Raw genomic sequence first — 264,451 nt, forward strand, 5'->3', positions numbered from 1 at the left:
GAGCTGGGGGACGGCGCTGGGACCCCAAAAACCCCGGGGAAATCGGGCCGGAAGGGGTTAAATAACGGGAAAATAGAGCTGGAAGGGGTTAAACACCAGGAAAATCGGGCTGGAAGGGGTTAAACACCAGGAAAGTCGGGCTGGAAGGGGTTAAACCGCAGGAATATCGGGATGGAAATGGTTAAATCCCAGGAAAATCGAGTTGGAAAGGGTTAAACACCAGGAAAATGGGGATGGAAGGGGTTAAACCCCAGGAAAATCGGATTTGAAGGGGTTAAATCACAGGAATATCGGGATTGGATGGAGAAGCAGGGGGGAAATGGAGGAAAATTCCCATTTAAGGGAATTAAAGGATGGGAGAGGAGATTTTGGGGTGTAAATTAAAAGGGAAATGGGGGAAAAGCCGATTTTTTTTGGGATCCCAAACGATCTGGTTTTCCACCAGCTCCGGCAGGGGGAGGGATCTGAATATTTCCCAAGAGGAATGTCAATAAAATGGGGATAAAAATGAGGTTTTTCCCCACAAAATGAGGGGGAGAGGGATGGGGATGGGGCCTCACTGCTGCTCCCTGAATCCCCCAAACCCCTGGGGGAGATCCCACATGGAAACCCCAATTCTGGGTCTGCAGGAGAGGAGGGAAAATCGGGAAAAGCCCGAACTTACCCCGTGCGGCCTCGGCAAGCGGAGCCTTTCCCGGGAAATCGGGAATTGCGGGGATTCCAGGGCAGGAAATCCCGGCCCGCGGCAGCTCCGGGGCTGCTCCGGCCGCGATCTCCGGGGTTTGGGATCTTCCCGAGGCTCCTGGGGATGCATCGGGGCCAGGCGGGAGCTCTGGTCTGAAAAAAACGGGATATGAGGGGTTCTGTCAGCTCCACATCCTGATGGAGCGCCTCCAGACTCTGGGATTGTGGCATTCTGGGATTCAGAGATTCTGGAATTCTCTGATTCTGGGATTCAGGAATTCTGGGATTCAGGAGTTCTGGGATTCAGGAATTCCATTCTTTTGGGGATTCTGGGATTCTGAGATTCTGATATTCTGGGATTCTGTAATTCTGGGGATCCGGGATTTTGGGATTCTCTGATTCTGGGATTCCGAGATTCTGTGATTCAGGAATTCTGGGATTCAGGAATTCCATTATTCTGGGATTCTGAGTTTCTGGGATTCAGAGATTCAGAGATTCTGGGATTCTGGGATTTTGGGATTCAGAGATTCTGGAATTCTCTGATTCTGGGATTCAGGAGTTCTGGGATTCAGGAATTCCATTCTTTTGGGGATTCTGGGATTCAGAGATTCTGTGATTCAGGAATTCCGGGATTCAGGAATTCCATTATTCTGGGATTCTGAGTTTCTGGGATTCTGGGATTCTGGAATTCTGGGATTCAGAGATTCTGGGATTCTCGGATTCTGGGATTCAGGAATTCCATTATTCTGGGATCCCGGGATTCTGGACTTCTGGGATTCCGTAATTCTGGGAATCTGGACTTTTGTTATTCTGTGAGTGCTGACATCCAAGGAGCACATGGAATTGTGTTTCCCCGAATTCCAACCAGCCCGTCGGGTTCCCCGTGTGCTGCCAGCCCTGCAGGGACATCTGGCACCAGCCCAGACCCTCCCAGGGGTCACGGTGGGGTCGGAACGTCGGGAAAATCCCAAATCCCATCGCCCGGAGCTCCCCGGGATTCCCGGGGACATCTCGAGGTGACAGCAGCCACCAGCCTGGAGGTGGCACCTCGGGAGTGCAGAAGGTTTCCCTGCTGCTTTTGGGGTTCAGTGGTTCCACCCGGACCGCACATCCCTCCTTTCCGGGACATTTTCCTGTCAGCTTTTAGGGCAGGATTGGCCTTTCCAGCAGGTTCCATCCCCACCCCAAATCGCTTTTTCCAGAACATTTTCCTGTCCGTTTTTAGGATCCAGATTCCTGTGTAGGACAAGCTCCTCAGTGAGTCCCATCCCGACCCCACACCCCTTTTCCCAGAACATTTTCCTGGAGGATTTTAGGATTCAGATTCCTGTGTAGGACGAGCCCTTCCAGCAGGTTCCACCACAACCCCAAATCTCCTTTTCCCGGACCATTTCCCTGCTGTTTTTTAGGATAGGATGACACTCTCCAGCAGGTTCCATCCTGGTCCCACATTCCCCTTTTCCCGGACCATTTCCCTGCTGTTTTTTAGGGCTCCTGTGTAGGATTAGCCCTTCCAGCAGGTTCCATCCTGATCCCACATTCCCCTTTTCCCGGACCATTTCCCTGCTGCTTTTCAGGGTAGGATGAGACTCTCCAGCAGGTTCCATCCGGATCCCACATTCCCCTTTTCCCGGCCCATTTCCCTGCTGTTTTTCAGGGTTCCCGCACAGCACGACCCCCGAGCGGCTCCCACCGCGACCCCCATCCCGGGGCCGGGCCGGGCGGCTCCGGGAGGAGCGGCGGGGACCGAGGGGATGCTTGGGGTGGCCCGCGCAGTAATTATCTCATTGGGCCGGTAATACCCTTTCAAGCGGAGCGGGGTGGGGAGGCATTGTTCGGGCCGAGGGATTACATCAACCCGCCCGAGCAGACAATGCGCTCCCCCTGGGCAGAGGCAGCGCGGCCCCGGGGGACGGCAGGAGGCGGCGGCCCGAGTGTCTCAATTAGCGGCTGTCCCGAGCCGAGCGGGGTGCGGGGGCTCCTGGGGGGCACCCTCGGCATCCTTAACCCTTGGCGGGCCTGTCAGCCCTGCGGGGACAGCGGGATGCCGGCAGGGCTGCGGGCGTCCCCTCCTCCTCCCGCCGAGGGCTGCGGGAGGGAAAGCGCGGCCTCGTTTGCTCCTTTTCTCCTTTTCTCGCTTTTCTGCCGGTTTTTGCCTCCTCGGAGCGCAGTGCCAGCCCCTTCCAGCCTCCCTGCGCTGTGCTGGGGACAGCGGGGTGGCACGGCAACGTCCCCAAGGCCGAACAGCAGCGCGGGGGGGCGAAAACAGCCCTGGCACCGGTACCGGGGCACGGCCGCTCCTCATGCACAGGGGGCACGGCAGCTCCTCCGTGCACCGGGGGCACGGCAGCTCCACCGGGGCACGGCAGCTCTTCAAGCACCGGGGCACCGCATCCCCTCCATCCCTCGGGGGGCACCGCAGCCCCTCCGTCCCTCGGGGGGCACCGCAGCCCCTCCATCCCCTCATCCCCTCCATCCCCACATCCCCTCCATCCCCACATCCCCTCCATCCCCACATCCCCTCCATCCCCTCATCCCCTCCATCCCCTCCATCCCCTCCATCCCCTCATCCCCTCCATCCCCGCATCCCCTCCATCCCCGCATCCCCTCATCCCCTCCATCCCCTCATCCCCTCCATCCCCTCATCCCCTCCATCCCCTCCATCCCCTCATCCCCTCCATCCCCTCATCCCCTCCATCCCCTCCATCCCCTCCATCCCCTCCATCCCCTCCATCCCCTCATCCCCTCCATCCCCTCATCCCCTCCATCCCCGCCATCCCCTCCATCCCCTCATCCCCTCCATCCCCACATCCCCTCCATCCCCTCCATCCCCTCATCCCCTCCATCCCCTCCATCCCCTCATCCCCTCCATCCCCTCATCCCCTCCATCCCCTCATCCCCTCCATCCCCGCATCCCCTCAGGCCGTGCCCAGCCTGGCACGCCCGGGCTCGCTCCGTGCTCGCTCAGCCGTGCGGCCGCCGCGCCAGGTTAGCGGCGGGGCGAGGGGCCGGCCCCACCTGGCCCTCGCCATCCGTGGGGTGATTAAACACGGGGCTCCCAGCTGCCATACATTTTTAAATAAATGAATAATACATAGCGGGGGTGATAAATAAATAACGGCCGTACATTTGAACTTAGCCTCTGAGAAAATCCTTTTAGTTCAAAAGGAGCGGGGCGCTCGGAAAGGGGAGGGCATGCATTTTGAATGGGCTGCCATGGAGTGTCAGCGACCGGCGGCGGAGACGAGGGGGAGGAGGAGGAAAAGAGGAAAGCGAAAAGGAGGAAAAGAGAGCAGGAGGAAAAGAGGAAAGCGAAAAGGAGGAAAAGAGAGGAGGAGGAAAAGAGGAAAGCGAAAAGGAGGAAAAGAGAGGAGGAGGAAAAGAGGAAAGCGAAAAGGAGGAAAAGAGAGGAGGAGGAAAAGAGGAAAGCGAAAAGGAAGGAAGGAAGGAAGGAAGGAAGGAAGGAAGGAAGGAAGGAAGGAAGGAAGGAAGGAAGGAAGGAAGGAAGGAAGGAAGGAAGGAAGGAAGGAAGGAAGGAAGGAAGGAAGGAAGGAAGGAAGGAAGGAAGGAAGGAAGGAAGGAAGGAAGGAAGGAAGGAAGGAAGGAAGGAAGGAAGGAAGGAAGGAAGGAAGGAAGGAAGGAAGGAAGGAAGGAAGGAAGGAAGGAAGGAAGGAAGGAAGGAAGGAAGGAAGGAAGGAAGGAAGGAAGGAAGGAAGGAAGGAAGGAAGGAAGGAAGGAAGGAAGGAAGGAAGGAAGGAAGGAAGGAAGGAAGGAAGGAAGGAAGGAAGGAAGGAAGGAAGGAAGGAAGGAAGGAAGGAAGGAAGGAAGGAAGGAAGGAAGGAAGGAAGGAAGGAAGGAAGGAAGGAAGGAAGGAAGGAAGGAAGGAAGGAAGGAAGGAAGGAAGGAAGGAAGGAAGGAAGGAAGGAAGGAAGGAAGGAAGGAAGGAAGGAAGGAAGGAAGGAAGGAAGGAAGGAAGGAAGGAAGGAAGGAAGGAAGGAAGGAAGGAAGGAAGGAAGGAAGGAAGGAAGGAAGGAAGGAAGGAAGGAAGGAAGGAAGGAAGGAAGGAAGGAATTTCCATCCTCCCCATCTCCTCTCGCCCCCGCTCTCCCCCGGCCCGGCCCTGCCGCCCCTCCCGGGCCCATCTGCGGCTCCGGGCGCATTCCTGCAGCTGCTGCGGGCCCGGCCCCAGCCCCGAGCGCCGCCGCCCGGCCTGGCCTCGGTCAGCTGTGGGGAGAGCCGGGACAGGGACAGGAGGGATGGAAAATAAAACAACAACAGCAAAAAACTCCAACAAAATCAATGAAAACCCAACCCCAAACCGCCCTGGGTGCCGGCAGCAGAATTTGAATCTCCCCCATCTCAGCATCTCCAGAGATGGGGGAATTTCCATCTCCCCCACATTATCATCCCCCAGAGGGGGAAATTTTTGGAATTTCTCTCTCCCCCCATCCCAGCTCCCCCCAAGAGGTGAAAATCTCCATCCTTCCCATCACACCATCCCAAAAGGGGGAAGTTTATGGAATCTCCATCCTCTCCATTGCGTCATCCCATAAAGGAGGAATTTTTTTTCCTCCCCGGTGGCACGGGGAGGGTTTGTGCATATCTGTGTGTGTGTGCGTGTCTGTGTGTCTGTGTGTCTGTCTGTGTGCGTCTCTGTGTGTGTGTGTGCCTCTGTCTGTCTGTCTGTGTGTCTGTGTGTCTGTCTGTGTGTGTCTCTGTGTGTCTGTGTGTGTGTGCCTCTGTCTGTGTGTCTGTGTGTCTGTCTGTGTGTGTCTCTGTGTGTCTGTGTGTGTGTGCCTCTGTCTGTGTGTCTGTGTGTCTGTCTGTGTGTGTCTCTGTGTGTGTGTGCCTCTGTCTGTCTGTGTCTGTGTGTCTGTCTGTCTGTCTGTGTGTGTCTCTGTGTGTGTCTGTGTGTGTGTGTGTGCCTGTGTCTGTGTGTCTGTGTGTGTGTGCCTCTGTCTGTCTGTCTGTGTGTCTGTGTGTCTGTGTGTGTGTGTCTCTGTCTGTCTGTCTGTCTGTCTGTGTGTCTGTGTGTCGGTCCGTCCGTCTGTCCCTGTGTGTGTCCGTGTGTCGCTGCCGGGCCCTGACCCCGCCGGCCGCGCTCCTGCTCCTTCCCTGCCCGCGCTGCTCCGGGCGTGGGAAAAAGGCCCGGGCTCCTTTCACAGCTGTTCTCGCTCGGCACTGAGCTAATGGAGGGGCTCCCTCCCCTCCCCTCCCCTCCCCTCCCTGCCCTCCCTCCCCTCCTTCCCCGCCGGCTTTTCAGGCCTTCAGCGCCAAAAAAAAAAAAAAAAAAAAAAAAAAAAAACCAAAACAAAAAAAGCCCATTCACGAGTGGCTAAAAGCATATAAAAGCATAAACCCACAAAACAAACCGCAAAAAAACCCACAAAACCGCAAAAAACCACAAAAACACCAACCCACAAAGCACAAACTCACAGCTCCTTGTTCCCGGAGAGCAGCAAAGCACCGGGTGGGGGACACACAGAGGTGTGCAAGGGTGGGGGGCGCAGGTGTGCAAGGCCAGGGGTGCACACACATGTGAACGGCGGGGACACACGGGTACACGAAGCCAGGGATGCACACGCGTGTGCAAGGCAGGGACACACAGGTGTGCAAGGCCAGGGGTGCAAGGCCGGGGTGTGGCCCCTCCAAGGTTTGGCAATTGCAGCTGGGGAGGGATTTCAGCCCTAAAGAGAAGTTTGGGAATGGGGAATGGGGAATGGGAATTGGAGTTTGGGGTTTGGGGTTTGGGGTTTGGGAGGTTCCTCTGCTGGGGTCTCTGTCCCCCTCCCCGGTTTGGCCCCCATGTTGGAATGTTTGGGTTTGGGTTAAAAATGAGGTTTGGAAAGTGGCGGTGCCCGGGGCTGGCGTGGGAGCACAGAGGGGAGGGGACACGGGGACGGCGACACTGCTGTCCTGCAGGACACAGGGACCCAAAAATCACCGTCCTACACTGCAGTCCGCACTTCAGACATGGGGACACGAAAACCCCCATCGCTGCACACTTCACAGACTTTGGGACCCCAAAAACCCCCGTCACTCCACACCTCAGCCCCCAGAGCAGCACCGGGCTCATGATTTCCATTAAAATAATAAATCCATTTCTGGTGGCGGCAGAGGAAACCTGAAAACCACCATCCCCAAAGCTCCACCAGCACAACCCTCCGATAGAATTTTAATTTTTATTATCTTTATTTTTAATTTTAATTTTTATTTTATTTATATTTTAATTTTAATTTTATTATATTGGTTTTTTAATTTTTATTTTTATGTTAATGTTATTTTATTTTTATCTTTATTTTTTATTCTTTCTATTAATTTCTAATTTTAAATTTTAAATTTAAAAAACATTTTATTATTTAAATTTTAATTATTTTTATTATTTAAATTTTATTATTATTATTTTATTTTTACCTTTACAATATTTTTTATTCCTTTATTTTATTTTCATTTTTACTTCTAATTTTATTTTCATTTTCATTTCTATTTTGAAGCGCTCGGGTTTGTTTTTCGCTCTGGCACCGAGGACAGCGGGACGGACGCACGGACACGGTGACATCCCCGGGTGCTTTTCCTGGCTGACCTTTCCTGGTGGCTCCTGATCAGATCCTTTGTGACACGAGCGGGGCCGGGGACACCTCCCGTGGCCACGGGCGCGTCCCTGTCACCACGGGCGCGTCCCTGTCACCTGCCATTAGCGCAACGGGGCCGCGCCACCCGCGCTCCTTCCGCACCAGCAACGGCGCCAGCGCCAGCCTGGGGTGCCCGCGGCGCCCGGGCACTGAAATCCCAGGGAAATATGATGGAAATATCCCATGGAGATCCCATGGAAATATGATGGAAATATCCCATGAAAATCCCATGGAAATATAATGGAAATATCCCATGAAAATCCCATGGAAATATCCCATGGAAATCCCATTGAAATCCCATGGAAATATCCCATGGAGATCCCATGGAAATCCTATGGAGATCCCATGGAGATCCCATGGAAATATCCTATGGAAATATCCCATGGAAATACAATGGAAATACCATGGAAATATCCCACGGAAACCCCATTGAAATACCATGGAAATATCCCACGGAAATACCATGGAAATACCATGGAAATATCCCATGGAAACCCCATTGAACTCCCATGGAATTATCCCATGGAAACCCCATTGAAATACCATGGAAATATCCCATGGAAACCCCATGGAGATCCCATGGAAATCCCATGGAAACCCCATTGAACTCCCATGGAAATATCCCATGGAAACCCCATGGAGATCCCATGGAAATATCCCATGGAAATCCCATGGAAATCACATGGAAATCTCATGGAAATATTCCTTGGAAATCCCATCAAATTATCCCATAGAAATCCCGTGGATTTGGATTTAGGTTTGCATTTTGATTCGGGTTTGTAATTAGGTTTGGATTTGGGTTTGGGTTTGGTTTTGCAGAGGGACAAAGCGCAGCCACCCCACAGCCACACCCTGAGCGTCACCAACCCCTGGGTCCTGTCCCCACGCCAGGCCGAGCTCCTGCTCCTCTCATTTCCAGCATCCCCGTCCCCCTGGGCATTCCCAGCCCTCCTTCCCCACATTCCCGCTTTTCCCGGCTGGTTTGGACTTCCCCGCCCCGCGCAGTTTCCATAGAAACATGAAGATATTAAACTGTAAATAATAATTTCTCCATTTAAGAAAAAAATAAAATAAATAAAAAACCAGGGAGAGAACGCGTGGCTGCAGCACGTGGGGCTGGGAACAGAGACCGGAGGAACAGATCCCAGAAATCTGGGGGAGAAATCCTGAACTGCTGGGAGCAGATCCCGATGTCCTGGGACTGTCCCTGCAGTTGGGGTCGCACCAGCCCAGGTGGGCTCAGCTCCATCCCTCCAGCACTGCCAGGGTTTCCCACCTTTCCCTCCTCTTCCTCTTCTTCCTCCTCCTTTTCCAGGCTGGAATTTCCACCCTCCTCCTCCTCCATCCCTCTATCCTCCATCCCTCCATCTCTCCTCCTCCTCCTCCTCTTCCTCCTCCTCCTCCTCCTCCTCCACCACCTCCTCCAGCCCCTGATTTTTCCAGGCTGGAATTTCCATCCATGAAAATCAGCATCTAAAGGGTAAAAATCCGGGATCTTCCCCAACCCAATGGGGAGGAATCGTTCTTCACCATGGCCAGGGCTCTGCTGGTTCCTAAATTAGGCTCAGCTCAAACCCATCCCTGGATTTTCCATTTCCTCCATCCCGTAAATGGTTTTGTCCGGGATTTCCAGCCTTTTGTGTCCCTTTAAGTGGGACTTTTATAATTTTCTCTCCCTCGCTGCTGTCAGGTTGAAGAATTGTCAGACTGGGGTGGGAAATGTCAGGGCTGGAGGGCGGCACAGGCTGCTGGCCCAGGGATGGAAAATTCGGGATTTGAGGTTAAAATCAGGAACTCTGGGAACGATGCTGGTGGTGTGGACAGCTCCAAACTCCCATTCCCAATAAAATCCTGGATGTTGTGCTTCTGGGGGGAGGTCGGGTTGTTTTTGGGGTTTTTGGCTGATCCCACCACCAGGCCGGGGTGGAGCTGCCTCCTCTCGCCACCCCAAACCTGGCACTGCTCATCCCAGGGCTCCTCTTCATCCCAACCCCGATCCCAAAGCTGGACCCCAGCCCTGAACCAGCAGCTCCATCCCAGCATCCCAAAAACGGAGCCATTCCCATCCTCAGGGGATTTGGGAGCACCCCCTTGTCCCCTCCTCGCTCTGCTGTGCTGGGTTTGGGGCGCTCACCCAAATCCTCTAACAGGGCTGGGAATCAGGATGGAGATTCCCAGTTTATCCCAAATCCGTGGCTGGGAATCAGGATGGAGATTCCCAGTTTATCCCAAACCCATCATCACTGCCCAGGGCTGGGAATCCCCCCTGCCCCAGAGTGCCCGGGCCCCCCGAGATCTGTGGGATTATCTGTGGGATATTCCCTTCCCTTGGGAACCTCCCCGGGAAGGAGATTGCAGCTCAGGCCTGATGGAGACGGGGAAGGAGATGGGATTAAAGGGAAATTATGACAATTCCTTCAGCCGGGCCGGGAATGAGCCGGGGATTAACGGCCCCGCGTTTCCAGCAGCTCCCAAATCCCACGGGGCCACCCCAGGGTGACATTGGCAGTGCCATGCCCAGGGTGACATTGGCAGTGCCACCCCCAGGTGACATTGGCAGTGCCATGCCCAGGGTGCCATTGGCAGTGCCACCCCAGAGTGACATTGGCAGTGCCACCCCAGGGTGCCATTGGCAGTGCCACCCCCAGGGTGACATTGGCAGTGCCATGCCCAGGGTGACATTGGCAGTGCCACCCCAGGGTGCCATTGGCAGTGCCATGCCCAGGGTGACATTGGCAGTGCCACCCCAGGGTGCCATTGGCAGTGCCACCCCCAGGTGACATTGGCAATGCCATGCCCAGGGTGACATTGGCAGTGCCACCCCAGGGTGACATTGGCAGTGCCACCGCAGGGTGACATTGGCAGTGCCACCCCCTGTCCCAAACAGGCTCCATCCCTGCCCACAAACACCACACAACCGCAGCGATTTCACCCACCCCACGCACACACCCCACAATATTTTCCTTTTTTTGCCGGGTAGAAAATCTGAAATATTCCACCGGGGAGTAAAAACACTGAAAATTAAAAACTTCTCTGGGAAAGAAAAAAAAAAATTAAAAAATAAATTTAAAAAACAAAAAAAGGCACAGAGGCCTGGAATAAACCTGAAAGGCTCCTTTTCTCTGAGCCTTGGCTTGCACACCCTGCAATTGGCTGCTTCCCTGGAATAGATTCCGTTGCTATGAGACCAAGTTTGCTTTTAACGAACCCCAGAAAATTAATGGTATTCAGCAGATAAGTCCTTAAAGTGGAACCTATTTTAAGCAATTCCTGCTAAATGGTTTACAAGGCGTCAGGAGGGAGGGGAGAGTTCTGGGCCCCATCCCTCCCCTGGCTGGTCCCAGCTGGGATTTGGGATTTGGGGTTTTTGGGGTTGGGAGTGGGAGAGCTGAGGGTGGCATTGGTTGTGTGTCCCCCTCAGGGTGGCACAGCCGCCCCTGGCTGTCCCCGGCTGTCCCCATCAGCCAGAGGCTCCTTCCAGCCTCGGGACCTCGGGAATTCTCTGCCCAAACCCTCACAGGAGCCGCGGGATCAGAGCTGGGGGAGCCGGGGGTGGCAGAAGGGAAACGCTGCTCCCACAGCCCTTGGGCACAGCTGGGGGCACGGGGAAGGGTCCCTGAGCCCATTTAGGGTGGCAGCACCCCCAGTTCAGGGCACATTCCCCTCGGGATCGGGGTCAGCCCCAAGGACACATCAAGGCCACAGCGCTGCCATTCCCAGCCCCAGCCCGTGTGGGACCCCCACGGGGCACGGGGGGATTGGGAATCGCTTCCTCTTCACCCCACAGCACATTTTGGGGTGTCTGGGGCCGCCCCTGCTCCATCCCACACCACAAACACGGCCCAGGTCCTCCCTGCCCAGGAAAGGCCCCGAACTGGGTGAGCTCAGGGGTGCCAGGGGTGCAGGATCAGTGCCAGGGGTGGACCCCAGGGAGGGATCCAGGACGGGGAATCTGCTCCTCTCCTGGCCAAACCTGTTGATTTCCACCCAAATTCCTCCTCTGCTGCAGCCTTTGGGTGGAAGAGGAGACACAACCCCTCCTGGCAAGGCCCTTCTGGGGTTCCCAGCAATAACAGGGCACGGATCAGCCTTTGGGGTCACCACTGAAGGTTCTCCCTTGGGCTGCACCCCAAACCCCCCCTGTCAAGGCCTTCCTGGGGTTCCCAGCAATAACGAGACACAGATCAGCCTTTGGGGTCACCACTGAGCCCCCTCCTTCAGGCTTCACCCCAAAACTCCCCGTGGCATTCCCAGCAATAACAGGGCACGGATCAGCCTTTGGGGTCACCAAACCCCTCCTGGCAAGGCCTTCCTGGGGTTCCCAGCAATAACAGGGCACGGATCAGCCTTTGGGGTCAGATTTTTGGGGAGCCGTCCCTCACCCCAGCACCGTCCTTGGGGCCGATCCCACAGGGCAGCCCCACATCCCTGCAATGGAGAGGAGCAGGAGGGAAGGAGGATCCCAATCCCAGGGGGATCCTGGGGGGATCTGATGCTCCCAAATCCCCCTCTGGAAGAACAAGGCTGCGATATCCCCGCAGACGCAGTGAGAGCGGCGATGATTTATTTCCCTTCCCCGGCAGATAAATCGGCCTCGGAACGGGGCTGGCGCTAAATTAAAATTTGCATGCTGTAATATATTTAAGCAACTTTCCTTCCACTCGGTTATAAGCAGCGTTTCTCAGGGGGTTCTTTCAGAGCTGGCCCCGTTTCATTTTTCTGCGGCGCCAGTTAATTGTCGGGGTGGAAATTAAAACCACGGAGGCAAAAAAAAAAAAAAAAAAAAAAAAAAAATTAAAAGAAAAAAAATTTTTAAAATTGAAAAGAAAATAAATTTTAAATTAAAAATAAATTTAAAATTTTAAAAAAATTTAAAAATTAAAAATAGAGGAAAAATTAGTCAAATAAAAGCACCGGTGTTGGAGTTTGGATGTGAAATCACCAGCCAGGCACAGGCACCTGCTCTGGGCCTGGGTAAAATCGATGAAAGGTAAAATCCCGTGGAGGCAGCGGGGCTGGAGGCTCGGGCAGCCCGGAGGGCAGCGAGGCCCCCAATCCTGGAGGACGGTGAGGGGGTTTTTACATTCGGTTCTCTAGCTTTATGATATCACATACACTCATACAGCTAGATAACCAAAGAGAAAAACCCGCCCAGCTCTGCGGCCATCGGCGCCCCGGGGCCACCGCGGTGCCCCAGCGTTGTCCCCTCGGTGCCACCACGAGGGAACCCCAGGGTGGCACAGCGGGGATGGGCTGCGGCGCCCTGGAATGTGGCACTGCCACCCCCGGTGTCCACCCCAGAGCCACAGGGGGATGTTGGTGCCCCCAAAAGGAACCGGACCCCAAAGTGGGCTCAGCCTAGGGATGGCAAGGGGCAGGGGTGGGACAGGACAGGGATGGGACAGGACAGGGATGGCATGGAACACGGGTGGCATGGGGCAGGGTTGGCACGGGACAGGGGGGGCACAAGGGTGGCATGGCGCAGGAGTGGCACAGGACAGGGATGGCACAGGGGTGGCAGGGAGTGGAGATGGCACAGGACAGGGGTGGCACAGGGCAGGAGTGGCACCGCGTGTCCCCCCAGGAACAGCCCCACAGACAGGCCCAGGGCGCTGCCAGGTCCGTGCCAGCTGCTGGTCCTTGGCATTCCCAGACTCGCCCCCAGCCCCAGCCCCAGCCCACCCGGTAATTCCCGGAGTTACCGGCACGGAACTGCTGAGTCAGGAAAGCGCCCGGGCAAGCGACGGGCCCAGCCCCAAAGGTCCCCCCGGGTCCCCCCGCGCTCTTCTCCTCTTCCTCCCCTTCTCCCTCATCCGCTCCCGGGCCCCGCAAACCCGGCAGGGACCCCGCACCTCCCGCGGCTCCGGGCCGGGAATTGCCCGGGGGGATCACCCGGGATGGCCCCGTCCCCACCGGGGGGCTCCGGGCAGGGCCCCGGTACCGGCGGGGCCGTTCCCGGGGAGCTGCGGCCGCTCGGAGGGGAATCGGCGGAGCGGCTGCCCCGGTGCCCACCGGGAGAGCCCCGGGAGAGCTCCCGGGACGGGGGTACCTGCGCATCCCGCGGCTGCCGACGGCTCCGGGTCAGCGCTTCCTTCCCGGGCTGGCGGGGAGCGGAGGAGGCTCGGTCCGGGACGGGGACGGGGACGGGACGGAAATGGGGAAGGGGAATGGGACGGGGGTGGCCATCCCCGCCCGGTGCCGGTGCCGGTGCCGGCGCCTCTCCCGCCGCCCGGCGCCTCCGGGCCCTGCCTCTAAAGTTGAGGCAGAGGCGGGCTGGCTGCAGGGCGGGGAGGCGGGGGAGGGCCGGGGCGGCCGGCGGGGACAAAGCCCGAGCGGCGGGGCTGGGACGGCCCGGGCGTGGGGCCGGGGCAGGGGTCACCCCCCGGGCGGGGCCGCGCCATTCGCCACGGCCGCCGCTGTCCCCGGGGGCCGCTCCGTCTGCTCGGGCCGGGCCCCGCCGGTGCCGCCGCCGCCGCAGCCGGCCCGCCCCGTCGGGGAGGCGGCGGCGCCCCGGGGGTAACCCCGCTCGGGCCGGGCGCTGCCGGGGGCCGGGCCGGGCTCAATCCCCGCGCCCGGGGAGGAGCAGCGGCCCCGGGGTGCGGGGTGCGGGGTCCCTCCCGTCGGGGCTGCGCTCAGGGAGCCGCTCGCAGAGGGAAATTTGGAGGATGCTCGGGAGTCAAGCGGGGCTCGAACCACCCGTTATCCCCGGTGGAACGGAGCCCACCGACGGGCCCGGAGAAGCGGAGAAGCCCCCCTGGCCCGGGAGAAAGCGCGGCCGCGGCTCGGAGGGGCGGCGGGGCAGGCCCGGCGCGCTGGGCCCAGGTCCGGCTCCACGTCCCCCCCGTGCGGCCGCCCGGGGCCGGTCCCGCCGGCGCTGCCCGGTGCGGGGGCCCCGCTCCGCTCTCCCGGGGCGGCACCGGCCGGGGCGGCGGCACCGGGGCCTTTCCCCGGCACCCACCGGGGGCACAGCCGCGACCCCCGCGGGCACGGAGCACGCCGAGGTGCCCGGGCACACCGGAGCACACGCAGCGCTCGCCTCTCCCCGGTGCACCGCTCACACCGACGGTCACACTCGCCCGGGTGCCCGCACGTCCCCGCACACGCACCCACAGCCACGCGGGGCCCCCGAATGTGCCCCCGGTTGTCCCCAGGCTCGGCACGTCCCCGGTCCCCCGGCCTGGCCCGGGCTCCGCAGCCCTCCCGGGGCCGCCTCATGGCCCCGAGCCCCGGTGAAACGGCGGAAAACGAAACCGGCAGGAGGCCGGGGCTGTGCCCGCTGTGCCCCGGCCATGCACACCGAGAGCGGCCGCTCGGGCTGGGCGGCGGGGCCCGGCTCCCGCGCCCGGTGCTCCGGTTTCGGGAGGGAGGCAGAGATCCGACCCGGGCCCTGCTGCCCGCACTCGGCCTTTTATATACCCACACCTATATAGACAGAATATATGGAATATATGGAATATATGGAACCTATAGAATCTACGGGACCCATGGAGTATATGGAATATCCGCGCTGGAAGGAACGGCGGCGCCTGCGGAAATGCCAACCCGCCAGCACCGGCGCTCCCCGGGATCACCGGGGCTCTCTGCCCAGCACCGGGCACCCCCAGGGCCGGGCAGCCCCGGGCCGGAGCCCTCCAAGCTGCCAGCGGCGGCCGCAGCATCGCGGGGAGCGAGCGGAGCCTCCTCCCGCCGCCACCGGGCACCGGCAACCGGGCACCGGCCCCGCCGCTCTCCGTGGTGCTGAACGGCGGCCGCGCCGCCACCGGGGCCGTGCGGGGTCGTGCCTCGTCCGTGCTCCTCCCACCGAGCTGCCGCTAATTGATTATCATTATTATGGCTATTAATTATCGCCGTTACCGTCCCCGCGGCTGCGGCCGAGCGCGGCCAGCGGGGCCGCGGTGCCAGCGGTGCCAAATTCCCGGCTCGTTCCCGGCACGGCCCCGGTGCTGCCGCCCGCCATCCTCGGCACGCTCCGCTCTACGCGTGGGCCGAGCCCCGCCGGTACCTCCCAGCCGGGGCTCCGGGATTCCGCCCTGGCCGCCGGTGGCCCCGGCCCCGCTGCCGCCGGTGCCCGCCCGCTCCGCCGTGTCCCGCTGCCCACGGCTCGGTCCCGTTTGCCCGAAGGGTAAAACCCAGCAACGAGCGCCGAGGGAACGAACGGCACCGGCGGAGCCTCGCCGGAGCCCCGGGAGCGGCTCCGGCCCGGGCCCGGTACCGGGAGGGGCCGCTCGGGGCAGCGGGGGCGCCGCCGGTGCCGCTCTCGCCGCCCAGGGCCCCGCTGGCACCGCGCAGGGCCCCGTTCGGCCCCGCCGCTCTCCGGTGCCCGCCGGGCACGGCTCGGCGGCCCCGGGAGGCGCGGGGAGAGCCGGGCACCGGCGGCACCGGGGGAGCGGCCGCCCCACGCGTGTCCGCGCCCGGGGCTGCACCGGGCCCGCCCGGGCCCGCTCCTCCCGCCGCTTACCGGCTGCTCGCCCGCCTGCGCCCGGTTCCCCGGCGTCTGCGGGCGCGGGGCCGGCCCCGGCGCCCCCGGTGCCCCGTTGTGCCCTGGCCCAAGCCCCGTGTGCTGAAATACCTTCACTGGAGCAGCCATGTTGGGCTCCGGTGCGAGCGCGGCGCTCGCCGCAGGAACCGGCGGCCGCCTCGGCGGGAGGCAGCGGCGGGGCTGGGCACGGCGGCCCCGCATCCCCCGGAGCCCCCACAGCCCGGCCGGCCGCGGGGCCCCGTCCCAGCGCACCGAGCGGGGTCCCCGGGCCGGGAAGTTGCCGCCGTTCCCGGTACCGCCACCACCTGCGGGTCCCGCACCTGCCGCGCATCCCTCCGGTGCCACCGGCCGCGTCCCGGGGCTGCCGCCGGCGAGGAGCTGGGGGAGCCGCCGTTACCTCCGCCTCGCGCGGTGTCCGGTGCCCGCCGTGCCCACCTGGGGAGGGAAAGAGAGAAACGCGTCAGGAGCAGCCGCCGCCATCGCTCCGTTAACTTGGAGCAACTTTGGCGGCGGGGCCGGCGGCGGGGGCGGGGGTGGGCGGCGCCGGGGAGCCCTGCCCGGTGCCCGGGGCCGGTCCCGCCGCGGGCAGGGCGTGCGGTGCCCGGGGTCGGTGCCATCCGCCCGCGGGGCGGGCACAGCGCAGGGCCGCGCTGGGACACGGCCTCGGCTGCGGGGACGGCCGGGACAGCCTGGATCGGGGCAGCCCCGCACCTGGGGGCTGTCCGTCTGTCCGTCTGTCTGTCTGCCCATCAGTCTGTACCAGCCCGCCCCTGCCGTGGGCCCCGGAGCCTCCCTGGGCACCGCGGCCTCGCACCGGGCACTCCCCGGGCACCGGAGCCGCTCTCCCGCCCGGCCCGGTTCCCTTCCAAAGTGGATTTTTCTGCTGTTTATTTCCCTCCCCGCTTTTTTCCCCACCGAGATTTCCCCCCCCCCCCCCCCCTCATCTTTTTCTTTTCCCTTTCCCGCCCCAATTTTTTCTTTTCTCTAATTTTTTTCCCCCCTCCGCTCGTTTGACTCCAACGTCGCTGGGAATTATTTGCATTTAAAACCCAACGAGTCGTTTCCCTCCGCGCCGCTTCGCAGCTCCATTCCAGCAGCTCGGGGGAGCGATCCCAAGGAAAAGGGGTCCCCAAACCCCCGGGAAAATTCCCCCGAATCCCTGCCCAGCTGAAAATATCGATGCGGGGGAAAACTAAAGATTTAACAGATTTTCATGATTTTGTTCCCGCAGCCGCTGTCACCCAAAGGTGTTGCGGCAACAAAGAGCGGGATGGCGTTTGACGCTCGTATTTTTGGCCTAAATATTTGCGGAAATATTCCCCCAATTCCCCCAACGCTTTGCAAAAGATTGATGCGCCTCAAAGCCATCACATCCTGCCCTGCCAAGCGCTTCCGAGGAAAATCTGATTTTCCATTTCTCCCCCCCGCCGCCGCTGATCCCGAAACTGCGGGCGAGGGAAGGCGCTGGGGATCGAACAAACCATTCCCAGTCCAGACTGGGAGCCGAACTGGTTTTCCCCCGTCCCCGTGCGCGGCGGAGATTCCCCAGCTCGGGGAACAACGGCGCGGAATCCCCGCCGTGCCCGCTCGGGCACAGCCGGGCACAGCAGAAAACCCCAGATACTTTTTTTTTTTTTTTTCCAAGGGGAAAAATAGCAACAAACCAAGAGAATTAATTATTTTTCCTTCCTTTCGCCAGAAATGCCGAATTCAACCCCGGCCTTTTGCATGGGAATTTTTTTTTCCTTGTGTTCTTTTTTTTTTCTTTCTATTTTTTTTTCCTCCTGTTGTTTTTACAGCCTCGCACCAACGCAGGGATGGAAGGGAATGCCCACACAACGCCCCAACCCCACACAGCATCCCCACGCCCCTTTCTCCCTGCTCTCTAATATTTTTTTTAAACCCCAAATCCTTCCCCCGCAAAATTATAATTTTAAAAAATATCAAAATAGCTGCGCACACCGAAAGTCCGCTCCGGCAGCCCCTTACCTCGGGCACCGGGCAGGGCAGGGCAGTCGCTCCGACCGGCCCCGGGGCTCTAAACCCCGGGGGTGGCTTTTGTGAGTTTGCCGGAGTTTCCCCGGGCTGTCCCCTTTTGTGTCCCATTGCCATCTAGAGGCCCCGATTAATTAATTTCACACCGAAGCTCGGGAGAAAATTTTCCCACAAAACAAGTGAGCGAGGAGATGTGAAACTCCAAAAAGAAAAGGAGTCAACATCAAGTTCAACAGCATGCGGGGAAAGGCCTATTTCCATCACAATCGCGTCTGAGCGGGGGCCGGGCGGGGGGCGGCGGGCGGCGGCCCCCGCGCCCCCTCCGCGCGTTCCCAGGCTCGGAACAATCGCGCTCTGTTTGCCTCGCACATGCCGGCGTTTGGGCACGGAGGCTGCCTTGGGATAACAGGAATAATGAGGGGCGGGGGGCGCGGGGGGAGCGCGGCCCGGCTGGGAACGGGCGGCGGCGCGGGGGGAGCGCACCTGGGCCCGGCCCGGTACCGACCTGTTGAGCGCGGCCGCGGCACCGGCCGGGGCCCCGGGAGGAGCCGCGCTGGGTGACAGCGGCCGGGAGGACTCCGCGGGGACCCCGGAGCGGCGCGGGGACACTTTGGGCCGAGTTTGGTGTCCCCTCCCTCGTGTCCCCGCCGAGCGCGGCCACGCGTTTTCCCACGGTGCCGGGGGAGCGGGGGGTGCGTGGCCCGGGGAGCGGGGGGCCGGGGCCCGGGGTGGCCGAGGCGGTGGAGGACGTGTCCTGCAACCCAAGCAGCTCGGCTCCGCCGGGCATTGTCCCCACGGAGCCCGTGGCCATTGTTCCCGGCGCTGCGGGAGCCGGAGGGAGGGCAGCTTTCCACGCCTCGTCCCCGGGCCCCCCTCCCCGCGCCACCTCGCCCCCAGCCCGACACTCACACCGGGGCTGCCGGGACCCTAATCCGGGATGGGGCGCGGGGAGGGCGAACAACACCCCACCCACCCCCCGAAAAAAAAAAATTTAAAAATTAAAAATATCAGGCGAGGGAAGGGGAGGCGCGGGATCCCCCCTCGCAGACTTCCTCCAAGTTGGGAGAACGGGAAGGGGAGCGGGGCGGCCGCCGGTGCCCGCCCAGCCCTGCCCTGCCCCGCGGGCACAGCGGCACCGGCGGCACCGGCGGCACCGGCGGCAGCACCGGCGCGGGGAGTTCAGTGCGGGGCACAGGAGAGGGGGAAAAACGGCGGCGGAAAAAGAGGGAGTGGGGAGGGGATTATTTACCTCCCTCCGCACCTCTGCGTCCATTACTGACTTAGCGGCGGCGGGAGCCGGCACCGCCGGGACACCGGGGCTGGGGGGAACCGGCACCGGCACCGGCAGCGGGCGGGGCGCGGGGCCCGGGGCCATCCAGGCCGGGCCGCGGGAAGCGGAGCCCCCGCGATCACGTTGCCGTTACGTGGGGTTAAACGGGGAACGTCTGCCCGCCGCCCGAACCCCCCGAGCGCACCGGGCAGCGCCGGCCCCGCCGCCAACGGGGCCGCGGGGAGAGGCGGCAGCGACGGGGTCGGATTCCGCCCAAACATCCATTTTGTCCCTTTTGGAAATGGAGATGGGAGAGAGGAGGGGAGAAAAAATGCGTGGGGTTGTTTTTTTTTTTTTTTTTTTTTTTTGTTTTTTTTTTTTTCCTTGCTTTCTCCATATTTTACTACGTAAGGAATGACGCGCTCGCGTCGGGAGCGGGATAGGTTCGCCCGGAGCTTGGAGAGGGAGGGGGGAACCGGGCTGGGGGGAGCGCGGGGGCGGGGGGCTGCTCTGGCAGCGGCAGAACCTAAAAATAACGAGGATTTTATTATTTTAAAAAAAGGAGAGATACTACAATAATAATAATAATAATAATAATAATAATAATAATAATAATAATAATAATAATAATAATAATAATAATAATAGCAGTAATCCCGCTGACCCCGCCGATGCGGCCCTGAGCGGGCAGCGGGTGGCACCGGCCGCTCCGGGGACCCCACCGCGCCTCCCCGGGGACCTTCGGGATTTGGGGCACCCCATGGGGGGCGCAGGGAGGGTTTGCGGGTCCCCCTGCCCCGTGCCCCCCTCCGGGGGTGCGGAAGGCGCTCCCCTTTCCCGGGCCGCTGCGGGATCATTGCGTGGAAATGAAGCAGAAATTGGCAGGGTTTTATTTCATTCCACCCCAAATCCCTCGCTGCTCCGCGGGTTAACACCTCCAAACCCCGGGAAGCGGCCGGGAACGGATTGCCCCTTCCTCCCGTTCCCCCGGGCGCGCCGGGATTTTGGGAACGCTAAGAAGACCCCAAATACCCCGGGGGGCTCCGTTCAGCGCCCGGGGGTTCGCGCCCCAAATTCGGCCCCGGGGAAGGGGGGACACCCAGGGACCCCCAACCCCTGCAGACCCGGAGCCCCTGACGAGATCCAGGCCTGGTTTGAGCCCCCGGAGCCACCGGGACCCGCGGCCGCCGAACCGGGACCGCGCCGGTGCCGCTGCCGGTGCCGCCCCGGTGCCCTCCCGAGCCCTGCCCGCCCGGGCCCGGTGCTCCGGGATGGCCCCGGGCTCCGCGCTCTCCCCTAATGAGCTCCGCTTCTGCATTTCCTCATTAACGAATATTCCCCGCGGCCGAGCCTGGGGGCACCGGGACGCGCGTCCCCGGCCCGTCCCGTCCAACCGGGGCTTCCCGGCGGCTCGGCCGCTCCCCGCCGGCCCCGGGAGAGGCGGGAGGCCCGGCCTGGGCGTCGGACACCCCAGATCTTGCGGGAGCCTCGCAGTTCCTGCGCCCGGTGCTGCGGTGCCATCCCCGCCCTCGGTTTGCCCGGGGGCTTCCCCCGGTAAAAGGCGCTCGGGCCGGGCCCGGCTCCTCCCGCCGCCCGGTACCGGCGGGCCCGCTGCCCCCCGGCCCCGAGGGCGCGGATTTAGGGGAGCGGGTGGCGGATTTGGGCTCCTCGATGGAGTTTTGATCAAAAATTCATTAAGAGGCGCTCGGCGCAGCGCCATGAATATTTCAGGGCTTTTGCAAAACAACCGAGTGGGTGCTCGGGGGAGGACGCACCGGGGGACAGGCAGCGCCCGGTGCCCGGCTCGGCCCCGGTTGAGGCGGCGGGGACGCCAGGAAGGGACCGGCCAGCTCCGTTCCGTCGGGGTCGCAGCCCCGGTGCTCGGCGCTGCCCCGGCACGGCCCCGGTTAGCGGAGACCGGTCCCGGCTGGGGAGGGCGGCCCTGCAGGGACACCGTGACACAACCCGGAGTGTCCCCGGGCACCGGACGGGCAGAGCTGAGCGTGGGGACAGCGGGGACACCCGGGATGTCCCCTCGGAACGGGGACACCGCCCCCGAGGGATCGATCCGCTGGCAGGCGCTGCTGTGGGACGGAATTACCCCAAACCCACCCATGGCAGGCACGGACGGAAAGGTCCCAGACCCCAAATTGGGGTGCGGGTCCCCCCGGCAGGTCCCGGCCGCAGACAAAGCCCCGCTGGAGCCCCCCGAGCCCCCCGAGCAGCGCGGCCGCCCCGGCGGGGCCTGCAGGGAACCGGGATGGACCGGGATGGACCGGGATGGACTGGGATGGACCGGGCCGGTGCGAGGGCTCGCGGAGCCCAGAGGCGGCCACGCCGGGCCGTGCCTGGGGACAGCGCCGCTCTGTCCCTGCCCGGTGCCACCCCCGCACCCCGAGGCCGCTGCGGGTCCCTGGTGCCACCCTTGGGGCAGTGCCACCCTCTCCGCCAGGCTGGGGACACAGGGACAGCAAGGCCGCTCCGAGGGACCCGAGCGGGGCTGGGGACACCCCAGGGCACCTCCCGAGCCCGGTTCGGGACCTGTCGCGACGGGCGGTACCGGAGCTGCGGGCACGGCTGGCATGTGCGGCTCCCGGCGCTCCCGCCCTGCCCTCGGTGCCGCCGCCGTTCCCGGTCCCGGTGCCGGGTCCGCCGTGTCCCCCCCGCCGCCGCCGCCGCCGCCGCAGCCCCCGGCGCCTCCCCGGGGCTCACCTCGCCCTGACATTTCCTGGCGCTCCTTCCATGCCAGCGGGTTGCCATAGCAAATCTAAATCTTACAAACAAAACCAGGGGGAGAGAGAGGAAAAAAAAAAAAAACGGAAAAAAAAAAAAGCCTGATTAGCATATATTCAAATGAGGCGTGCAATAATGCAAACCATAAATCATGCAGTCATTGCTATTCAATCAGAGTCTCTTACCCCAGCCCCCGCTCCCGCTCCCGCTGTGTCGCAGCCACAGGCCCGGCCCGGTCCCAAAGGTGGCCCTGAGGGGACCCGCCACCCTCGGGGGTGGCGCTGGGCCCGGCGCGGCTCGGCACAGCCCCCTAATCCCGCCTGGTATTTACGGCGCTCCATTAAACCGGGCAAACTCTCCCCAGGATTGATCTCCCGCCCCGGGTTTAATCTGGGGGCTGTAATCCATCCCCGCCCAGCGAGGGAAGGGGCCCCGCTCGGCCCTGGGCGTGCGGGGGGACCCCGGCCCTGTCTGACCCCGATCTGGGGGTGCCCAGGCGGTGCTGGGGGGACCCGAACGCCCCCAGGGTGTCCCCGTGGGGCGGTGGCACTGCAGGACCCCGCTGTCCCTCCCTGTCACCCCCCGGCAGCGTGGCCGTGCCCAGCACAGCCCCCAGGGGATGTCCCCCCACCCCAAAATCGGCAGAACCCCCAAACCCGGCCCAGCGCCGAGCTAAAACAGGCTCGGCTCAGCTGGGCCGGGCCTTAACCCCGGCCTCTCCCCCCAAATCTCGATTTTAAGGGGTTTTTCCTCCTCCCCCGTGCTCTGAGGCCCCCGAGAGGCTTTTTGGGGTCACCGAGGGGGTGCGGGCAGCGTCACCTCTCCCGTGGGGACAATGCCACCCGAAACCGGGGTGCCTGAGCCCAAAAACCTCACAACAGACACCCCAAGCCCCTCAGCTCTTTATTGGTGCGAAGATAATAAATAGAAAAGAGCCCCTGGCTGGGGGCGCAGCGCTGGCCCCTGGCCCCTGTCCCCTGGCCGTGTCCCTGTCCCCTGTCCCCTGTCCCCTGTCCCCTCCCCTGTCCCCTGGCCGCGGGATCGGGCCGGGGCTGCCGGGTTGGAGCCGCCGCCGCTGCTCTCAGTCCTGCTGCCACCGCGTGGCACTTCCCGGCCACTCCCGCTGCTGGGGACACGCTGGGGACAGGCGGGGACAGGCGGGGACAGCGCCCAGCGCCACCGCACAGGACACGGCCCCAGCTCCCGAGGGGACTCGGTGGCACCGGGGGCACGGGGGCTGAGATGGCACCGGGGTGGCACCCGGGGCACGGGGGGTCCCGAGGAGCTGCAGCCCCCGCGTGGGGACAGGGAGGGACCCTACAGGAGCCCGGTGGCACCGGGGGCACGGCGGGCTCAGATGGCACCGGGGTGGCACCGGGGGCGCGGGGGGTCCCGAGGGGCTCAGATGGGGCAGGAGCGGGGGCTGCTCCCCCTGCCCGCGCCCCGCCGGCCTCGTTATCTCTGCCAAACGTCCGCGGGCTGTCCCCTCCGCGCGGGGACAGCGGGGACAGCGGGGACAGCGGGGACAGCGGGGACAGCGGGGACAGCCGCCCTGGGCTCGTCCGGCAGCGGCCGCGGCGCGAACGGGGGGAAGCTCTTGGCGAAGCCATCGCGGGGCTGGAGCTCGCCGGGGGCTCGGGGGGCCTCGCTGAGGGGCGCCAGGGGGGCCAGGGGGGGCTGGGGGGTGCCCGGGGCACAGCCCAGCCCCGGCGACACCCGCTCGGATTTGATGCTGACGGGCTGCGGGGACGCGCCGGGGACAGCGACAGCGGCTGGCTCCTCCGCGGGGACCATCCGGCTGCTGGCCCTGCGGCGACAGGGCACGGGTGAGGGACGGTCCCCGTGTCCCCTTGTCACCCCTGGAGGGGTTGGGACCCTCCCACTTCCTGTCCTGAGCTGGTTCTGGGCCCGCACAGCTGCTGGGGGGGACATGGGGACAAGGTCCAAGGGGGAACCCGGCTGGAAATAATCCGGGGGTGCTTCGGGGTGACCCCCAAGAGCACCCTTTGGGTGGGGGGGGGCTGCCCCTCGGTGCCACCCATGGCTGGGAGGGGACAGCCGTGGGTGCAGCAGAATGCCGTCACCCTCGCATTGTCCCCCCTGTCCCCAGCACAGGGCCACCCCTGTCCTTACCCCAGTGAGGCCATGTCCTGTCTGCCTTGTTCCCCCTTGTCCTGCCCTGTCCCCCCGTCCCCTGCCCTGTCCCCTCTGTCCCCTGTCCTGTCCCCCACTCTGTCCCCACTCTGTCCCCTGCCCTGTCCCCACCCCAGGGCCACCCCTGTCCCCACTCTGTCCCCTGCCCTGTCTCCCTATCCCCAGCTGTGTCCCCCCTGTCCCCACCCTGTCCCCTGCCCTGTCCCCAGCCATATTCCCCCTGTCCCCACCCTGTCCCCCCCTGTCCCCCCGTCCCCTGTCCTGTCCCCTGTCCTGTCCCCAGCCCTCCTCACCCCAGCGCCGCCACGTCCCGGGGGTGCTGCCAGGCCTGGGGGGGCTGCAGGAATCCGGGGGGCGCCGGGACCTCCCCAGCCCCAAAATCTGCGGGGTGGGAGCACAGCGTGAGCGGGAGGGGGTGACAAGGGAGGGGACAAGGCTGGGGCAGCACCACTCACCCGCCGGGGCCGGGCTGAGGAAGGGGAACCCGGCCAGGCCGTGGCTCGGGAGGCCGGAGCTGCCGGGGCTCAGCGTCTGCAGGGCGGGGTACAGCGGCCGCTGCGGGAAACGGGGGCACCCCGATGGCTTCTGTGCCCCAAACCCCAAACGGGGGCACCCCGATGGGTTCTGGGCCCCAAAACCCCAAATGGGGGCACCCCGATGGGTTCTGTGCCCCAAACCCCAAATGGGGGGATCCCAATGGGTTCTGGGCCCAAAACCCGGGGAGACCCCAATGGGTTCTGTGCCCCAAAACCCCAAATGGGGGCACCCCAATGGGTTCTGGGCTCCAAATCCCCGGGGGGACCCTCCAAAACCCTCCCTGAGTCCCCCAGCAAGGAAGGGGCGTGTGGGAGGAGCGGGGTCTGGGGAGGGGACAGCAGCATGGCTTTGGGGACATCCACGTGGCCCTGGGGACAGCCATGTGGCATTGGGGACAGTTGTGAGGCCTCGGGGACAGTCATGAGGCCTTGGGGGTGGCCGTGTGGCAATGGGGACAGCTGTGTGGCCTTGGGGACAGCAGCATGGCTTTGGGGACAGCCGTCTGGCCTTGGGGACAGCCATGTGGCCTCGGGGACAACCGTATGGCTGTGGGGACAGCTGTGTGGCCCTGGGGACAGCTGTGAGGCCTCGGGGACAGTCATGAGGCCTTGGGGACAGTTGTGAGGCCTCAGGGACAGCCGTGTGGCCTTGGGGACAGCCATGTGGCCCTGGGGTTAGTTGTGAGGCCTCGGGGACAGCCATGTGGCCTTGGGCACAGCCGTGTGGCCTCAGGGACCGCCATGTGGCAATGAGACAGCCGTGTGGCCTTGGGGACAGCCGTGTGGCCTTGGGGACAGCCGTGTGGCCCTGGGGACTGCCGTGTGGCCCTGGGGACAGCCCCGTGGCCCTGGGGACATCAGACTCACCGCCGCGGTGCTGCCGCTCCGGCCGCTGGCCAGGCCACCCTGGCTGTCCCCGCGCCGGCCCTCGGTCCCCAGGAACAGCGGCGGCGGCGTCTTGGTGGCCAGGGCGCGGCCCAGGCTGGCGGCGGGGAACAGGGGGTAGCCGAGCCCTGGGGACAGACGGACAGCGGGACACACGGGTGGGCCTCGGGGATCCCCGGTGTGCCGGCACGGGGCCGCGCTCCGGCACGGCCACTGCCCCGCGGGACACCGGGGTGCGACAGGGGTGACAGCAGGGCAGGGCTGGAGGGGGCTCTGGGCCATACACAGGGGACAGGGCTGTGTGTCCCCATCCCTGCCTGCCCCTTCTCTGCCTGTCCCCATCCCTGCCTGTCCCCATCCCGTGCCACCTCCCACCCCAGGAGGTTTCCCTGCTCCAGCCCCGGGTTTGTGGCGTTTCCAGCCCCTTTTCTGTCCCCGCCATGGGCTGAGCCCCCGTGCCAGGCCCTGGCACTCGGGATGGGCACGGCGGGCACGGGTGAGGGCGCAGCTGCGGCCGGGGCTGGCGGGCACAGGAAGCAGCTGGAGCCGCCCCGGGCCGGTGTTTCCACAGCTGCGGCCCCGCTGCTGCCCACGCAGCCCCGGCCCCGCGCCCGGGAAGGCCCCGCGGGGGGAGCTTTGCATGCGGGGCCGGGCGGGGAAAATCCCCGCGGGGCTCGGGGGTGACGGGGTGGGCACGGCCGGGACGGGGCCAGGGCGGGAACGGGGTGCCCGGGCTGGGGGGTCCATGGCGGGGGGACCATGGAGGGAACGGGGTGCCCGGGCTGGGGGTCCATGGTAGGGGGACCATGGAGGGAACGGGGTGTTTGTGGAAGGAATGGGCTGTCCATGGAAAGGAGGAGGTGCTCAATGGTGGAAATGGGGTCCCCATGGAGGGTATGGGTGCCCAGGGTGGTAATGGAGTCACCATGGAGGGGATAGGGTGTCCATGGAGGAAATGAGGTGTCCGTGGTGGTAATGGGGTGTGCATGGCAGGGATGGGATGTCCAGGGGGGTGATGGGGTGTCCAGGGTGGGGACAGGACCCCCATGGCAGGGATGGGGTGCCCAGGACGGGGATGGGGTGCCCAGGATGGGGACAGGACCCCCATGGCAGGGATGGGGTGCCCAGGACGGGGTCCCCACCCCACGCCCACTCCCGCGGTGTCCCCGAGCCTACCTGGGGGCAGCGGCCCCGGGGACCGTCCCGGTGCTTTGGGGGCCGCGGCTCTGAGGGCGGGGGGGCGGCCCGGGCCCTGCAGGGAGCCCAGAGAGCCCTCGGGGCCCGGCGGGGAGCTGCCGTAGGCGGCCTCGGGCAGCGGCACCGGGCTCTGAGGGGACACACGGTCAGGGATGGAGACTCTCGGGACCCTCGGGGACACACACGGGTCAGGGACAGGGACCCTTGGGACTCTCGGGACCCCTGGGGACACACACGGTCAGGGACAGCGACCCTCGGGGACATTCAGGGACACACGGGGGTCAGGGACAGCCACCCTCGAGATCCTTGGGGACACGCGAGTCAGGGACAGGGACCCTCGGGGACATTCAGAGACACTCAGAGACACAGAGGGGACAGGAATAGGGACCCTTGGGGTCATTCAGGGACACACAGGGCTCAGGGACAGCCGCCCTTGGGATCCTTGGGGACCCTTGGGGACCCTCAGGACTCTGCAGGACAAACCAGATCCCAAAGAGAGGGAGGGGACAGCACACTTGGGGACCCTTGGGGACCCTGCAGGATGAACCAAAACCCAAGGCCAGGGAGGGGACAGGACCCTTGGGGACCCTCAGGACCCTTCAGGATGAACCAGAGGCCAAGGAGGGCAATGAGGACCCTTCAGGACAAACCAGAACCCAAGGCCAGGGAGGGGACAGGACCCTTGGGGACCCTTGGGGACCCTTGGGGACCCTTGGAGACCCTCAGGGCCCTTCAGGACAAACCAGAACCCAAGGCTATGGAGGGGACAGGACCCTCCACGTGCCACCCGCGACTCACATAAAACCTGGGCCGCGGCAGGGCCAGGTCCGCGCCCTCTCCGAGCCTCCTGCTCCTGTCCGCGGGCGGCTCCGGGCCCTCGTCCAGCTCCAGCTCGTGGCTCTCCAGCCCCAGCCCCTTGCGCTTGAGCGTCTGCGGGGAGGGCACCGTGAGAGGGTCCCCGGGCACCGCGCGCCCCGGCGCCGCCCCGGGCGCTACCTCGAGGATGTCGGAGTTGGTGCGGCTCTCGTGGGGCTCGCTGTACTCGGTGTACTTGAGCAGCACCTTGTCCATGTCGGTGCTGGCGTACTGGAACAGGCGGTTGGTGCTGTTGAAGATGATGAGCGCGATCTCGCAGTCGCACAGCACGCTCAGCTCGTAGGCCTTCTTCATCAGCCCGAATTTCCGCTTGGTGAAGGTCACCTGCGGGGGGCCGGCGTGAAAACCCCCCAGAAACGGCGCCCAGTCCTCCCAAAAACGCTCCCCACGGGGTAATTCTGCCTCCCATCCTCCTCATCCTCTCCCTGACCCCACCTCACCCCGAGCAGCCCTACCTGCCGGTTCCGCTGGTCCAAAATGCGGCTGATCTGGATCTTTTTGCGGCCCATTTCGGCCTCCTCCGCCGGGCTCGGGGCTGGAAGAGAGCGAGAGACGCCTGAGCCCCGCAGCCCTGGGGCTGTCCCCAGCCACAGTCCGCCCCGGCGCCGCCAAAAATAAGTTTGGCCGCGAAAAAAAATCGATTTTCGGAGGAAGTTAGGTCATTTTGTCTTCCGTGAAGATGGTGGCCAAGCGGAAAATGGGGGAAAATCGGGAAATTCTGCTGGGTTAGAGGGGAAAAAATCCCGTCGGCCTTGCCCAGCCAGCCCATCCATCCCTCCCCGAGCACCTTGGGGTGAGGCAGTGATCCCAAATCACGGGATCCCAAATTCTGGGGGCTTTGGGAGCGGAGTTCTCACCCCAAACCCCGAGGCTGCTCCTGAAGCTGCTCCTGGAGCTCCGTGGGATGGGGAGAGCGTTTAAAAGGGGCCGGGCTGGCGGCGGGGAGGGTCCCTCAAACAAAAGCGTTGGTTTGAGGTTTAAATTTGGGGATTTTTTTTTTAATTTCTTTCTTTTTTTTTTCTCAAGCTCCAGCAGACTAAATTTGCCCTCCGCCACTCGCAGGCCAGGAAGTGGCTGCACGAGGAGACGGCAAAGCGAAACCGCCCGCGCACCCTGCGGCCTCGTGAGCCAGCCCGGGACAGGGGCAGGGGCTGGTGACACCGGTGACACCGGGGCTGAGGGGTGCCAGCGCCCCCCGAGCCTGCCACAGCGATGGGACACCCCAATCCCTGTCACATTCCCCCAAATCCTGTCCCTCTGACACCCCAACAGCGCTGGGACACCCCAATCCCTGTCACATCCCCCCAATTCCTGTCACACCCCCCCAATTCCTGTCACACCCCCCTGTTCCTGCTCCTCTGACACCCCCAAAGCATTGGGACTCTCCAGTTCCTGTCGGACACCCCAGTTCCTGTCCCACCCCCCAATTCCTGTCCCTCTGCCACCCCCACAACGCTGGGACGCCCCAATCCCTGTCACACACCCCCAATCCCTGTCCCACTCCCCAATTCCTGTCCCACCCCCCAATTCCTGCCCCTCTGCCACCCCCCAGCAAGAGCCACCCCAAATCCCCCAATGCCACCAAGGGGGCAGAGCCACGGGTGGCACCGAGATGTCCCCAGCGTGTGCCCACCCCGGAGTGGGGACAGCCCCGGCCTGGCCCTGTCCCCGCTGTCCCCAAGCCCCGGGGCAGGGACACTGCGCGGTGGCAGCTCCGCGTTGGGGACGGCTCTGGGACCCCCCGTGCCAGGCCGGGTGCCAGGGGGCGGTTGGGGACCCTGGGGTCCCCCCGCGTGTCCCCCTCCCCCTCTCGACCAGCACGCTGCCATTTCACCAGCGCGCTCGCTGCTATTTTTAGCTGATCAAAACTAATTTTAATTTATGGAAGGAAATTGCGCTGCCGTTCCCACGGCCCCGCTGCCACCCTGTGTCCCCGGGCCCACGCACGACCCCCCCCGTGCCCCCTCCCCAGGGCCTGGGGGTGCCCGGAGCCCCCCGGCCCCGCCGGAAAGGGCCGAGAATGAATTCCCCGGTGGAAAAGGAGAGGTTTTCCCGTTCCCAACCATCCCTGGGGGTTCTCCTGCCTCCCACACCTGCGGCGCTCCCTGGGGACACCCCGAGCTCCCCGGGGGTCACTTTGGGGGTGGCACTTTGGGGCTGGAACCCGGGGTTGGGATGTTTGGGGCAGGGGGTGATGGACCGGCTGTGACCCCCCCGTGTCCCTGCAGAGCTTCAGCCTGGGGGAGGACTGGGGGATGGAGGGACGGACGGACACAGGGGTGGACAGAGAGATGGACACGGGGATGGATGGACGGACGGACACGGGAATGGATGGATGATGGATTCATGGATAGATGGACACAGGGATGGATGGATGGATGATGGATGGATGGATGGATGGACGGACGGACACGGGAATGGATGGACGGACGGACACGGGAATGGATGGACGATGGATTCATGGATAGATGGACACAGGGATGGATGGATGGATGGATGGATGGATGGATGGATGGATGGATGGACGGACACGGGAATGGATGGATGATGGATTCATGGATAGATGGACACAGGGATGGATGGATGATGGATGGATGGATGGATGGATGGATGGACGGACGGACACGGGAATGGATGGACGATGGATTCATGGATAGATGGACACAGGGATGGATGGATGGATGGATGGATGGATGGATGGATGGATGGATGGACGGACACGGGAATGGATGGATGATGGATTCATGGATAGATGGACACAGGGATGGATGGATGATGGATGGATGGATGGATGGATGGATGGATGGATGGATGGATGGATGGATGGACGGACACGGGAATGGATGGATGATGGATTCATGGATAGATGGACACAGGGATGGATGGATGATGGATGGATGGATGGATGGATGGACGGACGGACACGGGAATGGATGGACGATGGATTCATGGATAGATGGACACAGGGATGGATGGATGGATGGATGGATGGATGGATGGATGGATGGATGGACGGACACGGGAATGGATGGATGATGGATTCATGGATAGATGGACACAGGGATGGATGATGGATAGATGGATCCATGGATGGACGGCTGCATCCCCCACCCGCAGCAGGGACATGAAATAACTCCAAGGATTTTCCTGGGGACAGACCCTTGGGTGCTGCGGTACCTCAGTGCCCCAGGGGTGATGCCCAGGGGGACCTGGAAGGTTCCAGCACCCACAGGGTGACTCCAAGGGGATCCTGAGAGGCGCTGATTGGGATCGGTGTTGGGATTGGGATTGGGATCGGGGTTGGGATTGGGATCACTCCCACCTCACCCCAACCATTCCAGTGGCACCCAGCACCCACAGCTCGGCCTCACCCCAAACCCCACGCTGGCATTTGGTTTATAACCAACCCCACAGCCCCCCTGTGCCTTTGGGGGGCATTTGCACAGCGCCAGGGGTGTAAATTCCCAGTTCCAGCTCCTGATTAGTGAGCTGAGACCAAACAAACCCCGAGAGAGCTGTGTGTTCTTTCCGTGAGCCACCATGGGATCCCCGGCACCACAACGGGGCCTCCAGCACTGCCCCAGCACCCCTGGATGGGCCCAGAAACCCCAAATCCACCAAATTTATCCCAAAATTCAGGCAGGGGGGATATTAAAGGAAAAAGTGCTCCAGGACTGAGCGCTCCCCTAAAACACCCCCGAGTCAGGGTCTTGGAGCTGCCCAGGGATTCGTTGTCCCATGGGGCACAGAAAGTGCAGGAAAGGGGTTTTTGTACCAAATTATGGGGGTTTTGCTGCAAATCTGAGAGCTGGGGGTGACTGGGAAGGACTGGGAGGGGATTGGTTCTCAAACACCCGCTGGTGGCTTTTGGCAGCTCCCAAAAAGCGTTTTGGGAGAAAAAATACAATTATACAATTACAGCAGGGAGAAAAGGGTTTCCATCCCGAGGGAGGGGAAAATCTGAGCCAGGAGCAGCAAAACCCCACAGGAGGGAGAGGAGGATGGTGATGGGACCAGGAGGGGAACAGGGGTGGGGATGGGGGTTTGAAATGGGGTCTGGAATGGGGTTTGGAATGGGGGTTTGAAATTGGGGTTTGAAATGGGGTTTGGAATGGGGAATTTAATGGGGGTTTGAAATGGGGGTAATGGGGGTTTGAAATTGGGGTTTGAAAAATGGGGTTTGAGAAATAGGGTTTGAAATGGGGGCTTGAAATGGAATTTAAAATGGGGGTCTGAAATGGGGGTTTGAAATGGGGTTTGAAATGGGGATTTTAAATTATAATTTAAAATGGGGTTTGCAACGGGGGCTTGAAAAGGGGATTTGAAATGGGGTTTGAAATGGGGATTTTAAATGAGAATTTAAAATGGGGTTTGCAGTGGGGGTTTTACCAGCACCAGACCCGGAGTGCTGTGCCCAGAGGCCAAGCCCAGCCCTGGCCCCGTGGTTTGGGTCCCCTGGGAAGGGCTGAGCAGCATCCCGAGCCCGGCGCGGGGAAAAGTCAAAGTTGAGCGTGGAGTCTGTGCTGGGCCCTCCTGCTTTTTATAGGTTGTTTAAACAAGTGACCAGTACAAACCAGCACGGGGCTGGGCGGGACTGGGAGCTGGGGGAGCGGGCTGGGAAATGGGGGAGAGGTGGGGACGGGCCCTGAGGGGGTTTGGGACCACCAGGACCCCCCAAACCCCATCCCTGCTTCCCAAGCACCCATTAGCCATAAACCCCTCGGGTTTGGGACCACCAGGACCCCCCAAACCCTGTTCCAAACTTCCCAAACACCCATTAGCCATAAACCCCTCGGGTTTGGGACCACCAGGACCCCCCAAACCCTGTTCCAAACTTCCCAAACACCCATTAGCCATAAACCCCTCGTGTTTGGGACCACCAGGACCCCCCAAACCCTGTTCCAAACTTCCCAAGTACCTATTAGCCATAAACTCCTCGGGTTTGGGACCACCAAGACCCCCCAAACCCCATCCCTGCTTCCCAAACACCCGTTAGCCATAAACCCCTTGCGTTTGGGACCACCAGGACCCCCCCAAACCCCATCCCTGCATCCCAAGCACCCATTAGCCATAAACCCCTCGGGTCTGGGGGCTCTGGGGGCAGTGCCACCCTCAGCCCCGCTGTCACTGTCGCTGTCTCCCTGGGGGTGACACAGAGCGAAAGCCCCGGGGCCGATGGGTGGAGGATTTTCGGTTCCAAAATGAGTGTGAGGAAGGAGGAAGGATCGAAATGGCCCCAAAACCGAGGCAGCTCACGGCCCTGGGGAGGGTGGACGGACACACGGACGCCCCCCAACCCAGGGCACCGCTGAGGCTCCATGCAGGGAAGGAACCCACAGTTCCTATGGGATTAATTGGGGGGTGGCCCCCACTTGGTGCTGGGGCCACCCAGGGCTGCTCCTGTGCCTTTGGGGATGCCTGGCCCACAGAGCTGCTCTACCCTCACAATCCTGAGGGGATTTCTGGGAAAAGGAGGGAAATTCAAGGGGGTCAAATTGTCCTGATTTCCCCCCAAATCCTTCTGGGTGCCCCCACAGCGGCGTGCCAGGCTCTGCAGCCCCTCAGTGCTGGATCCCAGCAGGGTCCCTCTCCCTTTGCACCAAAGTCTCACAAAGTTCCCCAAATCCACTTTTTTGGGTTGTCGTGGGTGCCCTGGGCTTGGGAAGGTTTGGGGTCCTAAACCAGACCTGAGGCCTGGTTCAGGTTGATTTAGGCTGGTTTACTGACCAGTTTAGGCTGGTTTACTGCCTGGGTTAGGCTGGTTCATTGCCTGGTTTAGGCTGGTTTAGCCTGGTTTACTGCCTGGTTTAGGCTGGTTTAGCCTGGTTTAGGCTGGTTTATTGCCTGGTTTACTGCCTGGTTTAGGCTGGTTTACTGCTGGCAGGACCCATCAGGATCCCTCTCCCTTTGCACAGAACTTTCCCAAAGTTTCCCAAATCACTTTTCGGGATGCCGTGGGTGCCCTGGGCAGGTTTGGGATCCTAAGCCAGACCTGGGGCCTCACCCACGTCCCTCCTTCCCCCAGAGCTCCCCGACGTCACTGAGCCGTGTCCGGCTGGCAGCGTGGCTCAGGGCCAGCCCTGGGTGTCCTGATGGTCCCCCCGCTCCTTCCCCAGCCCCAGGGATGCCCGGGGGGTCCCGGGGGCACTGCCCCCCCTCTTTGGGTCCCATCCCCCCTTTCCTGCTCATCCCGAGCTGCCACGGAAATCCATTCCCTGGGAAACTCCACACTGGCAGCGCTGGGAGAGTTTCTGTCATCAAAAGAGTAAAAAATCCCTGAGGATGGGGACAGGGACAGGGACAGGAGGGACAGGGACAGGGACAGGAGGGACGGGGACAGGGACAGGGACAGGAGGGACAGGGACAGGGACAGGAGGGACAGGGGCACGCTGGCAGCGGGCTGTGCTGGGCAGGAGGATCTGGCCGAGGATCCACCTCACTCTCCACGGGTGCCAGGGGGACCCAGGTGCACTGGGACGCTCTGGAGATGCCACATGGAGGTGCCACCACCCTGGAGATGCCCCTGGCCGGAGCCGCGGCCGCGTTGTCCCCTCCCGGGAGCAGGAAGGGACCGCACGTGCCCGGCGCAGCCCGGGCGCTGTGCCACCCCGCGAGGTGACGGCGCCGTCGGGGGTGCCCGGGCGCGCTGTCCCCGCTGTCCCCGCAGCCCGCCGCTGCCGTGCCTCAGTTTCCCCGCAGCCCCCGGGGGCGCCGGTGGCCCCGGGGGCGGCGGCGGGGCCGGGGCAGGGCGGCTGCCGCCCAGGCTGCACTTTTGGGTTAAACCCGGGCGTTCCTCCCTGCGCAGACACGAGTAAAAATAACCGGCCCGGGCTCGGCGCAAACCGCAGGCTTTTTATAGCCCGCCATCCCGAGACGGCGGGGCGGGGGCCGGGGCTCCGCCGTGCCCAGAGCCGCCCGCCGGGCGCCGGCCCGGCCGCACCGGCCCCTCCCGGGCCGGCCCCGCTCCCGCTCCGTGCCCGTGCGCCCCGGGATGCGGCCGGAGCCCCGGCGGGGCAGAGCGGGACAGACAGCGCTGCTGCCGCCTGTCGCCGTGCCCCGTGCCCGGTGCCGGTGACAGCGGAGCGCGGGACCCCCGTGCCCGCCGCGGGACACGCACCTGGGCAGCGGCGCTCCCTCCTCGGCGGCCCCGCGCGCTCCCGGCGCTGCAGCGGAGCCGGGCAGGCCCCGGAGCCGGTCCCGGTGCTGGTCCCGGTGCTGGTCCCGGTGTCAGACCCGGCGTCGGTCCCGGTCCCGGTCCCGTCCGTGCCCCCGGAGCGCTGCCGCCGCCTGACCGAGCAGCGCCGCTGACATTTGCATAACCCCGCCCGCCCCGCCCGAAGATTTGCATACAGCAGCCGGGCTGCTCTGCCATTGGTTAATGGACGGTGTTTATTTGCATAGTCACGCCCTTGCCCGTGTGAGGGGCGGGGTGAAGGAAAGGGGCGTGGCCGGGAGTTCGGGCGCTGCAGGTAGGAAAAATGAATCCGGGGAATATCGGGGAAATCAGGGAAAATCAGGGAATATCAGGAAATATCAGGGAAATCGGGGGAATCGGGGAACATCAGGGAATATCAAGGGAATCAGGGAATATCAGGGAATATCAGGGGAAATCAGGGAACATCAGGGAATATCAGGGAAATCAGGGAAATCAGGGAAATCAGGGAAATCAGGGAAATCGGGGAATATCAGGGAAAAACAGGGAATTCAGGGAATCGGGTCCCACCCAGCCCCACATTTTTGCACCCCGGACATCCTGGGGCTCCTGTCCCGACTCCCAGTCCCGGGAAGACCAGGAGGAAAACCGGGAGAAATGAGGAATTTCTGGATGAGGCTCTCAGGAGTTCGGGACGTGACATCTTCCCCAGAGCTGCTTTTAAAGCTCGTGATTTACAGAGTGCAATTAGCGGAGTGTTAATGAGCCTCGCCAGTAATATTAATTGATCCCGAAGAGCGGGTGGGGGGAGAACAGAGGGGTCGGATCTTCGGCAGAGTCCGAGGTGACACATCCAGGTGTCCCCTCCAGCTCTGGGACGCTTTGGGGACACTCGGGTGGCTCTTTGGGTGTGGGACATCCCTGTCCCGTCCTGCCCTGTTCTGTCCTTCCTTCACCTCGGACTGTCCCGGTCCGGCCCGGGTCAGGGCCGCTCCAGCCGTGCCAGGCAAAGCCGTGTTTGGGGTTTTGGGGACAGGGACCCCGCGGTCCCCCCGGGTCAGGGGTTGTGCCCCCCTGTTCCTTCCCAGCTCCCAAAGCTTTGAGCTCCCTCTCGAGGCTCCTCCTGCCCCAAAATCCCGGGATTTGGTGGAGTTTGGGGTGCCGGATGCCCTGGGATGGGAGCTGCGCCCCAAGGGACACCGGCGGGGACACGGCTGAGCTCTGTCAGGACACGGGAAGGGACAGAGCTGCCGTCACCAGGAGCTGCTTTGGGGACCTTGGGCCGAGTCCCAGGGACTGCCACCCCCTCCGGGCCTTCCCAAAAACGCTGGAAAGGAGCCGGGAGCCAAAGCGCTGCTGCTGCTGCTGCTGCTGCCAAGGCCAACACGGCGGGACTTGAAAATAGCCCCGAGAGCGGCACGGCCCCGGTGCCAGCGGGAACCGCCCACGCGGGACCGGACGGAGGGACAGCGGGGACAGCGAGGGACAGGGAGGGACAGCGAGGGACAGCGAGGGACAGCGGGGACAGAGAGGGACAGCGAGGGACAGCGGGGACAGAGAGGGACAGCGAGGGACAGCCAGCACTGCTCCTCCAGCAGGCAGAAAGCTCAGCTCGGTCTGGATGGCACGGCCCGGCTGGGCACGGCTGCTGGCACCGGGATGGGGGTGGCACCCCAATGTCCCCCGCTGTCCCCTGGTGTCCCCGCGTCCCTCCCCGCGGGAATGGCTGTGCCGGGAAGCGCGGGGCCGCTCCCGAGGTGCCAGGCGACCCGCGGGGTGAATTCCCCCGGGCTGGTCCTGCTGGGAACCTCGAGCAGCCCCGGGGACGGCGCTGCCGGGCGGGTCCCGCGGGGGCTCCGCTTCCCAGGGTATTTATGAGGCCTGGGAAACGCGCGGGGGTCCCGGGGGCCGGCCGAGGGTCCTTTCCCAGCCGTGCGGGACTGGGAACGTGCCGGGAGCTCCCCGGGGGCTGCGGGGACGGTCCCGGCGCGGGTGGAGGCCAAAGGCGCCGCTCCCGGGGCGTGCGGGAACCGCGGGACCCCCGTCCCACACCGGGGTCAGTCCCGGGGCTCTCCCGGGGAACGGCAGCGCTGGGAACGGGAGCGCGGCTCGGTGCCCGTCTGTCCGTCCATCCGTCCATCCATCCGTCCGTCCGTCCTCAGTCCCCACCCCCGCTCCGCTCCCTCCCGCCGCCCCCAGGAGGCTCCCGGGGCCCCACCGGGGGCGGAGCCGGCCCGGGAGGGTCCGGCACGGAGGCAGAACCGGAGGCAGGACCGGGGGCGGGACGGGCCCGACCCGGCGGACCCCGCGGAACGGCGGCAGCACCGGCCCGGTGCCCGTTCCCTGTGCCCGTTCCCGGTTCTCATTCCCAGCCCGAGTTCCCGAGTCGGGGAGCGCACGCACGTTCGGCACCCCCGGTGCCCCCGGTTTCCCCGGTTCCCGGTGCCGGTACCGGCCCCGCCATGCCTTCCGCGTACCCGCAGCGAGCCCTGACGGTGCTGCTGCTCTTCGGGACCCTGTCGGCCGCCATGGCGCTGCTCTCCTCCAGCCTCATCTTCCAGCTGCCCTCGGGCCGCGCCGCTCCCGGCGCGCTCCCGGAGCCGGTGGCCGCCGCCGTGCTGCCGGTATCGGCCGTGCTGGCCGCGCTCTGCCTGGTGCTCAACGTGAGCTGCCTCCTGCTCTGCCTCCTGCACGGCTACTTCGGCACCGAGCTGGGCCGGGGGCAGCGCGGGCCCGAGCGGTGAGAGCCCCGAGCGGGGACACCGGGAACCGGGGCTGGAGGGACCGGGAGGCGCGGGAGAGGCGGGGACCGGCGATCAAGGAGTTCGGGAGAGGCGAGGATCGGGGCTGGAGGGACCGGGAGAGGCGGGGATGCCCGGAGGGGTCCGGGCAGAAGGGAAGGGCTGGAGGATGCGGCGGGATCACGGATTGAGGGGTCCCGGTGCCAACTCCTCCGGTGCCCCAAAACCCGCGAGAGGATTCGCTGGGTCCCCTCCAAAAGGGGCTGTGGGGGGCAATGGGTGGGAAATCCCCCAAATTCCTCTCCGTGATCACCAGGGCTGGAACTGAGCTCTTTAATTTGGGTTTTAGAGACTCCAGAAGTCGGGACCGGCAAGTTTAGACCAGGCTGCGCAATCCAGGGGGTTTCATTTCCATAATTGGAGACTCATGGATTTGGAATGGGCTGGGGGCTCCTGGCCCAGCGACTGGGTTAAAACTAAAAAACAGCTCGGGGTAATCTGAATTTAAAGGATTTTGGTGACGACTGGACTTGGTGGGGTGGCTCACGCAATTTTGGGACCTCTCTGACTTCAGTCAAAACTCGCTGAAAGGGAATGACGACGTTTCAACAGCCGCTTTTTGTCCCTAATTAGAGAATCCAATCAGTCCCGGCTCTGCGCGGAGCACCGGGCTGGAGAAATTCCAGCAGCGCCTCCTCAGCCTCTTCCAACGCTTCATTAACGGAGGAGAGCAAAAATATTTCCCTGAAAACAAAAAATTCCCACAACAAACTCGGCTTTTCTGCCGGAAAATTAACAACAAAAAATTCCCCACCCCGGGCTGTGAATTTTCCTGGTTTTCCTGTGATCCCAGCCTGGATTTTGGGCTGTAACTGCTCCGTTTGGGAGCTGTGAAGTTGAAACTTGGGAATTGCGAGGTCGCAGGTGAGGAAAAAATCCCATTCCCAAAAACTCCCAGAGCAAAGCGCGGGGAGGCTCCTCCCCAATAATTCGAATTTCAGGAGGATTTTGCGCCTCTCCCTGGGAACCTCCAGCAATCCATTGCCCTGTGCCTCAGTTTCCCCGGCTGCGGCTGGAGCTCTCGGCTCAGACCGGGAGGAAAGGCGGGACTGGGGCCGCGGGCTCGGGGCACGGCCGGGAGGTGGCGGCGATGTCCCCGCGCTGCGGTGGCGTTGCAGGAGCCGCTCACGCCGCGGGGACCCTCGGCGCTGTCAGCCCGGATTGGGGCTGTCACCCTCAATTGCCACTGCCACCCCCAACTGGCGCTGTCACCCGAATTGGTGCTGTCACCCCAAAGTGACGCTGTGACCCCGAATTCCGCTGTCACCTCAAATTGCCACTGTCACCCTAAACTGTTGCTGTCACCCCCAAACTGACCCTGTCACCCGTTCCAGATTTTTCCTCGGCTCAGATCAGAACCAGGATCAGTTTCGAGTTCCTCACTCCAGGTTTTTTTCCTGAGCTCAGATCAGGACTGGGATCATTTCTGAGTTCCTCCGTCCATCCTTTTCCCCGCGCTCAGAGCAGGACTGGAGCCTGCCCAGACGCTCTTTTCCCTGCCAGGAGCCCTTCCCGAGGCTGTTTTCCCTCTTTTCCCTGTTCCCCAGGGCTCTCTGGTTCCTCCTGGACAGCCGGAGCGTCCGGCACGCGGCCATCGGCCTCTTCTGCTGCGGGGTCTGCCTCTACCTCACAGGCAAGTGGCCCCAGTGTCCCTCAGTGTCCCCCAGTACCCCCAGCCCAGCCCTGCACTGGTTCACAAATGGCTCCACCAGCTCCTTCCCACAGCCTGCAATTCCCATTCCAGGGCCCCAGGCTGGAGTTCTGTAGGGGCTGGAGGGGTCCAGAGATGGGAACGGAGCTGGAGAATTCCTGAGGGAGCTGGGATGGGGCTGGAACCTTCCAAATCCAGGAAATCTTCAAGTGTCCCAGGAATTTCCAAATCCGTCCCTTCGTAATCCTGGCTCCTGAGCTGTCCCTGAGCCCTTCTCCAGCCTCAACCATTCCATGAATTTGGGAATCCACCCCTCTTTAATCCCAGCTCCTGAGCTGTTTCCCAGAGTCTCCTGAGCTGTCCCTGAGCCCTCTCCCACCCTCAGCCACCCCAGGAATCCCCAATCCCACCCATTTTCAGGGTGCCCTGTCTGTGTCCCCCGCAGCCCTGGCCCTGTGCGTGCTGCTGCTGTTGCAGCTGGAGGCCGGCATCGCCAGCGCCTGCATCCTGACCGCTGCAGTCCTGCTCCTGCTGCTCTCCCTGCTCCCCGCGCTGCTCCGCGCCGCCCGCAGCTCCCGGGGCTCGGAGCCTCCCCAGGCCCTCCACGAGAACGACTCTGCCCAGCCCGGCCCCGGCACGGCCGCCGCTCCCCGGCCCTGCCGAGAAATCCACCGGGAATTCTCCTTCCCGCCCTCCCTGGAGCGCAAATCCCGGCCGGGCTCGGCCTCCAGCAGCAACCCCAGCTCGGGGAGCAAGGAGCTCCCAAGGGAATCCCAGTGGGAACTGCCCAGGAGCAAGGAATTCCAATGCCAGGACTGGTCCAGGAACACAGAATTCCCAAGGGAATCCCAGTGGGAACTGCCCAGGAGCAAGGAATTACCAAAGGAATCACAGTGGGAATTGTCCAGGAGCAAAGAATTCCAATGCCAGGACTGGCCCAGGAACACAGAATTCCCCAAGGAATCACACTGGGAATTGTCCAGGAGCAAGGAGTTCCCAAGGGAATCCCAGTGGGAACTGTCCAGGAGCAAGGAGTTCCCAAGAAGATCCCAGTCCCAGGACTGGTCCCGAACTCACAGGACTCTTCTGGATTCAGGGCTGCTGCAGGAGCAGGGACATCCCTGGAATGTCACCAGCAGGGAGATGAGCAATGTGATGTCCCACAGAGCCACCAAGGACTCCACGTTGGTCTGAGGGAAATCCAGGGGTTTTCTGGAGGAAGAGTTGATGGTTTTTCACGGTTTTGGGTTTTGTTTTTCCTGGAAAAATTCCTTTATCCACAGCCAAAATCCCAGTGCTGCCTGCCTGGGAACCCAAATCCATCCCAGCTGTGGGAGAGGATCTGGGGAGCAGAAATTGGGATTTTCACCATTTCAGCATTTCAGCCTTTCCCAGCAGATCCCGGCTGATTTCCCTTCTCCTTCCTCCCCGCTCCATCCTCATCCTCAGCACTGGCATGGATGGGGGATTGGGGTGGGGAAAATCCAGTTTGGGGTGGGGAAAATCCAGTTTGGGGTGGCCAGGAACAGATTTGGGGTGGAAAAAGGCAGATTTGAGCTGTCAGAGCAAACCTGGGGTAGCAGGAAGGGGGTTTGGGGTGGCCCAGAGTGGTTTTGAGGTGGCAAAGAACAGATTTGGGGTGGGGAAAAGCAGATTTGGGGAGTCACTGCTATTATCCCAAATTCCACCTGCTATCCCAAGCACAATTCCCCTGGAATTTGAGTTCAGCCATTCCCTGAATCCCCCTGGAAAATCCAGGAGGGATCCACAGCAAAGCTCTGCTCCCTCCCAGTCACCTCCAAAACCAAGAGTGCGAGAAAAAAAAAATCCTTTTGAATTTTTTTTTGTAGTATTTTCAGGAATTTTTTCTCCCTTGAAAGCCCAAAATTCCACATTCCTTTGCTCCGTGCCCTTGGAAACCCCAGGATAAAAAAGGAGCTCTGAGCTCCCACGGCCACAGGAGAAAAGCTGAAAACCTTCAAAAGGAATTTTCTTGTTGGTTTTTTTTTGAGATTTTCTTGGTTTGGTTTTTTTTTTTTTTTTCCTTTTTATTCTCGTCCTCGTTAAAACCAAACCCAGCAATTCCTTGGCAGCAGCTGGGAAAGTTTCTCCTTGGAGAATTCCTCCTCAACAAAAGCCTGGAGTGCTGCTCACATTCCAGCTTTTTACACAAAATTCCCAAAGCAAGACCTCATCTGGGAGGTTTTTTGGGAAAAAAAAAAAAAAAGCCTGGAAACAAAAAAAGGGAAGGAAAAACACAAACCCACCCTGTTTTCCATGGAAAAGAAGTCCCAAAAAGCAGGATTTGGGATTTTCCAGCTCTTCTTTTTTGTGTTTTCCTGGGAATTCAGGGGCTTCTCCACCTGTGCAGCCCCAGAGGTTTTTTGGCTTCTTCCCAAGGTTGGGAAATTCAGGATGGAAAACCAGAAATTCAGGAAGTGCCTGGAGGATTCTTGGCTTGGGGGGTGATGGTGCTGTGGGAAGAAAGAGGAAAAGTCAAATTCAGCAGCTTGAAAATGTGGGAAATTTGGGAAATTAAAAAATTCCCTCTGCTGGTGGTTGCTGGGGTGAGGGGCTGCTGTTGGGGTGGCACAGCCATTTCTGCAGCCAGAAAAATCTCAAAATATCTCCCCCAAAATCAAAACAAATCCCAAAGATCCATCAGTTTTTTTTTTTTTAAACCCCCCCAAAAAATCCCTAAAATCCCCCCCCCCCCCCCAAAAAAAAGCCCTCAAAATTTTCTTTTAAAAGCACAAAAATTCCAAAAATTTTGGGGGTACCTCTTCCCAATCCCTGCATCTCCAAACTCTTCGAATATCCCCAAAAATTTCCACAAAACCTCCCTAAAATTCCATTTATTCCAAATTTTCCCATAGCAAACAGCGCTGTTTTCCCCCAGGGAATGGGGGAAAATCAGGGAATGCTGTCCTGGACAATCCTGGAGTTGTTCCCCAGGATTCTGGGGGTACCTCTTCCCAATCCCTGCGTCCCTAAACTCCAAACAATTCATATCTCCCAAAAATCCTCCCTAAAATTCCATTTATTCCAAATTTTCCCTCAGCAAACAGCGCTGGTTTCCCCCAGGGAATGGGGGAAATCAGGGAATGCTGTCCTGGATAATCCTGGAATTTTTTTCCCAGGATTCTGGGGGTACCTTTTCCCAATCCCTGCGTCCCTAAACTCCAAACAATTAGTATCTCCCAAAAATCCTCCCTAAAATTCAATTTATTCCAAATTTTCCCTCAGCAAACAGCGCTGGTTTCCCCCAGGGAATGGGGGAAAATCAGGGAATGCTGTCCTGGACAATCCTGGAGTGTTCCCCAGGATTCCGGGGTACCTGCGGCCCTGGGCGGCGTTGAGCTGCTCCTTCATGGCTATGGAATGCTTGAGCAGGCTGTCGATGCTCTTGAAGTAAACGCTGCTGTCAGTCATGCTCTTGATGGCACTGCAGAGGGGGCAAAAGCAGCAAAAGTGGGGAAAGAGGGAGTGGGACACAGCTGGAATTCCCAGATTCTGCTTGCTCCCCCTCTAACCCCAGGAAAGTTCAGGTTTGAGGAGGTTTCCGCTGGGGGGAGCCGGAAAAATTTCATAAAGTTCTGGAATTCCTGCCAGGAGTTCCCAAATCCCAGCTGCTCCCAATGCATTCCCTGGATCCTGCTGGGTTTTCCAGCCTGGAATTCCAGGAATTTCAGCCTCAAAATGAAAATCTCAAATCCCAACCCATTCCCTGGGTCTTCCAGCCTGGAATTCCAAGAATCTAACCCTCAAAATGAAAATCCCAAATCCCAACTCATTCCCTGGGTCTTCCCACCCAGAATTTCAGTAATTTCTCTCTCTCAAAGTGAAAATCCCAAATCCCAACTCGTCCCAATTCATTCCCTGGATCCTTTTGTGTTTTCCAGCCCAGAATTTCAGCCTCAAATTGTTCAAAGCTCATCCCAAATCGCGACTCATTCCCTGGATCCTGCCTGGGTTTTCCAGCCCAGAATTTCAGCCTCAAATTGTTCAAAGCTCATCCCAAATCGCGACTCATTCCCTGGATCCTGCCTGGGTTTTCCAGCCTGGAATTCCAGGAATTTCACTCTCAAAGTGGAAATCCCAAATCCAAATTAATTCCCGGGATTTTTCAGCCCGGAATCCCAGGAATTCCCCTCTCCAAGTGGAAATCCCAAACCCCAACTCATTCCCTGGGTTTTCCAGCCCGGAATCCCAGGAATTCCCCTCTCCAGGTGGAAATCCCGAGCCCCAGCTCTTCCCAATTAATTCTCTGGATCCTGCCTGGATTTTCCAGCCCAGAATTGCAGGAATTTCCCTCTGAAAGTGGAAATCCCAAACCCCAGCTCTTCCCATCCCCACTGCCCGGATCCCGCCGTGTTTCCCAGCCCGGAATTCCGTGGATTCCCCGGAGTTTTCAGCAGTGCCAGCGGCCCCAGCAGCACCTGCAGGCGTACTCCACGGTGTAGATGGCTCCCTGGCTCTGCTCCTCCCAGCTCTGCATGTCCGACTGCGAGGGAAACAAAGAGCAGCACGGATCAGGCAGGATCTGAGCTGGGAACGGCGCCTGGGGAGGGAATTCCTGCCTGGGATGGGATGGGGTGGGATAGGAAGGGATGGGGTGGGATGGGATGGGATTCCCAGGGAATTGTGGCTGCCCCTGGACCCCAGCAGGGAAGGATCCGAGGAGAACCTGGAGCTGCTTCCAGAGGGGGCAGGGGCTCCAAAGGGGCTGGAGAGGGTTTGGGATGAGGGAGGGAGGGACAGGGCACAGGGAATGGATCTGGGATTTGGGATGGGAATCCCAGGGCACGGGGAACGGATTTAAACTGAGAAAGGGGAATCTGGGTGGGATTTGGGCAGGAGTTCCTGGCTGGAATTCTCAGGGAAGCTGTGGCTCCCCCTGGATCCCTGGAAAGTGGGAGAAGGACCCAGGAAAACCTGGGAGCTGCTTCCAGAGCCTAAAGGGGCTCTAGAGAGATTTGGGATGAGGGGTGGAATCCCAGGAGTCAGGGAATGGATTTGGGATGGAATCCCATGGCACAGGAAATGGATTTGGGATGGGAACCCCAGGGCACAGGGAATGGATTTGGGATGAGGGATGGGAATCCCATGGCACAGGGAATGGATTTGGGATGGGATCCCAAGGCACAGGGAATGGATTTGGGATGGGAATCCCAGGGCACAGGGAAGGGATTTGGGATGAGGGATGGAATCCCAGGGCACAGGGCACAGCTCCAGGCCGGACAATTCCCGTGGGGATTTTGGGGCAGGAATTCCCGGAGGAGCCGCGCCTGCGGGCTCGGTCCCTCGGCTCCCGGGACTCCCGGAATTGGGAACTGGGATTCCCGGGGTTCCCCACCTTGTGCTGGGCCAGCTCGGGCAGCGAGCGCCGCACGTGCTCCTGCAGCCGGAACAGCGCCACCGAGGGCTCGTTGGCCAGCACGTACAGGCTCTCCGTGAACTTGTCCGTCACTGCCGGGAGAAACGGGAAAAAACGGGAAAAAACCGGGATTAATCGGGATACGGGGGGAGCAGGGCTAATCCAGGGAGATAGCTCAGTGGAAATCCAGAGAAATCCATGGGAATCTCTCCCCAGAAATCCATGGAAATCCATGGGAATCTCTCCCCAGAAATCCATGGAAATGCATGTAGATCTCTCCATAGAAATCCATGGGAGTAAATAGAAATACTTCCATGGAAATCCACATAAAACCTCAGAAGTATCTCCACAGAAACCCATGGAAATACCTCCATGGAAATCCACAGAAAATCTCGGAAATATCTCCGCAGAAATCCACACTAAAATCTCCAAGGGACACCCAGGCGCTCTTCCCCACGGGGGATGAAGGCCGGCAATGAAACCACAACACCCCAGCGGCCAAACCACCGCGGCGGGGCCTCTCCCAGCCCATCCCCGCCTGTCCCTGTCCCGGTGCCGGTGCCGGTGCCGCCTTTCCCGGTCCTGTTCCCGGTCCCGGTCCCACCTTTCTTCACCTTCAGCTGCATCTCCGGTTCCTCCATCTCGCCCGCCGCCACTTCCGCTTCCGGCGGCGCGCCCCCGAAACCGCCCCGGGCACGGAAAACAGCCCCGGCTGGAAACGTGTCCGCGGGACTAACGTTCTGCTTTGTCGCCCCCACCCCCAAATCGGTGTCACCCCGCGCCGACCCCCCCCCCGGTCCTCGTTGTCACCCGTGGGGACACTCGGTGGCTCCCGGTTTGTCACAGCGGGGACACTCGGTGGCTCCCGGTTTGGCCGTGCTGCCCTGAGAGGGGTCTGGGGGTGTCGCGGCCTTTGCCCCCCCCGGTACCGAGGTGTCCCCACGGTGTCCCCACGGTGTCCCCACGGTGTCCCCAGGCCGGGCGGTCCCGCTGCCACCCCCTCGTGTCGCTTTACGGCCGCTCTCGGGGGAGGCGGGGCCGGGCCGCGCTCCGCGAACCCCCCCGGGCCGCCCCGGCCCCGCCGGGCCCCGCAGGAACCGCAAGGGAGGGGCGGAGAGCCGGGAGGCGGCGGTGAGACCGGGAACGGGATGAGGAACGGATCGGGAACGGGCATGGGGAACGTATCGGGAACGGGAATGGACCGGGAACGGGAATCGGGACGGGATGGGGAACAGGAAATGAGGGCCGGAGAGCCGGGAGGCGGCGGTGAGAGCGGGACCGGGGAACGGGGACGGGAACCGGGGACGGGAACAGGATGGGGAACGGAGCGGTAAGGGAGGGACGGGAGAGCCGGGAGGCGGCGGTGAGAGCGGGACCGGGATCGGGGTCCGGGGATGGGATCGGGACCCGAGAACGGGAACGGGGAACGAGATCGGGACCGACGGTGAGGGGCTGGGAGGAAGGTCGGGGAGGTCCCGGGGGTCCCGGGCTCGGAGGAGCTGCGGGAGCGGAGGTTTGGAGGGTGGGAAGTGCCGGGAATGGCGATGGGGATGGGGACAGAGAGGGGGACACAAGGGACAGGGATGGGGAGGGAAGGGAAGATCCCAGAAATAGGGTGAGGAGAGCAAGGGGGACCCCAGGAATCGGGATGGGAAGGGAAGGGAAGGGAAGGGAAGGGAAGGGAAGGGAAGGGAAGGGAAGGGAAGGGAAGGGAAGGGAAGGGAAGGGAAGACCCCAGGAACCGGGATGGGGAGGGCACAGGGGACCCCAGACCCCACTGGGGGTCTCAGGCACTCGGTCTGCCCCACACGTCCCTATTTCCCCCCTCTCCACCCCATGCCTGTGCAGGGAAGGTGAAGGAGCTGTCGGGGAGCCCCCTGGAGCCCGGGACACCCCAGAATTGGGTGGAAAAGGGGGAAAAGGGTGAAGAGGCAGCATGGGGGACAGCGGGGTGCCCTCGGCGCGTCCCCAGCAGGACGGGGACGCGGCGCTGCCGGAGCGTGGGGACGGTGAGTTGGGAGTGCTGGGGACAAACTGAGGGTCCCCCTGGAAAGTGGGGTCTGTTTGGGGTACCCCGAGCTGGACGGGACCCCAGAGGAGCCCCGGGCGACAGCGAGGTGCCCGGGTGCTGCAGGTGGAGCCGAGAGCCCCCGGAACTGCTCGGCTGCTCCCGCGGATTCCCAGAGCCCCAGCGAGGCCCCGGCCCTGGACGGTGAGTGGGGCACAGGGGGGAAAACTCCCTGGGAATTCCCATCCCAAAAATCCCGGGAAGGAGCCTCAAAGGTGGGAATCCCAATCCCAACCCCAGTCCCAAAAATTGGTGCCTGCTCCTGCCAGCCCTGAGAGGTCGCTCCAGCTCTTCTCTGCTCAAAATCTCATTTTTCTTGGATTTTTCCCAATAAAACCTCAGTTCAGGGGCTGGAAACACTGTGGGATTCCCAAAAAAGAGCCTCAAACTGCTGCTAAAATGTGGAAAATCCCAATCCCAAAGTCTGGTTCCCACTCCTCCTGCCAGCCCTGAGAGGTCGCTGCAGCTCCACGCTGGAACTGGAGATGGCAATTCTCATTTTCTCTGTTTTTTTTTTTCCCCAATAAAACCTCAGATCAGGGGCTGGAAACACTTTGGGATTCCCAAATAAATAGACAATAAACCACAATAAACCTGAAATTAATGGAGAGTAAATAAATAGTTAAATAAATGGAGAATAAACTAATAGAGAATGAATAAATATAAAATAAACCAGAAATTAATGGAGATTAACCCCAAAAATTAATGGAGAATAACCCTAAATTAATGGAGAATAACCCCAAATTCATGGAGAATAACCCCAAATTCATGGAGAATAACCTGCAGACCCTCTGTGCTGTCCCAGGTTTCCCCCTGAAGCATTCCAACACCTTGACCAACAGACAGCGAGGCAACGAGGTGTCAGCACTGCCGGCCACACTGGACAGTGAGTGCCACCAGTGTCCCCAGGGGCTGCAGGGGACGTGGGGACAGCAGGGGAGGGGCTGGGGCCACCCTGGGGCAGCTCCCACCCCAGAATTTGCAGGCAATTCTTTTCCCTGATGGATTTGTCCCTTCCAGCACTGTCCATCCACCAGCTCGCTGCCCAAGGCGAGCTCATCCGGCTGAAGGAGCACCTGAGGAAAGGTTGGTGTCCCCTTGGTTGGTGTCCCCTTGGCCCTGCCAGCACCTGCCAGGTCCCCTCTGGTAACCTCACGCTTGGTTTTCACTCAGCCATAAAACCACAGGAACTGGGGTTTTTTGTGGAGGTTTCTCCAGTTTTGGAGATCGGAAAAATCCTCAAAAACCACCAATTGCAACCATCCAGCAGCTGGCTGAGGTGGTTTACCAGCCCTTACTGGTTGTACTGGGAGCCCGGGGGGGCTCACCTGGCTGTGGTCCCCTGCCCAGGTGAGAATTTGGTGAACAAACCTGACGAGAGAGGCTTCACCCCCCTGATCTGGGCTGCGGCTTTCGGGGAGATCGAGACCGTGCGGCACCTCCTGGAGTGGGTGAGGGAGCTCCGGGGCTTCCGGAATGTTCTGGGACCTCTCCTGGGTCCTGGGGCCTGTCTTTGGTCCTGTCTGGGACCCGTGGGACTTGTCCTTGACCCTGGGATCTTCCTTTTGACCCTGGGATCTGTCCTTGACCCTGGGACCTGTCCTTGACCCTGGAATCTTTGTTAATTGTGGGATCTTCCTTAATTGTGGGATCTGTCTTTGACCCTGGGACCTCTTTCATCCTGGGACCTGTACTTGATCCTGTGGGTCTGTTTTTTATATTCTGTGATCTCCCTCATTTATTCCAGGACCTCTGTCTTTATTCCTGGGATCTCTCTCCTTCATCCTGGGATTTCCCTTTTTTAACCTGGGATCTCCCTCTGTCCCCACTGTCCCCAGGGCGGTGTCAGCCCAGGGAGGGTGGCTATGGGCAGTGTCACCGGGCTGTCCCCGCTGTGGGCAGTGTGACCCACTGTCCCCAGTGTCCCCCTGTCCCCGCTGTCCCCAGGGCGCCGATCCCCACGCGCTGGCCAAGGAGCGCGAGAGCGCGCTGGCCCTGGCCAGCATGGGCGGCTACACCGACATCGTCACCATGCTGCTGGACAGGGACGTGGACATCAACACCTACGACTGGGTGAGGGCCACCTGCACGGCTGGGGGACACTGGGGACAGCGGGGAAAACAGGGACAGTGGGAACATTAGGGACAGCAGGGACATAAGGGACATCCAGACAAGCCTCCCCAGTGCCACCAGCACGGCTGGGGGACACCAGCCTGGAGCTGGGAGAGGAGGGAATGGGATCCCAGTTTGTCCCAGTCTGGAACCGGGGATCCCAGTCTGGAATTGGGAGAGGCTGGAAGGGGATCCCAGTGAGTCCCAGTCTGGAACTGGAAGAGGCTGGGATGGGATCCCAATGAGTCCCAGCCTCAAACTGGGCGAGGTTGGAGGGGGAATCCCAGCAGATCCCAGTCTGGAGCTGGGACAGGCTGGGTTGGGATCCCAGGGAGAGCCAGACTGGAACTGGGGATCCCAGTCTGGAGCTGGGACAGGCTGGGTTGGGATCCCAGTCTGGAGCTGGTAGAGGCTGCAATGGAATCCCAGCGGGTGGGGCAGCCCTGAGGGGCAGCAGGGGCCCCGTGGGATCAGCAATGACCTCTCCTCTCTCCCCTGCACCCACAGAACGGGGGCACCCCCCTGCTCTACGCCGTGCGCGGGAACCACGTCAAGTGTGTGGAGGCCCTGCTGGGTGAGGCACAGCTCCGCTCCTGCCGTTCCGCCTCTGGAACTGCTGCTCCCTGCCGTGGGGGCAGAGCCTGGGGGCCAGGGCAGCTCCCGGGTCCCCATGGCAGCCCCCATTGCTGCCCCACAGCGTGCGGCGCTGACCTGACCGAGGAGGCCGACTCGGGCTACACCCCCATGGACCTGGCCGTGGCCCTGGGACACAAGAAAGGCAAGTGATCTCCATCAGAAAACACGGGGTTTGCCCTCAGAAAGCAGGGATTGCCCTCAGAAAACGGGGATTTCCCTCAGAAAAAGGGGATTTTGCTGGGTGGATTTGGGGTACACCCCCATGGACCTGGCCGTGGCCTTAGGACACAAGAAAGGCAAGTGTCCCCCATCAGGAAACAGGGGTTTTCCCTCAGAAAACGGGGATTTCCCTCAGAGAACGGGGATTTTACCTCAGAAAATGGGGATTTTACCTCAGAAAATGGGGATTTTACCTCAGAAAATGGGGATTTTGATGGACGGATTCAGGGTACACCCCCATGGACCTGGCCATGGCCCTGGGAGACAAGAAAGGCAAGTGATCTTCATCAGAAACGGGGCGTTTCCCCTCAAAAAGCAGAGATTGCCCTCAGGAAATAAGGATTTTCCACAAAAACCAGGGATTTCCTTCAGAAAACTGGTGTTTCCCTCAGAAAACAGGAGTAAGATGATGACCAGATCCCTCCCAGAGCAGCTTCCCTGACTCCCACCCTCTCCCCCCTCAGTCCAACAGGTCATCGAGAACCACATCCTGAAGCTGTTCCGGAACAAGAAGAAGAAGAAGTGAGGAGGCATCTCCAGCTCTTCCCAGCATCGCCATGGCCTCATCCCACTGCTCCAGGCATGGAGAAATCCAGGAATTTCTGCCCTCATGGACCCCAGGCCTCTCCCTGGCTGCCATGCACAAAATCCAGGGACACTCATTCCAGCCCTGGCTGGACTCGGCTGCTTTGTATTAGAAATAAACTTTAATTGCAATTAAACTCTGTGGAGCCCTATCTGCTGCCTCAGCCCATCCTAATCCCAGGTGTTGGGCAGCCAAGACTCAGAATTTCCCCTCAATTTTTCCTCAATAACTGTGGAATTCCTGTCCAGAGCTGTCCCTTAGGGAAGCTCCCATAAAGCTGCCACAGCCAGGAGGGAAAATCCCACAGGATTCTGTTGCTGCCATCCCAAGCAGCTCAGGGGTGGCCACCGAGGTGACAGCACAGAGAGGGGACATTTCCCCTCTGTCTTGAAGCCAAACCCTCCAGGGCTAATTGCAGGAAAAAAGCAGGGATATCTCTTATTGATCCCAATCCAGGAAAAAGCAGGGATATCTCTTATTGATCCCAATCCAGAAAAAGGAATATCTTTTATTGATCCCATTCCAGAAAAAAGCAGGAATATCTCTTATTGATCCCAATCCATGAAAAAGCAGGAATACCTTTCATTGATCCCAATCCAGGAGAAATCAGGGATATCTTTTATTGATCCCATTCCAGAAAAAAACAGGAATACCTTTCATTGATCCCATTCCAGAAAAAGCAGGGATATCTTTTATTGATCCCATTCCACGCCTGTGCCCAGCACAGCCCCACCGGTGCCCCCTCAGGGGACAGGGACCCCCTTGTGGGGTGTTGAGAGCCCCCAAAGAGGGGACAGCCCCCGGGGTCCCCCCTAGAGGCGCTCCCCCAGCACCTCCAGGTGATAAACCACCACCCTGCCAAAGAAATCCGTGCTGCTCCCAAAGGTGATCTTCAGCTCGTCCAGCACCGTCTCCTGCACCTGGAAGCTGTGCAGAGCCCAGTCAAGGAGTAACGCTGGGATTGGGGTGTGGGGGGCACTCCCCCAGCTCTGCTCAGCAGCAAAAATCCCCAAAAATCCCCAAAAATCCCCAAATCCTGCCTTGCCCCCATCAGCACCCCGGGAAAGGAAAGGATATCTGCATGGCGTGGCTGTCCTGCGGGTACAGCTCCGATATTTTCACCAGTTCCTCACCTGTTCTGCAGCCTGGGGAGGGCAAAAGGGAGCCTCAGGTGATCCCAGGAGCCTCCAGGTGCTGTCCCAGAATCTCCCCTGGCTCCCAGAAGATCCCAGCTCCTCTTTATTCACCCCTGGAGCTGCTCCAGGTGCTTCCAGGAGCCTCCAGGTGATATCCCAAAATGTTCCCTAATTCTCACCAGCTGCCAGCCCCTCTTTATTCACCCATGGAGCTGCTCCAGGTGCTCCCAGGTGCTGTCCCAAAATGTCCCACTGGCTCCCAAAGGCTTCCAGCCCCTCTTTATTCACCCCCAGAGCCCCTCCTGTGCTTTGGGAACTGCTGACAAACGCCCCGAGCCTCCCCCTGAGCCCCCACAGGCTGCAGGTGTGGGTAAGCTGAGGCAGGAGCCCGCCGTGCCTCAGTTTACCTGCCAGCCACCCTCACCTTCCAGCGTGCAGAGCCGGCTGGAGAATCCCCCCTGGAACTGGATCTGCAGCTGGGAGAGCTTGACGGGGCGGGGGAAATGCAGGGTGACCCACTGGGACGTGCCCTGGGGGGACAGGGATGGGGTCACGGGGGGCACAGAGTGGGGCAGGATGTCACAGCCGTGTCCCTGTCCCTGTCCCCGCACCTGGTCCGAGTTCCAGCAGGTCTCCTCGCTGCCATCGAACAGGTGCTGCTTCCCAAAGTGCTTCACGTCCCGGTTCAGCACGGAGCTCACCCTGCGGGGACAGCGGGGACAGTGCCACCCCTTGGGGGACATCAGGGGCAGGACAGTGCCACCGCCCGGGGACAGCGGGGACAGGCGCGGGGGCCGGGACTCACCGCGTGGCCGTGTCGGGACACACCAGGGACTCCACGGGCATCGCTGCCTGCGGGGAGGGACGGGCGTGAGAGGGACACCAAAACGGGGCCGGGGACACCTGGGTGTGATGGGGACCCCCGGGAGCCGCTCCCCGGTCCCCTCCCGCTCCCGCCGGGGCCGCCCCGCACTCACCGCCCGCCCGCCGCAGGAAGAGGCGGAGCCGCCGCCCCGCTCCCGGTGTCCGGTACCGCCCCCGGCACCGCGGGGACTGCGGGACGGCGGCTCCGTGTCCCCCGCCACCTCTCTGTGTCCCCCCTGCCACCCTGCGTGTCCGCCCCCCGGCAAACACCTCGCCCCCGGTTCCGCTCCCCGGTTCCGGTCCCGGTTCCGGTCCCCGCGGGTCCTCGGGGATCCCCGCTCCTTTCCCGGGGCTGAGGAGCCCGGGCGGGGGCGCGGGGGCGCGGGGACCTCCCCGGGGCTGCTCTGCTGGTGACACCGGCGGAGAGCGGCAGGGACAGGGACAGGGACAGGGACAGGGAAGGAGCGCGGAGTGGGAGGGATCCCCGCGTTCCTGCATCCCTGAAACCCCGCGTGTCCCTGCATCCCTAAATCTCTCAATTCCTGAGTCCCTGCACATCCCATCCCTGCAGCCCAGAACATCCCTGCACATCCCTGCATTCCTGAATCCCTGCACATTCCTGAATCCCTGCACATTCCTGAATTCCTGCATATCCCTGCATCCCCATCCCTGAATGCCTGCAAATCTCTGCAAATCCTTACACCTCCCTGCACATTCCTGCATCCCCGCACATCCCTGCTAATCCCCGCATCCCTGCAGATCCCAGGATCCTTCCACAGCCCAGCAATGCTGCACCTCGCAGCTCATCCCCGCATTCCTGCTCACCACTGCATCCCCGCACATCCCTGTTTATCCTGACCTCGCTGCACGGCTCAGTATCCCTGAATCCCTGAGAATCCCAGCTCATCCCTGCATCCCTGCTCATCCCAGCCCCCCTGCCCACCGCAGCCCCGCGGAGCTCCCGGTGCCGCTGAGTCACGGCGGCCGCGCCGAGGCCGCCTCAGCTCCGTCACCGGCAAAAATAAACGCGGCGAGAGCTGCGAAGCCGCCGCCCCCTCCCCGTCGCCATCCCCATCCAGGTTCCCCTCCTCGTCCCCGTCCCCATCCCCGTCCTCATCTCCATCCCCGTCCCCATCCCCGTTCCCGTCCCCGCACCGCCCCGGGGCTCGGTCCCGGCTGGGGACGCGCTGCCGCCCGCACACACATGTCACACTCATGTCACACTCATGTCACACTCATGTCACACGCCTGTGCGCACACCCGCGGGGACACGCGGCGCAGCAGCACACGCGTGACCGGCTCTGCCTTCCTCCTCCTCCTCCTCCCCCCTCCCCTCCTTCCCCCGTCGAGTTTCGCCGGAGAAATTGGGTCAAAAACCGCAGGAGCCTCATTTGCCCCTGGGCTAATTGCGCGTCTGGGGACAGAGCTGCCACTTCTGCCACCGCCGTGCGCGTCACCTCCTCCCGTGCCCGCCGCCAGCGCCCCCTCCTCATGCCGGTGACCCCGAACCCTCCGGTGCTGCGGAACCGGGAGGATCCCGGTGACCCCGAACCCTCCAATGCTCATTCGGTACCGGGAGGATCCCGGTGATCCCGAATCCTCTGTTCATTAGGAACCGGGAGGATCCCGGTGACCCCGATCCCTCCAGCTCTGCCTGCTCTCCGTGCCTTTGTTATTTATCGAAATTCCCCCGAGCGCACAGGACGGAGCTTTAGGAAAGGTTTGGCAGAGCCGGGCGTCGTTTGTCATTGACGCCAAGTGACAACGTGGTGGCATCTCGGCGCTGGGAAGGAGCAGGGCAGGGTGGCCGTGGGTGCATCCCCCTGGAAGGGGATGGGTAAATGATATAATTGCCATAAATTTATTATAAGGCTGGTTTTAAGTCACAAACTGGCGTTTAGTCCCCAGGGCTGAGGGCACCGGCGTGGCTGCATTGTCCCCAACAGTGTCACCACACCGCGAGTGCCTGCCACGTGTCACAGCGCTGTGAGCAGGTGTGAGGGTGGCGTGTGCCCTTAACGAGCTTGGCTTTGCTGACAGGAGATGCCGCTCGGTGTCCCCGCATGGGACAATTAGCGCCCTGGCTAATTAATGAGCCAGCGCGGCCTCCTGCCAGCCCTGCTGCTGACTGTGGCCAGGCCCGGTGTCCCCGTGTCCCGTGCCAAAATCAGCACAGGGTGAGCTGGTGGCATCGCCACCCCGGGGTGGCCAAGGAGAGCCCGTGTCCCCTCCGTGTCCCCTCCGTGTCCCCTCCGTGTCCCCTCCGTGTCCCAGGTGCGGGGCGGCGCTGCCCGAGGGGAGGGAGCGGGTCCGGCCGCCGGAAGGGGGGAAGGGAAGGAGGCAGTTGCCATGGAAACCGCAAATAAAATCGATGCACGCCGCCGGTGGGCTCGGAGCGGAGCCGGGCCCGGCCAGGGCAGCATCGCCGCGTGCCCGGGGGTCGCTGCAGCCCCTCCGGTGCCCTCCGTGCCGTGCCCAGGGATGAGGGGACAGGGACAGCTCGGGGGGGACCCCACCGTCCTGGCCTCGCCCCGTCCCCTCCGCAGCCCCGGCTGAGCCGTCCTGCCCAGCCCCAGCCCGGCAGCTCCCCCAGGACGGGCACAGCTTCTCCCCAGCCACGGATCCTCCTGTCCGTCCGTCCGTCCGTCCGTCCCGGTGCCGGTGCCCCGAGCGCGGGCCCCAGCTGCGGCGGCGGCGGCCTCGCTAATGAGCTGCGGCGCTGATGAATGTGGCAGCTCTGCTGGAACGGCCGTCATTAGCCGCCGGCGGAGCTGAGCGGAATAACAAGCGGCTCCGGGGGCTCGGCGCGGGGTCCCCCCGAGCCCCCCGCCGCCGTGCGGGGACACCGGGCCGCGCTCCGGGGCCGCTCTGTGCCCGGCGGGGCTCCGGGACCCCGCGGTGCCGCCGCCCCGAAGCGGAGCGGCTCGGGAGGCTCCCGGCCGCGCCACCCGCCCGGTTTGGCTCTGTCCTGTGGGGGACGGGGTGGCCACCACAGAGGAACCCCTCCTTCCCCATCGCTGTCCCCACACCTGTCCCCACGCCGCGGGCTGGCCACGTCACCCCTCTATTGTGTCCTGGCTGAGTCCTACCAAACTCACGTCACTCGTGTCACCAAACACGGCCCCTCCGCTGTCCCCTGGGGGTTTGGGGACACTGGAGCAGTGAGGACCCCCCAGCCCCCGGCCGGAGCCGCAGCGGGGTCCCCGCGGGTCCCTGCCCCTCGCAGCGGGCGCCCCTCGGCGCTGTCACCGCACCCCGACCGCCCGCGGCCGCTCCCCGCGTCCCTGTCACAACAAAGGAAAACATCTCCGGATGGAAACTGCGGGAGGGTCGTCACGGCAACACTGCTGCTGCAGGATTTCACCAGAATCCCGGCGTTCGGGCTCAAAAAGACGCGCAGGGCCCGCGCTCCCCGCGCAGCCGCCGCCGCCGATCCTGCCGGGCTTGGGGCCCCGGAGCGGCCCCGAGGGACGGGGACACCCCGATTGCGCTGTCCTGAGCCACCCGCGGGGCTCGGGGCTGTGGGGACACGGCGACAGCAGGCTCTGCCTCGTGGGAGCAGCTTGGGGATGGATGTGGGGCTGGAAGGTGCGGGGACCCCACCCTGGGCGAGGATGGTGAACACTGGGACACGCTCGGTGACAGATCTGGCACTGCCATCCCTGGGCTCAGAGGGCGACACTGGGACACGCTCGGTGCCAGATGTGGCATTGCCATGCTGGACAGAGTGTTGGGCTCAGAGGGCGGCACTGGGACACGCGCAGTGCCAGCTCTGGCTCTGCCACCCCTGGGCTCAGAGGGTGGCACTGGGACCCGCTGGAGTCCCCTCCCAGCTGCAGGCAGGACACTGGGACGCCGGACTGGTGCCAGGGCAGGAGCTGGTGCCCAGCGCGGCCCCGGGCCCGGAGCAGCTGCCGAGGATGGGGGAGAGGTGTCGGTGACACCCCGGTCCCCGAGCCGCGCTGGAGGGTGCCTGCTGTGACATTCATCTCCATTCATCTCCTCTTGAGGCCAGAGCTCGGCTCAGCCACTGCCAGAGCTGTCCCCTGCCACCCAAACGGCCGTGGCACATCCCCGGAGCTCTGCCGGGACTCGGTGTCCCCTGGAGGTGGCCCGGGGTGTCCCCTCCCTCACCTGTGGGTCCCCGAGAGGCTCCGGGGCCCTCTCGAGGGCCGGGGTCGGGCTGTGAGCAGCTGTGGTGGAGCTTTTTGGGGTGGGTGACGCGGGGGACGGGCTGGGCCCGGAGGGAATGCGGGATGAGCCCATCGATCCCTGCTCGGATTGCCAGGTGAAATTCAGGAGGGCTAAGAGCAGGAGGAAGGATTTGGGGCTGCAGGAGGAAGGATTTGGGGCTGCAGGAGGAAGGATTTGGGGCTGCAGGACCCAGCTGTGGTGGGGGGCACCAGGTGAGGGTTTCAGACCACCCCTGACCCATCCTCTCCTCCGAACCACCCCAAAACCACCCCGGGGTTCCCCCTCCAAAGATCCCTGTGGTGTCTGGATCCTCCGGGAGCGGGAGGAAGCCGCGATATCAAACCCCTGGGACCCTCTCCCCAATTCCCCCTGGCAAAGCCCGCGGGGACGGCGCCCCCCGTCCCTGTGCCCCCGGCCCGGGCACCTCCACGGGCCGGGCCCGCCAGCTGCAGCCGCATAAAGGAGGGGAACAGAGGAGCTCTGTGCGCCGGCAACGCCGGGACTGTGCCGGAGCAGGGGGGGCTCACAAAAGGCAGGAAACGCCACCGAAAGTCTGGCACAATGGAGTCGGAAATGAGAACTTTGCTCTCGGGTTTCCACGGATCCATCCTATGGGCGAAATGGGGAGGGGGGATTCTCTGCTCTTGGTGCCAAGTCGTGGGAGACAGGCTGGCATTCTTCGGTCACCGGCGGGAAGGTGACCCCCTATCCACCCCCCCCAAAAACCCCCCCAAAGCTCAGTGATGGTTTCCTTCCCCCTTTTTGGGGGTCGTTTCTGGTAGCGCAGCTCTTCAGAGAGTCTCGGCCATTTTGGGGGGGTTTGGGGCTTTTTGAAGTCTTTATGCACCCACAGCATCTCCCAGCCCCCCCGCGCCCCATTCCGGCCCCACACGGGGGTGCGGGGTCTGGGGCTGTGCCCTGTATGGCTTAACGGGAATTTTGGGGTGTGGAGGGGCTGGAAGACGCTCCCCTCTTTGGAAACACCCCCAAAAAATCAAGGCTGGGTCCCCCCGCCCTTCCTGCTCTTATTACAGGGACCCCACCACATCCCCTTCGGGACCCCACCCCCATCAGAGCCCCCCCTCTTCCGCGGCCCCCCATCTCTCCCAGCGCCCTCTTAGAGCCCCCCCTCCCTGTAGGGACCCCCCAGCCCCTTCCGCGCTGCGCGGGGCGCAGGGGGCGGCCCCGCTCCATGGGGAGGGGGCGGCCCCGGTTTGGGGGGGCCGGCCCGGGTTTGGGGGGGCGGCGCATGCGCGGCCGCCCCTCGCCCTGCGCCGGGCAGCGCGGAGCGGGCGCGGGTTCTCCGCCGCTGCGGGCAGGTGCGGGCGGCGGCACCGGCGGCACCGGCGGGGAGGGCCCGGCCCGCCGCCAGCCGCGATTGGCCCGGCCCGGCCCGGCTCGGCCCCCTCCGGGGGGGGCCCGGCCCGCTGCCCCCCGCTCCGAGCGCCGCTTTTAACCCCCGGTGCCGGCGGGGCTGCTCGGCTCCACCGGCGGCGATGAGTCCCGGCGCGCCCTGAGCACGGAGCAGGTACGTGCGGCACCGGCACGGGCACCGGCACGGGCACCGGCACGGGCACCGGCACCGCCCCCGCTGCGGGCCGGCCGTGGGCACGGTGACACCGGCACGGCTACGGCAGGAGCGGGACGGATCCGCGCTGGGGGCGGGGATGGGGACGGTGACAGCGACACCGACACCGGCACCGGCAGCGCCATGGCGGGATCCGAGCCGGATCCGGGTTGGGGACGCGGCGGGGCTGCGGGGGCTGCAGGAATGCGGGGCCCGGTGGCGGCGGTGGGGACGGTGACACCGGCAGCGCTGCGGGGACGGGGATGGGGGCGGTGACACCGGCAGCGACACCGGCGCCACCACGGCAGGAGCGGGATGGAGCCGGGTGGGGAATGCGGGGGTGGGGGGGCCCGCGGCGGGGACGGGGACGGTGACACCGGCGGGGATGGGGATGGGGATGGGGATGGGGATGGAGATGGAGATGGGGACGGTGACACCGGCAGGGCTGTGGCAGGATGGGGACGGTGACACCGGCAGGGCTGTGGCAGGAGCAGGACGGATCCGGGCTGGGGACGCAGAGGGACGGAGGACGCTGGGGGTGACACTGTGGGGGCCGGGGTGACGGAGGGTGGCCCTGGCGCGGGGGAGATGCTGCGGACACTGAGGGGACCCTGTCAGGGATGGGGTGCAGGGCTGGGGACAGCGGGGCCGGAGGGGACACTGCGGGGATCGGGGCAATGGGACACCGGGACAATGGGGGCGTGGCCAGCGCCGTTGTGGGGACACCGGGACAGGGGGACACGGGGAGCACCCGAGCTCTCATGGGCTGGGGACACTGAGGGGACACGGGACACTGGGGACACGGGACAGGCACACCGTGCCCTGAGCCCCCAGGAGCTGGCAGCGACACAGAGGGCAAGCAGAGGGGTGGCAGGACAGGGCCACCCGAGTGTCACCCCCTGGGTGCCACAGCCTGGGCCGCCCGGTTCCTTGCTGGTGACGCTGGTGGCTCCCTGGCGGGTCCGGAGACGGGAATGTCCCTGTCCCGGGGTGGCAGTGCCGTGGCCGGGATGTCCCCAGCATGGGGACACAGCACGGATGGATGGATGGATGGATGTGGGGCGCGGGGCTCGGCAGCCCCACAATCGGTGGGACAGCGGTGCCTGGATCCGAGCCAGGCCCACCGGCCCGGGGTGTCCCCCCCGGTTCTGTCACGGGCGCGGTGTCGGGAGTCGCTCCCGGCGTGTGGCCGAGCCCCGGCAGGGCTGGGATGGAGCCCAGGGCTCCGGAGCTCTGCAGGGAGAGGCAGAAAGCGGGGCAACAAGAATAAATAAATCTATAAAAAAATTTAAAAAGAGGAGCAAATTCTAAAATAAAGGCTGCAGACTGTCTGCCTAATAAAAATCGCACCGGCAAAGGGCCCATATTGGCCGGGATCACAGCTTCCCGAGGTGCTAATTTATTCCGGCAGGCTGGGGGGAGCGGGGAGCATCACGTTGCCTGTGAGATGTGACGGCAGCGAGGTTTGCAGAATTCCTTTGTTGTGGGCAGAGAGGAGGGGACGCGGAGCCGGCCCCGCCGCCGGGCTCCCGCCGCGGCCCGGGGGACACCGGCAGGACAGCTCGGGGCCCCCGGGACACCGGCAGGACAGCCCGGGGCCCCCGGGACACCGGCAGGACAGCCCGGGGCCCCCGGGACCCCGCGGCGCCGGGAGGGAGGTGGGTGCTGGGAGGGTCCGGGGGGCTCGGGTTGGGGGTGCAGGAGCAGCTCCAGGGATGGCAGCCGTGAGGGGGGAACACGCTGGTGTGCACCGCTATGTCGCCCGTGCGTTGGTGGCACCGCGGGCCGGAGTGACCCGCGGGGGCATCGGAGGTCAGGGGGGCTGCGGTGGGCTTGGGGACAGCCCGTGGGCTTGGGGACAGCCGGTGGCACCGCCGGGTTGGGGGTCCGCAGGGTGGGGACGCCAATGTCCCGCTGCATCCCGGCTGGGTGGGCAGTGCCCCTCTGTCCGGCCACCCCTCCCGTGTCCCCAGCGCTGTCCCCAATGTCCCGGCGGGGTCCCGGATCCGCCCCCGGCCCAGCCCGGGCTCGGGGCACAGGAGACCCCCGCACTGACCGGGTGGTCCCGGCGGCCTGTGTGGAATTAAGCTCGGTTTCAGCTCAAGATAATCACCAGCCCCGACTTTGCATATTCATGAGCAGGATGAATTATTCATGAGGTGACAGCGAGTGACAGATGTGAAAATGTTCGCCCGGCTTTGGGGGGATTTGGGGGGGCGTTTTGCACCGGCGTTATTTTGGATTCCTCTCGGTTGGGCCGGGACACCGAGGGGACACCGAGGGGACACCGAGGGGACAGGGAGAGGGACAGGGACAGGGACCCGCTCCTTGTCCCCGCGGGGGCAGGGACACGTGGCCTTGGGGACGTCATTGTGACACCGCCCTGACTGCGGGGACAGACCCCGCGGTGACATTCGGGCTTGGGTGGCCGAGGCCACCTCCGTCCCTCGGCAGCGCTGTGCCCCCCTGTGCCACCCCCGGGCCTCGCTGCCACCACCGGGCACTGCCTGGTGACACCCGCACGGCCCAGCCCGCGCTGCTTTCCCCGGGAATCCCGGCTGGATCCTGCCGGGGACCCGCGATCCATCCCGGGCCGGCCCCGGGGCCACCGCGGGGTCAGGATGTGGCCGTGCCACCCAGGAATGTGGCCGTGCCACCGCAGGAATGTGGCCGTGCCACCCAGGAATGTGGCCGTACCACCTCAGGGATGCGGCAGTGCCACCTCAGGGATGTGGCGGTGCCACCCCGGGCTGCCCCAACCCCGGCGGTGCCACCCCGTGGATTCACGGACGGCGACGAGCAGGGAGCGATTCCGCCCCGGTGACACTGCCCGCCCGTGGGGACACCGCGAGTGGTGGCCCTGGCCCGGCAGGGCTGGCGCGTCCCGTGTCCCTTGTCCTGACCCGGGATAAGCTGTTTGCTGGCTCAGCACCTTGCCGGGGGTGCGGGCACGGACAGGGGCACAGCCATGGCAATGTGTCCCCTGCGTGTGCCGCGTGTCCCCGGAGGAGCAGAGCTGTGTCCCGTCCCTGCCGCGGGGACACTCTGGGGACAGCTGAGCTCTCCCAGGTGCTGCCGGCCCGGCCTTTCCCGCTTCTCCTGCTGCGAAAGCAAATCCCGCAGGAACGCTGATGGCAGGGGAGGCACGACTCGGCCAATGAATTTATATCGTTTGCCGAGAATTTTCTATTTTCCCCCTGGAGTGGGAGGAATGGGCAGAGTTTGGCGCTGACCCGGCGGAATTCCCTTCGCGGAGCTCCCCGAGCGGGGCTGCAGGAGCCGCTGGCGCTGCCCCGGGGCTGCTTTGGGCTTTTCCAGCCCCTGGGGGATTCACCCGGCCAAAGGCGCCCCCGCCGCCCATTCCGGAGCCCGGAATGTCCCAGGTCACCTCCCTGTCCCCTCCCAGCTCGTGGCTCTGGGGACAGAGCGCCCCGCGGAGGGGAAGGGGCTGCCAAGGCTTTTTTCTCGAAGAGAAATCAGATTAAACGCGGTTCTGCATCCCCGAAAAGGCCCTTTGCCAGCGGGGGTCTCCTTTCTTCTCGCCATTTCTCTCTTTCTTTCTTTCTTTCTATTTGCGTCCCATAAAAGCACAGAAGGGACGGGGGGAGGCACCGAGGGATGAGAAATGGAGCATCGGGGACGGGGGGTGAGGCACACTCGGTTTGGGGCTCCCGGTGCTCCCCAAATCCGTGCCTGGCACAGGGCAGGGATGGGACAAAGCAGGAGCAGCGAATTCCAGCGTGGATCTGGGGGGGACTCGGGGGTTGGCTCGGGCTCGTGGGCACGTGGTGGCACTTTGGGGTTGGTTTGGGGGGCGCTGGGGGTGCCCGCGGTGCCTCTGCCCGGCTGGCTGGGCACCCCAGGGCTGAGGGATGGTGCTGGTGGGAGCTGGGTGATGGTGGTGGGCACGGGAATATGGCTGTGGTGGGCACTGGGTGATGGCTGTGCCAGGCGATGGTTGTGGTGGGAGTTGTTTGATGGAACTGGGTGGTGATGGTGGGCACAGGGTGATGGTGATGGGCACTAGGTGATGGTGGCAGCCCCTGGGTGATGGTGACAGGCTCTGGGTGTCCAGGATGGCACGGCCTGGCAGGTCAGGGGTGGCACGGGCATGGCACGGCCTGGCATGTCCAGCATGGCACGGCCTGGCACGGCCTGGCAGCCCCGCTGTGCCCGCAGGTCCAGGATGGTCCCTGTGATGGGGGATGCCGCCTGCTGGGTCCTGCTCGGGCTCTCCCTGCTCCCCATCGCCGTCCTGGGTAAGTGCTCGGCGGCCGGGGCTCGTTAGGGAGCGAACGGCAATTAATGATGAGCTCGGGGCCAGTTCATCAATAAATCCCGGGCAGGGCTGGGGCCGCCGTGGGATTAGGGAGGGAGAAGCCCCCAGGCCCCCTCCCTCCGCTGGGATCGCTGCAGGCGAGACCGCAAATCCTTAAATCCCCCTCCCCAGGCCCGGCTGAGCCCCCCGGGGATTTGCCGCGGCTCGGAGCCGTGTCCCCCCCTGTCCCCCCCGGCTTCGGGGACACCGCTGCTCGGGGGGCTTCGGGACCGGGGGTTTGGGGATCGGGGGGTTTTGAGATAGGGGGCTTTGGGATCGGGGGGTTTGGGATCGGGGGGTTTGGGGTCGGGGGGCTTGGGGATCGGGGGCTTTGGGACCGGGGCATTTTGGGATCCGGGGCTTTGGGATCGGGGGGATTTGGGGTCGCCCAGCCCGAAGCGCTCCCTGTGCCCCGATGAGCCGAGGGCTGAGAGGGAGGGGGAGGAAGGCCCCGGGGGGGAGGAAGGCCCCGTGGGAGAGGGGGGGATTAGTGGCTGTCCCCGGCCCCCCGCTGGTCCCTGACCCCACTGGGGGCTCCAGGGGGGCCCGAGACGCGGGGGATTTGCGGCGGCGCTGGGAGCCTGCACAGGCTGGGACGGGATTAGCGCGGGAGGAAGAGGAGGAGGAGGATGAGGAGAGGGCGGTCACGGTCCTGCCACGCTTTATCCCAGCACGGGGGGGCTTTTCCCCGTGCCACCGGGCTCGGGGGCGTCCTTGGCGAGCGATCCCCCTGTGGTGGCAGGGCCAGGCGCGCTGGTGTCCCCCGGGAGCCGAGTGGCACCCATGGGTGCAGAGCAGCGCCCTCACCCTGGGGACACCCCGAGGGGCCGGGCAGCACCCCGGGGAGGGGCGCGGACCCCTCCGAGTGGGGGTTCCGCCCCAGAGGGGTCACGGCCGGGCTGCAGCCGCTCGATGGGGCGGCCGCGCTTTATCCCACCCCATCATCCCGTTCCTGCCCCTCCTGGGGGGCTCAGCGGAGCCCCCCACACCCTGCCATGCCCCCAACCCTCCGTGCCGTGCCCAAACCCCCGGGGCAGCCGCGCCGCTGTCCCCGCAGGCGCGCAGGACGAGGGGAAGGTGATCCACATCACCCGGGTGCAGCACCAGGCGGTGCGCGTGGGGCTGGGCGAGCCCGCGACCCTGCCCTGCCTCTTCCTGCTGCACCCCCCGGCCTCGCTGGGCCCCAACGAGCCCCCGGAGCCGCCGCGCGTCAAATGGAGCAAGGTGCGCTCGGCCGGCGGCCAGCGGGAGGACGCGCCCGTCCTGGTGGCCAAGGAGAGCGCCGTGAAGGTGGTGCGGGCCTACGAGGGCCGGGTGGCGCTGCCCGGCTACGGCCGCGACCGCTCCAACGCCTCGCTGCAGCTGCGGGCGGCCCGCGCCAGCGACGCGGGGCTCTACCGCTGCGAGGTGGTGGCGGGCATCGACGATGAGCAGGACCTGCTGCCGCTGGAGGTGACGGGTGAGCGGGCACGGCCATGGGGCACGGCCAGGGGGGCGCTGGGGCGGTCGTGCAGCCCCTGGCGCTGAGGGAGGGTGGGTGGGATGGGCATTCAGGGTGAGCTGGGCACCCCGTGAGAGCTGGGCACCCCATGAGAGCTGGGCACCCCGTGAGAACTGGGCACCCCATCTGTTCCCTGCACCCCATGAGAACTGTGAGCCCCATTTATTCCCTTCACACAATTTACTCCCTGCACCCTATTTTCTCCCCGTACCCCATGGCAGCTCTCCCCTCCATGTACCCCCTACAAGCCGTGTCCCAAGTGCCCCATGGCAGTTGGGCACCCCATGAACCCGAAACCCCGTCCCAGTTCTGCACCCCGTGCCAGCCCCGCACCCCGTGCCAGCCCCGCACCCCGTGCCAGCCCCGCATCCCCGCAGCCGCGTCCTGCTGCCCCATGTCCCCTCTCGCTGTCCCCAGGCGTTGTGTTCCACTACCGGCCCGCGGGCGAGCGCTACGCGCTGAGCTTCCCCGCCGCCCGCCGCGCCTGTCGCGACAACTCCGCCGTCATCGCCTCCCCCCAGCACCTCCAGGCCGCCTTCGAGGACGGCTACGACAACTGCGACGCGGGCTGGCTGAGCGACCAGAGCGTGCGGTGAGAGCGCGGGGCGGGCCAGCCTCCAAAGCACCCCCCAGACCGCCCCCAAACCACCCCTGCCCACTCCGGGCACCCCCGGGCCATCGCCTGGCCACTCTGGGAGCCCCCAGGAACCCCCGGGCACCCCCGGGCACCCCGGGCCGCCCTCCTCGCGGAGCCCCGCGCCCACCGTGCCCCTCCCGGCAGGTACCCCATCACCCTGTCCCGGCCCGGCTGCTACGGAGACCGCGAGAGCCTCCCCGGCGTGCGCAGCTACGGCCGCAGGGAGCCCGAGGAGCGCTACGATGTGTACTGCTACTCCCGGGAGCTGCGAGGCAAGGGCTGCGCGCCGGGAGGGTGCCCGGGGGGTCCCGGGGGGGTCCCTGCGTGCCCAGGGGGTCCCTGCGTGCCCACGGCCTGGCCACGAGCACGGCTGGGTGCCCAGGGGTGTCCCTGTCCTTCCCCTGGCCATGGTGTGGCTGGGTGCCCGCGTTGTCCCTCCGCGGTCACAGTGTGGCTGGCTGGGTGCCCAGGGATGTCCCTTTGTGGCCATGGCATGGCCGGGTGCCCAGGGTGTCCCTTCCCGGCCATGGTGTCCCCACGATATCCCTCTGTGTCCATGGCACAGCTGGGTGCCCAGGGATGTCCCTTCCCCACCATGGCACGGCTGGGTGCCCAGGATGTCCCTCCGTGTCCTTGGCACGGCCGGGTGCCCACGATGCCCCTCCATGGCCATGGTGTCCCCACGATGTCCCTCCACGGCCACCCCTCCGGGCGTCCCTGCCCAGCGGGTCCGCGTGGGTGCCAGCGCTCCGTGCCATCCTTGGCACCGCCACCGAGCGTTGCCACAGCGCTCAGGCCACGGGGCCACCCCAAAAGCGCCATCCCCCTCGTGTCGCGGCGTCCCCAAGAGCCCCCTCTCCGCAGGGACCGTGTTCTACGCCACGGCTCCGGGGCGCTTCACCTGGCAGGGCGCCCGCCGGCACTGCCGCAGCCGCGGGGCAGCGCTGGCCACCACGGGCCAGCTCTACCTGGCCTGGCGACAGGGCCTGGACCAGTGCGACCCGGGCTGGCTGGCGGACGGCAGCGTGCGCTACCCCATCCGCCAGGCGCGCCCCAAGTGCGGGGGCGAGGCCCCGGGCGTGCGCACCCTCTACCAGTTCCCGAACCGCACCGGCTTCCCCCCCGCCGCCTCCCGGTTCGACGCTTACTGCTACAAAGGTGAGGGGGACCCCCGAGCCGCCCCCCGGAGCCCCCCGCCGCTCCCTCCTTCCCGCGGGGAAAATTGCTGCGGATTAATATTTAATTGGGGAATTAATGAGATAAATGAGGGGGGCGGCGCTGGGAGGGAGCTCAGCTCCGCCCGGCTGCGGGGCGGGGGATGCCGTGCTCGGTGCTGAGGGAGCTGCGGGACCCCCGGGTGCCCTCGGTGGCACCGCTGACCCCCGTGCTGTCCCCACAGCCGCGGGTCCCGGTGACGCGGAGCCGCCGGTGCTGCCGGTGCCGCCCACGCCCGACCCGCCGGGCAGCGACAACGTGCTGGTGGAGCACGGCGAGGACCCGGGCACGTCGGGGGACACCCGCGACGTCCCCCGCGACCGCCACGACCTCCTGTCCCCGCCGGGGCCCGCGGCGCCGGGCGGCGATGAGGACGAGCAGCTGCGGGCGGGCGGCGGCGGCGCGGGGACACCGCGCGGTGACCGCCCTGGCACGGCCCCGCCACCGGCACCGGCACCGGCGGCTCCGGGGCTGCCCGCGGGCCGTGCCGCATCCCCGCCGCCCACCGCGGCCACCGCGCCGGCCTGGCCCCACGAGGAGGAGCCTCTGAACGCGGTGGATGCCGAGAGCGCCCGGCGGGACCCTCCGAGCGCCAGCGCGGCCCGAGGAGACCCCGCGGGACCCCCGGGCACCCTCCCGGCCCATCCCCACGGCCCAGCCCCGGAGCGCAGCGCCGGCCCGTCCTTGTCACCGCCTGGGCTGGGCACGGTCCCCAGGGCGGCCCCGGAGCCCCCCGGCACCACCCCGGGCAGCTCCAGCGCCCCGAGGCGGAGCTACCCCGGCCTCAACGGGCGCTACTTCCAGCTCCAGCGGCACCGGGACCCCGCGGTGACAGCGGGAATCGTCACCTCTGGGGACCCCGCGGTGGCAGCGGGGACCGTCACCCAGGCCCCCCGCGCTGGCGCAGGAGGTGCGGGGAGCCGCGGCCAATGCCGTGGAGCTGTGGAGCCCCCCCCGAGGCGGCAGCGAGAGCCCCCGGCGGGAGGGTCCCCAGGCGTCCCCCAACGCGCTGCAGGAGGACCCCAGCCCCGGTGAGTGACCCCGGACACGGGCGCGGCTCCCGGCGCGGTCACCGCTCGGTGACACCGTGGCCGCGCCGTCTCTTGCAGGGTTCGTGGCCGCCGCCACCGCCCCGGCGGATCCGGGGACCCCCGCGGGGACCCCGCCCGTGCCGCCGCCGTCCCCCGCCGTTCCCCGCGACGCTCGGGGACACCGCGACACGGCCAGCGCCCGCGGGGACTCCCCGAGGCCACCCGCGGAAGGCACCGAGGACTTCTCCGGGGACGGCCCGTCCCGGGAGGGCTCCGCGCCCCCGCTGCCGCCGCTGCCCCCGGCCCCGCTGGTGGCCGAGGGTCCCGAGCTGCCCCCGCAGCCCCGCGGGGACGGCAGCGACGGCAGCGGGGCCGCGGGGGACGGCGCGCTGGAGCGGCAGAGGAAGGCGGTGACGTTCCTGGAGCCGGAGGGTCCCTCCGAGGGACACCCTGCCGCCCCCGGCCACAGCGAGGGGGCTCCTCCCGCGCCCCGGGGCCGCTCCGGCCCCACGGCTCCCAAAGGGGCGGCCGAGCCCCGCCAGGAGCAGCCGGAGGAATCCAGGGGTGTCGGGAATGGCGCAGCCGAGCCCAGCACCGAAACGGCCGCGTCCCCCCCGGCCTGGGGTGTCCCCTCACCGTCCCCGTCCCCCGCGGGCACCGAGGCGCTGCTGTGGGCCGGCGCGGAGCGGCCGGAGGAGCCGGCGCTGCTGGAGCCGGGGGCCGAGGAGGGCTCCGCAGGCTTCGCTCCCCCAGACCCGCAGCCCACCCAGCGCTCCGAGCCGGGGCCGGGGGCGGCCGAGCAGCTCCTCCTGTCCCCCCGCGCCACCCCCGGGCCCCCGACCCCACCGGCCCCCGGCGAGGAGGACGCGTCCGGCGAGGCCAGGCGGGAGGAGCCCCCCGCGCCCCTCGGCTCCGCCACCCGCGGGCCCTGGCCGTCCCCCGGTGCCCCCCAGGCCGGGGGAACGGAGCCCGCCGGGTCCCCGAGCTCGGGGCTGCTCCCGGAGCCCTCAGCGGAGCCCGAGCTGGGGAGCCCGGGGGGGTCCCCGCTGCTGGACACCGACAGCGGCAGCGGGGAGGAGCCGGCGCTGGACGAGCGGGAGCTGTTGGCCTGGGCGGGCACCGGCAACGCCAGCGGGCACGGTGAGCCGCGGGCACGGTGAGCGGCGGGCACCGGGGCTGTGGGAGGCTTTGAGGCGGAGGTTTGGGCGGTGTCGCTCCTTTTATCCCAATTTCCTCGCTCGGAGCCGATGGGGCGGCAGCGGGGGTGGCACCGCGCCCCCCAGGCTGGCTCAGGGCGCCGGTGCCGTCCCGCAGCGCCGCCGGACCCGTGCCAGAGCAACCCGTGCCTGCACGGCGGGACGAGCCGCGCCAACGGCACCGTGTGCGGCTGCAGCTGCGCCCCGGGCTTCACCGGCGAGAACTGCGAGATCGGTGAGTGCCGGGCACCGGGCGTGGGCGGCCCCGCGGCTCCGGGCGCTGCGCGGTGTCCCCTCCCCGCTCGCTGGTGTCGCCGCGCCCGCAGCTGCCGCTGTCCCCGCAGACATCGATGACTGCCTGTCCAGCCCGTGCCAGAACGGCGGCACCTGCATCGACGAGGTCAATTCATTCGTGTGCCTCTGCCTGCCCAGCTACGGCGGCAGCCGCTGCGAGAAAGGTGTGGACAGCCCCGGTGTCCCCCGGTGTCCCCCCGGTGTCCCCCGGTGTCCCCCGGTGTCCCCCGGCCCGGCTGTGTCACCGCTGGACCCCGCGGAAGGGGACACAGATCCCGCCAGGCGGGGCTGGGGTCGCTCCCTGGCTGTGCCGCCACTGTCGCGCTGTCCCCCAGACACGGAGGGCTGTGACCACAACTGGCACAAGTTCCAGGGCCACTGCTACCGCTACTTCGCCCGCCGGCGCTCCTGGGAGGACGCGGAGCGCGACTGCCGGCGCCGGGCCGGGCACCTCACCAGCATCCACTCGCAGGAGGAGCACGCCTTCATCAACGGTGCGCCGGGGGTCCCCAATCCCCCGATCCCCCCTCCCCGGGCTCCGCTCGCCCCCTCCGTGCGAGCCGCGGGTGCCCTCTCCCCGCAGGCTTCGGCCACGAGAACACCTGGATCGGCCTCAACGACCGCATCGTGGAGCAGGACTTCCAGTGGACCGACAACACCGCCTTGGTGAGGACTTGGGGGGCTCGGGGGCCTCGGGGTGCGGGGAGGGGGTGCGGGGGGCGTCACCCGCTCCGGTGGGCCCCGCAGCAATACGAGAACTGGCGGGAGAACCAGCCCGACAACTTCTTCGCGGGCGGTGAGGACTGCGTGGTGCTCGTGTCCCACGAGATCGGCAAGTGGAACGACGTGCCCCTGCAACTACAACCTGCCCTACATCTGCAAGAAGGGCACAGGTAGCGCCCCCATCCCGCAGGTGTCCCCGTCCCGCAGTCCCTGGTGTTCCCATCCCACAGGTCCCCGTGTCCCCATCCCGCAGTGCCGGTGTCCCTGTCCCCACCCCGCAGCCCCCAGACCCATCCCCAGCCCCTCTCCCAGGCCAACTCCCGCAGTTCGCCCCTAAATCTCCATTTTTTCCTCTTTCCCCGCGCTCAATCCCTCCCTCAGCGCTCGGGTTTGTTTAATTTGCTCCCTTCGAACCCATTAAATTCCCATTCCTTACCTCGGGAAGTTCCATTAACCTCCAGCTGCTCCTCCCCACCCCGCGCACTAATGACGCCCCAATAAGGCCATTAATTAGCCAATTAAACCCTGGGGACAGACAGCTCGCTGCCACCCTGACGGACGAGCCTGTCCCGAAGCCAACAGCGGTGTCCCCAGGGGTGGCCGGGGGGGCTCCTGGGTGTCCCGGACCGCTGTCCCTTGTCCCCTCCCAGTAACGGGGGGTGACGGAGCTCTGTGCCCCCCGTTCCCAGTGCTGTGCGGGCCCCCCCCGGAGGTGCCGAACGCTTTCCCGGTGGGGAAGAGGAGGGAGCGGTACAACATCCACTCCAGCGTGCGCTACCAGTGCCACGAGGGCTTCACCCAGCGCCACGTGCCCACCATCAGGTGCCACAGCAGCGGCAAGTGGGACCGGCCCAAAATCCTCTGCACAAAACGTTAGTGGGGCACCCGGGAGGGGCTGATCCCCGTGGGAAGGGTCCCGAACCCGGGGCTGACCCCCCCGCGTGCCCCGCCTTGCCCCCGTTAGCCAGGCGGTCGCACCGAGCGCGGCGGCACCGGCGGCACCGGCACAGCCACCCGCACCACCAGCACCACCACCACAAACCGCGCAAGGAGCGGCGGAAACGCCGCCAGCGCCTCCGGCTGGACTGGATGGAGGAGGGCCACTACTTCTAGAGCCGGGCGAGCACAACGGGGTCCCCGGGGGCGGTGGTGGCGCCCCCCGGCCCCGTCCCACCCCTCCCGCACCCCTTTTTTAGCCCCCTTTTGGCTTTAGCTCCGTAGGATGCCCGGCCCCGTAGGGAATAGGATCCGGAGGGGGCGGCTGCGTGTGCGCCCCCAGCCCTCCCTGCATGTCCCGCGCTCAGCCCCCGGCCCGGGCTGGGCCCCCAGCCCCCACGGGGACCCCCCAAGCTGGGCTCTGTCCCTGTCCCCAGACCGGGGCTGAATCAGGCAGCCCCCCGGTCCCACCCGGGGCGGCTCTGGTTTTTTTAGCAGCCCCCCCCCCCTCCATTTCCCCGCCCCAGCTCCCCGGGGCGTCCCCGCGGCCGGCACGGCTGGGGCGGGGGGGACACGGCGGCTGCGGGGTCACTGTCCCGCTCTGGGGGTGCTCGGTTTGGTTCTGTCCCCTCTCCGCTCGTTTCGGGTCCCCGTTGGAGTTGGCGTGTGTGTGTGTGTGTGCGGCGCTTTCCGACCTCTGCTGTTTGCGACGTGACTGCCGTGTCCCCTCCCCGCCCCCCTCCTGGCGCCCCCTCCCCATTTCTGACTCTGCCTTTCTGTACTGCTGGACATTTTAATAAACTTTTTTAACAGTTGAGCGACACCAGCCCTTTCCTGGGGACCCCGGGACGTGTCCCCTGCGGAACCTGGGATGTGTCCCCCGCCTGGCGCCGCTCCCCAGCTGCCTCCTCTCACCGCCCCCATCAATTCCGAATTGTCCCAAACTGTCCCCCAGGGCCCCCCGTGTCACATCCTCCACCTGCTCGCGGTGGTGGCCGTCACCTGTGTCCCCCTCGAGATAGAGAGACGCCAATGGATTTTTTGGGGTGATTCCTGCCCAAAACACCCTCCATCACCCGCCCCCGAGGTTCCCCCGGCCCCTGTCACCCACGGCCCCACTGTCCCCTCCCGGACATTTATTTCCAGTCGTTAAAGGTGATTTACGGGCTGTGCTCAGCTGGAGCGCGTCCCGAGCCCCTCCGGACCGGGGGTCCCCACCCGTGCCACCCTCGCGGTGCCCCCTGCCAGCTCTGTGACCCCGCGGGGCGGCTCCGCTGCTGCTGCCGCTCCTTGGATCCAGCCCCGACCGATCCAAGGATGCCCCGGGCGAGCGGGGAGCGGGCCCGGAGCCCCCCGGGCTGCCCAAGGACACAGCGGAGCCGCGCTCAGCTCTCCAAAGCGGCCGAAGCTTTTATTTCATCTACGTCCAGGGCTGCCAAAGCCTGCGGCGGTGCCCGGCCGGGTGGGCACAGCGCCCGCTGCCCCCCGGCCCTCCCCGCTCCGGCCAAGCCAAGCGGGAGCTGCCCCGGGGGCTGCGGGACCCCGGACGGAGCCAAACCCGGCGCCCCCAATCCTCGCCCAGCGCCACGGGGAGATTTCGAGCTCGTTCAGCGCGGGGACGGGCTGAGGATGAGGATGAGGATGAGGATGAGGATGAGGATGAGGATGAGGATGAGGATGAGGATGAGGATGAGGATGAGGATGAGGATGAGGATGAGGATGAGGACGAGGATGAGGAGGGCGGGGGCTCTGCGGCGCTTTAGCGCATGCAACAGGCGCGCCGAGAAGCGAGAGCTGCGGGAGCGGGAGCCGCTCCGGGCCGGGGCGCAGGCTCCCGGCGGGGCTCACCGAGCCCGGCCCCTCCCGCCGCCCCGGGGCCCCCAAGCGCCCCCGGGGCCGCCAGCCCGCGCCGCCGCCGCCTCTCGGTCCCGGCGGGGGCTGCCCGCAGCTCCCCGCGCCGCGCGGGGCTCGGCCCAAACCCCGAACCCCAAATCCCAAACCCGGGCGCGCTGCCCGAGCGCCCCGAACCCTCACACGCGCTTGGGGAAGCCCGCGGCCACCACGGGCGGCGCGTCCCCGGCCTTTTTGAAGCAGTACACGCCGAAGAGCTTGTACTTCTTGTCGGGGAAGCCGAGGTTGCGCACGCCGGGCTCGCGGCCGCCGCAGCGGGCGCGGGGGTTCACGATGGGGTAGCGGATGCTGCCGTCCTCCAGCCAGCCCGCCTCGCAGCGGTCCAGCAGCTGCAGCTTCCAGGCCGCGTACAGCTGGCCCACCTTGGCCACGGCCGCGCCGTTGCTCTTGCACGCCTGCACGGCCTCCGCGTAGCTCAGCTTGCGGAAGGTCTTCAGGAAATAAACTTTGCCTGGAAAAAGGGGGGATGAAGGGGATGGAGCGTCCTCGGTCCCGCGGGGTGGGGGAGCCCCCGCTCTGGAGCCGCCCCCGAAGCGTTTTTTGGGAATGGATGGAAGCCCTGTGGAGACCCCAAAAAGTTTTGGGGAGGTTGGGGAAGGTGAGGGATATCAGCACTGTGGGGCCTCCAACGCGGTTTTGGGGGCTGGAGGTGATGGAAGCTCTGTGGAGCATCCAAAACATTGCCTTAAACAAAAGAGGTTTTAGTTAAAAAACAAAAAAAACACCCCCAAAAACAAACAAACAAACAAAAAAAACCCCAAACCCACACAACATGTTTTTGCAAAAAAACAACAAAAAAAAAAAAAAAAAAAAAACAAAAAACAAAACTATGAAAAAGAAGGGATTATGGATTTCTTTTCATTTGGATGAAAAAGAAGAGATTATGGCTAAAACCAAGAGGTCTTGGGTTAAAAAAAAAAAAAAAAAAAAAAAAAAAAAAAAAAAAAAGCGGGTTTGACTAAGAAAGATTTTGTGTTAAAAAGAAGAGGGTTTGGATTAAAAAGAAATAGGTTTTGGCAAAAAACAAGAGGTTTTGGAGTTAAAAAAGAGGTTTTGGCTAAGAAAGAAGACACTTTGGATTTAAAAAAGAAGGCTTGGATTTCAGAAAAAAAAAAAGAGGTTTTGGATCAGAAAGAGGAGATTTTGGCTTTAAAAAAAAAAAAGATATTTTGGCTTAAATTTTTTTTTTTCCTTAAACTCAGTTCCAACCCCGCCACTCCATCCTCCCCGTCCCAGCACGGGCAGCCTCCGTGCCTCAGTTTCCCTCACCGTTGAGGTTGGAGGTGAAGCAGAAGGCGTCGTAGTGCTCGCTCTCCTTGTGGCGGTAGCCGTAGTTGCGGACGCCCACGGGCGTGTCCTTGCGGCCGCACTGCTCGCGGGGCCGGGAGATCGGGTACTGCACGGAGCCGTCCTGCAGCCAGCCCGCGTTGCACCAGTCCATGCCCTCCAGCCACGCCTGGTGCAGCTGGTCGTGCGAGGCCAGGATCCCGTCCTGCTCCAGGCACGCCTGCTGCGCCTCGTGGAAGTTCAGCGTGTAGCGCCCCAGGCGAGGGTGGTACGGGAAAATCACCCCTGAGAACGAGGGGTGGCGTTGGGGTTGGTTTGGGGTGGGTTTGGATCGGGGTGAGGCTTTGGAGCGGGGGAGAATCGCCTGGAAAATCCCGCTCATTGTCCCTGTGCATTGCGTTTTGGGCGTTCTGGGTTTTGGGGCTGCAGGGAGCCCCAAACTCCAGGAGATTCTGCTCTGGGGCTTGGGGAAATGGGAATTCTGGTTGGGAGAATCGCCTGGAAAATCTCTCTCCTTGTCCTTCTGCAAGGAGTTCTGGGAGTTCCAGGAACCCCACATTCCAGGAGATTCTGCTCTGGGGCTTGGGAAAAAGGGAATTCTGGTTGGGAGAATCGCCTGGAAAATCTCGCTCATCGTCCCTCTGCAAGGAGTTCTGGGAATCCGGGTTTTGGGAGCTCCGGGAACCCCAGATTCCAGGAGATTCTGCTCTGCCGTTTGGGAGCATCGGTGGTGCCTGCACAGGGTCCAGCCAAGCCCTGGCATCCCCAATCTGCGCCCTCTGAACCACTAAAAAATCCTTTACCCCCTCTGCCACCTCCTGAACGCCTAAAGCAGCATTTTCCCTGTGCCACCCCCTGTCCCCTGGTGCTTTCTGAGCCGTCACCCCGCGACCTCCATGAGCCACCCCTCCAAATTCCCCCCACCACCAAAACCCCACAACAACCCCACAGCCCCTGAAAATCCCGGGAATGCCGCCCGAGAACACCCCAAGCCACCTTCCAGGTCCAGTTTGACCACGCCGGTGTCATCCTCGAGCTCGTTGGTCACCTCGCACTCGTAGCGCCCGTAGTCCTGCAGGGTCACGTTGCGGATGATGAGCGACGCGTCGCCCACGCCGTCCTCCTGCAGGGCCGTGCGGCCGCGGTAGGGCCCGAACGCCCGGCGGGCCTTGCCCAGCGCCACGAACACGTCCACGAACGCCATGGGCTCCGTCACTTTGGTCCACTTGAGGCGGATCTCGGCCGGGTCGTGCGCGCTCACGTCGTAGTGGTAGCGGCAGGGCAGGATGATGGTGCCGCCGCGGTGCGTCACCACCTTGCCCGGGGCTGTCTGCACCACCACGGCGCCGCTGTCACCCTCTGCGGGACGGGCACGGCTCAGGGCACCGCCACCGTGCCGGAGATGGCACAGGAGGGACGGCATGGCGAAGAGGGATAAGAGTGTATTTTGGGTGAATTCTCCTCTTTTAGGGGCAGGAAAGATGAGGATGTGGGGTCACATGTTAGGGGGAATTCCTCTCTTTTGGTGGCGAAGTAGGATCGAGATATGGAAGCATCTTTTGGGTTGAGTTCCCCTTTCTATGGGGTAAAGGAGGATGGGGATGGGGGGGTGAACTTTGGGGGAAATTCTCTGCTTTTAGGGGCAAGGAAGGATGGAGATGTGGGAGCATCTATTGGGTTGAGTTCCCCTTTTTATGGGGCAAAGCAGGATGGGGCTGTGAGGTCACATTTGGGGACAAAGTAGGATAGAGATGTGGGAGCATCTATTGGGTTGAGTTCCTCTTTTTAGGGGCAAAGCGGGATGGCGCTATGGGGACACACTTTGGGGGCAATTCCCCTTTTTTGCCAACCCCAAGGAGAGATCGGGATAACCCCAGTGTGGCTCTCACAGGACTGAGGGGCCACATCAGAGCCCTGCCCCGCTTTGATGCCGTTAAACCCAGCACCCCAAAGGCTGCGGGCGCTTCCCAACCCCAGACCCGCCCCAGCCCCACGGCAGACCCCACTCACCCATGACATGAACCACCTTCTTCCTGCCGCGGGCGTTGGGCAGCGCCTCGGGGGCCGCCAGGGCGGCGAGGAGCAGCAGCGCCGCGGGCCCGGCGGCCCAGGGGCTTTGGGGACGCATCTGGGGGGGAACAGCAGCGCCCTGAGCGCCCCCAGACCCCCCGAGCCTGAGGGGACCCCCGGGAATGCCCAGCCCGGGAATGCCCACCCGAGGGGTGCCCACCCGAGGGGTGCCCGCACCCGCTGCCACCGCCCCATGCCCAGGCGGGGTCGGGCGGGGCTGGGGCGGTCGCTGCGCCCCCCGGAGCCCCCCAGGGACCCCCCGGTCCCGGCTCTGACCTCGGGGCGCCCCGGGGCTCCCAGGCGGGGTGAGAATCCCGCAGCGGGCCGGACCTCCCCCGTTATTTATGGCACCTCTGAACGGGAACCGATGGGCACGGAGCGGGCAGCGGCGCCCCCCGAGACCCCCGGCAGCGCCTCCTCCCCAAGGACAGCGCGGAGGGGCCGGGGGGAGCCTCCCCCTGCTCGGGGGGCTGCGGTGCGGAGCGCGCGCTCTGGGGGCGCCCCAAATGCCGGCCTGGCTCTGGGGCTGCCCCCCGGGGGTCCCATCGGGGGGCAGGGGCACGGACAGACCCCCGGCGGTCACCGCTCCGTGTCCGGGGGCAGAGGGAGCGCAAAGGGAGCGGGGCAGCCGCTGCCCGGGGCTCGGGGTCCGCTCGGGGGGCACGAAAAGCGGGGCAGCCCCCGGGGGTCCCGGTGCCCGATCGGGGGCAGGGGGAGAGGGGCAGCCCTCCGGTGGTCCCGGTGCCCAGCCCGGGCTGGGGGCGAGCGGGGCAGCCCCGGTGCCCGGGCAGACGGAGCGGGGCACCCCCCACCCAGCCCCGGGGGTCCCGGTGCCCGGTCCGGGGGCTGGGGTAGCGGGAGCCCCCCCCGGGCTCTCCGGTGGCCGCCGCGGGGGCAGCGGGAGCGGGGCAGCCCCGCGGGTCTCGGGGCAGCGGCTGCGGCGGTGGCGGCGCTCGGGCCCGGCGCGGTGTTGCAGTGCGGGACACTGCGGCGGCGGCCCCGGGGCTGCGGGACTCCGGTGCCCGGGCGGGGACAGCGCAGCGCGGGGGGAGCCCCGTTCCCGCCGCCGCCGCCCCGCAGAGAGCGACCCCCGCCCGCCGCGCCCCTCCCTCAGCCGGGGGTCCCGTCCCGGTGCCCCGCGCCCGCCCCGCAGCGAGGGAGCGGCGGCCGCAGCCCCGCACTCACCGTGTGCCCGGTGCCGGCCCGCGGGAGGGGCCGCCGGTGCTGCCGGTAACTCCTCCGCTGCCTCCCCCGGTGCCTCCCCCGGTGCCTCCCCCGGTGCCTCCCCCGGTGCCTCCCCCGGTGGCTCCTCCGGTAGCTCCGCCGGTGCCGCCGCTGCGACACCGGGAGCTCGTCCCGGCCCTGCCCCGGTGCTGGCGCTGCGCAGGACCGGCCGCTCGCCAAGGTCACCGGCCCGCCCGGTGCGTCCCGGAGCCGCGGGCACCGCCGGGACCCCCGGCCGGGCTGCGGGCACAGGAACCGGAGCCGGTAAATCCCCGCCGCGGGCGCCGCAAGGGCGGCTGTGCCCACCCCGCCCCAGCCCGGGCACCCACGCGGCGGTGCCACCCCAAAAACCCGGTACCACCCCCGCCCGCCGTCTGCCCACCCCCCAAAATCCCCGGTACCACCCCCAAAATCCCACCCTGAGCCCACCCTGGCACCGCAGGGACCCCGGCCCAGCCCCGGCGTTCCCTGGGCACAGCGGGCACACGGGCTCGGAGCGAACTTTGGCTCCTTTATTTTGTCACCAACGTCCCCCCGGCGCTGTCGCCACCCCCGAATCCCCCCAGCCCGAGCCGGGGCACCGGGACGGGACCGGGACCCACCGGGACAGGACCGGGACGGGATTGGGACCCACCGGGAGGGACCGCGGCCCCGCCAGCCCCACACGGGCGGGGCTGTGACTGCAGCGATGTCCCCGCCGAGCGTCCCAAGGTCCCCCCACAGCTTTTGGGGGACCGGAGCATCCCTGGGGACACTCCCGGGGACACTTTTGGGGACATCTCTGGAGACACCTTTGGGGACACCCTGGGGACACCCCTAGGGACAACCTCGGGGACATCTCTGGGGACATCTCTGGGGACATCTCCGCTCCCAGCTCAGAGCGGGGCGAGGGGCACCGGGCGGGATCCCCGGGGTGGGGACAGCGGGACCCAGCGTGCGACTGCAGCCCCAGGGAGGTGCCAGCAGATCCAGAGAGGTGACAGCAGTCCCAGGGTGGTGCCAGCAGCCCCGGGGCACCAGCCGGACCCGTCACTGGCACTTTTTGGCGCGGGCCAGGCCCGGGCCGGCCGGGGGCACGAAGAAGGCCGGGGCGCGCAGGCAGCGCAGCGCCAGGAGCTGCGGGCCCAGCGCGTACAGCGCGTTGGAGAGCAGGAAACTCCAGAGCACCTCCTCGGGGGTCTGGTACGGGAACGGCGTGCGGGAGTGCAGCGAGGAGCCCAGGTGGGCGAACTGAGCCTGCGGACACCGCGGTGGGGCGGGACAGTGACGGGGGAGCGGCCCCAAAAGGTGCGAGCCCCCCGCCCCAAAGGGTGCAAAGCCCCGGCCCCAAAAGGTGCAACCCCCAGGCTCAAAGAATGCAACCCCGTCCCTAAAAGGGGCAGAATCCCGGCCCCAAAATGTGCAAAATTCCCGGCCCCAAAGGGCGCAGACCCTTGGACCTGAAAGGCGTAAATCCCCGATCACAAAGAGTGCAAAGTTCCGCCCCTGAAAGGTGCAAAGCCCCAAACTCGGAGGGGTTTTTGGCTCCAGCCCATCCTATCTATAGCCCTGCGTCTCTCTCCATCCTATTTCTGTCCCACTAATCCCGGGTTCTGTCCAAATCCACCGAGGCCGAGTCAATTATCAGCCAGTCAAGCAAGCTGCTCCACTTGCAGCTGCAGCTGTGCTCTGCCCCCCAAACCCGGGATCTGCCCCCCAAACCCGGAATCTGCCCCTCAAAATCGGGATCTGCCCCCCAAAACCAGGATCTGCCCCACAAACCCGAGATGTGCCCCCCAAATCCCGGATTTACCACCCCAAAACCGAGCCCAAACCCTTTACCCTTTTCCTGGCTGGGATGTTTTCCCCCAAATCCCGAGATTTTGGGGCCACCCTTTTGGGGATTTTTTCCCCCAAATCCCGGGGTTTTGGGGCCGCCCACCTGCGCCACGGCTCCCGCGAACACCAGGCTCCAGTCGGGCAGCCAGGAGCAGCCGGGCACGGCCAGCCCGTAGATGGCGAGGATGAGGAAGGGCAGCAGGTAGAACAGGTAGATCAGCATCTGGGGGACACCCAGTTGTCACCCCGGGTGGCTCCGGGGGCACCTGGAGGGGGTCCCGCGCTGTGCCCCCCCCTCACCTGCACTTTGGGGTAACCCACGGGGTCGCGCAGGTAGGGCTCGTGCAGGTACGTGTAGTCAAAGCAGGAATCGGCCGGGCAGTCCAGCACCACCTGGGGGGCACAGGGGGGCGAGGGCAGGGGACCCTCCCTGGGACCCCAAAACACTCCCCGGGATCCCCAAAATCCTCCCCGGGACCCCCAAACCCTCCCCGAGATCCCCAAACCCTCCCTGGGACCCCAAAACCCTCCCCGGAACCCCCAAGATCCTCCTCGGGACCTCCGAGATCCTCCCAGGGACCCCCAAACCCTCCCCAGGGATCCCCGAGATCCTCCCAGGGACCCCCAAAACCGTCCCTGGGACCCCGGAGATGCTCCAGGACACCCAAAACCCTCCCGAGGACACTTGAGACCCCCCAGGACCCCCTGACCCCCCCAGGACCCCCTGAGCCCCTCCAGGACCCCCCCAGCCCCCCAGCCCTCACCATCCCCCTGAAGAAGGTGAAGGCTGCGGTGAGGATGAGGATGAGGATGAGGAGCAGGTCCTGGGGCCGCTGGTAGAGGCGTTTGCGCTGCTCCTCTGCGATCTGCCAGAGGAATTTCGGGGTTTTTGGGGTGCGCACCCCCCGATCCAGCCCTGGGAGCCCCCAAACCGCCCCGGCTCCGGCCTCACCTGCTCGGGGCTGAGGCTCGGCCGCGCCCGGGGCTGCCGGAACAGCCGGAGGCCGGCCCAGGTGAGGAGGAGGAGGTAGGGCAGGTTGAGGAGGAAGGACGGGCTCAGCTCGGGGCTGTATTTCCCTGCGGGAGAGAGCGCGGGGTGGGCTCGGAGCCTTCCTCCCCCTCCTCCTCCTCCTCCCGGGGGTCGGGCCCGGCCCGAGCCCCCTCCCCACGGCCGTACCGATCAGGTTGCCCAGCAGGAAAACCACGGCGCTCATCAGCAGCGAGCCCAGCCAGAAGAGACCCAGCCCCCGGTAGTTCTTCCTGCGGGGACAGCGGGAGCCCCCTCCTCACAATTCGGCATTTTCCACCCTCCCCTTCCCCCTGGATCACCCCCGAGCCCCCTCCTCAAAATTCGGCATTTTCCACCCTCCCGTTCCCCCTGGATCACCCCCGAGACCCGCCTTAAAATTCGGGATTTTCCCGCCCCCCTGAGCCCCCTCCTCAGGAAATTCGGGATTTTCCAGCTCCCCGAGCCCTCCCGGGATCATTTAGTCCCCTCCTCAGGAAACTCCGGAATTCTCCCCGACCCCCGCGCCCCCTCCTCAGGAAATTCGGGATTTTCCCGCCCCCCTGAGCCCCCTCCCCAGGAAATTCGGGGTTCTCGCCCCCGCCCACCTGCGCCCCGCGGCCGCGGCCATGGCCAGGCACAGCCCGTAGTGCACGGTGCCGTCCCAGTAGCAGGTGAGGAGCCCGTGAGCCGTGCGCAGGTGGGGATCGCCCTGCGGGGACACCGGGGGGTCACACCGGGGCTGGGGACACCGGGAGGGTCGCACGGGGGTCCGGGGGTGCCGGAGCCCCGAGCGGGGTGTGCGGGGAGTGCGGGGCAGGGCGGCACCTCCCGCACGTAGAGCTCCATGAGGCCCGAGATGAGCCCGTCCTCCTCCAGCGCGATCAGCAGATCCACGGCCGATACGAAGGAGAACACCACGAGCACTGCGGGGAGCGGGGGGCTCCGTGCGGGGTCCCCAAAACCCCGAATCCCACATTCCTGCTCCCCGTGGATCCCCTAAAACCCCGAATTCCACATTCCTGCTCCGAGCAGGGTCCCCCAAAATCCCGAATCCCACATTCCTGCTCCGAGCAGGGTCCCCCAAAACACCGAATCCCACATTCCTGCTCCCTGGTGGGTCCCACAGCTCCCCCCAAATCCCAGATCCCAGATCCCAAACCTCTGCTCTGTGTGAGTCCCACTGATTCCCCCCAGATCCCAAATCCCTGCTCCATGGGGTCCCACAACCCCAGCCCCCAGCCCCCAGCCCCAATCCCACCCCGGGGTCTCACCGCAGAACAGGGGGTCGTGGACGAGGCCGACGGCGCCGGTGAGGATGAGGAGGGCGACGAGGCTGAGGAGCAGCAGGACCGCGGCCAGGCCCAGCGCCGGGGGGCTGCTGTGGGATCGGGGCCGCTGCAGCTCAGCACGGCCCCGATCCCCCAAACAGCCCCGATCCCGCTGAGCTTCGGGATCGGGATCAGACCCCACAACCCAGAACAGGGCAGGGCAGTGCCCGTCCTCTGAGGGGGGAAATCTGGATCTGGGAATGACCCCAGAGGGAAAGCCCAAAGGGGAAAAAACCCCAAAGGGGGCGAATCCCAGGGGGTGAATCCCAAAAGGATGGGATCTCAGCAGGGATTGGGAATGGATAAAATCCCCAAAGAAGGGTGGGTGTGATCCCAGCAGGGATTAGGAACAGGAACGGGGCCGGAGCAGCCCCGGTGTGTCCCCGTCCCCCTCCAGGCTGTGTGTTCGGAAAAGCCCCAAACCCCGCTGTGTGAGCCCGGAGCCGCTCCCGCAGGCCCGCATCGGGCACTGCGGGCGGGCAAAGCGAAAGCGGCGCCCGGCGACAGCGGTGACAGCGGCGGGGACACGTCAGCGACGGCGGGGACAGCGGGGACACTCCGGGAGCGGCAGGGATCACCCGAGTTCCCGGGATTTGGGCCCCAGGCCGGGATCACCCCAATTCCCGGATTTGGGCTCTCCGGGAGAGGCGCTGCGGGGTCTGAACTTCCCGAGGGGATTGAAAACCAGCAGGGAAACCCCACCTGCAGCCGCCTTCCCATGGAACACCTGGATCCAGGTGCCTGACCCGGGCTGGATCCTCTGATCCGGGACAGACCCAGCCCCTGTCCCGGGCTGGATTCCCAGATCCAGGAGAGACCCAATCCCCCCTTCCCCGGGCAGGACCCCATTCCCCATTCCCCATTCCCCTTTTTCATTCCCCGTTCCCTTTTCCATTTACCCTTCCCTATTCCCGTTCCCTGTTCCCCATTCCCGGGGGTCCCTCCTGGTCCCCACTCCCCGTTCCCCATTCCCGGGGGTCTCTCTCCATTCCCCATTCCCCCGTTCCTCATTCCCCGGTCTCTCCCATTCCCATTCCCCACTCCCGGGGGTCTCTCCCGCTGCCGGGGTCCCTCTCGGTCCCCACTCCCTGTTCCCCATTCCCGGGGTCTCTCCCATTCCCGTTCCCCATTCCCGGGGGTCTTTCCCATTCCCCGTTCCCCATTCCCGGGGTCTCCCCCATTCCCAAGGTCTCACCCGCTCCCGGGGTCCCCCCCGGTCCCCGTTCCCCATTCCCGGGGGTCTCTCCCGCTCCCGGGGGTCCCCCCCGGTCCCCACTCACTCCAGGGCGCTGACGGCGCTGAGCCCGAAGGCCACCGGGAGGGCGAGCAGGGGGGCGGCCAGGGCGGCCGGGCCCGCCGGGAGCTGCATCCCGGCCCCGCCGCAGCACCGGGCCCGCGGACTTCGGCCCCGGCACCGGCCCGGGCAGCGCCCTTAAAGCCACAGAGCCGCCCGCAGGCGCCGCGACACGGCGGGACAGACAGACGGACGGACGGACGGACGGACGGGGAGACACGGAGGGACAGGGGGACCCTGGAAGGGAGGGAAGGAGTCCCGGGAATAAGGAAGGACCGGGATCCGGGACTGGGATCAGGAATGGGATCGGGAACGGGATCCAGGGAAGGACTGTGATTGATCTGGACTGGGATCCTGGGGCTCCAGGCTCCCAGATTTTGGATTTTCCCTGGATAACCCCACTCCCTCCTCACCCTGAAATGGTTTTAATTAAAAGCCAAGCCCTTGACTCCGTAATTAATAAAATTAGCAAAGAATCACATCAAGTATCCCAAGAACCAAATCCAGCTTTTTTTTCCCCTGAAAATGCTTGGAAAACCCAACTCCAGGGCAGCCTCCCACCCTAAGAAAAAACCCCTCTCTTCCCAAAAAACTGCAAGGATTAAACGTAAGGAACAAACAAATTTGATTTTATTTACAGACTCCATGAACAAAATTTGTATTTCCAGAGGGTTTTTTTTTCCATTTTTAGGAAACAAAATCCAACTGGATTTTTCCAAAGTGTGGTGCTGGAATTTTGGGTCTTTGTCATCCCAAAGCACAGGAGGTGTTGGCAAAATCCCCGGGAAGGGAATAAATCCCCCCTGGATCCATCAAATCCTGGAATTCCCAACGGATCCAGGCCAGATCCGCCCATCCAGAGGCAAAACTGGAGGCACTGGTTCCCCAAATTCCCCAAAATCTCTCGGATTTGGGATTCCAAGATAAAATCAAGGAATAAAATCCCCACCCCCTCCTGGAGCAGCACAAGATCTGCCGTTCCCAAAAATCCCAAACTCCTCGGAATTGGAGTCCCCTGGGGGATTTTTGGGGCTGCTCCAAACCCTCCCCGTGTCCCCAAAAAAAGCCGGGAAAGCTTTTCCATGGGGGAAGGAGGAGACGTGATTCCAAAAAAAGCCAGATAACATCAGGAGAAAAGAGATGGATAATGAAGTTTGAGATAAGAATTCCCAGGAAATCTGTTGGGAAAAGCCCTCCTCAGTAGTAAGGTCGCCGTGGGTTGTTCTGTAGGGAATAAAAACCAAACAATGGAAAAATCATCAGGATCGGGGATTTTATCCCAAAAATCATCACCAGGATTCTCTGGGAAAGCCACTAGAATTGACATTTTCCAGGTTTTTTCCCCCAAAATTAAAGGCAGCTTTTGGCTGGAAAGGGAAAAGGGAAACTCCACGCTTGGTTTTGCCCCCTGGAAAATGGTAATTCCAAAGGAATAATGGGATTCGTGGAGAAGCTTCCCTTGGCAGGGGTTTAACTGGGATAAAGCTGGGAATAAAACTGGGATTTGAATGGAAAAAGAATGGGAAGGAGAATTCTGCAGCCAGGGAATACGGGGAGGACGATTTGGTGCAGGATGAGGAGAGGGATTCCATCCCAGAGGAATTTCCCAGCTGCCAACATTCCCAGAGGGATTTGTCCCTGTGCCTGCCCGGGTTTGGGACACTCCTAATGGATTCCAATGGATCTGTCCCTGCCCCGTTCCTGGGACTCTCCCCCATCACTGGCTCCCTCCCATTCCCACTCCCAACCCCACTTCATCCCATCCCACCCTATCCCAATTCCCATGATCCCAATTAAATCCCATACCAACGGGTTGGGCCGGAAGCGGTATGCCAGCATTGATCCTATCCCATTCCCGTTCCCGTTATCCCATTCCCGTTATCCCGTTGTTATCCCGTACCAACGGGTTGGGCCAGAAGTGGTATGCCAGCATTGATCCTATCCCATCCCCATTCCCGTTATCCCATTCCCGTTATCCCGTTCCCATTATCCCGTTGTTATCCCGTACTAGGGGATTAGGCCGGAAGCGGTAGGCCAGCATCACGCGCTTGCGGAAGGCCTCGTACTCACTCATTGATCCCATTCCCGTTATCCCATTCCCGTTATCCCAATCCCATTCCCGTTATCCCGTTGTTATCCCGTACCAGGGGATTAGGCCGGAAGCGGTAGGCCAGCATCATGCGCTTGCGGAAGGCCTCATACTCGTCGTCCTCCTTGGTCAGCTCCGCCGGGCGCTCGATCCCGAATCCCGCCCCGTCCATGGTCGTGGTGCCCCTGCGGAACACCGGGAATGGCGCGGCTCAGACACCCCTCCGTGCCCGGGAATTCCCACGGGAATTGTGCCCCGGGACCCTCCTGGATCTGCTCCCAGATCCCCAGGGCCTGGCGCTGGATGGGAGCAGGGATTGGTTTCCTATCCCAAATTCCCAGGGTTTGGATGGAAGCAGGGATTGGTTTCCTATCCCAAATCCCTGGGAATTTGGACAGAAGCTGATCCACCCGAAGAAAACCTTTGGAATACCCAAAGTGGGATCAAATCCCAACATTTCTGGGCATGGAATGAAACCAAGACTCGTGGGATCACACCAAGTTCTGATCCTGGCTGGAATATCCTCTACTGGATATGCTTCCCACTGTTTTTTAAAATATTTCCATGATTTATGACTCCAAGGAGAGCAAATATTCCCAGGAATTTCTGATTTTAAGGATTTAATCCTGGGAGAGGGGAGGTGCATACAGGAATTCTTAGAGCTGCACTTCCCGATGGAAATTTGGGTCGGAAATTCAGGATTCGGGGGCTCAGCCAATTCCAGCTACAGCAACAAAACCAGGAGAAAATCCTCCCAAAAAAAAAATCAGGAATTTTTTCCCGGGCTGAGTTTTCCAAGCTCAGGTGAGAAATCCCAGCTGGGCTGCGATTCCAGCAGGAATTCCCAGAAAAAAAGGAAGGAATAATCCATAGGGACACTCACTTGCTGACAGGGTTCTTAATTCCCTGCCCATCAGATCCCAATCCTTCTCCTTCCTTCCATCCCATTTTCATCAGCATTTGGTATCCAATGTTTTCCACCGTCAGCTTGAATTCCTTGTACTCGGAATAATCCGGCTCCCGGCCCTCCTGCAGCAGGAAAAAGCAGGGAAAAGGGGATTTCTTAATCCATGGACCATGGGAAAAGCAGTTCTACTCCCCTCCAAACTGGGATTTTGGGAAAGAACTGCCAGGATCTCCCGGGATTCCAACAACAGCTCCGTAATTCCAGGTTGTTCCCTGGATCCAGCCTCAGATCCGGTTCTTTCCCAAGCCTGAATCCCAGGGAATGTCAGGCCCCGTGCTGGAAAACAGGGATGAGGCAGCTTCCAGGAATTCCAGGGCTTGGGAAGGACTGGAAGGTGCTGGAGTTGCACCATTCCCAAAATTCCCATTTTCTTCCCAGCTTGGTACACACTGATCCCAAAGAGGAACCAAGTGGGAGGTTTGTCTGGAATTCCAGAAAAAATCCCAAATTGTGGAATTCCAGAGTGGAAAGGGACCTTAAAGCCCATCGAGTTCTGTGGGCAGGGACACTTCCCATGATCCCAGGATGCTCCCAACATTCCTTGGACACTTCCAGGGATGGAGCAGCCACGGATCCTTTGGGAATTCCACCCCAAATACTGCTCCTTTTCTGTGCTAACAGTGGGAATCTGATCCCTGATCTTCCCTGCAGGAATGTCTGGAGCAAGGAGAGCTGGAGGAACTCCCAGCTGTGGGATGGGTCTGGAGCATTCCCAGAATCCCAGGAATCCTCACCTTGAGTGCCTTGAAGGTCTCCATGAACTTTTCCAGCTCGTCGGGCGGGAGGAAATCCCCGATGAAATGTTTCCCTCGGCCCATCTGGGTCAGCTGCTCCGCCCACTCTGCAAAAGCAGGACAACACCGAGCTCATGGAAAATCCCTTGGGACTCCTGGAGCATCCCAGGGATGCGGGACATCCCCAGGCTGAGAATCCGTGGAGAATCCCTTGGGATTTGTGCAGCATCCCAGGGATTTCAGGGGAATTCTGGCGCACAAAACCTCCCAGGAATGCACAGTGAGAACCCCACTCTGGAAAACCATGGAGACAACAACCCTCATGGAGAATCCCTTGGGATTTCAGGGAGATTTGGATTCCGGGAGGATTCTGGAGCACAAAACCTCCCAGGAATGCACAGCGAGATCTCTGGAAAACCACGGAGCATCCCTTGGGATTTGTGGAGCATCCCAGAGGGATGGTTCCTGCAGCTCCCAATCCATGAGGATGGGATGGAAATCCCAATCCCACCCACTCCAGTGCTCCCCAGGGATGGAATTCTCCTCTGGAATTCCCAGTCCCACCCACTCTAATACCCCTCAAGGATGGAATTCCCTCTGGAATTCCCACCCACCCCTGGTCTTGTCCATCTCCATGCGGCGCAGGCGGTGCTCCCACGTGCCCAGCTCGCTGTCCACCTCCTCGTCGCTGTCGTAGCCGTGCTGGTGCTGCTGCAGCGCCCGCTCCCACAGCAGCTGCATCTCCTGCATCGCCCGCTTGTGCTTCATGATCATGTCGTACATCTGCTGCATCTGGGAACAGGGAAAACCGGGTTTGTCCTGGGAAAAACAGGGTTCGGGCTGGGAATCCCAGTGGAGCCCAGACCGTTCCACAAAAAACTGCTCCAAACCCTAAAGAATCCCAAATCCCAGCCCCGAAAGGCAGGCGAGCTGTGCTTGTGCTTCATGATCAAGCAGTACATCTGCTGCATCTGGGAATCATGGAAAAATGGGATTTGTCCCAGGAAAAATGGGATTCAGCCCCAGAAAAGCTCCTCTGGGATCTGGGATTTTAGGGCTGGAAAAGCCCTCAATCCCAAACCCTCTGGTATTCCTGCTGATTCCAGCCCCACGCTGCTCCCAGGGATTCCATAATCGGAAAACCTTTGTTATTCCCACGGGAGGGGACTCAGGGAGGATTTTTGGGATTCACCTCCTGCTGCTCCTTCAGCTGCTTCTTCTGGGCCTCCGAGAGCTCTGTGACTCCCACCAGTCCCACGGGTTTGCCCTTCTCGTACCCCAGACCCTTCAGGTCCTGAACTGCAGGGAAAAAACAGGGAAAAACCTCTGGAAAAACCTGGGAGATTGGAAAAATCTCAGAGGGGGAATGAAAGGGAATAAAAGGGAGGGAAAAGAAAAGAAAAAAGGAATTCTGTTTGTAATTCCCACAGAGCGAAAGGGAAAATAAAACCACAGGGAAAAAATGGGATTGACAGTAGAAAACTTGATCCATGTCCACCTCAGGAAATAAAAAATTACTCTGGAGCCAGGAAATTCCCAGGAAAACCCAACCTCGCTCACCTGAGAGGGGAGAGGGAGAATCCAGCTGCTGCACCAGCTGGGGCAGGGGCAATTCCACCTTTTCCTCCTCCGGCCCCCACCGGCTCTTCCTTTTCTTTTTGGTGCTGCCCGGAGCAGGATTTGGGGCCACGGATGGATTTGGGGTCGTGGCAAGATTTGGGATTGCAGCTGGGTTTGGGGTCACGGCTGGGTTTGGGGCCATGGCTGGATTCAGGACTGGGGCAGAATTTGGGATCAGAGCTGGATTTGGGGCCAGCTGATCCGGAGGGGAGGTGGAGGATGAGGAGGGGGCAGGAGAGGCCGAAGGAATGGGCAGAGCAGCGGGAACAAGGGGAGAGGGAATGGGGAGAGGCAGAGGCGGCGGGATGGGAACGGGGAGAGGGAGAGCAGAGGGAACGGGGAGCGGGGGGAAGCACACGGGGGAGGGAGAGGCCTCGGGACTGCTTTTCCGTTTGAGGCCGGATTCCTGGGAATTCCCGGGAAAAGGGGAGCCCCCGGGGGCAGCCCGGGCCCTGCGGAACTCCTCCAGCTTCTGGCGGTAGTAGCGGTGCCCTTTGCTGTGGGGCTCGTACAGGAACCTGCGAACAACAACGGCACCAGCTGGGAATTCCTGCTGGCACGATCACAGCATCCCTGAGGCGTTCCCAGAACATTCCCACAACAGCATTCCCGGCTCTGCAGCTCCACTCAGAGCACGGATCCAGCCGTAAAATTCCCGCCTGGAATGATCACAGCATTCCCTGGGCATTCCCAGCTCTCCTTAGAGCAGGGATCCAGCCATGGAATTCCTGCTTGGAATGCCCAAAGCACACCCAGAACATTCCCAGAACAGCATTCCCAGCTCTCCAGCCACATTCAGAGCTGCAATCCAGCCGTGGATTTCCTGCCTGGAATGCTCAGAACTTTCCTAGATCATTCCCAGCTCTCCAGGGTTGGGATCTAGCAGTGGAATTTTCCTGCCTGGAGTGCCCAGAACATTCCCACCTCTCCTAGGCTGGGATCCAGCAGAGTTTCCTCAGGAATTTTCCTTCCTGCAATGCCCAGAGCATTCCCAGCTCTCCAGGGCTGGGATCCAGCACTGGATATTTCCCTCCTGCAATTCCCAGAGCATTCCCAGCTCTCCAGCACCATCCCGTGCATTCCTGCAGCCAGTGCAGCTTCCACTGGCATCAGGGAACACAATCCCGTAAAGGAGAAACAGCCCCAAAAATCAGGAATGTGCTGATTCCTCTGCACCCTAAACCTGAGCACCTCAATTCTCACTGCTCCAAAACCCCAAACTAAAAATTCCCAGGATTTTCCCTTGGAATTCCCTGGAAAACAGCCCCCACAAATAATGAATTTCCATATCTGAAGGCAAGGATGTCCCTGTTGTTCTGCAGGGCAAAGTTCCCTCAGCCCCCCAAACCTGAGCGCCTCAAGTCTCGCTGCTCCAAAACTTCAACCTAAGAATTTCCAGGAGTTTCCCCATGGAATTTCCTAAGAATTCCCTGGAAAACAAGCCCCAAAAATCAGGAATTCCCTGTACCTGAAGGCAGGGTTCTCCCTGTTGTTCTGCAGGGCAATGGCCTCCACCTCGGGCCCCCCTGCAGCCACGAACTGCGCCAGCTTCTCGGCCGAGTTGCGCGTCTCCTGGTCGGCTGGGGGGGAAACTTTAGGCAGGGATTAGTCCTGGGCCCAGCTCACCCCAGCCCAGCCTAACCCGGCCTAAGCACCCCAGAGAGGCCTAGAGTCGGGTTTAAAGGGGGAGAATCGGTACAAAGGAACAGTTAAAAAGTGTAAAACATCAGTTTAAATCCGAGTTTGGGTGCAGGGGTGGGGAATAGGGATCCCAGTGAGGCCTAAAGCCGGGTTTAAAGGGGGAGAATTGGGACAAAGTGGCACAAAAACTTCAGTTTAAACCCAAGTTTGGGAGCAGGGACAGAACCTTGGGATCCCAAGAGCACAGTTATGCCAAAAGCCAGGTTTGAAGTGGGAAAATTGGTACAATGAAAGCACAAAAACTCCAGCTTAGGCCTGGCTTTGGGGAGCAGGGATGGGAGAGATGAGAGGTAAGGCAGCTTAGGGCGCCCAAATCCCAAATTTTCCCTGTGCCAGGCACTTTTCTGTAGGATTAAAACACTTAGAATTAAGCCTAATTAAAGGCTTTGTAATTTTTCCCTCTATCAGGCATTTTTCCATAGGATTACAGCACCTGGAATTATCCCTAATTAAAAATTTCAGATTTTTCCCTTGTGCCAGGCATTTCTCCACAGGATTACACCACCCAGGATTATCCATATTTCAAGATTTTTTCCCTGAATTTCCCAGGAACAAAAGGAAATCCTTTGGAAAATTCCAAATTCCCTATAAATCCACTTAACCCCCCTCTCACTGCACCCCCTGGAGGCTGTTTCAGGAGAAACTCCCTATGGAAAATCCCAAATCTCACCTGGATAAGGGTGGATACTCCAATAAAATCCAACAACAACAAAAAAATAAAATTAAAAAAAAAAAAAAAAAAAAAAGGGAAAAATCTCCTTTTCCTAAATTTTCAGTGTTGGAGAATTATTTTGGAATATTTTTGACAACAGCAAAGAAAATCCCATTCAAAATCCCAGGAATATTTTGGGAATCCACATTTTTGGCACAAGGATTTGATTCTCCTTCCAGCTGGGAATTTTCTTCGCAGGCAGCCAAATTTCCACCCAGTCCCAAATCAATCCCAAATTTCCCTCCTGCTGTTGCCATTCCCCAGATTTTAGTGGGAATTACCTTTTTGGGAAGAGGCTGCCTGGGAATTTTGATTTTCTTTTCTAATTTCTGCCACTTTCTTCCTGTAGTAAAGGAATTCTCTGCTGTTCTTATCATGCAAAAATCTGGAAAAAAGGGGAAAAAAAAAAGAATAATTATTATCCAAATATTGATATTCTGGAATAGAAACAACTCTGAATCCCACGTGAAAAAATGGAGAAATTACTCAGAATGAACGTAAAACATGGAATTAGATTCTGGAGTTTCAATCCAAGGATTTGCATCCCAATTTTTGTTGATTGAAAGGAAATTAAGGAGGAATCCTCTGCCCACCAGTGCTGGGATTAGAAAACTCTTCCACCCATCAAATCCAAACATTTCCACCCTTCAAATCCAAACATTTTCTCCTCTCAAATTCCAAACACTTTCTCCCCTCAGGGAAGAACAATGAATCCAAAATTTTCCCCCTCAAATCCAAACATTTTCTCCCCTCAAATCCCAAATTCTCCCCCTCAAGGAAGATCATCAAACCCAAACTTCTCCCTCTCACAGAGAACAACCCCCAGCCCCCTTGCTGCCCTTTTCCCCCCAGATTGAGCATTCCCAGGGGACAAACCCCTTCCCAGACTCACGAGAAAGCAGGGTTGTCCTTGTAGTCCCCTTTCCTGTCCTTTTCCCCCCAGATTCAGCATTCCCAGGGGATAAATCCTCCCCAGACTCATGAGAAACCACGGTTGTCCTTGTAGTCCCCTTTTCCCCCCAAATTCAGCATTCCGTGGGGGATGAACCCTCCCCAAACTCACGAGAAAGCAGGGTTGTCCTTGTAGCCCCCTTTCCTGTCATTTTCCCCCCAGATTCAGCATTCCCAGGGGATAAATCCTCCCCAGACTCACGAGAAAGCAGGGTTGTCCTTGTAGTCCTCCATGGCGACCTTCTCGAGCTCGGGGCCGCCCTCAGCCACGAACCTGGCCAGCTTTTCCACCACCTGCCGCGTCTCCGCATCCTCTGGGGGCAAAACTTTAAGGAGGCTGTCAGTACTTGGGGTTCAACTGCCCCCACAACGGGAAACAGGGAATTACTGCCGGGAGCCACGGCGCAGACACACGGCAAGATGGGGAGAGAAAGGATGAAACGGGGCACGCAGTTGTAGAGAGGCGTTCACAGCAAAATTCCTCATTTCCTGAGCTGCCCCGGGGGATCCTACGTGGAGAATCTAAACTTTGGGGTGAGGGGGGGTTAAAGCTCATCCCATTCCCGCTTATTCTGCTATCCTAAGAGTGCCTTGGACACTTTCACAGCTTTTCTGGGAATTCCAGCTCATTCCAGCCAGGAATTCCTTCCCAAAATCCCACCTAAACCCAGTTTGAAGTCATTCCCTGGGTCCCGGAATTCCAGCCCTTATCCCAAATTCTCTGCAGCTCTCCTGGAACCTTTTAGGCTCTGAGGCCTCCATAGAATTTCCCTTCTCCAAGCTTCCCCAGGGGCAGCCACAGCTTCTCTGGGAATTCCAGCTCATTCCGGCCAGGAATTCCTTCCCAAAATCCCACCCAAATTCCCCTTTCTCAGTTTAAATCCATCCCCTGTGTCCTGGAATTCCCATCCCAAATCCCAAGTCCATTCCCTATGCCCTGTCCCTCCATCCCTTGTCCCAAATCCCTCTCCAGCTCTCCTGGAGCCCCTTTAGCCTCTGGAAGCATCTCCAAGGTTTCCCTGGAGCCTTCCCTCCTCCCAATTTCCCTGGACATTCCAGGGACTGGGAATCCACCAGTCCATCCCAGTTTGGAGGTTTCAGTTGCACCCAGCTCATCCCAGCTTTAACTGTGGCAGAGTTGGCTCCCACTGAATCCCACCCCATTCCCCACTAGAATCCGGCTTTAATCCCTGAGGGAACCCCAAACCGATCCCTGTGCCAGGACCCGAACCCCACGCCTGGGCCTGAGGGAATCCTGTCCCCACTGCACCCCATCCCGGGATGGGCACTCCCATCTCCAGCCCCAAGCAGGAGCTGCCGCTGACCTTTGATCTCCAGCCACTGCTCGTAATCCTCCTCGTCGTCCTCGTCGGGGCCCTGGAAGACGCTGAGGCGGCTGAGCACGGGGCTGGCCCTGGGCTGGGCGAGGCTGCGGGCCTGCAGCATGCGGCTCAGCGCCTGCCCCGGCCGCTTCCCCAGCAGCCCTGGTGGCTTCTTCCCGGGCTGTGGGGCCGGGGCGCTCCCGGCATTGTTCGGGGTGTTGGGGGCACTTTCTGTGGGGAAAACAAAGGGAAATTATCATTGGGTTTGGGGTGGGAAAGGCTCCGGGCCTGCCCCGGCCGCTTCCCCAGCAGCCCTGGCGGCTTCTTCCCGGGCTGTGGGGCCGGGGCATTCCCGGGCTTGTTGGGGCACTTTCTGTGGGGAAAACAAAAGGAGTTATTATTGGGTTTGGGGCTGGGGCATTCCCGGCGCTGTTCGGGGCATTGGGGGCACTTTCTGTGGAGGAAACAAAGGGAAATTATTATTGGGAAATTTGGGTTTGGGGCTGGGGCATTCCCGGCGCTGTTTGGGGCATTGGGGGCACTTTCTGTGGAGGAAACAAAGGGAAATTATTATTGGGAAATTTGGGTTTGGGGCTGGGGCATTCCTGGCGTTGTTGGGGGCATTTGGGGCACTTTCTGTGGAGAAAACAAAAGGAAATTACTCTTGGGAATTCTGGGTTTGGAGTGGGAAAGGCTCCAAGCCTGGATCATTTGGCTCAAGGCCTGCTTTGGCGGTCTCTTTCTGGGGTTTGGGGCTGGGGCACTCCTGGAGTTGTTGGGGGATTTTTCTGTGGAGAAAATGAAAGGAAATTATTCCTGGGAATCCTGGGGTTTGGGCTGGGGTATTCCTGGAATTGTTGGGGGGATTTCAGGTGTTTTCTGAGGAGAGAAGGAAGGGAAATTCCTCCTGGGAACCCTGGGTTTGGGTTGGGAGAAGCTCCAGGTCTGCCCCGGCTGCTTCTTCCCCACGTTGGGAGCTGGGGCGTTCCCAGAATTATTGGGGGGATTTGGGGCAGTTTCTGAGGGGAGAATGAAGGGAACAGAACTCCAAGTTTGGACTAGGAAAGGAAGGACCTACCAGCATTGGATTTTTCCCTCTGGAGCTTCAGGAATTGCTGCAGGAAGCTCCCATCGTTCACAAACTTGTTGGACACAGAGGCCTCGCTCTCGGAGCCATCATCGCTGAACAGGGACAGGAAAACAGGAGCTGGAATCTGGGAGCTTCCCTGCCCTTCCCATGTGGGACTGGGGACAGGAAAAACTCCTGGAACTGGTCATTTTCCTCACCTAGCACTGAATTCCCAAAAGAACCCCAAATCGCCTTCCTCCTCCATTAAAATTAGGATTTTCCTCCCTCAGCTCCCCTCCCGCCCCTCCATGTCTGGCGGGCAGATTCCCGGGACGGATCCGCACGTACTCTCCGAGCAGCGGGAGCTGCGGGATGCTGAGGGAGTTCTGCCGCGCCTGCTGCTCCAGCCGCGCCTCGATCTCCCGTTTCTTCTGGGCAATCAGCTCCTCCTGCTGCAGGATGTTCACGCTCGTCTTGGCCGACTTGGACTGCGACACGCCGAACCACCGGCTCGCCTTCCCTGAGGGAAAAGGGCGGGAATTAGCATGGGGATTGTGTGGAATCAGGGGCCCTTCCCTCTGAGGTAAAAGGGTGGGAATTAACTCGGGAATTACCTGGAATGAGGGGCACATTTACTGAGGGAAAAGGGCGGGAATTAGCCTGGGAATTGTGTGGAATCAGGGGTGCATTCCCTGAGGCAAAAGGCGGGAACTGTCCGGAATCAGGGGCCCTTCCCTCTGAGGGAAAAGGCGGGAATTAACTCGGGAATTGTCCGGAATCAGGGGCGCATTCCCTGAGGGAAAAGGCGGGAATTAACTCGGGAATTGTTCAGGAATTAGGAGCACGTTCCCTGAGGAAAAAGGTTGTAATAAGTCTGGGAATTGTCCAGAATGAGGGGCGCATTCTCTGATGGAAAAGGTGGGAATTAGCACGGGAACTGTCCGGAATCAGGGGCCCTTTCCTCTGAGGGAAAAGGCGGGAATTAACTCGGGAATTGTCCAGAATCAGGGACGCGTTCCCTGAGGAAAAAAGAGGGAATTCATAGGGAGACCATCCCAAACCAAGGCTGGTCTTCCCTATGGAAAAAAGGGGGAATGGTCAGGGACCATCCCGAATCAAGGGGCGCCTTTCCTGAAGGAAAAAGGTGGGATTTAACAGGAGTCATCCTGAACCGAGGGTCGCATTCCCTGTGGGAAGAAGAGGGGGAATTAACGGGGAAACCATCCCGAATCAAGGCTCTTATTTCCTACGGGAAAAGAAGGGAGATTAACACGGGAATCATCCTGAAACAAGGCTTGCCCTCCCTGTGGGAAAAAGGAAGGATTAAACCGTGCGATCATCCCAAACTCAGCTTCCCAATAGAAAAAAAAAGAACAAATCAACAGTGGGGTCTCCACGAACCACCAGCTCAGTTTTCCTGCGGGAAAAGAGAGGGAATAAACGATTGGGTTTCCAGCGGGAAAAGGAGAGGAAAAATAATCAGTGAAGCCTCCCCGAACTACCGGCTCTGTTTCCCTGTTGGAAAAGAGGAGGAAAAATAACAGGGAGACCATCCCGGATCCCAGGCTCGGTTTTCCTGTGGGAAAACGGGGGGAAATTAACAGAGGAGCCATCCCGAACCAGCAGCCCGGCTTCCCTGGGGGAAAACGAGCCGGAAACGAACGCGGAGAACCATCCCGAACTCCCGGCTTGGGTCCGCTGCGGGAAAAAAAGGAGCGAATTTAACGGGGGGGCTTCCCCCAGCCCCCGACTGTGCCGGCACACCCCCGCCCGGGGCGCACACCCCCACCCCCGGCTCCCGGAGCCCCGGGGGCGGTGGAGCCGAGCCGGGGGATGGCAGCGAGGCGGGAGGGCCGGGGCAGAGCCCCGGGAGGGCCGGGGCAGAGCCGGGAGCGGCGGGAGTCGCCCGGGCCGGGCCGTACCTGGCGCATCCCTGTGGTTGTCCATTTTGGAGCCCCCGTCCCAGCATGCCCCGCGCCGGGCGCGCCGCGCCGGGGGCCGCGCCGCTGCAAGCGCCCCTGGGAGATGTAGTCCCTCAAGGGGCCCTCCCGCCGCTCTCCCCGCTCCTCCCGCCGCATCGAGCCCCGCTCACGGGGCGGCCGAACATTCCCGCTTTGGCGGCTCCGCCGCTACAGTCATTCCCCGGTTCGCCCCGCTTCCGATCGGTGCGAAAGGGCAGACTACAACTCCCACATCCTCTCCGCGCCTGGGGCGCTCGGACTCCAAGTCCCGTCGTGCCCCGCGCCTCGCGGCGGTGTTGTCGGCGGCCCCAAGATGGCGGCGGTGGCGGCGGGCGCGGCGGCCCCTCAGCAGCCGCCGCCGCCTCAGCAGCCGCCGCAGCCGGCGGGAGGCGGCGGGAGTGGTTCCGGGGAGGCGGCGGGAGCCGCGGGTGGTGCCGGAGGCGGCGGCGGAGGTGCCGGAGGCGGCGGCGGCGCAGCCGGGCCTGCGCCGGGCTCGGGGTCGGGCGGCGGCGCGGCCGCGGGCGAGTCGTGGTACCTGGCGCTGCTGGGCCTGGCCGAGCATTTCCGCACGTCCAGCCCGCCCAAGGTGCGGCTGTGCGTGCACTGCCTGCAGGCCGTGCTGCCCCGCAAGCCCCCGGCCCGCATGGAGGCCCGCACGCACCTCCAGCTCGGCTCCGTCCTCTACCACCACACCCGCAACGGCGACCAGGCCCGCGGGCACCTGGAGAAGGCGGTGAGCGGGGCTGGGATGGCCTTGGGGGGCACGGGAAGGGCGGAGCGGGGGTGCCGCTGCATGGAGGAAGGGTTGGGGGTGGTGGGGACGCGGATCTGGGCACTTGGAGAAGGTAAAGAGTAGCGGGAGGGGCGGCCGAGGGGTGCTGGCAGCTGGAAAAGATGGGGAGCAGGGCCGGGGGCGGTGGGAGGCTCCTGGCACGGAGGGGAAGGGTGTTGGTGCCAGCGTAACCCGCTGTGTTCTCTTGCAGTGGCTGATATCCCAGCAGGTATCCTTTTCCCGGGATCCAGGAAGGGCTCCCAGCTCCAAACAGCTCCAAGGAAACTCCAGAAACACCTCAAGGGCCTCGGGGTGGGAGCATGGAATGGGTGTTTTGGGTTGGAAAGGACCTTAAATCTCATCCCTGTTTTCCTGAGGGGTTTTGGAGGTTTTGCTGCTGTTTCCCACCCAGACTTTGTGGTTCCCTTAACCCCTGGTGCCAGATCCCCCAGTTTGAAGATGTGAAGTTTGAGGCAGCCAGTTTGCTGTCAGAGCTCTACTGCCAGGAGGTGAGAGAAACCCCCAAAACTCCTCTGTGCCCCTCGAATTTGGGTTTCTCCGGTCCTCCCAAATCCCGGATTCCACCAGTCCTGCCGAAATCCCAGATTGCTCCAGTCCTCCCCAAATCCCAGATTTCTCCAATCCCATCCAGCCCTACCTTGGACATTCCAAGGCTGCAGCAGCCCCAGACTTTCCCCATTTTATTTTTATTGCTTCCAACACTCTGGTCCCTCTCTCCCAGCCCTCCCTGGAGGGTTCAGCGTGGTTTTGCAGGGAATTCCAGGGCTGTGGGGTCCCAGGATCCGGGTTTATTGGTTACGGGGGGTGTCTGTGTTGCAGAATTCCGTGGACACGGCCAAGCCCCTGCTGCGCAAAGCCATCCAGATCTCCCAGCAGACTCCCTACTGGCACTGCAGGCTGCTCTTCCAGCTGGCTGTGAGTCCTTGGAGCAGCAATTCCTTGGGAAAAAATCCTGCAGAAATCCTGCATCCCCATTCAAAACAGCCTGGAAGCCTTGCCTAACCCTAACCCTATTCCCTAAAAAATTGCTGTTAATGGGTGGATTTTATCCTTTTATACCCTAAAAATTTGTTAATGGAGAGGGAAAAGGCAAATCCAGGGTGGGAATCTGTGTTGGACTGGATCAAGGAATCAGCCAGGATCACTCTGTGGGGATTAGGGACCTGGAATTCCAATGATGGTGGGAAAAAATCCGTTTTGGGGTTTATCCTGCTGGGCTTGGAAATGTTGATTGTTTTATGTTTAATGAGGGATGGGGGAAGGAGGCAAAGGAGCAAGGAAAAGAATCCAAGGAAAATTTTTGTTCCTGCTCTGGAATACGCTCCAGAATATTTATAAATAGAAAATATCAGTGAGAACAGAGACATACTGAAGTGTATTTATGGAAAAAGAACGTTCGTTTCCTATTGATTAAGAAATATTTAGTCTCCCAGAAATTGAGAAATATTTAGTTTTCCAGGAGTTCATCCTGAGGATTCTGAAGCTTCTCCTCTCCCTGGAGCTTCCCATTTTTCCCTGATTTCCCATTTCCTTGGAGCCTGTTCTCTTCCTGAATTCCCACCTGGGTTTGGGAAAGGGATAACATTTGGGAGCACACCTTGGGGGTTCCTCTTGCTGGGAAAACTCTTGACCCAGTCTGACAATCCCTGGAATCAGATCGGCACTGGATTTTCACCCTTTGCAGGATCTGCCTCCAATTTTTAACAAATTTCTCATTAATTAGGAATTTGAAGATAAAAAATCCTTCTGGGCTCATACAAATCCTTGGAAACGCCCCCGATTTCCCTGGAAAGCGAGTCTAAAACCCCTTTAAGGAGCAGGAATTTGTAAATCCAGGGATAATGGTGTTTCTTTGGGAATCGTGAAGCAAATCCTGGATTCTCATGGCGTTTTTTATTCCCGTTTTTCAGCAACTGCACACGCTGGAGAAGGATTTGGTGTCGGCCTGTGACCTGCTGGGCGTGGGGGCTGAGTACGCGCGCGTGGTGGGCTCCGAGTACACCAGGTGACAGCGCTGCCTTCCTCAGGGATCCTGCCTGGCTTCCTGGGCTTTCATCCCTGAATTCCCTGGCATTCCCTGCCTGGCTTCCTGGGCTTTCATCCCTGAATTCCCTGGGATTCCCTGCCTGGATTCCATGGGCTTTCATCCCTGAATTCCATGGGATATCCTGCCTGGCTTCCTGGGCTTTCATCCCTGAATTCCATGGGATATCCTGCCTGGCTTCCTGGGCTTTCATCCCTGAATTCCCTGGCATTCCCTGCCTGGCTTCCTGGGCTTTCATCCCTGAATTCCCTGGGATTCCCTGCCTGGATTCCATGGGCTTTCATCCCTGAATTCCATGGGATATCCTGCCTGGCTTCCTGGGCTTTCATCCCTGAATTCCCTGGCATTCCCTGCCTGGCTTCCTGGGCTTTCATCCCTGAATTCCCTGGCATTCCCTGCCTCAATTCCATGGGGTTTCATCCCTGAATTCCCTGGGATTCCCTGCCTCAATTCCATGGGGTTTCATCCCTGAATTCCCTGGCATTCCCTGCCTGGCTTCCTGGGGTTTCATCCCTGAATTCCCTGGGATTCCCTGCCTCAGTTCCCTGGGGTTTCATCCCTGAATTCCCTGGGATTCCCTGCCTGAATTCCTGGGATTCCTTCCCTGAATTCCTGGGATTCCCTGCCTGGATTCCATGGGATTCCCTGCCCAAATTCCCTGGGATTCCCTGCCTCAATTTCCTGGGATCTCCTTCCCCAATTCTCTTAAACCTCTTTTTTCCCGTTTTTAGAGAGAGAAAAAGGCGGATATTTTTTCTTGGTGTTTTTCTCTTTGTGGAAGGAGTAATTTCTTTTGGAATTTAACTTTATTTTCTTTCATTGCAGAGCCCTCTTTCTGCTCAGCAAGGGGATGGTGAGTTGGAACTCTTTTAAAAATAAATTTTTTATTGTTTAATTGTAAATTCCAGAGGATTTTTTTTTTTTTTTTTTTGAGTGGGGAAGGGATAAACAGGGTTCTTGAGGATAAATCCAGCTTTTCCCCCTCATTTCTTCTGGGAAAAATAAAAGGATTGTTGCAAATTTTCACTGGAGCTTTTGTAATGAGGGATGGAAGAGCTGGTGGGGTGGAAGGGCTTTGGGAATCAGGTGAATATTCTGATCCTAATCCCTGGAATTGGGGAATCCATGGAATTGGAGAATCCTGGAATTGTTTGGCTTGGGAGAACCAGGGACATCTTCCACCACCGCAGGCAGCTCCAGCCTGGCTTTGGGCAATTCCAGCCTTGAGGCAGCCCCGTTTTCCACGGGGAATTGTCACTCCCTGAGGGTTTATCCTGACAAGTTTTCCTGGTTTTTCCTTGGGGAATTGCAGCTGCTGCTGATGGAGAGGAAGCTGCAGGAGGTTCACCCGCTGCTGACGCTGTGCGGGCAGATCGTGGAGAACTGGCAGGGCAACCCCATCCAGAAGGAATCCCTCAGGGTCTTCTTCCTGGTCCTGCAGGTCACACATTACCTGGATGCCGGCCAGGTACGTGCCACGCTCCAGCTGGGAGTTTGGGATGGGATATTCCATAAAAAATCAGCCCTGAGGGGATTTTTGGGTTTATTGTAATGGAAGCAAACTCCTGTTAGTGTTGTTCCCAAATTATATGGACAGTGAGGAAATCATGTTAATTTGGAAATGTTGTCCATGATATTTTTGTATCCATGGTGGTCTCTGTTGCTTTCCTGGTGTGTTGGAGGGAATAAAGGAATTTTGGGGGGATTTTGGGAATATTTTGAGCATCCCTTGGTGCCGTTCACCCCCGTGAAGCACTGAGTGTCGTCAATCCTAAACCAACGCCCTGAATATGGGAATTACCACTCTGCTGGGAGGTTTCCCCTCTCCCCGAGCACTCCAGCAGTGGATGTGAGGAATCCCCGGGGATTTTGTGAATTCCTGGCAGGTGAAGAGTGTGAAGCCGTGCCTGAAGCAGCTGCAGCAGTGCATCCAGACCATCTCCACCCTGCACGACGACGAGATCCTGCCCAGCAACCCCGCCGACCTCTTCCACTGGCTGCCCAAGGAGCACATGTGTGTGCTGGTCTACCTGGTGAGAGCTCCTCGTTAATTAATGAGGGCTAACAAGGGGTTTGGAGCTGGCAGGGATGGGGTTTGGGGCTGCTTTGGGCTGATTTCCCTCAGGGACCCTGGGGTGATCCTGAGGGGGCTGCTCAGTGTGTGAGGAGCTTGCAGGCTGGAAATGGGAATTACTTAATTAATTATTAAATAATGTACTAATTGGTACCAGACTCAAATAGAAATGGAGTTATTTGTACAAATCAGAGCCACTTTGGCTTAATCTTATCAACTCTTTGTGCTTTTTTTTTTCCCCTCAATGTCCGTGGGGTGATGCTGAGGGGGCTGCTCAGTGTGTGTGGAGATTCCAGCTGGAAATGGGAATTAATTAATAAGTAATTAATTACCTGATTAATCAATACTCTAGTCAAGTAAAAATGGAGGTATTTGTACAAATCAGGCCACTTTGCCTTAATTTTACCAACATGAGGAGAGTTGGACTTGGAATTGCTGAAGGATTTTGTTCCATTTCTTGGAGATTATTCCAGTCCTTGGTAAAAAATCTGGGATTTGAGTAATTCTGTGAATTCCCAGCCCTTCCCTCTCTGCACAGATAAATTTTGGGAGTCATGGAATAGCTGGGGTGGAAAGGAGCTTTAAAGTCATCCATTCCCGCCCTCTCAGTCTCACCTCCCACTGTCCTGGGGTGCTCCAGGGATTTTTCCAGGGATTTTTGCTGTGGGATTGCATCCCAGGGGAATTCCTGAGGGGATAATCCTTGCTGTGCTTCTTGCAGGTGACAGTGATGCATTCCATGCAGGCAGGCTACCTGGAGAAGGCTCAGAAGTACACGGACAAAGCCCTCATGCAGCTGGAGAAGCTCAAAAGTAAGGAAAAAGGGCTTGGAATTCAGCTGGAAAATCCTGGAAAATCCCGTTATTTATTTTTCATTTAAACCCATCCCACAGCCCTGCTGAGCTGCTGGGTCAGCCTAAAACTAAAACTAAGACTAAACCTCTGATTTTAAGGCTGGGTGGTGGATTTGGAGTACAAAAATCAACTTTTGGGGTTTTTTTTGGGTGGGATTTGAATCGTTCCATAAATGCCTGATGGAATTGCTCCTGCTCCTTTGGCAGTGCTGGACTGCAGCCCCATCCTGTCCTCATTCCAAGTGATTCTGTTGGAGCACATCATCATGTGCAGGCTGGTCACGGGACACAAAGCCACAGCCCTGCAGGAGGTACGTGGGAATTCCAGCATTTCCTGCCTGGGAAAGCTCCCAGAAAATGGAAATATTCTGCAGGAACAGCCTCTAAACCGTGGGAATTGCAGTGTTGGGCTCAGGAGGGAATTCCTGCTGGGTTATTCGTGGGTACAGCCAGCCTTGGTGGGGCTCAGGACCTGGGAAATGTGGGATTGGCTCCTCTTAAATGTTCATTTAAGGGCACTTTGGAATGGATCATGGGATAATCAATAACTGGTTGGATTGGCACCTTCCTGGTGGCAATTCCAGGCTGATTCCAGTGGGTTTTTCCCATTCCATCCATTCCAGAGTGGCTTCTTCCTCTTCAGGTTCCTGACTTGTCCAGGTGTTTCCCAGTTTTTCACATTCCTGCTTTTCCTCCTGTTTCCTGGTTCATTTGGGTTGTTCCAGAGGAAACTGCACTTTTTTTCTTTCTCATTTTTCCAATAATTTTAAAATCCTGGGAATCCATCCTGGGCCTGGATCATCCAATCCCTGCTGTCAGCTTTACTGGGAATACTGTGCTGGGAATGGGGAGGGATTCAGCTTCCTGAAACTCATCCCAATCCCGGATTTTGGGAGGTTTTATCCCACCTTTCCTGGAAAAGCTGGAGGGACCCATGGCTGTGAGTCCCAGGGGGTGGAGGAAGGCGCTCCAAAGCAGCTGGAACGTGGGAGGGATGTGAGGAAATCCCTTTTCCTGTGCGGGCAGCACAGCCAGCCTCCCCTGGGATCCTGGGCGAGATCCCTGCGTCCCTGAGGGGTGTGAGGGGCGGGATTGGAGCACGAAACTGGGGGAAAAGCGTCAAAAACGGGGACTTGTGTTCTTGCCCAGATCTCCCAGGTGTGCCAGCTGTGCCAGCAGTCCCCCAGGCTCTTCTCCAACCACGCTGCCCAGCTGCACACGCTCCTGGTGAGTTTGGGGTGAAACCGGGGGATTCTGCATCCCGCCCGGAATGCCGGAGAGGAGATACCCTGGGAATTGCAGAGCTGCACCGTCCCCACCTGGAAACCCTTTGGAAACAGAATTCCAGGATGGCTTGGGCAGGCAGGGGCACTTCCCACTGTCCCAAGTTGCTCCAGCAATTCCTGGAGAGAAAATCCCACTTTTCTGTGGAGAAAATTCCTGGGATTTGGCTTTTCCTGGGTGTTTTGGACATCCAGGCCTTGTCTGGCAGCAGTTTCTTCATGAAGGGAGGGGGAACTGGGGAGGAATCAGCTGGAAAAGGGGAAATCCAGGGATTTCAGCTGTGCCCACAGGAGATGGCTTTATGTGGGAACTATAGAAGGCAAAAGGTTTTTGTAGGGAATACTGAATTATCCACGATTTTAATAAAGATTTTTTAGCTAAATTAAGCTTTTTTTCCCCATGAAAAAATTATTTTAAAGGACATTTTGGGGAAATGCCTTATTTTCCCCACACCTGAGACTCGTTGCTCCCTTTTTCCTGCTGTTATCCCAATATTTTGATGGATTTGGGAATGTTTTGGGCTGCATTCCCACAATTATCCTTTCTTTTGCAGGGTCTGTACTGCATCTCTGTCAACTGCATGGATAATGCAGAAGCACAATTCACTACAGCACTGAGGGTGAGATTTTATTCCCAAATTTTCTCCCGGAAACTTAAGGATGGCAATTTGAATTTGGAAGGGAAACCTTCCTTAATTCCCTTATTCATTAACGATTTTCCTTGGATCTGGGGGGATTTTTAGCATTAAAATATCAATGTGTGATTTTTTTTAGCCAGGATTTTTTTAATGGGAATGAACAAATCATGAGGAAAAGTTGAAATATTTGTGAATTCTCTCCTTTCCAGCTCACAACCCACCAGGAGCTGTGGGCGTTCATTGTCACCAACCTGGCCAGCGTCTACATCCGCGAGGGCAATCGGCACCAGGAGGTGAGCTGGGCTCTCAAATCCTGCTTTTCTGGGGAAAAAAAACCTGGGATTTGCCTTTTTCTGGGTGTTTTTGCAGGCATAATCTCATTCATGAGGGGAGTGAGAAATCCCAACTTTCTGTGGAGAAAATTCCTGAAATTCTGCTTTTCCAGGGCATTTTTTCTGTCAGGGCCTTGCTGGCAGAATCTCATTCACCAGGGATTGAGAAATCCCAGTTTTCTGGGGAGAAAACCCCTGGGATTTGCCTTTTTCTGGGTGTTTTTGCCATCAGGGCCTTGCTGGCAGCAGCTCCTTCATGGGGGGAGCAGAAAATATCCTTAAAGTTTGTGAATTCTTTAGTTAAATTCTGGTTCTCATTAATCAAATCCAGTATCAAATCAAATCCAGTATCAAATTCATTATCAGATCCACCAGCTCCAAGTTTTCCGTGGGAATACAATTATCCAGGAAATGCCGTGGAATTGGAAGAGATTTGGGATAAAACTTGGATTTTTGGGATCAAAACAAGCCTAAAATTCCCAATATTGGGATAAACGTGGGCCGGTTTGGGTGGAATTTCACTGTTTTGGTGTTGATTTTTCCTTGGAAAATTGATTGTTCTTTTTCCTCTCCCACTTTCCAGCTCTACAGTTTATTGGAAAGGATAAATCCCGACCACAACTTCCCAGTGAGGTGAGAATTCCCACAAATCCCAACGTTCCGGGCTGGGAATGGCGGATTTGCAGCAGGATTTTCAACAAATTAGGGGAAAAAATCCAACTTAATTCTAAGGGGAAACTCGGGAGGATTTTGGGGTGAAATTCTTGGGAATTTGGGTGGGATCCTGAGGTATCCATGGTTTTTATATCCATAGTTCCCACTGTCTGCGGGCTGCAGCGTTCTACATCCGAGGGCTCTTCTCCTTTTTCCAGGGAAGATACAACGAGGCCAAGTGAGTCCAAGTCCTGGGAAAAATGTGGGGAAAATGTGGGAAAAGTGACCCTGGCTTTTTTGGGATGGGAGTGGGAATGCCCAGGCTTTGTGTCCATCCCATTCCCACGGATTTCTCCTGGATTGGCCAGGGGGGAAGAGCAGGGATGTGGTGGGGGTTGAGCTCTTGCCTTGGGAATCCTTGGGAATCATTCCCTGCAATCCTTGGGAATCCTTGATAAAATGAGACTTTTATTCCCTGGAATCCCTGGGAATTTTCGGCACTTTATTCCATTTCAATTCCAGGGAATCCTTGGGATCTCATTCCCTGCAATCCCAAAGAATCCTTGGGAATTTTGGGACCCTTATTCCCTGGAATCCTTGGGAATTTTGGGATTTTAATCCCAAGGAACTCCTGGGAATCTCGTTCCTCTCATCCCTTTCCATCCCAGGGATCTGCACCTTCCAAGGGCCCAATCCAAGAGAAAACCCAGGAACTCCCTTTCTCCGAGCTCCTTTATGCCAGCTGCTGCCCCTCCATCGCTGCAGGGTCACCCCAGGCTGCTCGGGGGGCTCCAATCCCGTTTTTCCCATTGTTTTTCCCATTGTTTTTCCAGGCGCTTTTTGCGGGAGACGCTGAAGATGTCGAACGCCGAGGACCTGAACCGCCTGACGGCGTGCTCGCTGGTGCTGCTGGGCCACATCTTCTACGTGCTGGGCAACCACAGGGTGACTGCAGAGCCCTCCCGCCCCGGGATCCTGCCTGGGGCATTCCCAGGAAAAATCCCCAAAAAGTCCCCAAGGAAATCGGGACGTGGCTGGGAAAAATGGGGTTTTTAAAGGGTTTTTTAGTGCTGTCGCATCAAAAATCAGGATTTTCTTCCCTCTGGATCATCCAAATCCCTCCCAATCCCTGGAATCCTGGAATTGGCATTCCCAGAACAAATCCCCCAAAAAATCCCAACTGAAATCGGGGAATCCTTGGGAATCCATTGCCCTAGAATCCCAAGGAACCTTTAGCAATCTTGGGATTTTATTCCTTTCAATCCCAGCCAATCCTTGGGATCTGATTCCTTTCCACCACAGGGAATCCCTGGGAATTTTGGGATTTTATTCCCTTCGATCCCAAGCAACCCTTGGGAATCTTGAGCATTTTCCTGCCTTCCATCCAAAAATCCAATTTCCCACCGGCAATGTTCCATCTTTTCCACTCAATCCGTGCTGGAAAGCGCAGGAAATATTCCCAAAATTCCAATTTTCCCCTTTCCCTTCCCGATTTTCCTAGGAAAGCAACAACATGGTGGTGCCAGCCATGCAGCTGGCCAGCAAGATCCCAGACATGTCCGTGCAGCTCTGGTCCTCCGCCCTGCTCCGGGGTAAATCCGGGATAAACCCGGGATAAATCTGGGATCAATCCGGGCTCTGGGAGCAGCCTGGGAACTGGGGAATGGCCTGGGCAGGGTGGGGATCATCCCAAGGGTTTGGGGAATGGGAATGGGCAGCTCCAGGGGCGATTCAGGATCTGGGATTGTCCTGGAAAACTGGGATGGAGCCTCAGGGAGGGTGGGAATGCCAAGGAGAGCGAGGAGCTGGTCCCAGGGCTGGGAATGTGCAGCTCCAGGAGCTGATCCCAGAGGGGAAGGGGCTCCAGGAGAGCTGGGCAGGGTTTGGGAGAGGGGATGGAGGGATGGGACACGGGGAATGGGTTTGGGATGGGAATGGGGATTTTGGGAAGGAATTCTTGCCGGGAGGGTGGGGAGGGAATGGGCTGGGATCCCAAGAATTCCTTTGGAAAAGGGAAAGATTCTCGGTGGAACTTTTGGGGCAGATTTTGCCTCAAATTGAGGCAATTTCGGGATCTTATTCCATGCAATCCCAGGGAATCCATGGGATTTTGGTGCAGACCCCAAACCCAGGGAGGATTTTTGGGATGAGGGGAGCTCAGAGGCGGGAATGGGGTGAATCCCAGGATTTCTCTGCCTTTCCCAGACCTGAACAAGGCGTGTGGCAATGCCATGGATGCCCACGAGGCCGCCCAGATGCACCAGAACTTCTCCCAGCAGCTGCTCCAGGACCACATCGAGGCCTGCAGCCTCCCCGAGCACAACCTGATCACGGTCAGAGCCCAGCAATTCCCAAAATCCCCAAAATTCCCACTTTGCCCGTGGCAAAAAGGACCCTTGAGGTCATTTTTATACTTTTAAAAATGTTTTTTAGTGCTGTTGTGTCCAAAGTTGGGATTTTCCTCTCTCTGGATCATCCAAATCCCTCCCCAATCCTTGGAATCCTGCAGTTTGCATTCCCAGAAAGTAATCCCTCCAAAATATCCCAAAGGAAATCAGGATGAGGGTGGGAATGAGATTTTTGAAGGGTTTTTTAGTGCTGTCGCATCAGAAGTTGAGATTTTCTTCCCTCTGGATCATCCAAATTCCTCCCAGTGGGATTTTGGCTTTGAAATCCCAAATAAACCCCTGGAAAACCAAATCCCAGCGGGATGAGGGGTTGGAATTTGGGATCCCTGGGGCAGGGAGGGTTTTCCTGGGAATTCTGTGATGCTGAGGGAATTTCCTGGGAGTTTTTCCTGGGATTCTGATCCCGTTTTTCCCTTGCAGTGGACGGATGGACCCCCCCCAGTCCAGTTCCAGGCCCAGAACGGCCCCACCACCAGCCTGGCCAGTCTGCTGTGAATTCCAGCAAAACTCCAGGAAAACTCCTGGGAAAACTCCAGGATATCCACCAACAACATCCCGTGAGGGGGGGAAAAACAAAGCGTCAAAAACTTGGGAAAAGAAACAAAAAAAATCCGTGGAAAAGCTTCCGAATTCCCTCTGGTAGTGAGAAAAATCCAGGAATTTTCCAGGGATTCCCAGAGCCTCCGGAGCTGCTTTTCCAGGTGGGAATGCCCAGGTGAATGCCAAGGTTGGATCCTGCAGGGAATTGCCAGGAAGGGCTGGGAATCCTCGGGGATAAGGGGATGAGGAAATCATGGATTGGATTCCCAGCTGGAATTCCCCCATGGGAAATTCCCATTTTTTTGGGAAGGAGGAATTCCAGGGTTTCCTGGGATGTCCCTCCCGCAGCCACAGCTCTCCCCACGCCGCTGGGATTGGGGAAAATCCGGAGTTTTCCTGCTGATCCCAAATTTTTCCAGGCTGAAGGCACCACCTGTGCCTTAAGGATTCCCAAATCCTGGGAATAAGTCCCAGTCCAGGGGTTTGGGATGGAATTCCAGCCTTGCCCTCGGCACAAAATTCCCTTTTCCAGGTTAAATTCCCTGGTTTTAGCCCAGTTTATTGTGGATTTCCCAGAAATCTGGGAATGCTGAATCCCAGAAAAGAGCTGGAAGTTTTTCCAGGCTCCCAGCAGTGCCTGGGCTGGAACTGAGTTGTTTTTCCCAGTTGGAATTTCTCCAGATTTCTGGGAAAGGGGGAAGGAAAAGAACTCTGGAATTCTTGGAGAGAGGAAAGCCAAAGCCCTGGAACTGCCAGAGATTTTTGGGAATTTTTAATCCCACCTGGATGAGAAGGAACCTTAAAATTCCCTTTAAATCCCTTTAAAATTCCTTCATTCCCATCATCTTCCTTTCCCAAATCCCATCTTTTTCCAGAGCAAGGAATTTTTTCCACTCAAATTCCTCAATTTTTCCCTCTGGAATTCATTCCAGGGATGAGGTTTTTTGGTCCCATTCCCAGAAAATTGCATTTTCCAGGGTTTTTTTTTTCCTACGGAAATCCTGGTCCTAGGCCTGCAAAGGACCTGGAAATCCCTGGAAGTTTTGGGGATTGAGGATTGAGAGTTTTTATTCTGGATTTTTGTGGGGATTAAGGAAAATCCTTGGTGCCATTGGAACTCAAAAAACAGGGAAAAAAAATCCCCAAAAAATCCCAAATCCAGGGATTTTCCAGCCTGAATCCAGGGCTGGGAATTCCCATGGGAAATTCCAGAGGCTCCCAGGGGGTTTTTTTTGGGATATTTGGAATCCCACTGAGATAGAACCATGCCGGAATTTTGGGATCTGGGGATTTTCATCAGGAACTGGGGGAGTTTTCCCAGTTTTTGATTTTTCTGGGAAGCACATTCCCAGTTTTTATTTCCTCTGGGGTGCAACAGTTCCTTGGAATCTTTTTCCTTGGAATTTCCCTGGCTTGGGAAATTCCCAAATCCCAGCCAGGAAATCCAAATTTTCCTTTCTAACTCCGTAACGTTCCAGAATATTCTGGAATTTCAGGCCCAACTCAGATGATCCAGCTTGCAATTTTGGGCTCAAATTCCCAAATTTTGGGCTGGAAAAGCCTCGGGATGATCTCAATCCCAGGGCAGGGACACTTCCACTATTCCAGGCTGCTCCCGCCTGAATTTGAGCACTTCCAGGGCGGCCAAATCCCAAAAACTTTGGGAAAAACCCGGAAAAAAATGGGGAAAAACTGGGGAAAATCCCAATTCCGGAGAGCTGTGGTTGGGGCTGAGCTTTGGGAATTCCCCAGGTGGGAAAAGAGCCTTTCCCACCCCCCGGAGATGCTGAGGAAGGAGCAGAATTCCCAAAAAATCCCCAAAATTCCCAATTTTCTGCCTTCAATCTCCCGTGAAAATCCATCAAAATCGGTGAAACAGCCGGAAAATCCAGTGGGAATTCTCGGGGGGGGGGCTGGGGTGGGAGCTCTGAGCTGATCCCAGCTCCCGGGGGCTCCTCCTGCTGCCGGAATTCCCAAATCCCCAAATTCCCGGCGGAAATTCCAATGTACAGAGCTTTTTACCATTGTATATTAAATTATTTAATAGCTTTTCGTGGCAGTTTTTCCTTTTTTTTTTTTTTTTTTAATGGAGCAGAGTTGGGAAGGAGGAGCTGAAATTCCTTGGAATTTTGGAGGAAAAGAGGAAAAAGGGAAACCAAAGCTGTGGGATTGAATCCCTGCGGGAACGATCCCAAATCCCTGTGGGAATGATCCCAAATCACAATGGGAATGATCCCAAATCACAATGGGAACGGTCCCAAGGGTTAAATCCCAAATCCAACCAGGAATGATCCCAGATCCCTGCGGGAATGATCCCAAATCCCACTAGGAATGATCCCAAGGGTTAGAGCCCAATGGGAACGACCCCAAATCCCAGGATTAAATCCGTGCAGGAATGACCACAAATCCCACCGGGAATGTTCCGATATTCCATCTAGAATGATCCCAGATTCCATCTGGAACGATCCCAGGGTTAAATCCCACCGGCAATGATCACCGTGGGATTGACCGCAGATCGCACCGGGCCTGATCCCGGGGAGCAGCCGGACTGGACCGGACCGTGCCGCTCTGACCCAGATCAGCCCCGGAGTCACCGAGCGGGGCCGGCCCCTCCTCATCCCCGGCGCGGGCCCTGTCCCGGCCCTGTCCCCGCCGCGAGTCCCGGCCCTCAGCCGGCCCGGCCGCCACCCCGCCCTCCCTCCCTCCCGCAGAACCGGCTCCGCCGGCCGCGGGGCCTCCCCCGCTTCCTGCCGCCGGCCCCCCCCTATCTGCGGCCCCAGCGCGGCCTGCGCGGGCGGATAAGGGCGGCGGGGCCGGCCCCTCCCCGCGCCGCCATCACCTCAGCCGGCCCCGGGAGGAGCCAGCGCGGCCCGGCCCCGGGGGAACCGCCGCGAGCCGCCGGGCCCGGCCCGCCGCGCCGCCCCCTCCCCGCGGGCCGCGCGCCCATTGGCTGCTCTTGGGTGAACTCTGTCTCCTATTGGGTATTTCAGCTATCAATCAAATACAGACCACGCCTCTTTCCTCCCTCACAGCAGGGGCGCGGCGCGCATCACGGGGTCGCGCCGCTGGTTGGACAATATACCCGTCAATCAAAAACAAACCGCGCCCTTTCCATCACAGCTCTACTACGGGGGCGGGGCTACTACCGACTCTTCGCGCCGATTGGCTGCAGGGCAGGCAACCCACCTTTCTATTTGCCGGCGCGGCTGTCAATCATTAGTTTAAAGATTAAAAAAAAACCCCACCCAACGCAGCGCCCCAGGCCTGGGCAGGGGGCGTGGCCGGGCGCGAGGGTGTCCCAAATCTGCCTGGCAACGGGGGGGGGTCCCTCGAGGGGGGCGCGAGGGGGGGGGGGGGGCACAGGGGAGCGGAGGGGGGGAGAGGGGCGGGCACGGAGGGGGGAGGGGGGGAGAGGGGCGGGGGGATGGGGGGGGGCACGGAGAGTGGGGGGGGGCGGGTCCCCCTGCGCGCGCAGCCCCCCCCCGCCCCCCCCCTCCTGTCAGTGGCCACCTGAGGGAGCCGCCTCCCCTCCCCCCACGGCCCCAGTCCGGGCCGGGCCCCGCTGAGGAGGAGGAGGAGGCGGCTCCGAGGGGGCTCCGGACAGTGAGTGACACCCGCGCCCCAGCGGCGCCCCCGGGGGGACGGGACCCGGGGACACCCCCTCACACACACCCCCTTCCCCCTGAGGGCGGCTCGGGGCGCGGGGCAGCGCGGGGGGAGCGCCGGGCACGGAGATCCGCGGCGGTTTGTGAGGGGCACGGCCGCGAGGGGAGAAGGGAGCGGCCAAAAGGCGCCCGTGGCGAGGGGGGACCCCGTGAGGGACGCGGGGAGCCGGGCTGAGGCAGAGCGCCGGAGCGCCAGGGGGGTTCACGGGGGATGAAAGTGCGGCCGGGTGTGTGTGGGGGGGAGCGGGGGGTGTGGAGATAATAATAATAATAAAAAAAAAAGCTTAAAAAAGAAAAAGGCAGAAAGAAAAGGTTGGTAAGTCCGAGGGGAGGGTGGGCACGGGTGAGGGGGTGCCAGGGAGGAGCGGGAGTGCATCCTGGGAGTTGCCCGATAGGCACAGCCACCAGAGCATGTCAGCAAAGGCGGATTATTGGTGCCAGAGCCTTGGGAAGGCGGGGGAGGGGAGTGGGGGAGGGGACGGGCCACCACCGGGGCCACCGGGGCCACCGGGCCACGGCCCGGGCAGCGCGGGCAGCCCCGAGGGAGCCCCCCGGTGTCCCCCGGTGCGCGGCGGGCCCGCAGCCGCACTCCGGAAACACGGAGAAAGTTTTGGGCACGGGGCGGGGAAACGCGGGGAAATGAGCGGGGATGTGCGGGCAAAGGAGCGGGGATGAGCGGGGATGAGCGGGGAGAGGAAAGGGGAAAGGAACGGGGATGTGCGGGGGATGCTGAGGGGTTTGGGGGAAACTGAGGAATTTGGCGAGCACTGAAGGATTTGGGGAGAACGGAGTGGTACAGGAAAAGTTGAGCGGTTTGGGGAAAAGTTGAAGGGTTGAAGGGAAAAACAGGGATGCAGGAAAAGCTGAGGGGTTTGGGGGAAAAGAGGAGTGAGGAAATGCTGAGGGGCCTGGGGAGAACTGAGTGGTACAGGAAAAGTTGAAGGGTTGAAAGGAAAAACGGATGCGGGAAAGGCTGAGGGATTTGGGGGGAAAACGGGTGAGAAAATGCTGAGGAGTTTGGAGAGAATTGAGTGGTACAGGAAAAGTTGAGGGGTTTGGGGAAAAGTTGAAGGGTTGAAGGGAAAAACAGGGATGCAGGAAAAGAGATGAAGGGAAAAACAGGGATGCAGGAAAAGCTGAGGGACTTGGGGAAAACTGAAGAGTTTGGGGGAAACTGAAGGGTGCAGAAAATGCTGAGGGGTTTGGGGGAAAAACAGGGCTGAGGAAATGCTGAGGGGTTTGGGAGGAACTGAGTGGTACAGGAAAAGTTGAGGGGTTTGAGGAGAACTGAGGGCTGCAGGAAAAGTTGAGGGGTTGAAGGGAAAAGCTGGGATGCAGGAAAAGCTGAGGGGTTTTGGGAGAACTGAGGGGCTGGGGGAAAGCTGAGGATCTGCTGGGAAATCCCAGGGGCTGCTGGAAAACTCGAGGCTCTGCGGCAAAATCTGAGGGCTTGGCCTAAAATTCGAGGGTTTGTCCCAAAATCTGAGGGGCTGAAGGGAGAGCTGGGGATGCACTGGAAAACCTCAGGGGTGGCAGGGAAATTCGGAGCTCTGCTGCAAAATCTGGGGATCTGTTGGAAAACTCGAGGGATTTTCTACTGGAAAATCTGGGGTTTTGTCCCAAAATTTGAGGGCTTGTCCCAAAATCTGAGGGTCTGTCCCAAAACTTGAGGGTTTGTCAGAAAAGCTGGGGCTCTGCTTTAAAACCTGAGGGGCTGTCCCAAAATCCAGGGATTTGTGCCAAAACTCGAGACTCTGCAGGAAATCCTGAGGGTTTGCCCCAAATCCTGGAATTCTCCTGGAAAACCCCGGGCTCTGGGTGAATCCCGAGGATTTTCTGGGGTAATCCAAGGATCTGCGTGAAGACTTGGGAGCGTGTTCCTCAACACTCCGAGGGTCTGCCCCAAAGTCCAGGGATCCCCTGGAGAACGCTGGGATTCACTGGAAAACCCGAGGGATTCTCCCAAAGTGCCCAAATCCGGGGCTTTTCCCCAAAACATGCTGGAAAAGCTGAGAGCCTGTGGGAAAATCTGGGGTCTCTGGTGGATCCCAGGGATCTGGGTGAAATCCAGGGATCCATCCCAAATCCTGGGATTCTGCGGTGGATCCCAAGGGTCCATCCCAAATTCTGGGGCTCTGTGGTGAATCTCAGGGATCCATCCCAAATCCTGGGATTCTGCAGTGGATCCCAACAGCTTCTCTGGGAATTCCAGCCCATTCCAGCCGGGAACTCCTGCCCAAACTCCCACCCAAATTCCCCTTTCTCACCTTAAATCCATTCCCCGTGCCCTGAGATTCCCATCCCAAATCCCAGATCCATTGCCTGTGCCCTGGGATGTTTGGGGTGACATCCATGGAATTTTTCCAGCTTTGGGGTGGAATTCTCCCAGTTTGGGATGGCATCCATGGGATTTCCCAAGTTTTGGTTGATTTCCATGGAATTTGTCCAGTTTGGAGTGGCATCCATTGGATTTTTCCAGTTGATATCCACTGGATATTCCAGCTTTGGGGTGTTATCCATAGAATGTTCCCAGTTCTGGGATGGCATCCATGGAATTTTCCAAGTTTTGGTTGACATCCATTGGATTTTTCCAAGTTTTGGGATGGAATCCATGGAGTTTTCCCAGAATTTGGGTGATATCCCTGGAACTTTCCAGGGTTTGGACATTGTCCATTGGATTTGTCCAAGTTTTTGGTGAGATCCATTGGATTTTCCACCTTTGGGATGGCATCCATGGGATTTTTCCAGCCTTGGGATGATATCCATGGAATTTTCATTACTTTGGGGTGGCATCCATTGGATTTTTCCAGGTTTTGGGGTGATATCCATGGAATTTTCCCACTATTAGGGTGGCATCCATAGGATTTTCCAGGTTTTGGGGTGATTTTCTCTGGGATCATCCCCATGTTCCCCCCTGCAGGAATATTTGGGATTCCTGATCCTGCCTGGATTTCACTTTCCCAAATCCTTCCAAACTCTGGGAATTTGGGGCTTTTAGGGATTTCTTTTTGGATTGGAGCAACAGGAGGGTGAGGGAAAAATGGTAATGAGCTGGAAAAGCACGACAGGGATCTGAGAATAATAATCAATAATTAATAATCATAATCCCACAGCTCCCAATTCCTTAATTTGGTGGGAAATAATTGAAACTTGGGATTTTGGATTTGGCTTCAGCCAAACTGCCCTGGAAAAGTCTTTGCCCAAAATCCTGGAGATGCTGGGCACTGATTTGGGGAATTTCCTGGGGTTTGGGGGGATCTGCTGGGATTTGGGGAGCTCGGAGATTCTCAGGGAATTTCCTGGCATTTGGGGAATTCTCCAGGAGGGTTTTGGGGGTTCTTGGGCAGTCCCGGTGCTGCAGAGCTTTTGTGGGATCGGGAATTTGGGATTGGAGCCGGGCCCTGACCCTGTCCTGGTGCCCCCCAAAGGCTCTGCCCCGTCGGCCACCGCCGCTGTCCCCTCTGTCCTCAGTGTCCCCTTGCTGTCACTGCTGTCCCCCCTCTCTCTGTCCCCTCGCTGTGTCCCCTCTGTCCTCTCTCCCTGTCTCCTCACTGTCCCCTCTGTCTCTCCCCTTGCTGTCCCTCGCTGTCCCCTCTCTGTCCCCACTGTCCCCTCTCTCTCTCTCCCCTCTCTGTCCCCTCTCTCTCTGTCTCCTCTCTGTCCCCACTGTCCCCCATGTCTCCTCTCTCTGTCCCCCCTCTCTCCCCTCGCTGTCCCCTCTGTCCCCTGTGTCTCCCCTCTCTGTCCCCTCTCTCTGTCCCCACTGTCCTGTCTCTGTCCCCTCTCTGTCCCTCTCTCTGTTCCCTGTGTCTCCCCTCTCTGTCCCCTTGCTGTCCCCTCTCTCTGTCCCCACTGTCCCCTGTGTCTCCCCTCTCTGTCCCCTCGCTGTCCCCTCTCTCTCTGTCCCCACTGTCCGCTGTCTCCCCTCACTGTCCCCTCTCTCTGTCCCCACTGTCCCCTGTGTCTCCCCTCTCTGTCCCCTCGCTGTCCCCTCTCTCTCTGTCCCCACTGTCCCCTGTGTCTCCCCTCTCTGTCCCCTCGCTGTCCCCTCTCTCTCTGTCCCGACTGTCCCCTGTGTCTCCCCTCTCTGTCCCCTCGCTGTCCCCTCTCTCTGTCCCCACTGTCCCCTGTGTCTCCCCTCGCTGTCCCCTCTCTCTGTCCCCACTGTCCCCTGTGTCTCCCCTCTCTGTCCCCTCGCTGTCCCCTCTCTCTGTCCCCACTGTCCCCTGTGTCTCCCCTCGCTGTCCCCTCTCTCCACGTGGCCTCTCCCAGCGCGGCGCTGCCCGCGCGCCCCCCGCCCGCCGCTCCAGCCAATCAGGGCCCTCCTCTCATCATCCGCGCGACCCCCGCGGCCAATGGCGGCCCGCGACACAGCCGCGGCTCCCCCCGCGCCGCGCCCGGAAGCGGCGGCGGCCGCAGCGCCGTGAGGGGCCCGGCCCGGCGCGGCCCCGGTGCTGCCCCGGTGCTGTCCCCGCTGTCCCGCGCCGTCCCCTCCGCTATCCCCCGCTGTCCCCACGCTGTCTCACCGCTGTCCCAACGCCGTCCCCTCTGCCGGCCCCGCCGCTCGGCCGCCCCGCCCCGCGCATGCTCTGCCGGTGCCGCCGCGACTCCATGTGTGAGGAGCGCATTATCGGCACCGGGAGCCGCGGCGGCCACGGGAGCCCCGGGAAAGCGCAGCAACAAGCGGGAGAGCGGCGGCGCCGGCGCGGGGAGAGCGGAGCGGAGCCGGGAGCGCGGGGCGGGCTCGCTGCGGATGCGGCGCGGAGCGACCGGAGCGGCGCCCTGCGAGTTCTCCCGGTAAAAGTTCTGCCGGCGTTTATTGGCTCCGGTACCGGAGCGACGGCACCGCCGGGATTTTGGGAGAACGGAGGCCGGGGTGCGGGAGAGCTGCCGGGGAAGTTGCGGCATTTCCTGGCCGTGCGGGCAGCCCGGAAAGTGCAAAGTCCCGCTGGCCGCGGCTCCGGCCCCGGCCGCCCCTGAGCCCCGAGCCCGCGGCACCGGGGCCGCTCCGGGATCCCGGGGCTCGTCCCCCCGGGAGCCCCGACTCCGCCGTCCGCCCAGCGCCCCGGGGCACCGCCGGCTTTTGTTTGGGAAAGTTGCTGCGGGCTTTCCGCCGGGCTGCTTCCTCTTCCTCCTCTTCCTCCTCCTTCTCCTCCTCCTCCTCTTCCTCCTCCGCCGCCGCCCCGAGCGCTCCGTGCCCGCTCCCCCCCGCGCTCCGCACCGGGAACACGGGGGGGACACGGACGGACACGGAGGGACCCCCCGGAACCCCCCCGGTCACTCCGTGGGCACCCCCCGCCCACCCCCCCGGGCACCCCCCGGTCACCGTGACCCTCCCGGTGTCCCCGGGGGTCAATCCCCGCCGTCCGCAGCCGCGACCCCCCCGCTGTCCCCGCGGCCGGTGCCCCCCGGTGCCCCCGGTGCCGGAGCCCCGCGGTGGCCGCGGCCGGGCCGTGCGGCCGGGCCGGGCCGGGGCCGTGTCACAATAAGAGTCCCCGGCCGCCCTTCCTGCGCCCGGGGCACCGGGAATGGCACCGGCACCGGGATCGGCATCCGCGCCGGGATGCGCTGCCCGGGCTCGGCATGGGCATCGGCACCGGGATCCGCACCGGGATCCACACCGGGATGGGGATCGGCACCGGGATTGGCACCGCGATGCGCTGCCCAGGGGGGATCTCGGGAATCCCGGGGGGATGCGGGACGATCCTGGCCCCGCACAGCACACGGTGGGCAGAGGGAATTGCAGAATTGCAGCCGGGAATTGCAGCCGGGAACGGCTCCCGGGCCGGGATGGGATCCTGCCAGGGCTGGATCCTGCCCGGATGCGGGGTCGGGATCCACATCCCGGCTTTTCCCGAGCATCTCCTCACTTTTCCCGGGAGTGGCCCCGCGCGAGAATTCCAGCCGGGAATGCCTCACCCGGGATCAGAACTGGGATTCACATCCCGGCTTTTCCCAAGTGTTTCCTGGCTGGTTTTCCAGGATTTTCCCAGCCCGCTGCTGGGTTTTCCTTGGACTTGTCCGGGATTTGGTGCCTTCTCGGGTTGGCATTCCCGAGCTGTCCCAAATCCCGGGAATGCTCCAATCCCAGCTCTGGGCTCCGGGACCGCTCCGTGCTGCCGGGAACCGGAGCTGGGAGAGGCACAGGAAGTGACAGCGAGAGACAGAGGGAGGGAGGCCTTGGGGAATCCGGGATGGCAGCGCCGGGATCGGGCTGGGAGCAGCGGGACAGGGCTGGGATCAACCTGCGATCAGTGGGAAAGGGCTGGGATCAGCTTGGGATCAGTGGGAAAGGGCTGGATCAGCCTGGGATTGGGCTGGGATCGGCCTGGGATCCTGGAAAAGGGATTGGGATCAACCTGGGATCACCAGGAAAGGGCTGGGATTGGCCTGGGATCAGCGGGAAAAGCAGTAGGATCTGCTGTGGATTTTGGGAAAAGGGCTGGGATCATCCTGTGATCGGCAGGAGAGGGGCTGGAATCTGCCGGGGATTTTGGGAGAGGAGAGGGAAGTGTCAAAATCCCTTGGATTTTGAGAAAGGGGCCGGAAGCTGCTTGAGATGAGCAGGAAAGGGGCTGGAATGTGCCTGGGAATTTGGGAAAGGGGCTGGGATCGCTGGGAAAGCCGTGGATTTTGGGAGAGGGGCTGGGATCTGCCTGGGATTTTGGGAATGAGGTTGGAAGTGATCTTGGATCAGTGGGAAAGGGGCTGGAAGTTGGGAATGATGGAAATTGGGGTGTTCCAAGAATGTTTCAAATCCCAAAATTCCGATCCAAACCAGGGATGTCGTTGATGGGATTCCAAAGCCAGAGATGAATCCTGAAAGGGGATAAATCCCTCTTTTCCCTGGATTCGTGGAATTCTGGGATGCTTTGGGGTGGGAAGGAGCTCGGGGATCAGGCAGGGACATTCCCAGGTTTTTCCAGGCTGCCCTCCCTCTCCAGTTTTTCCCATAAATCCCAAACTCTTCCAGGATTTTCCCACTCCTGATCCAACTGGGGACTCCTTCCTTTGAATCCCAAGCCTTAGCACAGCTGGAATTCCAGAATTCCAGGAATTCCCAGAGAAATCCAAGGAATTCCAGCTCTCCTGGATCCTCGGAGCTTCCCAAACTCTGGGAAAAGTGGCCGGGGCAGCTCCGAATTCCAAAGGATTTCCTGGGATTTTCCCAGATCCTCTTAACCACCAACAGCCCCGGGTGAGCTCTGCTAATTCCCCCTGGAATTCCCGGGATCACGGGGCCGGAGCAGCCGGGGAAACCTGGGAATGGCCGAAGGCCCCGGGAGCTGCTCCTGGCCCAGAAAGACTGGGAATGGATGGAAACCTGGGAATGCCATGGATGGAGACCGGGAATGGAGAGAAATCAGGGAATGCCATGGATGGAGACCGGGAATGGAGAGAAATCAGGGAATGCCATGGATGGAAACTGGGAGTGAAGGGAAATCAGGGAATGCCATGGATGGAAACTGAGAGTGAAGGGAAATCTGGGAATTCCATGGATTTCAGTGCCTGGAAAATTTGCAGGATGAATCAGAATTCCCAAATCCCGATTGCCAGGATTGTGTCGCAGTTGGGGATTCCCAGTTCCCAGGATTGTGTTGTACTTTGGGATTCCCAAATCCCGGGGCTGCGCCGTGCTGATATTCCCGATTTTCGGGACGGAGCCGTCATTCTGAGATTCCCAAATCCCAGCTCTGTGCCAGCAGCATTCCCAAATCCCAGCATTGCAAACCCCGGCTGCCTCCCTCGGGAATGTGGGAATCCCGGAATTCCTGGAATTCTCACCCTCTCTGTTCCCGCAGGATCCTCGGCTCTGGCTCTCCCCAGCGGGACCCCATGACCTTCCCTGACAGGTAGGAGCTGGCAGTTCCCGGGATTCCTGGGGTTTGATGGGACGGGGAACCTCTGCTGTGCACGGGCCTGGAATTGTCTTTGGGAACAGCCAGAGAGGAGCTCCAAGAGGAGCTTTCCCAAAAATCCCCGGGAATTCCCAAATTCCTGAGGGATCTGAGCCAATTCCTGAGGAAATCTCCCGGATTTTCCAAGGGATTGGGGAGTTCCAGAGGATCCAGAGCTCCTGGAATTCCTGCCAGGATTGTCCTGCAGGACTGGGCAGGCCTGGAGTGGGGATGGGATTGGGGATTTTGGCATTTGGGATTTGGGATTTGGGGCTGGGTGTGCTCAGAGGGGAGCCGTGGCTGAGCTCTCACCTGGGCTGGGCTCACCTGGCAGCGATTCCCCAGAGTAGGTCCCACCTGTGCAGGTCTCACCTGTCCCGTGCAGGTCTCACCTGTCCTGGGCTCACCTGTGCAGCTTCTCCCCCCTGCCCCCAGAGCTGTTTGCCTGGGGAGGGTCTCACCTGCTGAGGTCTCACCTGTTGGGTTCTCACCTGCCCGGTGGAGATGTCACCTGTGTGGGTCTCACCTGTCCCATCTCACCTGTGCGGGTCCCACGTGCCCTGGGCAGGTCTCACCTGAGGGGGCTCCCGTGTGTGGCTGCTCACCTGGGCAGGTCTCCCTTGTCCCCTCTCCCCTGTCCTGTCCCATCTCACCTGTTCAGGTTTCCCTCTCCCCTGTCCCCGCAGGAATTCCGGGATTTCTCCTGGGATGGATCCGCCCTGATCCCACCTGGAATCCTGGGAATCCTGTGGGGCTGGAATTCCCGGGAAAGGGAAGGGGAATCCCAGGATGGGAATGGGATTGTCCTGGGGTCTGGGATCCTGTGGCTCCGGAATTCCCGGGATAGGGAACGGGCCGGGATTGTCCCGGGATAGGAATGGGATTGTCCTGGACCCTGTGGCTCCGGAATTCCCGGGATAGGGAAGGGACTGTCCTGGGAGAGGGCCGGGATTGTCCCGGGATCCTTTGGCTCCAAAATTCCTGGGAAATTATTTTTTTTAAAAACTGAGGAATTTTGGTGGATGAATAAGGAAATTTCTTGGGAATTGCAATTCTCCTGCTGCTTTTCCCACGTTTCTCTGGGATGATCCCGCTAGGGAGGGAATTCCCAGCAGGAATCTCTGGGATCCCAATTCCAAGGAATTCCCAGCCTGAATGTCCCCATTCCTGGCTGGAAAATGGGAACATTTAAGGATGGAAATTCCCTCCTTAATGAGGAATTAATTGGGAAAGATCAGATTGCAATTCCTCATTAATATTCAAATATATTCAGGAATATTTAAATTAACTCATGAATATATGAACAATCTTATGAATATTTAAATTGACTCGGGAATATTTCAGTCACTTCCCAACAAATGAATCTTGGAATTTTTCCCCTTAAAGGAGGAATTTGGAATGGAAAATCAACAATGGAGAAATAACTAATGAATGATTAATTAATGATTAATTAATAACGGTAGGATTTGCTTGGAAAATTCCAGAAGAAGTTGGGAATTCTGCTCCTGGATTTCCTCTCTGCATTCCCAAATAATCCCAGCCAGGGAATCGCAGTCCTTGTGTCCTGAATATTCCAGCTGGCAACAATTTGGGAATAATTCCCGTGGGAAAAGAAGAATTTTCCAGGAATTTTCCTGGCTTTGATCCAATGAAACCAGAGAATTCCCAGAATTCCCATAAAATCCTGCAAATTCCTCCTGGAATTCCAGCTCCCCCCAGGGAAAATTCACCTGGAATTTGACAGAAATTCCAGGAAATCCACAGAAATTCGAGGAATTCCCTCTGGATTTTCCTGGGCAGCCTCTGTTCCCCATTTTCCCACTCCAGTGGAATTTTGGGATTCTCCTCTCCCGCTTTTCCTGAGCCTTTGGAGCTCCAAACTTCCAGGAGCGGGAATTTGAAGGATGATTTTCCCCAAATTCATGTGGGAATTCCAGAAAATTTCCCAAATTTCCCCAAAAATTTCCATTCCCTTGGATAAAAATTCCATCTGGGAGGCTCGGGAATACCCCGGCTGAAATTCCTGGCTGAAATTCCTGGAGCTGCTCGAGGGGTTTGATCCTAAATTTTTCCCAGCTCTGGAGGAACCTCGGGATAATTCCTGAGGGATTTGGGACAAACGCCGGGAATTCCCGGTGCTGGATAATCCGGGAATGACCTGGCGGGGAGGGTGGGAAAATCGGGATAAATCCCGGTGGGAATCCCGGGAATTGCCGGGGATCAAAGGGATCCCAGGGCAGGGAATCCCGGGAATTTCAGGGAATCCCCAGCCCGGGAATGACTCCCGGGAAGTCTGGGGAAATCAGGAGAAATCCTGGCAGGAATGAAGGGAATCCCGGGAATTTCAGGGAATCCCCAGCCTGGGAGTAACTCCTGGGAAATGTGGGGAAACCGGGAGAAATCCCGCAGGGAATCCCGGCAGTCAGAGGGATCCCAGGGCGGGGAATCCCGGGAATTTCAGGGAATTCCCAGCCCGGGAATGACTCCCGGGAAGTTTGGGAAAGCCGGGAAAAACCCCGGCGGGATCGGGGCGGGAATTCCGGCGGGGAATGGGGGGAGCGGGGCCAGCCCGGGGCTCCCGGCGGGAATTCCCGGTCCCCGCCGGCATCCCAAGGGTTAAGCGCTGCCATTTTGTTCCCGGAGATTTCTCGGGAATGGCGCGGAAATGGCAGCGCTTAACCCTTGGAATGCCGGCTCGGGAATTCCGGCGGGATCCGGGGGTTCCCCTGCCCCTCTCCTTTCCCGGGAATCCCCACCCCAAAATCCCGGGAAAAGCGGGAGCGGGGCTTTCCCGGGGCACAGATCCCCCTTTTCCACCTGTTGGGATCCCAAAGTTTGGGGTGGAAAATGTGGGATTGGCGCTGAATCCCCACAGAAAAGTTTGGGAATTTCCCCTGGCGTGGCCGCATCCAAGGATTGGCATCAATTGTTCAGCCTGGAATTCCCATAGATTTTCCTGGGAAATCTCGGGAAAATATTCCCAGGAAAGGGAATTCTCAGGAATTTTGGGATGATCCAAGGCTGAGGCATCCAGGAATTCCTCCTGGGAATCCTCGGGAGCGGCAAATCCAAGGGAAACATTTGGAAGTGTTGGAATCCCACTTTTCCACCTCTGGGAATTTTCTGTTCCCGAAACTTTGGTTGTTGGAATTTTGGCTTCCAAAATTCCAGGAGAGGAATTCCAGGATGTGGGAAAAGATGGAATTTTCAATCCAAGTTTCTCCTTTTCCTTTGGAATTTTATTGGAATTTTCATCAGGATTTTATTTGGGAATTGCTCTCCAAATCCAACCCCGTTTCCATTCCTGAAAAATCCTTCAAATCCTCCTTTTCCAAGATTTCCCTGGGATTTTGGTGGAATTTTTTCCTTTATTTCTCCCTTTTCCTGCCCTGGGCACTGGGATGGGCTGGAATTCTCCTGGGAGAGATTTCCAGCAGGAAAAACACCGGGAATTCCCTTTTCCAGGGCTGTCCCTTCACTTTTCCAGGGATTTCCCATCCCTTTCCCAGGCCCATTTCCAGGGATTTTCCAGCCCCTTTTCCCCTCCCTTTTCCTGGGTGTTTCCAGCCCATTTCCCAGGGTTTTTCCCTCCCTTTCCCAGCCTTTCCTGGGTTGCTCTTCCCAGACTTTGTCCTGGTTGGAAATGCAGGAATTCCATCCCAAAATCCCGGGATTTATAACCCCTTCGTGTCTCCCTTGCCCCGGGATTTTCCAGCGCCTTTCCCAGATTTTCCCCTCCTTGTTGTCTCTCAGCTCCCGGAATCTTTTCCCGGGAATTTTTACTTTTCCCGGGACTTTCAACTCCCCATTCTCTCCCCTTTTCCCGAGATATTTTCCTCCCTTTTTCCAGGGTTTTTCCCCCTCCTTTCCCAGGATTTTTTATGTCTCACTTTTCCTGGGATTATTTTTCCCCTTTTCCTGGGATTTTTAACCCCTTGATGTCTCTCTTTTCCTGGGATTCCCCCCCCCCCCTTTCCCCATGATTTTTCCCGCCATTCCCGATGTTTTTAACCCTTTCCCGGGGTATTCCCCCCCACACCGTGCCCGGTGTTTTTAACCCTTTCCCGGGATTTTTCCTCCCCTGCTGTTTTTAACCCTTTCCTGGAGTATTTTCCTCATGATTTTTCCCGCCGCCGTTCCCTGGTGTTTTTACGTTTTTCCCGGGATTTTTTCCCTGGTGTTTTTAACCCTTTCCTGGGGTATTTCCCCCCTGCTGTTCCCGCTATTTTTAACCCTTTCCTGGGGTATCTTTCCTCCGCCTTTCCCGGGGATTTTTTTTCCCGGTGTTTTTAACCCTTTCCCGGGGTATTTTCCCCATGATTTTTCCTGCCATTCCCAATGTTTTTAACCCTTTCCCGGGATATTTTTCTCCCCCGCCATTCCCGCCGTGTTTAACCCTCTCCTGGCCGTTCCCCCGCAGCCCCTCACCATGAGTGAGGACTCATGCCGCACCCGGAGCCAGAAGCGCGCCCTGGAGCGGGACTCGGAGCCCGACAGTAAAAAACTCAGGATGGACAAAGGAGTTCTGGGGTCCGAGCTCAGCTCCGAGGGGGACATGAAGATCAAAGCGGATCCCGGAGCCGGGAAAGTCTCGGGAACGCTGAAAGGTGGGGAAGTCAAAGCCACCATCAAAGTGGAGCTGCCGGCAGCAGCAGCAGCAGCAGCGGGGGATGAGCCCGTGGACATGAGCACATCCAAAGGGTGAGGATGCCTTGGAATTCCGGGAATTCTTGGGCTTGGGGAAGGGTTTGGGTCCCTTCTCACTCTGGTTTTTATTGGGATGTGGCTGGGGTGGGGTTGGAGTTCAGTTTTTGGGAGGTTCTGGTGCCACATTCATGGTTTTTCCTTTGGAATGGTGGAAAAGTTGGGAAGAGAATCCCAGCCCATTCCAGGGGCAATTCCTGCTGATCCAGACCCCATCCCAGCCCCATTTCCTTGGAGCTGCCAATGGAATTCCTGGAATTCCAGCAGGAAAAGGAGTTTGGGAGTTGGGAATTTCTCATTCCCAGCCTTTATCCCAACGCAGTCAATCCCAGTTTTCCAGCTCCAGGGAAAAGCTGAGAATGCTCCACCCGTGCCACTTCCAGAGGGAAATGCCTGGATTTGGGGAGTCCCTGGATTTGGGGAGTCCCGGGCTCGCTGTGCCCTCTAGAGGGCGTTCCAGACCCTTTGGAATTCTCCCATTCCTGAAATTCCCAGCCTGGGCCCTTTTCCGAGCCCTGGCATTCCCTGGGGGGCTGGAAGAGCCTTGGAAAAACGGCTGGGAAAGGACTGGAGAAACCCTGGAGAAGGAATGGGAAAGGGGCTAGAAAAGAGTTGGGAAAGGATTGGAAAAGGATTGGAAGAGCACTGGAAAAGGGTTGGGAAGGGCTGGAAAAGTGTCGGAAAGGCTGCTCCTGGAGTGACCCTCTTCTCAGGATTTGCTCCCCCTGCACTGACCCCATTTCCCCCGGGATTTGCTCCCCATTTCCTGGGAATCCTGACCCGTTCCCGGGTTGTTTCCCGTTGGTGGCTCCAGGGAGTGCCGGCGGGAGCGGCGCGTTCCCTCCCCGGACGTGATCGTGCTGTCGGACAACGAGCCCTCGAGCCCCCGCGTCAACGGGCTGGCGCGGCTGGCCCTGCCCGAGCCCGGCACCGAGGCCCTGCTGGTGAGTGCTGCTGGGAGGAGCCGGGATTGGGTCGGGAATAACTGGGATTGGGTCAGGATGAACTGGGAGGAGCTGGGATTGGGTCTGGGGTAACTGGGATTGGGTCAGGAGGAACTGGGATTGGGTCAGGATTCACCAGGATTGGGTCAGGTTTAACCGGGCTAGGGTCAGAAAAACCCAGGATCAGCCACATTTTCCCCTCCCAGCTCCATCCATTCCCGTTAATTCACGATCCCAAAAGCCAGGAAGCAATTCCAGCTGGGAATCCTCCTCATTTACTCTTTGCCATGAATTTTTTCGTGGAAAAATCCCAGATTTTCACCTCGGAACTCCCTCTCCTCACTTCTCCCACTCCCCAGTCCCAGTTGGGAATTTTGGGAATTCTCACCGTGCCTGTGTCTCTGCCTTCCCCCGGGGTTCTCCCCCTTTCCCTGGGATTTTCCTGGGATTTTCCCTGGGATTTCTCTGGGATTTCCCTGGATTTCCTGGCATTCCAGCGGAGCCCGGAGCAGCGGGAGCGCCTGATCAAGCAGCTGCAGGAGGAGCTGAGGCTGGAGGAGGCCAAGCTGGTGCTGCTCAAGAAGCTCCGGCAGAGCCAGAGCCAGAAGGAGACGCCGGCGCCCAAGGTAGGAAAATCCTGCTTTCCCAGGAATTCCCAGCCCTTTTCCTAGGAGTTCCCAGCTCTTTTCCCAGGAATTCCCAGATCTTTTCCCAGTGTTTTTAACCCCCTGCTGTGGCCTTTTTCCTGGATTTTTGGAAGCTCTTTTCCTGGATTTTTTTGAACCTTTTCCTGGCATTTTTAGCTGTTTCCCAGGATTTTTAATTCCCTGGTGTCTCCCCTTTCCGGGGTTTTTCCTGCCAATCCTCAAGGACTTTCCGGGCAATGCCCAAGGATTTTCCTGTGAACTCCCAAGGATTCTCCTGCCAGTTCCCAAGGATTTTCCCACCAGTTCCTACCAATTTTCCTGCTAATTCCCAAGGATTGTCCCACTAATTCCCACCGATTTTCCTACCAATTCCCAAGGATTTTCCCACCAATTCCCAAACTCTTTCCCCTGGAGCGGAGCAGGAGGAGTGGGTGCCACTCCCAAGGATTTTCCCCTCAGACGCTCCGGGTCTCGCCGTGCGCTCCCTGCTCTCTGCATTCCCGCTTTCCCGCCTTTTCCCGCTGCTCTCTTTCCGCTTTTTCCTTTTCCAGCTTTCCTCGGGCCCCTCTGGAAGCGCTGCGGCCACGCCCCCGCCCTTGGTGCGGGGCCCTCAGGCTGTTCCCGCTGGGAAAACTTCCCTCCAGGTCAGTGGGAGCCGGGAAAAGCCGGGACAATCCCGGGAAGAGCCGGGAATGCCCGGGAAAAGCTGCCAGCACCGCCCAGCTCCCACGGGTTTAGGGATAACGGGACGGGGGAAAGGTGGGGTGGGGTCTGCAGCGGGACCCCTTGCTGAGCCAGGGAATTCCTGTGGGGAACGGGGAATTCGCTCTGGAATTGCCGAGGGAATCCGGTGATTCTCTCTGGAATTGCTGAGAGAATCCCGGGATTTTCTGGGAGGCAGTCCCGAGATTTGGGGTTGGAAAAAATCCCATTCCAGACTGAATTAAATCCTTGGAACCCCGAGGGAAGGAAGTTCCAGGAATCCAGGGACAGCTGTCACTCACCCCTGGAGTCCTTTGGGATTAGAACATTCCTGCTTTTTTTTTTGTTTTTTCCTGGGACCCAAATTCCCAAAGTGCTCCAGCACGATGGATTTTCCTTGGAAAACCCACAGAATTCCAGGAAAGGGAGGGATTTGCTCTCCTTTAAGGAGCCATTCCCAAATCCAGAGGTGTGGAAATCTTTACCTTGGAGTCACTTCCAGAGGAACTGGAAAACCTTCAGGGAATCTTTGAGTTAATCCAAATAATCCAGTTTATCCCAACAATTCCTCTGGAATTTTGGGTGAATTAACCTGGGTTGGGTTTTGCTGGAGTGTCCAGGAATTCCAGAGGGAGGGATTCCCTGGGAATGGAATTCCCACGTCCTGGGGAAGGGGGAGATCCCTGATCTCAGGGGCTGGGAAGAAAGAGGAAATGCCAGGATTGGGATGCAGAGGGAAGTTCAGAATTTTGGGAATATCCCAGCCCAGCACCAGGAGGGATTTTGAGGATTGGAGTCCCAAGAATCCTCAGGCAGCAGCTTTTCCAAACTCCTCTCTCCTCATTCCTTTTTCTCCTCCATGATTTTTCCAGAACTTTTTCTTCCCTCCTCCTTTTCTTTTCCTGCTTTTCCTTTCCCTCTCCCAGGACTTTTTCCCATATCTTTTCCTTTCTGTGATTCCTTTTCTTTTTCCATGATTTCTCCTGGAGCTTTTCCTTTCTCCTGATTCCTCTCCCAGGATTTTTCCCAATGTTTTTATTCCCTCCTCCCTTTTTTCCCCTGCTTTTCCTTTCCCTCCACAGATCCCAACACTTCCATTCTCCATTCCCACAAATCCCAACAGTTTTTTTCCCCCCATTTTTTCCTGCCTTCCTTTCCTCCTTACCTGATTTTTCCCAAGGTTTTCCTTCCCTCCACAAATCCCAGCATTTCCATTCCACATTCCTACAAATCCCAGCACTTCATTCCCACACATCCCAGTATTCCCATTCCCACAATTTGCAACACTTCCCCTCCCCCCCATTTTTATCCCATTCCCACAATTCCCAACACTCCCCCTCCATTTTTCCCCCATTTCCATCTTTCCCAACCCTTTTTTCCCCCATTATTTCCCCCATGTCCCCCCCATTTCCCAGCCCTGCTCTGACCGGTTTTTCCCGTTTTTTTCCCATTTTTCCAGCCCTCCTCCAGCCGCGTTCCGGGCTCGGGGCTCCCGCCCCCGCTGCTCCGGGGGGGCCAAGCGGCCGCCTCCAAGCAGAGCCCCCAGATTGTGATGCCCCCCCTGGTCCGAGGGGCCCAGGTGAGCTCCCCCTCCTCCCCTTCCCATTCCATGGAAAAATTCAGGATTTCCCCCCTCTGGTTGATTTGAACATCCCATGGGGTGTGCTCCCAATAAAAACGGGATTTTTGGGGTTAATTCAGGGTGTTCTGGCTTCTGGGGGGTTTTTGGAAGAGGAGGTGGGAGGCAATTTCTGCTTTTCCATGGTTTTCCTTCTAATTATCCTTTCTATCTCACCAATTCCATGGATTCCCAACCCCCTTTTCCATGTTTTCCCAACCCCTTTTCCGTGTTTTCCCAACGCCTTTTCCGTGTTTTCCCAACCCCTTTTCCACATTTTCCCAACGCCTTTTCCGTGTTTTCCCAACCCCTTTTCCACATTTTCCCAACCCCTTTTCCGTGTTTTCCCAACCCCTTTTCCACATTTTCCCAACCCCTTTTCCACATTTTCCCAACCTGTTTTCCATGTTTTCCCAGCAAATCCACACCATCCGGCAGCACTCAAGCACGGGCCCGCCGCCGCTGCTGCTGGCGCCGCGCGCCTCGGTGCCCTCGGTGCAGATCCAGGGCCAGAGGATCATCCAGCAGGGCCTGATCCGCGTGGCCAACGTGCCCAACGCCAGCCTGCTGGTCAACATCCCCCAGGTGAGGGTTCCTGGGAATTCCTGCTGGGAATGGGGTGGGAATGGTGGGACTGACCAATGCCAGCCTGCTGGTCAATGTCCCCCAGGCGGGCACGGCCCCCGCGGGTGGCACTGGGGACTCCCCTGATTCCCGATGACCCCAGCGATCCCATGGATCCCATTCTCTCCGCAGGCATCCCCCACGTCCCTGAAGGGCTCGGCGGTGCCCTCGGGCCAGGCGGGCGCGGCCCCCGCGGGTGGCACGGCGCTGGGGGGCACGGGCGAGGCCCCGGGCAGCCGCCAGGCCGCGGCCAAGCTGGCGCTGCGCAAGCAGCTGGAGAAGACCCTGCTGGAGATCCCCCCGCCCAAACCGCCCGCGCCCGAGATGAACTTCCTGCCCAGCGCCGCCAACAACGAGTTCATCTACCTGGTGGGGCTGGAGGAGGTGGTGCAGAACCTGCTGGAGAGCCAAGGTGAGCCCGGAGGGGCAGAGCCCATCTCAAAACCACCTGGGGTCAGTTTAACCTGGCAGCGATCGGTTAAACCTGGCTGTGATCAGTTAAACCTCCAGAAATGCAAGGTTAAAATGTGGTTAAATAATTTAAACCTCCCAGAAATCATTTAAACGTCACTGAAACCACACTGGAGCTGACCCGCCATGTTTGTCCCTCAGGGAAGGTGACCCTGGGGCTGACCCACCATGTTTGTCCCTCAGGGAAGGTGACCCTGGGGCTGACCCACCATGTTTGTCCCTCAGGGAAGGTGGCGGTGGCCAATCCCTGGTGTTTGTCCCTCAGGGAAGGTGGCGTTGGCCAATCCCAGGTGTTTGTCCCTCATGGAGGGCCACAACTGGGGCTAACCCGCCACGTTTGTCCCTCAGGGAAGGTGGCGGTGGCCAATCCCTGGTGTTTGTCCCTCATGGAGGGCCACAACTGGGGCTAACCCGCCACGTTTGTCCCTCAGGGAAGGTGGCGATGGCCAATCCCTGGTGTTTGTCCCTCAGGGAAGGTGGCAGCAGTGCTGACCCGCCGCGTTTGTCCCCCAGGGAAGGTGGCGGTGGCCGTGTCCTGCCGGGAGCCCTACCTGTGTGCCCAGTGCCACACGGACTTCACGTGCCGCTGGCGGGAGGAGAAGAACGGCACCATCATGTGCGAGACCTGCATGGCCTCCAACCAGAAGAAGGCCCTGAAGGCCGAGCACACGAACCGGCTCAAGGCCGCCTTCGTCAAGGCCCTGCAGCAGGAGCAGGAGATCGAGCAGAGGATCCTGCAGCAAACGGCCCCGCCCGGGCAGCCCAAGGCCGAGCCCGTGGGGCAGCACCACGCGCTCAAGCAGGTGAGGGAGCGGCCCCAGAGCCGCCATTGCCTGAGGGAAAAGGGTCCCGGGGCTGGGGGGTGGCCTGAGGGTTTGGGCCTCGGGTTGGGTTTGGGGTGGGGGGTGTGGGTGTTGTGCCAGGCTGTAAAGATTATCCAGGCCCAGAGAGCATCTAATCCCAAAAATCATCCAGGCCCAGAGATCATCCTTTCCAGGAGATCATCTATTCCTGGAGATCATCCAATCCCTAAAATCACCCAATCCCAAAGGTCATCCAGGCCCAGAGAGCATCCATTCCCAGAGATCATCCAATCCCAAAAATCATTCAGTCCCAAAGACTATCCAATCCCAAAAATTCCAGTCCCAAAGACCATCCAGCCCCACGGCCCTGCAGTCCAGCAGCAGCCCGGGTGACGTTGTCCTTGCTCCCTGCAGAGCTCCAGCCAGCTGTCGCGGGGCGCCTCGCGGGGCGTGCTGCACCCCTTCAGCTCCTCGCCCAAGCTGCAGAGCTCCTCGGGCAGCGCCGCGCTGGGCGCCCGGCCCGGCAAGCACGCCGACAGGGCCGGCAGCAAGGGCGGCGCCGCCTGGAAGAAGAACCCCATCAGCACAGGTGCGGTGCCCCGGGAGCCCACACTGCCTTGGGATCACTGCAAAATTCCCAGGTTCTGGGGGCGAGCTGTTGAGGGGTGGTGCTGAGGGTTTGAGGTGAAAGTTGGTGTCATCGCTGCCCAAAATTCCCAATTTTGGGGTGGGAATTACTTTTCCATGTGGATTTTCATTATTTTTCCCTCATTCCTGAGCCATTCCATGACTCCGTAATTCCAGAGGGCTCAAATCCTGATTCTTGATCCAAAACCTCTGCGTTTCTTGGGATGAGTTTGGAACCTGAAGGCGCCAGATTGCACTGGGATAATTGCGCTGCATTTTCTATGCAATTTTTCATTATTTTCCCTAATTCCCAAGCTATTCCGTGACCCAAATTTCCCTTTTCCTGCAGGCGGGGCCCTGCCCTTCGTCAGCCCCGCGCTGGCCGTGCACAAGTCGGCCTCGGCCGTGGAGCGGCAGCGCGAGTATCTCCTGGACATGATCCCGCCCCGCTCCATCCCACAGTCGGCCACGTGGAAATAATTCCCGAGGGAGGACTTTTCCAGGCTCTGCCATCCTTTCTTTTCTACCACAATTCCGTGGAATCTGCTTTAATCCCAGCTGGATAACGCCCCGAGGCTTTCTAGGATGCAGCACCACCACTCCTCATCCGTCCCTGCCGGGAGAAGTGACCGCGTCGGGGCGGCCGAAGCCCGGCTCCGTTGGCTCCCAGATTTTTCATGGAAGCTGGCAGGGAAAGGGGGAAGAATTCCTTAATTTTTTGGTTTTTTTTGGCTTTTTTTCCGTATTTAGTTTTGAAATTTTTTTGGCACCAGCACAAAAAGAAAAAAAACAACAAACCATGAAAGGACTCAGCGACTCCTCTCTGCCTTCGCCGACGCCGAACTTTTTGCTGGGAACACTCCGGAATTCCGGAATTTTGGGGCGTGGAGAGAGGAATTCCAGCCTCATCCTGCGTTTAGTGAGCCGAGTTCATGGCTGCTCCTGATCCCTGCTCCTCCTCCAGCCGGGAAAGCAGGCGGCACATCCCCAGATTCCCAAAATTCCGACGATCCCAAGAAGAAGAAGGAGGAAAGTGCAAATCTCTGGTTCCGGTTGAGTTTGGTTTGGTTTTCTCCCTTTGGCTGCCACCCAAACCTTGGCTGGGAGGTGGGAATTGCTGCGGGAAATTCCCACTTTTTTCCTTGGATTCTGGTTGGAATCAGACTTTGGAACCGTTGGTAGTTTCCAAACTTTGCAGTTACTGAGAGACAAAATCCACCTTGGTTCTTTCTCATCCCGCGAATTTTGGGCCTTCCCGACGTTCCCAGAGACTCCAAAGCGAAACTTTTTGGGAACTTTTTTTCCTTTGGGAGGGTTGGTTGGGTTGGTTTTGTTTCTTTGGGGTTTTTTCCCTTCCTTTTCTGTTGTTGTTTTGAGGGATATTATTCCAAAATTTACAGGAATTCCAGAAGCTGATGCAGGCAGGGAGGGTTGGGAGCCATTCCCAATCCTTCCCTCCGTGGTTCGAGTTCTTCCAGGCATCCCAAGCATGCTCCTGTATCCATTTGGGATGGAGTTTTCCATTGTTTTTTTGGGAATTCCAGAGGTTCAACCCAAAATCCATCTGGGGGCCAGTTTGGTTTCATTTTTGGTTTCTCATCCTCTTTTTCCTTGGGCTTCTTCCTGAATTCCAGACAAATGCAAGGAGCAGAATTCCAGGCCTTATTCCAGTGAGGAGAATTCTTTGGGAAATTTGGGCAATTTTCTTGGGGAAATTATAAATATATATAATTTAGAGATCTATATATATTTAAAAAAAAGTGTGTGTAGGGGGGGGAAATTCAGGAAAATCCGGATTTATTTTCTTAGGAATCGCTGAAGCCAAGAATTCCTTTGGGATCAACCCCTCGTATCCGAGGGACAAACCCCCTCCTCCCTTTTCCCACTTTTCCTGGTGTTTCCATGTTTAGGGATTTAGTTTAGGAAAAAAAAAAAAAACAACAGCCTTGTTTTCCAAACTGGGATTTGTTGGATTAAAACCCCCGGAATTCCCAGCTGGACGTGGATTGTGGGGTGTTTTCCATAGGGATGTGAAGAGCTCAGATGTGGGAATTGGGTTGGAATTTTGGAATTTGGAGTTTTGTTTTCATTCCAGGCTTGGGCTGGGAGATGCCACCAGCGTGGAATTCCTTCAGTTCCATTGGATTTTATGGAAAAGTTGCCGTTCCTTTCCCACGTGGAATTTTTTGGGGTTGGTTCAGGGGAATTTTCCTCTCCTGTTTTTTTTCCTCATGGATGCCAACGTTTGGAAGAAGTTCATTTATTCCCCAAAAAAAAAATCCCAACAAAATTCCTCCAATTAAAATATTTTTTTTTTTTTTTTTGGGGTAGGGGGAAACCTGGTTCATTTATTCCCAGAGTTTGGATGATTCCTGAAAAAAAACCCCAGGGAATGGAAGAGTCACAGAAGGATTTAATGGGATAAAAACAATGTCAAAACTTTCTGGATCCCAGCAGAATTCCCTTGGAAATTGGAATTTCAGCCAGTTTTGTTTCATTAAAATAATCAGGAATGTTGGAATTGAAGGATTTGGAATTAAAAATCCAAACAAGTCTCTGCATCCAGACTTGCAAATATTCCATCCTGATTTTATTTGGATGGATAATTCAGGATAAATCCCAAAGAAAAATTATTTGGGAGATGGGGGGGACATTTGTTTGGAAGGGAAAATCCAGCACGGATTGAGGCTGGAAAACCAAAATATTTTACGGGATGGGGCTGAAACTCAAATTCCCACCTGGAATGCGACTCCTGGGATCCAGCCTGGTTCTGACGTGGTTTTTTCCGGAACGTTCTTGGAATGCTGCCGGGAATTGGGAGGATTTGTTTGATTCCATCCACGTTCCTGCCACATTTGGGAGCAGTCTGGGAGGAGATTCCGTGTTGGAAGGCCGGGATGGATTTTCCTTCGCAGTCCCAGTTCCCTGTTCCCATGGGGGTTTTTTGGGATCGGGATGGTTCAGGTTCAAGGTTGTTCCAGCTCTTCAATACAGATTTTCCAAACCTCTTCCCAGTCTCCTTTTTCCAGGAAAAAGCCCCACAAAAAATGGGAAAAATGGGGGGAAAAGAAAAATCTCAAAGAAACAGAAAATTCCCATTGTGGAATTCTGCCCTGGAAGGGAAGAGTTTGGGAATGGTGGAGGAGGGGGGAATTTGGGAACAAATCCTGAGTTTATTGATCCCCTTTGGGATTTGGGATTCTCTGACTGGATCCCCTTTGGGATTCCAGAATCCCTGAGATCTGTTGGATCCATTTGGGGATTCCCAGATCCCCGAGGGCTTTTGGATTTCTGGATTCCCCGAGGCCCTTGGATCCTTTTCAGGGTTCCCAGATCCCCTGGGGCTCCTGAATGCCGAGATCTTTGGCATTCCCAAAGGCTGAGGCTTTTGGAGTTCTGGAATCCCAGAGGTCTCCTGGATCCGTGGGAAGCCCACCCAACCCTCCCCCTCCCACCGATCCCTCGGGATCCTGGATCCCTTCTCCCTAAAGCCATAAAATTCCCGCTGGGAATTCGGGATTCCCGCCGGGGCTTTGGGGTTTCCTGGGACGCCGCGGGGAGCGAGGAAGCGCCGTTGTAATTTAGATTTTAGCGACTTGTGAAATAAAGAGATCCCGGATTTTCATGGGACGATTCCCGCGGTGGAGCCGGGGCAGCCGTGTGGTTCTTCTCGGATTTCCCTCGTGGCAGTTGGGATTTGGAATTTCGCTAAAAGAAAGGGTTGGAATTGATTTTTTTCTGTCCTGGGCTCTCCTTCCTCAGCGTTCCCAGCTTGGGAAAAAGGTGAATTCCCGAATTTTTTATATCCCAGGGATTCCTGCGCCTGCCATTCCTGAAGAAAACCCAAAATTCCAGCAGATTCGGGATTGGGGTTTATTCCGTGTTTATTTTTATCCTCATTTTGGGAATTCTTCCTTTACCTCTGGATTCTCCCAGCCAGTTATCCCCTTTGTTTTTGGGGAAGAATTGGAATTGAATTCCCAAAGTTGAATCCCAGATGGAAAACCGGGAATTTAGGCTGCGGGAAGGGGTGAAATGGAGGAAATTACAGGAGATTTGGGGGGAAAACCTCAAATTTGGCTCCTTATTCCCTCTCCTTTGGGAAGGAAGGAGAACAGGGCAGGGTTTTTTCCCCTTGGATTTGTTGGGACTCAAAATATTCCAGAGTAAATCCCAAAAATTTAATAATTCTCACTAATCCCGCCAGTGGAAGGATCCAGAATCGTTAATTAATCAATAATTAATTGGGGGGGTTGGAATTGGAATGACAATAAACAGAGAAACTCCTGGATCTGCCTCACTTTCCCAGGATTTTGGGGGTTGAGATGGATCTCGTGGATCCCCAGACAGAGCCGGATCTGCTCCTTCCTCCCCTGAGGATTGTTCCCAAAAAAAATGGGGAATAATCGGGAGAAGGGGAAAAGGAGGTGGCAAGAATCCGGGATTTTTGTGGATTTCCTGTGGAATTTCATGGATGGAGCAAATCCATAAATCCAGAGCCTTCTCCATTCCCAGCTGGAATTCCTGCTCCAGCACCCTTGGGTGTCACCTGAACATTCCAGGAAAGCCCACGGAGCCCATGGATGTTTCCCTCTGGAAGGAGAGCGGGCCAGGGACATTCCCAGAGGGATTTCTCCCACAATTCACGGCCGTGTGGGAATTCCCATGGGATTGTCCCAAATTCCCGTGGAATTGGGTGGGAGATGATCCCAAGGAATTGACGTGCCATTGCCCTTTTAAGCGCGCGTTGCCCCTTTAAGTGGGGTCCCTACGGTCACGTGGCTGCACCACGTGAGTTTCCCGCGCGCGGGAGCTGGGCGGGCCGGCGGCGCGGGGCAGTGACGTCACCGACCCGCGCCGCGATGGCGGCGCCGAAGGTGAAGCAGGACATGGCCCCGCCGGGCGGGTACGGCCCCATCGACTACAAGCGGCACCTCCCGCGCCGCGGCCTCTCAGGTGAGCCCGGGGGCGGCCGCGGGGGCGCCGCCGGGGGGCGGCGGGGGCAGGAGCGGGGCCGTGCGGCCGCTCCGCGCTGAGCGCGCCCCGCTCCCCTCACGGCCCTCAGGGTACAGCCTGTTCGCGCTCGGCATCGGGAGCCTCCTGCTCGGATACTACAGCCTCGTCAAGTGGAACCGCGAGCGCAGGTGACGCTGCGAGCCCCCCGCGGCACCCCCGGCGCGGTCCCGGGGCTCCTCCCTGCGCTGCTCGCCCCGGGATGGGCTGTTCACAGCCGGATCCCGGTACACCCCGGGACCCCCGGTGCCCCATTCCCGGTGCTCCCAGTCCCCCCAGTTCCCCTTTCCCCCGTTCTGTCCCTGCAGGCGGTTGCTGATCGAGGAGCTGGAGGCTCGGATCGCGCTGATGCCGCTGCTGCAGGCGGAGTCCGATCGCAGGTACGGGGCTGGGAAATCTCTTTGGGATTGGGAATTTCTTTTTGGGATTGGGAACTTCCTCTATGGGATTGGTGTCCCCCTTCATGGGACTGTGGTCCCTCTGTGGGATTGGGATGCCCCCGCTGGGATTGGGAACTTCCCTTTGGGATGAGGATTCCTTGTATGGGATCGGGGTCCCTTCCCGTGCCCTGTGTCCCCCAGGACTCTGCGGTTGCTGCGGGAGAACCTGGAGGAGGAGGCCAAGATCATGCGGGACGTGCCGGGCTGGAAGGTTCGGGATTCTGGGGGGAATGAGGGGGGCTGCCCCTCTGGGACCCCATGGCATTTGAGGTCACCCCGGGCAGGAAGGTGTGGGATTCCCGGGGGGGAAGGGGCAGAACAGGGGGGCTCCTCTGGGATCCCATGGGACGCAGCCAGCCCACGGGATTTGGCTCTGTGGGGTCCCAGGGATTTGGGATCCCCTGGGATTTAACTCCGTCCCCATGGATTCGGGATCCTCTGGCCCTCGGGCTCACCCCTGGCTGCCAGGCCCTGCCTGCGGTGGAGAATCCCGGGAATTCCCGGTGATTCCCAGCACAATTCTGGACAATTCCCAACACAATTCCCGGTGATTCCTGACGCAATTCTGGACAATTCCCAGCCCAATTCCCGGTGATTCCCGACACAATTCCTGGCAATTCCCGACACAATTCCCAGTGATTGCCGGTGATGCCCAGCCCAATTCCCTACACAATGCCCGGTGATTCCCAGCCCATTCCCGCTGTTGCAGGTGGGCGAGTCCCGGTTCCACACGGATCGCTGGGTGACCCCCACCGTGGAGGAGCTCTACTACCTGCGGCCCCCGGCCGAGCTGGAGCGGGAGAAGTTCGGGCTGCAGAACTACGTCTGACACCCCAAAACCCCAAACCTCACCCCGAACCCCAGACTGGACCCCAAACCCGGACCCCGCCTCTCCCGGCTCCTTCCGGAACTTTCCCCCCTTTCCTGTCCCTCTCCAGGCTGATCCCCCCGTCCCGAGCTTCTTCTGACGCCTGTTCATTAATAATTAATAAATAAATAACGAATAAATAAATCAGTCAGTCCTTTGGGGATTGGAACTGCCCCTGGGAATTGGGAAACCCCCTCTCCCGGAAATTGGGATCCCCTTCTTTTAGGTTTGGGCCCCCCCATTTGGGGTTGGGATCCCCCCTTTGGGGTTGGGGTCGCCCCCTTTGGATGGGGAGCCCCGCGGCTCCCGACACAGCCCGCACCCCCTCTCCCTCTCTCTCTCCCTGGAATTCGGCGGCTCCCGGGGGATTTTCCCGGGATTTCGGGCTGGGAATTCGGGATGGAGGGAGGGGCCGTGTCCTCGTCCCCTCCCCGCGTGCCCCCCGCTCCCGGGGCTGCGGATCCCGCTGGAGAAACCCCGATCTGGGGAGGTTTAACCCCAAAATTCCCGGGTGGGAACCACGGGCGGCATTCCCGGAGCGGGGCCGGGCGGGAGCGGGGCGGGGGCACCGGAGCCGCCTCCCCCCGGGCGGCACCGCCGAGCGCGCCCCGCTCCGACCGCAGCATCCCCGGCATTCCCGGTGGGACCGGAGCATCCCCGGCATTCCCGGCGGGACCGCAGCATCCCCGGCGTTCCCGGTGGGACCGGAGCATTCCCGGTGGGACCGGAGCATCCCCGGCGTTCCCGGTGGGACCGGAGCGTCCTCGGCATTCCCGCGGGCTCCCCTCCGACCGGCGGCTCCGCGGAGATTGCAGCGGCTCCGCTCCAGCCGCGGACGGAGGCTCCGCTCCCGCCGGGGTTCGGCTCCGCCGCCGCTCCGGTCCCGCTCCCCGCCATGAGCTCCGCGCCCAGCCCGTCCCGGGAGCCGCCCCGGTACCTCAGGTGAGTCCGGGGTCCCCCCGAGGAGCCCCCGGCAGCTCCGGGCGGTGCCGCTCAGCCGGGGCTGCCCCGGGACCCCGCGGGGGTGGGACGGGAGATCCCCGGTGTCCCGGGAGCCGCCCCCGCTCGGTGCCAGCCCCGCGCGCCACACCGAGCGGGTCCCGGTCCCCACGGGTGTCCCTGGGCCCGGGGAGGGGGGATCGGTACCCGCGGAGCCGCCGTTGCCGGAGCAACCGCAGCATCCCGGGTCTCCATGGCGGCGGCGGGGATGCTCCGGGAGGCGGCGGGAGCGGAGCGCGGGACCGGGATGGGCAGGGATGGGGCACCGGGGGCACCGGGGACGGCGGGGACAGAGAGGACATCGGGAACACCGGGGACACGCTGCGGGGACGGGCTGTACCGGGAGGGAGCAACGGAACGGGACCGGGGAATGGGACCGGGATGTGGGACTGGGGTGTGAAGCTGGGATCGGGGGCGCAGAGAGGGGAATGGGACCGGGATAAAGAGTCGGGATGTGGAGCTGGGATATGGATCGGGGACGCGGGACCGGGACGCGGGACCGGGATGCGGGACCGGGATGGGCTCGGGGGCGGGCCCGCAGCTCGCGGGGAGCCCCGGCCGTGTCCCCGCCCGGGGCCGGTGCCAGCCCGGGGTGTCCCTGCCAGCCCGCGGTGTCCCTGCCAGCAGCGATTAGGGACAATGTTCCCGGGAATTGCTGCGGACACGTGGCTCGAGGGACAACACAGCTGGGCCCGGCCACCCCCGCCAGCCCCGCTCGGCACGGGAGCGCTCCGGGCACCGCTCGCTCCCTTCCCGCCCCTCCCGCCCCGGCTTTCTCCCCAGAGCCCCCGTGTGGGGCTGGGACAGGGCTGCGACAGGGCTGGGGCTCACTAGAGGGCACCAAAGGATCGGGGACAGGGATGGGAATGTGGAATGGGAATGTGGGACGGGAATGTGGGACGGGATGAAGTTTTCCTGGCAGTTTTATCAGGACAGCCAAGGACTGGGATGTGGGAATGGGAGAACCAGGAGCTTGCTGGGGCCCTGCTGGAATGAAAAGGGATTTTTGGGGTTCTGCCAGAACACGGTTCGTCCGTGGGGACAGCCTGGATGGGGTGGGAGGGCCCTGCAGCCTGGGGCCCCAACCCGGGACCCCAACCCAGGACCCCAACCCGGGCCCCCTCAGCTGCCCCCTGGCACTGCCGGGTCCCCTCTCGGGGCTGGCTCTGAGCGGTTCCCCCCCAGCCCGGGGTATGGCGGGGTCTAGATCCCGTCCTGCTCAGATTCCATCCCGGCGGTACCGCCGGGTCTGGATCCCCCGGCTCCCCTCGGTTCCCCCGGTACCGCCGGGTCTGCATCCCCCGGCTCCCCTCGGTTCCCCCGGTACCGCCGGGATCCCGGCCCGGCGGGGCTCGCGTTCCCTCCCGGCGGGCGCTGGAGGCGGCCCAGGCCGCTCCGCCCGCGCAGGTGAAGCCAACAGATGTGAGCAATTACTGTCGCGCTGGGCGCTGCCAGCTCCGGGCTCGGCGGCGGCGGAACAACCGCGGCTTTGTTCGCTTTTATGTAACCGGGGAACCGGGGCCGCCGCCAGCTCTGCCGAGCGCCGCTCCCGCCGCGGCCCGTGCGGGCACGGTCCCCTCGGTGCGACATCCGTGTGGCATCCTTGTGGCATCCATGTGGCATCCCTGTGACCTCCGTGCCCGTCCCCACCGCAGTGCCCACCCCGAGCCCCCGGCGCGCTCGCCCCGTGTCCCAAAATCCCGTCCCGGGGGCGGAGCGGGGTCCCGGGTCCTCTGGGGGTGGGGACAGTTCTGTCCCCCTGTCCTGAGCGGGGACTGTCCCCAAGGCAGCCAGGCCGAGGCGGAGGCCATGGAGAAGGAGCTGCTGGAGGATTATCGCTTCGGGCGGCAGCAGCTGATCGAGATGTGCGGACACGCCTGTGCCGTGGCTGTCACCAAGGTGAGCCTGGGGACACCCAGAGGGGCTGGGGACACATAGAGGGGCTGGGGACACCCCGAGGGGCTGGGGACACCCAGAGGGGCTGGGGACACCCAGAGGGGCTGGGGACACACAGAGGGGCTGGGGGCACACAGAGGGGCTGGAGTCCCCACCGGGGATCGGGCCGGGGGCCATGGAGGTCCCCAAAGGTGCCCGGGTGTCCCCGAGCCCCGGCAATGTCGCTGCTGGGGGGATCGCCCCGGTCCCGGGCGCCTCAGCTTTTCCATCGGCCTTTCCCTGCTCCGAGCGCTGATGAGGAGCAGAAATGTTTTGGTGCCGGAGCTGTTGCAGCATCCCTGACCTCACGTGGCGCTCGGCATCCTCCTCTTCCTCGGGGCTGCCCCAGCTCCGGCTCCCCCAGCCCGCCGGGGTGTCCCCAGGGTGTCCCCGCGCTGTCCCCAGTGCCAGGAGGCGCCGGTGGCGTGGCCGGCGCTGGGCCGGGGCCAGCCCGGGCTACCGGGGCCGTGTCCCGCTCCGGGCACTGGGGACGGGTCCCGGAGCCAGGATCCGTGAGCAGGAAAAAATCCGTCAGTGGATAAACAGAGGCTCCGTCCCTCCCTCCGTCCCTCCCTGCCCGAGCCATCCTGGAATGTGCAGCGGGCAGGACGGGGATGGGGACGGGGGGGCTGCAGGCACGGCCCTGCAGGGGCATCATCCTCATCCCACCTGGGGCATCATCCTCGTCCCACCTGGGGCATCATCCTCGTCCCACCGTGGGCATCATCCTCGTCCCACCTGGGGCATCATCCGCGTCCCACCTGGGGCATCATCCTCGTCTCACCGTGGGCAGCATCCTCGTCCCACCTGGGGCATCATCCGCGTCCCACCTGGGGCATCATCTTCATCCCACCACAGGCACCATCCTCATCCCAGTACGGTCTGTGTTCCATCCCACTCCGAGTGTTACCCAAGTCCTGCTGTGGATACCAAGCCATGCCCTGCCATGCCATACCGTGCCATGCCAGACCATGCCAATCCATCCCGTGCTATGGATCCCATCCCTGTCCTGCTCCTTGTGCCACCTCCATCCCATGCTGGGTGCTGTGTGCCAGTGCCACCCCACCATGTCCCCCTGTCCCTGCTGTGTCCCCCTGTCCCTGCCACGTGCCAGTGCCACCTCGCTGTCCCTGTCCCTGTGTGACAGTGTCCCCACTGCCCCCATGTGACGCTGTCCCCCCGCCTGTCCCCACTGTCCCTGTCCCCTCGGTGTGATGCTGTCCCTGTCCCCCCCATGTGACGCTGTCCCCCCGGCTGTCCCCGCAGGCGTTCCCGCTGCGCTCTCTGCGGCGCAGGCAGCCCACGCTGTTGGTGGCGTGCGGGCCGGCGCAGAACGGGGCCGTGGGGTTGGTGTGCGCCCGCCACCTGCGCAGCTTCGTGGGTACCTCAGCCCCCCGCCCTCCTCCTCCTCCTGCCGGCCTTCCTCCCAAGTGCCCCGGCTCCAGGGCTCCGTTTCTCCCCCAGGATTACGAGCCCACCATCTTCTACCCCAAGCGCTCCCCGGACCCGCTGCACCGCGACTTCACCACGCAGTGCGAGAAGATGGACATCCCCTTCCTGTCCTACCTGCCCACCGAGGTGACGCCAGCCCCAGATCCCCCTGATTGGCCCCTTCTCCTCCCCTGTTCCCCCTGTGAGACCCCAAATCCCCCAAATCCCCCTGGTTGTGTCCTTCTCCTTCCCTTTATCCTTCCCTTGAAATCCCCCTGCTTATCCCCCTCTTCTCCTTCTCTTTCCCCTCCCCGAACCCCAAATCCCCCCAAACCCCCAGCTCTCCTTTTCTCCCTCTTTCCCCATCCTTTTCCCCCTCTCCCTCCCCATCCCGGCGCTGCTGGGATCCCGGGAATGCCAGAAAATCCAGAAAATCCAGAAAATCCAGCAGCCGCTGCCCGCAGCCACTGGCTCTGTTATTTTTGGAACCTCGCAGCACTGAGAACGGAGGAATTTGACCCAAAATTCGCCGTCTCGGCTGCGCGGCCCCTCCCTCGCTGCTCCACTTGGGGGGGATTTTTTTTATTTTTTATTTTTCTGGCACGGCCGGGGGTTTGTGCCGTCAGAGGTGACACGGGGACACCGCAGATGTCGCTGTCGCTGTCCCCTGCAGGTGCAGCTCATCAACGACGCCTACAACGCCGTGGTGGACGCGGTGCTGGGAGCCGAGGGGACACAGGGGACAGAGGGGACGGAGCCGTGCGCGGCCATCCTGGCCACCCTCAGGCACGTCCGCATCCCCATCGTCAGCCTGGATGTCCCCTCAGGTGCTGCCCGTGTCCCCTCGGGTGTCCCTCGTGTCCCTTTGGGTGTCCCCCGTGTCCCCCCAGGTGCTCCCCATGTCCCCCAGGTCCCTCCCGCGCTGCTGTCACCGCACCCGTGGCAGTGTCACCCTGGGAGCCCCCGTGGGGGCCCTGGCAGGGGTGGGGACATCCCTGACGTCCTGGCGGGGTGGGGACATCCCTGGACCCCCCCTCGGTGGCCCTGGCAGGGCTGGGGACATCCACAGGAAATAACAAAGTGCCCGGCCCAGACATGACGTCACTGGCCGCTGGCATTCCCAGCTGGCATTCCCGAACAGCCGCGTGCTGCTGGCCAGGCCTGGCAGTGTCACCACCCGTGTCCCCCCCCGGCCTGGCCGTGTCACCCTCCCCGGGGTGGGTACCCGCGGGGACAAACTCCGCCCGTGCCACGCCCTTGCCATCCCTGTGCCCTCCCTGTGCCCTCCCTGTGCCCTCTCTGTCACCGTCCACAGCAGCAGCGGGCCACCCCTGAGCCACCCCGTGTGTCCCCAAGGGTGGCGCGTGTCCCCTGGGGTCACACCTGTCCTCTGTCCGTGACCCCACCGACCGTTCCGTGTCTCCTGGGGTCACTCGTGTCCCCTCTCCATGTCCCTGGGTGTCCCCTCCCCGCTGTCCCCGCTGTCCCGGTGACCGCTGTCCCCTCCCCGGGGCAGGCTGGCTGCCCGGCCCGGCGGGTGGCAGCGGTGACATCAGCCCGGACGTGCTGGTGTCGCTGGCGGCCCCCAAGGAGGTGGCGCGGCGCTTCCGGGGACGGCGACATTTCCTGGCCGGGCGCTTCGTGCCCGAGGAGCTGCGCAGGAAATTCGGGCTCAGCCCCCCCGAGTACCCGGGCAGCGACTGCGTGGTGGCCCTGTGACCCCAAGGAAACCCCTGGGACCCCAAACAAACCTCTGGTGTGGCCCTGGGACCCCCAAAACCCCCTGGGACCCCAGATAAACCCCTGTGACCCCAAGGAAATCCCTGGGACCGCAAAGGAATCCCTGGGACCCCAAAAACCCCTGGTGGTGGCCCTGTGACCCCAAAAACCCCCTGGGACCCCAAATAAACCTCTGGGAACCCAAATAAACCCCCAGGACCCCAAAAACCCCCTGGGACCCCAAAAAGCCCCTGGGACCCCAAAAAACCCTGCCAGTGGCCCTGTGACCCCAAAAACCCCTGGTGGGCCCTGGGACCCCAAATAAACTCCTGTGACCCCAAATAAAGCTCTGCTGGTGGCCCTGTGACCTCAAAAATAAAGTGGTGGTGGCTCCTAAAATAAAGTGCTGGTGGCCCTGGGACCCCAAACCAAACCCTGGGACCCCAAAGAAACCCCTGGGACCCCAAACCAAACCCCCGGGGGTGGCCCTGCGACCCCAACATGCAGCGCTGGGGTCCCTCAGCTGTTTGGGGGCTGTTTGGAGGTGGGGACAGGGGGACCTTGGTGGCCTTGGGTTGGGGACTTGTCCTGGCACTGCAAGGCCTGGCCTGACCCCTGGCAGTGCCACCCCCTGCTGCTGGGCACAGAACTGTCACCTCCCCTGCCACCCACCCAGGGGGACAGCGGCTTTGCCGGGATCACACAGGGCTGAAATGGCACCAAAATGTCACCAAAATCCCACAAAATGTCACCAAAATGCCACCAGAATGTCACCAAAAACCCACAAAAACCCCAGGAAAAGCACACGGGAACCACCCCCAGAGCACGGGGATGTCCCCGAGGGTGACGAGCCACCCCTCGGACTGTCCCCTCTGTCCCCAGCGCCCCCAGAGCCCCCAGAGCCCCCCTCCCGGAGCCGCTGGAATGCCGGGAATGCGCCGGGATTTCCGCATGCCGGGGCCGTTGATCCCAAACCCCCCGGTGCCCTCCCGGTGCCCCTCAGTGCAGCCGGTGTTCCGAGTTCCTCCCAGTGCCCCCAGTGCACCCAATGCCCTCCCGGTGCCCCCCAGTGCCCTCCCAGTCCATCCCAGTCCACTCAATGCCCCCCAGTGCCCTCCCTGTGCCCCTCAGTGTTCCCAGTCCATCCCGGTGCCCCCGGTGCCCTCCCGGTGCCCCTAGTGCCCTCCCAGTCCATCCCAGTGCCCCCGGTGCCCTCCCAGTCCATCCCAGTGTCCCCAGTGCACCCAATGGCCCTCGGTGCCCCCAGTGTTCCCAGTCCATCCCAGTACCCCCAGTGCCCTCCCAGTGCCCTCCCAGTGCCCTCCAACCCCTCAGAGCGGCACCAGCTCCTTCTTTTCCCTTTTCCCGCAGTTTTGTTTTCCCCATATTTTTATTTTCCCCGTTGTTTTTAGTTTTTATTTTGTCCTGCACTTTTATTTTTCCCATACTTTTTAGTTTTTATTTTTCCTGTGTTTTCTAGTTTTTATTTTCCCTGTATTTTTTATTTTTCCCGTATTTTTATTTTCTCATATTTTATTTTCCCCGTATTTTTATTTTCTGCTTAGTTTTTATTTTTCCCATAGCTCCTAGTTTTTATTTTTCCTGTATTTTTATTTTCCTTGTAGTTTTCAGTTTTTATTTTTCCCGTATTTTTATTTTCCCTGTAGTTTTCAGTTTTAATTTTTCCTGTATTTTTATTTTCCCCTATATTTTCATTTCCCCCGTATTTCTTCCCATATTTTATTTCCCCCGTATATTTATTTTTTCCCGTGTTTTATTTTTCCCGCAGTTTTTATTTTTTATTCCCGAGTATTTTTGTTTCCTCTCCCCTCCCTCCCGCCGCATTCCCGGCTCATCCCTCAGCCAATTTTCGCAGCTGGACCCGAGCGGCGGCGGCGGCGGCGGCGGCGCTGCCCCGGGCGGGCTCCGCTCCCGATAAAAGCGGGGCCGGCCCCGCCGCGGCTTCACTCGCGCCCGGAGCGGCCCTGGCACGGCTGGCAGGGCTGGCACGGGTGGCACCGCTGGCACAGCTGGCACCGCTGGCACAGCTGGCACGGTTGGAACGGCTGGCACAGCTGGCACAGCCAGCATAGCTGGCACGGCTGGCACAAATGGCACGGGTGGCACAGCTGGCACGGGTGGCACCGATGGCACGGTTGGCACAGCTGCTGGTGGTGCTGGCGATGCTGGGAGCCTCGTATGCTGCCAGGGTGGCAGGTAAGGGGTGTTTGGGTTTGGGGTTTCAGGATTTGGGGTCAGCAGTTTTGGGTTTAGGGTTTGGGAGCTGGGAGTTGGGGTTGGGGTCTGGGGTCTGGGGTCTGGGTGTTGAGGTTTGGGTTTGGCAGCTGGGGTTGGGGGTTTGGAGTTTGGAGATTTGGGGTCAGCAGTTTCGGGTCTGGGGTTTGGGGTTTGGGAGTTGAGATTTGGGAGTTGGGGTTGGGGGTCTGGGGTCTGGGTATTGAGGTTTGGGTTTGGCAGCTGGGGTTGGGGGTTTGGGGTTTGGAGATTTGGGGTCAGCAGTTTCGGGTCTGGGGTTTGGAGTTTGGGAGTTGGGTTTGGGGTTTGGGGTTTTTGTGCCACCGGGGTTTTGGGGTTCCCAGTGGGAATGAAGGGGGGAAGGGGTGGGGATGGGCTGGTGGCACAGGGTGGTGGCACGGGACAGTGACACAGGGTGGTGGCAGGGGGTGAGGGGTGGGAAGGGAGTGCTGCATCTGCCAAAGGGGAGGGGTGGATGGAGATAAGGGAACTGTGTCCTTCCCGGGATCCTGGCACTAGAGGGACAGGGACGGGGACGGGGACAGGGATGGGACAGGGAATGGAATGGGAACAGGGACAGGGATGGGACAGGGTGGGCCTGGCACCCCGGGAATGTGGCAGTGCCACCCCTGTGTCCCCAGAGCCGCTGGAGAACGAGTCGGAGCCGGGCAAGGCTGGCACGGGTGGGAAGCCCTGGAAAGCCACACTTGACCTGGAGGAGCTGGACCTGGGCACGGCAGGTGAGGCCACCCCGAGGGCCACCGTGTCCCCTCAGTGTCCCCAGGGGCACTGCCCATCCCTGACATTCCCATGGGTCTGGGGACCTCATGCCACCCCCCACGTGACCCTTGGTGGTGACCACCCTGCTGTGTCCCCTGGGGTCACCTGTGTCCCCTGTCTGTGTCCCCACAGGGTGGGCTGTGTCCCCTGGGGTCACCTGTCCCCTCTCCATGTCCCCACCCCGTGTCCCTCCCTCTGCCCCATTGGCCATCCCCACCCCAGCAGCCCCTCAGTGGTGACCTCCATCCCCACACCCTCTGTGTCCCCAAGCTGTTCCCAACCCATCCCCAATGATCCCCAAGCTGTCCCAAACCATCCCAAGCTGTCCCCAATTGTCCCCAGCCCGTCCCCAAGCTGTCCCCGCGTCCCCCTCAGGCAAAGGCGCCGCCTGGACCTCGTGGTTCAACATCGACCACCCGGGCGGTGACGGTGACCACGAGAGCCTGGCGGCCATCAGGTTCTACTACGGGGACCGCGTGTGTGCCCGGCCCGTGGCCATCCAGGCGCGCAGCACCGAGTGGCACCTGCCCGAGGCCCTGGGACAGGTGGTCCATGCCAGTCCCGAGCGCGGCTTCCGCTGCCTGCACCGCGAGCAGCCGGCGGGCACCGCCTGTGCCAACTACCACGTGCGCTTCCTGTGCCCGCTGGGTGAGCTGGGGGTACCTGGGGGGCACCTGGGGGGTAGCTGACACAGTTGTGTGTCGCCTCTGTCACACCTGTCACACCTGTATTCCACCTCTGTCACATCTGGGGCACACCTGTATCTCACCTTTATCTCACCTGTATCCCACCTGTGTCACACCAGTGTCCCACTTGTATCTCACCTTTATGTCGCCTGCATCCCACCTGTGTCTCACCTTCACCTCACCTCTATCCCACCTCTATTTCATGTTTGTCTCCCCTGTGTCCCACCCATATCTCACCTGCGTCCCACCTGGGCTGTGGGGCGGGGGCGTTCCTTCCCCCTTTAACCCCTTGGCCGCCGTCCCCAGCCCGTGGGCCCCAGTCACGCCCAGTATCCCGCAGATCACGTGTACTGGTCGCACTGGTCCCCGTGGAGCCCCTGCTCGCGCAGCGCCTGCGGCACCCGGGGCACGCAGAGCCGCTCCCGGCGCTGCGGCAGCGCCCGCAGCCCGGCCCCGCTCCGGGAGCTCCGGTGCCGCGGCAAAGCCACCGAGCGGCGGCCCTGCAGCGCCGGGCCCTGCCCAGGTACGGACCTGGCGGTGCCACCGCCTGTCCCCGGGGGCTGCCGGGAGGGGACACAGCGTGGCACTGCCACCCGAGCCCTCCCTGTCCTCGGGTGCTGTGGGGAGAGGACACGGGGCGGCCACAGAGTGCTGGAGGTGGCACCGGGGTGTGACAAGGACAGGGGTCCCTCCAAGGACCCGAATCCCCCTCAGCCCCTGCAGCAGGAGCAGCTGTGAAATTCCACCCGGTGCCACCTGGTGCCACCCACCTCAGGCTGCTCTGCCGCGGGTGTGACCCGGGGGTGACCGCACGGGTCACGGTGACCGTTCCCACCGGGAATGTCCCCTCAGAGCCCACCTGGACGGAATGGGGCGCTTGGGGTCCGTGTTCCCGCAGCTGCGGCCGCTCGGGGACGCGCGTCCGGCGCCGGAGCTGCCGCACGGCCAAGAACCCGCCGTGTCCCGGCCGTGCCACCGAGGTGCAGAAATGCCGCCCGCCCCCGTGCCCAGGTAACGCCACCGGTGCCCCCTCGGCGGTGCCCCCGCTGCCCACGGGCTCGGAGCCCCCCGCGGGCTGCCCCGGGCACACGCTGCGGGGCACGGTGGCGACAGCGGCCGGGGTGGCACTGCCGGGTACCCGCGTGTACCTGGAGGGCCGCCCGCCCGTGCTGCTGGCCCGCAGCGATGCCCGCGGGCGCTTCTCGGCCTCGGGGCTGTGCCCGGGCCCAGCCGCCAACATCAGCGCCCACCGGGATGGCTTCGCCCCGGGGCTGGCACCCATCACCGTCACCAACGGCTCGGGCGTGGCCGAGGCGCACCTGAGGCTGCACCGGCTCGGTGAGAAGGTGGGGGGGATTTTGGGGCACCCCTGGGGGCGAGCCGGGGGTGCCCATGGGCTCGCTGCCCCTCTCGTCCTTTGCAGAGAAACCCCACATGGTTCTGCAGCCCGCGGCCAGGGTGCGGGAGGCCGGGCAGGACGTGACCTTCTGCTGCAAAGCCTCGGGCACCCCCGCGCCCCAGAAATATTACTGGTGAGCTGGCACGGCAGGCACAGCGGGCACGGGCGGGGGTGGCAGTGTCACCGCTGAGCCTGTCGCCTGTCACCTGTCCCCGCAGGTACCACAACGGGACGCTGCTGGAGGGGACAGCGGAGCGCAGCAGCGGCCGCCTGGTGCTGCGGGGGCTGGCACCGGAGCAGGCTGGCACCTACCACTGCAAAGCCAGCTCCGAGGCGGGCGCCATCCGCTCGGCGCCCGCGCAGCTCACCGTGCTGGGTGAGCAAGCACGGGGGGCCCCTCCGGGGTGGCGAGACCCCCGCTGACCCCTCTAATCCCCGTCCCCTCCGTGCCCCCAGCCCCGGGCCAGCAGAGCTGCAGGGCGGAGCCGGAGCCCAGCCTGGTGGAGCTGCCCAGCGAGTGCCCGCAGGATGCCAGCGGCTCCCGCTACTACAACGTGGGGCGCTGCCCGGCCTCGCCGTGCCCGGGCGGCCCCGCCGAGCCCTCGGGCTGCGGGGGAGAGTCGGGGCTGTGCTGCGGCGTGCGCAGGATGGAGCTGCGGCAGGTGCCGTGCGCCGGCTCCGTGCTGCCCCTCAAAGTGGTGGCCGAGTGCGGCTGCGGGCCGTGCGCGCAGCCCCGGGTGCTGGTGCAGGGCCGGGTGACGGCGGCCGACACCGGGGAGCCGCTGCGCTTCGGCCACATCTTCCTGGGAGGCAGGAAGGTGGGCTTCACCAGCTACCAGGGCTCCTTCACCATCGAGGTGCCGCCCGACACGCAGCGCCTCGTCGCTCGCTTCGTGGACGGCCAGCAGCGCTTGGTGGACGCCGTCAAGGTGCTGCCCTTCGACCCGCGGGGAGGAGCCGTGTACCAGGAGGTGAAGATGCTGCGCAAGAAGGAGCCGGTGGAGCTGGACGGAGGGCGGAACAACGCCATCCCCCTGGGCGAGGCCGGCGGCCGGGAGCCCGTCGGGGAGCTGGTGCTGCCGGCCGGAGCCTTCCTGCGCCCGTCCGGGGAGGTTTTCAACGGCACCGTCAAGGCCAGCGTCACCTTCGTGGACCCCAGGGACGTGGGCACGGCCAGCGCCGCCTCCAGCGACCTGAGCTTCGCCAACGCCGAGGGCGAGATCGTGCCCCTGCGCACCTATGGCATGTTTGCAGTGGATTTCCGCGAGGGCGAGAGCGGCACGGCGCTGCAGGCTGGGCCCGTGCAGGTGAGGATGGACGCGGGGCAGGTGTGGATGGCCGAGCACCTGCAGAAGATGAAGCTGTGGTCCTTGAACCCCGAGAGCGGCCTGTGGGAGGAGGAGGCGGAGCTGCGGCCGGCCGGGGGCGGGCGGAGGAGGAGGAGGGAGGAGAGGACATTCCTGGTGGGCAACCTGGAGATCCGTGAGCGGCGCCTCTTCAACCTGGATGTGCCCGAGGATCGCCGCTGCTTCGTCAAGGTCAGGGCCTACAGCAACGAGAAGTTCAACCCCTACGAGCAGCTGGAAGGGGTGGTGGTGAGCCTCATCAACCTGGAGCCGCAGCCCGGCTTCCCCAGCAACCCGCGGGCCTGGGGCCGCTTCGACAGCGCCGTCACCGGCCCCAACGGCGCCTGCCTGCCCGCCTTCTGCGACGCCCGGCGCCCCGACGCCTACACGGCCCTGGTGACGGCCACGCTGGGCGGGGAGGAGCTGGAAGCCGTGGCCTCCAGCCCCAAGCTGAACCCCAATGCCGTGGGGGTGGCGCAGCCCTACCTGAACAAGCTGGGCTACCGCCGCTCGGACCACGAGGACCCGGCGCTCAAGAAGACGGCGTTCCAGATCAACGTGGCCAAACCCGACCCCAACAACGTGGACGAGAACAACGGCCCCGTGTACTCCTACCGGAGCCTGCGGGAGTGCGAGGAGGCGCCGGTCAGCGCCAACCACCTGCGCTTCTACCGCGTGGAGGTGGACAAGTACGAGTACAACGTGGTGCCCTTCAAGGAGAGCGACGTCACCTCCTGGACCGGCGACTACCTGGCGTGGTGGCCCAACCCGCAGGAGTTCCGGGCGTGCTACATCAAGGTGCAGCTGCAGGGGCCGCAGGAGTACATGGTGAGGTCCAGGAACGTCGGGGGCAGCCACCCCCGCACGCGGGGCCAGCTCTACGGGCTGCGGGACAGCCGGAGCGTGCGGGACCCGCTGCTGGACGACACCTCGGGCGCCTGCGTGGAGTTCAAGTGCGGCGGGATGCTCTTCGACCAGAGCCTGGCCGACAGGACCCTGGTGTCCATCGTGCCGCAGGGCAGCTGCCGCCGCACGGCCATCAACGGGCTCCTGCGGGACTACCTGAGCCGCCACCCGCCGCTGGCCGACAACAACCACACCGGGGCCTTCTCCATGCTGGCCCCGCTGGACCCGCTGGGCCACAACTACGGCATCTACACCGTCACGGACCAGAACCCGCGGCTGGCCAAGGAGATCGCCATCGGCCGCTGCTTCGCGGGCACCTCGGACGGCTTCTCCAGGGAGATGCGGGCGGGCCAGGGCACGGCCGTCACCTTCGAGTGCCAGGAGCGGCCGGCGGGCAGGGAGAGCCTCTTCCAGCGGCTGCTGAGCTCCCCGGCCGAGGCGCTGGCCGACATCCGCAGGGAGATGGGGAGCTCCGAGCTGCGCCGCGCTCCCCCCGAGGTGATGGACTTCGCCTCCGGAGCCCCGTCCGGGCCCGCGGGCACCCGCCGGACCCCCAGCAGCCAGCGGAGACCGGGCCGGCCGCGGGGACAGCCCTGAGGCCCCTCCGTGTCCCCTCCCCGGCTCTGCTTTGTCGCCCCCTTTCCCCGCCGCTTTTGGCCGCGCTCATTTATAACGCCCGGAGGACTGGGGGGACGGGGGACAGGGGACGGCGGGGACGTGGGGAGGGGGTCCCGCCACCCCCCGGTGCTGTCGCTGCCTCCTCTTGGTGCTCAGCCCCGCGCTGGCGGCCCCCCGGACGGGATGGAAATAAAAGGAATAAAAGAGGGGCTGGGGGCAAACCGGGGCAGGGGCGGGCATGGCAAGGGGGTCCCCGCCCGGTGCTTTGCCCGGTGCCACCGGCGCAGCCCCGGTGTGTCCGCGCCGGGAGCTGGGGGCACTGCTTTCATTCCCGAAAACGGGGATATTTTGGGGAGGAAACCCCAAGGATAACGCGGATAAGACTCCCTCCCTGCCGTGCCACCCCCGCGGCACCTCGGGCACCGCGCCGGCCCGGATTCGGGCGGGTTTGTACATTATTTATTACAAAATATACAATTCTTGTACACCCGTCTGGCTGCTGGGCTTCTCCGGGACGGGGACCGGCCCCGCGTGTCCCCCACGTGTCCCCCGCGTGTCCCTCGCATGTCCCCGTTGTCCCCAGCCCCTGCCCCCGTTCGGTAGCACCGTCCCGGCCGCTCCTGTTTGCCTTGGGCCGGGCTCGGCCGGGCTGGCGGCGGCGGGGGGCGCTCGGTGCCAGCGGGACGTGGCAGCCGGGGCGGGGGCACCCACCGGAGCCCCCGCTGGCACCGGGACGTGCCAAGGCACCGCGCGGGCACCCCCGCCGTGACCCCCGCAGGGTGTGGCGGGGATGGCTCTGTCCCGCTGCCACCTGGGTGTCCCCAGCGCGGTTATTTTTGGGTGTCCCCCCCTCGCCGCCTCCCGCCGGCCCAGGCGCGGATGCTGTAATGGAACAGGCGGCGTTTATGGGGCCAAACCCGGGACAACATTTCCCTTCTCCAAGCCGCCCTGGCCCCGGCGCGGCATTTTTCCACCCTCTTTTCCACCCTTCTCGCTGGAAGCGGCATCAAAGGGGGGCGCGGGGGCCCCGGGGGGGCTCCTTGGCCCGAGCGGCGGCCAAAGCCCGGCCCCGCTGTCCCGGCCCGGTCCCGCCGGGCCGCGATCCCAGCGCGGGCGGATGCCGGCGCGGCGGGGGGGCGCCGGAGGGAGGAGGCACCTGGAATGCTGAGATTCCACGGCGAGGTGCCGGCCCAACCCCGCCTTCCCAAAACCTGGCTGCTCCCCGAACTGGGCTCTCCCTGTCCTCGGGGTTGTTTTTCCCTGGGTTCTCCTTGTCCTGGGTTTCCCCCATCCTGGATTTTCCTTGTCCTGGGTTCTCCTTATCTTGGGTTCTCTTTATCCTGGGTTTCCCCCATCCTGGATTTTCCCTGTCCTGGGTTTTCCCTATCTTGGGTTATCCTTATCTTGGATTTTCCTTGTCCTGGGTTCTCTTTATCCTGGATTTCCCCCATCCTGGATTTTCCCTGTCCTGGGTTCTCCTTATCCTGGATTTTCCCTATCCTGGATTTTCCTTGTCCTGGGTTCTCCTTATCCTGGATTTTCCCTATACTGGGTTCGTCTTATCCCGGATTTTCCTGTTTTTCCCTGGATCCTGATTTCCCCGGGTTCCAGGAATTGTCCCCACCGGGTTCCAGGAAAAAAGTGGGGAGGGAAGGGCAAAAATAAAAAAACGAGGGACAGAAGGGGTGACCTCAATCCCAGGGACACCCTGGGGACCCCGATCTGTGGGATGGGGGATCCCAGGGGGATTTTTGCAGGTTTTGGGTTGAAATCCCTCAATTTTCCCACTTTTTCATGGAATGTGGGATGGGGATGGAGCGAGGATGATGCCCTGAAAGGCCCCTCGGATTCTGGGGAATGGATTTTGGATACTGGGGTGCCCCAGAGGTGGATTTAACCCTGGAGGGTCTGGGAGGCAGGAGCAGGGCTGGGAATATCCCGGGAGACAGGAAAAATGGGATGAGAAAAACTCAGAAAAAGCTTCTTTTCCCCATTCCCGGCCCCATTCCAAGCAGGAACGGGAGCCCAGAGCCGGCAGCTCCTGGCCCGCCCCAGCAATTTGGGATGGCCAGATCCCAAAAAGAGACGGGGAAAGGATGTGCCAGCACGTCAGGATCTTGGAGAGGCTTTTTTTGGGATATTCCCCCCTCCTACGCATCCCAAAAACACCTAAAAACTCCACAGGGAAGCGGGAGTGGAAGGATTTGGGATTTTATTTTTTATTTTTTGGGATTTTTGGGGGATATTTTGGGATATTCTGCCCCTAACCTCCGGGAATAAGGAGCTGGAAAGGCCCCTGGGAAGCCGCTTTTGTTTTGGTTTTTTTATTTCTTTGAAAGAATGGAAAATGTAATGACAGGCTCTGAATGAAAAGGATTAAAAGGAAGCAGCTGTAAAGGCCCTAAATAGAGAAAAATCCACCCCAAAATAAAACAGGACGAGAGGGAACAGGGGGTGAAAAGGGGAAGGGAAGGATTTGGGATCCCCTTTCCAGGCCCTGTCCCCAAATGGGGCATCCCCGGGGACCCCAAAGCAGAGGATCCCAAACTGAGCATCCCAGGGGACCCCAAATCTGGGAATCCCGAATTGGAACATTTCAGAAACCCCAAATCAGAGAATCCTGGACCCAAGCATCTCTGGGGACCCCAAACTGGAGCATCTCTGGGGACTCCAAACCTGGGAATCCCTGGGCACCCCAAACCAGCTCATCTCGAGGTATCCAGAGCATTCCCAGGGACCCCAAATCAAAAATCCTGAACTGGAGCATTCCTGGGGACCCCAAATCCAGAAATCCCTGGGAATTCCGAACTGGAGCATTCCAGGGAACCCCAAATCAGGGAATCCCTGGGAATCCCGGACCTGAGCATCCTTGGGGACCCCACACTGGAATCCCCGGGAATCCCAAACCAGAGCATTCCAGCTGATCCAGCTGTGGAATTCCAGCTGTGGAATTCCAGCCCGCCTAGCCAAGAGACTCTGCTGGGCTCCCGCCGTTCCCTCTGCTGGGAGCTGGGAAAATCCCTGATCCCCAAAAGCCCTGATCCCAAAATCCCCAATCCCAGAAATCCCAAAAATCCCCCGATCCCAAAAATCCCCCAATCCCAAAAACCCCCGATCATCAAAATCCCTGATCCCAAAAATGCCCTGATCCCAAAAACCTCCATCCCAAAAATCCCCAGTCCCAGAAATCCCAAAAATCCCCGATCCTAAAATCCCAATCCCCAGAAACCACAATCCCCAAAAATCCCAGACCCCAAAAATCCCTGATCCCAAAAATTCCCAATCTCAAAAGCCCCGACCTCTAAAACCCCCCAATTTATTTGTGTTTTTCCAAGGTATTTTATTTTATTTTATTTTTCAGCCACCTCTGGAAAAAACATCCCGATTTTTTTTTTTTTTGGCTTTTTCCATCTATTTTTGAACATTTTTTTGGCTCCTTTTCCCTCTCTGGGGTTCCAGCCCATAAATAATAATAAAAACAACATTTTTAAATCCTTTTCGCTGACACTTCACCAGCCCTGCCAGAGCCTTTTCATTCTCCAGATGGCGAAAATCCGCCTCAAAATAATAAAAAAAAGGGGAAAAAAAAAAAAGCCCTTAAAAAAAAAAAAAAAAAAAAAAAAAACAGGTCTGGAAATTTTGGTAAATATTTGGTGTTTTTCTCTTTTTATTTTTCTTTCTTTTTTGGCTTTTTTTTTTTTTTTTTTTAATTCTGTCACATGAAGTCGTAAAAGTGGAGCAGGTTTTTTTGGGATATTTTTGGGATGTTTTGGGGATATTTTTGGGATATTTTGAGTAAGGTACCAGGGCTTCATGCCCGCTTTGGGGTGCCCAAGGGTCCCACTTGGTTTGGGGGCAACTGAGGCACAGAAAGAAAAAAATTAAAGAATTAAAGAAAAACTAAACTTTAAGAAATTTTTTCTTTAAAGAATTAAAGAAAAATTAAACTAAATAAAGAAAGTGGAATGGTTATTGAACCTCCCAAATATGCGAAATTCTCAGAGCTCCTCTCCCCAGATTTGGGGATTTTATTCCCAAAATTTACATATTAATAGGATCACTTAACAGACTCATGCATATTCATTATGTGACCCCCGCCCACTTCATTCCATATTGGTTGGAATATGAAGTTCAAGGAAATCACAAAACTTCAGGCCTGGAAGGCCAAATCTGGGAGAGAATTTCCCCAAATTGTTTGGGGAAATATTTCCTTGGAGAAAAGTGGAAAATCTGGGTCAGAATTAAAGCCAGGATTTGATCCCATACCAGATTTGTGGTGTCGTGGTGGCTTTGTGGGGCTGGGGTCTCTCCTGGCCCTGTGTCCCCTCTCCTGGGCCTGTGTCCCCTCTTGTGTCACCTCTCCCGGCCCTGCGTCCCCTCTCCTGGGCCTGTGTCACCTCCAGGTCATGGGGATCGAGGTCCAGTTGATGGCACTGGGTGTCACTGGGCAGTGTCCACAGTTTGGGGACACCCGGTGGCACTGGGGGCTCTGGGCAGTGCCAGGCTGGGGACACTGAGTGGCACTGGTGGCACTGGTGGCACCGGGCAGTGCCAGTTCTGGCCACTGGAGGGCGCTGAGTGTCTTGGCCCTGCCCCCTGTGTGTGACGTCATCCGCCGTGATTGGCGTCACCCTAAATCCCACACCCCAACCCCAAATCCCCAGCCCCAACCCCAAACTCCCCATTCTCAACCCCAAATCCCCAGCCCCAACCCCAAACTCCCCATTCTCAATCCCAAATCCCCAGCCCCAACCCCAAACTCCCCATTTCCAATCCCAAATTCCCATCCCCAATCCCTCATTCCCAATCCCACAGCCCCCAACTCTCCCAGCACAGCCAGTGGGTCCCGGGGCTGTCCCCAATGCCGGTGGGTGCCACCCTTGTCCCCGTGCCCACCCCCAGGCCTGTGGCCGCTGGCTGGGCCCGAGTGGCACCAGGGTGTCCTCGGTGTCCTCGTCCTGCACTGCGCCATGAGCAGCCTGTGGACACCCTCAGCGCCCCAGGGTGACACCAAACACCCCAAGGTGACACCAAGTGCCCAAAGGTGACACCGAGCACCCCCAGGGTGTGACATTTTTGGGGAACATTCTGATTTTTCCAGTAAATCCTTCCCCGGGAATTCTGGGATCCCGTCCCTGCCCCAGCGCTCCCAGCATGGACCCGGCAGGGCTGGCATGGAGCACGGCTTCACTGGCATGGGCTGGCATTCAGCACAACTTTACTGGGTGCCATGGCACGGGCTGGCATTCAGCACAGCTTTACTGAGTGGCCTGGCACGGCTGGCCTTTAGCACGGCTTTACTGGGTGCCATGGCACGGGCTGGCATTCAGCACAGATTTACAGGGGTCCTGGCACGGCTGGCATTTAGCACGGCTTTACTGGGTCCTGGCACGGACGCGGCGGTGGCAGCGGGGGTGGCAGCGCGACAGGAATGTGGCTCCCGGGGGGAGGGGACAGAGCTGTGACCCCACAGCCGGTGCGTGGCATCTGGGGGGCGTTGCTGGCGGTTTTGGGGTAAAATTCTCATTATGAGACAGCAGCGGGCGGGGCTAGCACAGGGGGGACACCCTGGGGACATCAGCGGGGACATCGCGGGGTCCCCTGAGCCGCTCGGTGCGGTGCCAGCCCCGTGTGGGGCAGGGGACAGGCTGGGGACAAGGGACAGGGGCGAGGTGTCCGTGGGGTCGGCGCCTTCTTTGGTTTAAATGTCGGGGATTTTGGAGGGGGGGTGGTGAGTGGTGGCAGCTCCTGGCATTGCGGGTGGCACCGGGGACATCCTCGGGCGGCTCCCGGGAATGGGGGGGGTTTGTACAGGAGGGGCGGGATCTGCGGGGATCGGGTAGGATCGGGTGGTCCGGGATCCCGGGGAACCGGGCGGCAATTATCAGGAATCCCGGGAATCATCACCGGGAATCTCCGGGAATGGCGTCCCGCTGTCCCCCGCTGCTCCAGGGGCGGATCCCGGGGACGGAGCCGCGGGAAAGGCCCGGGGCTGGCCCGGAGGGGCTCTGCCCTAAAAGCGCTGCTGGCAGCGGGGACGTGGCCCTGGTGCCACTGGGGACATTCCGGGAATCTTCATCCGCATCATCCTCCTCCTCATGCCAGCAGGAGCCGTCGAACCCCACAAGGAACCCCCAAAATCCAGGCAAATCCCGACGTGGGGGAGCCTCTGGATTCTCCTGAAAACTGCCCCAAAAGTCCCTGCGGGGACCCTCCGCGTCCTCCCGGTGTCCCCGGGTCCTTCCGTGTCCTCCCGGTGTCCCCGGGACTCTCCACGTCCTCCCCGTGTCGCTGTGCGCGGGAATGACAACGACGGCGACAAAAAAAAACCGGGACGGAACTGCTCCAGTGCCGGGGGTGGCGTGTCCGGAGTCGGGGACCAGCTGTGCCGTGTCCCCGAGGTTTGGGGACCGACTGTGACCTATCTGGGGCTGGGGACCAGCCGAGCCGTGTCCCCGCTGTCCTGTCGGGGTTGGGGACAGGCTGTGCCGTGTCCCCGCTGTCCTGTCGGGGTTGGGGACAGGCTGTGCCGTGTCCCCGCTGTCCCCGGCCCTGGGCACTCGCCGCGCTCCTCTCCCGGCGCTGCCATCGCAGCCCGGGGCTCCTCCTCGCTCGGCCCTGGGCACAACCCGGGCTGGCGGCTGGGCCGAGCCCGCTCCGCGCTCCGCCGCTGCCGCGGGAGCAGCCAGCCCGCTGTCCCCGCGTGTCGCTGGCCCTCATTTGGTGTCGCCGTCGCCGCGGGCCGCGGGCGTGTCGGGCTCCCAGAGGACGAACTCGTGCAGCAGCGTGTTCACCGTGTCGGGGCACTCCAGCATCACCATATGGCTGCCTTCGTCGATCACCTTCAGGAAGGCGATCAGCAGGATCTGTGGGTGGCCAGCGGCACGGTGAGACCCCTCCCGAGGTGGCACGAGCCCCCAAAAGCCACTCTGTCCCCTCCCTGGCAAGTGGCAGGGCCAGGAAGAGCCCCAGCCCTGCCCCAGCCCTCCAAAGCCACTCTGTCCCCTCCCAGGGAGTGCCCCTGGCAGGGCTTGGAGCACCTTGGGACGGTGAGAGGTGTCCCCACCCATGACAAAGTGTCCCTGCCCATGTCCCACCCATGTCCCTGCCCATGCCAAGCTGACCCTGCCCATCCCTGTCCCACCCTGACCATGTCCCTCAGGTCACAAGAGGACTGCCCCCTCCCTCCCCAAGGCTCCACAGCACCACCCCCCCCCCCATTTTGGGGGGTAGAGTCCCCAAACCCATCTCAGAGGTGCCACCCCGTACCTCTGCCATCCTCTGGTCCTCCTCGATGGGCACGAACTTGTCGTGCATGCCGTGCACCAGCAGCACGGGCACGGCCAGCTCGGCGTGGTACAGCTCGTCGCCCTCGGGCCAGTACTGCCCGCTCATGGTGGCCCTCAGCACGAAGGACGAGACGTTGAAGGCATTGCCCTCCTTCAGCAGCTGCTTCTCCTTGGCACCTTGGCGGGCAAAGCCGGCCCTGGCACAGGGGGAGGGGGCTCAGACCAAAATTCAGCAGTGCCAGGGTGAGCCCCAGCCCTCCAGCTCCCCAAAAGCCACTCTCTCCCCTTCCTCAGAGTGGCACTGCTGGCATGAGTCCCCTGAGAGGTGACAGGAGATTCCAGCCCCCCCAAAATCCACCTCCTGTCCCCTCTCTCAGATTGGCAGTGCCAGGATGCCCCCTGAGCAGCACAGGAAGCCCCCAGACCCCCAAAAGCCACACTGTGTCCCCTCCCTTGGCAGTGGCAGTGCCAGGCTGACCCGTGGGTGGCACAGGACTCCCTCTGGGTGGCACAGGACCCTGTGTGTGGCAGCGGTGACTCACTTGAGGAAGCTCCAGGCCAGGCAGGGGGACAGGCAGTGCAGCACACACGGGGGCAGGTTGAAGATGGAGCACAGGCTGGGCTCCAGCGCTGTGGGGCCGCCCCCGTTGATCATGATCACCTTGTGCACCAGCTCGGGGTACTCGTGAGCCAGGAACGTGCAGAAGGACACCCTGAAAGGGTTAAAAATAACCACAGAGTGTTGGCTTTCCCTATTTTAATTATTAATTATACTAATTATATTGATTGTGACCACTTTGTGCACCAGCTTGGGGTACTCGTGTGCCAGGAATGTGCAGAAGGCCCCCCTGAGGGGACATTGGGACAGGGTGTCAGCGTGGCAGGGCTCCGTCTCCTTCGTTAGTCTGCACCTAATCAGGAGCCCTAATCCTGGTTTATCCTAATTATAGCCCCTGCCCTTGCACTTCCCTCTTGGGATTAGCTGGACACCAAGATGGTGCCTGCCCCAAGGGCACTCAGGAGCTCTGAATCCCAGGAGAAACAGGATAAAAATGAGATAAAAATGGGTGAAACAGGATAAAAATGGGATAAAAGAATGGGAACCCCAAACTCCTAAAACACAGGGTTTGTGTCCATTCCCATTTTCCAGGATGATCCCAGCCCCTTTACCCATAGGAGTGCCCGATGAGGATGTTCCTTTTCTTGGCGTAGCGCTTGAACACAGCCCAATTCCAAATCCCAGTAAAATCCCAAAATGGGAACCCCACACCCCTAAAACCTGGGGTTTGTGTCCATTCCCATTTTCCGGGATGCTCCCAGCCCCTTACCCGTAGGAGTGCCCGATGAGGATGTTCCTTTTCTTGGCATAGCGCTTGAACACGGCCCTCATGTCCTCGGCCAGCGCATAGAAGGTGTAGGCGGCGGCCACGGGCGGCGCCGAGCTGCAGCCGTGCCCCGCCAAGTCCGGCGCCACCACCTCGTAGCCCAGCTTGGAGAAGAACTCCAGCTGCTCCTTCCAGATGTCCAAGGAGCCTCCGACGCCGTGGATGAAGAACAGCACCACGTCCCCGTGCGTGCCCTTGCAGCTGGTGATGCGCTTCTTGCAGTCCACCGTCACCACCCTCTTGGGCTTGCGCTTGCGGCGCTTGGCGGCCGCCCCGGCGGGCTCCGGTGCTCCCGGCTCGCCGTTGGCCTCGGGCACCGGGCACGGCGGGCACCGCCGCGGGCTGCGGGCGCTCTCGGGGCGCGAGGCCTCGCCCAGGTTCTCGATCAGCAGCTGCCCGTTGCGGTAGAGCGTGATGCGGCGCTGGCAGCGCACGGCGCCGCGCTCGGGGGACGAGCCCGGGAATTCCGGGGGTCCCGGGCGCTCGGGAGCGCTGTGGTGGATGCGCAGGATCCGGCCGGGCTTCACCTCCAGGAAAGTGAAACCGTCACTGGACTCAACGCTGTCCAGGGGCCCCACGGCGTTGGGGGTCTTGCCCAGCAGGCAGCAGAAGAAGCCGTCGGTGATGCTGGTCAGCATGGTGATGCCTGGGAAAATGGGGGAAATTGGGGAAAAATGGGGGAAAAATGGGATTCAGTCCTAATTCCAGCAGAGGAAGCCGTCGGTGATGCTGGTCAGCATGGTGATGCCTGGGAAAATGGGGGAAAACATGGAAAAAATTGGGAAAACAAGGAAGACCATGGGAAAGCATGGAAAAATGTGGAAAACCAGGGAAAAACATGGAAACATGGACGATTCCCCATCCTGCTTTTTTCTGGGTCACATCCCTGTCCCCAAGCCCTGAAGTTCCCATCAAGCCCTTGGAAAAGGGATTTATTCAGGCTGAAAGAAAAAAGCTGGGGGAAAAAAAGCTTGTTTGGAACAGAAAATTCCCTTTTCCCAATAAATGTGGAGCACAGGGAAGTTCCAGCCCTGGGAATTCATTATTTATCCCACAAAGATAAATATTTATCCCATAAAATTGAAATATTTATCCCATTAAATATAAACATGGCTGTGGTCGGAAGCAGCATCCGAGGTGGGAATTAAAATTTAATTAAAATCTCTCCACAAAATAAACTAAGGAATGTGGGGTGTGGGACTATCCAGGCTGTTCCCAAAGCTCGCTGCTGGAGTTGAAATCTTGGGATTTTGGGAATATTCAGGGAAAAGCTGAATATTCGGGGAATGGGGGCACGGAGGTTGGGAATGGGTTAATTATGGTGGAGGGAAAACTAACACGGTGAATTATTGATGGCAGCGGGAGGAGAAGGTGGGATACAAGCGCTGATCCTGCGGGGTCCTGATCCCAGATCCCACTCCTGCGGGATCCTGATCCCATTCCTGCACAACCCCAGTTCCCATTCCTGTGGGATCAGAATCCCAATTCCCATTCCTGTGGGATCGGGATCCCAGACCTCATTCCTGCAGGATGCCAGTTCCCATTCTTGCAGGATCAGGATCCTGTTCCAGTGGGATCCCAGTTCCCCAGATTCCCAGACTCCTGAATCCCCGGATCCCAGATTCCTGGATTCCTGGATTCCCAGATTCCCAAATTCCTGGATCCCCATATCCCAGATCTGCAGATCCCAGGATCCCTGATCCCAGATTCCCGGATCCCCGTCTCCCGTCTCCCACCTCCCCCGCGCTCGGTGCCCGGAGCATCCGGGGGGAAAGGCTGGAACAGGATCCCGATGGATGCGGGAAGGTGGGAATGGCGCCCGTTGCCATGGAAACGGGATGGTGGGGGGGATTATCCCGACCCGGCTCCTTTCCAGCCCCGCTCCGGCTGCCCGAGGGATCCCGGGAATCTGGGAAATCAGAAATGTGGGAATTTGGGAATCTGGCAATCTGGGAAATCAGAAATGTGGGAATCTGGGAATCCGGGGACATGGGAATCTGGGAAATTTGGAATCTGGGAAATCAGGAATCTGGGAATATGGGAATATGGAAATATGGGAATTTGGGAATCTGGAAATTTGGGAATCCTGGAATCGGGGAATTCAGGAATCAGGGAATTCAGGAATCTAGGAATTCAGGATTTTGGGAATCCAGGATTTTGAGAAATTGGGAATCCAGGATTTTGAGAAATTGAGAATCTGGGAATTTGGGATTTCAGGAATTCAGGATTTTGGGAATTCAATGCCTCTTATGTAAGACTGGGAATGGAAATGAGGCGGGAATGGCAGGATCTGGCAGAGGGATCATGGAGCAAGAGAAATCCATCCTTGGGATCCTGCCAAAGGGATCGTGCCACTGGGATTGTGCCAAAGGGATCCTGCCTCGGGATCTGGCCTTGGGATCCTGGCACCGGGGCTGGCACAGGGAACACAGGAATGGCACGGGGGACTCGGGAGCAGGATTTGGAATCAGGGTTTGGAATCAGGAGCCTTTGGGATCAGGATTTGGGATCAGGGCTTGGGATCTGGGGTTGGGATCAGGATTTGGGATCAGGGTCTGGAATCAGGGTTTGGGATCAGGCGCTGGAACCAGCCCAGCCTCTCCCTCCACCTCGGGCAGGTTTTCCCAAAATTCCAGCCGAAATTCCAGCGGGATCGGACCCCCCTCCCCCCCAGCAATCCATCCCCGCCGTTGCATCACGAGGGGAGGAAAGAAGGAATGAAGGAAGGAAGGAATGAAGGAAGGAAGGAAGGAATGAAGGAAGGAGGGAAGGAATGAAGGGAGGAATGAAGGAATGAAGGAAGGAGGGAAGGAATGAAGGAAGCTTTTCCCCGAGTTGGTTTTCCAGGATAATTTCCTCCTTCCCCCCCTCCCTGGCGCACCTGCACAAATCCGGGTTTTTCCCAGCTCCTCTCTGCCCCACAACATCCCAACCCCCCTCGCATCCCAAATTTTGGTTTTCCCGACGGGAAAAATTCCCGCATTTTTGGGTCATCCCCCCCTCCACCAGCAGCACCTCGGGCGCCAGGACATTCCCGCAGCCCCGCGGGGGGAAAAAAGCACCGCTCACCTCATCGATGGCCCAGGGGCTCCGGGGATGCGGGAGGAGGGAAAAATCCTGGAATTGCGCAGGATTCCCGCTGCAAATCCTGGAATTCGGCAAAATTCCCCGTGCAAATCTTGGAATTGCGCCGAGTTCCCGGTGCAAATCCTGGAATTCCGCAGAATTCCCGGTGGGGAGGCGGAGCAGGGCGGTGAAAAATCCCGATTTTTTTTTTTTCCGGCGTTTTTTGGGGGGGCGGGAGGGAGTGAATTCCTTCAGCCCCCCCCGAAAATTCCCCAAAACGCCCCAAATTGCCCAAACGGCCCCGAGTGCCGCCCGTGCCCGCTCCGGGGGCGCTCCGGGCTCGTCCTTGGAGCGGTCGCCATGGAAAAGGCAAAGCCCGAAGAGCTCCGGAGGGGCGGGACCGCGGCTGATGGACAGCGACAGAGGGGACAGGGATGGGGACAGGGATGAGGACAGAGACTGGGATGGGGACAGGGACAGCGACAGCGGAGACAGGGATGGGGACAGCGACAGGGACTGCGGCTGATGGACAGGGACAGCGATGGGGACAGAGGGGACAGGACAGGGACACGGATGGGCACAGGGACAGAAGGGGACAGGGACAGAGGTGGCATTTGGGATGGGGTGGTGACACTGTGGTGCTTTTTGGGATGGCAAAGGGGGCGAGTGTGGCAGTGCCATGGGCAGTGCCATGAGGGTGGCAGTGCCACAAACATGGCAGTGCCACCAACGTGTCACATGTGTGGTAGTGCCATGAATATGGCAGTGTCCCAAACCCATCAGTGCCACCAAGGTGTGGCAGCACCAGGGGTGTGGCAGTGCCACCCCCAGGAGGCTAAACACCAAACCAGGGCTAAGTTTTGGGTTTATTTTCCCAGATTTTGGGCTCGGGGAGGGTTGAGCCACATCCCCTCATTCCCACTGGGCCACAAAAACGAGGAGGGAAAAATCCTGGAACTGCTTCTGCTCTTGGGCTGGGATTGATCACAAAAAGGAAAATCCTGAAATTATCTGGCTTGGAAGGACCTGAAATCCCACCCAGTCCCATCTTGGACCATCCCAGGCTGATTCCACCTTTCCTTGGACATTCCAGGGCTGGAGCAGCTCAGCTGCTCGGGGAATTCCTTCCTAAAATCCCCCCCCCCCCCCCCAATCTCCCTTTTCCCATCCCAAATCCACTCCCTGGCTCCTGTCCCTTCATCCCTTGTCCCAGGTCCCTCTCCAGCTCTCATGGAGCCCTTCCAGGCACTGGGAGTGGCTTCGTGGCCCTATCGCGACATCCTGGGGAACAACAGACAGCCCCCGAGGCGACAAGGCCGCAGTGGCGCCGTTGCCATGGTAACTTCTCACGACCCCGAGACGACTACAACCACCATCAGCCCTTGCGGCGCAGCGCCGGCTGTGATTGGCTGGGAGGACGGAGCCAATGAGAAGCGGCGTTATTGGCGGGCGGAGCAAAATGGCGGCGCTGGGCCCGGTGTGGGCGCGGGCAGGGGGCCGCAGGTACTGGGAGGGGAAATCTCAACTTTAAAATTCTAAATTTATCCTTTATTTCCTTCTTCTCACTCCTTTTTCTGCTTTAATTTCCCCCAAGCTTTTCCCTGCTGCGAGGTTTTCCTTTCCCGCTGCTCCCAAACGCTCCGGAGCCTCTTCCCGGGACTTCCAACGCCGCCGTTCTCTGCCGCGTCCCGGCCCCAGCATGGAATTTCCGACAAATCCGTGGAAAATCCCGGGGGAACGAGTACCAGCCCAACAACTGGAAGCGGAAGAAGACTCATGGCTGGATCAAACGGATCAGCACTCCCGGCGGGGTCGCCGTGATCCTGCGGCGGATGCTGAAGGGCAGGAAATCCCTGAGCCACTGAGGGAACCCCGGAATTCTCCGGGAATTCTTCTCCAGGAATTCGGGATGACCCCGCCGGGCCCTAGAGGAGGTGCCCAGCCCTGCTGGCCCTGTCACACCGTGCCTCTGAGGGGTTTGGGGCGCGGCTGTTCCTTCCGTTATTAAATTATCCTCACGTTTTGCGTGTGTTTATTCCAAGTTTTTAAAATTTTGTTTGTTTATAAACGTGAGAATGCGGAATGTGCTGAAATCCCAGCGTGTCTCCTGCGTTAATTAGGGTGGGGAGTTTAACGAGGAGGGGGAATCTGGCAGATATTTGGGAAAGTTAGGGGTGTGGAATTAGGGGTGGAATTCAGGTTTTCTTCACTTAGCAGCGCCTCTGCCCCATCCTCTGGGCTCCTGATTCCAGCATCACCTCTGGGATAGGATATAGAGAAGGAATTCTCTTTTTCCAGCGCCGCTAATGAGCCGGCACTTAATGAGCAGCCCCTTAATTGAAGAGCGGACTCGCCGCTCAAACTACAGCTCCCGGCGCGCCCCGCGCCGCTCTCCATCCGGGTCCTCCCGCACTGTATCCGCCCCGCTTTTCCGGGCGGGCACTTCCTGCCTCGACCCAACCCTCCCGTCGACGATTGACAGGCGCGGCGCCCAATGGAAACGCAGTGTTCTGGGGCGCGGGCCAATCGGCGCGCGCGAGGCGGCCGGCCATGACAGTGGGCGGGCCGGGGCGGCTCCTCCCGGCTGGTGGCGGCGAAGATGGTACGTGAGCCCCCCGCCGCAATGGCGGCCCCGCGCCGACCTCGGCGGCCCGGCCGCGGCTCCCGGGCCCCGCCGCGCCGCCCGCGGCCTTCCCGGTACCGCAGCGGCGGCGCCGCCGCCGCTTCCGGCCTGTAGGGCCCGCGCCCGCCGCGGCCTGGGCGGAGGTGGCGGGGCTGAGGGGGTGTGAGGGGTTCCCGCCCTCAGGGGTGGCGTTGAGGGGAGCCCCGGGCGGGGTGCGGGGGATTTGGGGGTGAGGGGAGAGCCAGGGCGGGGTTTGGGGGATTTGGGGAGCCCCAGGGCGGGGTTTGGAGTGAGTGGAACCCCAGGGCGGGGTTTGGGGGATTTGGGAGTCCTAGGGTGGGATTTGGGCTGGGAGTGAGGTTGGAGCACCCCAATATGGGTGGGGGGCACCCTAAGGGAGGGCCGAACCATTTATTTTGGGTGAGGGGTAACTTAAAGTTGGGCAGAACCATTTGTTTTATCAGGGGGGTTAGGGATCACCCTAAAGTTGGGTTGAACCATTTGTTTTGTGGGGGGGCTTAGGCGTCACAGCCTTGGGATCACCCTGGGAATTTTATCTGGGGAAGGAAAGTTTGGAGCTGCCCAAATCCCGGGAATTTCCCCTCAGGGCCTGGAGTTTGGGGTCGGTTGGACAGACACCAATCCCTGGGGTTCCCTGGGCTGTCCTTGCCCGTTCCCTGAGGGATTTTTGGGAATTGTGGCTCCCCAGGCAGATTTCCTGAAGGGGCTCCCGGTGTACAACAAGAGCAACTTCAGCAGGTTCCATGCGGATTCCGTCTGCAAGGCTTCCGTGAGTGCTCCAGGGCCCCATTCCTTAATCCTGGAATTCCCTAATCCTGCAGTTCCCCAGTCACGCAATTCCCAAATCCTGGAATTCCCCAGCCCAGTATTCCCAGATCCTGGAATTCCTTAATCCCGGCATTCCCATATCCCAGAGTTTTCCAATCCCAGAATTCCCCTATCCCAGAGTTCCCCAGTCCTGGTATTTCCCATTCTTGAATTCCCAAATCCTGGAATTCCCCATCCCAGTGTTCCCCAATCCCGGAATTCCCAAATCCCCCCCATTCCCATCCCGTCCCTGAGTCTCTCTCTCGTTCCCGTTCCAGAACCGCCGGCCCTCGGTGTATTTGCCCACCAGAGAATTCCCCTCGGAACAGAGTGAGTCCTGCTGGGAAAATCCCGATTTTTATCGGCTCCACCAGGGACATCCCACAGTCCCAGCTCCCCCTCTTAATTCCCAATATTCCCTCTTTTAATTCCCAGTATTCCCCCTTTTAATTCCCAGTTTTCCCTTTATTTATTCCCAGTATTCCCACTTTTAATTCCCAATTCCCCCTTTAATTACTCCTATTTTCCCCTTTATTTATTCCCATTTTTCCCCTCCAACAATTCCCAATTTTTCCTCCCTCCTTACGCATTGAAATCCTCCTAAAACCTGACATTTTTTTCTCTGTTTTTCCTTGGAATTATTTGTAGTTATCGTGACAGAGAAGACAAACATCCTCCTGCGCTACCTCCACCAGCAGTGGGACAAAAAGGTGACATTTGGGATCCAAATTTCCCAATTTTTCTGGGAATTTGGGATGGATTCATTGCAGGAATCATTCCTGTAGGAATGATGAATGTGGGAATTCCAGGCAGGAAATCCTGGGGTGGTTCTGGCCCTGGAAATGGGGGGGAATTGGGATTGAGGGAGGTTGTGGTTGGGAATTTGGGAGTGGTTGGGTTTGGGAATTTGGGATTGGGAATGGTTGGGGTGTGGGAATGTTGAGAATGGGAATACTCGGGAGTGGGAATGTTGGGATTTGGGAATATGGGGATTTGGGAATCCCAGCATGTGGGAACACTGGGGATCCCCATGCTGGGAGTCTGCCCTGGAATTCCCTGGGAATTGGCCTTGGAATTCCCTGGAACCCCCTAAAATTCCCCAGAACCCCCCTGGACACCCCTGGAATCCCCTAAAATCCCTTAGAACCCCCCGGAACCCCCCGAACCCCCGGCATTGCCCCGGCATTGCCCCGGCATTGCCCGCTGACGCCCGGCGCTGTTGCAGAATGCGGCCAAGAAGCGCGAGCAGGAGCAGGGCGAGCTCGAGGGCGAGAACTCGGCCCCGCCGCGCAAAATCGCCCGGACCGGCAGCCAGGACATGACCGAGGACACTTAAAACACCCCGGAGCCGGGAGTTCCCAAGGCTCTTCCCGCTTCTCCTCACCTCCCGCACCCCTCCCCTGACCCGCTGGGAATTCCCAGGATCCGCCCTATTTATTTGGGATTTGCCTCGTGCCTGGTTTTTGGTTTGTATTTATGGGGTTTTTATGGAGAGGGAGAATTGTTCGTCCTTAGGGGCCCTAATTCCCAAAATTCCTGGTTTTTCTGGGGTATCCCAGAATTCCTAATTCCCCAAAATTCCCCCTTTTCCTGAGATTCCTGGGATTTGCTCCTGAGATCTCCCAGGTGAGCTCATTTCCAAAAATCCCCTTTTCCTGGGATTTATTGCCTTCCCAAAATTCCCTTTTTCCTGGGATTCCTCAGATCTGCTCCTTGTGAAATTCCAGGACAACTCCCCCCCTTTTATTTTTACCCCCAAAATTCCACTTCTTTTGGGATTCTTGGCATCTGTTCCCTGTGACACCCCAGAATTCCTCATTCCCAAAACCCCACTTTTTCTGGGATCTCCTCCCTTCCCAAAAATCCCCTTTTCCCAGGATTCCCCACATCCCCTCCCTGTAAAATTCCAGGAATTTTTTTCCCTTCACGTCCCCCTGGAGAAATTCCCAGGAATCCTTTGGATATTCCCAACCCAACCACAACTGTGAGGCCTTTCCCATTTTTCCAGAAAATTCCCAACCCCTTCCCAGGCTCCGATCATGGCTGGAGCCGATCCCTGGGAATTTGGAACCCTGGGATTTTTTTGGGGCTGGATCCACGGAATTTTTTCCCCCACCTTCTGGAAAAGCCGGGAGCGTCGATCCTTAAATCCCGATTTTTCTCCCGGGAATTGCTGGATCCTGTCCGAGGGATCACTCGGAATTCCCAGGACTGGGAGCGGCCCCAGATCTGGGAGAATCCTGGCTGGAATTCCAGGAATCCAGGATGGAATCTGGGATCTGGGCTGGAATTTGCGATCTGGGTTGGAAGAATCCAGGCTGGAATTCTGGGAATCCAGGCTGGAATTCCAGAATCCAGGCAGGAAATCCGGGAATCCAGGATGTAATTTGGGATCTGGGCTGGAATTCAGGAATCCAAGGTGGAATTCAGGATCTGGGCTGGAAGAATCCAGGATGGAATTCAGGAATCCAGGATGGAAGAATCCAGGCTGGAATTCTGGGAATGCAGAGCCCATCCCATGCTGCCCAAATCCTCGGGATTGAGACAATTCCCAGCCGCCTTTCCGGGACCATCCAGAGGCTCAGGATCCATGGGGAACTTCGGGAAAGGACTGGATGATCCCAAAATTCCAGCTGCTTTTCCATGAGGAGCTGATTCCCGCAGGAATCCCGGAATTCGGGGCCTTTCTCCCTCCTCTTGCTGGGAAACCCACAAGATTTCTCCAGGAGATTTCCAGGATCAATTCCCAGCTCTGACTCTGGGAGGGTTCCTGCCGCCCCTTTTCCCGGAAAATCCCGGATCCACCCTCGGAACTCTGGGCTGGGAAGGGCCAAAACTCCTCCAGAAGCTCAGGAGGAGCAGGACACGGCTCCTGTCGGAATTCTCGGAATTTGGGACTGGAATTCAATCCAGAACTTTGGCTCTGCCTCCATTTTTCCCAATTTGTTTTGTTTTGTTTTGTTTTGGTTGGTTGGTTTTTTTATGGAAGCGACTTTGGAACTCCTGGAATGCAGTGTTGGGGGGTGGGGGGAGGGGAAGGACAAGCGGAATTCCCGGGATTTTGGTTTGGTTTGGGATTTCCAGCTGGAGAACTCCGGGAGGAGCTGGATTTGAGGAATCTCCAGGAGGAATTCTGGGGATTCCAGGAGAGGAGGACGGATCCCGGGGTTCCCGAGGCTCGGGAATGTTGTTCCATTAAAGAGTTGGCACTTCCTGCTGGAATTCCCGATTTTCTTCCTCCTGGGAAAGGGCGATGGGAGCCTGGGGAGTGGGGATTTATCCCGGGAAAAATGGGTGGGAAATTCTGGGGGGAAGGGTCGGGATTGGCCAGAGCTGGGCGGGTTTGGGATCTGCGGAGGGATTTGGGGTCCCCCTTCCCTCTCTCCTCCACCTCATTCCCAGCTTTGCCCTGGAATTCCTGGAGCTCTGTCTCCCCCTTCCCTTGATCCCATTCAGGAAATCTTCTGGAAAATTCCCAGAAAATTCCCCTCCTGCCTCTTCCTGGTGCCTTCCCACCTGGAATTCCCAAACTCCACCATATTTCTGGCGTTTTTTGCCCAGTTCCCACCTCTTCCTCCTCATCCCGGGATTTTCTGTGTCCTGCAGCTCCCAAATCCCAGGATTCCCTCCCTGGACACCTCCAGGGCTTGGAATTCCTGGAATTCCCAGAGCCAAATCCTGAATTTTTTGGGATTTTTCCACCCAATTTTGTCCATTCCCAAACCCTAGGAAGTTCTGTCATTCCCAGCTCCAGGATTTTCCCTTCAAATCCTTCCATTTCCACCCAAAATCTGGGATTACAGAGCTGGAAAAACCTGGATTTTCCCAAAATTCCTGCTAAAATCCCAGATATCCACCGGAATTCTTTTTCCAGTAATTTCCAACAATTCTACATTTTTATCAACAAGAAATTGATGGGATTTCAAGGATTTAATTGGATTTTTCCATCCTTTCATTTCCTGGCTCCTGGGAATATTTGGATCTCATTTTCCAGAGGTTGGGAATGCTGCTCCAGATCCCGGAGCCTAATTCAAAATTTCAAAAATGCAAATGAGATGCAAATGAGCTGTCGAAATAAATTTCTTTTTTATTGCGGATTTTACAAAAATAAATTAAAAATAAATAAATTAAACCCCCCCTCCCCCCTCCCTTTCCTTCCTTTCCTGGAATTCCCATGGAATTCGCACTCCAAGGAAAAAAATCAAAGGAAAAACCATTCCCGAATTTTTCCCTCCTCCAAAATTCCAGAGGTTTTCTTGTTGGTTTTTTGGGAAAGGGATGAAAATTCCCCAGATTTGGGGGTTTTCCCTCTGGGAATTCTCCACTCCAGAGGGAAATGGGATCAAAGCCATTCCCGGGGATTTTTGGGAAAATCCCGTGGGATGAGGGAGGGAGGAGGAGCCGGAGCCTCCTGGAATTCGGGGGTCTCATTTTCCTGGAATTCCCAACGTTCCCAGGGCTCCCTTTTCGTGGGATTTGCCCCAGGATCTCTCCAGGACATTCCGGGCCAGGGCAGGTGGGGGGATTGGGATCCTCCTGCATCCACGTTCCCAAATCTCCTTCCCAAATCTCCCTCCCTGTTCCCAGATCCCAAAATCCCCAACCCCAAATCTCCATCCCCAATCCAAAATTCCATCTCCAATTCCCAAATCTCCACCCCCATTCCCAAACTCTATCCCTAATCCCAGTTTCCATCCCCAATTCCCAAATTTTCTTTCCCAGTCTCCATCCCTGATCCCACCGGGATTTTTCCCAACCCGGAGTGGGAACACGGAGCTTTTCCCTTTGGGAATCCCGGATTTTCCTGCCCTTATTGCTCTGGAAAATGGCTTCGATTTGGGATCCCAAAAAAAAACCCCAAACCCCAAAATTCCATGGATTCTTCGAAAGAGGAGGGGGGAAAAAAACCCGAAAAAAATTCCAACCTGATTTTTGGGAAGAGGGAACAGGAGGGGGCTTGGGACCACTTCCCCCCCTCCCCCCCTTTTCCCAGCTTTTCCCTCTTTTCCCAGATTTTTCCCTTTGGGAATGGATGTCCTCAAGTGCCACCAACCCCGCGAAGCGAAGCAGGGAAAGGAGGGAGCGCATTCCCAGCATGGATCCCGCTGGAATCCAGGGAATCCCGGGAATCTGGGAAATCCAGGAATTCCTTCCCGCGGCAGCAGCGAAGCGGCTCCCACCCCCTCCCGCATTGTCCCTCCCCGTGTCCCCTCCTTGTCCCGCCCTTTATTGCGACAGAATTCCAGGGAATTCGGAGCTGGAGCCGGGAATGTCCCGCTGGGGTTTGGGATTTGGGAGAAGCGGCACCGGCGGCGGGATCGGGGTTGGGATTTAGTGCAAGAAACGCTGCCCATGCACGGCATTCCCGGGAAATGCGCCCCATTCCCGGCTAGAAAACTCCCGGGAAGGATCTCCGGGATTTGGGATTGGGATCCGCGATTGGGATCCGGGATCCAGGCGGGGGGAGCGGGCGGAGCAGGGTTGAGGCACGGCTGAATCGGGCTCGTCCCGGGGATCCCGGGAATTCCGGGAGCGGGATGTGGCTCCCGGGGATCCAAAGGCTGGAGCGCGGCGTCTCTGGAGGAAACGGAGTATGGGAGAGTTTGGGATGCTCCAAAAACCGGGATAACTGCCCCCGGTTCCCGTGGAAACCGGGATAACTGCCCCCGGTGAGCCTAGGAAGTTTCAGGATGCTCCAGCCGCACCGGGATGTTCCGGCCGCACCGGGATAACTCGCGCCGTGCCCCCGGTACCGGGATTCGCCGCCCCGTCGCTCTCAGGCCTCCCCCGCCGTCCCCCCGCGGCTCCCGGGGCGGTGGCGGCGGCTTCGCGCGGCGGGGCCGGGGGGACCCGGGGGGGCACAGCCCGGGGGACCGGGGGGACACGGGGGGACACAGCCCGGGGGAGCGGGGGGACACGGCGGGGACACGCAGCACAGAGCACCGGAGCGGAGCGCGGCGCTGGCGGCCCCCGGGCCGGCCCCGCGGGCGAGCGGCGGCGAGAGGCTCCCGACGGCCACGGCCGCGCGCAGCAGGGACCGGGCGGCTCCCGTAGCCGCCGGAACCGCCGGAGCCCCGCTCAGAACCGGGCACCGCCGCCCTCCTGCTCCTCCGCCCGGTTCTCCGGCTCCCCGTGCGCTCGGAGCCCCGCTCAGAGCCGGGCACCGCCGCTCTCCTCCCCCGCCCGGCTCCTCCCGATCCCCCGGAACCCCCGGAGCCCCCGGTCAGAGCCGGGCACCGCTGCCCTCCTCCTCCGCCCGGTTCTCCGCTTCCTCCCGCGCCCCTTCCTCGTTGAGATGCGACTTCCCGGGCCCCGCGTCCGCCGAGGGCCCCGCGCGGGGCTGCGGGGACGCTCCGGCCGCGCCCCCGTTGGCACCGAGCCCTTCGGACTTGCCGAAATTAAAGAGCTTGCCGGGGTTGAAGGGCTTGGTGGGCGACTGCACCTTCTCGGTGCCCGCGTCCCGCTTAGTCTCGGGCGATTTGAGGAATTTGAAGCTCAGGAACCCCGGCAATTTGTTCTCGCTGCCCGTGGGCGACTGCGGCGACCTGGCGGTGGCGGTGCCGGCCGCGCCGGTGCCCCCGGACAGGAACTTGCCCTGCAGGGGGATGATCTGCTTCAGCTTCATCACGTTGTTGGTGGCCAGCAGCGAGCTGGGCCGCTTGGGTTTGTCGGGGCCGTGCGCGGAGGAGCCGCCGGAGCTTTTCCCCTTGGCCTGGCCCTTGTCGTGCGCCGGGTCCTGCCCGGTGTCCCCGGCCTTGGCGGCCTCGTCGCGGGCGGGGTCGCGGTCGCGGCGCGCCTGGAGCTCGGCGTGGCGCTGCCGCTCCTCCTCCTCGCGCTTGCGGCGCTGCTGCTGCTGGAAATGGTGCTGGGCCTGCCGCTCGTGCTTCTGGGGACAGCGACAGGGGACATCGAGGGGACACCGGGACAGCGAGGGGGCACCAGGACATGGAGGGGACACTGGGCATGGGGACATCGAGGAGGACACCAGGCATGGGAACACAACAAGGGACACATCTAGGGGACATCAGGGACACATTGAGGGGCACATTCAGGGGACGCTGGGCTTGGGGACACTTCAGGGAGGTCACAGGGGCATCTGGGGGAGGCCATCGGCCATGGGGACACCTCTGGGAGCCCAGTGGTGCTGGGGACACTTTGGGGACACCTTGGGGACACCTTGGGGATGCTACCCCAGCAGGACCCACCTTGAAGGCCTCACGGCGCTGGTACTCCAGCTTGGCCATCTCTTCGGCCACCCAGGCGGGAATGTCGGGAATGGCCACCTGGATCACGTACTTGAGGAGCAGGGCAAAGTGCTGTGGACACGGGGACAGGGGGACACGGGGACACACCTCAGTATTCCTGGCACTCCTGAAATCCCATCCTTCCATCCCAAAATCCACCCCTTCCATCCCAAAATTTGGAATTTCCGCCCCAAAATCTGGCCCAGTGTCCAGGGAATTAATTAATTAATTGTCCAGGGATCTGAATACCCAAGGCTGTCGGTACCCAAGGCTGTGAGTACCCCAGAATTTGAATACCCAGGGATTTGAGTACCCAGGGATTTCTGGCTCATCCAGCCCAGCACTTACCTGGCCATCCCCACCCTCGGCCATCACCTCCCTGAGCCGTGACCCAGCCTGGGCACCCCAAACCCCACTGAGGTGACCCTGGGGTGATCCCAGCCCTGATTGGGGTGACCCCAGCCCCCATTGGGGTGACCCCAGCCCCGCTGCCCCCGGTACCTCGAGCACCACGACGCAGACGATGGCGGCCTGGGGGCTGAGCCCCGGGAAGAGGCGCTGCAGCTGCCCGCACTGAGCGATCAGGTAGCAGTTAACCATGATGGCCAGGATGCCCATGGCCTCCATCACCTTCTGCAGGACACGGTTGAGGCATTAATTAAGGGTGGTTTTGATTAATTTGTTAATTAGTGTGGTGGTTAATGGGGATCACACTGAGCTGATGCTGTCCCCGCTGTCCCCGTGTCCCTTGTCCCACCTGCCAGTAGCCAATGCTGTCCCCATGTTCCAATGTCCCCATGTCCCCTGTCCCACCTGCCAGTGGCTGATGCTGTCCTTGCTGTCCCCATGTCCCAATGTCCCCACTGTCCCCTGTCCCACCTGCCAGTGGCCGATGCTGGCCACGCGCTGCCCGAAGGGTCTCTGCAGGCCCGTGCAGAGCTTGAAGGCGTCGCTGCGGATCTCCAGGACGTTGTTGAGCAGCGCGCAGGCAGCCGCCAGCGGGAAGGCCGAGGAGAACAGCACCACGTAGCCAAACTGGATGAACATCTCCTGGTAGTCCTGGAAGGTGTCCTGAGGGGACAGCGGGGACACCGCACAGGTCACCGGGGGCTCCAGGGTGGCTCTTGATGGGACACCTCAGGAACGGACACTCTGGGAGGCCACCAGACACAAGGACACCTCAGGGGCCCCATGGGACACCTGGGGAATCCTGATGGCCACAGGGACACCTCAGAGAGCCCCAGAACACCTTGGGGAACCCAAGAGGTCCAGGGACAAGGGGACAAAGGGGACAGAAGCCACCCACCTCATACTTCTTCATGCAGCTCTCCACCTCAGCCTGGGTCAGCTGCGTGGAGTAATCCTCCTCGGGGGGATCGATCCACGAGGCGCGGTTGCGCTTCCTCCCTTCCTCCTCGCCCTCCTCCTCCTCCCTCCTCCTCCTCCTCGCCAGCACCGCCGGCTCCGCCGCCCTGCCGGGGCTGCCGGGCTGCGCTTCGGCCTCCTCCTCCTCTTCGCAGAGCTCGAACACGGCCGCGGGGTCCATGCCCTTCTCCACCATGGTGGGGCTGCCCTCCTCCAGGAAGGGCTCGTCCTCGGTGCCGGCGGGCTCGGCGCGGCGCTCGGCGCGCTCGATGAAGCTCACCTTCTTCAGCTTCAGCCCGCAGTCCAGCGCGCTCTCCTCCTCCGAGTCCGAGCCGCGCCGCTCTTCCTCCGCTGCCGCCTCCTCCTCCTCCTCCTCGGGCACGCCGCAGCCGCCGTTCAGGCATTTCTTCTCGCCGCGCTCCGCAGGGCCGTGCGGGGGCGGCCGCGGGGCGAGCAGGCGGAGCAGGGCCCGCCCGAGCTCCCGCAGGCTCCGCACGCTCAGCTCGCCGCGCCGGAGCCGCCGGTACAGGTGCGGCTGCGACACCTCCCGCACGTTCTGCAGGAACTGCCGCGTGATCAGCAGCGTGGCCAGCATCTGCGGGGACACGCGGGACGCGGCGTCACCTCCCCACGCCAATGGCCGGGGAATGTCCCCACGGCCTGGCCCCGCGGGGTTCCTGGCGCTCCTGTGCTGTCCCTGCTCCTGATGTCCCCACAGTGTCCCTGCTCCTCCCTGTTGTCCCTACAATGTCCCTGCTCCCCTTGTGGTGTCTCTGCTTCCCTTGTGCTGTCCCCGCTCCTGATGTCTCCGCAGTGTCCCTGCTCTTCTTGCGGTCTCCTCGCGCTGTCCCTGATCCTCTCTGCTGTCCCCGTGGTGTCCCCACCCCTCTGTGTCACCCCCCACAGTGTCCCCTCTGCTGTGACCCCCGCCCACCGCTGACACCCCCATGGGGCGGGGCCGCAGCAGCGCCACCGCCCCCCTGAGTTGGCTGGGGACACCTGTGTCCCCTGGGTGTCCCCTGAGTGTCCCCTGGGAGCCCCCTGGATGTCCCATGAGTGTCCCCTGGGTGTCCCCTGGGTGTCCCCTGGGTCCCCTGGGTGTGCCCTGGGTGTCCCCTGGGTCCCCTGGGTGTCCCCGCGCTCCTACTTTGGATACTCCCAGGGTCCAGCAAAAGCGCAGGAGGCGCCTGAGGAAGATGAGGGACAGGTGGAGGTGGAGGAGGATGGAGGGGAGCAGAGCCTCCCGGAGCTGCCGCGCGAGGCTCTGCGACAGGGACAGGATGAGCAGGAGCTGCGGAAGGGACACAAAAGGGACACAAAAGGGACAACACGGCGACACCACACAGGGACAGAGACACGCCGTGAGCCGCGCTGGGCGGGGACACAGGCGGGGACAGCGGAGGGATGCGGTGGTGGTAGAGGCGGTGGAGGGGTGTTGGGGACACTGTGGGGACATCGGCCCCGCTGGCAGGGTCCCCTCACCTCCTTGAGGCGCTCCATGTCCTTGAGGTAGAATCCGATGTAGAAAAGGCTCAGGTAGGAATTGACGAACTGGAACTGGCGGCGACAGCAGGGTGGCACTTCGGTCACCTCGGTGTCCCCTCAGTGCTGGCTGAGACCTTCTGCTTCCCTCCATGTCCCCTCTGTGACATCTCCAGCCCCAGCTGTCACCTCTGCAGCTGCCAGGACCCCTCCGGTCCCCTCTGTCCCTCCAGGACCTCTCTGGTCCCCTCTGTCCCTCACCAAGAGCCACTGGGACCCCCCAGTGCCCTCTGTCCCCTCTGTCCCCTCAGCAAGAGCTGCCAGGACCTCTCCAGTCCCTCCCACTCCCCCGTGTCCGTGATCCTGGCCCCCTCCAGTCCCCTGGTGTCTCCTCCGTGCCCCCATGTCCCTGTGTGCCCCTGTGTCCCCCATGTCCCCAGTGTCTCCAATGTCCCCGTGCCCCCATGTCCCCCCATGTTCCCATGTCCCCCAGTGTCCCCAATGTCCCCGTGTCCCAATCTCCCCTCAGTGTCACCCCAGTGTCCCAGTGTCCCTGTGTCCCCGTGTCCCCTCACCAGAACCATTTTGATGATGAGGTGTTTCTCGTAGGCGCTCTGCAGCCGATAATTCTCTGCAGGGCACAGGGTGAGTCAGGGGGGCCCGGGGATCCCAGGGCCACCCCAGGGCCACCACAGGGTCCCCAGCGCACCCATGTCATTGAGCCACAAGGCCACTTTCTTGTAGAGCTCGTCACAGGTGGTGACAATGACAGCCAGGATGATTTTGGGCAGGAAGCGAAGGATGCGCGGCAGCTCCTGGATGCTGAGCACCAACTCCTGTGGGGACAGGGACAAGGTGGGGACAGGGATGGGACAGGGACAGGGATGGCACAGGGAGACAATCAGGGCCAGGATCAGGACCGGAGCAGGACCAGGAGCAGGAGCAGCACCAGCAGCAGGAGCAGTGTCACTGTCACTGTCCCCAGAGCAGTGCCACTGTCACTGTCCCCAGGGCCGGTGCCACACCTGGAGCTGGAAGCAGCCGAGCATGAGGAGGAAGACGACGGTGAGGCAGGCCAGGCAGACGGGGAGGCTGACGAGGCTCTGGAACAGGAGGCGCTTCCAGGGCGGGTAATAGAACTCCTCAGCACTGGTCACCGGGCTGATCCGCTTGGTGCCCTGTGGGCACGGCCCGTGGCACACACAGGGGACAGGGACAGCGACAGGGAGCCATGGCACACCCACGGGGACAGGGACAGGGACCCACGGGGCACTCACAGGGACAGGGACAGGAACAGGGACAGGGAGACATGGGGCACCCACGGGCACAGGGACAGGAACCCCTGGGCACCCACAGGGACAGGGACCCCACAGCACCAGGGACCCACGGCCCATGGCACACACAGGGACAGGGACCCCACAGATCCTGGCACCCCACAGCTCCAGGCACTCCACAGATGCAGAAACCCCTGATGGGACCATGGGGCTGGTGGCTGAGCCCCCCTCAGGATGGGATCTGGGGACCTTCCTGAGGAATGGGATACCCCAAAAGGGATGGGATCCCCCAAGGAATGGGACCCCCAGAAGGGACAGGACCCCAAGGAATGGGGCCCCAGAAGGGAGGGGACCCCGTGCTGGTGTCTGACCCGGAACTGGGGCCGCGGCTCCTCCAGGGACTCTGCGGGGGTGTCCAGCGTCCCCCACTTGTAGGCGAACTCGGCGCCACGGCGCTTCCACTCCTCCAGGAACAACGTGGCCCAGATGACGTTGAAGATGGCAAAGACCACGCAGGAGATGTCCTGGCTGGTCTGGGGGACAGACGGCACCAACTGCACCGGGGTTGGTCCCCTCCCCGCCCCCACAGCCCCCAAATGCAGCCCTGGGGCATTGGGAGTTCCCCCAGCCCCGAGGGAATGGATGGGGTGGGGCATTGAGGGAAAAGGAGGAAGGAATCCATCAGGGATGGGGGGAAAACCCCACAAGGAGGGATGGAAAACCTCAAGGAAGGATGGAAACTCTCAAGAAGAGTTGGTAAACCCCAAGGAGGGATGAAAACCCTTAAAAGAGTGTGGAAACCCTCACAGAAGGATGGGAACCCCAAGTGGGGATGGAAACCCCCCAGGAAGGTTGGGAAGCCCCCAGAGTGGCCCCAGAGGCTCCACCTGGTCGCTGTCGGTGAAGGTGTAGAGGATGGAGCCGAACACGGCCGGGTACACCATGGCCGAGGTGTAGAAGCCCAGCCAGGCGAAGTACATGGCGATCTTCACCCCAAAATAGTCACAGATGTCATCTGGGCAGGACACAGGGGACATCAGTGGGGCCGGGACCCCAAAACTCCACTGGAGTCACCCCAAAGCTCACTGAAGGGCTAGGGCCCTACAAACCCTCCTGAGGTGACCCCAAACCCTCCGAGCCCCACAAAGCGCCCCCGGTCTCACCGAGGGGCTGCGCCTCGCACACCGCCTGCACCCAGGACTTCATCAGGCGCTTGAGGATCCTCTGCTCGTGCAGCGGGAACAGCTGCTGGATCACCCCCCGTGCGGCCAGCTCCGGGACTGCCACGGGGACACGGCGTCAGCGACAGCGGGGACACGGGGACACGGCCCGGGGTCCCCACTGCCGCCCCGAGGGGCCCTGGGGGGGCGGGAGTAGGGGTGGGGACAGTGGGGACAGCTCTGTGCCCACCAGGATCCTACAGACCCCGCCCCAGGGATGGGGACAATGGGGACAGGGGGTCATGGACAGTGGGGACACGGCCCGGGATCCCCACTGCCACTCCGTGTGGCCCTGGGGTGGTGGGGCTGGCACAGGGACAATGGGGACGGTGGCACGTGGGAGCTCCGTGCCACAGGGACAGTGCCACCAGGTGCCACCAGGTGCCACACGTGGCAGTGTCAGCAGTGTCACTGGCTGCCATGGCACTGTCACCGGGTGCCACACTCACTGATGGGCTGGCCCTCCAGGAAGTGGATGTTGTGCAGGGACTCGCCCTGCTTGGCCCGCAGGTTCTCCAGCCAATAGCGGATGATGCTCTGCCTCTCCTGCGGGGGACACGCTGCCATTGGCCCTGGCCTGTCCCTGTCCCCAGTGCCAGGGGTGCCTGTATCCTCACCCAGCCTCCCCAGATCCCCATATCCTCTATCCCCATATCCCAACACCCCCATATCCCTGGATTCCCGTTGTTCTGTACCCACTATCCCTGTGCCCCACATCCGGGTATCCCATATCCCCTTATCCCACATCCCGTACCCCCACACCCCGTTCCCCACACCCCGTCCCCACCTGGGAGCTGAAGAAGCCGAGCTCGTTGTCGATGTTCTCGTAGATGAAATCCTCCTCGCAGGAGAAGCCGCGGGTGCCGCCCCCGAACTCCGCCTTCACCGGCTTGCGCAGCCCCAGCTCGTCCGCCCCGCGCAGCAAGCTGGGGGCAGCGTGGGGACAGTGTTGGGACAGTGCTGGGGACATGCTGGAGACATGCCGGGGACGGGCACGCACCTCTCGTAGGTGGCGGTGAGGAAGAAGGCGTAGACGCGCGTGTGCCGGTGGTGCCGCACCTGCACGATCAGCTCGGGGATGCCCAGGCGGATGTGGTTCAGCAGCCACAGCAGCGTGTGGTCATCCGTGCTGTCTGCGGGGACAGCGCCGTGTGTCCTGCCCCGTGTCACCGGCCCGGTGCCCATCCTGCCACGTGTCCCTCATCCCTGTTCCGGTGCCCTTCCATCCCTGTGTCCCTCACCCCACTCCTGATCCTGCCATGTGTCCCTATCCCAGTCCTCATCCCTCCAGGTGTCCCTCATCCTTGTTCCCATCCTGTCACGTGTCCCTGTCCCGGTCCCCATCCATCCACACATTCCCTATCCCTTCCCACGTCCCCACCCCTCCCTGCATCCCCAATACTGCCCCATCCCACGTCCCACCCCAATCCCACATCCCCAATCCCCCAATTCCCCAATCCCCCAATTCCCCATCCCCTCTGCCTCCTCCCGGGATCTTCCTACCATCCCCACCCGCTCCTGCCCCGGCTATCCCGGTTTTCCTGGCCACATCCCAATCCTGGTTTTCCCGATCACATCCCGATCCCGGTTTTCCCGGCCCCACCCCAATCCCGGTTTTCCTGGCCACATCCTGATCCCAGTTTTCCCAGTCCCACCCCGCCCCTATCCCGGTTTCCCCGGTTTCCCGGCCCGTTCCTACCCGGGAATGTCATCAGCACGTCGCAGTTCTCCGTGGGCACCGTTTTCATCCAGGCCTTGTGGGACATGATGTAGCGCCCGGCCTGGAGCAGCCGCTTCCCGAAGAGTTTATCTGCGGGGGAGGCCGGGCAGGGATCAACCCCCGCGGGCAGCGGATCCCAGAGCGCCCCGGAGCCCCGGGCTGGCACCGGGACGCGTCCCCGCCTGTCCCCAGCCCGGCCGCGGCACGGGGCACGGCGGTGCCACCGCCCTGGCATCGGGTTTCTCCTGCGGCAGCTCCCAAAATCGGCCCCGACAGCTGCGGGGAGGAGCCGCCAGCGCGCCCCGCCACCCCCGGCGGTGGCCAATGTCGCGGGGTGTCCCCTCGGAGCGTCCTCAAGGGCTCTCACCTCCTTCCGGAGCCCGGGCACGGAAAAGCGCAGCAAAAACGGGGATGGGGAAAAGCAGCCGGTCTCCATGGAAACCGCGCCGCCGCGCCGGGCTGCGGTGGGGACGGTCCCCAAAGCACCCCCGGGTGCGGTGGCACCGAGGGGACACGGCCGCAGCCCCGCCCCGGGGTGGCCGCGCCGCTGGGACGCGCTGTCCCCGTGCCCGGTGTCCCCAAAGCGCCGCCCGGGGAGGGTGGGGACGGGGAGGGATCCCAAAAATCCACCCGGCGCTGGCAGGGAGGGAGGGAGACGGTGGGGACCCCGCTTGTCGCTTCCCTGCCTGTGTCCCCTCCTCGGCCCGGGATGTGGCGGCGCCCCGGGGCTGGGAAGGGCTCGGGGTGCCGGAAACCGCCCGGGAAAACAGGAAATGCCAGAGCTGATGATGCCAGGAAGGCACCCCAAAACCGGGCACCTCTGTGGGACCCCCAAACCCCGGAACCTCTGTGGGACCTCTCCAAACCCGGGAACCTCTGCTGGGACCACCCCCAAACCCGGGCACCTCTGTGGGACCCCCAAACCCGGGAACCTCTGCTGGGACCCCCCAAACTCTGCGCCCTGACGGGCTCTGAAAGGCTCCGCTGTCCCCGAGCCGAGGGTGGCTCTTGAGGACGGCGCCAGGATGCCACCCCCGCTGTGGCACCGGTCCGGCAGGCTGGGCACGGCCGTGTCCTGCCCTGGAGTGCGGGGGTGCCAGGCTGTGCGGGTAAGGGGGTGCCAGGGTTTGGGGGTAAGGGGGTGCCAGGCCGTGGGGCAATGGGGTGCCAGGCTGCTGGGCGATTGAGGTTTAGGGGTGCTCGGGTATTGGGGTGCCAGGGCGTTGGGGGGGCTGGGGTGCCCGGGTGTGGGGATGTTGGGGTATCGGGGTGCTGTGGTATTAGGGGTCTGGGATGTTGGGGTGTTGGGATGCCAGGGTATCAAGTTATTGGGTGCCAGGGTGCTGAGGTGTTGGGGTGCCAGATTTTTGAGGTGCCAGGCTGTTCGGGTGTTGGGGTGTCTGGGTGTTGGGGTGTCTGGGTGTTGGGGTGCCAGGCGGTTGATGTTTCTGGGTGCAGGGGTACCAGGGTATTACAGTGCAGGGCTCTTGGGGGTGACAGGGATGGGATGCCAGGGTGTCAGGGTACTGGGGTGCAGGGATGCCCGAGTGCCAGGGTGATGGGGTATCAGGATGCCAAGGTGCCAGGGTGTTGGGGTGCCTGGGTGTTGGGGTATCAGGATGCAGGGGTGCTGGGGGGCGGAGGTATTGGGGTACCAGGGTGTTGGGGCGTCAGGCTTTGGGGATGTTGGGGTACCAGGGTGTTGGGGTACAGGTGCATGGTGGTGAGGTGCAGAGGTAGCTGGGTGTTGGGGTATTGGGGTGCCAGACTCTCAGGGTGCCAGTGTTTTAGGGTGCCCGTGTTTTAGGGTGCCAGGCCATGGGGATATCAGGCTGCGGGGCTGTCAGTGTGCCCGGTGGGCACGGGGCACTGGCGGCGGTGGCCGAGCCACCCTGGCCGGGCAGCCGGGTGACGCCGGCAGGCTGAGCTCACCCACCCTGCATTATTTATGTCCTGCCCGCAGCGGTGCCACCCGGCGCGGGTGGCGGCTGCGGGGCCACTGCCACCCGCGTGGGGCAGTGCCCACCCCGGGGGCACAGACCCAGGCCGGGGGGGGCTTTCCGTGCCCAAGCTCATGGAAAAGGGGGGGTCCCCTGCACCCCCAGGCAGGCTGAGCTTGGGGGGTGACCGCCACCCTCACCCCGCTGTCCCCGCGGCCCCTCCCGACACGCGGTGCCACCACCGAGGTGGCCCCGAGGGCTCGGCGGGGCCGGCGCGCCGTGTGCCACCCCCCGGGTCCCCCCGCTTGTCCCCGTTTGTCGCCGGCCGTGCCGCTCACCTTGGCTCCCGGGCTAAGGTCACCGGAGCTGCGGCGTGGCGGGCACCGAGCGGTGTCCCGGGGGGCACGAAGTGGGTCACCCACCGCCGGCAGGAGCCCCGCTCGGTGCCGCAGCTGCCACCAGGCCCCGCCAGCCCCCCCCGCCGCGGGGACCCCGATCCGGGGATGTCACCTGGCCCCGCGCCACGCGGGGGAGGGGACCCCAAGGCCGGCGTGGGGACAGCGACACAAAGGCTGCGAGCTGCGCCACCCCCCTGTCGTGCTGGGGGGGGCACGGGCCTGGCAAGGGGGGGTGGCGGGGGCAAAACGCCTTCCCGGGATGGGGGGGACACGGGGGGTGTCACCGGTAGGGGGGGGGACACGGCGTCGGCTGCCAGCGCCATCCCGGGGGGGCTCGGGGCTGTCCGGAATGGGGGGAAAGGTGACAAAAAACCCTCCGAGAGCCACAGAAGCCCCCCGCAATGAGGCGGGACCCGCCCCGGCGGGGGGGCTCGGAGCCGTGCCGGTACCGGGGGGATGCTCAGAGCTCCGGTACCGGCAGCCCCGACCCCCCCACCGCCTCCCGGCCCGCATCCGCAGCGAGCCGCATCCCGGCCCCCCCCGAGCCCCCCCCGCACCCCCCGGTTCCCCGTACCCAGCACTCCGGAGGGCGCCGCCGGTTCCGCTCGCTCCTCCGCGACCGGGCCCCGCCGGGGCCGCTCTCCGTCCTGCGCCGCGGCCGCCGCCGCTTCGGGCATGGTGCGGGGCTCGGCGGCGGCGGCGGGGCCGGTGCATGGGGCCGCCGGGGCCGCCGGGGCCGCCGCTGCCGCCGCCGCTGCGGCCGGGAGGAGGGACAAAGGCGGCCGCGGCGGAGCGGAGCGCGGAGCCGCCGCCGCTCCCGGTACGCTCCGGTTGGCCGCGGCTCCCGGCCACGCGTGTCCGGCCGCGCCCCGCGGGGGGGTCCCGGGGGGAGCGCGGGGGGCGGCTCGGAACGGGGGTGGCACCGGTGGCGCCCCCGCGGTGTCCCCGGTGTGCCCCGAGGTGTCCCCCCCCCACCTCCCCACATCGCCCCCCTCGCCGTGCTCGGCCTGTCCCCAGCGGTGTCCCCAAGTGTCACCGCCCCGTGCCCCCGGTGCCCCCCCGTGCCCCCTCAGTGCCCCCCCCGCCCGGTGAGGCGGCTCCCGGTAACTCGAGCGGGGTGAGCGCTGCCCGGTGACATTTGGGGTGACCCCCCCCGCCCAGAGCGGCCGCCCCAGCGCTGGGGATCCCCCCAAAGTCCCACAAAGCCCCCCAGAGCCCCCCCAAAGCCACTCCGAACCGGGGGTCCCGCCCAGCCCGGCCGCTCGGAGCCCCCCGGGATGCGGGACTTGGGCCCGGTGCCAGCCCGGCTGCCCGGTGCCACCGGGAGACGTCCCCGAGCTGTCACCTCGGCTGGCACGGGGGGGGCGGGAGCCGCTGCCAGGCCCGGGACTGGGGGGGCACGGGGGGGGCACGGGGTCACCGGGGCCGTGCGGGCTGTCCCAGTCCATCCCAGTCCATCCCAGTCCATCCGTGCCTCTATCCCCCCTGGAAGACAAGCCCAGATTTTGGGAATTGGAATAGTGACAGGACTAATAATAATAATAATAATAATAATTATGGTGATGATGATGATATCTAATTAACAACAGTAACAATAATATCTAATTAATAATAATATAAAGAATAAAATATACACTATCTAAATTATTATTATAATTACCATTATCATTATCATTACCATTATCATTATCGTTATCATTATTTAACCACAAGAAGAAGTAAAATATATTGGTTTAATCTACAAGATGGCGAGAAGACAAGTCAAAGGTTAAAACCAAGCAAAAAAATGTCTAAATGCAAAGAAATATTTTAAGCTAAACCCTTATAAATCTGCATGAGCCTCTGTAATGGAGTCTATAGAAAATATGGTTTAAGTTAAATAAATATACATATATTTTATATATTTTTATATTTATATAAAAATTATATATATTTAATACAAAACCACTACTATACTATATTAAATATATATTATTTATATACATAAAATATATTAAATGTATATTATTTATTTGCACAAAACTATATATTCAATATATTTCTATTTCTATTTCTGCTTATTTTTATGTTTATATTTATGTTTATATTAATTTCACTTAAAACATGTTCTCTACAGACTGATCCTTTACAGGGCGTACCTGCATATTCATATCAATAAATAGAAATAAAAATTAATTAATTAAAAATATAAAAATAGAAATATCAAGCAAATAGCCAAGCACCTCAGCGCCGGATTTTATCTCTTAATAAAATTTATAAATTTTTAGACTTTCTTTCAATATAAATAGATATCAAATATTACAATAATTTAAATAATGTTTCTCACTGGGACCGGGCGGAACCGCGGGGTTCGCGCGGCTTCACCAGGGTGCCGTGATCTTTGCGTACTAACCAATCAGAAACCGTGTTTCACGGTTAGCCCCGCCCCTCAATGTGTCTTGACCAATAGCGTGCGTTAATGGGCGGAGGCGCTGAGGCCGGTGCGGCAGCTTTGCAAGTTATTAACCAATCAGAAGCAGAATTACCGTTATGACCAAGCCCCCTCGGTAGGTTTGACCAATGGCGTGCGGTGGTGGGCGGGGCCAGGCGGGCGCGGGGAGGGCAGCGATGGCGCTGAGCGGGGCCATGAGGGCGGCGAGGGGCAGGTGAGGGGACAGGGGGGGTCAGAGGGACAGAGGGGACAGGGAGGGGACACGGGGACAGGGAGGACACCGCTGGTGCCTGTGGGATGCGCGGGTACGGGAGTGGGTGAGCCGGGGTTTGGGCGTACCTGGGGAGGGGGCACACGTGCAGAAGGGTCCCAGCTGGGGAGGGGTCTCACCTGGAAAAGGGGGTGCATGGGGAGGGGTCTCACCTGGGGAGGGAACACCTGAGGTCAGCACACACCTGGGGAGGGGTCTCATCCCCACGGGGCTGGGGACACGGGGGTCGCGCCCCCTCCGTGCCCACCGGGGGTGCCCATAATGCCCCCCCATCCCCCAGGTGTGCGCGGGCACTGAGCTCGGCGGTGCCACCCGCGGCGGGCACAGGTGCCACCCGGGGCACAGGTGACACCAGAGGCACAGGTGCCACCCGGGGCACAGGTGACACCATCTTCGCGCTGTCCTCGGCGCCGGGGCGCTCCGGCGTGGCCGTGATCCGGGCCAGCGGGCCGGGCAGCGGGGCCGCCCTGCGCAGCCTCACCGGGACCCCCGAGCCCCCGCCCCGGGTCATGGCCCTGCGGCGCATCCGGGACCCCCAGACCGCCGAGAGCCTGGACAGGGGGCTCGTGGTGTGGTTCCCAGGTGGGGACATAGGTCTGGGGACATGGGGCTGGGGTCGGGGGGTATGAATTGGGGTTTGGGGACACAGATGTGGGGTTGGGGACACGGGGTAGGGGTCGGGGGGCATGAACTGGGGTTTGGGGGCGGGGGTTGGCAGCCGGGGTGCCCACCCAGCCCCGTGTGCCCGCAGGGCCGCACAGCTTCACCGGGGAGGACTGCGCCGAGCTGCACGTGCACGGGGGGCCCGCCGTGGTCAGCGGGGTGCTGCGGGCCCTGGGTGAGCCCTGATCCCAACCTGACCCTATTCCAGCCCTTCCCCATCCTATGCCATCTCTCCTGCCCCTTTCCCAGCCCTCCCGATCCTTTCCCTCTTCCCCTTTGGATGCCGGGTGATCCTCTCCGTCCCTCCTCCCCTTTCGCTCTGGGATCTCAAGGATTCAGCTCGATCATCCCGTGTCCCATTTCCCCCTGTACCCTTTCCCCTTTCCTTTGGGATCCCGGAGGTTCCTCCTGCTCCCCCACCCCATTTCCCGGGCCCCCCTCCATCCCGCCATGCCCGGTGTCCCCCCAGGCCGTTTGCCGGGGCTGCGTCCGGCCGAGCCGGGCGAGTTCACCCGCCGGGCGTTTGCCCACGGCAAGCTGGACCTGACGGCGGCCGAGGGGCTGCGGGACCTCATCGGGGCCGAGACGGAGGCGCAGCGGCGCCAGGCGCTCCGGCAGATGGAGGGCGACCTGGGCCGGCTCTACCAGCGCTGGAGCCACGCCCTCACCCAGGTGGGGCTCACCTGCGGGGCCGCCCATCCCTTCCCAGTGGCCACCCAGCCCTCCCGGATACCACCCAGCCCTCCCCAGTGGCCGCCGAGCCCTCCCCGGTGGCCGGCAGCTCGGGGCTGATTCCCACCCCAATGGCAGGCACTCGCCCACCTGGAGGCCTACATCGACTTCAGCGAGGATGACAACGTGGAGGAAGAGGTTCTGACCCAAGGTGAGCCCCTGCTGTCCCCATGTCATGGCTGTGTCCCCATGGTGGCACACTGGGAATGGGGACAAGAGGGGGCTTGTCCCATCCAGCCACTCCAGGTCCTTGTTTGTCCCCATGACTGGGACTTGGGGTCTTCTGCCCCGTTTTTTTATCCCAAATTTAGGGGTCAGGACTCAGGGTCTGTTCCAGTGTTTTATCCCAGATTTCAGGCTTAGGACCTGGGGTCTCTCCTGGTGTTTTTCCCCAGTCTGGGGCTCGGGCCCCGCTGTCCCCAGCCGGACTGTCCCTGCAGTGTCCCTGCTGTGTCCCCGCCGTGTCCCCAGCCGGGCTGACCCCTCCGTGTCCCCGCAGTTCGTGTCACCGTGCGGGCGCTGCTGCAGGAGCTCCGGGGCCACCTGCGGGACGGGCGCCGGGGGGAGCTGCTGCGGGAGGGGGTCCGGGCCGTCATCGCCGGCCCCCCCAACGTGGGCAAGAGCAGCCTGCTCAACCTGCTCTGTGAGTGGGGCTCGGGGAAAAGGGAGCGTTCCGGACCTCCAGAGGGAGCCATTCCCACTGTGCGCAGGCCATCGTGTCACCCACGGGCGCGGAGGGGTTGGGATCATTCCCAGATCCCCCTGGAGCTTTCCCGCTGTCCCCAGGTCGGCGCCCGGCCGCCATCGTGTCCTCCACGGCGGGCACCACGCGGGACGTGCTGGAGGTGGCCCTGGACATCGGGGGGTACCCGCTGGTGCTCAGTGACACCGCGGGGCTGCGCCAGGCCACCGACCCCGTGGAGCGCGAGGGGGTGGCCCGGGCACGCGACCGGTGAGCTCTGGGGACTTTGGGGAGGCTTTTGGGGGGGGTCCCCACAGCTCAGCCCAGAAGATGACATCGCCCTGTGTGTGTCCTCAGGTTGTGCCAGGCTGACCTGGTGCTGGCAGTGCTGGATGCCACCTCGGTGTCACCCACGCCGGTGGCTCTGGAGGCGGCGCTGGCAGCGCTGGAGCCGCCCCTGGGCACCCCCTGCGTGCTGGTGCTCAACAAGGCTGACCTGCTGGGGGGGCACAGGGGGTCCCCGAGTGCCACTGGTGCCCAGGGACAGGGACCACCTGCCACCCTGCTGTCCTGCAAGACGGGTGAGGGGCTGGAGGCGCTGCTGGAGCTGCTGACACAGCAGCTGGCACAGCTGTGAGTCCGGGGGGATCCCAAACCCTCGTCCTGGTTTTTGGGGCTGGCTGATCCCCCTTTCCCTGGCTGGTCCCCCTTTCTCTGGCTAATCCCCTTTTCCTTTCCTGATCCCCTTTCCCTGCCTGATCCTCTTTTCCATGCCCTATGTCCTTTCCATGCCTGATCCCTTTCCCATGCCCAATCCCTTTCCCATTCCTTATCCCATTTCCCTGCCCAATCCCCTTTCCCATTTCCGATCTGGTTTTACATTCCTTATCCCCTTTCCATGCCCGATCCCTTTCCCGTTTCCCATCCCCTTCCCCATTCCTGATCCCCTTTTCCATTCCCGTTTCCAATCCCTTTCTCAATCCCTTTCCCATTCCTGATCCCTTTCCCATTTCCAATCCCCATTCCCAATCCCCATTCCCAATCCCTTTCCCGATCCCATTCCCTTTCCCGTTATCCAATCCCCATTTCCATTCCCAATCCCCATTCCCAATCCCTTTCCCGATCCTGTTCCCAATCCCCATTCCCGTTCCCAATCCCCATTCCCAATCCTGTTCCCAATCCCTTTTCCAGGTGCGGGGATCCCCTCCTAGGCTCTCCCAGCCTGACTCAGAGCAGGCACAGCCGCCACCTCGGGGCGTGCGCGGCGGCCCTGGAGCGCTTTGGGGACCTTGGGGACAGCGGGGACCTGGCGGTGGCGGCCGAGCAACTGCGGGTGGCGCGTCGGGAGCTGGGCAGGATCACCGGGCACGTGGGCGCCGAGGACATCCTGGATATCATTTTTAGGGATTTTTGTGTTGGGAAGTGACGGTGGCACTCCATGGTGTGGGATGTTACCAGGATTAAACTGTGGTGCCTTTGGTGGTTTTGCTGTTGTCCCCTCGCTGGTGACCGTGTTTGGGAGTGTGTCCTGAGCCCCAAATGTGGGAAAAACCCCCGGAAAAAGTCCCAGTTCCTGGCCAGGGGGACAAACAAGGAGCAGGAGCAGAAAAGCCACCCCCGGTGTCCCTGTCTGGGGTGTCCCCATCCCCAGTGTGACATGGGGCACATCCCTGTGCCCCCCGACCCCAAGGATTTAGCGTGGGGGGTTTGGGAACCCCTGGGATCCCTCCCAGTCCACGGAATTCCCCCAAGCCGTGGCAGATGTGGGGTCTTGCTGGTGCTCTGCCACCCCAAAAACGGTGGCATCTCCTGGGGACACCCCTGTGCCACCCCCCTGTGCCACCACCCAGCCAGGAGCTCGGGAAGCACCTGGTGCTCCGAGATTATCCATGGAGGAATTCCAGGAAATCCTCTGGCAGTGCCTGAGGCCCCTCTGGACCTTCAGGGACAGTGAGACTTTGTCACCTTTGTCACCACGGTCCCACCCTGGGGCTGGGCAGGAGGTGGGGGGGGAGGTGGCATCGCCATCCTTGGAGGGGTGGCAGGAGGTGGCAGTGCCCTTCTCCCAGCACGGACACGGCTCGGGGGACACTTGGGATGGGGAAAGGGACAAGGGACACTCCGGGAGGCCTTGGTGGCGCCTGGCGTGCGGGCAGGGGCGGCGGGGCAGGAAAAGGATTTTCCACAGGAAACGCAGCCGTAAATCCCGGGAATAAATCCTGGGAATAAATCCCTGCTCCGCTCCGGGAGGGGCGGGGGGACAAGGGCAGCACGGTCCCTCGTCCTTTGGGGACAAGGACATCCCTGTGCTGCATCCTCTGGGGACAAGGTCGTCCTTGTGCATTTCCCACCCCTCTCTGCAGAGCTGGGATGGAACTCCCCCTCCAAAAATTCCCAATTTTTCCATGGATTTCCACCCACACAAGCGGCAAGTTGTCTCCAAATTTGGGGCCGGGGAACAAGTACACCGCCGTCCTTCATTCTTGGGGGACAAGGACGTCACTGTCCCTCATCCTTGGGCATTTCCCACCCCTCTGTGTGGAATTCCCGCTCCCAAAATTCCCAGTTTTTCCATGGATTTCCATCCACACAAAACAGCAAGTTGTCCCCAGATTCGGGGCCGGCTGTTGTCCCGCTCCAGCCGAAAGGCAGGGATACATCTGAGGGGACATGTGGGGTGGGCTTGGGGACACGGGGACAAAGGGAGGGTGGCTCTGGGGCAGGGGTTGCCATCCGTGCTGCGGGAAGCACCTCCTGGGCGGCTCTCCTGGTTTTCCGTGGGATTTTCCAGCGTTATCCGCTGTGGGAAAAGTGGGATCAGGTCGGGGGCAGCTCCAGGAGCACTGGGTGCCCCGGGGAGGGTGGCCCGGTGTCACCTCTGTCCCCTCACCTGGCGTTCTTCAGGGTGGCCGTGTACTGCTCCATCAGCTGCAGCATCTGCTGGAGCTCCACCGGGTTCTGCATTCCTGCTGGGATCGGGATGGGATCCATGGGATTGGGATGGGATACATGGGATGGTTTCCATGCCATGGGATGGTATCCATGGGGTTGGGATGGGATGCATGGGATGGGGTGGGCACCCAGAGGACAAGGTGACTCCCCAGCCTGTCCCCAGTCCCCCCGGGACTCACCCATGGTGCCCAGCGTGGCCGGGTTCTTCAGGAGCTCCATGTAGGCGCCTGTGCCAGGGAAGGAGCTCGAGCGGGCGGCGCTGCCTGGCCCCCGCGAGCCCGGCAGGTCCAGGTGGGACATCTGGGGGGAAAGTGGGCACTGCTCAGGGGTGGCAGTGCTCAGGGGTGGCAGTGCTCAGGGGTGGCACCGCCCCCAGCAGGAAATTCCCACATAAACAAAATCCCGGTGTCAGGAAGGAAAATCCCAGTGCAGAGGTGCCTGTGCCCATGTCCCCATGGGAGTCCCCATGTCCCCAGTGCCCAAATGTCCCATGTCCCCGTGTTCCCGTGTTCCCATGTCCCCATGTCCCCATGTCCCCAGTGCGCCATGTCCCCACCTTGGTTCCCATGCAGACCCCGAGCTGCTGCCGTAGCGACTCCTCCATCGCCGCCGCCGCCTTCCTCTTCTCCTCCAGCTCCTTCCCCACCTTCTCCTTGTCTGCCTGCAGCCTCTTCCTCTCCTCCTCGCCGTCCTTCTGGAGCTTCTCCAGCCCCTGGATCCTCTGCTGCAGCTGCTGCGTGTCGCGGGAGCAGTTGTGGCGGCACTGCTGCACGCTCAGCTCGCAGCTGCTCCTCCACACGAAGAGCGAGTCGCGCTCCTTCTGCCGCCGCAGCAGCTCCTCCACGCGCTCCCGGATCTGCCCCAGCTCCTTCTCGGCCTCTTTGCACTGGTATTGCTTGGCCAGATCCAAAACCCTCAGGATCTTCTCGCTCACGTCGCTCTGCAGGGAGCTGCAGCGATGTTTGTGCACATCCAGCTCCATCCTGCTCAGGTCGCCCTCGGTCCTGGCACTCTGCAGGTCCTGCTGGCACTTGTCCTTCTCCTGGGTCACTTTGGTCAGCTCGGCCTGGCTCTGCTGCCTGCTGCCCTCCAGGGTTCTCTTGGACAAGCTGGCCTGGTCCAGCTGCCGCTGCAGCTGCAGCTTCTCAGCTTGAGGGGAGTTGGGGGACAGGGTTTGGCTCTGGGGGATTTGGGATCCGGGGGTTTGGGTCCCCCCAGGTGCCACCCCGTGGCTTGGGGTGACGCCTCTGCCTGGGGCTGGTCATGTGGGGGTGCTGGGGGTGCCCAGGAGATTGGGGAGGGAGAATTGGGGGTCCCCAAGGAGTAGGAAGGGGATACTGGGGGTCCCCAGGGGTTTTTTGGGGCTGGGGGTGTCTCTTACCGGTGCAGGTGTTGTTGATGAGGGTGGTGATCACCTGGCACTCTTTCAGCCTCAGCTGCTGGAACAGGAGCTCCCGCAGCTGCACGGGAGGAAGAGGAGGAAGAGAGGGGTCAGAGAATCCCAAAAGGACCCCCCGGCATCTCCTCGTGGGCTCTGGGAGAGCTCCAGGGCAACGGGAGGAAGAGGAGGAGGAGGAGAGGGGTCAGATCATCCCAAAAGGATCCCCAGGCACCACTTCAGGGGCTCTGAGAGAGCTCCAGGGAGGAAGAGGAGGAGAAGGAAGAGAACGCCAAGATTGGGACCCCCTTGACCAAAATCCCCTCGCACTTTCTGGGGTCCCCTCGCTGTCACCACCCGCAGGGACGAGGAGGCGACAGCAGCGTCACCTGCAGGCGGTGCCACCCTCCCGCGGGATTCCCAGGAGCCCGGGCTCACCTGCGGGATGCTGCTGGAGGCCTGGCTGCTGTTGCACTTCTCCAGCTCCCTCTGCGCCTTCAGCGCCATCCCCTGCACCTTGTCCCTGTCCTTCAGGGTGGCGTTGAGCGTGCGGCTCAGGTTGGCATTGGTGGCACCCAGGGCGACAATCCTGCGGTAGTGGCTCTGCACCTGCTCCTCCAGCAGCCTCAGGTGGGTGTCGGTGCCCGCCTGGGCGTTCCCGTACACCATGAAGAGCACGAGCCCCAGGATGATCAGGAATTGGATCAGCGAGGTGAAAAGGAAAATGTATTTGAGGTAAAAGCCGCAGTCGCGCTTCGGCATCGCCTCCTTGTGCTCCAGCCCGAACTTGGCCATGGCGAAGCTGCTCTTCTCCATCCTCGCTGCCGCTCTGGCCGCCCCACCCCGTGGGGACTGCGCTTTTCAGGGGGGCCGCGCCGGGGCGGGGCTGCTCCCGCCGCCGTGTTTATATCCCAGGATTTAATATTTCCTCCTGCCGGGCTCCTTCCTGCCGTGCCGGATGCTCCCGGGGACCCGCCGGGTTATCAGGGCACAGCTTCTGCTGGGCTTGTTGTTCCTGAAGTGTGGAAAGGAAAAAAAAAAAGGAAATTTCATTCCCTCCATCCCATTTCGGTGGCTGGCATGCCCCTGGAATTGTCTGCAATTGTCTCCTGCCCCAAAATTCCCACTCCCGGCGTGGGAATTGCAGGGAATTCAATCCCACTGGGTGATCTGGGCCCTGGGGTTGTTCCTGGAGTGGAGGGGAAAAAAAAGGGGATTTCATTCCCTCCATCCCATTTCGGTGCCTGGCGCGCCCCTGGAATTGTCTGGAATTGTCTCCTGCCCCAAAATTCCCACTCCTGGCACGGGAATTCCGGAGAATTTGATCCCGCCGGGTGATCGGGGCGCAGCTTCTCCTGGGATTGTTGCTCCTGGAGTGGAGAGGGGGGAAAAAAAGTGGGAATCCATTCCTTGCAATGCATTTCAGTGCCCGGCGCATCCCTGGAATTTCCTCCCGCACCAAAATCACGGGATTTGATTCGATCCCATCCCATTTCGGTGTCCTGCGCTCCTGGAATTGCCTGGACTTTGCCTGGAATTGTTTGGAATTGCCTGGAATTGATTAGAATTGTCGGGAATTGCCTCCCGCCCCAAAATTCCCACCCCTGGCGTGGGAATTGCAGCCCTGATCCCGCCGAGAGTGCCGGGCGGGACCCCGAGGGTGGCACGGGGGTGGCACACGGGGACAGCTCGGGTGGCACCGAGTGAGGCAGGGACGAAGCCCCCGTGGGAAGGCAGGGCAGGGACAGGGACAGGGACCGGGAGCAGCTCTGCCGTGGCTTCCCAGCATCCTTGGGTGCACTTTGAAGAGGGTTTCCAGGAAAGTTGGATTTTCCTGCGGCCGCATCCTGTGCAAAGGGCAGCGACGCATCCGGGCCCCCCCAACCCCGAGCCCCCCGAGCCGCCGGGAGGAGACAGAGGAGACATCCCAGTGTCCCGCCCCCTCCCCGAGCCCCCCGTTCCCTCAAGGGATGCCCCCCGAGCCGCCGGGAGGAGACAGAGGTGACATCCCGGTGTCCCCGTGAGCCATTCCCAGCGGAGGATCCCAAATCCCAAACTTGGGTGGGGCCAGAGCGGCCCCCCAGCCCTGAGAGGGTTCGGGATGGGGAGGGGAACTGGGAACGGCATCCCCGAACTGGGAACGGCATCCCCGAACTGGGAACAAAGTTCCCAAACTGGGAACAGCATTCCCACGGTGTGGGGATGGGTTAATCAGGGCGGGGGTTAATTGGAGGGGTTAATTTGGGAATGGGAGGGATATGTGGCGTCCTGGGAGGCTGCGAGGAGCCCTCGGGATGGGATCCGGCATGGGGCATCCCAAAGGTGACACCGGCGACTCGGGGGCGCGGGTGGCAGTGTCCCCTCGGGGGGATCCAGGGATGGCGGTGTCCCCCCTCGGGGGTGGCACTGTCCCCGCGGGTGACTCACTGTTATTTGCAGCTCAGGAAAAGGAAGCGGCGGTAGCTGAGAATGGCTCCGGCAGCGACACCGGCCGGGCCATCGCAGACACTTCCCGGTCCCCGAGGGACGCGGGGCAGCCAGGGCAGGAAACAGCCACCGGCCAGGGGTCAGCGCCCGGGGCGCCCCGCGGTTCGGCCCCCCCGAACCCCCCGGAACCCCTCGGAACACCCCGGGGACCCCCCCGGAACCCCCCGGGCGTCCTGCGGGGCTGGGGGATCGCGACATCCCCACGGGATGGGGACAGGGGGACAGTGGCCGTAGCCAGGACCTCGACACCCCCAGACGCCTGGTTTGAGGTGGCACTGAGGGACAAAGAGCAGTGTCTCCCGCTTCAGCCATGCCACCCCAAACTCCACCCTTTTCCCTGCGCTCAGTCCCCTCCATGTCCCCAAGGCCGCCCCGACCCGCAGGGACCCGCAGGGAGCGGGATCGGGGTGGGGACACGGTGACAACCCCTGCTCTGCCACTCCCGGCTGGGCGGGGCCACCGTGGCGGCGATGTCCCCGTGAGGGGACAGACACTGGGGGTGGCCCCATGACAGGGTGTGGCTCTGAGTCCCCCAGTCCCTCCTCGGGGTGTTTTGGGGTTCGGGATAGAGGAAATCCCTGGAGTTTAGGGGCACGTTTGGGTTTGGGGAGGGGGCAGTTGGGGTCAGAGGAGCAGGGGACAGCGAGCTGGTGGCACAGGGACATGTTCTGGTGAGCAGCGCAGCTTTTATTGCCCAATCTCCCCCAAATCCCCCAGATTCGAGCTGTTCCCGGGTTCACATCCATCATTCCGTGGATGTGGCCGGAGCTCCCGGAGGGGATTCCAGGGAGATCCGTGCCCGGGATGAGCCAAAACTGCCCCAAAAAGCTGAGAAGGGACCCCCCTGTCCCCTGTCTGGCTGCGATGGGGACACGGCAGGAGTGGGACACGGGATGGTGGCACAAAGGGGTCGGGATTGGGATCGGGATCGGGGTCGGGACCAGGATCAGGATTGGGATCAGGACATGGGATGAGATCAGGACCCAATGGGGCCAGGAATCACAGTGGGATCAGGGATCAATGGCATCAGGACATGGGATGCGATCAGGGATTGATGGGATCAGGGATCAGTGGGATCAGGGAATCAATGGGATCAGGGATCAATGGATCAATGGCATCAGGACCCAATGGGATCAGGGGATCAATGGAATCAGGACCCGTGTCCCACCCCCAGGGCTCCCGCGCTGCGCTGGCGGCTCCGGGGCCGAGCCAGCCCCGCAGGTGGCAGCGCTGGGGACATCACGGCACCGGGGATGTGGCCGAGGGGGCTGCGGGACCTCAGCCCTTCCTGCAAGGGGAGGGACGGGGAGTGAGTCCCGCACGGGTCCTGCTGCCCCGGGGACGCGGCGACAAGGGCGGTGAAGCCGCCGCTCCTTGCTGCCCCTCCTCCCGGGGGTGTCCCCTCCTCCCGGGGGTGTCCCCTCCTCCCGGGGGTGTCCCCTCTTCCCAGGATGTCCCCCCGTGCGGGATTTCCCAGTCCGTGGGTTGTGACACCTTCCTGGGTTGTCCCATTCCCGGATTGTCCCCCTCCCCGAGCTGTCCCCCCTCTCCGGGCTGTCCCCCTCGGTCTGTTCCCCTCTCAGAATTGTCCCCTCGGGCTGTCCCCCCCTGTCCGGGCTCTCCCCCCTCCCCGGGTCCCCCCAAGTACCGCTGGCCCGGGGAACACCTGCGCCCGCTGCCTCTGTCCCGGCCCCGCCGCCGCAGCATCTCCAGCTCGGCCGCGTAGTCCCGGCTGTGGGGACAGCGGTGACACATTGGGGGGTGGCCCTGACCCCGGCTGGGGACACGGGGGTCCCCAGGGGGAGGAGGGACAGGACAGGGCGTCTCTAAAAGGGGACAGGGACAGGGAAAGGGAGGAGCAGACTGGGGGGACACATGAGGGGGTCTCCATGAGGAGGGAGGGACAGGACAGGGTGTCACAAGGGTGGGGGTGTGGCTGCTCTGGGGGTGGCCCACCCTGAGGACGGTGACGAGGACCTTAGAGGGGGATGTCCCCGCGGGACAGAGGGATGATCCCGGGGGACAGGGGATGTCCCCGAGGGACAGGGGTGTCACCAAGGACCAGGGCCCTTACAGGCTGTCCTGCAGCTCCCTCTGTCGCGCCTCGCAGCGCTCCCGGCGCTCCCGCTGCTCCTCCAGCGCCTCCTGCAGCCGCCCCCGCAGCTCCCGCGCCTGCTCCGCGCCCCGCGCCACCTCCTCTGGGGACAGCGGCGACACCGGTGTCACCCCAGGGCGGAGCGCAGCCCCCTCGGGCCGGGCTCCCCGCGGGGGGACAGAGCTCACCTTGCAGCGCCACTTTGTCACCGGCCAGCTGCTCCCGCTCGCGCCGCAGCGCCACCAGCTCGTCCCCCAGCGCGGTGACATTGGCCTCCAGCCTGGCCTGGGGACAGGGGACCCGTGGGGACAGCCGTGAGCAGTGTCCTCTCCACCCCTCCGCCACTCTCGACTCTTCTTCTGCTGCCAGAGCCCTCCTGCTCCTCTGCCTCACTGCCACCCCTGTCCCCAAACTGTCCCCACGCTCCTGGTGGCCTTGGGTCCTCCACTCATCCTCCTCCAAAGGTGGGGTACATGGATTTGAGGACAATCCCTCTGCCCTGGAGGGACGGCTCATCCTGAGGGTGGGGAGCACAGGAGAGCCCCGGGTCACCCACGTCCCCAAGTGTCCCCCTACTCCTGGTGGCCTTGGGTGCCTGTCCCCCTCCCATCACGTCCCTCAAAGCGTTGGGGATGTGGCTTTGGGGACAATCCCTCCTTCCTGAAGTGGCACTCCTCCTGGGGGAGCTGTGGCCTGTCCCAGCAGGCCGAGGTCAGCCCTCGGGTGCCACCGGTGGTGCCAGGGAGGGGACAGGAGCTCTCCAAGAGGCTGCCCAGCCCTGCCCGGCTCCCGGCGCCAGCCCCGGGAAACGGGGACATTTTCCAGCCTCTCCGGGCCATTGTTCAGCCGGATGAGCCCGAGAGGGGCGGCGGGACCCGGCTCTTCCTCTGGGCCCTTTCCCGGCTGCGACCACAGCTAAAAATACCCGGGAAGGACAAACCCAGGAGCTGCGGCCCCGTCGCTGCCTCGGGACCCGGTAATTACCGGGATGGAGCCGAGAACAGCGGCCCTGCCGGGAGCGGGACAGGCGGGATGGGCCGGGAGCCGCCAGGGCTCGGGTTTGGGGCGTCCCTGCAGGGAGGTGGCGGCTGTGCCCCACCAGGATGGAGTCGGGAGCATCTTTTTGGGGTGCTCTCTTTTTGGGGTGTCCCTGCAGGGAGGTGGCGGCTGTGCCCCCCAGGTGGCTGTGCCTGTGTCCCAGCTCACCCTCCTGGCTGGAACTGGGAATTCTCCCAGGGATGGAGCAGCCTCCGGGCTTGGCCGCTGGACAGGGAGGGAGGGACGAGGGACACTGCTGAGGAGACAGGATGTTGTCCCCAACCACTTTCCATCCCAAAGTGACCAAACACCTCCTTGTCCCCATCCCTCTGGCCACCTACTGGGACTGGAGACAGGTGTGAGGGGCTACTGAGAGAACAGGGAGTGTTGTCCCCGTCCCATTTTCCATCCTAAAGTGACCAAGCCCTTCCTTGTACCCATCTCCCTGCCACCTTAGGGGACAGGGGACACTGCTGTGGGGACATGGGGTGCAGTCCCCATCCTCTTTGCCACTCCAAAGCGACCAAACCCCTCCTAGTCCCCATTCCTCCGGCCACCTGTGGAGACAGCGGACGCTGCTGAAGGGACAGGGAGTGTTGTCCCCATCCCATTTTCCACCCTCAAGTGACCAAACCCCTCCTTGTCCCCATCCCTGCCACCTACCGCCCGCTGGCGGCAGGACACGAGGCTGGCATTGTCCCTGCTGCTGTCGCCCCGTGCCCGCGCCAGCTCCCGGCGCAGCGCGTCCCCGTCGCTCCGCAGCCGCTCCCGGTGCCGCTCCAGCTCGGCCAGGCGCGCCCCGAGCTCCCGGCTCTCGTTGGCCGCCCGATCCCGGCAGCCGCGCAGCTTCCCCAGCGCCTCGGAGCGCCACAGCAGCAGCGCCACCGCCACTGTCACCGCCGCCACCAGCAGCAGCAGCGCCGCGCACAGCGCCAGCACCTTCAGCGTGGCCCGGGGCACCGCGGGGTCCATGGCGGGGGACAGCGGGAACAGGCGGGGGCCAGAGGGGACAGGAGGGCACAGAGGAGACAGGAGGGAACAGACGGGGACGGAAGGACCCGCTCCGGCCGTGGCCGTGCCGGGATGTGGCAGTGGCACTGCTGGCGACACCGTAATTGTCGCGCGCGCGTGGGCCGAGGTTTGTGGCAGGTCAGGGCCCAGAATAGGTTTTTGTTTGTGCTGGACAGGGGACAGGGCTCTGCCCTAGCCGCGGGGACAAGCTGGGGTGGCCTCGGTGACCGCTGGGACGCTGAGGTTCCCATCTGTCTCCAGCACGGAGCTCTGTGTCCCCTGCAGCGAGAGCGAGACAGGTTTGGCCAGGGCTTATTGGAAATGGGTTAAAAAATGAGGATTTGTGGAATGGCTGCGGCTCAAGGCAGCGTTGGCATGTCCCTGTCCCCCGTCCCTGTCCCCATCCCCTGTCCCCTCCCTACCCGTGGTGGCCAGAGGTGAATGGTCACTCCGGGATGTCCCCATGGAGCTGCGACAGAGGGACCCATACTGTCCGTAACCGTTTGTTTTTATTCTCTCCTATAGTCCTAAATCCCAGTGGTCCAAATCTGCATTCCTCTAATTACACTGATGGCTTTAGAACCATTTCATTCCTATTCAACTTTTAATATTTTAAAAACGAGGGACTGGCGTTTTTCACAGGGTTGTCCCCTCGGGCAGTGGCATCGCCCTCGGGCCTGTCCCCTCAGAGAGTGGCGGGGCTGTCCCCTCTCTCGGGGCTGTCCCCTGAGGGGCGGCCTGTCCCCTCTCTCAGCTGGCGGCCTCCCCCTCGGGGCTGTCCCCCCCGTCCAGCAGCCCGTAGTGCGCGTGGCTCTGGCACGGCCGCTGCAGGGGATGCGCCAGCAGCTTGGCCATGCAGTTGTGCAGCTCCAGCGCCGGCCCCGCCAGGGCCACTTCGTACTTGTAGTTGGTGCCTTTGGTGTCCAGGCTGCCGAAAAACCCGAACATGTCCTGGCGAGGGGACACACGGGGACATAAAGGGGTTAAATTTGGCTTGTCCTGATCTCAAATCCCGAGGAATTTCCTCTTTTTGTCTTCTAGATTTGTCCAAAAATTCCCCTCAAAATTCTGTGGTTTTGTCACCCCATTGTTGGTGATACCCCAGGGTCCTTTGGCCTCCTAAATCCCCCACAAACCCATCCCATTCCCACCCCATTTTCCCCTAATCCTCCCATTGCCTGCTAAATCCCCCCCATTCCCACCCCATTTTCCTCTAAATCCTCCCATTCCCCCTAAATTCCTCCATTTCCACCCCATTTCCCCCTTTTGTTACCCCAATCTCCCCCACTCCCAAAATCCCACCCCCCTTTTTTCCCCAATTTCCCCCCAAAATCCCTCCCATTTCTCCTCCAAACCACCCCATTCCCACAAAAAAATGGAGGAATTTGGGGGGGAAAATTTGTGGGATAAAGAAAATAAAAACAGAAAAACAGGGACAAATGAGGGAAAAAATGCGGGAATTTGGGGAGGGGGAAAGGGAGGATTTGGGGGAAAGAGAGGAATTGGGGGAAATTTGGGGGAATTTGTCCCCTTTTACCTTCCAGCTGCTCTCGTCTTCCTTTTCATCCACCCCGTTGTGGATGTAAACAACGTCGAAGAAGAAATAGGGGCACTGCAGCAGCTTCTGGGGGGAAAAGGGGGAATTTGGGGGCTTTGGGGGAGATTTGGGGGCTTTGGGGGAGATTTGGGGTGGAAATGGTGAATTTTGCGGCTGGCACAGGGGGATTTTGGGGCTGGCATGGGGAGATCTGGGGTGGAAAAGGGGGGATTTTGGGGGTGGCATGGGGGGATTTTGAGAGTGGAAATGGGGGAATTTTGGGGTTGGCACAGGGGGGAATTTGGGGTGTCCCAGACCTGGACGTGCTCGCCCCCACAGAAGTGGGGGATTTTGGGGTGGCATGGGCAGATTTTGCAGTGTCACAGGGGGGACTCTGGGGTGTCACAGGGGGGATTTTGGGGTGTCCCAGACCTTGACGTGCTCGCCCCCACAGAAGTGGGGGATTTGGGGTGTCACAGGGGGGATTTTGGGGTGTCCCAGACCTTGACGTGCTCGCCCCCACAGAAGTGGGGCTGGCAGCGCGGGCGCCCGAACACCAGGATGGTTCTGACCACGAAGGGCGGGGGGATGGTCTGGACGTTGTCGGTCACTGGCAGCTCCACCTTCTGCTGGCTGGGATGGGGACAGGACAGGGTGGCACCCACGGGGACAGAGACAGGGATGGGGTGGCACCCACAGAGTCAGGGTGGCACCCATGGGGACAGGACAGGGTGGCAGCCACAGGGACAGGGGACAGAGACAGGCGGCACCCCTGGGTCAGGGTGGCAGCCACAGGGACAGGGCTCAGGTGCCACCCCCCCCAGCACCCTCCAACCCCCCCAGCACCCCCAGAACATTCTGGAACCCCCCGCAGTGCTCACATGAGGTTGAAGAGCCCATCCAGATCTGAGCTTGGAGTCAAGGCTGGTCCTGGCACCTGTGACACCCCCAGGGCCACCCCCAGGGCCACCGAGACACTTGTGCCACCCCCAGGGCCACCCCCAGGGCCACCCTGGCACCCAAGACACCCCAATGCCACACAAGGGACCCCAGTGGCACCCCGGTGACAAAGAAGGGACCCCCCCTGGCACCCAGGACACCCAGGACCCCCTGATGCCACCCGGGTGGCACCCAGGACACCCCAGTGGCACGGCAGGATACTGAAGGACTGGCACACGACGGTGTCCAGGTCGTAGAGGCAGCTGCAAACCTCACGCGGGTCTGACGTGAACCCCGAGAGCTGCGGGGGCACCGGGCTGGCACTGGCCCTGTCTCCACCCTGTCCCCTGTGCCCAGCTCTGTGCCCACCCCTGTCCCCAGCTCTGTGCCCGCCCCTGTGTCCCTCCCTGTCCCTTTGCCCTGTGCCCATTCCTGTCCCTGTCCCCACCCTGTGCCCGTCCCCTCCTGGCACCCCAGGCCCCCTCTCCCTGTGCCCATCCCTGTCCTTGTCCCTGCCCGGTGCCCCCTGGCACCCCAGCCCCCCCGTCCACCCTGTGGCTGTGCCCGTGTCACCCACCCAGGTGGCATCATTGTTCACCACCACGAGGGCGAACTCGTGGCTTTTGTCGATTTTGTGTTTGGTCCTGACGAACATCTCGATCATTTTCTGGGCCACCGTCAGGGCGTTGCTGCGGCACCTGCGGGGCACGGGCTCAGGGCACCCGAGAAACCACAAAAACCCCAAATCACACAAACCCCACACACCACAAACCCCAGAGACACCACCAAGCCCTGCCCGGCACCCCAAAAACCACACAAATCCCAGAGACACCTGGCAGCCCTGCCCGGCACCCCAAAAACCACACAAATCCCAGAAACACCACAAGCCCTCGCCTGGCACCCCAAACACACCACAAACCCCAGGAACCCACCCGGCACCCCAAAAACACCACCTGGCAGCCCGTGGCACTGACCCATTGAAGGACTCCAGTTTGGGCACTGCCATCTCCTCGGCCAGGTCCAGGCAGATGATCTGGCGGGGGGGCACAGCTGAGACCCCCGAGTGTCCCCAGGGACCCTCAGGGTGTCCCCAGTCCATCCCAGTCCCTCGCAATCCCCTCCCAGTCCACCCCAATTCCCCCCCCCCAGTCCCTCCCATTTCCCCCCAATCCCCTCCATCCCCCCCCGTCCATCCCAGTCACCCCCAATTCCCCCTCCCAACCCTTTCCAGTCCCTCCCAATCCCCCCCAGTCCCTCCCAGTCACTCACCACCTTCTCGGGGCAGTTGACCCGCGGGGTTCTGACGGTCACCTCGCCGTGCTGCCCGTGACTGCCCGGGCCGTGCCAAGCCGTGCCAGGCTGCCCGGGGGGGCTGTGCCCGGCGCTGGCCGCCTCCCCCTCGCCCTCGCTGCGGTTCCCCGGGGCCTCTCCCCGGTTCCCCGGGGCCTCTCCCCGGCTGCCCACGCTGCCCGGCCCGCTCGGGGCTCGGTCCTCGGCGCCCTCGGGGTTGGAGCGGGTGCGGGGCCGAACATCTGGAACCTTCTCCTCCTCATCCTCGGCGGCGCTGCCCGGCTCCGACGTGTCCATCCCGAAACTGGGGGGCTGGCACCCCAAAACCGGGGGGTGTGCTGGAGCTAGCACCCCAAAATCATCGGTTTTGGGGGTGCTGTGGGGCTGGGACCCGAAACCTGGGGGTTCTCTGTGCCTGGGACCCCTAAAGTGGGGAAATTCCGGTGTGGCTGTAACCCCAAAATCAGGGGTGTCCGGTGTGGCTGTGACCCCAAACCCGGGGGGCTCTGGGGTGATCTCTGCGTGGGGAGGGGCTCCAAGGAGTGGGGCGTACGAGGGGCAGGGGCTCGGAGGAGTTTGGGGGGTCCCCCACTCACTTCCCTCCCCCTTGCAGCCCCCTCCCCACTCAGCCCCACTCTCGGACCCCCTTTCCCACGCCCCCCACCTTCCCACGCCCCTCCCCTGCCCAATTTCCCCAGCCCCACGCCCCCATCTCCTCCCTCCCTCCCTTCCCCATCCCCCCCCCCGCTCCTGTTCGCCCTCGATGCCCCAAAACTCCCCAAAACACCCCTGAACCCCCCAAAAGTCCCCCGAGCCCCCTGCGCTCACCGCTCGCTGACGCTCGGGCTCCGCCGGAAATGGCGCCGCGGGAGGGCTGATGGGAGTTGTAGTCCCTTTGGGTGCCCCGCCGCCACCATGGGGAGTACCCCCAGGCTCCGAACGCCTCCTCACGGCCCCGCCCCTTCACGCACCCCCTTCCCCACCTTTCTCCCGTTCGTGTTCGCCCCCTGAGTCCCCCAAAATCCCCCTGAGCTCCCCCAGAGCTCACCGCTCTGTTACGACCCCGTTCCGCCGGAAATGGCGCCGCGCGGAGGCTGCTGGGAGTTGTAGTCCCCCTCGACCTCCGGCAAAGCCCCGGAACACCGCCCCCTCCGCCCCACCAATGCCCCTCAAAACCGCGCTGCGTCTTTGCTCCACCCCAAACATCGTGTGAACTCCCCCGAACCCCAAATATCCTGCACCCCAAATATCCCCGTGCACCGTCCTTTGCACCCCAAGTACTCGTGTTTTACCCTAAATATTCATGTGCACCCCCAAAACTGCCTTCCGCCCCCCAAATATCCATGTGCACCCCCCAAACATCCACCTGCACCCCAAATATCCACGTGCGCCCCAAATCCCCGTGTACCCCCCAGAACCACAGCCCGCACTCCAAATCCCCCTGCTCCACCCCAAACATCGTGTGAACATCCCCGAACGGCTTCCTGCACCCCAAATATCCCCGTGCACCACCCTCTGTACCCCAAATGCTCGTTTTTTCCCCTAAATATCCATGTGCACCCTCAAAACTGCCTCCCGCACCCCAAATGTCCACGTGCACCCCCCAAACATCCGCCTGTGCCTCAAATATCGTTGTCCGCACCCCATATACCCACCTGCACCCCAAAAACAGCATCCCCCCACTTCTCACAGCACCCCAAATCTCTCCCAGCACCCCCAAAAGCGTTTTGCGGTCCCCGTCCCTTTGCAGGGGGTGCTTTGTGGGGTGAGGGTGGCACCGGCCTGGCACCGGGGTGGGTGGGGGATTTGGGAGGGGGGTTTGGGGTTTTTGGGAGGTTTTTGAGGGGGAGTTGGGAGGGGGGCTGAGCACCCCAAAAGGCCCCGCTGTGCCCCCCAGGCGGAGCGGCTGAACGGTTAAAGGAAGAGGAAATCCCGGCAGGAACACGGCCGGGGCCGGAGGCGCTGCCCGAGCTACCGGAGGTGCCGCGGGACGGGAGGGGACCGGGCGAGAGCGGTCCGGGGGGAACCGGGACGGAACGGGGGGAACTGGGACAGAATGGGAACCGGGAGAGAACGGGAGGAACCGGGGGGGACCGGGAGAGAATGAGGGGAACCGGGACGGAAGGGGGGGAACCGGGACAGAATGAGAACTGGGACAGAACGGGGGGAACCTGGGGGGACCGGGAGAGAATGAGGGGAACCGGGATGGAACAGGGACGTGGGCGGAACTGGGACAGAATAGGGGGAACCGGGAGAGAACTGCAGCTCGGGGGGACTGGGACAGAACGGGGGGAACTGGGATGGAACTGAGACAGAACGGGGATGTGAGGGGAACCGGGAGAGAACGGGAACCTGGGGGGAATGGAGATAGAACAGGGAACCGGGAGACAGCGGGAACCGGGGGAGAACGGGAACTTTGGGGGACTGGGAGAGAACGGGAACCCCGGGATAGAGCGGGGCCTGCTGAGACCCTGCGGGGAAACTGGGACTTACTGGGAGCCTGGGTGTGGAGCCAGGACATCCCGGAGCCCCTGTGTGGAACCAGGACGTGTTGGGACCCTCAGAGTGGAACTGGGACGTGCTGGGAGCCACGGGCAGGACAATCCCGGACCGCGGGCATGGAGGAGGTGAGGGGCACTGTCCGTGCTGGGCACAGCGCGGGGCTGACCCCAAACGGGGCTGACCCCACCCGCTCCCGGGGCTCCCTGTGCCGCGCTCCGCGGTGGAATTCCCGCTCCGGGCACCGGGACGGGGCCGGTGGCCCAGCGGGCCGGGCTGGTGGCCGCAGCTCATCCCTGTGCCAGGAGAGCCCGGTAGGTGCCACCCGCCCTGCCCCCGGCGCTGAACGGGGCACGGGCACCCCCACGGGCACCCCGGCCCGGCCCTCGCGCCAGGAAGAGGAGGAGGATGCGGAGGAGGAGGATGAGGAGGATGAGGAGGACGTGGCCGGGGACATCGAGGACATCCCGCTGCTGGCAGGGGCGGCCCCGCGACAGCAGCGGCGACAGCAGCGCCCCGCCAGGTACCGTCAGCTGGAGAGCCACCCGCGGGGACACCGGGAGCGCGGGGACACCGGGACTGAGGAGACATTGAGACTAAGGAGACACCGGGACTGAGGGGACACCGGGAGCGAGGGGACACCGGGACATCACCGTGCCCTTCCTCGCCCCGCAGGGAGGATGAGGACGGCTGGGAGGCCACCGCCACTGTCCCCACTGTCGCCGCTGCCAGCCCGGACGGTGAGCGCCGCCCCCCATGCCACCACAGGTGCCATCGCCGCTCTGTCCCTGCCCTGACGGCGACCGTGTCGCTGTCGCTGTCCCCAGCGCGCAGCCCGGATCTCTTCGAGCGCCTGCAGCACGCCGTGAGCTCCCTGGAGCGCGCCGCCTTCTGCCGCCGCCGGCAGCCCCCGGCGTGGCCGCCGCCTGCCCCGGCCTGGCACCGGGCACTCCAGGTGAGCCTCGCCACGCCCGCGGTGCCCTCGGCGGCACGGCGGGTACGGACTGACCGGCCTGGCACGGGCAGAGCCTGCAGGAGCTGAGCCGGACACCGGGCTGGGCCCGCCGCTGCTGGCCGGAGGCGGCGGCGGGACCGGGGCTACCGGCGGAGGTGGCGGCGGCGGCGGCGAGGAACGCGAGCCTGCGGACAGCCCTGGGCCAGCGGGACGAGGAGCTGGGCCAGGCCACGGCCGCCCTGCGGGCGCTGCGGGGCGACCGGGAGCGCCTGCAGGGCAAGGTGGGTGCGGGACAGCGGGTGCCACCCTCGCGGTGTCCCCGGGTGCCACCGTCGGGGTGTCACCGCAGCGGTGGCGGTGCTGAGCCCCGTGTCCGGCTCAGGTGCGAGACCTGCGGGAGGCTCTGGCCAGGCTGGAGGAGCCGGGAGGGTCTGGCAGTGACACCCCTGGCGTCGGTGACATCCCCGGGACCAGTGACACCCCTGGCGTCGGTGACATCCCCGGGACAGGCGACGCCTCTGGGACTGGCGACGCCCCCAGAGTCGGTGACACTCCCGGGGTCGATGACACCCCCGGGCCCAGCAGCCCCCCGGGGCACCGGGTGAGTGCGAGGCTGGGGCACGGGGGAGTCCTGCCCTGGCACGGGGCTCTGGCGTCCCCTCCGCGCAATGTCACCCGGGGTGGTGGCGGTGCTCGGTCCCACGGGGTGCCGTCCCCTGGGATGACCCCCCCCGGGCCGCTCCCCTCCATGTTGCCTCCTCCCCTGCAGCCCCACGCCCCGCTGTCCCCCCAGCCCTCGGCGGGGCCGGGCCGGGAGCAGGAGGAGCGGCTGCCGCAGCTACAGGGGTGAGTACCCCCCGAACCCCGAGTCCTCCCCAAATCCCGAGCCCAGAGTCCCCCGACCCCCCCTGGGGTCACTGAGGCACTGCCCCGGTGCCCGCGGGCCCGCAGGATGCTGGCGCGGCTGCAGGAGGTGAACCGGGAGCTGCTGGCGGCGCTGGGCGAGTGCAAGGGCGAGGCGGAGCGGCTGAGCATGGAGCTGGGGCGGCGGGAGGCGCGCTGCAGCGGGCTGCGGCTGGCACTGAGCTGCAGGTGGGACAGGGGACACGGGATGGGGACACAGGATGGGGACACGGGACAGGGGACAGGGATGGGGACAGCTCCACTGAGCTGCAGCGGGCTGCGGCTGGCACTGAGCTGCAGGTGGGACGGGGGACATGGGATGGGGACACAGGATGGGGACAGAGACAGGGATGGGGACACGGGATGGGGACAGTTCCCTGAGACCCTCGGGATGGGGACCTGAATAGGGATAGGGGTGGGATGGGATGGGATTGATGGGATTGATGGGATTGACTGCATGGGAACAGGGATCAAGATCGGGACTAGGATCAGAATCAGGATGGGGACTTGGGTGGGGATGAGGACAAGGATGAGGAATGGGAACAGGGACAGGGCTGGGGACGGGGATGGGGACAGGGCTGAGGACAGTCCTCCTGAGCCCCTTGTCCCCCAGCCAGCGCTGTGGGGGCGCCTACGTCGCCCTCCTGGACCTGTTGCGGGCAAAGGTGGCACCGGAGGGTGGCACCCGTGGGGGTGAGTGACAGCGGGGGGGACACAGGGGGCTGGGGGAAACTGAGAGGTTATGAGGGGGGACGCTGGTGTGATGGGGAGAATACTGGGAAGATTCTGGGAAGTTATCTGGGAGGATACTGGGGGGATACTGGGAATACTGGGAGGATACTGGGGAGCAATCAGGGAGGATGCCAATGGGATGTGTAAGGCCCACGTGTGGCAGTGGGGGATGCACGAGGGATACCGGGAGGTACTGGAAGGACTTCGGGGGGATGCAGGGAGCTTGTGGGGCATCCCAATGCCCCCCACACCACCTTGCGGGCACCCCTGGGCAGCGGCACTGCCCGCAACGTGCCCAGGAACCGCGGCGGAACCGAGCCCGGGCCACGAACCGGGACCTGGCCCCGCCACACCGGAACAGAGCCTGGACTGCGCACCCGGACCTGGCCTCGCCACACCGGAGCCGTCGGGGCCAGCGGAGCCAGACAGCCGTGAGCACCCCGCGGACAGCCCCGGGGCTCACAGGTACCGGGGGCGCGGGGGTCCCGGCGCTGAGCCCCCCCCGGGTGCCCCGCGCCCACCGCCGCCGTGCCCGCCCCGCAGGCCCCGGGGGATGGAGGAAGGAGCGCTGCGGGAGCTCATCCGGCGGCTCCGCGCCGAGCAGGCGGCGGTGGAGGGGTCCCTGCTGGACGCCGCCGAGCCCTCGGAGCCTCCCCCGGAGCGCGACCCCCGGGGCCGGGCGGAGCGGGTGCTGCGGGAAGCGCGGGCGCTGCTGCCCGGCTGGAGGCGGCCGGAGAAGGAGGAGCTGCTGCAGGAGCTGGCGGTGCTCAAGGTGGGGTTGGGATCCTTCCCTGGATCCCTTCATGGATCCCTCCCTGGCTTCCCTCCCCGGTGCCCCCCTGTCTCCCCGGCCGTGCCTCAGTTTCCCCGCGGTGCCAGGAGGCGCTGGCGGAGCTGCGGACGCGGCTGCAGCTGGCTCAGAAGGAGAAGCGAGCCCTGGAGCTGCTGCTGGCCGCGCACGGGCCCCGCGAGGCCGCGCTGCGCCTCCTGCTGCGGGAACGGGAGCGGCACCGGGAGCGGCACCGGGAATGGGACGGGCGGGACGGAGCCTCCGGCAGCAGCTCCGGCAGCAGCTCCGAGGAGGTAGGGATGGATCCCGTGGGGCCGTTCCCGGGATTTGGGGGATGCCGAGGGATGGGAGACAGCCGGAAATCTCTGCAGGAGGCGCGGAAGGGGCGGGGGGCAGCGATGGCCCCGGGAAACCCCCCGGACCCCGAGAGAACGAGGGAGGAACTGCTCCGGATCCGGGCCAGGTGAGGGATGGGAGCTGTGGGGGATTGGGAATTGTGTGGGGTCAGGAACTGTGTGGGATCGGGAAATGTGTGGGGTTGGGAATTCTGTGGGGACAGGGAATGGTGTGGGGCTGGAATTGTGTGGGGTTGGGAATGGTGCTGGGCGGGCTGGTGGGGCGGGCTCGGGGTGGCCCTGGTGACACTGCCCCGTGTCCCCAGGACGGAGCAGCTGCGTGGCCGTGCCCGGGAGCTGGCGCTGGCCCTGGAGCGGGGCAGCGCTGCCAGCCGTGCCCAGCAGGGACACAGTGCCACCGTCACCCTGGAGCTCCTCCAGGCGCACAGGTCAGCACGGGCCGGGGTCCCTTGGGTGTCCCTGGGTCCTCCGGGTGTCCTGGGTCCCCTCGGTTCCCTCAGTCTCCCTGACTCCCTGAAAGCCCTGACTCCCCTCATCCCCCTGACTTCCTAAACCCCTGGCTCCCCCGATTCACTAAATCCCTAAATCCCAAAATTCACGGCTCCCCCTCATGCTCCCAGCTCTTCCAACTCCCTGACTCCCTAAATCCCCAGATCACGGGCTCCCCTGGATCTCCCAGCTCCCCTGACTCCTAAAATCCCCAAATCCCAAAAATCCCCGTCTTCCCCGATTCCCTGACTTCCTAAATCCCAAAACCTCCGGCTCCCCTGGATCCCCCTGCTCCCCCCAACTCCCTGAATCCCTAAATCCCAAAATCGCCCGACGCCCCAAACCCCCTGAGCTCCTCCCATTCCCCGGCTCCCTAAATCCCCAAACCCCCCAAACCCCCTGCTCCCCTTGGGTGCCCCCAATCCCCTGATGCCCCCGGTGCCCGCAGCTCGCTGGCCCTGGCGTACCGTGGGGCGCGGCGCAAGCAGGCGGAGCAGCTGCGGCGGCTGCAGGCGCGGGCGGCGGCGCTGCAGGGCCAGCACGGCCGCAGGGAGCGAGCCCTGGCCCGGACACTGCGGGAGCTGCAGCGAGGAGGCGAGACCTGCATCTAGGGAGCCCCGGAAATCCCTGGGGAAACTCGGAAATTCATGGGGAGCCCCGGAAATCCCGGGGGAAATTCGGAAATCTATGGGGAAACTCGGAAACTATGGGGTCCGTGTCCAGTGTCTGTCCAGTGTCCGTGTCCGTGTCTGGGGGCCCGGCTGACCCCGAGGTCAGAGGTCAGGGCTTGGCTCCTTTTGAGATTCAAATTTGCTTTGTGCGGGGTCAGGGCCCTGTGACAGGCAGGGCCACCTCGGGGCTGGGGACAGCAGGGGACACGGCAGGTGGCACCAGGATATGGCAGGTGGCACCTGGCGTTGGCACGTCCCCCTGCCACGCCCCCCTGAGCCCGTGGCCACCGCGAGTCCCTGGTTGGTGCCTCAGTTTCCCCCTGGAAAGGTGGAGAAGTCAGGTCAGCCCTGGGGATTGTCCGGAGGTGTCACCGTCACCGCTCCTTGGGGTGACACCGGGCACATGGCGGGGGAAGGGGCAATGTGGGGACAGCAAGGCTTGAACGCCCAGAGTGGCTGAAAATCAGGGATTTGACCCCAAAATGCTCCATTTCACCCATGGGACATCGGGGGGGACGGATGGACAGAGGGATGGGGTGGAACCAGTCCAATCCTGATCCAATCCCAGTCCAATCCTGATCCGATCCCAGTCCAATCCCAGCCCAATCCCGATCCAATCCCAAATCCACACTGGGGATCCCCAGGTGATTTTCCCCACTGAAAAAAAATCCAGGATGATTTTTAGGATCTCTCCATCAAGGCCGGGTTTGTCCATTAGGAAGGAGCTGGGATGATTTTTGAGATCTTTTCCTGCTTTTCCACCATCCCCAACCCCATCCTTCACACCCCACCAGAACTCCAAACCATCCCGAAGCCTCTGGAGCTGCCGCTGACCCCAAAAAGCAGCCCAGAAAAACCTCGGAGCCTTCCTGGGGCCCTTTTGTGGGGCGGGAGCAGCAGAGCAGAGCGAGGAGGAGGAGGAGGAGGAGGAGGAGGAGGAATGGGAATTATTCGGGAATTTGGGAATTCAGGAACTGGAATTCCTCTGGAGATCAAACATCAAAACAAACCCAGATCGGATTTACACCTTTGTTCCTGGATTGTTATTTTGGGGTATTTTGGGGGGTTTGGGTTGGTTTTTTTCCAGAGAACCCAAGGCCACAAATCCCAGCCTGGCACAGGGGAAGGGTGGGGGTGACCCCACTGGGCCCGGATTGGGATCCCCCAAAACCCAGCCCCATTCCCAGCTGGGGTTCCCAGGGCTTGTCCCATGATCAGGGGAATTGGGATCCCCTAATTCCAGGGAACTGGGGCACCCTACTCTTGGGGACATTGGGGGGACAGGGGGACTCTGTGGATTGAGATCCCTCAAAAGCCAGCCCCATTCCCAGCTGGATTTTCCAGGGATTGTCCCATGATTTGGGGAACTGGGATCCTTTCAGAGCACCCTAAATCCAGGGAATTATGGCACCCCACTCTTGGGGACATTGTGGGGACAAGGGATTGGTGTGGATCTCCCAAAGCTGACCCCATTCCCAGCTGGATTTTCCAGGGGTTATACCATGATTTGTTTGGCTTTAGGATCAAACCTCTAAATCCAGGAAATTTGGGGTTTAATTCCATTTATAGCCATCTCTGCTGCACCCCAATTCCAGGCTTAGCTTTGCTTTTCCCTAAATCCCGACCCAGAACCCGGATCAGGAACTCCAAGGTCGATCCCAGCCTGGCACCTTGGGGACACTGTGGCGTTTTTGGGGTCACTTCGGGGACTTTGCCCCGTAAGTGCCCGGGGCAGGGTGGGGTGCCGGGGTCAGGCACCTTTTCCCGCTGGGATTATCCCGATTATCCCGGGTTAATGATTCCCAGGAATCCCAGCACCCACCGGGAGACGGGTCCGACTGGATTGACCGCATTGCAGGCGCATTTATGGGGCCGCAGGACCTTTGGGGCCACGGGGACTTTATGGGGCTGCGGGGAACTTTGGGGCCATGGGGAGTTTATAGAGGTTTTTGGGGTCTCAGAACTTTATGGGGCCGCAGGGACCTTTTGGGGCCTTGGGGGTTTATGGGGCCATAGGATTTTGTCCTGGTGCAATGTGGGGCTCCCAGCACAACACCAGGCTCCCAGCTTGATGCTGGGATTCCAGCTACATCCTGTAATCCCAGTTCCAGTGCCAGGTTCCCAGTTTGACCCAGAATCCCAGTGATCCCATTTTGATCCCAGATTCTCAGTTCCGTGATGGGATCCTGGTGCCACGTGGGGCTCCTGCCAGGCCCCCGCCTGGATCCCGGGATCTGTTTGATTTGGGATACCAGTGCCAGGCTCCCAGTCTGATCCCAGTTCCCCAGTCCCATCCCTTTTTCTCAGTTTGATCCTGGTTTCCCAGTCTGATCCCGGTTTCCTGGCCCCATCCCGGTTTCCCAGTTTGATCCCGGTTTCCCATTCCCATCCCGGTTTCCCAGCGCTCCCGGTGCCGGCCGAGCCCCGGGCGTGCCCGAACGGCCGCGGGGGCCCGGGAGGGGCCCCAGCCGCCGCCTCCGGCGCCGAACCGCCCTCTCCATCCCCGCTCCCCTCGCTCCCGCCGGCCCCGCTGGCCGTTCCCGACCCGCGGGGCGCGGGGGGCGGGGAGCGGCCCCGGTGCGGCGGTGGCGGCAGCGGCGGGGCCGGGACCGGGGCAGGACCCGGGAGCGGAAGGGGAGGAGGCCGGGGAGGAGCATCCAGGGCGGCCACCGCGGCAGCGGCTGAACTTTGCTCTTTCACGGGAGGCGGGGAGAGCCCCGGGGCTCGGCGGAGCCGGTCCCGCCGCACCCGCACCCGCAGCCGCACCGGCACCGGGCTGCGAGCGGCGGCGGGGCCCGGAGAGCGGCGAGGGCGAACCGGGGCAGCGCCGCCTCCTTCCTCCTCCTCCTCCTCCTCTTCTCCTCCTCCTCCTTCCAGCCGGTGCCGCGGAGCGCAGGAGCCACCGGGGGCGGGAGCGGCCCCGCATGCGGCCGGTGCCCGCGGGGGGATGCGCCGCGCCCCGGCCCCGCCGCCGCCGCAAACTTTCCGCGGGGCCGTGAACCGGCAGGAGGAGGAGGAGGAGGAGGAGAGCGACAAATCCCTGAGGGGGCGACCCCAAAAAAATCCCTAAAAAACTACCCCAAAAAGCGGAGCTTCTCCCAGCCGGCGGTTCCTCGGTAAAACTTACCGAACTCGGCGCGGGGAAGCACCGGGAGGGGAAGAACCGGGAGGGGAAGCACCGAGAGCAGAACCAGCACCGGGAGGGGAAGAACCGGGAGAAGAACCGTGAGGAAAAGAACCAGAGAGCAGAACCGTGAGAAGAACCGTGAGGAGAAGAACGGGGGGAAGAACCAGGAGCAGAAGCAGCACCGGGAGGGGAAGCACCGGGAGCAGAAGCAGCACCGGGCGCAGAAGAACCGGGAGGAGAAAAAGCACCGGGAGGAGCAGCAGCACCGGCAGGCTCCGCTCGATGCGGCGCTGAGCCCCCGCGGCCCCGCGGAGCCATGGCCATGGTGGCCGGCGCTTGGGGCGAACCGAACGGTGGCGGAGCGGGTGGCACCGGGGGCGGCGGCGGCGGCGGCGGAGCGGAGGAGGCGGCGTCCCCCGGCGGCGGCGGCAGCGACGCGGAGCACGGCGAGGAGGAGCGGCCCGGGGCCGGCGCGGACTGCGTGGTGTGCGGGGACAAATCCAGCGGGAAGCACTACGGCGTTTTCACCTGCGAGGGCTGCAAGAGCTTCTTCAAGCGCAGCATCCGCAGGAACCTCAGCTACACCTGCAGGTGACAGCGGGGGGACAGCGGGGGATCCCGGTTGGGGATGAGTTGGGGTCTCGGTGTGGTGGTGCTGGGGGTGTCCCAGTACAAACCAGTGGCTCTCAGTACAGCACGAGAGTCTCCCAGTACAAACCAGTGGCTCCCAGTGCAAATGAGGGGTCCCCAGTGCAGCTCGAAACGGCGCTCCCAGTTCAGCCCAGGGGCTCCCAGTTCAGCTGAGGTTTCCCCCCAATCCATCTCAGTATCCCCCAGCCCCGGCTGTCCCCATTCCCGGCATTCCAGGTCCATCTCCCGGCATTCCCAGTCCATCTCGGTCCATTCCCGGTCCATTCCGGTCCATCCCAGTGTTCCCGGCGCTCCCGGCGTTCCCGCGGTGCCCGTGAATCACCCCGGGCATGGCCGGGATCCAACGGGAACCGCGGGAATGCCGGGAGCACCGGGAACACCGGGATGGACCGGGAACACCGGCATCCAGCAGGGGCAGGATCCTCTGGAATACCGGGGACAGCAGTCCACCGGGATACCGGGACCAGGGAGCCTCTGGAATTCCAGGATACCGGGAGCAGGGAGTCCCTGGAATTCCAGGATAATGGGAGCGGGGATCCTCTGGAATTCCAGGATCCGGGATCCCTGAGGAATCCAGGATGGGATCCCCAGGAAGTTCGGAGCTGCCAGAACCGCCAGGAATTCCCAGAGTTTGGAACGAGGGAGTTCCCAGGCTGCTCCCAGAGGGCAGAATTCCCAAATTTCTGAGGGTCCCCATTCCCTCATCCCGGCTCAGGGAGGGCTCTGGAATTTTTGGGAGGAGGGAAAAGGATTGGAAATCATCCAGGAGCCATTTGATCCAATCTTGGCAGGAGTCGGCTCCCGATCCTAAAAAATCCCGGATTTTGGGGAAAGTTCCCCTGAAATTATCCCAGATTTTTTTTTTCCAGTTGATAAAACCACCAGGATAATTCCTAGAAGTTTTGGGAAAAGCTCCCAGAAATATCCCGGATTTTTTCCAATGAGCAAAATCATCTGGATGATCCCACCACAGCCTTGAAATTTTGGGAAAAGCTCCCCAAAACTCATCCCAGATTTCTCCCAATCCCAAGAGGAATTCCATCAACCCCTCCCCAGCTCCAGGAGTGGCACGGACCAGAATTCCCAGCTGGAAAACCTTCCCAAAAAATCATCCTGGATTTTTCCCAGTGGATAAAACCACCTGGGTAATTCCTTGGAATTTTGGGAAAAGCTCCCAAAATCATCCTGGATTTTTTTCCCAATGGATAAAAACACCTGATTAATTCCTTGGAATTTTGGGAAAAGCTCCGTAAATTCCTCCCGGATTTTTCCCAAGAGCCGAACCTTCCCCCAGCATCGGGAAAACCTTTCCCAAAAATCCCCCCTGGAGTTTTCCAGTGGGATAGGAGGCAGTGAGCTGGGAAATTTGGGAAGCTCCGAAAGGCCCGGGCTGTGCTAATGACTTAATTAGGGCGGGTAATTAGCGGGAGCGATAATTAAAGGCATTTTGAATATGCAAATGAGCTTGGGGCCGGTTTGGATTCCCAGAACAAAAGCGGGATCCTGGAGCTTTGTTCCTCTGGAAAAGCCAAAAATTCCCAAGTCACTTCCTGACTTTTGAAAAAAAAAAAAAAAGGGAAATTTTTCCTTTTTGGATTCTGGCCTGTGCCGCCCCTGGAGCTGGGGAGGGATTGAGGGAATTCCTGCTGGGATTGGGAGAAATCTGGGATGAGTTTTGAGGAGCTTTTCCCAAAATTCCAAGGAATTACCCAGATGGTTTTATCCACTGGGAAAAAATCCGGTACAATTTTTGGGAGCTTTTCCCAAAATTCCAAGGAATTGTCCTTGTGACTTTATCCACTGGAAAAATTCTGGGATAATTTTGGGAGCTTTTCCCAAAATTCCAAGGTTGTGGTGGGATCATCCAGGTGATTTTGCCCATTGGGAAGAATCTGGGATATTTCTGGGAGCTTTTCGCAAAATTCCACAGGCACAGTGGGTATTATCCAGGTGGTTTTATCCACTGGAGAAAAGAAATCCAGGATAATTTTGGGATCTTTTCCCAAAATTCCAAGGAATTATCCACTGGGGAAAAAATAATCCAGGATAATTTTGGAATCTTTTCCTGCTGCTCCCAGACCTTGGCGGCTCCCCTGGATGTTTTCATCACTGGAAAAAAATATTCTGGGATAATTCCCGTTTTTTCCCCAGTTCTTTGAGCCTTTTCCGGACGTTTTCTGGGAATTCAGGCCTGGATGAAGACGTCAGGGCTGCTCCTGATCCTGCTTTTCATCGGGATCACGTTCCCGGCCGCGCCGGGGATGTTGAGGATGAATTAATTCTGTGTTGGGATTCTGGAAGGTTCTGTGGTGGGATTCCCGCGGCTCCAACCGCAGAATTCATCCCAAATTCTCTTTTCCCGCCCTGATTCCTACTGGGAAGGGATTTCCTGCTCTGGGATCAGCCTGGGAATGGGATCTGGGGGGGTTGGATGGGAGATTCCATGTGGAAATGGGAGACAGGAGCCCTTTTCCAGGGATTTTGGGAATTTTGGGATGAATCCATGGGCCAGGAGCCCTTTTCCAGGGTTTTTGGGAATTTGAGGAATTTTGGGATGAATCCATCCTTTTGCAGGCTCTGAGGAATTTGGGGGGAATTCTCTCCCTTTATCCCAGAATCCTGTGGGATTTGGGGTCAACACTGCCTGAGGGATTTCAGGCCCAATCCCACAGGAAGTTCCTGGAATTCCGTGGAATTCCTGGAGCTGCATCCATGGGCTCACCAACAATTAAATCCCAAAAACGTTACCAGATGTGGCAGGGATCAGGATGAAAATCCAGTGGGATTTTTTGGGATCAGGATGAAAATACAATGGAATTTTTTGGTATCATCATGAAAAAAAACCCATCAGCAATGACCATTTCAACAAAATCCCATAAAAACTGGGGAATGGGCTCTGGGATGCCTGGGATGGATTTGGGTGGGCTGAAATTCCTGCTAATTCCGGCTGATCCCGATGATTCCCGCAGGTCCAACCGGGATTGCCAGATTGACCAACACCACCGGAACCAGTGCCAGTACTGCCGCCTCAAGAAGTGCTTCCGAGTGGGCATGAGGAAGGAAGGTAGGGAAAAAATTCCCAAGGAATCCAGGAATTCTGGGAATCCAAGGTTTTGGGGGAAAAAACCCTAATTCTTTCCTCTTTTTTGTGGATTTTTTTTGGGATTTTTGGGGGATCCTTGTGAGGTCAGGATGAAAATCCAGTGGGATTTTTTAGGATCAGGATGAAAATCCAGAAGGTTTCTTTGGTATTGGGATGAAGATCCAGTAGGACCTGATTGGGGTCAGGATGAAGATCCAGTAGGATCCGTGTGGGATCAGGATAAAAATCTGGTGGGATTTTTTTGGGATCGGGATGAAAACCCTGTAGGATCCATGCAGGATCAGGATGAAGATCCAGTAGGATCTGTGTGGGATCAGGATAAAAATCTGATGAGATTTTTTGGGGTCAGGATGAAAATCTGGTGGGATCTTTTGGGTTTACCATGCAAACCCAGTAGGATCCATGTGGGATCAGGATGAAGATCCATATGGGGTTGGGATAAAAATGTGGTGGGATTTTTTGGGTTGGGATGAAAATCTAATGGGACGTTTTGTGCTCACCATGAAAACCCCAACCTTCCTCCCCCTCCAGCCGTGCAGCGGGGCCGAATTCCCCCCAGCCACTCCAGCAGCAGCCCCAATCCCCTCCCAGCTGGCGACTTCTTCAACGGGCAGCCGGTGTCGGAGCTGATCTCGCAGCTGCTGCGCGCCGAACCCTACCCGGCGGCGCGCTACGGCTCGCAGTACGCGCAGCAGCAGCAGCCGCCGGGCAGCGTCATGGGCATCGACAACATCTGCGAGCTGGCCGCCCGCCTGCTCTTCAGCACAGTGGAGTGGGCGCGGAACATCCCCTTCTTCCCCGAGCTGCCCGTGTCTGACCAGGTGGCCCTGCTGCGGCTGAGCTGGAGCGAGCTGTTCGTGCTGAACGCGGCGCAGTCGGCGCTGCCGCTGCACATGGCGCCGCTGCTGGCGGCCGCCGGCTTCCACGCCTCGCCCATGTCGGCAGAGAGGGTGGTGGCCTTCATGGATCAGATACGGGTCTTCCAGGAGCAGGTGGAGAAGCTCAACCGGCTGCAGGTGGACTCGGCCGAGTACAGCTGCCTCAAGGCCATTGCCCTCTTCACACCCGGTGAGGGGCTGGGGGCGGGTGGGAGGGACTGGGGTTTTCCTGAGGGTTTTTGGGGTTGGGGATGGGTAGGGAGAGGTTGTTCTGAGGGTTTTTCTGAGGGTTTGGGGGTTCTGGGAGTGAGTAAGGAGAGGTTTTCCTGTGTTTTTCCAAGAGCTGGTGGTTGGGTCCATCTGAAGTTGGGAATGAACAGGGAAATGTTTTTGCGGGTTTTTCTGAGGGTTTGGGGACTTGAGATATTGAAAGATTCCTGATGGATTTGGGGATATTCTCAATGGATTTGGGGATATTCCCTATAAATTTCAGGATATTTCTTTAAATTTTGGGATATTTCAAATGGATTTTGAGATATTGGATTTTGGGATATTCCCAATAGATTTTGAGAGATTCCCAATGGATTTTGGGAGATTGGATCTGAGGATATTCCCAATGGATTTGGGAATACTGCCTTGTGGGATATTCCCTTGGGGATATTCCCAATGGATTTGAGGTTATTCCGAATGAATTTGGAGATATCCCCAGTGGGTTTTGTGATATTAGATTTTTGGCTGTTTCAAATGGATTTGGGGTTATTCCCAATGGATTCAGGCGATATTGAATTTGGGGACATTCCCAACAGATCCCATGCCACCCCCCACACATCGAAACCCTCTCTGTTCCCTGGCAGACGCCTGCGGGCTGTCGGACCCGGCGCACGTGGAGACGCTGCAGGAGAAGGCGCAGGTGGCGCTGACCGAGTACGAGCGCTCACAGTTCCCGTCGCAGCCGCAGCGCTTCGGGCGGCTCCTGCTGCGGCTGCCCGCGCTGCGCGCCGTGCCCGCCGCCCTCATCTCACAGCTCTTCTTCATGCGCCTGGTGGGCAAGACACCCATCGAGACCCTGATCCGCGACATGCTGCTGTCCGGCAGCACCTTCAACTGGCCCTACGGCGCCGGGCAGTAGGGACGGATGGATGCACGGACGGACAGCAGGATGGATGGATGGATGCACGGACAGATGGGCAGTGGGACAGATGGATGTACTGCGGGACGGATGGACAGCGGGACAAGCCAGACAGCGGGACAGATGGATAGTGGGATGGGCCGGAGAACAAGATGGGCCGGACAATGGGATGGGCCTGAAAATGGGATGGGCCAGATAATGGGACAGGGCGGACAGTAGGACGGGCCAGACAATGGGACAGGCTGGAAAATGGGATGGGCCACACAATGGGACAGGCCAGACAGCGGGATGGACGGACAGCAGGACGGGCCAGAGAGCAGAACACATGGACAGGGGGATGGGCCAGAGAACGAGAGAGGCGGGACAATGGGATGGGCCAGACAATGGGATGGGCTGGACAGCGGGATGGACGGACAACAGGACAGGCTGGACAATGGGACAGACTGGACAACGGGATGGGCCAGATAGTAGGGACAGGCTGGACAGTGGGATGGGCTGGACAATGGGCCAGACAGACAGCAGGATGGGCCAGACAGCAGAATGGGCCAGAGAACAGAACGGACACTCCCCAGGAAGGGGATTGGGATTCTCCGCAATGCTGGCAGCTCCTGGCCCTGCCGGAACGGGGGTGCACCCTTGTGGGTTGTGCCTGCAGAGTTGTGGGGTTGGCACGAAAGGTTTTGGGGCCTGGCATTGTCACAGGAATTTTTGGGGTTCTACTATTGTCCCAAAAAGTTTTGGGATATTGAGGTTGTCCCCAGAAGAGATCCCAGTGTTGTCCCAAAAAGTTTTGGGGTCCCGGCATTCTCACCAAAAGTTTTGGGTCCTGGAGTTTTCACCAAAGGTTTTGGGGTCCTGGTGTTGTCCAAAAAAGTTTGAGGTCCTGGCATTGTCCCCATAAGTTTTGGGGTCCTGGTGTTGTCCAAAAAAGTTTGAGGTCCTGGCATTGTCCCCATAAGTTTTGGGGTCCTGATGTTGTCACCAAAGGTTTTGGGGACCTGAGGTTGTCCCCATAAGTTTTGGGGACCTGGTGTTGTCTCCAAAAGAGCTCCCAGTGTTGTCCCAAATAGCTCTGGGGCCCTGCCCTTGTCCCCAGGCTGTCCCCAAAGATGGAGGGGACAACAAGGGACACAGACCCCCCCCGCCGGGACTGTCTCCCCCCAGCTGGCACCAGGATGAGCCAAGATTTGGGACTTCAGGATTTGGGATTTTGGGATTCTGGGACCATACCTGGCCGATGGAATCCTCGCTCCGCCATATAAACTCATTAATTAATGCCAATTAAAGATGTTTCCTACAACTCCGGTGGTTTGGAATGAGCCAAGATTTGGGATTTTGGGATTTGGGATTTCAGGATTTCGGGATTTCAGGATTTTGTGATTTCAGGATTTTGGGATTCCAGGACTATTCACTGATTGGAATCCTCACTATGCCATATAAACCCATTAACTAACGCCAATTAAAGACATTTCCTGCAATCCCAGGGACTGGATTTGGGATACAGCAGAAAAATTGGAACTGAGGAGATAAAACCCACTCCAAAAATAGGGAACATTCCATAAAAATCCTGAAATTGGGAATTTTTTTTGGGTTGGGGGAATTGGGGATTTCAGGGGTTCTTATTCAGTTTGGGTTTTTTTTTGGGGAGGGGGGAATTTGGTATTTGGGTGATTTGGGTTTCTCAAGATCTGGGATTTTTCTGCCTAAACAGAGATATTTGGGATTTCCTTCCCAAAGTGGAGGGATTTGGGATTTCCCCTCCACAACTGGGAGGGGTTTTGGAGTCCCCTCCCAAATTTAGGGGAATTTCAACCTTCTCATTTCACCCCGACCCTAAATGAAAATCAACAGTTACACTTAATTTATTACAAAACAATTAAAATATTACACGATTCCCACAGATCCCACCAATTCCCTACAAAATATTTTGGGATTTGGGTCATCCTTCCCCCCAGAAAAAACCCAAAAAAAGTTTTTTTTGTCGCCCAAACCCCAGTTTGGGACCCCCAAAACCCCTTTAAGGCAGCTAGGGGAGTGCAAACCCCATAAAAAACCCTATTTACAACCAGGGGAAGGCACTGGGGTAGATCCCGAAGGGTGTGGGGGACATCTTGGGGTGGAGATGGGGTCACACCAACAGCTGCCATCATTCCCCCCTCCCACCCTTGGCACTGGGGAGGGCTCAAAATGATAAATTTTGGAATTTTTTAAGACAAAAAAAGGCACAAAAGTCTTTGGAGGGGGTCGGAGGGTGGGGTTTTGGGGTGTCCCCCCTACAAATGTCCCTTTTTTTTGGGGGGTGGTGGCTTTGGGGTCAGCCCCGGAGCTTGTCATAGTCGCTGACCATCCTTTTGATGTGGAAAAGTTTGTTCCGGAGGGTTTTGGATTCCTGCTTCTTGTCCTGGTACTCCGGGCTCTGGGAAGGCATTTGGGGACTTTAGGAGATGTCTGGGAACATTCTGGGGATATTTTGGGGATATGGGGGATGTCACCAAAGAGGCAGGTGACCCTAAAAGTCAGCCCTGAGAACTCACCCTCTTCACGTCCTTGAGGTGGTTGTACTCCTCGGCCAGCGCCTGCGGGGACAGCGGGGTCAGGGACAGAGGGGACGGGGGAGACAGTGGGGACAGGGACAGGGGAGATGGGGGGGACAGGGACAGAGGGACAGGGGATAGGGGATGGGAGGACAAAGGGAGCAGAGGTAACAGAGAGGGGACAGAAGGACAGCGGGATCAGGGACAGGGGACACAAGGACATAGGAGACAGAGGGACAGAGGGACAGGAAGGGACAGAGGAACAGGAGGAGACAGGGACATGGAAAGGACAGAGGGGACAGAGAGGGGACAATAGGGAGTGAATGGGGAAAGAAATAAGCGGGGAGTGGAGGTGAAAAAGGGGTAAAAAGAAGGAAAAAGGGGCAAAAAGGGGTGAAAAGGGGCACCAAGGGCGGTCTGGGGGGTAGCAGGGGCACACCTGGTACTGGGCGCTGTCCTCGGGCACCTGGTCCAGCTGTGCTGCCAGCTGTGCCAGGCGCTCATTGAGCCCGTCCATGTGGGCACAGAGCTCCTTGTAGCGCCGCAGCTCCTGCCCGAAATCCGCCTTGTAGCGCTGGCGTGTGCCCGGGGAGTTGATCGGGGGGTACAGCCTGCAGGGGAACATGGGGACATCACTGCGGACATGGGGGTATTGGGGACATTGGGGGATATTTGGGATATTGGATATGGGATATGGGGACATTGGATTTGGAATATGGGGACATTGAGATTTGGGATATGAGGACATTGGGACATTAGATATGGGATACGGGGACATTGGGGACATTGGGGACATTGGATTTGGGATATGGGGACATTGGATTTGGGATATGGGGACACTGGGGACATTGGCGACATTGGTGACACTGGGGACACCGGGGACATTGGGATATGGGGACACTGGGTGTGGGACATGGGACATGGGGGCACTGGGGACATTTGGGTCACTGGAGACATGGGGACACCAGACATGGGGACACAGGGCCACAGAGACCCAGTGAGAAGCACTGTCCCGAGTGTCACCTGTGCCACTGCTCGCTGTCACGCTCGTCACTGGACTCAGGGGCGGTGGCGGGGTCGGTGTCGTACTGGGAGCCCTGGGAGCCCTGGGAGCCCTCGGGCTGGCGCCGGCCCCGGCGGCCGCGGCGGGCGGGGGGCTTGTGGGGGGGATGGGCGGCGTCCGGCTCCTCCGAGGGCGAGGGGGGGTCCGAGGGGGGGTCACTGGTGGGAGATGGGGACATCAGACACGGGGACACGGCCCTGGGGGTGCACAGGGGGATTCCCCCTTTCCCGACCCCTCAAATCCTTCCCCACCCCTCTCCTGATCCCTCCCCTTATTTCCTAACCCCTCCACCCATTCCCGAACCCTCCCACAACTCCCAAACTTTCCCACCCCTTTCCAGACCCCTCCCCATATTCCCCACCTCTTTCTAATCCCCTTCCCACTTTTTCCACCGCTTTCCCGGCCCTTCCCCACATTTCTCCACCCCTCCTCACCTTTCCTGCCCTCTTCTGCCCCTTCTCCATTTTCTCCACCCCTTCCCGCCCTTTCCCCAAATTTTCCACCCTTCTCCATCCCTCTCCCGACCCCTCCCCAAATTTCCCGACCTGTCCTCACCTTTCCCTCCCTCTTCCGCCCCTCCCCCATTTTTTCCGTCCTTTTCCCGCCCCCTCCCCAAATTCGCCAACCCCTCCAATCTTTTCTCGCCCCCTCCCCATATTTCCCAACCCCCCCATTCTTTCCCCGACCACTCCGCACCTTTCCCTCCTTCTTCTGCCCCTTCCCCACTTTTTCCACCACTCTCCCGACCCCTCCCCAAATTTCCAGACCCCTCCAATCTTTTCCCGCCCCCTCCTCATATTCCCCACATTCCCCATCCCGTCCCCCGGCGCTGCCGCCCCCTCCCCACCTTTTCCAGCCCTTCTGGGGGGGGTCGCTGTACAAGGGGGGGCTGTAGGGCGGGGCCGGCCCGGGGGTCCCGCCCTTCTCCGAGTACGCGACGGTGGCGGCCTCGTCCGGAACGCTCGTCCCGCCCGACACGTTCTTCACCTGGAAAAAGGGATTTGGGATTTTGGGGGAGAACTCAGCTGGGATAAAGGAGAAGCCGGCGAGAAATGTCCCGAGAAATTTGCGTGGGAATTGGCCCACGCAGAAATCTCTGAAAATTCACCGAGAAGCACCCGAAAATTCCCTGAAAATTGTCCGAGAAATCCCTGAAAATTCACCAAGAAACCCCAGAAAATTTCTTGAAGATACACCAAGAAATCCCTGATAATCCCACAAGAAATCCCCGAAAATTCCCTGAGAAATCCGGCAGAAAGTCCACGGAAACCAGGGGTTGTTGTCCCACCTGGAGTCCCCCCAAATCCTCCAGGGACATCCCCAAAAAGCTCAAAACCCAGAAACCCCAAAACCGAAAAACTCCAAAACTCCAAAACCAAAAAAATCCAAAACCAAAAAAACCCAAACCCAGAAACCCCTCAAAAACCCAAACCCCCTAAAAGTTAAAACTTCAAAACCAAAAAAACCCAAACCCAGAAACCCCAAAACCCAAAAACCCCCAAACCTAAGAACCCCAAAAAAACCAAAACCCCCAAAACCCAACAACCACAAAAACCTCAAAACCCCCAAAACCCCAAATGCTCGTGGAGAGACAGCGACAAAAGGGACAAAGGAATAGAGCTGGCGGTTGGTGCCACCCTCAGAGTGACGCCCCCAGAGGTTTGGGGTGGCCCCACAGGGGGACAAGGGACATCCGGCTGCCCCCCGTCCCCTTCCTTCCGGCCCTTTGTGGGTTGTTTGTGCCGGACTCCGGTCCCCGCTGCCTTGGTGGCCTTGGAGACATCCGGCCGGACACGCCACTTCCGCCGCTGTCCCCTCCTGGGGGCCACCCGGTGTGTCCCCAAGTTGTGGTGGCATCTGGGGACAGAGATGTCCCCAAAGGGGGTGACATCCCCAAAGCGGGGGAGGTGGCACGATGGGGGGGAGGCACCTGGGGTGTCACCGTGTCCCCAGAGGGACAGGAAATGCTCGGCCAGGGAGGGGCTTTGAGCAAATAAAGGCGGGCAGGATCAAAAGAAATGAAAATAAATAAAATTAAATAAAATGAAAATAAATAAAAATCGATACAGAGAGCATGGCCCCACAGACACGGGACTGGGAGTGGTGGCTTGGGGACAGAGGAGAGGGATGGGGACAGGGATGGGGACACAGGGGACAGAGGACAGGGATGGGGAGAGGGACAGGGGACAAGGAAGGGGTTGGGGACAGGGGACAGAGATAGAGACAGGGGACAGGGACAGGAGTGTCCCCAAAGCCACTGTCCCAACCCTTCCCACGGGAACGCTGTGACACTCTCACCCATCCCCCAGCAGGTGACACATCCCGGGCCATGCTGGCCACACCGGGATGTCCCCAAGGTCCCCATCCAATGGCACCACTCCAGGTTTTCCCAGGGCCACCTCCCGGTTAATCATTGGCCAGACCGAAACCGCGCCGTGGCCCCGGTGTCACCTGGCAGTGTCGCCTGGCAGTATCACCTGCCAGTGTCCCCAAGCACTCTTGGGGTCCCTAAACCCCCTCCTGACGTCGCCACACGAGGTCCCCAAACCTCTCCTGGTGTCCCCACACACCTCTTCAAGTCCCCAAGTTCCCCTGAAGTTCCCTCCTGGTGTCCCCGAACCCCTTCCCAGTGTCTCCAGATCCCCTAAATCCCCCAAATCCAACTCTTCCAATGATCCCAAACTGCCAAAACTCCCAAAATCCCAACAATTCCAACAATCCCCAAAATCCCAACATTTCCAACAATTCCAACAATCCCAACAATTCCCAAATTCCAACAATCCCAAACTCTCAACATTTCCAACAATCTGAAAACCTCAAAATCCAACATTTCCAACAATCCTAACAATCCCAAAGTCCCAAACAACCCCAAATCCTGAACTCGCAGCTCTCACCCACTCCTCGACATCAGGTCCCTGGGGCTCAGCAGGGATTTTATCCCAGTAAATGTTGTGTTTTCCGTATTTCCAGATCTTGCTGCGCGTTTTGTGCGCCAGGACGCAGATGAGGCACAGCAGGAGCACAGTCAGGAACCCACAGGCAATGGCCACAGCCTGAGGGAGTGCAGGGGTTATTTGGGAATTATTCAGGAATTATTTGGGAATTTGGGGATTCCACATTCAAGAATTCAGGATTTGGGAATTTGGGGATTCAGGGGTTTGGGAATTTGGGGTTTAGGGATTCCTGGCATCGGGACTCTCATCCTCAAAATCCTCGTGGTGTTGGGTGAGCCCAATCCCAAAGATTCTGTGTGCTTCCCAAACCCCAAACCTTCCCAAATACCAAACTCTAAACCTTCCTAGATCCCAAACATTTCCCTGTCCTTCCCAAATCCCAAACCCCAAATCTTTCCACATCCCAAAGCTTTTCTGTCCTTCCCAAACCTTCCCAAACCCCAAATCTTTCCTCTCCTTCCCAAACCTCCTTTGGGATTTGGGAAGTTTTGGGATTCTAAAAGGACAGAAAAGGTTGGGGTGTTTGAGAAGGTTCGGGGTTTGGGAAGGACGGGCAGGATCTGGGGGCTCCCGGTGCCAGCCGGGCACTGCCGGGCCCCCATCTCGTGCCAGTCCCGGGCGGCCCCGGGCGCTCCCGGTTCCGCCGGCCGGGCTGGAAACGCCGCATTCCAATTCCAGCCCTGGCGGGGGGAGCGGCCCCGGCCTGGTCAGGCACGGGACCGGGAGCGGGACCTGGACCGGGATTGGGATCGGGATAGGGACCAGGATTGGGATCTGGGAATGATTTGAGACCGGCACCGGGGTCCGGGAATGCTTTGGGATCGCTGCTGTTTGGGGCTGGCTCGGGGAAGAGCAGGGGGGAGGTGAGCGAGGGGGCGGGGCTGATTCCTGAATCCCAAATTTTTCTCTGCCCTTCCCGAATCCCAAACCTTTCCGTGGGGATCCTTCCCTCACCCCCTGGGGGTTCCTCCCTCATTTTTTGGGGGTGTCTCCCTCCCTCCCTCAGTCTCTCCCTCCCCTCCTGGAGGTCCCTCCCTCAGTCCATCCCTCATTTCCTGGTGGTCCTTCCCTCGTCTTTTGGAGGTCCTTCCTTCCCCTCCCGGTGGTCCCCATCTTCCTGGTGGTCCCTGTCCCCTGCTGGTAGTCCCTGTCCCATCCTGGTGGTCCCTGTCTCCTGGTGGTCCTTCCTCCCCATTCTCTCCCGATAGCCTCATCCCCTCGTGGTGGTCCCTGTCCCCTCCCGATGGTCCTCATCCCCTCGCGGTAGTCCCTGTCCCCTCTTAGTGGTCCCCATTCCCTGGTGGCCCTTCCTCCCCTCCCAGTAGTCCCCATCGCCTCTTGGTGGTCTCTGTCCCCCAGTAGTCCCTGTCCCCTCCTCGTGGTCCCCATCATCTGGTAGTCCCCATCCCCTCGTAGTAGTCCCTGCCCCTCCTCGTGGTCCCTGTCCCCTCCTGGTAGTCCCCGTCCCCTGGTGGTCCCCATTCCCTCCCAGTAGTCCCCATCCCCCGGGGTGTCCCCGCTGACCTCCTGTGGGTCCACGGTGCAGTAGTGGTACAGGTACTGGTTGAGCACGGTGCCCCCGGCGTACACCTGGCTGCACATGGCCAGCAGCGGGCTGTAGTAGTACCCCCCACCACTCATCTGTGCCTGCGGGTTCACCCCCACCACATAGACGATGCTGGCCACCAGCATCACCAAGGCCAGCACGGCGCACACCACGATGACCACCAGGTAGAAACGGCGCGACCGCGAGCTGCTGGACTTGCTCAAGCTGGCCACCAACAGCCCCAGCTGGGCCAGGAAGCAGAGCACGGCCATGGCGATCATGAAGCCGTTGGCTGCCCGCGGGTTGGTGACGCCTCCGTAGTATCCCCCGTAGCCGTAGCCGTAGTTCACCCCGCTGCCGTAGTAACCGGAGCCGTAGAAACCGCCCAGGCCGGTGCCCAGCACGCCGCCGTAGCCGTAGCCGTAGTCCCAGGCCAGCGTGGAGGCCACGCAGGCGAACACGGCGATGCACAGCAGCATCACCGCGCCCTCCAGCAGCCGCACCAGCCCCGGCGGTGACGACCACTTGTAGAAATGCTGAGGGACGTCCTCAATGTAGTAGGAGCCTGGTGGCGGCGAGCGGGCGCCGAAATCGTAGCCGTAGTCACCCGTGGGTGGCCCGTAGGAGGCGGGGGGTGGCCCGTAGGCGCTGTCGTAGGGTTTCTTGGTGAACATCCCTGCAGGGGACAGGGGACAGAATGCTCGAGGGAGGTTCTGTCGCCAGAGGAGGTGGTGGAGGAAGGACTTTGGTCCCTTTGTCATCGTCGCCACCCAGCTGGAGAGGGAGTGGGAGGCGCGGCGGTTTGTGTGGGGAAACTGAGGCACAGGGTTGTCACACAGAGTTGGGGTGTCCAAAAAACTTTGGAGATCCCACCAAAGAAGCCTTGGAGACCACACAAAAAAATCTGGGAAACCTCCTCAAAAATAACCTGGAGAGACCCCCACAAAAACCTTGGAGACCCCACCAAAAAAACCTTGGAAACCCCCACAAAAACCTTGGAGATCCCACAAACAAATTCAGAGACCCCCCCCAAAAAATACCGGGGGATTCCCCCCCAAAAAACCTTGGAGACCCCACCAAAAAAAACTCTGGAGACCTCACAAGCACCTTGGAGACTCCATAAAGAGACGCCACAAAAGTTTTGTGGAGAAACTGAGGCACGGCGTCACCGTGGGTTGACGTGGGGAAACTGAGGCACAGTGAGTCACCAGCCGGTGCCACCCCAGGCTCTCGGTGTCACATCCCTGTCCCCAACAGCCCGAAGCCGGCAGGGAATTAATTGGGATTGTTGGAATTCCCCGATGGGAAGCAGGTAGCCTAAGCTGATCCGGACGTATTAAAAATCAAAATAATCACAATCAAAATCAAAATAATTAAAAATAATTATAATCACCAAGTCCACGTGAGGCAGAGCCACGAGGAGAGCGGCTGGAAAATTTGGGGTGGGGGGTTAAAATCAGCAAAATTAATGTGGGGACCCCCTCGTGCCATGCAGAGAACCCAGAAAAAAAACACAAAAAAAACCCCAAAATGCTGGGGGAAAGGCGAGTTCCTGTGGGAAACTCAAAGTGGGCGCCAGTTCCGGCGGTACTGGGGCTCGGCGGGACCCCCGAGAGGGGCGGGGAGGAGTTTTGGGGGTGCCCAAAGGTCCCGGTTCCCAATCCCACCGATTCCAAATGCCCCGGTCCCAGCGATCCCAAATCTCCTGGTGCCGGGCGGATCCCCCCATTTGACTCCACTTGGGACCCCCGGGAGGTCACCGGGATCTGCAGCAGGGACCGGAGCGCGGTGTCGCCGGTGGCAGCCGGGCCGGGGACGGCTCCGGTACCGGGAGCACTACCGGGGTCAGCACGGAGGGGATTTCGGTGGTGTCGGGGAGTCCGGTACCGGCGCGGAGCCGCTGGGGACCCCGCTACCGCTCTGGAATCCGGAACCGACGGGGACCCGGGTGCCGGTGGGGACCCCAGTACCGCTCTGGAATCCCGTGGCCGCTACCGATGTGAACCTGTTGGGGCCCCGGTACCGGTGTGGACCCGGTGGGGACCCCGGTACCGCTCTGGAATCTGGTACTGGCTGGGACCCTGGTGCCGGTGGGGACCCCGGTACCGACACTGGAATCCTGTGGCCGCTCCCGGTCCGGCCCGCGGTGCCGGAGAGAAGCCCGGCGAGGCCCCCGGTGCCTCGGGGAAGGACGAACCACCCCCGTTCGCAGCGGGGAGCGGAGACCCCCGGTGCTCCCTCCCGTTCCGGTACCGCCCTCCTCCCGCGCTGCCGGTGCCGGTACCGGGGGTTCCCGGTACCGCGGAGCCGCTCACCTGCCGCCTCCTCCGCCGCTTTGTTCACCTTAAAATGGCAGCCGGGAGCGGCGGAGGCGGCGGCGGCGGCGGCGCTGCGGCACCGGCCCCGGGTCCCGCCCCCGGGGAGGGCGGGGGGCAGCACCGGGCACGGAGGGGTTAAAAGGGGGCTGGGCCCAATCGGGAGGAGCCCCCGGGGGAGGTTTGGGGAAATTCTGGGGGGACAAAAGGGGAAACTGGGGACAGAAGCGTCCCCAAAGCGGGGAAGGCTTGAGATCGTCCCGCCCCCCCCCCCAAAAAAAAAAAAACTTGGAGGTTTTTTTTAATTACCAAAGGTAATTAATGAATTAATCAATGTTTAATTATCCCAGTTCCTGTGGAAGGGGCAAGGGACACATCCAGGGGGGGCGCAACGGGGGCGGGGCCTCCCCAGAAACCTCAAAATGAGGGGAGGGGACCCCGGGGTGTCTCGGGGGGTGTCCCCGGCCGTCCCCGATTGTCGCGGCACCAGTGGCACCGGGATCGGGATGGATCCAGCCGGGATCGGGAATGTTGGGATGGATCCTGTTGGGATGGATCCCACCGGGATCGGGAATACCGGGAATCCTGCCAGGATGGGTCCAGGCAGGATCGAGAAAGTCGGGAATGATCCCACTGGGATTGGGATGGATCCAACCAGGATCAGAAACGTTGGGATGGATCCTTCCAGGATGGATCCCACCGGGACTGGAATGGATCCTGTTGGGATGGATCTAGCCGGGATCGGGAATATCGGGATGGCTCTTGCAAGGAATGATCCAATCTGGATCGGGATGGATCCAGCCGGGATCGGGAACTCTGGGATGGATCCAGCCGGGATCGGGAATGTTTGGATGGGTCCTTCCAAGATGGATCCCGCTGGGATTGGGATGGATCCTGCTGGGATGGATCCAGCCAGGATCGGGAATATCGGGAATGATCCAACAGGGATCGAGACGGATCTATCTGGGATCGGGAATGCCGGGATGAATCCCGCCGGGATCGGGATGGATTGTCCAGCAATGACACTTTTGGGGGCCCCTTTGGGGACCCAGCGCCGTCCCCCGGCCTCCCCCGCGCCCCGGCAGCACCGACCGTCCCCCGCGCTGTCACCAGCTCGTCCTCGAAGGTGACACGCCTGGCACGCGCTGGCGGCGACATCGCCACCCGGGGGGTGGCGGCGCTGAGGTGGTGTTGTCGCCGTGCGGGGGGACACGGCGGGGACCTCGCGGGGATGTCACCGCCCCTGGCGACCGCGGCACCCCCGGGGGCTCCTGACGCTTCGAGGACACCCCTGGAGGGGACACAAAAGCCGCGGTGTCACCGTGACTCAGTTTCCCCCACGGGCCACCTGCGGTCATCCCTCTTTGGTGGCACCGCGAGGCCACCGTGTCCCTCGGGGTGTCCCTGTCCCCCCAGTGTGGGCTGGGATGAGCGGAAAACATCCGCTGGTGACGCTCAGGGACCCCGTGTCCCCTCCTGTCCCCTCCCCGCGCCAGCCCTTGGGGACAATGGCCGGTGTCCGGTCCCCTGCCACCGCCGTTACCTGCCCGTCGCATGGGGAGGGGACACACGCGACGCCCGGGCACAGCGCGATGTCTCCTGGCTGCTCCCCAGTGCCCGACCAGCAGTGCCACCAGTGCCACCGCTGCCCGGCACCGTGCGTTAATCATTGACAGCCTTGCGCCACCCCGATTGTCGCACGGGGCCACCACGGGGCCACCACCCCACTCCCCTACCCGCGGAGTGTCCCTCACACTCCCGGCGCCCCAAAAAGGGTCTGGGGTCCCCCAAAATCTGCCCCAAAAGCCCACGCGGGGTTTTGTCACCTCCACAAAGTTCCCAAGGTGGGGGGAGCTCACGGGGAGGGGGAAACCCAAAAATCCCTCAAAATCCGCCCAAAACCCAAAAAATCCCCCCCAAACCTCCCCAAAATCCCCCCAAACCCCCGTCCCCAGGCCGAGCAGAGAGCGACACGTCCAGTTCAGGCTCCTTTAATTTGTGCCTCAGCTCCCCCAAAAAACCCCAAATCCCCCCAAAATCCCCCCCAAATCCCACCCACGACCCCCCCCCCCCCCCCCCGCAAAGAGGAAGCAGACAGAACCGGACCCTGGGCAGGGGTCCAGGACTGTGGGGAGGGATGGGCTCCTCCAGGGGGTGGGAGATGGGCTCAGAATTGCATCCAGGGGTGCCCCCCCCAAATTCCCCCCCCCCCCCAAATTTCCAGCTGGGGGAAACTGAGGCACGGAGAGGTGACGGTGACGTCGCCAAGGTCACTTTGGGGGCAGAGCCACGAATGGAGACCCCTCCCCCGAAAAAATACACCCCCTTGCCCGCATTTTGGGGCTCACCACGGGGGTCTCCCCCCTCTTCGAACCCCCCCCACCCTGTCCCCAAATTTCAGCCTCCCCCCAAAAACCACTCATGGCTCCTGGTTTGTCCCCTCTGTCCCTTGTCCCCTCCCCTCTCCAGCACCCCCCCCCCCCAAAAAAAAGGCTCAGCTCGGCTCCCACCACTTGGGGGGTCCCGGGGGGGTTTGGGGGGGTCCAGCACAGTGAACGCAGGAGTTTTTATACAGAGCTTTCCAGAACAAAGCTACGGGAACAGCCACACGATGGCCAGAGATAAACACGGGGAATCCCCCGCACCCCAAAACCGCGGGGAGAGTGAGGGGATGGGAGATCCCCCTGCACCCCAAAACCAGGGAGGTACAAAGGGTTCTGAGACCCTCCCCCCACACGCCAAAACCGCCCTCCTGGGACTGGGGGGGACACCAAGGTGTCTGGGGGTGTCCCCAACCCCCTCCCCGCCACGGCGTCATCCGCTGTCCCAGGTGACAGAAGGTGACAGGGGGGTGCCCCATGCCCCCCCCACCCCATTGCCACAGTCCAAAGGGGTGGGAGGGTGACAGAAGGGGACAGGAGGGTGGCCCCAGCACCCCTCAGCTGCTGGCCGAGGGAACACACGGTGACACGTGGTGACACACGGTGACATGGTGCTGTGCCCATCACCCCGAGGTGACTGACACATGGTGACATAACACGCGTGTCCTGCCGCTGTCCCTCAGCTGCTGTCCGAGGTGACACGGGTGACACACGGTGACACGGGTGACACACAGGTGTCCCGCTGCCGTCTGTCAGCTGCCGTCCAGGGTGATGGTCACACACGGTGACACGGTGCTGTCCCCATCACCCCGAGGTTACACACAGTGACATGGGTGTGCCGCTGCTGTCCCTCGGCCACGGTGACACGGGTGACACAAGTGACACACAGTGACACAGGTGTCCCGCTGCCATCCCTCAGCTGCTGTCCGAGACGACACGGGTGACACACGGTGACACGGGTGACACACAGGTGTCCTGCCGCTGTCCCTCATCCGCTGTCCGAGGCGGCCCGGGGGGACAGCTCGGGGTTGTCGCTGCTGTTGCTGCCGTGGCGGGGGCTGCAGGGCGCGGTGGTGTCCCGCGGTGTCCCCGCTGTCCCCAGGGCTGTCCCCGGGGCTGTCCGGGCCGCCGGCTGGCGCAGGGTGCGGCCGAGCAGCGCGGGCAGCGCCTGCAGGAGCCCCCCCAGCGCCTCCAGCTGCACCTCCAGGGCCCCCAGGCGCCGGCCCAGCTCCTCATGGCGCTCCTGCAGCTCTGAGAGCAGCTCCAGCATCACCGACTGCGTCTGCAATGGGGCACGGTCAGGGGGACCCCAAAACAAAGGAATTTGGGGTCAGGGGGACCCCAAAAATAGGGGGGGTTTGGGGTGAGGCATCACTGACTGCATCTGCAATGGGGCACGGTCAGGGGGACTCCAAAAATAGGGGGACTTTGGGGGAAGGGGTCAGCGACTGTGTCTGCAATGGGGGTTGGGGGCAGCGAGACCCCAAAATATGGGGGTTGGGGGCAGTGAAACCCCATAACAACAGGGGTTTGGGGTCAGGCATAACCGACTGTGTCTGCAATGGGGGTTGGGGTCAGGGGGACCCTAAAACAACAGGGCTGTGGGAGCACAGGTCAGCGAGACCCCAAAAACATTGGGGTCTGGGGCAGGGATCAGTGCCACCCCAAAAAATGGGAGGTTCGGGGTCAGGGATGGGTGTGACTCCAAAACAATGGGGGGTTTGAGGAGGGTCTGATCCCATAAAAACAGGGGGATTTGGGGGGGGCTGATCCTATAACAATGGGGTTTTTTGGGGTCAGGGGGTCTGATACCATAAAAACAGGGAGTGGTAGGAGCTGGGTCTGACCCCATAAAAAGGGGGGGTTTAGGGAGGGGCTGATCCCATAAAAATGTGGGGTTCAAAGCTGGTCTGACCCCACAGCAATGGGGTTTTTGGAAGGAGCTCACCTTGGCCAGGTCCACCAGGGTGTTGGCCTGGTCGTTGAGTTTGCGCTGCTCCATCTTCACACTCCTTAGCCTGAGGGGACAATGGCAGGCTTGGGGACACCCCCGGCAGCACTGTCACCATGCAGGCGTGGTGTCCCCCCCCCACCCGGTAGCACTGTCACCCCCCTCAGGAGCTCTGTGACCCCCCTCCCCCGGCAGTGCTGTCACTTCTGTCACCTCTGTCCCCCCTGTCCCCCCCCATGCAGCCTCTCCCTCAAACGTGCAGCCCCTCCCATCAAGCTCAGCCCCTCCCCCCCAAATCAGCCCCCCCCGGGTTTTTGGGGTCTCCCCCCCACCACAAATGTGAAGGCAGAGCCCGTGCAAAGCTGGGGGGGCAGGGGAGGGGGGGCACTTACTTCTGAGCTCTGCGGGGGCGGCGCAGCAGAGGGAAAACAAAGGGTTAAAGGCGAGGGGACAGTGCGGCAGTGACACCACCACCACCCCAAAGAGACCCCAAAAAGGGACCCAAAGGGACCCCCCTGTCCCAGCCAGGCCACCCGCAGACCCCACCCGGGAGATGGAGGTGCCTAAGGGTCACCTCAAAGGTGACCGGTGGGGGGATGAGGGACAGGGACAGGAGGGGGACAGTAATGGGGACAGGGACAGGGGACAGCAGAGGCGGGGGACACGGAATGGCACAAGAGGACAGGGATGGAACAGGGATGGGGACAGCAGATGGACAACAAGGACAGGGGACGGGGACAAAGAGAGAGGGCAGAGGACAAGGGAATGAGGGACAGAGAACAAGGCACAAGGACAGGGACAGGGGACAAGAATGGGGACAAGAACAGGATAGAGGACAAGGCCAGGGGAGGGGAACATTGGGAATGGGGGGACAAGGAATGGGGACAAGAATTGGGGACAAGGAATGGGGACAAGGAATGGGGCAGAGGTCAAGGCCAAGAGATGGGGACAAAGGCCGGGGACAAGGACAGGACAGAGACCAAAACCAGGTGACGAACCCAGCAGAGACACCCGCCAGGGTGACAAACCCAGGCCACCCCAATGCTGACCATCTGTCACCCACCCAGAGGGGATACACCCCCTTTGGAGACAGGCCTGTGGCCAGGGAGGGTGACAAGGAAGCAGGAAAAGCGGTGGCACTTACTGATGGATGGCTTGAAGGAACTTACGCTGGTGGGTCCGAACTTTGGCGTGGTCGATCTTCTTCACCAGCTTGGTGTGCTTGTAGATGAGCCACGTTTCCCTGAGCACGTTGGCAGCGGCGTTCTTCACCTGCGACCCCAAATCCCACAGGGCACCCATGAAGGGACATCAGAATTGGCTTTTTCCCATTTTTTCCCATTTCCTCTCCAGTTTTTTGGGGGTTTTTCCCATTGTTTATGGGGTTTTCCCCACTTTTAATTTTTTTTGCAGTTTTAATTGAGATTTTCATTATTTTAATGGAATTTTTTCTTGGTTAATGTGGTATTTCCAGGTTTTAATGGGCTTTTCCCAGTCTTAAGGGGATTTTTCCCATTTTAATGGGTTTTAACAGGACTTTTTCCCCTTTTAATCAATTTTAATAGGATTCACCCCAATTTTAACAGAGTTTTTTCCACTTTTAATGGGATTTCCCCCATTTTAATGGAATTTTCCCCAATTTTAACATTTTTTTCCCATTGTTACCAGGATTTCCCCATTTTTTGGGCCAAGCCAGGCGCTCTCACCCGCTTGGTGAGCTGCGTGTCCATCATGAAGTTGTGGACGTGTTTCTCAGCTTTGGTCAGCTCCAGCTTCCGGGCCACCACGGCCACCACCAGCGCGGTGCAGCCGGCGCCCTGCGGGGACATTTGGGACAGTGTTATCTCCACCTGTTCGTTTGCATTTTTGCATTATTTTGGGTTTAAAAATTAAAAACAAAAACATGGCAGGAAACGGAAATTCCAGTTTGCTTCTCAATCTGGAGTTAAAAATAATCACTTTTCCCAAGTGGAAAATCTCCTCGCGGTGTCCCCAAGGCCGTGTCCCCTCATGTTGTCACCTCTTGGTGTACTCTTCCATGTGCCCTCTTGGTGTCCCCTGGTATGTCCCCATGCAGTGTCCCCTCAGAGTGTCCCCTCTTGGTGTACCCTGCTGTGTCCCTGCCTGTCTCCTGTCGCTGTCCCCAGCCATGTCCCCGTGTCCCCAGCCTGTCCCCAGCCGTGTCCCCCGGCTGTCCCCACGCTCACCATGATGCCGGTGAGCAGGCACACGCCCTTGCCGCAGTAGGTGTGTGGCACCATGTCCCCGTAGCCAATGGACAGGAAAGTGATGGAGATCAGCCACATGGCCCCCAGGAAGTTGCTGGTCACCTCCTGCTTGTCGTGGTACCTGTGCAGGGCGGTGGCACTGCTGTCACCGCTGTCACCACCATAATTTGTTTCCTCCCCCCCATTTTGTGCCCATTGCAGTGGATTTGGGGCGTTGTCCCCAAAATGGAATTGGGGACACCATGGGGATGTCCCATGGCCAGGCTGTGTCCCACTGGGACAATGAGGGGACAGCACAGAGGTGGCACTGCTGTCCCCAGAAGTGCAGGACAGCGATGTCACCACGGTCGTTGGATCCCCCCCCATTTTGTGCCCATTGTGCCCATCGTGGATTTGGGGCGTTGTCCCCAAGCCAGAATTGGAGACACCAAGGGGTGTCCCACAGCCGAGCTGTGTCCCCTTGGCATTGGGGGACGCTGAGGGGACAGCACAGAGGTGGCACCACTGTCCCCAAAAACGCGGAATGCCGATGTCACTGTGCATCCCCAAAGGCCACCGCAGGTGACACCGGAGGGGATAGCGGGGGACACTGTGAGATTCCGATGTCACAAACACCATGGTGCCACCACCCCCCTGTCCCCAAGGGTGGAGACAAGCCCAGCTGGGGGACACAGAGCAGCGGCCAAGCCGGGCAAGGAGACAGGGACATGCGGGGAAATGAGATGGGAAAAGGGGAAAAGGGGATTGGGAAAGGGGGAAATGGGATGAGACAAAGAGAAATGGGACTGGGGAAAGGGGAAAATGGGGTGGGAAAAGGGGAAAATATGATTGGGGAAAGAGAAATGGGGTGGGAAAAGGGGAAATGGGATTGGGAAAGGGGAAAATGGGGTGGGAAAAGGGACATGGGACTGGGAAAAGAGAAATGGGATGGGAAAGGGGAAATGGGGTGGCAAAAGGGAAAGGGGGTGGGAAAAGGCAAAATGGGGTCAGAAAAGGGAAAAGGGACAGAGGAACAAGCCGGGGTGGGACTGTGGGGTCTCAAGCATAGGAATTTAGGATTGCTGCTTCCCAACCCGGTATGGGCTTGGAACCTCACCCGGCAGGGACTCGGCAGGGACTGCCCGAAGCGAGGGGGGAAGTGACAGCATGGTGACAATTCCCGGGACCCGCATTCCCAAGGAACACCCGGGATTCCCCCTCAAGGAACACAAAACGCGCGGGGCCAGGAGGGGAAAGGTGAAGGGACAAAAGTCGGATCCCAGGAGAAAATAAAACCCTTTGGAGACTCCCAGCTCCTTGTAGGGTCTCTCTGAAAGTTCCCCACGGCCACCACGGAGGTCCCCAAGGCGGGAGACAGTGGGGAGGGGACAGGAAACAGCTGCTGAGGTTCCAAGAGGAAAAGGGCTCCAGGCCCCTTTCCGCGCCCCCCGCCCGCCCTCGGCCGCAGCCAATCCTAAATTCTGGGGATTCGGGGAGCAGAAGCCTGGGGCGGGGGACGGTCCCTGCGGTCACTCGGGACGGTCCCCGCGGTCACTCACAGTTTGTCCCTGCAAGCAGCAGAGCGGGCAGGGAGGGAAAACAACAGCGGTTAATGCGCGACCCCGGGGGGCTGGGGGGGCTCGGGGCCAGCAGGGGCGGGGACACGGCGGGGACATCCCGGGCACCCCGCGAGGACATTCCTGGCATCCTGCGGGGACATTCTCGGCACCCTGCAGGGACAGTCCAGACACCCTGCGGGGACATCCCAGACACCCGCGGGGAGCAGCTGAGGAGCGTCCTGAGGGAAAGTCCTGGAGGGTCCCCTCGGTGGCAAGGTCACAATCTCGGACCCCTCTGTGGTACCCCAAATCTTTGGTCCCCTCTGCAGGACTCCAAATCTTTGGTCCCCTTGGCAGCTCCAGCTCCTTGCACCCCTCTGCAGGACCCTCAACCTTCAGACCCCTCTGTGGGACCCCAAACCTTTGGTTCCCGCTGAGGGACCCCCAGTTTTCATCCTCTTGCCACCCCCCAGCTCTTGGTCCCCTCTCTGTCACCCCCAGACCCATCAGGCCCCACCCCAAGGTGACACAGAGGAGCCTGGGGACAACTCCACCTGAGAAACCCCAAACATCCTGACCATGGGGGTCTCCCCACCCCTCAAACTGCCTGATACCTCCTCAGTTGCACCCCCAGCCCCTCCCACCTAAATCTCCTCACTCAGAACCTCGTGAAAACCCCAAAATGGAACCCCGAAAAGATGGCCTTTGCCTCCACCCATGAAAACCCCAAAATAGAACCCCTAAACCCCAACCTTTGCCTCCACCCATGAAAACCCCATGAAAACCCCAAAACTGTAACCTCCAAACCCTGACCTTTCAGTCCACCCGCAAAAACTTCAAAATGGGAACCCGTAAGCTACAGCCTTTACCTCCACCCAAGAAAACCCCAAAATGGAGCCCCTAAACTATGGACTTTGCCTCCACCTATGAAAACCCCAAAATGGAACCCCTAAACCCCGAACTTTCCCTCCACCCACAAAAACCCCATGAAAACCGCATGATAAGCCCAAAACAAGAACCCTCAAACCACAACCTTCCTCTCCTTCCCCAGCCACTCACCTCTCGCAGACACGCACTGTCCAGGCGGCAATGATCCAGGAGGAGATGCTGAAGACCAGCAGCACCGTGCCGGGGCAGATGGTCATGAGGGTCTTCATGACAAAGCGCGTGTTGAAGTTGATCTTGTTGAGCGCGCCGATGCTGCGCGACGAGGCGTCGGTGAAGAGCTTGCTGTGCAGCAGCATCACGCGGCCGATCAGGTAGAGCCGCAGGAACATGGGGATGGACAGGATGATGTCCACGTCGGCGTGGGCCACCGAGGCCGCGTAGGTGAAGGCCAGCCGGGCCGTCCAGGTGAACAGGTACTGCCCGGGGATGGGGTGGATGGCGCACACCAGCAGCTCCAGCGCGATGAAGAAGACACGCTCTGAGGTCATGGCGATGCGCCAATCGTCGGCGCCGTTGTCAACCATGAACAGCTGCGGAGGTTTGGGTTCATTTGAGGGGTTTTGAGATAATTTAGGGGGTAATTTTGGTTATTTTGAGGGGGTATTTTGGTTAATTTGAAGGTCTTTTGGGTTAATTTAAGGCAGTTTTTTTGGTTAATTTGAAATTTATTTTGTTAGTTTGAGGGGTTTTTTTGGTTGAGTAAAGCTTTTTTTTATTAATTTGAGGGGTATTTTGGTTAATTTAACGAGATTTTTGGTTAATTTGAGGAGTCTGAAGTTAATATGAGGGGGTGTTTTGGTTAATTTGAGGGGGTTTTGGTTAATTTGAATTTTTTTGTTACTTTGAGATTTTCTTGGTTAATTTGAGAGGTGTTTTTGTTAAGTTAAAGGTTTTTTTGGTTAATTTGAGGCGTTTTGGGTTAATTTGAGGAGTTTAGGTTAATTTGAGGGGTTTTGAATTAATTTGAGGAGGTATTAACTTATGTTAACTCATGGGTATTATTTTAAGGATGACTTGTTTTAGTATAAACCCAAAACTTCTTTTTATTTATTTTTGGGGTCAGGTTTTTCCTTATTTTTTGGGTTTTTTTGCCGGTCTCACACCCCCAGCCAGGTGCCAGCAGGTGCCCCCCGCCCCCCCCGGCCAGGGGCGCTCACCTGGATCTCCCTGGCGTGGTACATGACAATGAGCCCCAGCAGGATGAGCGTCGACAGGCTGATAAGGCATTTCAGGGCGAACGAATACGACGATTCCTACGACACCATAGAACCACCGTGAGCTCAGCCGGACCCCGGATTCCCGCATCCCTACCCTGAGACCCCTCCCCACCTTGGTGTAGACCCCCCAGGAGAGCTCGGTCTCGGTGACCATCACCACGATGCCGAACATGCCGAAGATGAGCGCGTAGTCGCTGAGCCGCTTGCGCTTCTCGAAGAGCGCTCGCCGGTGGCCCAGCTTGTAGCCGATGTTCTGGTTCCGCCGCTCCTCCGCCGCCCCCTGCCCCGGGGATGCCGCGGTGGGGCCGGGCTCCGCCGTCCCGGGCTGCTCGGGCCGGGACACCACTACCTGCAGGCGGGGGCTGGGGCAGGGCAGCGGCGGCTGCGGGTCCCGGTGCGGCGGCTGCGGGGTGCGGGCGGCGCTTGGGGGGCCCCGGGGCCGTGCCACCCCCCCATTGTAGCGGCAGCTGCTCATTGCTCTGCTGGCGACAGCACCGGGCGATCCCGCATGGCTCGGCGGCGCGGGGGCGACCTGTGGGATAGGGGACGCGCGGGGGGACACGGTGAGTGGCCGGGGAGGGGACGCGGGGAGAGAGGATCTCGCCCGGCCTCGGGGGGTGTTTGCCCGGCCTCGACGGCGGTGGGGACACGTCCTGCCCGTGGGGGACACGCAGTGACCACACGGACATGTCCGGCCCGTGGGGGACGTGTCCTGCCCATACGGGGACACGCAGCGACCACAGGTCCGTGTCCCGCCTACGGCGGGGACGCGTGGCGCTCGCGGGGGACGCGGCCGTGTCCTGTCCATGGCGGGGACACACGGTGACCACAGGGACGCGTCCCGCCCGAGGGGACACGTCCTGTCCGCGGGGCCGTGTCCGTGTCCTGCCCACGGAACCGCGTCCCTCCCCCCGCGCTGCGGACACGGCAGCCAGGACTCGGCCACCTCCGCTCCCGGCGGCCGCTGTCCCCTGTCCCCTCCCCGTAGCCGCGGGACATCTCTGGTCCCGAGCGGCGGCTGCGCGTCCCCGCCGCTCCCAAACGCGCCGTGCCCGGGGCTGCCGGGGGGGCTCCGCCGCGGCTCCCCCCACTCCCGGTGCGGCCCTGCCGTGCCCGGTACCTGCCGTGCCCGGGGCCTGCCCGCCGGGCCAGGGCCAGGTCCCGGTCCCGCCGCCGCCGCAGCCCGAGCCGGTCCCCGGGGGCGCGCGGCGGCGGCACCGGAGCGCCGGGAGCGGGGTTGGAGGCGTGGTCCGAGCATATCCCGCGATCCGATTGGTCCGTGCAGCCCCCGCCCCCGCTGACGAGCCCGTGCCACGCCCTTGGTCACGCCCCCTTGTGTTGGCCACGCCCCCTGCTTCTTTCGTGCCCTCCCGGAGACCCCCGGACCCCGCGCCCCCCTCCCCAAAAACGCCCCTTCCCCATCCCAACCCTTCAGCACCTCTCGGAACCCCCTCCCCACTCTCGAGCCTCGCTGCACCCCAAAATTTATCACTCCCCCTTGTCCCCCCCAAAAACACTCCCGTGCACCCAAAACATCCCCGATGCTCCCCAAAACACCCCCAGTGCAGCCCAAAACACCCCCAGTCACCCCAAAACTCCCCTGGTGCATCCCAAATATCCCCAGTGCAACCCAAAACACCCCCCGTGACCCCTCCGTACCTGCTGGGGCTCCCCGGGGCTGCCCGGAGGGGTCCCGTGACCGTCAGGGGCTGCGGGGCCGGGGCCAGGCGTGGGGCCGGTCCGGGGGTCCGGGGGCCATGGGCTTCCCTCCACGCCTGCCCAGGGGACACGCGGCATTAGGGGGTCCCCAAACCCTCCCGGTGACAGAGCCGGCACAGCCCAGGAGGGTCCTGCCCGGGCAGTGCCACCCCCAGGGGTCACACTATGCCCTGCACCAGCAAGCACCAGGCACGAGGGGATGTCACACGAGTGTCCCCATGGCACAAGGGGCTCTGTCACACCAATGTCCCCTTTGCACGAGGGGCTGTGTCACACCAATGTCCCCACGGCACAAGGGGCTGTGTCACACGAGTGTCTCCTTGGCAGACAGGGCTGTGTCACACTGATGTCCCTGTTCAGGAGGGGCTGCACCACACCTATGACCCATTGCATGCAGGGCCCTATTGCACCAATAACCCCATTGCACGGAGGGTTCCATCCCATAAAAACCCCGTTGCACGAGGGGTTACTGACACGAAAACTTCATTGCATGGGGGATTACACCCCATAAAAACTCCATTGCACGAGGGGCTGCACTGTACAAAAACCCCCATTGCACAAGCAGCCCTACTGCACCAACCCCATTGCATAAGGGGTTACATCACATGATAACCCTGTTGCATGAGGGGCTGCCCCATACAAATAACCCCACTGCATGAGGGGATTACATCACATAAAAATCCCATTGCACACAGGCCTGCCCCATAAAAATATCCCCATTGCACATCAGCCCTATTGCACCAGTAACTCCATTGCACAAGGAGCTCACCACAGGAAAACCCCACTGTATGCGAGGGGGCTCTATCACATGAAAATCCCATTGCACAAGGGGTTACATCCCATAAAAGCCCCATTGCACGAGGAGCTGTGTCTCACTAAAACCCTGCTGCATGAGGAGCTGCACCATTAAAAAAACCCCATTGCACGAGGGGCCCTATTGCACCAACAACCCTGTTGTGTGAGAGGCTGCACCACACTAAAACACCATAGCATGAGGGCCTCTGTCACACCAAAACCCCATAGCATGAGCGGCCCTACTGCTCCACCCCCATTGCCGCCTCACAAACCCCCCTTGCACAAAACCCCACAACTCCCCAGACCCCAAATCACCCGTGAGCCCCCGGGCGCTCCCCCATCCCTGCAGCGCCTCCCAGGCTTTGGGGCCACCAGGAGGGGACAGCCCCTACTGTTCCCATTCCCAGGGGGCTGCAGGGCCCGCGGTGCCTGAGCCACCCCTGGTACCTCAGGGAGCCCCGGGGGAGCGGGGCCGGCTCCAGCGCACCCCTGCTCCCGATGTGTGGCCGGGCCTGGCTCCTCTCCAGGGCCGGATCGTTTTCTCTCCATTCTGCCAAATTTATGGCAGGAAAATGGGCTCCGATTTCTTTTTAATATTCGGTGTGGTGAAGAAAAAGCCGCAGCGGGCAGGGACGAGGGGAAATGTTCCCCCCAGCCTCCAGGGCCCTGGAGGCTGTGCCAGGCCCCACAGCCCGGAAAAGTTTTTGTCACCTCGGATGGGGGTGGGTGAGGCCACCGTGGGCTGGGGACGCTGAATATTTCATGAGGCACCGCTCCGTGGTGGCTTCACTGCTCTGGATGGCCGCAAACAGGGCCCAGATCCATCTTCCCCCTGCCCAAGCATCCCCAGGGATGGATTCTGCATGCCAGGGAGGCCTTCTGTCCCTGTCCCCTATCCCCTGTCCCTAGTCTCTGTTCCCTGTCCCCTGTCCCTAAGGGGACGGCCTGGCTGGTGGCTGCATGCCCAGGGTGGTCCTGCCTGTCCCCATTGTCCCCAAGGTGGGGATGGGGACATGGCAGGTCCAGAGTCACTGCATGTCCTTGAGCCTCAGCCACCAGGGTCCCTGCTCCGGGATGTGACACTGCATCAGGACAGCCACGGGTGGCTCTGCCACCCCCTACTCGGGGACAACGGACAAGGGAGAGCTGCAGATGCCACCAAGCTAGGGCAGGACCCACGGTGGCAACAGCAAAGAGTGACAGCACTTCCCGCGGCCGGGACACGTGTCGGGACACCCCATGGCCGGGCTGCAGCAGCCCCCAGAGCCCCGGGGGTGACAGTGGGGTGGCAGCGGGGGGACAAGGGGACCCCCTGCTCCCCCTGTGCCCGGAGCAGCGGCGCTGCCTCTGAGCAACTGCAGAGGAGGGGAGGGCGCGGCTATAAATAGCGGCGGGCTCCCCGCGGGTGTTTTATTTATTCTCCTCTCGCTAATTCCTGCCCGGGCATCGCTGCGGAGTGAGGCACGAATCCGGGGGGAGCCGGGCTGGTGGCACCGCGGGGACAGCAGGGTGACCCCCGCTTGCGGTGCTCGGGGTTGCGGGTTCAGCGCGATGACCCCGCCCGGGGTCACCGGGGCTCCCCGCCAGCCGCCACCGCGGCCCGGGGCTGGCCGGGGGCACCAAGTGCGTCAGACCTCCGGCTGTCCCCCCCGTCCGTCCCCAAAAATCCGCCGCGTGGTCCCGGTTCCTGCGGCCGCCGCCAAATCCTGGCCATATGTCCCAGGCCGGGAGCAGCTGGCGGTGCCCGCGGGAGCCCCCGGCCCCCGCTGCCCACCCGCCGGCGAGGGGCGGGCCGGGGACGGCACCGCCGCTGCCCTCCGAGGGCAGGGCAGGGGGGCTCACTGTGCTTTGGAGGGGCACAGGACCGGCTGAGAGGAAGCAGGACGAGGCCACGCGGCTCCCCTAAAAGCAGCGGGAGGGCTCAGCCGTGCCACCGGGGGACCCCCGGGGGTGGTAACACCCTAACCCCCAGGTCTCCCTGTTTTCCCCTCCCCGGCACAGCGGGGTGGGAGCACAGGGGCAGTGCCCGGCCTGGAGGGGTTTCCCCCACGCAGGATCGGGCCCGGTGCCACCCGTGGGGCGTCCGTGTGTCCCCCACAGCTCAGGGGGAGGCACAGGAGGTGGCACACCCTCGGGGACACCCGAAGCTCCCCGGCCCCACCGCGACGCCGGGGAATCCCCGCCTAGTGTCGTGGTCTCCCCGAGAAAATCCCTCTGCAGAGCCCCGCCGGGAGACCCGGGACCGCCGCTGCATCCAGGGGACACGGCCATAGCCCCCATGTCCTGAGGGTTGGCAGACACAGACGTGATCCCCCTCGCGACACCCCCAAACCAAGGGGGGACCCCATCCCCATCCCGCCCGCCTCGGGAGGGGACGCGCGGCAGGGGCCACTGTACCTGCTTGGGGCCCCGCGGGTGCGTGGGGCTGGGCTGGGGGGTCCCGGGGGGTGCAGCGGGGGGGATCCGGGCTTCCCACGCCCCCCGTTGGCCGCCACCGCGCCGGCGTCCCCAGACAAAGCCGCCGCACCGGGTTCTCCCTGCGCCTCCCCCACGCGCTCGGCTCAGCCAAAGGACAAAGCCGCTCCGCCTGGCTGCCCCCGCCGGGCCACCGCCGACCTCCGTTCGGGGCCACCCGCGGGGGACACAGCCGTGCCCGCCGCCCCTGGCACCTCCACAAAGCCCTCGGCGACGGGGGGGGTCTCCCAAAACCAGCCCACGCCCTTGTGGAGCCCTGTGTCCCCGCTGCAGGGCGGAGGTCCCCACCCTGAGGAGGGAGTCCCCCCCAGCGCAGGGTCCCCAGCGGCGGACCAAGGTCACCGGGAAGGTCGCGAGGGGCGGGAAGGCCCCCATGTGTCCCCACGGTCCCCGTCTCAAAGGCTGCGCCCCGCACGTCGAAGCCGCAAGGGCCACGCGGTGCCCGAACCCGCCCGGAGCCCCCGGTTCCCCCCGGGCTCGGCTGCGGCCCCGGGGCCCGCCGGCTCTGGTGGCTGCGGGACGTGCCACCCCGGTGTCACAGCTGTGCTTGTGGCGCTGGGTCCCCCTGCTTTTTGTGGCTGCTGAGCCAGGTGTCACCCCACTGCGCCATCGCTGTCACTCCCCTGTGCCATCAGTGCCACCCCACTGTGCCACCCCAGCAGCTGGCGGCCAAAACCGAGGGAGCTCCGAGTGCCACCAAGCCCTTAGCCGTGCTCAGGCCTTTGGTGACAGCAGCCACATTGTCCCCAAGGACGGGGATCCCCAACTTCCCTGACTCCATCAGCCGGGGGTGCCCCGAGCAGCCGAACCCCGCAGGGAGGGGAGTCCCCGATGTCCCCACACCACAAACAGCGCAGGGAGGGCGTCCCCAATGTCCCCATACCACAACAGCCCCCAAGCAGGACATCCCTGCTGTGCCCACACCCACACGGAGGGCGTCCCTGATGTTCCCACAGCCGTCCCCTCCCAAGGCTGGATATCCCCATTGTCCCCACACCCGCAGGGAGGGCGTCCCCACTGTCCCCACACACCACAACACCCCCCAGACAGGACATCCCCGCTGTCCCCACCCTCGTCACCACCCAGGTAGGACATCCCCGCTGTCCCCGCACCCTACACCGGGGAACGCCACGCGCGGGGTCCCCGCCGCTACCACCCCCGGAGTGTCCCCCCCGCCGCTGCCACCCCTGGGGTGTTCCCCCGCCGCTGCCACCCCCGCGCCGGCTCACTTGCCACGGCCCCGTGCTACGGGGAGCGTCGGGGGGCCCCGGAGGGCGGCGGGCGCTGTCGGCTCTCGGCTCGGAGGAGCAACACTGGCGACAGCGGCAGCGTGCGGGGGGGGTCGAGGGCTTCCCCGCCCCACGCCCCCGCGTCCCCCCCGGCAGGGCAGTGACCTTGAGGCCGCGGCGCTGGCGGTGGGTGGCAGCCCGCGATATTTTTAGCCGGCCACTGTCACTCCCAGAGCGTCCTCATTGTCACCGCCGGGGGCTGCTCCCGCGTCCCCCCTGCCCCAACTCCCCCCCACCGCCGCCGCACCGGATGGGGCTGAGTAGGCCTCGGACACCCCGGAGCCTGGGAACACCGGGGAACCCCCGGGGAACCCCTCCGTGGTGCCCCCTCCCCTTGCCAACCCTCCCGGGCACCCCCCCGCCTCTGCGCCGGGGGCTTCCCGCGAGCGGGGGGATCCTCCCGAGCCAGGGGATTCCCGGGATTCCCGCAAGCCACAGGCTTCCCCAGCACCGGTAGCCGCCCCTGGAGCGGAGGGGCGGTGGGGGTCCCCACCCTCGCGGACCCCCCACAAATTCACCCACCTGCCGCCAACCCCCGGCCTCCGCTGCCCTCGGGCACTGCCGCCGCTGACCATGGCCCGGTGGCGGCGACACGTGCGGCGCCGAGCCCGGGATCCCAGCGGGTCCCGGTGGCACAACCAGGGGCCGGGGGCGAGCCTGGACAGCGGCTCCGCGGTGCCGCCGAGCCCCTCCCTGCCGCGCCGTGCCTCGGTTTCCCCAGCGCGCAGGCGGCGGCCGCGGGGGCTGCGGGCGGCGATGCGGCGCCGTTACGATGCCGCTCCACACGCGCAGCCGCGCGCACCCGCCCCGCCGCCTCTCGGGGCTTCCCGGGGCTTCCCGGTTCTTCCCGGAGGCTCCGGGCCGCCGCTGCGGATAAATCCCGCCGCCTAACGGGGTCCCCTCCCCGCGCTCCGCCGCAGCCGCGGGGCCGGGGGCGATCGCCCACCCGCGGCTCCCCCCCCACACCGGTGACATCGGGGCGGCCCCCAGGTGGGGCTTTGTGCCTCCCGCTAAGGTGTCGGTGTCGCCCCCGGGGGTGCTGGCGGTGGGGAGGGGGCGTGGGGTGACCCCGGGTTGGGCGTGTCACACACGGGGTGGGGGGGAGGCTGGAGTGTCGCCCCCTTCCCGCAGCCCCGGTCCTTTGTCACACCACGGGGATTTGGGGACACGGGGGGAGTGGGGGGGTGAGCAGCGGGGCTGGCACGGCGGGTTCGGGGGACAGGGGCGGAGGTTTGCGGGGAACAAAGAACGGGGGGCGAGGAGCGGTGAGCATGGGTGTATGTGCAAAGCACGGGGTCCCTGTCTCTGTGTCCCTGTCCCCTGTCCGTATGTCCCTGTCCCTGTTTCTATGTCCTTGTTCGTGTGCCCTTGTCCCTGTGTCCGTGTCCCCTGACTGTATGTCCCTGTCCCTGACCGTGTGTCACCTTTCCGTGTGTCCCTATCCCTCTGTTCGGTCCCACGCCCGCAATCCCCGCTCGGCGCCGGGGGGAGGGGATGCTGAAGGGGGGTCGTGCTGCAGAGGGCGGGACCCGGGCGGGAGAGGGCGGGGCCTCGGGGATAGGGGGAGGATGCCCGATACAGGGCGGGTGCTCGGTTTGGCGGGATGATGCCCGATTTGGGGCCGGGGGGGGTTCCCCCATGCCAGCCGATCCCGCTGTCCTCCCCCCCGCTCGTTGCCATGGCAATGTCCCGTCTCTCCCCCCACCAAGTGATGGAAAAAGGGAGGAGGGGAGTCCCCGAGGGGGGAGGGACAGGGAATCCCCTCCCTACTCCACCCCTCCCTCCACTGCAGCGGGGATCCCCCCCGTCCCCTCAGGAGCCGCTTTGCCGGGGGACGGCGCGGGTGGGATACCGGGACTGCGGGATACCGCACTGCGGGATTCCCCCAAATCCCACGGGAAATAGGGGATTCCCCACTAATCCCGCCCCTTCCCCCGCTGGGGGATTCCCCCCTTTAATGGGGACCCCCTGGCATGGAGGGGCTCCCCCAAATCCCCTAAAGCCGGGGGGTACCCCGGAAATATTTTGGGGTCCCCTCAATTCCCCCTGATCCCATGGGGCTGATTTGGGGGGAGATGAGGGGACACTGGGAATGGGATTGGGAATAGGATTGGGAAGGGGAAAGGGGAACAGGGAATGGGGATGGGAATGGGAACAGGGAATGGGAATAGGGATGGGGAATGGGAACGGGGAACAGAGAATGGGAATGGGGCACAGAGATGGGAATGGGGAACAGAGAATGAGAACAGGAATGGGGATGGGAACAGGGAATGGGGAATTTAACAGCGAATGGGAGTGGGGAATGGGGATGGGAAAAGGAAGGGAATTGGGAAAGGGAATTCCCAGGGGACACCACTGGAATTCGGGAAGGGGAATTCCCGGAATGGAAACAGGTGGGGACACACTCCTGGGGGTTCCTCATTCCAGAAGCAGTGCGATGGGGGATTCCCCTCCTCAGCAACAACCTGGGGGGGGGGGTCCCAAAGGGAGAGAACCCCCCTCAGTCCAAGCAGGAATCCCACCCCCAGTTCAAGGGGGATCTTCCACATTTTCAGGGATAAAACTGAGCAAGGCAGGGAAAGTGTCCCCCCAAACCCTTCCCAAATTATCCCTTCCCCAATTTAATCAGATTTTGGTTTTTTTTCTTTAAATTTTTAATTGAATTCAAACACACCAAACTCACACAAAGGGAGGGGGGGGTGGGGTGGGGGTGTCACTCCTCCTTGGCTGGATTTGGGAATTCTGGGATGTGGGAACAGTGCCCAGCCCAGTGGGGGCAGTCCCAAAAAGAGGGAAAAGGATGAGCCTGGATGAATCCCATGGGATTTGGGGAAGTTGCATGGCACCTCCAGACCAATTCCTGGGAAGGAATTCCACTCCCAAAGGATGGGAATCCCTCCTCTGGGTGGATTTGGGGCCCAGTATTCCAGAGGACACTGGGAATGTCACCTGGAGTGCCTGTCCCCCCCAGGAAAGGCTTTTCCCACTCCTCCCTGAGGGATTTTCCCTCTTCCCAATGCTTCTGCCCCAGTCCCAAAGGAAATGGCACTAGGGATTTCAGGGATAGGCCCATCCCAAAGAAAATGGTCCCAATCCCAAAGGAAACAGGAGCAGGGATATCCCAATCCCAAAGGAAATGGGAGCAGGGATTTCAGGGATATCCCAATCCCAAAGGAAATGGGAGCAGGAATTTCAGGGATATCCCAATCCAAAGGAAATGGGAACAGGGATTTCAAGGACATCCAAATTCCCAAGAAACAGGAGCAGGGATTTCAAGGATATCCCAATCCCAGAGAAACTGGAGCAGGGATTTCAGGGATGTCCCAAAGGAAACAGGAGCAGGGATTTCATGGATATCCCAGGAGCAGGGGTTTCAGGGATACCCCAGTCCCAGAGGAAACAGGACCAGGGACACCCAGGGGAGATCCAGGGTCTAGAATCACTTCAGGTTCACACCCCAGGAGCATTTTCCACGTGACAACTCCAGAACTCCAAGGAGGGAATGCCAAGGGACACCTGAGAGCCATTGAGAGCCGCTTTTCCCAGGGAATTTCAGGAAGGAGAAGGTGGCATCAGTCCAACCTCGAGCTCGCCCCAAATCCACGGGTGGGGAGAGAGAAAAACCCCCAAAACCCCGCGGGGGTAGAAGGGTCCTGGTGAGGATCCCAGTCCAGGGAGGCACAGGGCTATTGGTGGCTGTTGTAGGGTTTGTGGCGCTGGTTCAGGGGGTTCTCGGGGGACCTCATCCACTCCTTCTTGAGCAGCTGGCGCAGCTGGCTCAGCCGCATGTTGGGGTTGTCCCGCCGCAGGCGCGGCAGCTGCAGCTCCTCGAAGGCAGCAAAGGCGGCGCGAAGGCGGCGCTCAGGGTGGCGCTCCAGGGGCTGGGACACACTGGGGACATGAGGGACATGGTCACAGGGGGAATGGGGACAGGGCTGGGTCACGCTGGGGACAGGGAGGGACATGGTCAGGAGGGGATGGGGCATGCAGGGGACAGGGAGGGACATAGTAACAGGGGGACAGGGACACACTGGGGACAGGGACGTGTCAGGAGGGGATGGCAACATGGGGGGACACGGTCATGCTGGTGGACAGGGAGGGACATGGTCTTGGGGAGACAGGGAGGGACAGGGACACATCCCACGAGCCATAGGGGGGACGGGGATGTGTCCATCAGGGGGGACGGGGACACATCCCACAAGCCACAGGCTTGAGGAAGGGATGGGGACAGGGCTGAGACATGCCACGGAACAGGGAGGGACATAGTCATGGGGGACGGGGACAGTGAGGAACAGGGACATGGTCAGGAGGGGATGGGGACAGGGACAGACATGATGGGAGGGACAGGGAGAGGGATAGACACAAACCCAAAAAAATGGCCCTGATCCCAAAGGGAACGGCACCAGGGATAGCAGAGATGGCTCTGATCCCAAGGGGATGGGGACATGGAGGGACACAGTCCCAAGGGCACAGGGACAGGCATGGAGCTGGTATTGAGGGAAACAGCCCCGATCCCAAAGGGAATGGCACCAGGGATGGCCCAATTCCAAACAAAATGGCCCCAGGGACAGCAGGGGCAGCTTCATCCCAAAGGAAGTGGCCCCAGTCCCAAAGAATTTCCTGTATTCCCCAATCCCACAGGAATCCCCCACAGATTTCAGGGACCCCCCACCCCCACAGGATTTCCCGGATCCTCCAATCCCACAGGAACCCCCATCCCAACCCCTGCCTGCCCAGAACCCCAGGACACAGCACCCCCTCCCCAGCCACCCCAAATCCCAAATTTCCCGCCAGGATCCCAACTCCCAGGGGACCACCTTTGGGGGGTGGTTCGGGGGGATCTGGCAGAGATTCGGGGTTGGGGCACACCTGAGGGCAGCGATGGCGTCCTCGATGCTACGCGCCTCCACAGAGCCCTCCTCGGGCAGCCGCCGGTTCAGGTTCTCCTCCAGCGGCAGCTCCAGGTGCGATTTCTCCTTCTCCCCTGCCAGGAAAACTGGGAATGCTAAGGAACTCCCTCGGGAAAAACGGATCATGCCTCTGGAAAACTCGTCAATTCCTTTAAAACCCCCCAGGGAAAGTCCGTTCTCCCCTCTAAAAACCCTAATTTTTCCTCTAAAAAATTCAATTTTTCATCTGGAATTTTCCCCTCTAAAAAAACTTCAATTTTTCCTCTGGAAATTTTTTTTTCCTTGGAAAACTCAATTTTTCCTAAAAAAAAAATCAAATCAGTTTTTCCTCTGCAAAAGGAAATGTAGGAATGGGAAATGTGGGAATGGGATAGACGTGGACATGGAAAATCAAGAAGCCCAGGACCAGGAGTGTAAATCACAGAATTCTACATCCAGAAAAGAGCTTTGGGATCAAACACAACACCAAACCCCATCCCCAAAGCGCCACATCCAGGATTTCTTGGGGACAATTGCAGGGAACGGGAACCCCAAGCTTCCCTCAGCCATTCCCAAGGTGTCTCCTGGAGCAGCAGCAGCTGCCCAGCCCAGAATTACAGAGGAATTCCCAAACCTGCATCTGCGTTTTCCCTCTGCTGCTGCTCCTTGCGCACATTCTCCTCGATCTGGGCCCGGGTGATTTTCCCAGGATTTCCCTGCTTGGGGCTTTTCCCTTTGAGCTTGGAGTCCTCTTCCTCCAGCAGCCGCTGCAGCTCCTTGCGGCGCTCCAGCTGCTCCAGGCGCCGCTTCTCCCGCTCCTCCTGGGAGGGAACACGGATTTGTGGATGGATTGATGGATGGATCCATGGATGGACCCGTGGATGGATTCATGGATGGATCCATGGATTGATTCATGAGTGGATTCATGGACGGATCAACGGAATGACCCATGGATTTGTGGATGCATCCATGGAGGGATTCATGGATGGATCCATGGAGGGATTCATGGAGGGATCCATGGAGGGATTCATGGAGGGACCTATGGATTAGTGAATGAATCCATGGATGGACCCACAGATTGACCCACGGATGGAGCAGCTCCAGCTGCTCCAGGTGCCGCTTCTCCCACTCCTCCTGGGAAGGGCACACAGATCCACGGGGGTCACAGCCACCCCAGGAACCTCCTCCCTCTCTGGATTTCGGGATCCCCACCTTCCTCTGCTCCTTCCTCAGGACGTGTTTGTCCTCGTCCTTCCAGAGCTCATCCTCCAGCTCCTGCTGCCGCCGCGCCTCCGCCGCCGCCTTGGCCTCGGCCCTGCGGGCGCGCGCCGCCGCCGACTTGCTGTTCTCTCCCTGGAATTTCTTGGGCATCCCTCAAAACCTCTGGGAAACCGGGAAAAATCAGGGTTCTTCAAGGATCTGGGGTTGGATTTTTGGGGGTTTTTTTTATGGGGTAAACTGGGATTGAGGTTTGGGGTCAGGCAGGCCGAGTTGGGAGTTTGCACCCTTGGAAATGTGCAGGGATGGGGATTAAAAGTTCCCAAGGTTTCCTTCCCCAGTTTCCCTCAGGAATTCTCCAGCCCCTTCCCAAAAATTCCCTAGCCCCTTCCCAATTTTCCTCAGGAATTCTCCAGCCCCTTCACAGATTTTAGGGTTTTGGAGGGGGAAAAGTCCCCAAAACTGAGGAAAAGACTGGGATAGTCCCCCCAGATTTATCCCAACCTCAGACTGGGATACCCCTGGGACAAATTTCCCAGATTTCCTCCCGATCCTGGCTGATCCCAAATCTGCTCCCTCCAGGCCAAACTCCAGCCTCCCAGCCTCCCTTTTTCCACGGAAAAAGCACCTGGAAGTCCCAAAACTGGTGCCTCTATCCCGGTCCAGGGGGATCCAGAGGAAGAGGAGAAACTCCTTTAATTAGGATAAACAGCCCCAAAAACGGGCTGTGATTGTTATCCACGGTGGGAAAAGTCAAATCCAAGGAAAACAGGCGATTTCAAATCAACCAGACACAGGGGAAATCACAGCTTGGGGAGCTCTAGGGCGTAATCTTTGATTTTAATGGCAGATAATTATTAATTAAATTAAACTGAAAATAAATGACTGCTCCATTCCCGAGGTTTGGGAATGGACTCAAGGCCTGGGATGGACTCATTCCTTTCTCCTGCCTAGAACATCCTCGGAGCCATCCTAATATTCTTTTCCCTGCATTTTCACAGTCCCTAAAATCCTTTTTCGCGCTATCCGAGCCTGCCCAGGAGCGGCATCGGGGCAGGGCCTCACCTGAGGGGCGGCAAAATGGAACCCCCGAGCCTAGCCCGCCCCCCCAGGCCTCCCTTCCCCGCCACCTCCGGCCGTGCCCGGTGTCCCCGGTGTCATCCCTTCCCCTCGCTCCCGGCCCGGGCCCGGCCCGGTCTCTCAGCCCCGCCCAGCCCCGAATCGGCCCCGCTCCTACCGGGCCCCGCCGCCAGGCCGTCGCGCGCTTTGTGCATCATCACGGCACGCCGTCGCCACCTCCCCCTACGGCAGGGGCAGGCAGGGCGCGCCGCCGCCATGTTTGTTAAGGTCAAGGCCGAGCATAGCTGCGTTGCGTCTTTGCGGAAGCGGCGGCGGAAGGAGCGGCGGGATGGGCAGGGAAGACTGATCAGGGCGGCGCGGTGGAAAAAATCCGTTGGGAACTCGCGCAACGCCCACCGGCGGCGGAGGCTGCGCCCGGTTCAAAGATGGCGGCGCCCAGAGTGGCACCTGAGGGTATGAGCGGGCCTTAAAAGGGCGGGGTCTCTGTCAGATAGGGTGGCCAGGGCTTAAAGGAGAGGGGCCCTTTGTCACCTGCAGGAGTCGGCATTGCCACCTTGGGGACGGGGCTTGTCATGGTATGGCCATTGTCACCTAGATGGGCAGAGCTTGGCAGGGTGTGGCCATGGTCACCTAGGTGGGTGGAGCTTGCAAGGTGTGGCCACTGTCCCCTCCGTGGGTGGAGCTTGGCAGGGTGTGGCCATTGTCCCCTGGGCTGGCTCCTGAAATCCGCATTGTGCCGGATGCCTCCCAGACCCAAGCTGGCACCAGTAGCAACTCGGGCTGTTTTGACAGTCCTGCAATCTGCCATCAGGAACCGGGACTGGTGAGTTTTGTTTGCCAGGGAAAAGGGCCGGCCCTGATGTTCAGGGACCTGTGGCCCTATGAGAGTCTGTCCGAATTTTCCCTCATCTGCCTCACAATTGTCATTGGGGGACCACTGAAGAGAAGACCCCCGCCCGTCTAAAATCTCTGGCTCTGAAGGAGAAAGTCACACGCCAAAGGCCCTGAGATCTGAAAGCACAGTGTTAAGTTATTGTTTTCACAGGTGTTGCTTGCTGTATGCTACACTGAGCCCAATGAGAAGAAGGGGCACTGTGCCCTTTTTGCAACAATAGCCTTGGAAGCTGTTCCACCTCTCGGCCTGGCTGGACTTCTGAGTTTCAGAGGGTCTCCCACAGAAGACCTTCACCTGTTTTACAACCACTGTGACAGACAGACTGAGATGTAAGAAGCTTCTCCATCAAGGACTGAGACATGAAACCCCTATGTGAGAAGGCTTCTCTCTGCTCCTTCCAAGGACTGGGACTGAAACCCCCAACCCGGAGGAAGTGTGTGTGGGAGGCAAGCTGACCAAACCGAGATGTTTGCCTGCAGCTTGTGACCACTGGACCAAAAAAACAATGGCTCTCATTTACTGCTGAGAACATGGACTAACTGTTACATCTATTCCTTATTGTGTCTGTCTCCTCCCCCCTCCTCAGAATTTTCAATAGAATTATCATAATAAAAATCTCTGAGTTAGCTAGAGATTTTGAGATCTCCCCGACGTAACAGGCAGATCCTCAACTGGACTGGACCAAAGGACTTCTACGCATCTATGTTTGGTAGCTATACCTGCCCTCCCCCCACGCCCCTTTTCTTCTCTCTTTCTCTGTCTTTTTCTCTCCCTTAATGTCTCTATCACATTTTGCTGTGGTCATTCAATAAAGATGCATTTGTTTTGATTATTACTGCAAATCCCCTGTGCCTTGTTGGTTCTTTGCACCTGAGATCACCCCTGCAAACCATCACATCATCCATTCACTGGGACGGATCGTGACAGGCTTGGAGTGGCCAGCTGGCTCCTGAAATTCCACAATACGTACGACGCCTCCCAGACCCAAGCTGGCACCAGTGCCAAATCAAGGTACTTTGATAGCGGCAAGTGCTTCCTGTAAAATGCCATTAGGAACCTGGACTAAAAGTCCAGGAACCTGGACTTTTGTTTGCCAGGGAAAAGGGCCAGCAGTGGTGTTCAGGGGCCTGTGGCCCAGAGTGGCTGGCTGCATGCTGAAAATTGTGCATCACACCAGATGTCTCCCTGACTCAAGCTGCCACCACCACAAAGTAAGGCTGCTTTGTGAGTCTTAAGTGCCTCCTGCAAACCTTTCCCAGCTGTCTCTTGTTGTTAAGGGTTTTGATTGAGGGAAAAATCTCTCTTTTTTCATTGCTGGAGGAATTTAAATTGAGGAGAACCCTTCTTTTCACAATATTTTTGGAGAATAAATTAAAGGGCATATTTGGTTTATTTGCCATTTTATCAGTTTCAGTGGAGCTAACTGCCCTGGTTTCTCATTTTTATGGGTTCACTTGAAGGAAGCTCTGTCTTTTTCAGCATTTTAAAGATTTAAACATTCATTTCTGGGCACTTCTTTCTGTGCCTTTGGGCCAGCTATCTCAGAGAAGGGTGAGCCTGGCATGTACTTAACCCTTATGCTGCCCAGGAGTTTTTTGTTGTTTTTTTTTGTTTGTTTGTTTGTTTGTTTTTTTTTTTGTTTTTTTTTTTTTTTTGTTTTTTTTTTTTTCCTATTTTTGTTTCTAAAGTAGATAGGCCTAATTAGGAGTCCTAAGGAGACTTAGCCTATGTACATCATTAGTATTCTCCTCCATCCTACTGAGTGATATACTACACAGTAATCACCAAGGAATAATTATGAAAGTTAACAGCAAATTACCCAATTTATCTAGCTATACTACCCAAACACAAATTTGTATGTCTTACCAGTTTTACCAGTTTTCTGTTCTTCTGCTCCAAGTAGTCAATACAAAAAGAAAGCACTGTTATTTTTATGAAGAGCTTTCTTCTATAACAAGCCCTTTACTCCCCTTGAATCTGAGTCAGAGGAGCAAAGCAGCTGCAGCTGCTCTGAGGGCTTTTATACCCGGTGGGAGTTGCCCCCTCCCTTTTCCCGGGTGCCATGGGAACGAGAGGCGGGCACAATCAGGGGTATATTAACCCCAGCCTTGGCTGAGGGGCTTCATTCCCTCTCTGGGATGTGCTGGGGTAAGAGCTCTCCTCTCATTTCAGTGAAGAGGCTCTTTCAGCTTATCTCAGCTTCTTTTCAGCGGGTGTTTCTGGGCATCTAAAGAACTGAAGCTTTGAAGATTCTGTGAAGTAAACAGCATGGAATAGAAGGCGCATTTAGGTTCACGATTTTGGGTTTTGTGTTTAGGGGTGGTAAAGTGCATTTGTAATTTCTGGTTTAGGTATTGTTTGGATTTGTATTTTTTTTTAGAAGGAGTGCAGCTTCCAGAGATTCTGGGTTGTGTCAAGTACCATACTTTTTTCAGCAGATTCGTCATGTCACAAGAGGGATCTGCCCAGTGTCAAGGATGATGTTTGAGACAGAGGCTTCAGGTGAGTTGAGGGTTGTGATTAGGAGAGGGAGGGTGAGCAGGTATCCAGTTAGGAATTAGTGTGGGTGGGGGGAGTTTGAAGGTAGTAGGGTGGAAAAGGATGTTTATTTGAGGACCCCCCCCTAAGGCTTCTCAGAAGCCTAGCAGAGGTATTCCCATGTGCTACAGCACACAAGGTTATCTACTGCACTCATAGGAATGCTATTCAATTTTGCCTTTCTCTAACCCAGGTGCCACTCCTAATAAAGGCCACAGCCTTGTAATCAGGGTGAAGCTGGAGCCTGAAGGCACCAGGCAAACTCAGGAGAGGGCAAGTAGCTGCCTTGGTGGGATTTGGCCCACATAACTCTGGACTCATATTTTGGTTTTGGTTTTTTTCATTGTAGCTGACCCAGAAGCTAACAGGCCACCACGAGGCCCTCCAAGGCAGACTCATTTCAGGTGCAATGTGGATCCACATCACCAATCAAACAAAAGATAAGTTGGGGGCTATAGCTTGGAGATGGGATGATGAGAGAGTAGCAGGTTGGGAGTTCTCAGGCCAGATTTAAAAATTACCAGATGGAAAAGCAATCTTCTCCAAGGGCCTCTTAGGATAGCTAAAGGGAGAGGCTTTACTTTTGATGGCAGCTTTTAGGCGGGCAGTGCAGAACAGCTCCGGTCTGTGTCATGTTGTCCGGTGTGCCGTGTTCCCTAGTGTGTCTTTGGGGTCCCTTTTCCCTTCCCCCCTCAATCCCCTCACCACAAGCATGATGTGTCGTGTTTCATGTCCCCCTGTTTGTCACGTTCTGTGTCACGGGTGTCTGCAGGTATTTGTGCCGGAGCTGTTCTGCCCTGGCGCGTGGCATGCTGCAGTAGGACAAGCCTGGGAAGTTGGAATTTGTAATGTGGGCTGTAGTTGGGCTCTAGATGCTATTCCTAGGTTGGCATAAGGTGTTTGCAGCTTGTGAGTTGTCCTGGAGGCGTTTGACATATGTTCTAACTTTCTTTCAGGTGCAGATGCCTTGCATCCCTGGCAGAGGGTCATGGTTAGGAGTAGGAGGTGCCGGGCCTTCTTAGGAGCACTGTGAGTAGCACACTGGTAGGGTTTTGGGTGATGTGGTGCCAAGATCAGGCACTGATGTTTAGTTTTCTCTATAATACAGCTGTCTGAGAGACACCAGCGCGGTGACAGGAGGACCTTCCCAGCTGACGAGGTGGCCTTTCTTTGCACCTGAGACCAGCATCCCCTGATGTCTGAGAGATAAGTAGAGGGCCATGACCCACAGAGGGGATGAAAGCAGTTTTGGAATTACTGGGAGGGGTTTTGGAGTCCCCTTGGAGCTGGGGGTGTCCATGAAGTGGCCCCTTAGGCCCCATGAAAGCCAAGTCTCACTTTTGATCACAGTGCTGATGTGTGCAGCAGGGCAGAGCAGTCCTGGTGTGTCTCGTGTCACTTGTCTATTGTGCATTATGTGTTGCTTGTGTATCTCATGTCTTTTTCCTTAGCCCTTTCAGGGTCCTGTCAGAAACCCTGGCATCATTGGTAGCATCTGTCATCTCTGCATTCCTTGGCCTGGCACCCAGGCCATAGATGCAATTCTGATACCTGTCTGAGCTCCCCAGTCAAAAGTTACCTCTTTGGAAGCATCCAGTCAGTTGTCTTTTCAGGTCTTGTTCTCAGTTGTATGGACAGCTATGCCCCACCAGGATCCATTATGGTGGATTAGGACTTTGTAATAATACAAAGTTAGGTAGAGGCTTCTGATTGTAGGATTCCTAGGCATCCATCTTTGCAGTTCTTGGAAGAAATAATTCAGTTTAGCATCCTCTTCCTCCAGGGTTCTCTGAGCCTCATCAGCTCACCATCGGTTTCAGCTCGGTCATCTTCTTTTGCATTCTCTCAGTCCTTGCAGCTGTTTTCCTTGCCAAGAGATTTCTGTCTGTGTCTTGTGTCCTTTGTTTGTCACGTCTGGTCTGTCCTGTGTCACGGGTGTCTGCACATATTTGGGATGGGGCTGCTCTGCCCTGCCACATAGCCAGCTGCAATAGGAGAATCCCAGGGACTTGAAGTTTGTAATGTGGGGTGTACCTGGACTCTAGATGGGATTTGCAGATGGACATAGGATCTCTGGAGCTCTTCAGTTATCATGCAACTTTTTGACTCTTGTCCTAATTTTTTTTTTCAGGTTCAGATGGCTTAAATCTGTGCCAGCGAGCCCCATCCCAGGTGAGGGGATTCCCCCAAGGAGGTAAGGCCCCATTTGTCTCTGCAGCAGAAGTGTGTATGGTGACTCTGTTACAGCTCTGTTCTTTGTCTTTCTTTTTAGGAAGTCAATCCAGATACCAGCAGCCAAGGTGAGCAGCGGAGAGAAGTAGTTGTTATTGCTCAGCTCTTAGGCATAACGATTTTTCAGCAGATTCATGGTGTCACAAGAGGGATCTGCCCAGTGTCAAGGATGACGTTTGCAACTGAGGCTTCAGGTGAGTTGAGGATTGTGACTGGGAGAGGGAGGGTGAGCAGGTATCCAGTTTAGGAGTTCTTGGGAGGGGGTTTGCAGGCAGCAGAGTGAGAAAGGGTGTTTATTGGAGGGCCCCCCCACACAAGGCTTCTCAGAAGCCAAATAGAGGCGTTCCCATGTCTTACAGCATACAAGGTCCTCCACTGCACTCAGAGGAATGCCATTTAACTTTGCCTTTCTCTAAGCCAGGTGCCACCACTAATGAAGGCCACCGCCTGGGAATCGGGATGAAGCTGGAGCCTGAAGGAGCCAGGCACACTCAGGAGAGGGCAAGTAGCTGCCTTGCTGGGATTAGGCCCACATAACTCTGAACTCACACTTTGGTTTTGGTTTTCTTTATTGTAGCTGACCAGAGGCTAACAGGTGATCATGGGGCCCTCCGAGGCAGACTCATTGCAGGTGCAACATGGATTCCCATCACCTATCATCCAAAAGATAAGTCGGGGGCCACGGCCTGGAGATGGGAGAGTAGCAGGTTGGGAATCCCTGGGACAGATTTAAAAATTGGCATGTATGTAAGCATGTCGCCTTATATTGTGTGTACTTACACTCTATGTGGACTTGCACTGTATGCATCAGCTTATATTGTGTGTACTTACACTGTACCACTTATGATCGCAGCTGCCCTGCCCTGGCACGTAGTCACAGTTAGGTAGAACAGTTATAACAACTTTACTGTTCATCTGTCTTTCGTGGGATTTTGGGTAGAAAATTTATCAGTCCAGAGTGGGGACAAGTCCTAGCTGTCAGCCACCTGTTGACCCTTCCTGTTGTCTCACAGGTCCTCGTGGCTGCTGTTTTCCCCAGGATCTGCCATTTACCTCAAGGAGCGGCAGCCAGAAGATGTGTCAAAGCACCTTCTTCAGCATCTCAGGTAAGGGCCACAGTGAGCATGTAAGTGGAAGGAGTATGTGTGAGAGCACGTGGCTGTGTCTGTCTGCTCGTCTCTGTGTGTGTGAGCGCATGCTGACTGGATTTAACCTTGTGTGTGTGACTTTTGCTTTCCAGGTTTTGCAACTCCTTGTTAAATTTAGAATACAAAATCCCCAGCTGCCTTCCACCCTGGCTGATTTTTTTTTTTGGTCCCGGCCAAGTAAAAACCCAGAAAAATACCACAAGATAGGCTAGAAAAGAACCAAAAAACCAAGAAAAAAAACCCAATATGGGTGAGAATACCGAGAAAAAAACCCCCAAGATGGGCAAGAAAAAAATGCAGAAAACACCCACAGAAAACCAAGAAAAAAACCCCAGGATGGGCAAGAAGAATCCCAGAAAAACAATGCTACATGGACCAGAAAAAACCCAGGAAAAACCAGAAAAAAAACCGGAAAAAAAAGGGAAAAAAATCCCAAGATGGGCAAGGACAAAAACCCCCCCAAAAAAAACCACAAGATGGGCAAGGAGAAGATCCACAAAAAACCCAGAAAAATCACAGAAAAACCCCCAAGAAGGGCAAGAAAAAACCCAGAAAACACCCACAGAAAACCAAGGAAAAAACCCCAAGATGGGTGAGAAAACTCCCAGGAAAAAAAACCAAGATGGACCAGAAAAAACCCTTAAAAAACCAAGGGAAAAAAAAAAAAAAAAAAAAAACAGAAAAAAACCCAAGGATAGGCAAGAAAACTCCAGAAAAAACCTCAGAAAAAATCCGCAAGATGGGCAAGAAAAAACCCAGAAAAAAACACAAAAAAAACCCCCAAGATGGGCAAGAAGAAATCTGGAACAAACACCCCAAGACTGGCAAGAAAAAACGCCAAGATGGGCAAGAAAAAACTGACGTAAAACCGGCCGTAAAGCGCGACTGTCGTAAAAGGTGCCGTAAAGCGCGACTGTCGTAAAAGGTGCCGTAAAGCGCGACTGTCGTAAAAGGTGCCGTAAAGCGCGACTGTCGTAAAAGGTGCCGTAAAGCGCGACTGTCGTAAAACCGGCCGTAAAGCGCGACTGTCGTAAAACCGGCCGTAAAGCGCGACTGTCGTAAAAGGTGCCGTAAAGCGCGACTGTCGTAAAACCGGCCGTAAAGCGCGACTGTCGTAAAAGGTGCCGTAAAGCGCGACTGTCGTAAAAGGTGCCGTAAAGCGCGACTGTCGTAAAAGGTGCCGTAAAGCGCGACTGTCGTAAAAGGTGCCGTAAAGCGCGACTGTCGTAAAACCGGCCGTAAAGCGCGACTGTCGTAAAAGGTGCCGTAAAGCGCGACTGTCGTAAAGCGCGACTGTCGTAAAAGGTGCCGTAAAGCGCGACTGTCGTAAAAGGTGCCGTAAAGCGCGACTGTCGTAAAACCGGCCGTAAAGCGCGACAGTCGTAAAAGGTGCCGTAAAGCGCGACTGTCGTAAAAGGTGCCGTAAAGCGCGACTGTCGTAAAAGGTGCCGTAAAGCGCGACTGTCGTAAAACCGGCCGTAAAGCGCGACTGTCGTAAAAGGTGCCGTAAAGCGCGACTGTCGTAAAAGGTGTCGTAAAGCGCGACTGTCGTAAAAGGTGCCGTAAAGCGCGACTGTCGTAAAACCGGCCGTAAAGCGCGACTGTCGTAAAACCGGCCGTAAAGCGCGACTGTCGTAAAACCGGCCGTAAAGCGCGACTGTCGTAAAAGGTGCCGTAAAGCGCGACTGTCGTAAAAGGTGCCGTAAAGCGCGACTGTCGTAAAAGGTGCCGTAAAGCGCGACTGTCGTAAAAGGTGCCGTAAAGCGCGACTGTCGTAAAACCGGCCGTAAAGCGCGACTGTCGTAAAAGGTGCCGTAAAGCGCGACTGTCGTAAAAGGTGCCGTAAAGCGCGACTGTCGTAAAAGGTGCCGTAAAGCGCGACTGTCGTAAAAGGTGCCGTAAAGCGCGACTGTCGTAAAAGGTGCCGTAAAGCGCGACTGTCGTAAAAGGTGCCGTAAAGCGCGACTGTCGTAAAACCGGCCGTAAAGCGCGACTGTCGTAAAACCGGCCGTAAAGCGCGACTGTCGTAAAAGGTGCCGTAAAGCGCGACTGTCGTAAAAGGTGCCGTAAAGCGCGACTGTCGTAAAACCGGCCGTAAAGCGCGACTGTCGTAAAACCGGCCGTAAAGCGCGACTGTCGTAAAAGGTGCCGTAAAGCGCGACTGTCGTAAAAGGTGCCGTAAAGCGCGACTGTCGTAAAAGGTGCCGTAAAGCGCGACTGTCGTAAAAGGTGCCGTAAAGCGCGACTGTCGTAAAACCGGCCGTAAAGCGCGACTGTCGTAAAAGGTGCCGTAAAGCGCGACTGTCGTAAAAGGTGCCGTAAAGCGCGACTGTCGTAAAACCGGCCGTAAAGCGCGACTGTCGTAAAAGGTGCCGTAAAGCGCGACTGTCGTAAAAGGTGCCGTAAAGCGCGACTGTCGTAAAAGGTGCCGTAAAGCGCGACTGTCGTAAAAGGTGCCGTAAAGCGCGACTGTCGTAAAACCGGCCGTAAAGCGCGACTGTCGTAAAAGGTGCCGTAAAGCGCGACTGTCGTAAAAGGTGCCGTAAAGCGCGACTGTCGTAAAAGGTGCCGTAAAGCGCGACTGTCGTAAAAGGTGCCGTAAAGCGCGACTGTCGTAAAAGGTGCCGTAAAGCGCGACTGTCGTAAAACCGGCCGTAAAGCGCGACTGTCGTAAAAGGTGCCGTAAAGCGCGACTGTCGTAAAAGGTGCCGTAAAGCGCGACTGTCGTAAAAGGTGCCGTAAAGCGCGACTGTCGTAAAAGGTGCCGTAAAGCGCGACTGTCGTAAAACCGGCCGTAAAGCGCGACTGTCGTAAAAGGTGCCGTAAAGCGCGACTGTCGTAAAAGGTGCCGTAAAGCGCGACTGTCGTAAAACCGGCCGTAAAGCGCGACTGTCGTAAAAGGTGCCGTAAAGCGCGACTGTCGTAAAAGGTGCCGTAAAGCGCGACTGTCGTAAAACCGGCCGTAAAGCGCGACTGTCGTAAAAGGTGCCGTAAAGCGCGACTGTCGTAAAAGGTGCCGTAAAGCGCGACTGTCGTAAAAGGTGACGTAAAGCGCGACTGTCGTAAAACCGGCCGTAAAGCGCGACTGTCGTAAAAGGTGCCGTAAAGCGCGACTGTCGTAAAACCGGCCGTAAAGCGCGACTGTCGTAAAAGGTGCCGTAAAGCGCGACTGTCGTAAAAGGTGCCGTAAAGCGCGACTGTCGTAAAACCGGCCGTAAAGCGCGACTGTCGTAAAACCGGCCGTAAAGCGCGACTGTCGTAAAAGGTGCCGTAAAGCGCGACTGTCGTAAAACCGGCCGTAAAGCGCGACTGTCGTAAAAGGTGCCGTAAAGCGCGACTGTCGTAAAAGGTGCCGTAAAGCGCGACTGTCGTAAAAGGTGCCGTAAAGCGCGACTGTCGTAAAAGGTGCCGTAAAGCGCGACTGTCGTAAAACCGGCCGTAAAGCGCGACTGTCGTAAAAGGTGCCGTAAAGCGCGACTGTCGTAAAAGGTGCCGTAAAGCGCGACTGTCGTAAAACCGGCCGTAAAGCGCGACTGTCGTAAAAGGTGCCGTAAAGCGCGACTGTCGTAAAAGGTGCCGTAAAGCGCGACTGTCGTAAAAGGTGCCGTAAAGCGCGACTGTCGTAAAAGGTGCCGTAAAGCGCGACTGTCGTAAAACCGGCCGTAAAGCGCGACTGTCGTAAAAGGTGCCGTAAAGCGCGACTGTCGTAAAAGGTGCCGTAAAGCGCGACTGTCGTAAAACCGGCCGTAAAGCGCGACTGTCGTAAAAGGTGCCGTAAAGCGCGACTGTCGTAAAAGGTGCAGTAAAGCGCGACTGTCGTAAAAGGTGCCGTAAAGCGCGACTGTCGTAAAAGGTGCCGTAAAGCGCGACTGTCGTAAAACCGGCCGTAAAGCGCGACTGTCGTAAAACCGGCCGTAAAGCGCGACTGTCGTAAAACCTGCCGTAAAGCGCGACTGTCGTAAAACCGGCCGTAAAGCGCGACTGTCGTAAAAGGTGCCGTAAAGCGCGACTGTCGTAAAAGGTGCCGTAAAGCGCGACTGTCGTAAAAGGTGCCGTAAAGCGCGACTGTCGTAAAAGGTGCCGTAAAGCGCGACTGTCGTAAAAGGTGCCGTAAAGCGCGACTGTCGTAAAACCGGCCGTAAAGCGCGACTGTCGTAAAAGGTGCCGTAAAGCGCGACTGTCGTAAAAGGTGCCGTAAAGCGCGACTGTCGTAAAACCGGCCGTAAAGCGCGACTGTCGTAAAAGGTGCCGTAAAGCGCGACTGTCGTAAAAGGTGCCGTAAAGCGCGACTGTCGTAAAAGGTGCCGTAAAGCGCGACTGTCGTAAAACCGGCCGTAAAGCGCGACTGTCGTAAAAGGTGCCGTAAAGCGCGACTGTCGTAAAAGGTGCCGTAAAGCGCGACTGTCGTAAAACCGGCCGTAAAGCGCGACTGTCGTAAAAGGTGCCGTAAAGCGCGACTGTCGTAAAAGGTGCCGTAAAGCGCGACTGTCGTAAAAGGTGCCGTAAAGCGCGACTGTCGTAAAACCGGCCGTAAAGCGCGACTGTCGTAAAAGGTGCCGTAAAGCGCGACTGTCGTAAAAGGTGCCGTAAAGCGCGACTGTCGTAAAACCGGCCGTAAAGCGCGACTGTCGTAAAAGGTGCCGTAAAGCGCGACTGTCGTAAAAGGTGCCGTAAAGCGCGACTGTCGTAAAACCGGCCGTAAAGCGCGACTGTCGTAAAAGGTGCCGTAAAGCGCGACTGTCGTAAAAGGTGCCGTAAAGCGCGACTGTCGTAAAAGGTGCCGTAAAGCGCGACTGTCGTAAAAGGTGCCGTAAAGCGCGACTGTCGTAAAACCGGCCGTAAAGCGCGACTGTCGTAAAAGGTGCCGTAAAGCGCGACTGTCGTAAAAGGTGCCGTAAAGCGCGACTGTCGTAAAAGGTGCCGTAAAGCGCGACTGTCGTAAAAGGTGCCGTAAAGCGCGACTGTCGTAAAAGGTGCCGTAAAGCGCGACTGTCGTAAAACCGGCCGTAAAGCGCGACTGTCGTAAAAGGTGCCGTAAAGCGCGACTGTCGTAAAAGGTGCCGTAAAGCGCGACTGTCGTAAAAGGTGCCGTAAAGCGCGACTGTCGTAAAAGGTGCCGTAAAGCGCGACTGTCGTAAAACCGGCCGTAAAGCGCGACTGTCGTAAAAGGTGCCGTAAAGCGCGACTGTCGTAAAAGGTGCCGTAAAGCGCGACTGTCGTAAAAGGTGCCGTAAAGCGCGACTGTCGTAAAAGGTGCCGTAAAGCGCGACTGTCGTAAAAGGTGCCGTAAAGCGCGACTGTCGTAAAAGGTGCCGTAAAGCGCGACTGTCGTAAAAGGTGCCGTAAAGCGCGACTGTCGTAAAAGGCCCTAGGTAGGTTCTAGATACAGTTCTAGGTCTAGTTCTAGGTGCGTTCTAGGTATGTTCTAGATGTAGTTCCGTACACTGAATATGGTCTGGGTGTGGTCTAGATTACGTTATAGGTGCATTCTAGACTGCGTTCTAGACTGCGTTCTAGACTGCGTTCTAGGCATGTTCTGGGTTACGCTCTAAGTTTGTCCTAGAGCGCGTTCTAGGTACGTTCTAGATTGCGTTCTAGGCATGTTCTAGATTGTGTTCTAGGTGTGTTCTAGATTGCGGTCTAGGTGTGTTCTAGATTGCGTTCTAGGTGAGCGCTAGATTGCGTTCTAGGCACGTTCTAGACTCTAAATTGCGTTCTAGATTGCTTTGTATTGGCCTCTAGATTTGCGTTCTAGGTGCGTTCTAGACATGTTCTAGACTCTACGAATCGTTGTAGATTGTGTTCTAGGTATGTTCTGGGTTCCGTTCTAGGTACAGTTCTAGGTACGTTCCAGAATGTTATGTTCTGTATATGTACTAGATATGTATTAAGTATGCTTCCGGATATGGTTCTAGGTATGGCTCTATGTTATATAGAATTATGTATAATATATATTAATAATATATAATACATACAATATATAATTCTATATAATCTATATAATACAATATATAAAGTATATATTCTATTTACAAATATTAATTGGTTTCACTCCAAGTATGAATTGAATTTGGCTGCTCAGTCATGCAACAAGCTGGTCCTTCATCTGAATGGATGTGCTTGCTTGAATGCTGGCCAGTGCCTGATGGCTGGAAGGCAAATGAAACTTTCCCTCACAAAATTGTGCAGTGGTATCATGGGTTGACTGGGAAAAAATAATGTATTTTCCTATGCCCGTTTCAGTTACTGTTGATTATTTTCAGATTCAGAATAGAAGCATAAATTGTCAAAGCAAAATACCAGGTGAGAATTCTCTGAGGAAGAAGGAAAAGCCAGGCGTTTTTATAATCCCTAAAAGTTTGTTCTTTAGAAGAATCCAAACATAAACTTAACTCTTGAGCATTTATGTTTATACAATTCATTGTACTCACAG

At 60.6% G+C, this 264,451-nt stretch overlaps 27 protein-coding genes and 1 long non-coding RNA gene across 40 annotated transcripts; 15 read left to right on the forward strand and 13 right to left on the reverse strand.

Moving 5' to 3' along the window:
* The first annotated feature begins 18,727 nt into the window (after positions 1–18,727).
* Positions 18,728–21,822, forward strand: LOC132084478 (collagen alpha-1(I) chain-like). Its single transcript, XM_059489603.1, has 3 exons — positions 18,728–18,972; positions 19,075–19,214; positions 20,183–21,822. Exons 1-3 carry the CDS (start codon positions 18,728–18,730, stop codon positions 21,820–21,822), a joined length of 2,025 nt encoding a protein of 674 aa, XP_059345586.1.
* Positions 21,823–23,035: 1,213 nt separating this feature from the next.
* Positions 23,036–34,717, reverse strand: MEF2B (myocyte enhancer factor 2B). 3 transcript variants are annotated; one of them, XM_059489866.1, is made up of 9 exons: positions 34,559–34,717; positions 27,897–27,976; positions 27,628–27,765; positions 27,364–27,495; positions 26,545–26,695; positions 25,351–25,496; positions 24,403–24,502; positions 24,241–24,328; positions 23,036–23,600 (listed from the first exon to the last, which is right to left on the reverse strand). In XM_059489866.1, exons 2-9 carry the CDS (start codon positions 27,948–27,950, stop codon positions 23,249–23,251), a joined length of 1,161 nt encoding a protein of 386 aa, XP_059345849.1. In that variant the 5' UTR covers positions 27,951–27,976; positions 34,559–34,717; the 3' UTR covers positions 23,036–23,248. The 3 variants fall into 3 exon arrangements, with proteins under 3 accessions (XP_059345849.1, XP_059345848.1, XP_059345847.1); XM_059489865.1 differs by having other exon boundaries at positions 27,562–27,765; XM_059489864.1 differs by having other exon boundaries at positions 27,364–27,765.
* Positions 34,718–37,056: 2,339 nt separating this feature from the next.
* On the forward strand, positions 37,057–40,504 carry TMEM221 (transmembrane protein 221). Its single transcript, XM_059489976.1, has 4 exons — positions 37,057–37,334; positions 38,943–39,028; positions 39,492–39,822; positions 40,093–40,504. Exons 1-4 carry the CDS (start codon positions 37,057–37,059, stop codon positions 40,238–40,240), a joined length of 843 nt encoding a protein of 280 aa, XP_059345959.1. The 3' UTR covers positions 40,241–40,504.
* A 372-nt stretch (positions 40,505–40,876) lies between these two features.
* On the reverse strand, positions 40,877–45,089 carry BORCS8 (BLOC-1 related complex subunit 8). Its single transcript, XM_059489775.1, has 5 exons — positions 45,028–45,089; positions 44,403–44,515; positions 43,486–43,550; positions 42,384–42,491; positions 40,877–41,520 (listed from the first exon to the last, which is right to left on the reverse strand). The coding sequence occupies exons 1-5, from the start codon at positions 45,062–45,064 to the stop codon at positions 41,478–41,480; spliced, it is 366 nt and encodes a 121-aa protein (XP_059345758.1). The 5' UTR covers positions 45,065–45,089; the 3' UTR covers positions 40,877–41,477.
* Positions 45,090–45,445: 356 nt separating this feature from the next.
* Positions 45,446–50,180, forward strand: RFXANK (regulatory factor X associated ankyrin containing protein). 3 transcript variants are annotated; one of them, XM_059489756.1, is made up of 10 exons: positions 45,446–45,554; positions 46,272–46,432; positions 46,558–46,635; positions 47,297–47,377; positions 47,512–47,577; positions 47,842–47,942; positions 48,439–48,564; positions 49,111–49,177; positions 49,301–49,381; positions 49,923–50,180. In XM_059489756.1, the coding sequence occupies exons 2-10, from the start codon at positions 46,360–46,362 to the stop codon at positions 49,982–49,984; spliced, it is 735 nt and encodes a 244-aa protein (XP_059345739.1). In that variant the 5' UTR covers positions 45,446–45,554; positions 46,272–46,359; the 3' UTR covers positions 49,985–50,180. The 3 variants fall into 3 exon arrangements, with proteins under 3 accessions (XP_059345739.1, XP_059345740.1, XP_059345738.1); XM_059489757.1 differs by lacking the exon at positions 46,558–46,635; XM_059489755.1 differs by lacking the exons at positions 45,446–45,554; positions 46,272–46,432 and adding an exon at positions 45,575–45,689.
* A 352-nt stretch (positions 50,181–50,532) lies between these two features.
* NR2C2AP (nuclear receptor 2C2 associated protein) lies at positions 50,533–52,152 on the reverse strand. Its single transcript, XM_059489794.1, has 5 exons — positions 51,986–52,152; positions 51,792–51,882; positions 51,605–51,710; positions 51,121–51,189; positions 50,533–50,972 (listed from the first exon to the last, which is right to left on the reverse strand). The coding sequence occupies exons 1-5, from the start codon at positions 52,024–52,026 to the stop codon at positions 50,857–50,859; spliced, it is 423 nt and encodes a 140-aa protein (XP_059345777.1). The 5' UTR covers positions 52,027–52,152; the 3' UTR covers positions 50,533–50,856.
* A 9,839-nt stretch (positions 52,153–61,991) lies between these two features.
* NCAN (neurocan) lies at positions 61,992–70,376 on the forward strand. Its single transcript, XM_059489604.1, is given in 16 exon segments — positions 61,992–62,064; positions 63,181–63,582; positions 64,042–64,216; positions 64,406–64,533; positions 65,126–65,419; positions 65,661–66,367; positions 66,369–66,507; positions 66,586–67,647; positions 67,822–67,938; positions 68,048–68,161; positions 68,333–68,491; positions 68,581–68,663; positions 68,745–68,846; positions 68,848–68,890; positions 69,410–69,592; positions 69,685–70,376. Coding segments are annotated over 16 exon segments (3,930 nt in total). The 3' UTR covers positions 69,834–70,376.
* Positions 70,377–71,686: 1,310 nt separating this feature from the next.
* HAPLN4 (hyaluronan and proteoglycan link protein 4) lies at positions 71,687–74,982 on the reverse strand. Its single transcript, XM_059489836.1, has 4 exons — positions 74,865–74,982; positions 73,851–74,213; positions 72,837–73,139; positions 71,687–72,018 (listed from the first exon to the last, which is right to left on the reverse strand). The coding sequence occupies exons 1-4, from the start codon at positions 74,980–74,982 to the stop codon at positions 71,687–71,689; spliced, it is 1,116 nt and encodes a 371-aa protein (XP_059345819.1).
* A 2,099-nt stretch (positions 74,983–77,081) lies between these two features.
* Positions 77,082–80,347, reverse strand: TM6SF2 (transmembrane 6 superfamily member 2). Its single transcript, XM_059489781.1, has 9 exons — positions 80,247–80,347; positions 79,801–79,898; positions 79,581–79,684; positions 79,144–79,226; positions 78,919–79,043; positions 78,731–78,832; positions 78,267–78,359; positions 78,070–78,189; positions 77,082–77,384 (listed from the first exon to the last, which is right to left on the reverse strand). Exons 2-9 carry the CDS (start codon positions 79,819–79,821, stop codon positions 77,178–77,180), a joined length of 855 nt encoding a protein of 284 aa, XP_059345764.1. The 5' UTR covers positions 79,822–79,898; positions 80,247–80,347; the 3' UTR covers positions 77,082–77,177.
* A 1,862-nt stretch (positions 80,348–82,209) lies between these two features.
* On the reverse strand, positions 82,210–94,840 carry SUGP1 (SURP and G-patch domain containing 1). The gene is made up of 16 exons (XM_059489605.1): positions 94,685–94,840; positions 94,445–94,460; positions 93,377–93,454; positions 93,111–93,282; positions 92,772–92,875; positions 91,697–91,924; positions 90,574–90,697; positions 89,702–89,805; positions 88,476–88,599; positions 86,948–87,525; positions 86,580–86,686; positions 86,002–86,179; positions 85,388–85,494; positions 84,570–84,715; positions 83,742–83,871; positions 82,210–82,821 (listed from the first exon to the last, which is right to left on the reverse strand). The coding sequence occupies exons 1-16, from the start codon at positions 94,838–94,840 to the stop codon at positions 82,795–82,797; spliced, it is 2,379 nt and encodes a 792-aa protein (XP_059345588.1). The 3' UTR covers positions 82,210–82,794.
* Positions 94,841–95,036: 196 nt separating this feature from the next.
* MAU2 (MAU2 sister chromatid cohesion factor) lies at positions 95,037–108,392 on the forward strand. 2 transcript variants are annotated; one of them, XM_059489705.1, is made up of 20 exons: positions 95,173–95,221; positions 95,337–95,456; positions 95,707–95,724; positions 95,939–96,004; positions 96,336–96,431; positions 97,427–97,521; positions 98,386–98,413; positions 98,873–99,028; positions 99,447–99,593; positions 100,356–100,446; positions 100,696–100,799; positions 101,638–101,715; positions 102,326–102,391; positions 102,619–102,702; positions 103,325–103,374; positions 103,556–103,633; positions 104,229–104,340; positions 104,897–104,987; positions 105,601–105,728; positions 106,224–108,392. In XM_059489705.1, exons 2-20 carry the CDS (start codon positions 95,367–95,369, stop codon positions 106,296–106,298), a joined length of 1,653 nt encoding a protein of 550 aa, XP_059345688.1. In that variant the 5' UTR covers positions 95,173–95,221; positions 95,337–95,366; the 3' UTR covers positions 106,299–108,392. The 2 variants fall into 2 exon arrangements, with proteins under 2 accessions (XP_059345687.1, XP_059345688.1); XM_059489704.1 differs by having other exon boundaries at positions 95,037–95,456.
* Positions 108,393–114,608: 6,216 nt separating this feature from the next.
* On the forward strand, positions 114,609–132,690 carry GATAD2A (GATA zinc finger domain containing 2A). The gene is made up of 11 exons (XM_059489803.1): positions 114,609–114,805; positions 117,811–117,861; positions 122,327–122,607; positions 123,425–123,554; positions 124,052–124,180; positions 126,363–126,482; positions 126,939–127,106; positions 127,278–127,557; positions 128,130–128,419; positions 128,834–129,008; positions 129,396–132,690. The coding sequence occupies exons 3-11, from the start codon at positions 122,336–122,338 to the stop codon at positions 129,524–129,526; spliced, it is 1,695 nt and encodes a 564-aa protein (XP_059345786.1). The 5' UTR covers positions 114,609–114,805; positions 117,811–117,861; positions 122,327–122,335; the 3' UTR covers positions 129,527–132,690.
* A 1,193-nt stretch (positions 132,691–133,883) lies between these two features.
* Positions 133,884–135,511, forward strand: NDUFA13 (NADH:ubiquinone oxidoreductase subunit A13). Its single transcript, XM_059489730.1, has 5 exons — positions 133,884–134,002; positions 134,112–134,190; positions 134,368–134,439; positions 134,641–134,710; positions 135,209–135,511. Exons 1-5 carry the CDS (start codon positions 133,909–133,911, stop codon positions 135,326–135,328), a joined length of 435 nt encoding a protein of 144 aa, XP_059345713.1. The 5' UTR covers positions 133,884–133,908; the 3' UTR covers positions 135,329–135,511.
* Positions 135,512–137,416: 1,905 nt separating this feature from the next.
* YJEFN3 (YjeF N-terminal domain containing 3) lies at positions 137,417–141,451 on the forward strand. The gene is made up of 7 exons (XM_059489606.1): positions 137,417–137,482; positions 137,574–137,773; positions 138,157–138,265; positions 139,568–139,678; positions 139,766–139,879; positions 140,406–140,559; positions 141,249–141,451. Exons 1-7 carry the CDS (start codon positions 137,417–137,419, stop codon positions 141,449–141,451), a joined length of 957 nt encoding a protein of 318 aa, XP_059345589.1.
* Positions 141,452–143,562: 2,111 nt separating this feature from the next.
* CILP2 (cartilage intermediate layer protein 2) lies at positions 143,563–149,421 on the forward strand. Its single transcript, XM_059489913.1, has 8 exons — positions 143,563–143,668; positions 144,349–144,447; positions 144,863–145,135; positions 145,514–145,696; positions 146,026–146,511; positions 146,597–146,705; positions 146,791–146,948; positions 147,029–149,421. The coding sequence occupies exons 1-8, from the start codon at positions 143,563–143,565 to the stop codon at positions 149,419–149,421; spliced, it is 3,807 nt and encodes a 1,268-aa protein (XP_059345896.1).
* A 6,571-nt stretch (positions 149,422–155,992) lies between these two features.
* Positions 155,993–161,415, reverse strand: ABHD8 (abhydrolase domain containing 8). The gene is made up of 5 exons (XM_059489859.1): positions 161,186–161,415; positions 158,060–158,762; positions 157,274–157,444; positions 156,712–156,928; positions 155,993–156,308 (listed from the first exon to the last, which is right to left on the reverse strand). Exons 2-5 carry the CDS (start codon positions 158,752–158,754, stop codon positions 156,159–156,161), a joined length of 1,233 nt encoding a protein of 410 aa, XP_059345842.1. The 5' UTR covers positions 158,755–158,762; positions 161,186–161,415; the 3' UTR covers positions 155,993–156,158.
* A 1,188-nt stretch (positions 161,416–162,603) lies between these two features.
* On the forward strand, positions 162,604–163,223 carry MRPL34 (mitochondrial ribosomal protein L34). Its single transcript, XM_059489752.1, has 2 exons — positions 162,604–162,685; positions 162,777–163,223. Exons 1-2 carry the CDS (start codon positions 162,609–162,611, stop codon positions 163,045–163,047), a joined length of 348 nt encoding a protein of 115 aa, XP_059345735.1. The 5' UTR covers positions 162,604–162,608; the 3' UTR covers positions 163,048–163,223.
* A 504-nt stretch (positions 163,224–163,727) lies between these two features.
* Positions 163,728–167,855, forward strand: DDA1 (DET1 and DDB1 associated 1). The gene is made up of 5 exons (XM_059489780.1): positions 163,728–163,784; positions 164,515–164,595; positions 164,912–164,963; positions 165,282–165,343; positions 165,859–167,855. The coding sequence occupies exons 1-5, from the start codon at positions 163,782–163,784 to the stop codon at positions 165,967–165,969; spliced, it is 309 nt and encodes a 102-aa protein (XP_059345763.1). The 5' UTR covers positions 163,728–163,781; the 3' UTR covers positions 165,970–167,855.
* Positions 167,856–170,822: 2,967 nt separating this feature from the next.
* Positions 170,823–181,953, reverse strand: ANO8 (anoctamin 8). The gene is made up of 18 exons (XM_059489978.1): positions 181,851–181,953; positions 178,918–179,028; positions 178,219–178,351; positions 178,006–178,144; positions 177,668–177,764; positions 177,162–177,278; positions 176,886–177,013; positions 176,370–176,531; positions 175,750–175,902; positions 175,434–175,560; positions 175,300–175,355; positions 174,725–174,799; positions 174,390–174,533; positions 173,184–173,837; positions 172,757–172,948; positions 172,379–172,510; positions 171,839–171,949; positions 170,823–171,519 (listed from the first exon to the last, which is right to left on the reverse strand). Exons 1-18 carry the CDS (start codon positions 181,951–181,953, stop codon positions 170,857–170,859), a joined length of 3,297 nt encoding a protein of 1,098 aa, XP_059345961.1. The 3' UTR covers positions 170,823–170,856.
* A 1,882-nt stretch (positions 181,954–183,835) lies between these two features.
* GTPBP3 (GTP binding protein 3, mitochondrial) lies at positions 183,836–187,530 on the forward strand. The gene is made up of 9 exons (XM_059489608.1): positions 183,836–183,921; positions 184,259–184,560; positions 184,730–184,816; positions 185,111–185,313; positions 185,452–185,524; positions 185,873–186,016; positions 186,160–186,325; positions 186,413–186,688; positions 187,247–187,530. The coding sequence occupies exons 1-9, from the start codon at positions 183,836–183,838 to the stop codon at positions 187,479–187,481; spliced, it is 1,572 nt and encodes a 523-aa protein (XP_059345591.1). The 3' UTR covers positions 187,482–187,530.
* Positions 187,531–188,652: 1,122 nt separating this feature from the next.
* On the reverse strand, positions 188,653–191,208 carry PLVAP (plasmalemma vesicle associated protein). 2 transcript variants are annotated; one of them, XM_059489727.1, is made up of 6 exons: positions 190,824–191,208; positions 190,389–190,467; positions 189,564–190,156; positions 189,187–189,307; positions 188,946–189,021; positions 188,653–188,855 (listed from the first exon to the last, which is right to left on the reverse strand). In XM_059489727.1, exons 1-6 carry the CDS (start codon positions 191,199–191,201, stop codon positions 188,849–188,851), a joined length of 1,254 nt encoding a protein of 417 aa, XP_059345710.1. In that variant the 5' UTR covers positions 191,202–191,208; the 3' UTR covers positions 188,653–188,848. The 2 variants fall into 2 exon arrangements, with proteins under 2 accessions (XP_059345710.1, XP_059345709.1); XM_059489726.1 differs by having other exon boundaries at positions 188,946–189,024.
* Positions 191,209–197,506: 6,298 nt separating this feature from the next.
* Positions 197,507–201,639, reverse strand: BABAM1 (BRISC and BRCA1 A complex member 1). 4 transcript variants are annotated; one of them, XM_059489638.1, is made up of 9 exons: positions 201,611–201,639; positions 200,762–201,126; positions 200,467–200,525; positions 200,070–200,190; positions 199,715–199,793; positions 199,435–199,459; positions 199,057–199,186; positions 198,554–198,640; positions 197,507–197,967 (listed from the first exon to the last, which is right to left on the reverse strand). In XM_059489638.1, exons 2-9 carry the CDS (start codon positions 201,077–201,079, stop codon positions 197,767–197,769), a joined length of 1,020 nt encoding a protein of 339 aa, XP_059345621.1. In that variant the 5' UTR covers positions 201,080–201,126; positions 201,611–201,639; the 3' UTR covers positions 197,507–197,766. The 4 variants fall into 4 exon arrangements, with proteins under 4 accessions (XP_059345621.1, XP_059345623.1, XP_059345622.1 ...); XM_059489640.1 differs by having other exon boundaries at positions 200,762–201,094; positions 201,611–201,633; XM_059489639.1 differs by having other exon boundaries at positions 200,762–201,206; positions 201,611–201,625.
* Positions 201,640–203,196: 1,557 nt separating this feature from the next.
* On the forward strand, positions 203,197–209,001 carry USHBP1 (USH1 protein network component harmonin binding protein 1). Its single transcript, XM_059489609.1, has 15 exons — positions 203,197–203,409; positions 203,587–203,804; positions 203,957–204,021; positions 204,109–204,236; positions 204,308–204,517; positions 204,619–204,837; positions 205,006–205,082; positions 205,188–205,328; positions 205,753–205,832; positions 206,171–206,336; positions 206,415–206,643; positions 206,751–206,954; positions 207,033–207,124; positions 207,323–207,445; positions 207,955–209,001. The coding sequence occupies exons 1-15, from the start codon at positions 203,401–203,403 to the stop codon at positions 208,115–208,117; spliced, it is 2,124 nt and encodes a 707-aa protein (XP_059345592.1). The 5' UTR covers positions 203,197–203,400; the 3' UTR covers positions 208,118–209,001.
* Positions 209,002–211,609: 2,608 nt separating this feature from the next.
* Positions 211,610–218,365, forward strand: NR2F6 (nuclear receptor subfamily 2 group F member 6). Its single transcript, XM_059489890.1, has 4 exons — positions 211,610–211,895; positions 214,925–215,019; positions 215,590–216,126; positions 216,791–218,365. Exons 1-4 carry the CDS (start codon positions 211,621–211,623, stop codon positions 217,063–217,065), a joined length of 1,182 nt encoding a protein of 393 aa, XP_059345873.1. The 5' UTR covers positions 211,610–211,620; the 3' UTR covers positions 217,066–218,365.
* A 538-nt stretch (positions 218,366–218,903) lies between these two features.
* Positions 218,904–227,506, reverse strand: OCLN (occludin). Of its 2 annotated transcripts, XM_059489702.1 has the most exons (8): positions 227,478–227,506; positions 225,141–225,838; positions 223,557–223,715; positions 221,510–221,649; positions 220,623–220,820; positions 220,039–220,210; positions 219,600–219,641; positions 218,904–219,481 (listed from the first exon to the last, which is right to left on the reverse strand). In XM_059489702.1, the coding sequence occupies exons 2-8, from the start codon at positions 225,834–225,836 to the stop codon at positions 219,380–219,382; spliced, it is 1,509 nt and encodes a 502-aa protein (XP_059345685.1). In that variant the 5' UTR covers positions 225,837–225,838; positions 227,478–227,506; the 3' UTR covers positions 218,904–219,379. The 2 variants fall into 2 exon arrangements, with proteins under 2 accessions (XP_059345685.1, XP_059345686.1); XM_059489703.1 differs by lacking the exon at positions 223,557–223,715.
* A 2,422-nt stretch (positions 227,507–229,928) lies between these two features.
* On the reverse strand, positions 229,929–244,705 carry KCNN1 (potassium calcium-activated channel subfamily N member 1). 2 transcript variants are annotated; one of them, XM_059489720.1, is made up of 10 exons: positions 244,541–244,705; positions 239,400–239,515; positions 237,853–238,272; positions 237,681–237,776; positions 236,635–237,053; positions 234,017–234,158; positions 233,516–233,626; positions 232,954–233,081; positions 231,807–231,876; positions 229,929–231,140 (listed from the first exon to the last, which is right to left on the reverse strand). In XM_059489720.1, the coding sequence occupies exons 3-10, from the start codon at positions 238,213–238,215 to the stop codon at positions 230,847–230,849; spliced, it is 1,623 nt and encodes a 540-aa protein (XP_059345703.1). In that variant the 5' UTR covers positions 238,216–238,272; positions 239,400–239,515; positions 244,541–244,705; the 3' UTR covers positions 229,929–230,846. The 2 variants fall into 2 exon arrangements, with proteins under 2 accessions (XP_059345703.1, XP_059345701.1); XM_059489718.1 differs by lacking the exon at positions 244,541–244,705 and adding an exon at positions 243,959–244,029.
* Positions 244,706–246,648: 1,943 nt separating this feature from the next.
* On the reverse strand, positions 246,649–251,485 carry CCDC124 (coiled-coil domain containing 124). Of its 2 annotated transcripts, none has more exons than XM_059489950.1 (5): positions 251,363–251,485; positions 250,120–250,290; positions 249,542–249,728; positions 248,888–249,002; positions 246,649–247,909 (listed from the first exon to the last, which is right to left on the reverse strand). In XM_059489950.1, exons 2-5 carry the CDS (start codon positions 250,276–250,278, stop codon positions 247,705–247,707), a joined length of 666 nt encoding a protein of 221 aa, XP_059345933.1. In that variant the 5' UTR covers positions 250,279–250,290; positions 251,363–251,485; the 3' UTR covers positions 246,649–247,704. The 2 variants fall into 2 exon arrangements, with proteins under 2 accessions (XP_059345933.1, XP_059345932.1); XM_059489949.1 differs by lacking the exon at positions 251,363–251,485 and adding an exon at positions 250,754–251,213.
* LOC132084704 (uncharacterized) lies at positions 251,473–252,942 on the forward strand. The gene is made up of 2 exons (XR_009420097.1): positions 251,473–251,658; positions 252,251–252,942. It is a non-coding gene; the product is annotated as an uncharacterized LOC132084704 (long non-coding RNA).
* Positions 252,943–264,451: the final 11,509 nt, after the last annotated feature.

Source organism: Ammospiza nelsoni, chromosome 27 (assembly GCF_027579445.1).
Source record: "Ammospiza nelsoni isolate bAmmNel1 chromosome 27, bAmmNel1.pri, whole genome shotgun sequence".
Taxonomy (NCBI): domain Eukaryota; kingdom Metazoa; phylum Chordata; class Aves; order Passeriformes; family Passerellidae; genus Ammospiza; species Ammospiza nelsoni.

Bases quoted from the DNA above. Each gene is read 5' to 3' on its own strand.
- GTPBP3 (XM_059489608.1), top strand. From the start codon at position 183,836: ATGGCGTGCGGTGGTGGGCGGGGCCAGGCGGGCGCGGGGAGGGCAGCG. The intron at 184,561-184,729 runs GTGGGGACATAG...GTGTGCCCGCAG, and splicing joins GCTCGTGGTGTGGTTCCCAG to GGCCGCACAGCTTCACCGGG. The intron at 186,326-186,412 runs GTGAGCTCTGGG...GTGTGTCCTCAG, and splicing joins GTGGCCCGGGCACGCGACCG to GTTGTGCCAGGCTGACCTGG.
- CILP2 (XM_059489913.1), top strand. From the start codon at position 143,563: ATGGCACGGGTGGCACAGCTGGCACGGGTGGCACCGATGGCACGGTTG. The intron at 144,448-144,862 runs GTGAGGCCACCC...CGTCCCCCTCAG, and splicing joins GCTGGACCTGGGCACGGCAG to GCAAAGGCGCCGCCTGGACC. The intron at 146,949-147,028 runs GTGAGCAAGCAC...CCGTGCCCCCAG, and splicing joins CGCGCAGCTCACCGTGCTGG to CCCCGGGCCAGCAGAGCTGC.
- YJEFN3 (XM_059489606.1), top strand. From the start codon at position 137,417: ATGGGGTGGGAGGGCCCTGCAGCCTGGGGCCCCAACCCGGGACCCCAA. The intron at 137,483-137,573 runs GCCCCCTCAGCT...GGCGGGGTCTAG, and splicing joins AACCCAGGACCCCAACCCGG to ATCCCGTCCTGCTCAGATTC. The intron at 140,560-141,248 runs GTGCTGCCCGTG...TCCCCGGGGCAG, and splicing joins CAGCCTGGATGTCCCCTCAG to GCTGGCTGCCCGGCCCGGCG.
- TM6SF2 (XM_059489781.1), bottom strand. From the start codon at position 79,821: ATGGAGCTCTACGTGCGGGAG. The intron at 79,044-79,143 runs GTACGGCCGTGG...TCTCTCCCGCAG, and splicing joins CCTGCTGGGCAACCTGATCG to GGAAATACAGCCCCGAGCTG. The intron at 78,833-78,918 runs GTGAGGCCGGAG...TTCCTCTGGCAG, and splicing joins CGAGCCTCAGCCCCGAGCAG to ATCGCAGAGGAGCAGCGCAA.
- GATAD2A (XM_059489803.1), top strand. From the start codon at position 122,336: ATGAGTGAGGACTCATGCCGCACCCGGAGCCAGAAGCGCGCCCTGGAG. The intron at 124,181-126,362 runs GTAGGAAAATCC...CCATTTTTCCAG, and splicing joins AGGAGACGCCGGCGCCCAAG to CCCTCCTCCAGCCGCGTTCC. The intron at 127,558-128,129 runs GTGAGCCCGGAG...TTTGTCCCCCAG, and splicing joins GAACCTGCTGGAGAGCCAAG to GGAAGGTGGCGGTGGCCGTG.
- CCDC124 (XM_059489950.1), bottom strand. From the start codon at position 250,278: ATGCCCAAGAAATTCCAGGGAGAGAACAGCAAGTCGGCGGCGGCGCGC. The intron at 249,729-250,119 runs GTGGGGATCCCG...GTTCCCTCCCAG, and splicing joins TGAGGAAGGAGCAGAGGAAG to GAGGAGCGGGAGAAGCGGCG. The intron at 249,003-249,541 runs GTTTGGGAATTC...TTTTCCTGGCAG, and splicing joins GAGGGAAAACGCAGATGCAG to GGGAGAAGGAGAAATCGCAC.
- KCNN1 (XM_059489720.1), bottom strand. From the start codon at position 238,215: ATGAGCAGCTGCCGCTACAATGGGGGGGTGGCACGGCCCCGGGGCCCC. The intron at 233,627-234,016 runs GTGAGCGTGGGG...ATGTCCCCGCAG, and splicing joins GCCTGCTCACCGGCATCATG to GGCGCCGGCTGCACCGCGCT. The intron at 231,141-231,806 runs GTGAGCTCCTTC...GCCCCATTGCAG, and splicing joins CCCTGGTGGACCTGGCCAAG to ACGCAGTCGGTGATGCTGGA.
- PLVAP (XM_059489726.1), bottom strand. From the start codon at position 191,201: ATGGAGAAGAGCAGCTTCGCCATGGCCAAGTTCGGGCTGGAGCACAAG. The intron at 190,468-190,823 runs GTGAGCCCGGGC...CCTCCCGTGCAG, and splicing joins CCTCCAGCAGCATCCCGCAG to CTGCGGGAGCTCCTGTTCCA. The intron at 190,157-190,388 runs GTAAGAGACACC...ACTCCCCTCAAG, and splicing joins CATCAACAACACCTGCACCG to CTGAGAAGCTGCAGCTGCAG.
- MAU2 (XM_059489704.1), top strand. From the start codon at position 95,037: ATGGCGGCGGTGGCGGCGGGCGCGGCGGCCCCTCAGCAGCCGCCGCCG. The intron at 99,029-99,446 runs GTACGTGCCACG...AATTCCTGGCAG, and splicing joins ATTACCTGGATGCCGGCCAG to GTGAAGAGTGTGAAGCCGTG. The intron at 101,716-102,325 runs GTGAGTTTGGGG...TTTCTTTTGCAG, and splicing joins CCCAGCTGCACACGCTCCTG to GGTCTGTACTGCATCTCTGT.
- TMEM221 (XM_059489976.1), top strand. From the start codon at position 37,057: ATGCCTTCCGCGTACCCGCAGCGAGCCCTGACGGTGCTGCTGCTCTTC. The intron at 37,335-38,942 runs GTGAGAGCCCCG...CCTGTTCCCCAG, and splicing joins GGGCAGCGCGGGCCCGAGCG to GGCTCTCTGGTTCCTCCTGG. The intron at 39,823-40,092 runs GTGGGAACTGCC...GTTCCCAAGAAG, and splicing joins GAGCTCCCAAGGGAATCCCA to ATCCCAGTCCCAGGACTGGT.
- RFXANK (XM_059489755.1), top strand. From the start codon at position 45,596: ATGGGGAACGTATCGGGAACGGGAATGGACCGGGAACGGGAATCGGGA. The intron at 47,943-48,438 runs GTGAGGGAGCTC...CGCTGTCCCCAG, and splicing joins TGCGGCACCTCCTGGAGTGG to GGCGCCGATCCCCACGCGCT. The intron at 49,382-49,922 runs GCAAGTGATCTC...CTCCCCCCTCAG, and splicing joins GGCCCTGGGACACAAGAAAG to TCCAACAGGTCATCGAGAAC.
- LOC132084478 (XM_059489603.1), top strand. From the start codon at position 18,728: ATGGGGCGCGGGGAGGGCGAACAACACCCCACCCACCCCCCGAAAAAA. The intron at 18,973-19,074 runs GTGCGGGGCACA...TTACTGACTTAG, and splicing joins GCACCGGCGCGGGGAGTTCA to CGGCGGCGGGAGCCGGCACC. The intron at 19,215-20,182 runs GTGGGGTTAAAC...CAACCCCTGCAG, and splicing joins CGCGATCACGTTGCCGTTAC to ACCCGGAGCCCCTGACGAGA.
- BORCS8 (XM_059489775.1), bottom strand. From the start codon at position 45,064: ATGGAGGAACCGGAGATGCAGCTGAAGGTGAAGAAAG. The intron at 44,516-45,027 runs GTGGGACCGGGA...TTCTCCCGGCAG, and splicing joins GCAGCTGAAGGTGAAGAAAG to TGACGGACAAGTTCACGGAG. The intron at 43,551-44,402 runs GTGGGGAACCCC...TTTCCCTCGCAG, and splicing joins CCGAGCTGGCCCAGCACAAG to TCGGACATGCAGAGCTGGGA.
- HAPLN4 (XM_059489836.1), bottom strand. From the start codon at position 74,982: ATGCGTCCCCAAAGCCCCTGGGCCGCCGGGCCCGCGGCGCTGCTGCTC. The intron at 73,140-73,850 runs GTGGCTTGGGGT...CCTCGTTCTCAG, and splicing joins GGTCAAACTGGACCTGGAAG to GGGTGATTTTCCCGTACCAC. The intron at 72,019-72,836 runs GTGAGGGAAACT...CCCTTTTTCCAG, and splicing joins CTTCACCTCCAACCTCAACG to GCAAAGTTTATTTCCTGAAG.
- MEF2B (XM_059489864.1), bottom strand. From the start codon at position 27,950: ATGGGCCGCAAAAAGATCCAGATCAGCCGCATTTTGGACCAGCGGAAC. The intron at 26,696-27,363 runs GTGAGTCGCGGG...GTGTCCCCTCAG, and splicing joins TGCCGCGGCCCAGGTTTTAT to AGCCCGGTGCCGCTGCCCGA. The intron at 24,329-24,402 runs GTGAGTGGTGCT...CCCACCCCGCAG, and splicing joins CCTCAGCCCGGCCCCGGCGG to ATTTTGGGGCTGGGGAGGTC.
- NR2F6 (XM_059489890.1), top strand. From the start codon at position 211,621: ATGGCCATGGTGGCCGGCGCTTGGGGCGAACCGAACGGTGGCGGAGCG. The intron at 215,020-215,589 runs GTAGGGAAAAAA...CTCCCCCTCCAG, and splicing joins AGTGGGCATGAGGAAGGAAG to CCGTGCAGCGGGGCCGAATT. The intron at 216,127-216,790 runs GTGAGGGGCTGG...GTTCCCTGGCAG, and splicing joins CATTGCCCTCTTCACACCCG to ACGCCTGCGGGCTGTCGGAC.
- ANO8 (XM_059489978.1), bottom strand. From the start codon at position 181,953: ATGCCCGAAGCGGCGGCGGCCGCGGCGCAGGACGGAGAGCGGCCCCGG. The intron at 176,532-176,885 runs GTGGAGCCTCTG...TCTGTCCCCCAG, and splicing joins CCTTCACCGACAGCGACCAG to ACCAGCCAGGACATCTCCTG. The intron at 173,838-174,389 runs GTAGGAGCGCGG...GTGTCCCCGCAG, and splicing joins GGACCCTGGGAGTATCCAAA to ATGCTGGCCACGCTGCTGAT.
- OCLN (XM_059489702.1), bottom strand. From the start codon at position 225,836: ATGTTCACCAAGAAACCCTACGACAGCGCCTACGGGCCACCCCCCGCC. The intron at 220,821-221,509 runs GTGGGGAGGGGG...ATCTCCCACCAG, and splicing joins CCCCAGAAGGGCTGGAAAAG to TGACCCCCCCTCGGACCCCC. The intron at 220,211-220,622 runs GTGACACTCGGG...GTTCCCCTGCAG, and splicing joins GACAGCGAGCAGTGGCACAG to GCTGTACCCCCCGATCAACT.
- SUGP1 (XM_059489605.1), bottom strand. From the start codon at position 94,840: ATGCGGCGGGAGGAGCGGGGAGAGCGGCGGGAGGGCCCCTTGAGGGAC. The intron at 85,495-86,001 runs GTGGGTGGGAAT...CTGCTTTTGCAG, and splicing joins GGAGATGGACAAGACCAGGG to AGTGGGCGGAGCAGCTGACC. The intron at 83,872-84,569 runs GTGAGTGTCCCT...GGTGTTCCGCAG, and splicing joins ATTAAGAACCCTGTCAGCAA to GGGCACCACGACCATGGACG.
- USHBP1 (XM_059489609.1), top strand. The intron at 205,329-205,752 runs GTGGGACAGGGG...CTTGTCCCCCAG, and splicing joins CGGCTGGCACTGAGCTGCAG to CCAGCGCTGTGGGGGCGCCT. The intron at 206,955-207,032 runs GTAGGGATGGAT...AAATCTCTGCAG, and splicing joins CCGGCAGCAGCTCCGAGGAG to GAGGCGCGGAAGGGGCGGGG.
- ABHD8 (XM_059489859.1), bottom strand. From the start codon at position 158,754: ATGCTGACCAGCATCACCGACGGCTTCTTCTGCTGCCTGCTGGGCAAG. The intron at 157,445-158,059 runs GTAAGGGGCTGG...TAACCCTTTCAG, and splicing joins CTCATCGGGCACTCCTACGG to GGTGTCCTTCTGCACGTTCC. The intron at 156,309-156,711 runs GTACGGGGTGGC...GGCCACCCACAG, and splicing joins AGGACCAGAGGATGGCAGAG to ATCCTGCTGATCGCCTTCCT.
- BABAM1 (XM_059489638.1), bottom strand. From the start codon at position 201,079: ATGGACACGTCGGAGCCGGGCAGCGCCGCCGAGGATGAGGAGGAGAAG. The intron at 199,794-200,069 runs GTGGGTGACACG...GTGCCCCCGCAG, and splicing joins TGAACAATGATGCCACCTGG to CTCTCGGGGTTCACGTCAGA. The intron at 199,187-199,434 runs GTGAGCACTGCG...TCCCCATCCCAG, and splicing joins GATGGGCTCTTCAACCTCAT to CCAGCAGAAGGTGGAGCTGC.
- MRPL34 (XM_059489752.1), top strand. From the start codon at position 162,609: ATGAGAAGCGGCGTTATTGGCGGGCGGAGCAAAATGGCGGCGCTGGGC. The intron at 162,686-162,776 runs GTACTGGGAGGG...ATTTCCCCCAAG, and splicing joins GCGCGGGCAGGGGGCCGCAG to CTTTTCCCTGCTGCGAGGTT.
- NDUFA13 (XM_059489730.1), top strand. From the start codon at position 133,909: ATGGCGGCGCCGAAGGTGAAGCAGGACATGGCCCCGCCGGGCGGGTAC. The intron at 134,440-134,640 runs GTACGGGGCTGG...TGTGTCCCCCAG, and splicing joins CAGGCGGAGTCCGATCGCAG to GACTCTGCGGTTGCTGCGGG. The intron at 134,711-135,208 runs GTTCGGGATTCT...CCGCTGTTGCAG, and splicing joins GGGACGTGCCGGGCTGGAAG to GTGGGCGAGTCCCGGTTCCA.
- DDA1 (XM_059489780.1), top strand. The intron at 164,596-164,911 runs GTGAGTGCTCCA...TTCCCGTTCCAG, and splicing joins ATTCCGTCTGCAAGGCTTCC to AACCGCCGGCCCTCGGTGTA. The intron at 165,344-165,858 runs GTGACATTTGGG...GCGCTGTTGCAG, and splicing joins ACCAGCAGTGGGACAAAAAG to AATGCGGCCAAGAAGCGCGA.
- NR2C2AP (XM_059489794.1), bottom strand. From the start codon at position 52,026: ATGCCCGTGGAGTCCCTGGTGTGTCCCGACACGGCCACGCG. The intron at 51,711-51,791 runs GTGCGGGGACAG...CTGTCCCCCCAG, and splicing joins CCTGCTGGAACTCGGACCAG to GGCACGTCCCAGTGGGTCAC. The intron at 50,973-51,120 runs TATCCTTTCCTT...GGGCTCTGCACA, and splicing joins GGACAGCCACGCCATGCAGA to GCTTCCAGGTGCAGGAGACG.